We start from the raw sequence: 244,498 nt of genomic DNA, 5'->3' as shown, positions 1-244,498 counted from the left end.
GTAAAGAAAATGAAGAACGATTAATGAGAAATGCATAAATCGATTAAAATCTCTTCAAAAGTCTTTTAGGATCATCAGGATTATAAAATATCTGCTGAGAATCCTCACCAGTAAGAGCTCGTCTTTCTCGGGCTCCGTTTGGACGTCAACAGGTTTTTACAAATGAAAGTGAAGCTGCAGCCAGAGCACAATTATAAGAGTTAATTCTTTACTTTTAATTACACAAACAGTCAAGCTATTTTTAGTGGATTCTAATGCAAATGTTACTTTTTTCTGTAATTTTCTAAGTATCTGAAATTTGTCTTTAAAATAACAGTAAAACATTTATTTACTGTTTTTCAGTCCTTAATATATATGCTTTTTTCAAATAATAGCAAATATCTGTTAAATATTGATCATTTTAGTAGATTTTTTTTGTAATTTATCACATTTTGTACACTGTAAAACCACAAATTGTTCTTTGTAAATCATCAGGTTTTTCATGTGGACTTTTTTTTTTTTTTAACAATTAATACTTAAAAGTTACTTTAAGAAAACCAGAAAAATTCAGAAAATAACATGCAATAAAAACGTAGTATATATATTTTTCCATTTCATTTCATCCATTCTCTATACACCGCTTTATCCTCACTAGGGTCATGGGGGGTGCTGGAGCCTATCCCAGCTGACTCGGGTGAAGGCAGGGGACACCCTGGACAGGTCGCCAGTCTGTCACAGGGCTACATATACAGACACACAATCACACTCACATTCACACCTACAGGCAATTTAGTGTGATCAATTAACCTCAGCATATTATTGGACTGTGGGAGGAAGCCGGAGTACCCGGAGAAAACCCACACATGCACAGAGAGAACATGCAAACTCCATGCAGAAAGATCCCAGGCCCAGGCCGGGATTTAAACCGGGATCTTCTTGCTGCAAGGCGAAAGTGCTAACCACTACGCCACTCTGCAGCCCCCCATTTTATTTCAAATAATGGTAAATATCTGTAAAATAACTATTTTTTGCTGATTTAAATAGAGTAAAATAAAAACTTAAGTCAACATGTAAATTGATTGAAAATGTATAAATATCTAGATATTATTTTTTGCCTATTTTTCTCTATATTTGGGTTTTAAGGGTTAAATTGTGTGTAGGTTCACAGTCAAATGTTGGAAAAGAACTAATTGTTTATTTTTAAAATAATGCAGTTCTGATGTTTTCACTGTTAGTTTGTTTTAGATAAAGGGAAACATTTTCAAGAACCTGAAGGAGATGTTTGCTACTGAACACCTGGATGACTGTTATTATCTGATTACTGATAACTCAGGTTATACACTCAACAAAAATATAAACGCAACACTTTTGTTTTTGCTCCCATTTTTTATAAGATGAACTCAAAGATGTAAAACTTTTTCCACATACACAATATCACCATTTCTCTCAAATATTCTTCACAAATCTGTCTAAATCTGTGACAGTGAGCACTTCTCCTTTGCTGAGATAATCCATCCCACCTCACAGCTGTGCCATATCAAGATGCTGATTAGACACCATGATTAGTGCACAGGTGTGCTTAGACTGCCCACAATAAAAGGACACTCTGAAAGGTGCAGTTTTATCACACAGCACAATGCCACAGATGTGGCAAGATTTGAGGGAGCGTGCAGTTGGCATGCTGACAGCAGGAATGTCAACCAGAGCTGTTGCTGGTGTATTGAATGTTCATTTCTCTACCATAAGCCGTCTCCAAAGGCGTTTCAGAGAATTTGGCAGTACATCCAACCAGCCTCACAACCACAGACCACGTGTAACCACAGCAGCCCAGGACCTCCACATCCAGCATGTTCACCTCCAAGATGGTCAGAGACCAGCCACTCGGACAGCTGCTGCTTATTGTGGCAGTCTAAGGCACACCTGTGCACTAATCATGGTGTCTAATCAGCATCTTGATATGGAACACCTGTGAGGTGGGATGGATTATCTCAGCAAAGAAGAAGTGCTCACTGTCACAGGTTTAGACAGATTTGTGGACAATATTTGAGAGAAATGGTGATATTGTGTATGTGGAAAAAGTTTTAGATCTTTGAATTAATCTCATAAAAAATGGGAGCAAAAACAAAAGTGTTGCGTTTGTATTTTTGTTGAGTGTAATTATTGATAACTCGGGTTTTCCAGGTGACCGGAAGCTGCTCCTCACCTGTAGCTCAGATTGTTACGTCACTGCGGGTCACCGGGTTTTTGCTGGTCTTTTTTCGCGCGCACCTGCCCTCCTGCTCGTGCGTCCTGACCCCGAGGACGCGGGCCCAAAAGGACGTGGGGGTGAGCGCGCGTCTCGCGTCCTGGTGTCTGTCCGTCCTCCCGGCCGCGGCTCCGGACAGATGAAGGCGGCCGCGGGGCTCTTTCCTCCCCGGTGGGAGGATCGGACGCGGCAGAGGGCAGGTCCAGCAGGGCGCGGTCTCCTTCTTCTCCCGCGGCACCTCATCTGGACTCTAGTCGGACCTTCCCACCGCTGCCAGCCGCCACAGGGCCGCATTGAGAGCAGAGCCGAGAGGCACAAACCGCTGCGGGGAGCCCTCTGACCGCCGGGACCCGGAGCCCGGCCAGCCCACGCACCGCGCGCCTCCGTGTCTGTCTGTCTGTCGGCCGTTTCTCACAGCTCCGACACGGTGGGGCAGCTTTGAACCTGCCTGCCAAGATAAACTCACCTCGCCTATTTATGCCCCTGCCGCCGCGTGCACTCTGGACAGGAGCGTGTCTGCGCGCAGAGGACAGGTTCACGGCTCTGCGGCTCGTCTCCAGCGGCGCACTTGGCCACTTTTACGCGCGACGGAATGGCGACTTTCGGGGACCCTGGGATGAGTCCCGCTGCGTTATCTCCGCTCTAAGATTAAAGAAAAAAGGGAAGGAGACACTCCTGAAGACGCGTGGCGCGGCTCCGGGGGCGGAATGCTGCTGCCGACGCTGGTGACGTGCCTCGCCGGGTGCGCCTTCCTCCTCTCCCCGGGCAGCGAGGGCTGCGGGCCGGGCAGAGGCTACGGCAAGAGGCGCTCGCCGCGGAAGCTGGCGCCGCTCGCCTACAAGCAGTTCAGCCCCAACGTGGCGGAGAAAACCCTGGGGGCCAGCGGGAGGTACGAGGGGAAGATCACCCGGAACTCGGAGCGCTTCAAGGAGCTCACCCCCAACTACAACCCCGATATCATCTTCAAGGACGAGGAGAACACAGGTGCAGACCGCATGATGACACAGGTAACCGGCTGCTAAAAAAAAACCCGGTTCTGGTGGAGGATTTCTGCCTCTTCTTCTCGGTGCACTTTGCCCGGTCTTTAAACGCGTGGACGCTGTTATCTGTTCCGCATTTCTCAAGACTCTCCTGCACAGAAACAATCACTATTTTACACATTTATGACGATTTTAAGCAACAAAAAAAAGAAGAATCATCTGATGAATTCGAGAAAGTGGCTCAAGTGCCGTTTTCTCGAATTCATCAGATGATTCTTCTTTTTTTGTGCTTAAAATCGATATAAAGGTCGATTTTCTGATTGCACAAGTCACCCTCTCAGTCGATGCTTCTTTTTGGCACAGCAGGAGCTGATCTGTGGAGCTCCACTGTGCACAACTCCGTGCGTAAAAGACGGGCAACCCCGCCTTGAATGAGAGACGCACAAAACGGCACAAAAGGATGCTTAGATAAGACAGAAGTGACACAAAAAATGGCTCAGAGGTTGCTAAAATCCCACAAAAAGACACATACATGACACAAAATTAACCAAAATGATGCTTAAATAAGAGAAATGACAGAAGAAGACCCCAAAATGACACGGAGAGGTGTTGAAATGGCATGAAAATGACGCAAAATGCACAAACTGCACAAAAGGATGCTTAAAAAAGAGAAAAACGCACAAAATTCAGTGGAAGATTATTCTTTACACCCCCCCCCCCCCCCTTTTTCTTCGCTCTTAAAGTGGATTTTCTGATTGCACAAGTCACCCTCCAAGTCGATGCTTCTTGTTGACACAGTCGGAGCTGATCTGTGGAGCTCCACTGTGGCCAACTCCGTGCGTAAAAAAGGGGCAACCCCGTCTAAAAATGTTCGGAAAAGCGGTCGCTCTTAATTAAAACACTGCCCGCTCTGTTTTAACGTCGTGTTTCTTGGTGGAAAAACAGCCAAAAGTTGGTTAAGAGCCCCGGGGTCAGAGCGTGTCCTGATGTTTACCGTTTTTAGCCCCACAGTCGCCTTTTTGGACTGTCAGAAAATTTTTACGACACCGTCACTGATGTGGCCCCGGCTGGAATTTATTTGACTCCCAATTTCCCCAGGAATAAAAGTATTTATATCTGGCTCTGGTGACCGCGGGCTTCCTCCCGTTTATGTCCACAGACAGGACCCACGTGGGGGGAATGAAAGCGCGTGTCTGGAGCTGTCACCTCGCTGCGCGCACTGCAAGAAATATCCACAAAGATCGGTTTATTCCAAACGAAGCAGATTTAACAGCTTAAATTAATCGATTTTGTGCTTTTTTCTCTCCTTTCTGGTCACCAGAAATGTCTCCAACTCGCAGCAGAAGTAAAATCAGCTGTAATAATGAGTCAAAAGTTCGGATACATCGTGACATTTTTTGCAGCGCGCACCCGGAGCGGCTGACCTGCGCACAATTTATGGGCTCCAACCCGCAGGAGACAGCCTCCTGTTTGTCTTTTACTATTCCGTGTTACTTTTTTGTTTGTTTTCGCAGCGCACATGTGCAGAAATAGCTTCACTTCGCTTGTGTCGGAGCCTTAATTATGCGGATTTTTTATGTTCTTTTACTGTTTTATTCGCTTTTTCCTGGGCGCTGAACGGACGCGACTGTTCAGGGGCAATAAGTGGCACTTTGCACGTTCAATTAGCTCCATTAATGCCTTCATATATTCACATGGAAGCTCCTGCAACGCACATATTATCTTTTTTAACACCGTTTTGGTAATTATGACTGTTTTTGTTGTAGGAGACGTGCGTAAAAGTAGCTCCAAAGAAGCCAGATTGCGTCCTTGTCAGCAAATCAAAGCTTTGAATTTCATAAAATGCTCCAAACAGCGTTCCTCCGTTTAAATCAAGTGAAGTCGCCTCTGTTTTCCTGAGATTTTGGTCCCTTCTTCGGGAGAAAATGTGACTTTTCGCGGCTCACATAGGCGCGTGTTGTCCAATGTTTGTGCAGTCAGCGGTTTGGTGCTAAAACCTCCTACAGAAAACCCCCGTCGGTGTGTATACCTTGAAAGGAAAACCAACAAAAATCTATCGTCTGATTTATGGAGTCCAGCTCGTTGCTGCGACCGCACAGAGAAAACACAAGAAAATCCACCGCTGGACACCGTGAAAAGGCATCTGTGGCCGCCGAGCCGCGAGCTATTCTTATCACAGCCGCCATGGAAAGAGACATTTATAGGGTTTAATCCCAGTTTGCAGCCTCAATAGACCCGAGATTCATGAATGGCTGCATCACTAAAAGCTTTGAGGGGCTGCAGGGAACCACGCGGAGTGGATTTAATAAGACTGTCTCATTCTGATTCCTCTCATTGCATGTGACACTCAGTGGAATAAAACCAACAAAATCTTCAGGTTTTATTGAAATCTGAGCGTTTGGACTCACGAGTTTGATATTTTGACCTTTAACTGACTAGAAAAGTGTCATTTTGGAAGCTTTAATTGAATAAAAATGGCTGAGAAGAGATTAAAAATACAAGTGAGATCTTGTTTTAACTTAAAAATACCAAAATATAAACGTTAAATGGCATTTTTTTAAAGAAAAATCTTGCTAAAATTAGAGCTGCAAATGTTCCTTTATTGACTCTAACTGGTCAAAATCAAACCAAATGTATGATTATTTACTTAAAACTTCCTCCAGTTTGAATCCAGATCTGGTCATTTTTGTGCCCTCATTCATATGTTTTATTGTCATTCATCATCTTTGTACAAAAACAAAAAAAGCCCCCCCCCCCCCCCCCCCCCCTTTTTTTAAGTAACATCAGGTTTGACTAACAGAATTAGCGCCCCTCATCTGGGCAATCTGTGTTAATGTTTAATGCTTCGTCCCCTAATCCGAACCCAAATGGCATGAAAATGACACAAAAACGCACAAAATTACACAAAATAATGTTTAAATAAGAGAGAAATGACAAAAAGACCAAAAAAGATGCTAAAATACCACAACAAGATGCATACATGACATGAAGAAGTGTTAATGACAAAAATGACACAAAGGCTGCTGCAATATCACAAAAAGACACAAAAATGACATGAAAATGACACAAAACTACACGAGGATGCTTAAATAGGAGAAATATGACACAAGAAGACGCACAAAAAAATCCAAAAAGGATGTGAAAATGCCACAAAAATACACAATAATGACACGGAGAGGTGTTAATATGACACGAAAATGCACAAAACTACACAAGAGGATGCTTAAATAACACAAAAATGACATAAAAAGACACAAATAACATGAAAATGTCACAAAAATACACAATAATGACACGGAGAGGTGTTAATATGACACGAAAATGCACAAAACTACACAAGAGGATGCTTAAATAACACAAAAATGACATAAAAAGACACAAATAACATGAAAATGTCACATAAATGCTCAAATTTGCACAATAAGATTCTTACATAAGAGAAAAATTACACAATAAGACACAAAAGCATGCTAAAATACCACAAAAAGGCACATAAATGACATGGAGAGCTGTTAAAATGATGCATAATTGCACAAAACTACACAAAAAGATGCTTAAACGACACAAAAATGACAGAGAGGTGTTAAAATGACATGAAAATGACACAAAACGACAAAATTGACACAAAAAGATGCTAAAATAACAAAAATAGGTTTAAATTAAGCCATTTACTGGTTGTATGAGAAGTTATTGCAAAAAATCCTACGTGTATTTACAATAAAATGTTAGTTTTTGATATTTTCCATAAATAGAATATGATGAGTGTCCAGAATGCAGTAAAACAGAGTGTTCTAAAGAACCAAAGTGACTCTATTGGTTGTAGAAACCTGCCCAGGTGTGTCTGGAGCTCACCTGAGGGACGATGCCGAGGATTGGATGGAGGATTTATTTGGACGGATCGGTTCAATAGACCCTCTCACCTCTTGTGTTTGCTCTCCCCGACCAGACTCCAGGTATAGAGGGACGCTGAGGACCCGACATAGACTCACCACACAGAGCAAACAGTGGCGTGGCAGCAGTGCATTGTGGGAAGGCTGGAGCCACAGACAAGGGGGAGATGGGGTCTGGTGGATGCAGCTAGAAGGGGGCTTTATGAAGAGTCTTTAAAGAACATTTTACTTCATTTAGCCAAGAAGTAGCATCAAAATTAACTTTATAAGGTCATAAATGTAAAAGTACTGGAGTCTGTTTGAGAATAATGCATCATTTTAACTCAGTTTATCAGCGTGTTTTGGTCCTCACTGTTCGTTCATTTTTCACTGCAATCTAAAGTCCTGCAGCTCCACAGAAACAGACTGAAGGAGAGAGAATTAAAAAACGTCTTTTATGCAGAATGATGCCATTAGAATAGCAGAAAGAGACAAAGATGGCACAAAAAGATGCTAAAATAAGAGGAAAATGACACAAATTAACACAAAAGTGGCATGTCGAGATGTTAAAATGGCATGAAAATGACACAAAAGTGCACAAAACTACACAAAGGGATCCTTAAATAAGATGTAAATTACACAAAAAGACACAAAAATGACAGAGAGAGGTGTTAAAATTACACAAAAAGACACAAAAACACACAAAAGGATTCTTAAATAACACCAAAAAACACAAAATGACACTGAGAGGTGTTAAAATGACATGAAAGTGACACAAAAGTGGACATAACGACACAAAAGAATGCTTAAATAACACAAAAATGGCACAAAAGGATGCTAAAATAGCACAAGAAGACACAAAAATGACACAAAGGGATGCTGCAATATCACAAAAAGACACAAAAATGAGATGAAAATGACACAAAAATGCACAAAACTACACAAAGGGATGCTTAAATAAGAGCAAAAAATAAACAAAAATTACACAAAAAGACACGCAAATGACATGGAGAGGTGTTAAAATGACATGAACCTTGCTGTCAAGTATTGGGGCTGCAGATAGGCTTCATCTTAATGTGTATTTTGTATTATTGTTCAGTAACTAAAGCTGCCAGATGAATGTAGTATGAACAACAGTCCTGGAGCTGCAGAAAATGGAAATACTGAAGTAGAAATGTCTGACTGACGTTTAGTTTTAATTACAAAGTAATATTTATCCATGTCTGTTTCCAGCGCTGCAAAGACAAGCTGAACTCTCTGGCCATCTCGGTGATGAACCTCTGGCCCGGGGTCCGGCTGCGGGTCACTGAGGGCTGGGACGAGGACGGCCATCACTCGGAGGAGTCGCTGCACTACGAGGGCCGGGCGGTGGACATCACCACGTCAGACCGTGACCGGAACAAGTACGCCATGTTGGCTCGACTGGCGGTGGAGGCCGGCTTTGATTGGGTCTACTACGAGTCCAAAGCCCACATCCACTGCAGCGTCAAGTCAGGTGAGTTCACAGGTTAGAAGATTCTTAAAAGAGGAAGAGCATGAAGGCGACCTGTATGGCCCTAAACACATCTGAGTGTTCTAGGACAAGAAGTTCCAGGATAATAGATTTACTCCCAAAGAAATCCTGGATAGGAGGGTAGAACCACAACCTGATGGAGGGATTATATATCTCATCCAGCCTGGGAACACAGATAGGTAGGTAGGTTGGTAGGGCTCCTCTACCCTACAACCAAACCATACAGCTGAAGACCGTACTACTTCAAGTTTGAGGGTAGAACCAGAACCTGATGGAGGGATTATGTATCTCATCTGGCCTGGGAACATAGATAGATAGGTAGATAGATGGGTAGGTTGGTAGGGCTCCTCTACCCTACAACCAAACCATATAGCTGAAGATCGTACTACTTCAAGCTTGTGGGCAGAACCAAATGGAGGGATGATGTATCTCATCTGGCCTAGGAACATAGATGGATAGTCAGATAGATATATGGATAGGTAGGTAGATTCAGAAAACTTTATTTGTCCTCAGGGTGTAATTAAGGTAGATGGGTAGCTGGAGGTCTTCTACCCTACAACCAAACCATACAAGTGAAGATTGTACTTCTTCTAATTTGACCTTGAAGTCCTCCCACCTACTCAGCTCTGGTTAATTACTCATCAAACTCAATTACAAACAGAAACAGCCCCCTGAAATTAGCTTTTTAGCATTTCAAGTTACTACTTTAACACTTAACGTGGCATGGCATCAAACTTGAATGTCGTAGTTGTGCAAAAATGTCACACAACTCGCCTTGAAGTTGGCTAATATTTCAGCTTTACGACACAAAGACTCCAAACCTTCACCTCTAACTCACAGAAACACCTAATCTTGTGTAAATAACCAAAAGTCTCCGTAGAAGTTTCACAAACGTCCGCTGCCTTTTCTTTCTAACGGTTTACTTTCACCCTCTTTCCCCTGATCACTAACCCTCTTCCTGGAAGTCTCTCGTTTTTTCCTTCTTCATCAGCCACTCACTTCGTGTTTCCTCAGCTCTGGCGTCCCTCCTGAAATTTGGCTTCTTTCAGTTGTTTGTGGCTTCCTTGCTTTTCTCACACAGAAGCAGCCTCATCTGTACTTTATACCACCTCATATCTGAGCAGAATTCATGAATCAGACTGTGTGCTAAGTATTTCTGTCGTCTATACTAACTTAAAGTTAGCTGCTCAGCTACCAGACCACATATCCACCTATTAATTTGCCATGGGTCGATTTAAAATTTGCCGCTTCCGTTGTCTGTTGCTGGTAGAAGGACATCATTTGGTCACATTTCTGAAATGTCTGCACCATGAGAAGAACAAGAAAATCTTCATTTGTAAACTTGCTAGCAACTCTGTCTTTGATTTTCTGGATGTTTAGTCACGAAACAAACAGGTAGTCCATCGTTGTGCTTGTGTGTAAATAGTTTACTTGTGTGTAAATATATCGAAACAAGGTCAGCTGGGTCGGCTGAGACAAGCACAGTCATCCACAGGACACTTTTTGGTAGCTTTGCTAATTATGCTAATGTTGCTTTAATGTAAGAAGGAGGTTGATTCAGGTGACCTTGTTCCTGGACATTGTATAGATAGTCTCTAGCTCTTTAACAGGCAGGTTTAGGACATTTACCCAACAAAATCCTTCTGCAGGAGACTAAACAAACTTTTAAGGAGCTCTACTCTTGTTTCCACCAGAGGAATCAGGGTCTAAAAGAAGTTCCAGGGTGATAGTTACATCCCAAGATTGTTGGGTTGGATTGTACTGTGTACTTTCCACGACAGTTATTTGGGGCAGGGGCGAAGTTGCATCAGCGTTTGCAGGAACAACTTCCTAAGAACTGTGGCTATGGCATAGAATCCACCAACTTGGACCACAACGTCAATTCCGGGTGCTCCAAAACTACAACAGTAGACGTAACCGACGGTTGATGTTAGAGAGGAGAAGACTGCTGATTGGACATGGAGAAGCAAAAAAGATTGTTATCTACGTTCCAGGGCTGCTCAGAAATACCTACCCTGGAGTAGGTACTTACTTCTCTCTTGAAAACAGCATTGAAAAAAGTTCTTGAGGTGGTTTCTTCTGGACGGAACATGGTAAAAGGTTCTAGTCGCTCTAAACTGACCTGCAAGTTCCTATGGCAAAAAATGGTTTGTAAGGACTCCTGGTTAGTTCTTTAAAGATATTATTTGTACCCCTGGAGTACAAGAAGCCTTTTTTTGTGAAGCTGTACCTGCATTTCAGGCAGTGGAACTGGAGTCTAAAAGAAGTTCCACAATAGATTTACTCCCAAAGAAATCCCCGATCAAAGAGTAGAACCAGAATCCCACCTGCTGGAGGGATAATACATCTCATCTGGCCTGGGAACACAGATAGAGTGAGTTCTGTGTCAGCTAGCACAGAGCATTGTGGAGGTTTAGCTAGAAAAGGAGCACCATGACAAAGTCTTCTGTGACACTAAATGACCTTTCAGAAGAGCGAAGGAAGTTACTTGAAGCTGGGACAGCAATTGTACTGTGAATTACTAAATTACTGAATGATAGCCTCACATTTATTAAGATAATGATTCGTATTTACGACAACAGTAAATGTAAACAAACTTAGGTTTGGGCAGATACCATTCAGTTCAGTAGAGAGAGATGGATGGATGGATAAATAGATAAATAGAAAGAAATTAGATAGATGGACAGACATTGGATAGCATTAGATAGATGCATGGACATTAGATGGATGGATGGATAGACTGGTAGATGGATAGATGGAGGTCCTCTGCCGCTATCTGCAGCCTGTTTTAAGGCAGCCTGGATCTCCAATCATGTTCCAGCCACAAGAACTGCCTAAAGAGCATCTTTCAAGTCAATTTTTCAGTGGGGAAAAAAGAAGTTCCTGTGAAGGTCTTGACAATCAGCGACGCCAAACTCACCATACATACTCACCCCAACAGACCTCCATGGTTTTATTTCCTACACGTTCATAGGACTGGTGTCACGTTTTGGTCAAAGCTGTTGGATTCTCAGCCGTAATGGAAACAGAAAGCTGAAAGTGTTGCTGTAAATGTTTGCACCACCTTGTTCCTGTCTCGACTTCCTGCCACTTTCTGAAAGTACAAGAATGTCGTGGATTGTTTGACTACTCTGGTAGCATTTTTACAAAACCTGCAACACCAGATTAGCTTATTTGCCTTTTGTTCATTGTGTGATGACACGGCAACGTGGAGCTACAGATCCAGAATCTGTTGGTAGATGGTCCAACAACCAAATCCAAAAGAAATCAACCTTAAAATGTAGTTTTTTTATCGTCTCAACCACAAACTGACAGTTAAACAGCAGGAACTGGCTCCTTTGCCTAATCTTTGTAGGGTTTTCTGTGACAGTTCTTCTAAGGTTCCTTGAGAAGTTTCAAGGGCTCTTGGTGGAAACACAACTTCTAAGACTTAAAGCACCTCCAGACCTGATCCAGAAGTAGATATGGAACTCATTATTCAGTACAGACAGAGTTGTTATTATGTTGTTGCTAGAAAACTTCTGACACATCACAGTCCAGCCTGTTGATGAAAAAATGTGCAGTTAACTTGAGAAGTAGCACCAGTGTGTCGCCCAGAGGTGGACAGATGTGTGCTGAAAGTCTCGGCCTCTTGTTAAAATGCATCAGAATAAACTCCCGCTGACACATTTTACTCTGAGTGGTAACTGAGATTTTCCTTTTCTTTTTCTCCCTTTTCCTGCTTCACCTCTCCTTTCCCTTCCTCCTCCTCCTCTTCCTCTCTTCTTCCCTCCCAGATCGGGTTGCGAGGGCCCAGTCCTTGACTTGATCAGAAGGGCAACCAATCAAGCTGGTATTTTTTCCATGTTTTTGATTTCTCCTTTTTTTATTTTTTCTCCTTTTTTTCTCTTCAAAATTCCTCAAAAACAAGGCAAAGAACAGAAATGGTTTCTTGGGAAGATAAATCTGACCGGCTGAGGAAAAGTTGTAACTGATGAGCACTTAAAGGTGCTTTAAAGGCGGCGAGAGGAAACGACCACTAGGGGGCAGCAAGGACTGGACTGAAAACAGGGAAACATGGGGATTAATGGAGAATATTAACTCTTTTCACCTCAGACTTCAGCTGAGATCGATCCAGGAAGACGTTTAGGAAGGTAATATTTAGGAGAAATTGAACTTTTTTTTTAAACTTCTGCTGTTGAAAAACTGAAATTTTATTGATGAATTTAACCGATTATGTGGTTCCTGTGGGCCACTGGTTCATAAAAACTGGATGCTGCTACTATTAATCAAAAACTACAACCACTTATCCCTTATGTTCAGCTGTTTCTAGACGTTTATCCATAACTTTCTGCTCTCTCCTTGTTTTATCCATTACATTTCACTATTTTAGAATTTTGATACTTATGTTCAGTTTTTTCTTCTTTTTTTTTTTTTTTTTAGCAATTTATCCATTATTTTGAGCTTTTTCATCAATTTATCTGCTACTTTTACCTTTTTTTTAGCAGTTCATCTGTTAATTTACTTTTAGCTTTCACTCATTTTTTGATTTAAAAAAAATGCTGGCTTTGTCTTTCAACTGTTTAACAATTATGGTAAATTATCTGTAATTTTTGGTATTTTTTCCCTTTTTGTTATTAACTTCATATCTGTTTTCAGTCATTATTGGCCATTTTTTCCCCCACATTTTTAATTGAAGCAAAAAGGAAACGCAAACAATGGGTAGGTTTTTGTGTAAAAAGGAAATAAATTAAATTATCACGACTCTAAACTGATTTATGAAATGTCCGAAATGTTACAAATTACACTGCAAGTCCAATTTTTAATTTATTTTTATTATTACTAGTAGTAGTAATATTAATCAAAATAATAATTATTAGGATTTTATGATTATTATTTTAGATTATACAAGTATTTCACAATAATCATTATTGTATTATTAAATATGATAACAATAATAATCATAATTAATAATTTAATTAACATAATAATTGCCATTTTACTGCAATTATTATTATTGATATTTTATATTATTCCATAATAGCAAATTTATTTCAATTTAGATTTTATTCTTATTTTCTAAATATAATAATAATGTTGTTATTACAGCTAATATTTTGCTATTATTATTATTATTATTATTATTATTATTATTATTATTTTATATCATTATTATTTCTTAATAATAATTATTTTATTGTTTTAATTGAATATATCAATAATTATTATTTATTATTATTAGCATTATTATTTCATAACAATAATTGTTTTATCTTATTAAATAGAATTATAATTATTATTTTATTATGGCTGTTACTTTATATTATTGTTGCTATTATTTATTTTAAAAATCCTATTAATAAATATAATAATAATACCTTTAATCTACATTGTTACATTTAAATCTGTAATAATGAAAAACTGAAAATATTCTTATGAAAAGTCAGAAGTTTCAACTGTGTAAAATGTGTCAGCATTTTTTTTTGGAAAAAATATTCTATAAATAATGTAAAGATTTTCACAGGAGGCAACAAGTCAACATTTTAAATTTCCCTGAAAAATTAACTGCAAAATGATGAAAAACACATTTTACCTCATGTACACAGAGACATTTCAGAATTTTAACTTTTTTCCCCTGACACAATGAAAATCCATTCTTCTTTTCAAATCCTGATCTTTCTGCTCATAAATGTGGACCAAAGGACAAAACCGGACTATCAGTCATGTGATCTTTGATGATTAACCCGCTGGCTGGGTTTCTGCTCGCCTCCTTCCTCCTCCAGGTGACTTATCTTATCGCCTGGCCTCGGCTCTCCTGCCTTCCCCAAATATTTATCCCAGATAGACTTGAGACGGCTGTCCAGGGTCACTTTCAAGTGTCTGGACTCATTGTCACGAACACAATCCTACCTGAACTCACAACTACAAACACACGGACGCAAACAGGAGCTTTATCAGCTTATTGTTCCTTTATGTTCAGAGCGGGAAAGAAAAAAGTCAATATTTAGCTACAGGGAGTCGCAGAGATTTACTGTGTGCAGGAGCTTTGGTATGGAAGCTCAGAGCTGCCAAGAAAACAGAAACAGAAAAATGGTGAATAAATGTAGGTACACACGTGGACAAAATTGTTGGTACCCCTCAGTTAAAGAAGGAAAAACCCACAATTCTCACTGAAATCACTTGAAACTCACAAAAGCAACAATAAATAAAAATTTATTGAAAATTAAATAATCAAAAACAGCCATTACTTTTGAATTGTTGATTAACATAATTATTTAAAAAAACAAACTAATGAAACAGGCCTGGACAAAAATGATGGTACCTCTATAAAAGATTGGAAACTATTTGACCAGAGTGACATGATTAACTCAGGTGTGTCATTTAATTGACATCACAGGTGTTTCCAAACTCATAATCAGTCAGTCTGCCTATTTAAAGGGAGACAAGTAGTCACCCTGCTGTTTGGTGAAAAGGTGTGTACCACACTGAACATGGACAACAGAAAGCGAAGGAGAGAATTGTCCCAGGACATCCGAAAAAAAATTATAGACAAACATCTTAAAGGTAAAGGCTATAAGACCATCTCTAAACAGCTTGAAGTTCCTGTGACAACAGTGGCTCATATTATTCAGAAGTTCAAGACCCACGGGACAGTAGCCAACCTCCCTGGACGTGGCCGCAAGAGGAAAATTGATGACAAATTGAAGAGACGGATCGTTGGAATTGTATCCAAAGAGCCCAGAGCAACCTCCAAAGAAATTAAAGGTGAACTCCAAGGCCAAGGTACATCAGTGTCAGATCGCACCATCCGTCGTTGTTTGAGCCAAAGTGGACTTCATGGGAGACGACCAAGGAGGACACCACTGCTGAAAAAAACTCATAAAAAAGCCAGACTGGAATTTGCAAAAATGCATGTTGACAAGCCACAAAGCTTCTGGGAGAATGTCCTTTGGACAGATGAGACCAAACTGGAGCTTTTTGGTAAGGCACATCAACTCTATGTTCATAGACTCAAAAACCAAGCATACGAAGAAAAGAACACTGTCCCTACGGTGAAACATGGAGGAGGCTCAGTAATGTTTTGGGGCTGCTTTGCTGCATCTGGCACAGGGTGTCTTGAAAGTGTGCAAGGTACGATGAAATCTGAAGACTATCAAGGCATTCTGGAGAGAAATGTGCTGCCTAGTGTCAGAAAGCTTGGTCTCAGTCGCAGGTCATGGGTCTTCCAACAGGACAACGATCCAAAACACACAGCCAAAAACACCCAAGAATGGCTGAGAGAAAAGCGTTGGACTATTCTAAAGTGGCCTTCTATGAGCCCAGATCTGAATCCCATTGAACATATGTGGAAGGAGCTGAAACATGCCATTTGGAGAAGACACCCATCAAACCTGAGACAACTGGAGCTGTTTGCTCATGAGGAGTGGGCCAAAATACCTGTTGACAGCTGCAGAACGCTCATTGACAAATGCAGAAATCGTTTAATTGCAGTGATTGCCTCAAAAGGTTGTGCAACAAAATATTAAGTTATGGGTACCATCATTTTTGTCCAGCCCTGTTTCATTAGTTTGTTTTTTTAAATAGTTATGTTAATCAACAATTCAAAAGTGATGGCTGATTTTGATTATTTAATTTTCAATAAATTTTTATTTATTGTTACTTTTGTGAGTTTCAAGTGATTTCAGTGAGAATTGTGGGTTTTTCCTGCTTTAATTGAGGGGTACCAACAATTTTGTCCACGTGTGTAAATACCAAACACAGAGTCCATCTTCACATTTATGGCTTCTTCTTTTCTAAATGATTACACACCAAATCCAAAGCTGTGACTTTTTAAAAAATATATTGTTCTTTATATGGCTACACTATAAAAAAGAAAATTAAATCTGGTAGCAAGTGTGCTTAAGACTACTGTAATTGTTAAAACTGTAAAAAAAAAATTCAAATGATATAATCAACAAAATAATTGCCCATATTTTAGCCCTTGATTTAAAAAAAAACCAATTCTTTCAAAAAACAGCAATAATCTGGAAAATCTTTCCACTTATAGCTGATTTAAATGCTGTTAAACTGTAATTTTACAGCCATATAGTTTCCATTTTCAAATCTCAAGTTAAAAAATAAACAACATTTTGACAGTAAAGTGAAAAATGTGACTCAATATATGAATTGTTATAATGAAAATCACAGTTTTGACTCTTTCATGAGATTATTTCTTATGTTCAGCTTATTTTCATTAAATTATCCATCAGTTTATCAGATACAAGCAGGAAAAAAGAGATTAAAAAAGACTGAAATTCTAAACTATGACATTGTCTGTAGAATATTTGTGTGATCACGTTTTTGTGCTTCACATTCTAATGGTTTGAACCATCTCTGTCCTTCAGACCACTCAGTGGCGGCAAAGTCTGGAGGCTGTTTCCCCGGTGACTCCATGGTAACGGTGGCCGGCGGCGCTCAGAAGCCCATCAGCGACCTGCGACCCGGGGATCGAGTCTTGGCGTCTTCAGGCGGCGATGGCAGCGGCGAGCTGGTGTTCAGCGAAGTCCTGACCTTCCTGGACCGGGACCCGGAGACCCGGAGACTCTTCTACAGCTTGCAGACAGAATCCGGGGCTGAGCTCCACCTCACCGCCGCCCACCTGGTGTTCGTGTCTGAGGGGAACTGCTCAGAGGGGGCGGAGCCGACCCGCGGCGCCCTCAGGACTGCGTACGCCAGCGACACCCGGCCGGGACAGTGTGTGCTGGTGTCAGAGGGCGAGGCGGGTCGGACGAACCGGGAGGGCCGTCTGTCCCGGATCAGCCGGGTCGGCGTCACGGAGAGGACGGGGGCGTTCGCACCGCTGACCCAGCAGGGGACGCTGGTGGTGCACGGCGTGGTGGCGTCCTGCTACGCCGTGGTGGACCAGCACGCCCTGGCCCACTGGGCCTTCGCCCCGCTGAGGCTCATGCACAGCTGGACCGGATCCGTCGGGCGCCACCGCGACGGGATCCACTGGTACTCTCAGCTTTTACACTGGCTGGGCGAGAAGCTGCTGGACTCAGGACGTCTCCATCCGCTGGGCGTCGCTCAGGGCGACAGGTGAGGATGGAAGCAGGAAAAAACTAACAGAAAGCCACAAATCCAAACCTGAACAGAACCGAGAGCAACCTCCAGGAGATGCTGAGGCTCCTGATGGGAGGTTTTCAGCAGGAAAAAGGGAACTGTGACGTGACACAGACCAGTTTTTCCAAAATAATAGAAAGAACAATGTGGAAACAGAAAACAAGCAGATGTTTTTATCACTTTTGAAGTACTATGAAGCACCAAACCCTTAAAACTCTACTCTTAAAACACCTAAAGTTTAAAATACAGGGGGTCCTTGACTTACATCGGAGTTCCGTTCCTACGGATCGACGCAAGTCGAGTTTAAAGTTGGAACTCCGGCAAAAATGTAAACAAAACCGTTACATCATTACGATATCGATCAGTTCTTCGGAAACGTCATGTTCCAAGCGCTTAATTATGTCTAATTTCACTTCCATGGAGACGGCTTTCCCTTTCTTCCAAGCATCAGAAGAGTCTGATTTATGTTTGGGAACCATAATGAAGGGCAAAAAGTTAGTGAATGTAGCACAATCCAAGGTGGAGTACAACCGGAGAAAGTAAACAAAGCCGTCTTATAGCGACGTATTCGTCCACTGTTCTACCCAAATAGTTTCACATAACCAGTTCCAACAAAGCGCCGTAGGTCGAGGACGCCGTAAACCGAGGACCATCTGTAAGATTTACAAGAGTTGGTCTGAGATATTTCTATAATAATCCTTGTATTTTATAGGTTTAAAGCATATTTATTAGAAATTAATTGATAAATTAATGAAAAGCAGTTAATCAGTGTCCTTCATTTAATGGATTAGGAGTAATTTATGTCACACTTTAAGGACTTTCAGGTTGTAAATTAAGAAATTACATTATTTGGTTCTTTAAATGTCTTTTATTCCCTTCAAAGCATCTAAAATTTGCAAATAAATTATAGATTACAATCAATAAATATTGTTGTTACTTCATTAGAAATGGTTCGATTAATGGAAAATTTTATAAAAATGTGTTTAAATACATTTTCTGCATAATTTAAGGTTAATTTATGAAGTCAAACTGCCGTCAAATTGACCAAAAGCCATGAAAGCATCACTTCTCATGTCTACTGTAAATGTGTCTTTAATAGTTTGGTCACTAAAGTAATTTAATAAAACACTATTTTCCGAAATTTAATCTTTTAATACTGAGTAAGAATGCCCTTAAATTTTATTAATTTGTACCTGAGCTCGAATCAAAGTTCCAACTTTAATGTCACCTTAAATTAATGTTTTATTGCAACGTAAATGTAAATTAAGGTAAAACTGTTGGTTATTTTTCATGTTTTTATCCTATAACAACCCCTTAAACTGTGCTGACATTCCATTGAATTCACACTTTAACAATCATCAAAGCATTCAGTGACTTTAAGGTAGATTAGTGAGATTTTAAGGTGGAATTTTAAGGGATTTGGGTTCATAGTGACGTCCACAGGGATGCTGTGCTCTTTGTAAAAGAAGAAATGTTGTTTTTCTTCCAACAAATGTATGTAACGTACTGCTTTAATACAGAGATTTTAGAAGAAATGATAGAGTATTTAAGTATTGTTTGTTTACAGAAAATCCAATATGAAGTTATTATTATTATTGTTATTATGGGTGAAGAGATTTATTTTTGAAATTAAATTATATGGAAATGAGCTGTGTGTTGCTGCTTTAATGTCACGCATGAAAGTATTTTAACACGAACGATGCAAAGGAATATCCTGGACACACAGAAGACGCAAAGTGACAAAACGACGACAAAAGCAGACAGAAAGAGGCTTAAAAATCACCAAAGAGATGCAAAGTCACCACAAAATACCACAAATAGATGTAAAATGAGCACAAAGAGACGTATATTTGCCAACAAAAGACCACAAAGAGATACAAAACAACCTCAAAGAGATACAACACAAGCACAAGGATACAACAAAGGCCACAAATCCACTCACAGAGAAGCAAATTCATCACAAAGAGAGGAAAAATGGCCACAAAAATCCATAAAATGACTGCACAAAGGTGCAAAACAGCCATAGAGACACAAAACATGCTGTTATTTTTTCATCTTAAAAATCAAGCAGTCTCTTCTTGGACGTTTTAATTCCTCATAAATAATTTAAAATCTTTTGAGGTAGATCTTAATGGATGGCTTTTAAACAGAATTTACCCCTTAAACACTGTCTAAAGCCATTAAAAGCACCTTAGCATGTTACAATCTGTTAAATGGTTCATTAAAATAGAATTGGTGGTCCTACAATACGAATTTAAGGGATTTTACAGATAAAAAATGGGTTTTTAGTTAATTACACTGCTGAATATGTTTTATTTTGGGCTATCTGTTCAGTATAAAGTAAAGGAATGATTAATAATTGGTAAAAACCTCAATTAGCATTTAGGAGATTAAAAGAAAACCCCAAAACCATCGCTGAATGTGGCTTCAAATCTCCTTACAACTTACTGAAAATATCTTAATTTGCAACAATCCAAGAAGTTTTCACCTTTATTAATGACGTTGGTGCCTTTTAAGGTGGAATTGAGGTTTTCTGCCATATAAATGAAGCAGAAAACCGTTTTGAAAAGCCTCAGTGAACTGCAATTCATCAATTAAATCCAATTAATTGGTGATTAATCTGGTTTAGTGATACCGGGACGCTTAATTTATAGTTTAAGGTGGTATTACTGGGGTTTCTGTGTAGTTTTGGAGGCTTTTAAGTCTCCTGTTTTATTCTGATGGTGACCACTTCACCTGCCATCAGCGCACCTTGGCTGACACCTGCAGGCGTGTCCTGCTGGATTCAGTTTATTCCTACAGCTGATGAATGCTGGCCTCTCTAGAGGGGCCATCGGGACTGATTTAGACCCTCACATCCCCCAGGAAGCGGCATAAATAAGGCCGTGCGTAAAGACAGCAGCATGCATGCAACAGTTGTCGGCTAATAATAACAACAACCTGCTGCGCCTTTAAGAGCGACGCTGAGGAGGAAACCTAATATCTCTGCATATCCAGCTCAAGTCTCCATCAATTAACAGTAAGAACCGAGACCAGGACGGTGTCTGCACCTCTGCTCTGTTTACCAAACTGCCTCTGCGTTTTCTTGGTTTTTATCTGCTCTTTCTCGCCGCACACAAACCGGATTAAATTACGCTTTGCACCTTTAAGAAGCTGTCAACGGGATTAGAGTTACGCGCGCTGAGGCAGGTCGGAGGGCTTTTACGCACCGTCGGTATCCAGAGGAGGCACTTTTCTCCCTCTTCGCTGGTCCTCACACCGCCATGGCCGAGATAGGGAAAGGGGTGACCGCCGGGAAGCTGGCCAGCAACGTCCAGAAGAGGCTCACCAGGGCGCAGGAGAAGGTAAGAGCGGCCGGCCTCTCCATGGCGGCGGGACACGGTGTCCTGCTGTGAAACCGGATCCTTTGACGTTGTACCTCCAAATACCGGCGCTTCTCCCCTTAACGCGCCGCTCAAACCGAGGCAGGTAACGGGAGAGGTAACGCACTGTACATACATATTTCACCGGGGCTTAAAATGACCATCAGCCTGCGTAAAAGTTCCAAACCAGACAAGAGTTTAAGGCCCTTAAAACACCTTAAACTGGAGCTTAAGTGTCTCTAAACCACAGTTTTAACTTAAAGTTGAGCTCCATTTTAATTATTTAACTGATGAATTTCAGCGTATGAAAGTATTTCCAAACGGATTTCTGCTTCATTTTGGGGACAGCATGGCACCAGCACTTAATTTCTACCTCAAAGTTCCTCTAAATCTTGGATTAAGATTAAAAGTCAATGAATCAGTACATATTAAAGAGATTTGAATGCCTAAAATGCCGGATTTTGTCAAAAATCCCTCAATTGATTGATCATTCAGTTGGTTTATTGATCCCTCAAAGGGTCAGTTCATAGTGGAAACACAATGCAGCATTCAGTGACAGAACTTAAGATACTGAAATAAAACATCACGTGTTGTACTTTAAAAAGCCTTAAATCTGCATTCTAAGAATGACACTAACATTTAAATGCAATATTTAGTGGATTGTAACATATTACTTGGGTTTAAGCGCCATTTAGTGGGTTTTCAAGAGTAAAGTCTTTATAAACATGGACGCCATTGATTGACATTCACCTTTTGGGGCTTGAAGTTTTTAACTTGAGGTGAAAAGTCAATAGATTGTTGCATATTTAGGCATTTCTAGTGGGTTTTTAGTTGCTTTTTTTGATTTTGAGGTGCTCGAAATGACTTAAATGACTGGTTTTGTCAAATATCCGCCAATTGATTGATCATTCAGTTACTTTATTGATTTTTCAAGGGTCAGTTCACAGTCGAAACAGTCAATTACATAGTTTAAGGTACCTGAATCTCAATAAAACATCATTTGTTGCACTTCAAAATGCCTTACATTTCAATGACATCATCCTTTTAATGCAATTTTTATTGAATTGTAACATATTAAGGCACTTGAAATTGGGTTTTCGTGCTGTTCAATGGGGATTTTAGGGGTAAAATCTTACTTAACATGGACACCATTGATCAAAGTTGACCTTATAAGGCTATGAATTCTTTACTTGAGGTGAAAAGTCAATAGTTTGTTGCATATTTAGGTATTTCTAGTGGATTTTCAGTTGCTTTTCTTGGTTTTGAGGCACGCAAAAAGACTTAAATGACTGGTTTTATCCAATATTAGTCAAATAATTAATCATTCAGTTGCTCTATTGATCCATCAAGGGTCAACTCATAGTCGACACACAGTAGAACATTTATTAATGTAAATTGAGAGACTTAAAATGGCATAAAATATCATGTGTTTTACCTTAAACTACCTTAAATATGCATTTTAAGAATGACACTAATATTTTCATGCAATATTTAATGGATTGTAACGTATTACGGTACTTTAAATTGGGTTTTGGTGTCGTTTAATTGGGTTTTTAGGGGCAAAATCTGAAACATAGATGCCATTGATTAAAATGATTTAAATGACTGGTTTTGTCAAATAATTAATCATTCAGTTACTTTATTGATCTCTCAAGGGTTAATTCACAGTCGACACACAGTAGAACATTTATTAATGTAATTTAAGACACTTAAACTGATGAAATGAATCATGTGGTTTACCTTTTAAAGAGCCTTAAAGGGGAACTTCGGTTTTTTTCAACCTGGGGTCTTTTTTTTTTTTTGTCTTTTCATACATGTGAGTGATGGAGAAATTAATTTTCGACATAGCTCCAGTATTTGGCCAGGCAGGCAGCTTAGCAGCTCAGCTAGCGAAAAGTATGGGGCAACTTGCCCCCCCAGTCCACACCAGTTTTGGCACGAGCTATGGCGCGATTTCGGAACGAGATTTGCTTTCTAGCGTCCTGAGATTTGGATACAGACCTCGATTTAGACGGTCGCCACGAGCGCCGGGAATCATGGGAGGTTGATGCCATCATACAAAATGGCTGCCCCCATGAAGAAAACATGCTAGGCGGTTCAGCTCGATTGAGCGCTTGATTTAGACGGTCGCCAGGTCGCCATTTGCGACTAAGAATCGATTTTGGCGACCAAAAAATGACAAAAAACATGCTGGTTAGGGGCCCAAATATTTTGATTTGGGCTACTGACCTCCAAATCCAAGTTTTAGCCGAAAATCACCGAGCTGAACCGCCTATCATGTTTTCTTCATGGGGGCACCCATTTTGTATGATGGCATCAACCTCCCATGATTCCCGGCGCTCGCTGCGACCTGGCGACCGTCTAAATCGAGCGCTGCAACAAATAGTGATCGCCAAGTAATGTGGAGGTTTTCGTTCACTTCTCATCTCTAGTATGTTGTGGGACACTCATTGAGACTATCCAAGCCGGTCAGTGTGGGGAAAAAAGCACATTAGGGCGGACTTTGACGCGGGTTGGCAAGTTGCCCCATACTTTTCGCTAGCTGAGCTGCTAGCTGAGCTGCTAAGCTGCCTGCCTGGCTAAATACTGGAGCTATGTCAAAAATTCATTTCTCCATCACTCACATGTATGAAATGACATGAAAACAGACCCCAGGTTGAAAAAAACCGAAGTTCCCCTTTAAGTGATTTTTTCAAAGAATGACAAGGGCGTTTTAATGCAATATTTAACAGATTGTAACCTGTTAAGGCACTTTGACTTGGGTTTAGGTGCCATTTAATGAGGCCTTTAGGGGTAAAATCTTTACAAACATGGATACCATTGATGAACGTCTATCTTGTAAGGCAAAAAGTCAACAGATTGTTGCATATTTGTGTATTTCTAGCGGGTTTTCTGTTGCTTATATTGGTTTTGATGCACTCAAAACGTCTAAAATGACTGGTTTTGTCAGATATTAATCACATAATTGATCATTCTGTGACTATTGATCCCTCAAGGGGCAATTCATGGTCAACATACAGTAGGATATTAAAAATCATGTGTTTTACCTTAAAGCACCTTAAATTATCCTTTTAACAATGACAAGGACATTTTAATGCAATATTTTACAGATTGTTAAGGGCACTTGAAAACTGGGTTTAGGTGCCGTTTAATGGGGTTTCAGAGTAAATAGAATCAAAAAACATGGACATTATTCAGATAAATCTAGTTTTAGTGGCTTTTAAAGGGAAAATTTAAGGCAGCTTTACCTGATTTTAGTCACCTAAATGCCTTAAAATGAGGAAAATGGAGGAATTTAATTAAATTAATTACCTAATTAGCTATTTTATTTCTCTCTCAAGGTGGTCATTCACAGTCAGAACAACACAACCTTCAATTATATCATTAAATATGCTTAAAATTAAGGGGAAGGTTGTGGATTTCTAAATTATTTTTACCTTAGAATACCTTAAATTTGACTTTTAAGGATGATTTTGATATTTTTTAAAGGGATAATTTGCCAATTTTAAACCACCAAATGATTTTAAGGCACCGTTTGAGTGGTTTTTAAAGATGTAAACTCTTAAACTGCTTTGAAATCATCCATTAAAATCCACTTTAAAAGGCTCTAAAGTCTTTAATCAAGGGGAGAACTGAAGAGATTGTTGTGCATAGAGCTATTTTCTGCATAATTTAAAGCAAATTTACAGGTTTGGACAATCATGTTTTCAATTATGAAGTGAGTTTGTGAAATATTTGAAGTTAATGTGGAAATTCAGGGAAAAACCAAGAGCTTCTGTCACTGTTCTGACCTGAAACTCAACCTTAGAATACGCTAAATATTCCTTTTAAAGTAATTTTGATATGCTAATTAACAGGTTGTGATGTGTGAAGGTACTTTTAATGGTTTTTCTGGAACACTTTAAGGTGATTTAAGACTAAAAGAACATGAAAAATAATCCATTCACTTTGGCTTTTACCTCAATTATTGAAAGAAAATCAAAATTCAGGGGTTTCATTCATGCTATTTGGAATTCTTTAGAGGATTTTTAGACCTTAATACATCATGAAGACATTACTCTAAATTAATCGAAACATTATTCTATTAATTAATCCCAAATATAGCATCAACACTCCTAAAAAGTAACAAATGCCCTTTGATTTTTTTAAATTAATTTATTAAAGGGAGTTTTCTCTCCTGAAAAGACACTTTAAACTGCTAATTAGGACTTTTGTAAACTCTAAATTATTGTTAATTTAACGTCATCAGCCAGAAGAGTGATGAAGAGTGTCAGATGTTGAATTTTATTGGATTCTTGAATGAAAAAGCTCTTTCCAAAGTGTTTTCTTACGTTGTGAGGTGTACTTGTGTGGCCTCAGTCTGAGCAGACTTACTGATAGTGAAATCCTCGCACCAGTCTGGGGATTTTCTGTACTTTCACAAGAATTGGAGAAGTGAGAAAGGAAAGAAAAGGAGGGAAAAAATAGCCCTGAAAGTGTCCAAATGAAACCTGATCGAGAGTGAGCGTTCAGCTCCGAGTTATTATTGTCCTAATCACTGTTGCTGCTTAAGCCTGCCGAGGTTTTACCCTCTAATCGCCTCCGAGCCACACCAGGAGTGCTGTCAGTCAGTCACATTTGAAACGCTTCCTGAGCCCAGTGGTTTTGTCTTTAAGCGTCTCACTCGGTCTTTCTGCTGCTCATGTTTCAGTTTAAACCCCTTAAAAGACACAACTGGAAAATATCTGCCAGATTCCTCCTTTTAATGTCATATTTGTGAATGATTTTAGCTTTTAAAGTTTAAATTTCCTGCAACACACGAGGAAAACTGCATTGCTGCAGTGGCTAAACAGGGTTGAAGGAGTCGTGCAGCATTGGTTAGCTTAGCTTAGCATAAACAGTGGAAACAGAGGACTTTTTTTGCCATTTTTGTGTAATTAGTTCCAACTTGTTCAGGACTTTGATGGAAATATTTTATAATTTGCAGCAAATTTTGCAAAAATTGCGAGGAAAGTCTTGAGGAATTTAGCTTTCACCTGTAAAATAATGCATTGCTAAAGCGCGTTTTTGTGGAAATGCCTCATCATCTCTACATACTAAAACAGCTAAACGAAGCACATCTAATGCACGACAATTTAACCGGGTTGAATTAAGAATTTTTTTCTTTTGTTTTTAGGAAATGAGACTATCGGTGTCGATTTTTCAGTTTTCCTGATTAAAACTCAGATATAACAACACTTTTTTTCCATTTTTATGGAAATGTCCTGTAATTTACAGCAGATTTCCCCGATAAAAATCACTTAAATGTGTCTTCTCTCTTGTAGTTTGGTGTGAAACACAAAACTAAGGAACTTTAAACAAAAATCTTAGTAAAAGCAAAGAAATAAAGTGGATTTCTAATTTATTGCAGTTCAGTCATGTTGAATTAAAATGTGAGTTTTTTTTTTGCTTTTCAGGAAATGAAGCTTTATCAGTGCTGAATTTAAGTTTTACTCCTTAAAACTCAATATAATAACACTTTCTTTCCATTTTAATGGAAATATTATGTAATTTAAAGCAGATTTAAAGGAAACAGTTTGACATCAGCTGTTTTTGTGGGCACTTTATCCTTTTGTTAGATAGTAGACAGGAACTGTGGGAAAGAAAAGGCCTGAAGATATTTGCTCTTATTTAAATTCTGCATTTGGTTTTGCTTCTTTCCATTAATTTTCCTCCATATTTTCAGTTTGCACTTCAATAAAACGAAATAAAAATGCTGCAAACAGTGCTTGAAATGTGACAGAAATGTTTACGCACTTGACTAAGGTGGAAAAGTCATTAATTAAAGCAAAGTGCAACAAAAGCAAGCTTCGTAACTGCAGCCTTCCTCGCATTAATACACCAAACTCACAGAAATGTCTAGACTTGTAGTCTCTTGGCTGACGCATCGATTGGTTGATCGGTTTGCTCTCATCCAACCAGTTTCCTTTGGTTGGACAGTCTCAGGTGTTCCTCTGATAAGAAGGAGAGCTGCTAAATCAACAGCCTCAAAGGATTAATCCCTTATTTTTGGCTCACGTCAAGTCAAATCAGGTCCATCTGACAGAATCGGTGACATGACTAAAGTTCTTCCTCCACCTCCCTCTGTCCAACATCGCAGTCAAACATTCTTTACCTTCCAGACCCCTGTCTTCCTCTAGCACTTTCCCTTATGTTGTGCTCAGCCTGCCGGCCCTTCTGATAGCATCAGGTTTCCATAACAACCACTCTTCGTTCTGTCCAGCAAAGGCTAGTCTACGTTGCCAGAAGATGGTTGACAAGCGTGGATAGGGACTTGTTGGTGAGGTGTGATTTCCAGGAGATGTTTTGCACCATCTGAAACATTCTGGTGTAAATCCCTTCGATTCTTTTTGAGATTGACTTCATTAGTGACCAGGATTCAGATCCAGAAAGCAAGATGGACTCCACTGATGCCTGAATGCTCTCATTTTGGTAGCTGTTTTAATTGGAGGGTTCGCCCTAACCCTTGTTTCTATATCATGCTGTGTTGGTGTAGCCTCCAAGATTTATGAACTTATCAGCTTTTTTCCATTTCTGACCCATCCAGTGCATGCAATGTCTCCTCAGATGCTGGGCTGAGGTGGATGAGCTTCATCTTTACAGCATTCAGGAAGAGCCCAGTCTGTCTTGTTTCTTGCTCTACCTGATGCAGAAGGTCTTCTGCTTCACTGAGAGTGTTTTCTAGAAGGGCAATGCGAATGCAGGTTCTGGGACAACTTCCACTTTGGCGACGCTTTAGGGTCAGACCATCAGAGGGCAAGATTGCAGTCCCCAATGCATAGTCTGAGGAGATGATGGAAAGGAAAGATGCTCAAGGGTCTCCTTGGAGTACTCCAGTGTCTATGGAGAAGAGATCAGTGTTGACCTCAGGAGTCTTGACGACATCAGAAGTGTTGGCATACATTACTTTGACATAGATAAGCAGGAGATAAAGCTTTGCTTCTCGGGCTAGCTTTTTTTTAATGTTTACGTCTCCAGGCACACGGATGTCGTGTCAAGAAAGTCGTCAAATCATCGAAAAACAGCATCTAGCTTCTCAGAGTTAGATTCTTCATAGTTCTGTCCATAGCCAACCCTAAAAATGTCATATTTCCATTATATGTTCTACTTTAATCCTCATTAATTATGCTTTTATTGGATTTCTGTTGTTGGTGTCCTCTCTTAGCGCCACCTTCTGCTCATGTGGCTAAATAAATAACATTCACAGAAAAGTAGTGGACGGAAGCAGGCATTAGGTTAAATTTGCAGTTAAAAGTTGGAACTAAATTTTGGCGAAAGCATAGCTATTAGCATGCTACATGCTAATGCTAAAAAGGTTCACCTTGCTCACCACCTCAGTGCAGCATGTTTGCATTCACTAGTTAGCAGCAAACACCAAATGCAGCTGAGGCCTCAAAGTGTTTTATAACTTTTCTTATCGGAAAATCAGTCTAATTATCTAAGAGAGGCGAGAAATGGCAACAAACGACTATATGAACTACAAAAATGGCAGCAACGAGATGCAAAAAAAGACACAAAAAGCCATAAAATGATGTCTTGTTTCTAACTGTGTTGCTGCTGAGCATTTAGTGATGAAAAACAGCCTGTAAACGGTAAATTTGCTGGTCATGAAACCAAAACAATGAGCTAAAACAGGCTAATAATCTCCGTAGAGGGTTGCTAGTAGTTGCGATCATGGTTTCCCACAATAAAATTAGCATAGCTGACTGACTGTTGGTGTTTAAAATGTTCCATTTATTGATTTTAATGAAGTGCGTGGAGACTAGAGGCTTCTCTGTGCACAGCCCCCTTCATTTCCACTAAAAGTCCTATATTTCCTCTCTTTTAGCTCTGTTTTTGTTCTCCACCAGCTCCTGATGGAAGTACGTGGCTCTTTAGTTGCTAAACTCACCAAAATGTCTGCCAACCGATCTCCAACTTTACCTGCCTGCCCTGTTGCTGCTGAGCATTTAGTGTTGACGAAAATGGCAGCAAAGAGGTATAAAAAAGGTACAAAAGGCCGTAAAATGACTACGAACCGCTTGCAAAGAGACTCAAAATGAACAGAAGATGGGCTGACGTATAATTAGCTGTAGTATTTTAGAGTTTAATGTCTATTTCAAATGTTAAATTTACAGGATGCTGTCCTTGTGCTGCTTTCAGAGGCCTTTGAATGGACTTTAAATAGCAGCTGCTGAATGAAATACTCTCCACGTTCCTTAAATCTTAATGTGAGGGTTTATTTAGGGCAGCGGCGTCCTCTTGAATCTGGAGGAAAGCCAGATTTACAAGGAATAGAAGAATCAGAAAGATGTCATCCAAAGTACCACATTTATACAGAAAACTCTGTGTATTTTCAAAAAAAGAGGTCAATATCTCAACATATAATCAGAATTGGCTCGTAGATGCTTGACTTTACTGGGGGTAGTCACAAATCATGATGGGTGCGTCCAGGCAGAAGAGTTTGTGGTCTTTATTGGGGATGATTTGGATATTTTAGGCCTCAATATATGATGATAAAATCCGCATAAAATTGCTCAGAGTTTGGTATCAGCTGTTTATGGCCCCAAATTTAATAAATTCACAAAAATGACATTAGATTCAGGAGGAAATGACAAGAACATTCCCTAGAAAGGCCAAATAATCAGTGAAACTGGGTTTTGAACTTGGAATGGAAATATTTTGCAATTTCCAGCACATTTTTAGAAAATTGTGAGGAAAGTCTTGAGGAATTTAGCTTTCACGAGTAAAGTAGAAGGCCTCATTATCTCTACATGTCTGAGATAAAAATCACTGAAATTAAGTAAATTAAAAATCAACTAAATAAAGCAGATCTCTTTTATTTGGCAATTCGGTTATGTTAAATTAGGAGATTTTTCCTTTTCTTGTCAGGAAATGAAGCTTTATCAGTGTTGACCTTTTAACATTCCCCATTAAAACTCAAATATAACAACACTTTATTTCCATTCTTATGGAAATATTTTATAACTTACAGCAAATTTCCCAGATAAAAATCACTGAAATGTGTCTTCTCTCTCTCCTAGCTTAGTTTGAAACACAAAATTTAGTAACTTTAAACTAAAATTTAAAATAAAAACCAACTAAATAAAGTGGATTTCTAATTTATTGCTAAAACTAGGTGTTTTTCTCCCTTTTCTTTTTAGGAAATATAAATATATCAGTGTTGAATTTCAGTTTTCCCTCTTAAAACTCGAATATGATGACACTTTTTCCATGTTTTTGTGTGTGATTAGCTCCAGATTGTGGGGCACTTTCTTAGAAATATTTTGCCATTTGCAGCAAACTTTAAAGAAATTGTAAGGAAAATGTCGAGGAATTTAGCTGGATCTCTGTATGTCATAATAAGATGTTCCTTCCTTTGCATGGATATCTGACAATTAAGTGGAGAAATGAATAAAGTGGACAGTGTTTAGCGGCCGGTCCGACCAGCTTTCAGGCGAGTCCTTGAGCCGGGAGCAAAGAGGAAGGTCAGCGTATCATCTTCCCCGTGGAGGAGGGGGGAGTCGGCTTCAGCTGTCCGTCTGCTGGCACGCTGCCCTCCACCAAACACCTCCTCCAGCTCGCCTCCTTTACGCTCCGACACTCCAAAAAAAAAAAAAAAACTTTCAACAGGAGGTCGAACCGACGTCGGTGCATGAAACCCTCTAAGCCCGAGAGCTGCACTGAGCATGCTCACGTCGGTTTACGGCGCTCGTAAAAGGTTGGCATCGCGCCTGACACCACTCATAATTGATAGGTGTTATTACTGGAAGGTAAAATCATCTCAGAGGTGCGCACATTTATTTAGTTTTGGCTGCTAGAGGCAGCAAAATGAGCCAAAAAAACACATAAGATAGAACTATTGATCCCGAAGGATGTCCCAGATGTCATTATATGGGAAATGCAGTGTCTAAAAAGTAAAAAAAAGCAATAAGATAATATAAGTATGGTGCGGAACGAAAATTAAATACTGCACAAACATTGCATCTGAGAAATGAAAATATGAAACTGTTATTGCACAAATTTTCACAACGATCTTGATAATATCGTTTAGATAGATGTACAGCTTGATCTAGAGTCATGTTCATGTCCACTAAAAGTCCAATATCTCCTCTCTTTGAGCTCTGTTTTTGTTCTCCACCACCTCCTGAGGGAAATATGTGGCTCTGTAGTTGCTAAACTCTCCACTGTGTTCACCATCTGATCTGTTATTTTATTGCTACTGAGCATTTAGTGATGAAAACAGACTAAACTGTAAATTTGTAGGCCGTAAAACTAAAGCAATGAGCTACAGCAGGCTAGTAATCTCCTTAGAACTGTAGAGTTTCTTACAGTTATTTTGATATTGTGAACTTGATTTGAGCCATTTTGAGATATAGCAATTATGTTTTGTTTTACATAAAAGAAAAGCCTCCTCAAAAACCGTCTAAAATGACTAAAAACCTTCTGTTTCTTGGTCTGCAATGTTTAGGTGGGCGGTGCATGTCAAAGATCCTTATGAATGTCAGGACTCAAGGTTTCCCATCTGTCTGTCTTTGTCTTCTCTTTATCGTATCTTTGTCCTATCTCTAATCTCATCTTGATCTTATCCTTAACTTGTTTTAACTTTATCTTACTCCTATCTTCATCTTATTTTATCTTATATTTATCTTATCTCTATCTTATCTTTATTGTATCTTATTTTTATCTTGTCTCTAGCTTATCTTTATCTTATGTCTAACTCTATCTTATCTTTATTGTATCTTGTTTATATCTTATTTTGTCTAATCTCTATCTTATCTTTATCTTATTTTTATCGTATCTTATGTCTATCTCTAGGTTATCTTTATTGTATCTTATCTTGTTTTATCTTATCTCCGTATCTTACTTTTATCATATCTTATCTCTATCTTTATTCTATCTTATGTTTATGTTATTTTGTCTCATCTCTATCTTATCTTTATCTTCTTTTTAACATCTCTTATGTCAAACTTTATCTTATCTTTATTGTATCTTATTTATATCTTATTTTATCTCAAATCTATCTTATCTTTATCTTCTTTTTAACGTCTCTTATGTCAAACTTTATCTTATCTTTATTGTATCTTATTTATATCTTATTTTATCTTAAATCTATCTTTATCTTATTTTTATCGTATCTTATGTCTATCTCGATGTTATCTTTATTGTATCTTATCTTGTTTTATCTTATCTCCGTGTCTTACTTTTATCATATCTTATCTCTATCTTTATTGTGTCTTATGTTTATGTTATTTTGTCTTATCTCTAACCTATCTTTATCTTAGTTTTATTGTGTCTTATCTTTATCTTATGTTTATCTTAACTTTCTCATGACTTATCTCTATCATATCTTTATCGGATCTTATGTTTTTCGTATCTTATCTCTGTCTTGTCTTTATCCTATCGTATCGTGTCTTTACTTTATCTTCATTTCATCTTGTGTAAAGCGACACAGACTAGATTCTACTACACTCTGGTTCTGACTCTGCTCACGGTTCTTATTGTTCCCTCATTTCCAAGTAATAATTTGACTCGGACCAGCTGCCCCAGTAATCCGGAGCCTCTCCTGGGTGCCGCTGCGGTAGTCATAGTGATGTAATGTCACCCAGTCAGCTGTGCCGCATAGCATGCTGGGAAAATTCCCCCGAGAGGAATCCGGATGAGTGTGGAGCTGCCCTTTAGAAAGCAGCCGGAGACCCGCTGTGGTGCTGGGAGCTAAAGAGGAGGAAAACCCGACAGCAAGCTGCACCTGAAGGCGTCGCCTCCTCCAGCCTCACCTGACCTCCGTAGTCGTCCCATTTCACCGTCAGTCTGACAGAGAAAGACCTGCTGATTTATCACTAATACACACTAAATACTAGAGATAAGCTCAGTTAAATGAACGTTTAGTTTCATCTACCGTTGAATTGTTGCAGGTTTTCCAGCTGGAACTGCAGCCAAATTCAAAGTTCTTCATGGAAATCTTTGTTGGAATTTATTAAAATTCACAGATCTGTGACATAAAACGTCTGCTGTAATAGAATGAGGAGTTTTTATGTAGTTACTTCCAAATTGTGCCGGACTGTGTTAGAAATACGTTGTAATTTACCGTAAATTTTAAGGAAATTGTGAGTTAAGCCTCAAGGAAATGTGCTTTTACCTGTAAAATAATGCATTGCTAAAGCATATTTCTGCAGAAAGACCTCATTCTCTTTACATGTCTGAGATAAAAATCAGTGAAATGTGTCTCCTCTCTCTTGTAGCTTGGTTTGAAACACAAAACTTCGGAACTTCAAACTAAAATTTAAAGTAAAAACAACTAAATGAAGCTGATTTCTAATTTATTGCAGTTTACAGTCATGCTGAATTAAAATGAGGAGTTTTTTTTCCTTTTCTTTTCAGGAAATGAAGCTTTTCAGTGTTGTTTTTTCAGTTTTCCCCCTTAAATTCAAATACAACAGCACTTTTTTCCCCCCATTTTTATGGGAATATCTTGTAATTTACAGCAAGTTTCCCAGATAAAAATCATTGAAACATGTCTTCTCTCTCTTGTAATTTAGTCTGAAACACAAAATGAAGGAATTTTAAACCTAAAATCCAAATAAACAACAACTAAATAAAGCAAATCTCTAATTTATTGCAGTTCACAGTCATGCTGAGTTAAAATTAGGAGTTTTTTTCTGTGTTAAATTTTCAATTTTTTCCTTAAAACTTAAAGATATCAACACTTTTTTTTCCTTTTTTTATGTACTTTGTAGGCCAAACAGCAAATTTTAAGGAAACTGCGAGGAAAATCTGGAGGAAGGAATACAGGTTTTCCAGCTGGAACTGCAGCCAAATTCAAAGTTCTTCATGGAAATCTTCGCTGGAAATTATTAGAAAACCGTGGATCTGTGACATAAAGTGTCTACTGCAATTTGAAAATGTCAGAAAATGGCAAAAAAATGTCCAAGATGAGAACAAAGAAGTTTAAAAATGACAAGAGATCTTCAGAAAACTGAAAATATTGTACATTTTGGAACCAAACTCTGCAGCAAAAGTGGAAACTAAAGCCACTTTCAACATGTTATTTTCTAATGATAGTAATACTTAATAATCATCTTAATTTGTCCAGTTTTTTTGACAGTAAACATATAAACTGGCCTATTTTTCTGTGATATTACTGGATGTTATTCATAATTTAACAAAACAAAACCTGTAACATGACAATTTAGAAATTTATTTACATTTTTTATCAGATAACATCAAAAATCTGTGAAATAAGTGGATTTTTTTGCTGATTTATATTCAGTAAAAGTGTAATTTTACAGTCAAACATTTAAAAATGCAACCTTATATACAGTTTTAACCATGCAAAATTCGTGCTTTTTTGCTGTGATTTTACTGGTAAATATCAAAACCAAATTTGCAAAATATTTTTTTAAAGGATTTAACATTTTTAATCCTTAATACAGATTTTTTTGTCAACAGGAAATGCCTCTAACATGAAAATAATTTTGTCTGATTTAAATACAGTAAAAAAAAAGTGTAATTTTTTGGTCACACGTTGTAAAAGAATTAATTTCTATGAGTAAAATTGCATTTTTTTAAAACTTTTTTTGCATTTTTGTCTTGTTTTTACAGTCAACGTGTAAATTATTTTTTTTTATTGGATATTATCTGTAATTTAACAAAACAAACCTGCAAAATAGCAAACAATAATTTACCTTTTTGTGTTAGATAAATGCAAATATCTAATTTTGTAAGATTTAAATACAGTAAAAAAAAATGTATTATTTTATGGTCGCGCAGGTTTTTGATGTGGACATTTTTTATGGTTCTAGATTTGCTTTAATTGTATAAAAATGTAGAAATTTATTAGTAGAAGCTGAAGCAATCAGGTGCTGTGACTTTATGATAGAAACCTGATTAAAAATCTGTTTGAACTTCTGATTATAAATGTAAAAAATAAGCCGTCGTCCAAGTTCAGTCCTTTGAGTCCAAACTTGTCAGACCTGGACGCTGAACACCTGTCCTTCCTCCCAGTTCTCCCAGCATGCCTCTGTGCTGTGGGTGGGTGGGGCTGCGTCTATATTTATGCCCCCCGGACCTCCACCCCGTCGCTCCTAATACCCCACAGTGTGTGAGCTCGGGGGGTATTTTAGAGGGCTGAAACCGAACGCCTCACACGTCGGTGCCTCTATCTCTGTGAGGACATTTCCGATTAAAACGTTCAAACGTGGTCACCTGAACGCACCTGAGAGGCTTCCAGTCAGAAGGGCAGCTGTGTGTGGCTGGGACGCTTCGGTGTTTCCCCGTCAGGGTTATAAACGGAGGCGGTGGGAAGTCCCCCGCTGGTGTTGATGCCGGTTTGTGTGTCCGTCGCAGGATTACGGCGGCAGGTGGTGGATCTGATCAGATTAGCTGCTGACCTCCTTCACTGACGGCAACAAAGGAAACTCACTGAGGCGTCCTTTTTCTGCCTGTCAGGATTCTGCAGGTTAAATCACAAATATAAAGTGTTAGCTCAAATATACAAACTGCTGCAAGGCTTTAACTGTGTCTGTTTATTTTTATTTTCCACTCAGAGCGCATTAAACACACAAAAACACAAAACAGATTTTTTTTAACCTAATTTTCCCAAAATAATTTTGCTTATTTTTTATTAATATTTTAATAATGATCTTTTTTTTTTCTCCATGTTTTTATGTATTTATTGCTTCTTTTTTTCTCAAGAAATTATATTTTCGGTTTTACTTTTCATGAATAAAAATTAAATAAAGTAAAATTCAAATGTTTGAATTACCTGTTTAAAATCTGAATATATATAAATTACAAACAAAATAGATCATACATGATCACAAAATGAATGAAAAAGTTATAAATTTGTATAATTTAGTGAATGGAAAAAGTCACTAAACCAAAGGTGTCAGAAAAAGCCTAATAAAATAAACATGAAAAAAATCAAAAGATATAAAACCAAAATATATTTATCTTGAGAAAAAAGAAGTAATAAATATTTTTTAAACTATGGAAAAATTACAGTTTATAAAGGTAGGAAATAAATTTAAAAAATAAATATTATCTGTAAAATACGATTTAAAACAGCAAAAAAAAGTTTTGAATGTCAGGTAGAAAATGAAAACAAAACAAAAATATGTAAAGAATAAAAAAACAAAATCAACAAAAATATACTTTAAAGCATAAAAGTACAAGAAAATTAGCAAAAACATGAAAATAGGATGGAAAGAATTTTTAAGAAGGTCTTGTAATTTTTCTGTGGCCATTTTATGTCTATCTCTGGTTGTTTTGAGTCAGTTTGAGTTGAGTTAATGTGTATTTGCAGTGGTTTTGTGTCTCTTTAAAGTTGTTTTGAGCCCCTTTGTCTTGGTTTTTTGTCTCTGCAGTGGTGTTGCCTCTCTTTTTGGTTGTTTTGAGCCCCTTTGTGTTGGTTTTAAGTCTCTGCAGTATTTTTGCGTCTTTTTTTTGGTTGTTTTGAGCTCCTTTGTATTTGTCTCATGTCTCTTTCTGGTTGTTTTGAGCCCAATTGTGTGGGTTTTATGTTTCTATAGTAGTGGTTTTGCGTCTGTTTTTGGTTGTTTTGAGCCCCTTTGAGTTGGTTCTATGTCTCTTGTAGTGGTTCTGCATCTCTTTGCAGTGGTTTTAAGTGGCTGTGGTGTTTTTGTGGACCTTCATAGGGGTCTTGTATTTTTCTGTGGCCATTTTCCGTCATTCTATGGTTATTTTGAGCCACTTTGAGTTGGTTTTGCATCTCTTTGTAGTGCTTTAGTGTCTTTTTCTGGTTGTTTTGAGCTCCTTTGTGTTGATTTTATGTTTCTTTGTAGTGGTTTTGGTCTCTTTCTTGTTGTTTTCAGCCCCTTTGTGTTGGTTTTATGTCTCTTTGTAGTGGTTTCGGTCACTTTCTTGTTGTTTTGAGCGGCTTTGTGCTGGTTTTTTGTCTCTTTGTAGTGGTTTTGGTCTCTTTCTTGTTGTTTTGAGCCCCTTTGTGTTGGTTTTATGTCTCTTTGTAGTGGTTTTGGTCTCTTTCTTGTTGTTTTCAGCCCCTTTGTGTTGGTTTTTTGTCTGTTTGTAGTGGTTTTGGTCTCTTTCTTGTTGTTTTGAGCCCCTTTGTGTTGGTTTTATGTCTCTTTGTAGTGGTTTTGGTCACTTTCTTGTTGTTTTGAGCCCCTTTGTGTTGGTTTTATGTCTCTTTGTAGCGGTTTTGGTCACTTTCTTGTTGTTTTGAGCCCCTTTGTGTTGGTTTTTTGTCTCTTTGTAGCGGTTTCGGTCACTTTCTTGTTGTTTTGAGCCCCTTTGTGTTGGTTTTATGTCTCTTTGTAGCGGTTTCGGTCACTTTCTTGTTGTTTTGAGCTCCTTTGTGTTGATTTTATGTTTCTTTGTAGTGGTTTTGGTCTCTTTCTTGTTGTTTTGAGCCCCTTTGTGTTGGTTTTATGTCTCTTTGTAGTGGTTTTGGTCACTTTCTTGTTGTTTTCAGCCCCTTTGTGTTGGTTTTATGTCTCTTTGTAGTGGTTTTGGTCACTTTCTTGTTGTTTTGAGCCCCTTTGTGTTGGTTTTATGTCTCTTTGTAGTGGTTTTGGTCACTTTCTTGTTGTTTTGAGCCCCTTTGTGTTGGTTTTATGTCTCTTTGTAGTGGTTTTGGTCACTTTCTTGTTGTTTTGAGCCCCTTTGTGTTGGTTTTATGTCTCTTTGTAGCGGTTTCGGTCACTTTCTTGTTATTTTGAGCCCCTTTGTGTTGGTTTTATGTCTCTTTGTAGCGGTTTCGGTCACTTTCTTGTTGTTTTGAGCCCCTTTGAGTTGGTTTTATGTCTCTTTGTAGCGGTTTCGGTCACTTTCTTGTTGTTTTGAGCGACTTTGTGTTGGTTTTTTGTCTCTTTGTAGTGGTTTTGGTCTCTTTCTTGTTGTTTTGAGCCCCTTTGTGTTGGTTTTATGTCTCTTTGTAGTGGTTTTGGTCACTTTCTTGTTGTTTTGAGCCCCTTTGTGTTGGTTTTATGTCTCTTTGTAGCGGTTTTGGTCACTTTCTTGTTGTTTTGAGCCCCTTTGAGTTGGTTTTATGTCTCTTTGTAGCGGTTTTGGTCACTTTCTTGTTGTTTTGAGCCCCTTTGTGTTGGTTTTTTGTCTCTTTGTAGCGGTTTCGGTCACTTTCTTGTTGTTTTGAGCCCCTTTGTGTTGGTTTTATGTCTCTTTGTAGCGGTTTCGGTCACTTTCTTGTTGTTTTGAGCCCCTTTGTGTTGGTTTTATGTCTCTTTGTAGCGGTTTCGGTCACTTTCTTGTTGTTTTCAGCCCCTTTGTGTTGGTTTTATGTCTCTTTGTAGCGGTTTCGGTCACTTTCTGGTTGTTTTGAGCTCCTTTGTGTTGATTTTATGTTTCTTTGTAGTGGTTTTGGTCTCTTTCTTGTTGTTTTCAGCCCCTTTGTGTTGGTTTTATGTCTCTTTGTAGTGGTTTTGGTCACTTTCTTGTTGTTTTGAGCCCCTTTGTGTTGGTTTTATGTCGCTTTGTAGCGGTTTCGGTCACTTTCTTGTTGTTTTGAGCCCCTTTGTGTTGGTTTTATGTCTCTTTGTAGCGGTTTCGGTCACTTTCTTGTTGTTTTGAGCCCCTTTGTGTTGGTTTTATGTCTCTTTGTAGCGGTTTCGGTCACTTTCTTGTTGTTTTGAGCCCCTTTGAGTTGGTTTTATGTCTCTTTGTAGCGGTTTCGGTCACTTTCTTGTTGTTTTGAGCCCCTTTGTGTTGGTTTTATGTCTCTTTGTAGCGGTTTCGGTCACTTTCTTGTTGTTTTGAGCCCCTTTGTGTTGGTTTTATGTCTCTTTGTAGCGGTTTCGGTCACTTTCTTGTTGTTTTGAGCCCCTTTGTGTTGGTTTTATGTCTCTTTGTAGCGGTTTCGGTCACTTTCTTGTTGTTTTGAGCCCCTTTGTGTTGGTTTTATGTCTCTTTGTAGCGGTTTCGGTCACTTTCTTGTTGTTTTGAGCCCCTTTGAGTTGGTTTTATGTCTCTTTGTAGCGGTTTCGGTCACTTTCTTGTTGTTTTGAGCCTCTTTGTGTTGGTTTTATGTCTCTTTGTAGTAGTTTTGGTCACTTTCTTGTTGTTTTGAGCCCATTTGTGTTGGTTTTATGTCTCTTTGTAGTGGTTTTGGTCACTTTCTTGTTGTTTTGAGCCCCTTTGTGTTGGTTTTATGTCTCTTTGTAGTGGTTTTGCATCTCTGTCTCTGGTTGTTTTATGCCTCTCAGTCGGGGGCGGAGTGTAAAATATTTCTAAAAGTAGAGCCACATTTCTCTTGCCATTCAAGATCACCTACATGTGTCTTCAGGTCACAGAGGCTTCGACCTCTGACCTCCACACGCTGACTTTTTATCCTAATAAAGGAAAGTCATGAGCTGAAGTTTTTACACCTTTCTTCAGAAGGGGTCACAAGTTCAAAACTGCCCACATTGCAGATACAGATTGAACTTGTTTTATTCCATACTTGTGTTTTGATTCTCATTTTAACCACTTTGTGTTGCTTCCTGGTCATTTTGCATGTTTTTTTCGGTTGCTGTGTCTCCAGTTTCAGTGGATTTGCACCTAGTTACGTCTCATTTTAGACTTTTTGCCATTGTTTGATGTCTATTTGTCTTCCTTATGCGTCTGTTTGTCTTTTTGAGGTCATTTTGTGTAATTTTACAGTAATCTTGTCTGTATTTGCAGTGGTTTTGCATCTATTTGTGTCATTTATTTAATCATTTTGCATCTTCTTGTGGTTGTCTCTAATTTTAATGGATTTGCATCTAGTTATGTTAATATTACATCTTGTTTTAGTCTTTTCTCCATTGTTTTGCATCTATTTGTCATCCTCCTGTGTCTGTTTTTAGTTGATGCTGTCTTACTGTGGTCATTTTGTGTCCCTTTACAGTATTCTTGTCACTTCTTGCAGTAGTTTTGTGTCTTTTTGTGTCATTTATGTCATCATTTTAGATGTCTTTGTGGTTGTTTTGTCTCTGTGTTCATTTTGCATCTCTTTGTAGTTGTGTTTAGCCTTTTTCATTCTGTCGTTTCTTTGTACTTTTGCATCTGTTGCACTCATTTTGCTTTTTTTTTCACTTGCCGACGTGGTTTATTTGTGCGTCTTTGCAGCTGTTCCGTATCAGTTTGTGCTTATTTTGCTTTTTAGTTGAGCCATTTAATTTGTCAGTTTGCATCACTTTTTCTGTATTTGTTCCTTTATTTGGGTTTATTTTGCATCTCTTTCCATCCATTTTGGGTGTCAGTGTACCTTTTTAAAGTTTATTTCTAATTTCTCATTTGAACACTGACTGCTAATCAGAGGCGCCTCAGGAATCACTATGACAGAATGCCTTTACCACTCATTCTCAGCTAAACCTGACTCTAACGTTAGCCCTAAAACCACGTCTGAACCTTCACACGGGTCTTTCAAACAGTCAGACGCTGCAAAACTGAAACTGGTCCTCGCAAAACCGGTTTAGTCCACATGCAGCTGGTGCAAACCGCAGACACATGGCTGTGACGGGCCTGAAAATAGACAGATGCATGCCTCCACTTATAGATCTGAGCAAAAGCAGCACGAATGAAACGAATGACGGATCTATCGATCTCTTTTCTCTGCAGGTTTTGCAGAAACTCGGCAAAGCAGACGAGACCAGAGATGCTGCCTTTGAGGAGATGGTGGCCAACTTCAACAAGCAGATGGTCAGAGGCAAATCTTTGTAAATCAAGTGAAGAAATCAGCAAAAATATTAGTAATATTCTGTATCTATAGACTGCTGTTTGATTTCCATGCTTTAATAAGTCCTGGCTGCGGCGTTGTTGCTCACCGTCCTCCATCACTGTGTCTGCTGTTTCAGACAGAGGGCACCAAGCTGCAGAAAGACCTGAAAGCCTACCTGACTGCAGTGAAAAGTAAGTGTCGTAGCTGTGGTTTTAGTTCACATTATGTCTAATTCCAGTGTTTTTATTTTTTGTGGTATATTTTGAATTTTCCAATTAAAATATATCAGACTGACTTAGCACAGGTCCAAGAACCAAACAGAAAGAGACAAAATGACCACAAACAGACAAAAAATACTACTCTAAAGACACACAAACAGCCACAAACGAATGGAAACCCACTACAAATAGACTCGAAATGACCACAGAGATGCACAAGTTGACAATAAAGGGACAGACTACCCCAAAGTGTTGCAAAAAAACCAAATAAAAACATGCGAATGATCACAAGGAGAAACAAAACGATCACAAAGAGACGCGATGCATCCTGATTGAGACACAAAACAAACACAAAGAGATGCAAAATCATCACAGAGCGGCTCTAAATGATGGCAGAAAGCGTTGCAACTCGCAAGTGACCACAAAGAGACATAAAACAACAGCAAAGAAACAAAAGATGACCAGATAGAGACACAAAACAGCCAAGAAGACACGCACAATGACCAAGAGAGATGGAAAATGTCCAGAAAGAGACACCAAATGACCAAAAAGAGATGGAAAGGGACAACAAAGAGACACACAATTGCCAGAAAGAGACACAAAACAACTAGAAAGGCCCACAAAATGACCGATAAGACATCGACAACAACCGGAAACAGACGCAAAATGACCACAAAGAGATACAAAACAACGAAAAAGAGACACAAGACAATGTGGAAGAGACACAAAATGACCAGAGAGAGACATAAAATGACAACAAAGAGACACGAGATGACCCGAAAGTGACACAAAACCACCAGAAAAACACACAAAATGACAGAAAAGGCATGGAAAACGACCACAAAGAGACACAAAACGATGAGGAAGAGACACAAGATAACCTGAAAGAGACACAAAATGACCACAAAGAGACATAAAACTACAACAAAGAGACACAAGATGGCCCGAAAGAGACACAAAACCACCAGAAAGACACACAAATTGACCATAGACAAACCAAACAATATGAAGGAGATGGAAACCGAACACATAGAGATGCAAAAGAGCCAGAAAGAAATGGAAAATGACCAAAAAGTGATGGAAGCAACCAGAAAAAGACACAAAATGACCACCAAGAGATACACAGTTGCCAGAAAGAGACACAAAGCAAACAGAAAGACAGAAAAAATAAGTGAAACGAGACAAAGTGATGTGAAGTAGATGGAAAACAAACACAAAGAAATGCAAAACAGCCCCAAAGAGACACAAAATTACCAAAAACAGGCACTAAACAATGAGGAAGAAACTCAAGATAACGTGAAAGAGACACAAAATGACCAGAGAGAGACATAAAATGACAACAAAGAGACACGAGATGACCCGAAAGTGACACAAAACCACCAGAAAAACACACAAAATGACCGAAAAGAGATGAAAAACGACCACAAAGAGACACAAAACGATGTGAAGGAGATGGAAAACGAAAACAAAGAGACGCAAAAGTTCCAGAAAGAAAGGTAAAATGACAAAAAAGAGATAGAAACAACCAGAAAAACACACAAAATGACCGAAAAGAGATGGAAAATGACCACAAAGAGACACAAAACGATGAGGAAGAGACAAAGATAACCTGAAAGAGACACAAATTGATCAGAGAGACACAAAATGACCACAAGCAGACAAAAAATGACAATGAAGAGACATATGATGGCCCGAAAGAGAAACAAAACCACAAGAAAGATACACAAAATGACCACAAAAAGACACCAAACGATGTGAAGGAGATGGAAAACAAACACAAAGAGACACAAAAGTTCCAGAAAGAAAGGTAAAATGACAAAAAACAAATAGAAACAACCAGAAAAAGACACAAAATGACCAAAAAGAAATGTGAAATGACCACAAAGAGACATAAAACAACCAGAAAGAGACAAGAAATGACCACAAAGAGGCACAGAAGACTGTCAGGATTAAACTTTGCAAAGAGACACGAGATAACCTGAAAGAGATGCAAAACAACCAGAAGAAGAAGTGAAATGACCAACAAGGAGGCAAAAACAACAGAAAGGAACCACAAAGAGACGCAAAACAACCACCAAGAAATGGGGAAAATGTGCAAAAGAGAATAAAAACGTCCCCAAAAGGACGAAGATTCAAAGAACATCTCAACAAAGAGAAACACAACCAGTGACTTGCTGGAAACAAACATTTGAATTCGGTTCTTTTTGAGTCGTACGTAAACGTGCGCTCATGTGTTTGTATTCCAGCGATGCACGACGCGTCGCGGCGGCTGCAGGACTGTCTGGCTGAAATGTACGAACCCGACTGGTTTGGCAAAGAGGAGATGGACGCGATGACGGAGGTGAGACAGCTTCATCGTTTACCGTCTTCTCTCTAACAGCGATGTGTGGTTCTAACCTTTGGATTAAGAGTCTAAATCTGTGTGGCTTCAGTGTGTTTTTCCTTCTTTTTCTACGCCGCTAACCCACTGTGTTTCTCTGAACTGCATGCTTCTGAAGGAGATGATAGAGAAGGAGATGGACTATAACTTGGAGGTAAAAGGCAGGAAAAGCTTCCAGTGTGTCCCACAGATGAGCTCAGGACGAAACATTTAGCAGCAAATTAGAACACAGAGTTCACTTTGACAATCATATTAGCTTTTGATTATTAAAGACAAAAGGGAATGCAAGAAATGTGCTGTAAATCTTTAATCTCCATGGTTATTGTGGGGCACACTGGTGCAGCTCTGACCGAGTAGAAATGTCTAGTTTTAGAGCAGATTCTGTAGTAGAATTTACTGTAGAACTGTGGTGGAAAGGCTGCAATGTCATCACTCTGCCAGAATGCAAACAGTCATGAAAAAATTTTAAAAAAAAGACACAAAATGACCATAAAGAGACATACAATTAGCAGAAAAGGAGGCAAAATGATCACAAAGACAACAATGATGACCACAAAGAGTCATCAAACGACCAGAAAGAGAAGCAAAAAGACCACAAAGAGACCAACAAAAAGACAGAAAATTACCACAAACAGACATACATTTACCATAAAGAAAGCACATTGACCACAAATAGACACAAAATGACCACAGGACACAGACTGACTATAGAGATACACAAAATGATCACAAAAGACATTCAATGACGACAGAGTAAAAAAAAAATACCAGAAATAGAAGCAAAGTGACCACAAAGACACAAATAATGAACACCGAGACGCACAAAGCAACACAAATGGACATTTAATGACCAGAAAGAGACGCAAAACAACCAGGAAGACACAAATAAAGACAACAGAGTCAAAAACAGCCAGAACTAGAAGTAAAGTGACCAAAAAGAGTCGCAAAATGACCACAAAGACGGAAATAATGACCACAAAGATACACAAAGCAACCACAAATAGACATTTATTGACCAGACAGAGAAGCAAAACAACCACAAAGAGACAAAAAATGACAACAGAGCAACACAAGACATGCAAAATTACCACAAAGTGTTGGTATAGTTTAACTACGACGTTATGTTGCGTGTCCGGCCCGTTTCATCCACACAAGCAGCCTGTGGAAACGCAACAGGCTTAATCTGAACGTTGTTCTGTTTCAGGACACCGACACCTTGTGGTTGGACTACCACCAGAACATCACCGACAAATCTCTGGTCTGCATGGACACGTACCTGGCTCAGCTTCCTGACATCAAGGTGTGTCCGTTTTTCAAAATAAAAGCATGTTTATCATCCACAGCACCTAAATGAACAAGGATCTACCTACTTATTTCTCGTTCTTCTACTGTTTGCTCTGTTAAAATTGCTCTATCTTGATTCGCTGATGGATTATTTATTTGTATTTTCTGTGATGTACACTACAACAGAGTTAGCTCAGGTTTCAGGCGATGATGAGCCTTTTATACATGGAACAATCTCTAATTGTTATATACTAACAGACGTGAAAAAAATGAAAATGATTCTCTGTTGCACTCTGTTCTGAGGGTTTCTGTCAGAAAAAATAAACTTAATTACAAATAGGCTCAATGACAACTATAATAAATCACTGATATTCTGCTTAAATGGTGCAAATTAATAAAAACTAGCATGGTTAATTAAAGTGTAATAATATGATGTATTTGCAGGTGTATTGACAGCCTGGTCTTGGTGTTTAAGTGATAATTACTGTGGATTATTATCATATTTGTTATTAATTGTGTATAAATCGGCACATTTGCGATGTTTGTAGCGTTTGAACCTGTAAAAAACTGACCGCTGAGCTCTGCTGCAGGCTCGTATAGCGAAGCGGGACAGGAAGATGGTGGACTTCGACAGCGCCCGGCATCACTTCGCCTCCTTACAGAAGGGAAAGAAGAAGGACGAGGCCAAGATCGCCAAGGTAACCAACCAGGAAGTGTGTGTGTGTATGTTTGTGTGTGTGTGTGTGAGCATGCTTATATTGGAGTTTAAAGAAACTGGATTAGTCTTTGACTTAAGGTGGTATTAAACAGCTCGTACCACCTTTTTTATCTTAACTCTCCTGTACATGTGTTGACTTTGGTAACTGCAGCACATTATTTTAATATTTTATAGCAAGAGAGAGAAAAAAATGTAGATTAAGAGAAAAGATGAAAATAAAAATACCTGCAAATAAAATACATCTAAACTATTTATCACACTTGTTAAACTTAAACTCATTATTTTTCTTATGAATTATTAGAAATTCACATCTAAAATCAGGTTTTAAGATGTTTTATGGCGACCTATAATGTTGTGTTATTTCTAATGCATTTATTTCATGCATGATTAATTTCTACTTTTCTATTTTTTTAATAAAAAATGGACAATTACGTTTTTGTTTAGTCATTAACAGTACAAAAATATACAAAAAGACAAAAAAAGCTGCACAACCAGAAGAGGAAAAAAGTATTTAGATAAAATTCTGGAATTCTTCTATTTGACATTAAATTAATATTAGCTTAGTTTTTAAAGGAAGTCGGAAAAGTTTTTTTAATCTCAAAGATGCAATTGGAAGCATAAAACTTTCAAAATCTGGAGGAAAATTCTTGACAATGAAAGATTCTTTTTAAGTAAAAGAAAACTTGTGAGGGGTTTGAACATGTTGTTCAGTCTAGAAGGACATTCATACCACCTTAAGTCAAACAACCAATTTGCGGCTAATTAACCTTCATTAAGCGCATTACAACTGACCGTTCTGTCTGATTAACTGAATGCTAATTAACATGTTTGCATTTGTTTTGAACTGTTCTCGTTTGCTTTCTGCTCCCTCTTTTCTTCTTCTTCTGTCCTCCTCCGTCTGTCCTGCATGGTGTGTGTGGTTAGCCAGCAGCCCTGTTGGAGATGGCGGCTCCCAGCTGGGCTCAGGGTTTGATATCAGCCCACCAGGTGGCTCAGACTAACCTCTCCTACAACCAGGTGAAACTCTGGTTCATCTCCCCCTCCTCACCTCCCAAAACTGCCCAGCAGAAATCCTCCCCATGATCAGCATTGTGAGGTTGTGTTCGTTTACAGCGAGGATCCGAGAAAACACAGAGGAGTAGAAAAAGCTGATGATCATGGCAGGTTTTAGTGCGCAAAAATTTGATTTGGAAAGACAAGAAAGTGCCACCAAGAGATGCAAAATGAGCACAAAAGCATGCAAAGCCATCACAGAGAGAAGGGAAATGACTTCAGAGATTCAAAACCACCACAAAGAGATTCAAAATATCACCAGAGATGTGAAATGACCACAAAATAATATGAAATGGCCACAAAGGCAGATACAAAAAGACGACAATGTTGGGCAAAAAGACAACATGACAGGCAAAAAGACCACAAAATGTCAGAAAAGACCACAATAGTAGGCAAAAACTCCCCAATGTCGTGTTAAAAGACCAGAAAAAGATCTTAATGATGGGCAAAAAGACCACAAAGAGACTAAAAAAACCACAATAGTACATGGAAAAAACCACACAAAAAGACCACGATGGACAAAAGGACCACAAAAAAACCCGACAATGACAGGCAAAAAATGATGACACAAAGAGCTACATAAAGTAAAATGAAATAAAAGTAAATGAAATGCACAAAGAGAACTAAAATGACCACAAAACACAAACTGCCAACAAAGTGACCATAAAGAGGCAAAAAATCATCACAAAGAGAGACAAAAAGACCACAAAATGTGATGTGGTCTTCATTTATAGGACGTATTTCGAGCCACAGAGTTCATGGGTACACTGTGACGCAAATCCAGAAATAAACTTTCTCAATTAGACTTGATTTACACTTGACACCTGGAGAGTGTTTCTATCGATGTCATTTTATGTAGTCTGTGTGACCTACATCTGGCTCAAATGGCCACAATGACACATACAGTTATCACAAAGGAATGCAAAAAGACCACAAAGAACCTCAAAAAGACCACAATGACAGGCAATAAGACCACAAATAGACTCTAAAAGGCCTTGATAGCCATCCACCACACAATGACCCAATAAAAACACAATCGTAGGCAAAAAGATCACAATGATAGACAAAAAGTCACAAAAAGAATACAATGGTAGGCAAAAAGACCACAATGGCACTCCAGAAGAACACAAAAAGTCGCTAAAAGACGACAATAGTTGGCCAGAAGACTGTTATGACTGACAAGAAGACCACAAAAAGTCACAAAAAGACCACAATGATAGGCAAAAAGACCACGTAAAGATCACAATGACAGGCAAAAAAGCCAACAAAGAGACATTTTGACAGACAAAAAGACTACACTAGTAGGCAACAAGACCACCAAAAGACACAATAGTAGTCAAATAGACAACTATAATGGGCAAGAAGGCCAAAATGATGGGAAAAAAGTCACAAAAAGACCACGATACGAAAAAAAAAGCCAACAATAATGGGCAAGAAGGCCAAAATGACGGGCAAAAAGATCGCAATGATGGGCAAAATGACCACATAAAGACCACAATATTGGGCAAAACGACCAAAAAAGGACTACAGTGTTTGGCAAAAAGATCACAATGACCGGCTAAAAGATCACAGAAAGACCACAAAAAGACAAAAATGACAGGCAAAATGACCACAAAGAGACAGTGATAGACCACAATAACAGACAAAAAGACCACAAAATGTCACACAAGACCACAATAGTAGGCAAAAAGACCACAAAAAATGAATATAGGGCAAAAAGACCACAAAAAGATCACAATAGTAGGCAACAAGACCACAATGACTCGCAAGAAAACCGCAAAAAGACCACAATGATGGGCTACACGACCACAGAGAGACAGTAAAAGAACACAATAGTAGACAAATAGACTGCAAAATGTCACAAAAGACAAGAACAGGAAGCAAAAAGACCACAGTGTCAGGCAAAAACATCCAAACTCTGCATCTGGATCTCCAAAAATGGAAACAATTGGTGTACTTTTAAGGTGTTGAGTTTTAAGTCATTTTGTTGACTATTCATTGATTTGTTGCACCTCAGTTGACTCCACTGCTGATCATGAGCCTGCTTTTAATTTAATCCTCGATCAGAACTCCTGTTTACGTTCTTCTTGTGTCGTATTATTGAATCCTCACAGCGTTGACGTTCCTTTAGCTCCTGTATGAAACCCTGTACGTTGGCCTGCATGCCCGTGTGCTCATGGATACCGTCCTCGTTGAACGTTCTGCACTAAAGACACACATTTGTCACTTCTTACTGTGTGTTCAGGCCGAGGAGGAGCTGGGTCGAGCTCAGAGGATCTTTGAGGAGCTGAACGTGGAGCTGCAAGACGAGCTTCCGGCGCTGTGGGACAGGTGAGGAACTGGCTTCAGAACGATTCATCACGACTCAGATCAGATGTTTAAAAGCCTGATCTTTGCGTTTGCAGACGTGTTGGCGTCTATGTTAACACATTCCAGGGCCTGGCAGGTCATCAGGAGAAGTTCCACAAAGAAATGAGCAAGGTGAGTCCGTCTGATCAGCTGATCAGCTCACCTATAAATGGATCGATCGGTGTTTAATCTACTCTCCTCTGTGCAGCTTAGCCAAAACCTGAATGACATCATGACCAAACTGGAGGAGCAGCGGCAGCTCAAGTAAGTTCAACCGTATATTTTAAATGTTTGAAGAGAATGTAGGAGAAAGTAGAGAAAGTAATGTGCTTCATGACACCTCCTGCTGCAGAAAAACTCCAACTGCAGCAGCAAAGACGGGAGACGGTGCAAAGAGGTAAAACCTGCAGCACTTTAAAGAGCCTGTTTCTCATATTTTGGGTTTTTTCTTTTCCCTTTTCCTTCGGTGTGTGATATTGCTGTATTTTTGTGCATGTTAAAGAAGCAAACTAACAAAGCAGAAGTTAAGAGGAAATTAGAAACATCTTGTTGAAGGTCCGAGCTTTTCTTCCGACTCCAATCTTCACGTTAGCATAATGTTAGCCTAGCATTGAGCATTTCAGGGGGACAGCCTTCCAGGTCTCATATTGTTCCACTTTTCAGTCTCACAAGTGCGTACAGTTTTAGTTTTTTAGCTCAAAATCCTGCAAAGAGTTAATTTCAACGCGACAGTATAACTCCTGGATATAGGGCTGATCTAAAGGGCCCCGTTTAGCGCTGAAAACTGTTGCTTCATTAGCTGTTACGTGGCATCCTGGTAAATATGTAGCATGGAGGCTCACCAGTTGTAACCTTGCCAGCAAGTTGATTTCTCGCGATATTTGTGAGTTCGCAAATCTCTCAAGAAAGCATCTTGCTCCACTCCCGCATTCACTGTTCGTACAGAGGCAAGTTGGCACGGGCCAATCACGCAGCAGTATTCGTGTGTGGGGCGGGACATCCGGGTGTGAAGACGACACCAAGCGCCAGTAGATCAAAACAAATATGGCAACGGAGGACAACGATCGTGTAGATGCTGCTATTAAGTCAGTTTTAGCTGAATCTCCTATCGCTTCTTTGAAGGAAGAACAATGAGAGGCGCTTTGCGCATTTCTGGATGGTAAAGATGTTTGTGCTTTTTTACCTACAGGTTTTGGTAAGAGTTTAATCTACCAATTGGCTCCTCTCGTTGTGAAGATCCCGCGATTGGCTAAAAACAAACCTGTCAGAGGCGGGACATACTGTTGCATTGTCCAATCCGTGCCTCTTTCCTCCGAACGGATTTACATGGAGCGGTCCCAGATTGATATTGTGGAGTACTATCAAGTACTACACAATTATTAATCTGGCTATTGCCAGGTTGCACCAGTTGTGGAAGAACTTGAATAACTTGACTTTGATGTTTGATCTGAAATATTTAGGGGTGACAAATATGCAAAAATAGAAAATTTCTCTAGGAAAGGGCACTTTATTTACCGTTTTCTTTACCTTTGGTTGACACTGAAGACCTTTGCTGTGTCCAGCATTAACGGTCTACAGCGTCTTGGTCTGAAGACACCATAAAATGACACTTTTCTCTGGTATTTACACTGGCTTATTGGAACAGAAATATTTTTGAAAAACATTGGTTTTGCGGGTTATCGTTACAGAAAGTATCCATAATAGTGTGTAAGAGGCCTAAAGAAGTGCAGTGATGTCCTTTATGAGAAAAAAATATGTGTTTTTGTACATTGAAGCATGTAAACATGTTCTAGCAGATCATAAAAATACAGTTCAGAACCTGTAAATGTGCAGAATATGGGCTCCTTAAACCGTCGTGCTTGCTTCATGTTTTGTTTTTTTGGGCTGAAATTGCTGCATGTGTGTTTGGCTCGACTTTTAGGAATCATCGTAAAGACACACTTGCTTTTTTTTGTCTGTGCAAAGTTGTTTTGGATATTTTATGTTTCTAGTCAATTTTAACATTTTGTGATTTTAGACATATTTGTAGTCCTTTTGGACATGTTTCTAGTTATTCTGAACATGTTTCTGGTCATTTCGAACATCTTTCTCGTCATTTTAAACATGTTTCTGGTCATTTTAGACATATTTCTAGTAATTTTGGACATGTTTCTGGTCATTCTGAACATGTTTCTAGTCATTTTGGACATGTTTCTAGTCATTCTGAACATGTTTCTAGTCTTTTTGAACATGTTTCTAGTCCTTTAGTCATTTTGGACATGTTTCTAGTCATTCTGAACATGTTTCTAGTCTTTTTGGACATGTTTCTAGTCATTCTGAACATGTTTCTAGTCATATTGGACATGTTTTTAGTCCTTTAGTCATTTTGAACATATTTCTAGTCATTTTGAGCATGTTTCTGGTAATTTTGGACATGTTTCTTGTCATTTTTAATATGTTTTTGTAATTTTTGACGTTTCTAGTCATCCACAAAATAGTGTAGCTGCAGATTAATTTCTAGATTAAATTTTAAATTTATACCAAAAACAAATGTAAGAAGTCGAGTGCCTTGCTTGAGACAAAATCACAGGTCTAGATTTGAATCTGCAGCCTTTAAAACGTGCTATTTGTGTTGTTTAATGTGTATTTTTATGTGTCTGCTTTTGCTCTGTGATGCTTTAATATGACGTTTGTCGCCCTCATGTGGACGGAGCTCAGAACTGCATGTGTGATGAATTTGAGGGTTTCATCTTTTTCCAGTTTCTTTCTGTCCTTCACAGTCTGTGCGACATAACTTCATGTCCTCACGTTCCCCCTCTGCTTTCTTGTTTCTTCTCAGCGAGGAAGCCAACCACAGTGAATCAGCGAGCTCAGCACCAAAGGTACCATGAACAACAACACAGAAAAAAACACTGAAGGGGTTTTTGTGTGATCTTAACCGATCACAACAGCTTCATCATGTCATAAATACAGGTCACACATAGAGAAATTTATGGACTTGAAATGTATAAAGTTCAGAGAAATTCATCAAGACTTCCTTATAAAGGGTTTCTCGATTGCAGGAAACAATCGATAGCACCTGTAAAAAGTATTTGTGGAACGCAAAAACAATATTTTAATGTACAAATGATGATGATGGTTGTCTGTGCATGCCTTTTACTGTTAAATTTAACATTGATGTGCATATATTCAGGATGAAAATGTTTCTTCTTGTTGCTTTTCATAGTAAACAGTCCAACAAAATTCTTTAAATGTCCACATGATGAGGTTTTGTCAGCTGTTTCATTACTAACCAGCCTCTACACTTCCAATATCTCTAGCTAATAATTTAGCATTTGTGTGATAGTGTCGATGGTTTCGGTTAATGAGGAACTTGTAAAGGTTGCCGTCCACACACCAGGGGGCGCTGCTGAGCGGAGGTAAAATCTAATGGTGAAAGCAAAGTAAATGGAGGTTAAAATATTGAAACTATTTTGTTTTAGCTTGTTTGCAGCTAAACATGACAGAATGAATTCATGTTTTATATATATATATATATATATATATATATATATATATATGTAGTAAATATGTGTGTTCTTAAATTATTCAGGCATCCAGCTTTGAATTAATGAACTTTATTTATATACAAGTTTTCCAAATGGAAACATATAGTGAAAGTAATACTAAAGATTAGCCTAGCCGCGCTAGACAACCCACGGCAATGAATTTAATTCTCTGCCAGGGTGGGTCTAGTTACCGTCCATAAGACTCGAGGCTGGATTCTCCTAAAACTGGCCGGACCAATCACCATGAAGTGTAGAGTCAGAAGGCAGGCGTAACTAAGTGACGACAGAGGCACGACGATTCTGACAGAAACAACCGGCACACAATAAACAGTTATCTTTCGACTCGGCTTTGGCCACAGCCCTTAAAGATTTGAAGCTAAAATTCAACTTGAAAGATAAACAAAGGACGGCACTGAAGTGTTTCATTGAGAAGAAAGACGTATTTGGACTTATGCCGACGGGATATGGCAAATCCTTAATATACCAGTTGGCTCCGCTGGTTGGGAAGCTAATGGGACTTAGCCACAATCCGCCGGCGCTCTAGGAACTAAGTCAGTCTATGCGTTGCACTGATTGGTTGTATACCTACCCAATTGCTGCAGAGGGATTTGAAAGACAACCTTTTAGCCCGCCTCCCTCCCAGTCGAGCGGTCCTAGACCCTTGTGCCTTCTGAACATGGGTCTAGCGCGGCTAGGCTAACTAAAGATATAAACAAGACGCAAATATTCATATCAAGGAAACATCCATTAAATGAAAGCAAAATGGTTATAGTGAAGATGACTGCCATGTTTGGAGGGAAATTTGTTTTAAAAATGATTAAATACACCAAAAATTGTATTGTGTAAAGGTTATTTTAAGGTTTTTCTCTCTTATTTGATTGTAAAATGTTGCCAGGGTGACTTACGGCTACCAGTGTAAATTAAATTAGGATTTATGTGTTAATTAATGTGCAACTTTTCCGAAGAGATAAAGAAATAAAATGAGGAGAAAATGGAGTTGCCAAACTTTCAAAGCAGTGATTCACAAAGAAAGGGTTGCAGGATAAATTCTCAAAATGTAATAAGATTGTACAACGATTACAGATACAATATTTGAGCCATAATTGTGCTAAAATTTTAAAAGCTATGAGTCTTCTGCTACAGTTTATACATAGAGATTACTTCAACTGGTGTGTTTAACTACTGTAAAGTATGTTGTGTTTTGTTGTTGAGTTGTGAGTCTTTTTTATTGTTATTTTTGGGGTCATAGGAGTCAATCTCAAAACTCGCTCCTGGTTTATACTAACATTTATCTGTCTGCTTCGCCGCCTTTGCATGCTTGCTCGTCGTGTGTTGTGTGGATTTGATTCAACCGTCCTGGCGGTGCAGAGGCCCGGTCCTCCTCCCAGTCGGCCTCCACCCAGACTGACGCCTTCACCGGACCAGAGGCAGCAGCGTGCCGGCCAGCTGGAGGACGAAACCTCGGTGCCTGACACTAACACAGATTCGACTGACACAGCGCTACAGGTCAGTCCGACTAATCCAATCTAATTATGACAAGAGTTACCTGCAGCAGTAGTAGTACCGCCTTAGTGTAGGTCGGTTTGAATGATAGCACCAAAACAGAACCTGACTAGTGTGTTGAATTAAACAAGTAAAGAACAAACCTGTATGCAGTTACAGAACCAGAAGTAAAATCTGAAGAGATTTTGAGTGTCTTCCATAATGTTAGCTTGTAGCTGCTAAGGTTATTGATTGGTCTAATGGAGTTTCTGCGGGAGTACCTTGGGCTGGTAGCCTGGCTTCTTGAATGGATAGTGTACCATCTGAGGTCACTGAAGCCAGTGCTTGAGTACCAGGGGTTGATGGGGCCAGTATTTGGGCACCTGGTGTTGCTGGAGGACCTTGGGTTGGTGGGGGACCTTGGGCTTCTGTGGGACCTTTGGCACTTTTGGTTGCTTGGGAATCTTGGGCTGCTGTGGTACCTTTGGCACCTGGGGGACCTCGTTTTGCTGGAGGACATTTGGCACCTGGGGGACCTTGGGTTGCTAGGGGTCCTTGGGTTGCTGGGGGACCTTTGGCACCTGGAGGACCTTGAGTGGCTGGAAGACCTTTGACACCTGGGGGACTTTGTGTTGCTGAGGGACCTTTGGGTTGCTGGGGAACCTTTGGCACTCGGGGGACCTTGGGTTGTTGGGGGACCTTCGGTGGTGGAGAACACTGAGGAACTCCAACCCTCCACAAATTTATTAAATATTTTCCTCTAAAATAATAGTTTTTATTCTGGTGTTGTTACCCCTGACTGTTAGGGTAGTCTATAAGTTTGTAATTGCTGCTACACAGATGTAGGTTTACTTAAATAATAGTAATAATAAAACGGAACATCACCATTCTAAAAAAATTCTAAAACCGTAAGTGAAAAATGAAAAAAATGTTTAGTGTGTTGGAGCATGTAGAGGTTAAAAACAAAAGACAAAGAGGACTGAGGAAAGAGCCCTGAGGAACTCCACATCCAACCCTGCTCAGATTTATTATTGTTTTCTGCTGCTGTCATCTCTAACAATCAAGTTTAATGTGTTTTTATGTTGTTTTCTTGCCAAAATATTATATCACAGGTTTCAAACCCTGTACTGTAACTCAGGTTTTCTCATTTGCTGCTGGAATATTTGGCTTTATGATGTTAGATTGACACGTTGACCTACAGAGCAGACATTTTTAAATATACCACCCCTCCTAACCTGAATATACGTATTTATTTATGTGTGTGAGGCAGTGTGAGCCCTGGTCAGGGGTGAACCTGCTGGACTGGGATGTGGAGGTTTTACAGCCGGTTACGTTACCAGCTCCTAAGGTGGGTTTGTGCTGTTCAGACCAGAAGCTGGTGGACTTCTTTCAGCGCTGAAGACTGTGTTTACATGTGGTTCAACCAACATTTTTCTCACTGTGGGTTTATATTTCACTGCAGTATAAAGTCCTGTACTTCTATGGAAACAGAGCAACCAGTACTAGAAATACAGAAAAATCAGAAATGACTTCTGTGCAGTGTGACACAGTTAGAATGCCATAGAAGATTAGAAAAAATGGAAGATTCTGATCATTTTTGGTATTTTTATTTCATAAACCCTCTATCCCTTGTCCACAGGTGTCACCAATACTTACTGCACATGCCATAGATACTTAACTATTTAGATTTTTAAAACTGCATTTAATTTATGGCTCGAGTAGGTTTTATTTTGCTTCAGTCTCTAATTAGTTCCTATACTCTCCTCTCTGCTTTGTTTTCATGTAATTTTTGTGTTATTGTTGTGTGTTGCAGTTTTTTTGTGACTAAATCTGGAACAAAGTGTATATTTCTGGCCAAATTTAAACTGAGACATCTAGAATGAAAGGAATTTTAAGGAAATATCACAATTTCAACATGAGGTTTGGTTAATTTTCTCCACATTTGATGAATTCAAGAACTGTCGGAAAGTTAAAAATAGAATAGAATCAGAATAGAATAGAATCACTTTATTCATCCCCGAAGGGAAATTCAGTAATTCAGTAAAAATGTGACTTTTTTGGTCTGTTTTTATGGTTCTTGTGCTAATAAATGGTCCAGGTGCAGGTTTTGAGTTAAATTCATAAACTCACAAGCAAATCTAATTTATCATTTCCTTTGTTTTAAATTTTGGGCTTTAAATCACCACAAGTGCTGCTTATGTTCTAAGTTACAATTGTACAGTCTTTAAATGTGACTGTTTTAAGCTATTTTATCTTCAGTATCTGATCAAAAGTGCATGCCAGTTTTACACCTTGACAGCGCATACTGTAAGTTGGTGCAAAACAAAATTCACATTTTTGGATGCATGTAAACACAGTTGGTGTGTTATCAGGAAACAACCCTCTGATTTCTTCGCTGCATGTCTTTGTGTGTGTGTGTTTGCTCAGTCGACCTCGCCTTGCATGTTTGGAACTAATAAGCTGATTAAACGCCTTTCATATGAGTCACAACCAGGCAGCCTGTCTTCGCTGTTTGAAATCTACAAACCCCAACACCAATGAAGGTGGGGTGTTGTGTAAAACATAAAAAAAAGAATTCAATGATTTGCAAATCTTTTTCAACCTATATCCAGCTGAATATACAGTATGCTCAGCTGAATATCTATTTGTCATGACGCTGGAACTGGTTAGTGAGCGGAGAGGACGAACACATCGTCACACGGCGCTATGAGACGACCTTGGTCATTGGCATTCATGACTTTTCTGAAGAACTGAACGATATTGTGATGCACGAAACGGCTTTGTCGACATTTTTGCCGGAGTTCCAACTTGCAGCGAAAATTGACTTGCGTCGCGCCGTAGGAATGGAACTCCATCGTCAATCGAGGATCCCTTGAACATGACAAAGACAAGATGTTCAAACTGACAAACATTATTATTTTATTTTATTATTAGAAATCAAGTTTTGACTGCATATTTAGAATCCACTAACAATCTAATTTAATAGCTGTATGAAAGGAAAAATGACTCTTTCCCCTTTCTAAGGTCATAATGGCCTTTAGACAGGCAGACGCTGCAGGAGATCAGATACTGTCTATTCTGATGTAGCTAAGCAGACTGGTTGTGTCCATACTTGGTCTATAATCTAAGTCTGACCTTCTCCCAACTACAATATAAATCCAAAAATCAGAGAGAATCCTCAGAACTGATGCTTGCATTAACTCCGTCGGTGTCCTTTTACACCCAATCACAATGCTCACCTGTTTCCAGCTAACTTGTTCACTTGTGGAATCTTCCAGACAGGTGTTTTTTTAAGCATTCCTCAACTTTCTTAGCCTTTTCTTGCTGCTGCCCAGCTTTTATGAAACGTGATTCGAAATTAGTGAGTATTTTCAAAAAAGGAATAAAGTTTATCAGTTTGAGCTTTAAATATCTTGTCTTTGTCATGCATTCAGCTGAATATAGGTTGGAAAAGATTTGCAAATCATTGTATTCTGTCTTTATTTACGTTTTACACAATGTCCCAACCTCATTGGAAATGGGGTTTACATTTTATGCATTTAGCTCCTTTTAAGGTTTAGCGCTTTCCTCTTCCTGAAACGAATAAATCGACCAAAAAGAAGCAAAGAAAATGAATCCCTCCTTTTATAAATGCACAAATGTTCATGTTTGATGTTGAGTACACATTCTAACAATGGATTTTAAAGTCTCATTCGTCTTCTTTCCTCACTGCTCCATGTAAGGCGCCGTCATGGGACTCATGGGTAAGCAGGTGTTCATCTCTTTGAATAGAAAACCACAACTTCTCTTCTGTCGGTTTACGGACTCTAAACTCTTCGTTTCGTCCACCCAAACCTTCCTCTTTCGCTTCTTAATTTCCTTTACAACCCTCGGTCGTGACCTTTACTTCCTCCTTTACGCTGCCCATCCACCCGCCCTTCCTCCAAACCTCCCATGATGCTCCACCACCCTCGTAGCGAGAACAGGACGCTGCTGAGCCAGAACCAGAGCGTGATGATGATAACCGGTACCCAGAGGAAGCGCAGGGCGGCTGGGATTACAACGAAAGCAGCGCCCAGAGCTACACTCAGCCCAGCTGGGACGACGCTGAGGGTCAGGAGAGCTGGAGCCAAGATGGCGGCTACGCGGCTCAGCCGTACACCGAACCCAACTGGGACGACGATGACGGTGCTAACGTGGATCAGGGAGGGTGGGGGGATGACGACGAGGTAGAGTTGGACGGACATCCTGAATGGTCCAGAATTCCTGAAAATCTGGTGAAAGTGGCAGAAAGATGTTCCCCTCTTTCCTTCTTTGTTCCACACTTTGAGTCCGTCAGACTTTCTTCACCAAACAAACAAAATTAAGTTTTCTTTAATGACATACGAGGACTTTTCTGTCATTTTTCTTCCAGAGCGCGGTGACCAACGGCTCCGACGGTGAACTTCCTCCAGGGTTCCTCTACAAGGTGAGTCCACTTCACGTTTATCCTCGATCAGAGCTCCTGTTTTCAGGAGCTTCGTGCACTTTCTTGTGAGGTTCTTTGTTTATTTGCAGAGCAGATATAAATGTAAACCTGTGTTCTGATGGTTCTCTGACTTCAGGTGAAAGCGATACATGACTACGCCGCCACTGACGGCGATGAGCTGGAGCTGAAGATTGGAGACATGGTGCTGGTTGTGGCCTTTGACAACCCCGATGAGCAGGTCAGTTTATCTTAGATTTACAGTTGAGGGAAATTTAATTAACCCTCCTTTTTTAATCTTGCGGCTGTTTTAATTGGACTTCTTTTGTTCTGGCAATATTAAATGATTGATTAAACATTTGGGCATTGATTTATTATTTCCATGCATAATATATCACTATTAGGAATTCTTCTGGCCTCTATAATTGTGCAGACAAAATCAGATATTGTGACACTCCCAGTCCCTTTAGATGCATCGTTTGAGTTGTGCGTATATATTTGATATAATGGAATTAAATCAGAAAACTACGAAACAACCAATTGATGTGTTCCCTCCGTCGGATCTGTGTGGGAAAATTTCATCTCGTCTTCAGTTTTGTTTTCATTGCAACCTCTTCTTCATCTCAAAAACCAGCTCCTAATGTTGAAGTAGCAACAACGAATGGAAAAAGGATGTTCACTTGCCTTCTCTTCTGCAGATTTTCCTAGAAAACCTGGGAATATATGCATCAAATTTGGATGGAAACGTAACTATTGATCTACATGATTTGTCCAAAAAGCTACTAAGCAACCAACCGAGCTGCATCAACAGTGGACTGCCAATATGGCCACTTTTTCTCTGAACGTAATCTCAGAGAAAAAGTTTTCATTACACAAAATAGCAAAATAGATGGTGCTGGTGTGATTCCTCAGAAAGTCTGTGAGTCTGCTGGCATGCTTAGAAGTTAGCTACTGTCAGTTAGCAAGCTAACAAGCTTAGTGGTGGTTTGTTAACAAATGTATTTATACCATTAACTCCTGTCAAACCTCCTGTATGTCTTTATACCACAGAGGAGCGTTATATAAAGGTAGATACAGGGAGTCCTCGACTTACATCAGAGTTCCATTCTTATGGCCAGATGTTAGTCGATTTTTGCCATAAGTAAGAACTCCAGTTTCGCCCTGTTCTGAGTGTTTTATTGTATCTAATTTCACTTCTATGGAGGCAGCTTTAATTTTCTTTGAAGCACTGCCATCAGAAGAGTGTGACTTACGCTTGGGAGCCATAATGAAGGGCAAGAAATTAGTGAATGCAGCATAATCTAAGAAACGCTGTAGGTCGAGGACGTCATATGCCGAGGACCCTCTGGTTTACGTTAATAATTCACACTGAAACATTAGTTCATTGACAGCATGCAGCTTTGTCGGTAATCAATTGTCTGCAAAAAATACATTTAAAAAATGCCCAAAAATTCACAAGAAAAAGACAACATTTAGTGCTACGGTTTGTCATGTATCACTGAGATCTGAATATTTGCAGGATTTAGGGACAAGAATAAACAGATCAGTTATTTTTTTACTGTTTCCTGATGTCTGGTCTAATTGGTTCTGTTCAAGAATTTCTCTGTTTGTAATCATGGCTGATTTCTTTTCAGATGTTGCATTTCATAGGTTTTTATTTGCATTTAAACTCTTTTTTTTTCTCGTTGCTTACTCGCATATCTTGGTAGATGTAAAGATATTTTAAATGAAACTTATTTTTTATTTTGTTTGTCTGCAGGATGACGGTTGGCTCATGGGCGTCACCGAGTCCAGCTGGATGCAGAACAAAGATATTTCAGCCAAAGGTGTTTTCCCTGAGAACTTTACCCAGAAGGTTTGAGGACAGCGCCACCTACAGTTTCTGCCCCCTGCTCCGATCACTCCTCACACATCTTAGACATGAAGACAGACATATCGTCACTAAATGTCTACCTGTAACAACACGAGATAATGTTGAAAACGGTGCCACTTAGTAATTACACAAAAACAAAGTTAAAAGATGATAAAGAATTTGGTTTAATTTCTAATGTTTTAGTCGAACTGTAAACCCAAAATTAAACTCGTTCATTTGGTTTTGTTCATATTTTTATCAAACAAAACACAAAGCATGTGTTAGTTCTATTTTAACCGGATAATTACGTCACGAATGTACTGTATGAATGTCAAGATGTTTTATGTTGTGTGTTGTCGCCGGTTGTGTTTTGAGAACTTTTCACGGTTCCCTGCATGAAGCGTTTCGTTGTATTGTCATTTGCTTTGTACCACAACAAACACTGTGACAGCAGGTGGAGTCGCTCTATGAAACATGGCTGAGAGGTCCTAGAATAGAGCCCTGGAGGACACCACCCATCTAAACGGTAGATTATCAAAGTCTGTGACAGCTTGTTGGGCTTGTAGAGTTTTCAACGGGAACAGTAGTCTGTCATTTATATTATCGGCCATTTTGAGGACATGACTTGACGTGTGGCTTCAGTTTTCTAATGCACATATGGTTTTATTTTGATTTATTTTTTGTCTTTTCATTGATGGATGAAAAGCTGAACCTGTCTGTCAAACTCAGCTGCTGATTTATTTCCTCCACCTTCTTATTTACCACAATTCTTTAATGTTGTTTCCAGTAGAGATCAGGTTTTGACAGCATACTTGTCACAGAATTGCGGCTGTTGTTACCAAAACGTACCACAGAAACCAAAGTTAAACCCATGCAAAGATATTTTTACACTGTGGAATAAATGAAAGAGGAATCAGTCTGTGTGGTATCTAAAGAACCATCTGTTGGATCAAATCAGCCTCATTAAAGATGAATAAAACGAGTGTTCTCTTAGTGTGGGATGTTTATTATGAACTAAAATGACATTTTTTTAAAGGAATTAAAATCTTCAGCATTCACATCGTTGGTCCCAGATCAAATAAAGCCCGTTTTCAGACATGAGTAACACAACATTTGGTGGATATTGTACATGAACACGACCATTCAAAAGTTTGGGGTCACTTAGAAATGTCTTAATTTTTTAAGAGAAGCATTTTTTTTTTTTTATAAAGATAACATTATATGAATAAGAAATCCAGTCTCGACATAGTTAATGTGGTAAATGACTATTGTAGCTGGAAACAGCTGATTTTTAATGGAATATCTCCATAGGGGTACAGAGGAACATTTCCAGCAACCATCACTCCTGTGTTCTAATGCTACATTGTGTTAGCTAGTGGTGTTGAAAGGCTCATTGATGATTAGAAAACCCTTGTGCAGTTATGTTAGCACATGGATAAAAGTGTGAGTTTTCATGGAAAACATGGATTTGCCTGGGTGACCCCAAACTTTTAATGATAATGTATGCGAGATTGGACTCAAGCAATGTATAATGCTCGAACAAATCCTGACTGTGCAGATACGTGTTTTTTAATCTAGATATCAGATCTTTGCTGCATATTTAGAATCCACTGTAAATCTAATGCGATAGCCGTGTGAAGGAAAAATGACTCTTTACCCTTTCTGAGGTCATAATCGCCTTTCGACAAGCAGATGCTGCAGGAGATTAGATATTCTCGATTCTGACGTAACTAAGCAGACTAGTTGTCTCCATACTGGTCTGTAATCTAAATCTGACCTTCTCCCAACTACAGTATAAACCCAAAGATCAGAGAAAATCCTCAGAACTGATGCTTGCATGTACTGCTACTCTGTCGGTGTCACTTCACCTGATATCGGTAAACCTTAGTCTCAAACTAAGTCATCCGATCTCCAGTGTGTCTCTCTGTATCTGCCTCCACATCACCTGAAAATCATTTCATTTTAATGGATAATTCAGTTCATTATAGATGTGAAATAGAAAGAATTGCTTCCATAGGTAAAACCTTAATCTAAGCACTTTGCATGTTAAAAGCGCTGCAGAAATGTTCCTAGATCTGATCTAGTAAGATTTCCGTCTCAGTTTTTATGGAGAAGTTAGCCAGTTGTCAATTCAGACATGGAAGTCGACATGCTCAGATGCCATCACATTAACACAAAAGAGTCTGATTATTTTCGCGTATTTTCTATTTAGTACTTTTGCGCCGTAAAATCAAATGTGAATGTGAGTTTTTAGCGATATTCTTCATTAAATGTGTCTTCAGAATTCAGTGTTTCGGTTGTTTATCCATTAAAAGTTTGCTGAAAACCCATTCTGTCTGTTAAACAAGCAGATTAGTGAGACACCCACCACAACATCTCCTATTTTCTGTTTCTCTGGGACTTGCCACCCACATGTTGCACTGTGGCCACCGATGTTTTGAGCTTCATAGCAGCAGCGTGACCTTGTGTGTTTCTGTAACAACAGGACGTCCAGCCATGTGGAAAACACAACAGAGCAGCCAGCCGGGCCTCAGCTACAGGGAGGAGGTGGGATGCATCCTGTTCAACAACAATGGGTCAAACAGCAGCGAGGATTATTACAGGAATTTTATTCAGTGAGAGCGTTCACGTTAACAATGAGGCAGCGACATGGAGGGTAGATGGAAAATAAGCACAAAGAGCAATCACTTTGTAAAAGAGAATAAAATAGTGTGAAATACTACCACAAGACCAAACAGGCAAAATTGTAAGATAAAACCGAACTTAAATTAATGGAAAATACTAAAACTTAGGAGATTTGAGAGAAATAAAACAGGAACAAGTTTTCCCATGTTATCTCAGCTTATCTCATGAGTACAAATCAGGATTTTAACTTTTTTGCAATCAGGTTTCATTGTTTTTGACCTTATAGTGCATCAGCTGACTTCAGTTTGTTACTGAACTTGATAAAACTGAATTGCTCCCAAGCGGAGCACATAGATTTTTAGTTTCCTTTAACATTAACAAACAGACCTGCTATTGTTAGTTTCTCAGTGAGCTTTTCTCGAACCTCAGCGTCCATAAAGGAAGTTATTCCGACAAATTTGTGTTTGCGGTTTTGTGCATTTGTGCTTCACTTCTGCTAGTTTGTAAATATTCAAATAAAACACTGTGAGGTGACTTTGTGAAAAGATCCTGGATGCAAATATTTCATTCCAGCTGAGTCACTCTTGGTGGATCTCCATGGAGATCTGTGTCCCCCTCAGAGCCTCGACTTCATTAATCCCAGTGTGCTTCACAAACACTGAAACAATGCGCTGTTTGCTTTGTCACCTGTGCCCTGAATGAGTTTTACGTGCCTGACATCTGTGCTCAGGGTTATACATTATCTCGGTGGAGGACGAAGGGTTATAAATGTGTGGCAGAGCATGTCTGCTATTAGCTTTTCCCCTCGGCTGAACCCAGCTAGCTTCCATTTCTGATCAACAAAGCTGTTACTATAGCGCCTGGAGGAGTATAAGTAGCAGAGAAACCCTCATAGACTGCAGGTTTCCTCTGCAGATCTTAAACTTCAACAACAGGAATTTATCATTATGGTAAGTTTCTTTGTTCTCACAGAAACACTGGCCACTTTCAAAGATGTTGTTTTAGCCCAAAAGGCAGCTCAAGACCTTACTAATTTATCTGCTATGTTTCTGAAGAGGGAGTGCCTCTCTATTCATGTCGGCCAAGCTGGCGTCCAGATGGGCAATGCATGCTGGGAACTCTACTGCCTGGAGCACGGCATCCAGCCTGACGGTCAGATGCCCAGTGACAAGACCATTGGAGGAGGAGACGACTCCTTCAACACCTTCTTCAGTGAGACTGGAGCTGGAAAACATGTTCCCAGAGCTGTGTTTGTGGACTTGGAGCCAACAGTCATCGGTGAGATCAATAAGGAGACTTTTGGGTGGTGCTTTCTTAGCTCTGGATATATTTAGGACACAGAAGTTTTGCAAAGTCTCTTTTAACATTGGGTAGCAGTGGAAAAGTGTGATTGTACAAAAAGTTTGTACAAAAAGTTTGATTTGTGTGTCAATGTTTTCTGATTTCAGATGAGGTCCGTACAGGAACCTACCGTCAGCTCTTCCATCCTGAACAACTGATCACTGGGAAAGAAGATGCAGCCAACAACTACGCCCGCGGTCATTACACCATCGGTAAGGAGATCATCGATCTGGTTCTGGACAGGATTCGAAAACTGGTGAGTTTGATGTCAATAATCATCCGTTTAACTCAAAGTGTTACCAGTTACTAAGAAGAGTTTATCTGTCTCCCTGCAGGCTGACCAGTGCACAGGCCTCCAGGGTTTCCTCATCTTCCACTCCTTTGGAGGAGGAACCGGCTCCGGCTTCACCTCTCTGCTCATGGAGCGTCTCTCTGTCGACTACGGCAAGAAATCCAAGCTGGAGTTTGCAGTTTATCCGGCTCCTCAGGTGTCCACAGCCGTGGTGGAGCCCTACAACTCCATCCTGACCACCCACACCACCCTGGAGCACTCTGACTGCGCCTTCATGGTGGACAATGAGGCCATCTACGACATCTGCCGCAGGAACCTGGACATCGAGCGTCCCACCTACACCAACCTGAACAGGCTGATTGGACAGATCGTCTCCTCCATCACCGCCTCCCTGCGCTTCGACGGAGCCTTGAACGTGGACCTGACGGAGTTCCAGACCAACCTGGTGCCCTACCCTCGTATCCACTTCCCCCTGGCCACCTACGCCCCGATTATCTCAGCAGAGAAGGCCTACCACGAGCAGCTCTCAGTAGCAGAGATCACCAATGCCTGCTTTGAACCGGCCAACCAGATGGTGAAATGTGACCCTCGTCATGGCAAGTACATGGCCTGTTGTCTGCTGTACCGTGGAGATGTGGTGCCCAAAGAAGTGAACGCTGCTATCGCCACCATCAAGACCAAGCGCACCATCCAGTTTGTGGACTGGTGTCCAACTGGCTTCAAAGTGGGCATCAACTACCAGCCTCCCACTGTGGTTCCTGGAGGAGACCTGGCCAAGGTCCAGAGGGCCGTGTGCATGCTGAGCAACACCACCGCCATCGCCGAGGCCTGGGCCCGACTGGACCACAAGTTCGACCTGATGTACGCCAAGAGGGCCTTCGTCCACTGGTACGTTGGAGAGGGGATGGAGGAGGGAGAGTTCTCAGAGGCCAGGGAGGACATGGCCGCCCTGGAGAAGGACTATGAGGAGGTGGGAACCGACAGCATCGGTGACGAAGGAGAGGAAGAGGGAGAGGAGTATTAAGTTTGAATCAAAACAAACAAATCAAGTCTTACTTTATTCCTTTTTGGCATCAAAGCTGCATCGAAGGTTCCAGACACTCTCAGATAATCTGAATGAGCACTTTGTTTGAAGTTTGCTTTTGTGTTCATGGTTTGTGACATTTGAAGGGTTAAAAGAAGAGGGGTTGGCATTTTTAGTGCTTCAAGGTATTATTGTATTTCAGTTGTCATAACTACAACAATATCATGTATTGATCTGACACAAAACAAGAATACTCTGTGGAAAATAAAGCAAAGTAGAATTTGTCTGTTTTCTTGGTGCTGAAATAAATCTGTCTTGCAACAATGAGAGGCCCTGCAGGTTCACAGAAACCACCTCGTCCCCTTTGTGTTCTGATGATTAGTTTCTTCAACTACCTCTGAGTGTGCTTCGCCAATGACAGTGTTTGCAGTTGAAGTGGAGTGAAGTTGAAGCAAACAAAGCCAGACAGGAGAGTAACTAAGGAAACAAAATGGGAACAAGTTCTGGCAATCCTTACTTGGCAGCTTGTTATTACGTCTCTCCGGTTACCTTCAGATGCAGCAGTGAAACATTAAACAGCCATTTGAACTCAAACATTCACAGTAGCTTAATATCTTTTACCACAAATTAGGAATTCCTGATTAGTTTTTTTCTAGTGGCTTCAGCATCACTATCGTCACTTTTACACTAAATCATTCTTCTGAAATTCTTTTAATGTTGCTAGCTCTCTAAATACAACAGTCTTAATCTGTTTGTGGAAATTCTTTGGGATAAAATCATAATCCTTTGTTAATCTAGCTGGTAGCATTACATGTGTCCAGTTAAGTCAATGCGTCCACCGTGCTGCCTTTCTTTTTTTTTGTGTACCTACATCGACGCTGAGCAACCTGCTGGAAGAGAAACACAGATCTCAGATGTCAGCGGCCTTTGAGAGCAGTCGGCAGCCTTTGCAATGCAAATGAATGTCAACCAAAGAGGTAATGCAACGGTGATCTGTAACAAAAGCCTATTCAGTCCACTCTGGGGAGATAATCTGTTTCATCTCCTGTGAGATTAGAAAACGCTGGCTCCAAATGCATCGTTTCAACACAAGCATGTGAGGGAAGTAATTCTTTCATGCACATGAATTATTTTCAACTGAGGGGTTGTGAGTTTGATCAATCAGCAATGAAATGTTTCCTCAGCTAGATGAAGTGTCCTTCCACATATCTGACCTCATGTTTGCTGCTCAGTAAAAACAACTAACCAGCCTTAAATCTAACGTGTCAAACTGAGGAGATGTCAGGCGCTTTGGGCTCATGTTTCACAGCCACTCAGGTCACCGTTGACGGTTACTCAGCTGTGTAACAACAGCCACTGTTCTATATATCTTGGTAGATTTTCTGTTTTGTGCTCTTCCTCCTCATGTTTCATCGAAGGAGCTGCTGTTTGCTCCTCCAGCTCCTCCAGTTACCACAACATGCCAGGCTGTTGCCTAGCGATGCAGCGCTATAAAGCAGCTTCCTGCACTCGTACCTGACACAACATCCCCAGTTACTCATCTCAGGTGAACCAGGGACTGCTGCGAGCAACAAAAACATGGTGAGGATCTCTTTATATTCCTCTAATGATCAACTTTACAGGATTTTTAAGGAACAACACCTCAGACAGATGACAAAAACTAAGTTTGATGCTGATATTTTGTGTGTTTGATCAGATATTTGGGGTTTATTGACAGTTCTCTTTCTGTTTAGCTGTAAAAATATGAGATTGTCAAGCTGCTAAGTGACTCATCATGGCATTTTAACATTTCTCCTGCTTGCTTAAAAAGAGGAACAATCACAGCTGCCTTTTTAAAGTGTTCCTGCAGCTGTTTTCCGTTCCGATGAAGTGTAGATTAACTTGATCTTGGTTCTGTTACATGGTGTGAATGGGTTCAAGTAACAGCTCCTGTCTCGGGGAAATAGACCTGAACATTCGCGGTGTTAATTACTTTTGAACTAATGGATGTGCTGTCCTATTTTTCTTCCAGTCATCTGAAATCTGTATACCTCACAGTGTGAAAGAGATTGGGTTGTGCTGTGATATTTTGTTCTTGACATCTGAACAACTTGTTCTTGCAGCGTGAGTGTATCTCCATCCATGTCGGCCAAGCTGGAGCCCAGATAGGCAATGCATGCTGGGAGCTCTACTGCCTGGAGCACGGCATCCAGCCTGACGGTCAGATGCCCAGCGACAAGACCATCGGAGGAGGAGACGACTCCTTCAACACCTTCTTCAGTGAGACTGGAGCTGGAAAACATGTTCCCAGAGCTGTGTTTGTGGACTTGGAGCCAACAGTCATCGGTGAGATCAATAAGGAGACTGTTGGGTGGTGCTTTCTTAGCTCTGGATATATTTAGGACACAGAAGTTTTGCAAAGTGTCTTTTAACATTAGGTAGCAATGGAAAAGTGTGATTGTACAAAAAGTTTGATTTGTGTGTCAATGTTTTCTGATTCCAGATGAGGTCCGTACAGGAACCTACCGTCAGCTCTTCCATCCTGAACAACTGATCACTGGGAAAGAAGATGCAGCCAACAACTATGCCCGCGGTCATTACACCATCGGTAAGGAGATCATCGATCTGGTTCTGGACAGGATTCGAAAACTGGTGAGTTTGATGTCAATAATCATCCGTTTAACTCAAAGTGTTACCAGTTATTAAGAAGAGTTTATCTGTCTCCCTGCAGGCTGACCAGTGCACAGGCCTCCAGGGTTTCCTCATCTTCCACTCCTTTGGAGGAGGAACCGGCTCCGGCTTCACCTCTCTGCTCATGGAGCGTCTCTCTGTCGACTACGGCAAGAAATCCAAGCTGGAGTTCGCTATCTATCCGGCTCCTCAGGTGTCCACAGCCGTGGTGGAGCCCTACAACTCCATCCTGACCACCCACACCACCCTGGAGCACTCTGACTGTGCCTTCATGGTGGACAACGAGGCCATCTACGACATCTGCCGCAGGAACCTGGACATCGAGCGTCCCACCTACACCAACCTGAACAGGCTGATCGGACAGATCGTCTCCTCCATCACCGCCTCCCTGCGCTTCGACGGAGCCTTGAACGTGGATCTGACGGAGTTCCAGACCAACCTGGTGCCCTACCCTCGTATCCACTTCCCCCTGGCCACCTACGCCCCGGTTATCTCAGCAGAGAAGGCCTACCACGAGCAGCTCTCAGTAGCAGAGATCACCAATGCCTGCTTTGAACCGGCCAACCAGATGGTGAAATGTGACCCTCGTCATGGCAAGTACATGGCCTGTTGTCTGTTATTCCGTGGAGACGTGGTGCCCAAAGATGTCAACTCCGCCATCGCCACCATCAAGACCAAGCGCACCATCCAGTTTGTGGACTGGTGTCCAACTGGCTTCAAAGTGGGCATCAACTACCAGCCTCCCACTGTGGTTCCTGGAGGAGACCTGGCCAAGGTCCAGAGGGCCGTGTGCATGCTGAGCAACACCACCGCCATCGCAGAGGCCTGGGCCCGACTGGACCACAAGTTCGACCTGATGTACGCCAAGAGGGCCTTCGTCCACTGGTACGTTGGAGAGGGGATGGAGGAGGGAGAGTTCTCAGAGGCCAGGGAGGACATGGCCGCCCTGGAGAAGGACTACGAGGAGGTGGGAACCGACAGCATCGGTGACGAAGGAGAGGAAGAGGGAGAGGAGTATTAAGTTTTAATTAAAACAAACAAACCGATGCTTTCTAGGCTCTTTTGGGCACCAGTGCACTTCAAACAACCTTTCCTGCATCGACGGCTTAACTATCTGAAAAGCACTTTGTTTGAAGCACACTGTGGCCCTTTTATGTTAAAGTTTGTGATGTCTTGAACTTTGGTTGTTTTTGGTAATTAAAAAAACACAACATTTAGTCCAGTTAAAATGTATGTTCATGCTTCACCTGTACAGCTGCGAAAGTCTTTGCTCCTTTCTATGTAACATAACAAAAGAACTGTGTTGTACTGTTGGACAGCCACTGTACGGACTGATTGCATCATAAGAAAACTGTTTAGTTAAGTGGTATCGAAAAGTCGTGTGTTGAGTTTTTCTTGTTCAAATAAAATCATCCAGCTTTACACTGTACTGTACAGTCTGCTGTTTTCATTGTCAATATATCACTGTTCTTATGGCTTTTAGTGTGTCCTTCCGAAATGATTAACGTCTAAAACACATGATATTCAGACTTTGTTCCGTTTCTCCAGAGAAACTCAGCTCTGTACTTCACATTTCATTCTTTATTAAGACATTTAAAAAAATCCTAGGTTCTGTCAGGAAAAGTAGCCATTAGATGGTGATTACACAGTGGAAATATCTTTTCAAAGTAAGCTTCACAATTTAGCAAATTTATACCTCCTTAGTCACGTATATTGTTTTCCATGTTAATGTGTCAAAAGATCAAGAGGACAAAAGTCAGTGAAGGTAAAACATGCGTCATTGCCTGAAGTGTGTTGGACTAAGTTCTTGCCAATATGTAATATGGATTTGAACTCAAAAACTAAACGGAGCCATGTAGCCTTTATTTTCCGTCAGTTTGTGGTCATTTCCGGTCTCTCTTTTATTGCATGGAATCTCTATGCATTTCTCATTTTACACCTCTGTCTGGTCATTTAGAATCTCTTTGTGATTGTGTTGTGCCATTTTGTCATCATTTTCTTCCTCAGTGTGGACAGTATTGTCTTTGTGTTTGCTTTGAGTCTTTTGTGTTTGTTTGTGTGGTCATTTTGCTATTTTGGGGGATTGTTTTGCATCTCTCTGTGATCATTATACTTCCCTTTGTAGTTGTTTTGTGCCCATTGTGATTATTTTTGCATCTCTTTGTGGTTTTTTTAAGTTTCTGTGGTATTTAAGTGTCTTTTGTGATTATTTAACGCCTATTTGTGGCTATTTTACTTCTGTTTGTGGTCATTTTGAGTCTCTGTGGTTATTTTTGCATGTCCTTGTGATCATTTTGTTTGTCTTTCTGGTTGTTCCATGTGTCATTTTGCCCCTTTTTATGGTTGTTTTATGTACCCTTGAGGTTATGTTGCAGTATTTAAGTCTCTTTGTGTTTTATTGAGTCTTTAAGTGCCTTTTGTGGTTATGTTGTGTCATTTTGTGTGTCGTGGTTGTTTTGCTTTACTGTTTAATTTTGCATCTGCTTGTGGCAATTTTCTTCTGTGGACAGTTGGTGTGTCTTTTTAGTCGTTTTCCTCTGTTCTTAATCATTCTCTGTCTTTTTGTTGTTGTTTTGCTGTGTTTAAGTGACATTTTACAGGTAGGACAAAAATTGCAGACACAGCTGGTGAGTAGAATTTGATTGTTGAATTTACACCAGGGAGGAACTTGAACGCATCTTCAGACATCACTCTGATCTTGAATTTTATGTGTTACATCAACAGAATTAAAAAAAACAATCAAAACATCTTAAATGTGAAACCTCTAGTTATGTAAAAAGCAAAAAAATCGACCATTAAATATTTACATTTGCTTGTTTAAACGCTGGTGTTGTAACTTCCGAGGCGCTCTTGAAGCAGTTCCAGTCAACGGCTGTTCCCGCCAACCGGAAATTCAAACTTCGGCTGAGGCCCCGCCCCCGGGGAGGTATAAGTACTAGCGGCGGCTTCTCCGCCCCTCACTACCGCCTTCAACACCCGATCCTTCACGTCGGCTAGAGGGAAAACTACTGAACTAACAATGGTGAGTTTAAATGGAATAAACTGCCAAAAATGTTATTCTGAAGCTTTAAAAATACTATTTAATATGTTGTGCGACTTAGTTTTTGTCTTTGTTGAAAGGAAATAGTTGCATTTGTTTTGAAAAATGCCAGTAACTGTCGAATATTAACAAAGTTGACGAAATTATGTTTAAGATTAAAGCTAGCGAAAAAGTCTGTTTGTTTTAGCTAAAATGACCGCTCTTTGTCGCGGCCCCGCATGATTAACTGGGTGTGACGTGGTTGAGGCTGAACTAGTGGCGCAGTTTTAGGGAGAAAATGGACCGGAAAGTACCGTTAAACCGCCAAACTGTTACTTTAACCTGTTAACTTACGGCGGACTTTAATAAAACACTTCGTATGAGTTTGAGTGAGCATGTGCCACGTTGTCCAGGAAGTAGCTCCACCGAAGGCCAAACTTTTTATAATATGTGAGCAAACTAGCGGCGCCATCAGATAACGCCCTGCCCATGAACACAGCAGTGTGGGGGCAGGGTGGAGGCTGTCCCAGGGTTTCAGACAGCCTTTGCCTGCCGGTGGGGGATTTTCACTGATCTGCCGCTGGGAGGAGAACGCTGCCATGTGACTGGACGGCAGCTTTCAGAGGCTGCCTTTGGCTGAGTTTCACTGGGAGGGAAACTGTCATGTGACCGAGCGTGTTCCCGCCAAGATGCGTTAATGTACATCCGGTGACAAGGTTTAAGAGTTTAAAATTCCAGGAAGCTGCAAAACTGCGCACTGTTGGAAAGAATCCTTGAAAGTCAGGGTTATGTAACTGCTATTTGCGTTTCAAACGGTGTCTGCTGCCATTTTCAGTTATGTAAACCCCACGTTTTTAACAGTAAATGAAGCGATAAAAGTAAAGTCATTCTAAATAGGATGCAGCTTTACTGACATGTTTTGAGGGCCAGGAGTAGTTAATATTTAGAACTTTAAAAATACTGGTTGTGTAATTGTAGCATGACACATTGAATTTTAGATGTTTCAACTTTTGTCCATTTAGTGTAGATAGACCATTACTTATGTGGAACTGATCAGATAGTGAAGCTATTTAAATTATGGCATAACTAGTCTGTATTTAAAGGGTGGCACTTCAGGTGAATAGGGTAATATTTGCATACATGGAGTGTTCCAGGCTGATGACTAACTATATGTATTTGTTGTACATTTTCTAAGAATTGATCTTGTAATATGCAGATAAGATATTGTATAGTTGAAAATGAATAAATGTCCATATTTATTTGGAACTCAATTTGCAAGATGAAGCTGAACTGAACATTATGAAACCTTCCAAGTTATTTACTAATTTTTTTTTCAGCATTTTAAATTGTTTTTCTATGATTCTACAGTTGTAATTTTTCAAACTAATCAGCTTTGGCCCTTTTTAAGACACAGAAGTGACTGTACAGATTCTTTGCCTCACCAGATTTGTTTTGTTTAAAACCTAAAATCTAACTTTCTGACCTGTCTGTCCTCTGCAGCGTGAGTGTATTTCTATGCATGTCGGCCAGGCCGGCGCCCAGATGGGCAATGCATGCTGGGAGCTCTACTGCCTGGAGCACGGCATCCAGCCTGACGGTCAGATGCCCAGCGACAAGACCATCGGAGGAGGAGACGACTCCTTCAACACCTTCTTCAGCGAGACTGGAGCTGGAAAACATGTTCCCAGAGCTGTGTTTGTGGACTTGGAGCCAACAGTCATCGGTGAGTTTTACCAAACGGATCTCCTAAATTATGTGGTAGAAAAATCAAACGGTACATCCTCAAAGCCTAAAAATTTTAGAATTGACTTCTTTATTTTTGTGTCATGCACAAGTGTGCCAGCCCTGACTGGCTTATAAGACATCATTATACCAGCAATGCAGCAAAAAACACATTCTGCTGCTCGGTTCTCAAACAAAATATGCTGACTTTTATGCCAGGCTTGGCAAAGATTCTGCCTCTTCTAAAACCTAGCTCTAGGGTTTTTCATAAGATCTTAAGTTCTTTGTGTAGCTGATGATTGAGTTGCAGCAACTGTAAATGTGTTGTGACTTAAGTCATTGAACTTCTGTATTTTGAAGTTTAATGCAGCTCATTTTAGCATTAGTTCTCAGGAAATTGTCACCATAGTTGAATTACGTGAAGTTTAATTCTAATCCTGACTTCTTGTTGCTCTGCAGATGAAATCCGTACAGGAACATACCGTCAGCTCTTCCACCCCGAGCAGCTGATCACAGGCAAAGAGGATGCCGCCAACAATTACGCTCGTGGTCACTACACCATCGGAAAAGAGATCATTGACATGGTTCTGGACAGAACACGCAAGCTGGTAAGCCCAGACTCCTTAAACATGTTAAAATTTTGCACTTTTAAACTGATGTTAACGCCAGATCTAACATTTTGAACTGTGGTGTTTCAGGCTGACCAGTGCACAGGCCTCCAGGGTTTCCTCATCTTCCACTCCTTTGGAGGAGGAACCGGCTCCGGCTTCACCTCTCTGCTCATGGAGCGTCTCTCTGTCGACTACGGCAAGAAATCCAAGCTGGAGTTTGCAGTTTATCCGGCTCCTCAGGTGTCCACAGCCGTGGTGGAGCCCTACAACTCCATCCTGACCACCCACACCACCCTGGAGCACTCTGACTGTGCCTTCATGGTGGACAATGAGGCCATCTACGACATCTGCCGCAGGAACCTGGACATCGAGCGTCCCACCTACACCAACCTGAACAGGCTGATCGGACAGATCGTCTCCTCCATCACCGCCTCCCTGCGCTTCGACGGAGCCTTGAACGTGGACCTGACTGAGTTCCAGACCAACCTGGTGCCCTACCCTCGTATCCACTTCCCCCTGGCCACGTACGCCCCGGTTATCTCAGCAGAGAAGGCCTACCACGAGCAGCTCTCTGTGGCTGACATCACCAATGCCTGCTTTGAACCGGCCAACCAGATGGTGAAATGTGATCCTCGTCATGGCAAGTACATGGCCTGTTGTCTGCTGTACCGTGGAGATGTGGTGCCCAAAGATGTCAACTCCGCCATCGCCACCATCAAGACCAAGCGCACCATCCAGTTTGTGGACTGGTGTCCAACTGGCTTCAAGGTGGGCATCAACTACCAGCCTCCCACTGTGGTTCCTGGAGGAGACCTGGCCAAGGTCCAGAGGGCCGTGTGCATGCTGAGCAACACCACCGCCATCGCAGAGGCCTGGGCCCGACTGGACCACAAGTTCGACCTGATGTACGCCAAGAGGGCCTTCGTCCACTGGTACGTTGGAGAGGGGATGGAGGAGGGAGAGTTCTCAGAGGCCAGGGAGGACATGGCCGCCCTGGAGAAGGACTATGAAGAGGTGGGAACCGACAGCATGGGTGAAGAGGATGAGGAGGGAGAAGAGTATTAAGTCCTGGAACATCTGTTTGTAGCTCCATGAAGCCATACTGGACTCATTCCTTCAACTCTGCACATTCGTTCATGTTCATTTTTATTTGTGCAAACTAATAAAGAAGGTCAAGCATATTCTCTTGTCTGTGTTGACTTTAGCAGTGAATGTTAAAGTAGTCTAGGCTGATGCTCCAGTGACTGATGTGTATTTGCAGGTACTTTAAAGCAGTGGTTCTCAACACTGTTCCTCAGGACCCCATGTCCTGCATGTTTTAGATGCTTCCCTGCTCCAACACACCTGATTCAAATGATCAGCTTATCAAGCCTCTGCAGAAGCCTGATAACGAGCTGATCATTTGAATCAGGTGTGTTGGAAGAGGGAAGCATCTAAAACATGCAGGACATGGGGTCCTGAGGAACAGGGTAGACTGATCTGTTTAGGAATCACCTTAAAGTTAAATCAGGAGTTCCAGAGCACAAATCACAGGTCACAAGATGTTGTTGCAGCACTTGAACACAAATTTATTTAAGGTGTCACAGATACAAAATAGCTTTTATTTTTTTCATAGAATATTTTTTAGTTGCATTTTCTGTCTTGCAAGAGGTCAATAACAATATATCCAGAGACATAAAATGATCTGAGTGGCACAAACAGAAGGATTTTTTTTTTTTTCTTGTCAGATGAGGATGCAGCAGGATGTGGAAATATAATGTAATCATCACACTTCATGTATTTAAAATAGATTTTTAAAATTTAGCTTCCTTGGTTGGAAACCATCTGACAGCAGCACAGGTTCAACAAACTTTAACCACACGGACTAGGAAAAATTAAATCTGGCTTAAACTGGAGCTACTGGAAGTTGAGGTTGGATTTTCACAGGTAGATCAATCTGGTGTTTAGTTTGTGGTTCAGAGTTTAATGTCTGCACCACAAACGGTTAAAAAAATCCCACTCCTGTGTAAATCCTTCCTGACCTTCACTTTGTTTTGTGTGACATCACTGTTGGGTTTTCAAGGCAAAGAAGTCATTTTTCATCATGGCAGAGAGGAACAGGGTGAGCTGAGGGGCGGGGAGGAGTGACAGGCTGGACTGGTTTCACTGGGGCAGAGCTTTGAGGATGGCGTTCACCTCTTCAGCCACTGCAGTCAGCGCAAACTCAAACTGGTCCTGGAAACGACAAGAAACCTCATCAGTTGGGCTTTCCAGGTAAGATACTGGTCAGAGTAGAGTTTAGGAAATCACTGTGAAGCTGTTGAGAAATTCTCAGTTTTAACAGCAAATATGTAGATATTGCTCGTCTGTGAGTCTGGACAAATGAAAAACATTTCATACCTGCACCCAAAAACTGATTACTTGGACTTTATTTGTTGGTAAACTTGTGGCACTGTTTAGTGAGAGGTCATGTTTATTTCAGTTGAGCCAACATTGTTAAAATATTTGAGTCCAGAAAGCAAAGTCACAGAAAATCAGCCTAAATAAGTAACTTCAATAAAGATTATAGTGTGGCATCTGGAATAGAGGGGGAAAAAGTCTCAATCTATATTTTAATCATTTTAAATAACATCAATAATGACTTTTTCATGGTCAGAAACGACACAAAAATAATTGATTTAGCTTTAATTTGTCATTAAGTTTGACCTTTTTTGGTTAGGAAATGGTCAACCTATTGCTCATGTTAGCTAAGAATCACTGTACTGGATATAACAGTTTACTTCTGCTTTTTAAATCAAAAAAGGATTTTATTTTGAAGTTTATAGTAAATGTGGAGAAGCTTGTATCAAACCTGACAGCTTAGTTACTTAACCCTCCTATCGTCTATCCTAAAATTAAGTGTGTAACGTCTGTAAATAAATGATTAACATAATTTTATTTTCTTCATATTTTATGTCTTTTCCTCATTTAATGAGAACATAAAACATGAAATTAATGTTTTCAATGTCCAGTCCACATGTTGTATGCGTCAGTGTTTTAGCTGTAGAAAACAAAAAAATATCAAGAACTTTCACAATTTAGTTTTGGATGACACAGGAGTCACTAACATGAAGTTTTATAATCTTCAAAAAACTTTAGGACCCTAAATGTTTTGAAATTGTGTTTGTTTTTCCTGGGGTCAGTTTGATTCCTGAACATAATACATGTTACTATTGTGGATAACAGAGTTTTTCATTCTAAATATTACAGATAACCAAAATATGTACTTATATTTGTATAAAAAAGGTGTATATTTGTATTATGAAGCCATTAAAACACCAAACAGAGATCTCTCTCTCCAATCTTTGATCAGTTAGTGAGATTTTGTTGTGATCTAAATGTCTCCACAGTCGAATAACAAGTTTTCTGGATGTCTAAGGGCAGGGGCTGGGGATTGTTTTATTGAAAGGGCTCCTTAGGTGCTCAACAAAAAGACATAAAGACACATCAACTTGGGGAACAATTTTAATTGTAAGAATTTTCTGGACGTTCAATTTCTGGAGTCAAATTGACCCCAATTATGAAAGATGTTAGTAAATGTGAAGGTAATAGGAGACTTAAAAGAGAGTCTAGAAGCTCTGAGTTTAACAGTTCTGTCCTAATGAGACTTCTGTTTTGTGTTTCCACAGGTGAGGATGAACATCAAGGAAGACCTTCAGTTTTAAAGTCCAGCATCTGAATGAAAGAGTTGAGGACTTACAGAAGTGAAGCGTCTTCAGTGAAAAAGGTCAAGAGACAAAGAGCAAGTGTCTGAGGCGATATCTCAGAGAGTTAGTGGTTGGTAACCAGGAGGCTTCAGGTTCAAGACCAACAGCCACAAAAACACGAAGAGAAAACTCTATAGTCGCTTGAAAAACCATCTCTTATGTAGTCAGTAATCCTACCCTCTTCTATCAGTAGCTTTACTGTGTCTCTCTGACACTATAATACTCAGTCAAAACTTCAGCCGACCACTGTGTGGAGCTCGATGTCCCTCCAGTGACGTCTCTTAGAAACACCGGGGGAAACAACACCTTCACCACACTACCGAGGCCCCTTCACTACTGGAGCTTTTCCTCTTTGCTCTGTTGACGTTCCCTCTGGCTGAACAGTCTGTCATAAGCAGTAGTCAACTGCTCCTCCATTTCCTGAGCTGTTGCTTCAGACATTTACTCTTTGAATCTTCACTTTCAGTCTCTTATGTAATAGTGCGTAAGCCTACCCTCATGCTATGTCTCTCATAGTGTAGCTTCTGATTGTTTTTTCTGTAAGTCTCTTAATATAGTAAGTTAGTATGGTAAGTGTCAGTGCCCAAAGTAAAGAGACAAAGAGCAAGTGTCTGAGGCTGTAGCTCAGGGCGTTAGAGGAGCAGTTGGTAACCTAGAGACTGGAGGTTTGAATCTTGATATAGTAAGTTAGTCAGCGTTGTAAGTCTCTTAGAAAAGTTAGTGTCTTAACTAGTCTCTTAATACAGTCAACTTGATGGCAACACCTTTGACCAATTGCACTTTTTGCACTTTTTGCACTTACTAAAGGTTTTTCCTTATGTCTGAATTCTTGCTTGTGTTGTACGTCGCTTTGGACAAAAGCGTCTGCTAAATGAAATTGTAGAATTGTAGCAGTATGTAAGTCAGTGTCTTAATATAGTAAGTTAGTCAGTAGTGTAAGTTTCTTAATATTATAAGTCTCTTAATTAGAGCTGGACCCGAATATCCAAATATTCTGTCCTTACGGTGGTATCCGAATATTTGTTTTGAGAGCCGAATATTCGGATTCACCTCCATCGGACGTTACGATCCGACACGAATATTCGACTTATTCAGATGTTCATCATTAATCGGAGCTGAATATCTGGAGCCCAGAAATGGCTGCTCAGGCCAGCTCTACTCTTAATATAGTACGTTAGTATTGTAAGTGTTTTAATATAATTGGTATTGTAAATGACTTTAAAACATACTGGCTCTCACTGAGACACTGACTGACATACTAACTATATTAGGAGACTTATTCAGACACTACCTTACTGTTCCAGGAGACTGACATTACAAAGACACAATACTAACTAACTACATTAAGAGACTTACAACACTGACTAATTTAATATATTACGATTCAAACCTACAACCTCCAGGCTATCAACCACTCCTCTAACTCCCTGAGCTATCACCTCTGATTCTTCACTTTGGGACTTTAAAACGTGCTGACTCTTGTCGGACCAACCTGAGCTACTTGGTCAGACAGCTGTTCATGATTAATGTGAATGACGTTAGTTGGACTAATGCTACATCACAGACTTACAATAGGAAGTGACTCGATTAAGATGCTAAAATAGGACACTACTACATAAGAAAGTGAAGATTCAAAGACTAAGTCTCTAAGGTGATAGCTCAGGGAGTTAGAAGCGTGGTTGGTGACCAGGAGGCTGCAGGTTTAAATCTGATGGCAGACTGAAATGTCAGATTGAGAAAAGTTCCAACTGTACTATGACATGTTTTCAATAACAAATATTATTACTATATTAGTTAGTATTTACCTTGGTGCGGACCATCCCAGGTCTCTGGTCTCTGACGTGCTCCAGCGTTGCAGCGATGTCGATCTCCTTCACACCTGCAGGGAAACACTCTGATTAAACCTCTGAGGGATGACGTGGTTTTCTCTGGTGTTTAAATAGTCGTCAGATTCACCTTTAGCCATGCGGTTCAGAACCATGTCAATCAGGATGTATGTCCCTGTCCGACCAGTACCATCGCTGCAGAAACACAACAATAAATGAACTTAGATCAGATTTACAAGTGAGGAACAGACGGCGATTAAACTCTTCATGCATTACCTGCAGTGCACAATGATGGGGCAGGATCGTCCTCGGTAGCACTTATTCACCTTCCTGAGGAGGAAAACACAACAAACAATGATGATAATTTGGGTATAGTTATTTAATTTGATTATGTCTCCCTCTGTCACATATGCAAAGGTTAGTTCTTAATCATGAATTCATTGCTTTCCTGTGTCTGTTTCTGTGTTTCACTACAAACAGGGGGTAAAGAAGGGGGTTTTCGGCTCGATGGACCTCCTGCTGCTGCAGCCACATCAGTCCGTGATCATTTTTGTGACTATGCAACTGGAGCCAGACTACTAGCTGCAAACCACAAGAATGACGCAGACAGATGTGTTCAAAAATTATACCTCCAGTCAGTATGGAAGGTAATTATGTTGTTTTTAATTTGAATCAGCTATCTATATTTGGTTATATTTCGTGGAAAGTAAAACATGCAGGTGCATCTCGTATTATTAGAATATGGTGGGAAAAGATACCATTTTATAAACAATCCCATGATGTGACACTTTTTCCACCATTTCAAATTCCAGGAGATGCACCTGTGTGTGGATGTGGAGCTGCAGTACCTCCGGAAGTCCAGCAGGGGGCGCGTGGAGGTGGGGATGCCCTGAGCCGGCCAGCTGAGGAAGTGGAACTGAGTGAGGGTCCTGGTCTCCTGCGTCTGGACGTTCTTCAGGTAGAAACTGCGCACCAGGAAGTCGTTGCACCAGATGTGCTCCGACACCAGGTTCACCTGCGTTCACGGCACGGACTCAACGTCAGCGCTGCACACGTGTCCAAAGCAACGCACGTGATGTCCAGAGATGTGCAAGGTCTCACCTCGTAGATGTGATAGAGGGACGAGCCTTCGTCAGGCCAGTAGCGGTCGCACTGTTTCTCTCCGTCCTCGACCAGAGCCGTCATCATCACGATCACAGTGCAGCCGTTCTCCCAAACCATCTACACAACCACAAGCAGAACCACGATTCATGTGAGAAGTAGATTTATAGACATATTTTAACTCTAGTCAGAGTGTTGTATTTTTACCTGCCAGAAGTCAGAGATGGTGTGTGACAGGGGGCCCTGGGTGGCGATGTAGGCCGGCATCCGGGGGTCGTGTTCAATCTGCAGGGAGGTAAACAATAATAATAATCATAACAACTTTGTTTATATGGCACCCTGAAGAACAGCGTTTACAAAGTGCTTTGGCAGTTGAAACACACATGGTGGCAAGTCAGAGCAGTCAATTAAAATAAATACGAAAATAAATAAAAAGAATAAGATGGGGGGTTAAAATTAAGAGTCAAAAAAATAGAGAATTAACGAATTAGAGAGACGACATCACACCAAAGAACCAGGCAGCTAAAGGTAAAATAAAACCAGAGAGAACATCTAAAATAAACGGAACGTACTGCAGAATAAAACACTAAAACTAAATAAAGCTAAAAGTAAACTTCACATAAAACCAAGTCTATAAAAGTGGGTTTTAAGAAGCGATTTAAAAGAAGTTACTGACATACTATAGGTGTAGTAAGTATATAAAGACGTACTATAGGTGTACTATAAAGACTTACTACGGTCTAACTAGTATATAAAGATTTACTATGGTGTAACTAAGTATATAAAGACTTACTACGGTCTAACTAAGTATATAAAGATTTACTATGGTGTAACTAAGTATATAAAGATTTACTATGGTGTAACTAAGTATATAAAGACTTACTACGGTCTAATAAGTATATAAAGACTTACTATGGTGCTGGCGTTGATGTAGTCCGACCGTGACGGGTTGATCTCGGCTTTCAGCTTCACCCTGGAGTGGTCGTCTGAGGGACAACGTTGACATTTCACCGTTTATTATTATTATTCTACACTGACTAAACTTGTAACTTAAATGTTCTCGTCAGACTCACAGGGCACTGAGTCGGGGCAGCGGTTCTTCTTGACGTTGGCGTCGCTCTGGGCCACGGAGACGGCGCTGGGCTCGGCCTGGTAGGAACACAGAGCCTCCCACTCCTTCATCAGACGGTCCTTGTTCCTCAGGTGGTCCTCCATGTAGGCCTTCAGAAACACGGAGATTTATTACTCATTGCTCTGTCCTTCATGCACTAAAGAACCATATTTATCCCTATAGAATAACTATGTATGAGTTTCTGAGACCTCTATCTCATCAACGTGATACAGAGTTAAATAAATAGGACAAAACTAGTTTTAGTTTCTAAAATCAACATTGTTGTGAGCAAAAAGCTGCCAAAGCTGCCCAACTTATCAAATATGATTCAAAAAACATATCATTAACCAAATGAAATGGATGGATTTTATTAAAAGGGTCCAAAAAAAATTAGAATTTTCTGGCGATTTTTTATGTCTTCATTTACCAATACACACTCTGAAGTAGCTCAAAACTAGCGTGCACCATAGAGCAGCTTTCTTTAGACTAGATTTTGCAGAATTCATGGGATTTTTTTGTATATTTTGTACATTTATAAAACAATGTGCAACATCTATTTTTGTTCTAGAAAAGGTGCTACACTAATATTTGTCTTCTTATGGAAAAATCTGTTCAATATATTTAACTTTAGAAGATCTGAGCTTTTAGATTTCTTCTAGTTATTTGGGATAAGCAATAAAAATAATAATCAGATAATATCTGATGATGATTATTATTACTAACAATACGCTCTTTTTCAAAAAATATTATGCACACATATGTACCAGTAAATAAATATTACTTATGTGTGTTTTACTTTTATTTTTAGTTTTGTTGCTGCTTACCTCATTCAGTATATGCAAAGACAAAAACTATAGCAAATACTGCTAAAAAGTGTTTAAAAATAGGGCACAGGTTTTGTAAAAACAAATCTAAATTTCCTCCTTTTTGATCTTGTCACTGATGCAGCAGCTCTTATTATTTCATCTCATCGTATTATTCTTGCTAAACTGGCTTTCAGATCTTAAAAACACTTTTATTTTGGAGATCTGTTCATTACCTCAAACCTCAATTACTACAACTACATTTGTATTACATTGCATTGTCTCGCGTTTTTTCTTTTAATTAGGTATGTTTTGACAGGTTTTTGTGGCCGATAGAGACTAAATGATGCTGACCAGTATCATGTGTCCAGTGGAGATGTCCATGTTGGCCTGAGCCGGCTCCTCGCACCAGGACGGGGTGCTGCTGTGTGAACTGGGACTGGGCTGAGCTCCGTCGCTGAACTGGGATGACACACTGCTCACCCTGGAGTCGGCGCCTCCTCCTCCTCCCACCGCTCCTCCTCCGACTCCAGCACCTCCGCCTCCGTTCCCACTTCCTCCTCCTCCTCCTCCGCTAGCTCCTCCCACGGCGCCCAGAGCTGCAGCTTCCAGCCGTCCGAAGGCTCCTTTGGAGGCCATGTGCTGACGACACAGGTCCTGGTGAGTGCATGTAGCATGTCGTTACACTGCTCTGGCTTCATTGTCATTTTTAACTAATGTAACAGTGCTTTTATTGTGAAAGTCTCTGCTGTTCTTAAACATATTTGGAGCTTTAAAAACATTTTGTCATTCCAGTAAGTGTCTAATTGTCTGATTCTCTATCTGGTCCTGTTTTAAACTCGGATAGTTTTTCGAAGAATTAAGTTTTTTTTGTGTTTTCCCCTAGTTCATGAACATGACAGCTTCCAAAGCAGATCTTTCCCAGTGTAATGCTTCAGACCGTTGTATGTAGCTGAGCGTTTCCCCTTCAGCTGTTATTTCACTATGTTTATGTTTATGGTCTAAATACCGTATTTTCCACACTATAAGGCGCACTTAAAAGCCTTTAATTTACTCAAAAATCGACGGTGCGCCTTTTAACCCGGTGCGTCTTATGTGTGCACTGGGTTCCAAAATCATACTGTCGGATCATTTCCCACCAACATAGGGATGTAATACGTACACAACACACACTGGCAGTGATAAACCTATTAGGGAACATTACATAAAGGACTATTGTCCGAGCTTTTGCGAAAGCCAGCATCATTGGTGAACAGCCACCCGGCAACGAGACTGACTCCGACAATGACGAGAATGAACCAGGCATGTTTGATGTGGAAATTGCCCTGCTGTTCAATTCAGATACAGAAGATGAGGACTTTGATGGATTTGTGACAAAAGATTGATCAAAAAATAATGTGAGTGTATTTTTAAATACGTAGTAGGGCTGGCCCGAATAGTGGTTTCTGGCCTCCGAATATTCGGGCCCTATTAAAGACGAATATCCGAATATTCGTTCCACCCCGTAACGTCCAATGGGGTGTGGGGTGGGGGGTGTGAGGGTGGGGGTGGGGGTGGGGGGTGTGAGGGTGGGGGTGGGGGTGGGGGCTGTAGCGGAGACTGCCCGAATATTCGGATCCGTTCGTCTGGTTACCCAGATCCAAATTTTGCCTTCGTTTTGTCTTCAGTTAAACTGAAAAATTCCAAAACAGTGGAGGTCTTCAGCATCTTGTCTTGTGTTTATGCAACGAAGTGAAGCGTGCTGTCAGAGTCGGCAGCAACCTGGCCATTCAGGTGGTGGTCACAAACACGAATGGAAGAGCCGGGGGGTTGAGAGTGAATATTCGGATACCAAAATTAATATCCGGATACTGCCGTAGCGAACGAATATTCGGACATTGGGGATATTCAGGCCAGCCCTAATATGTAGGAGAATAAACTTCAACCAAACTCACTGTTTTGCTTCCGTTTCCTTGTTTTAGCATGCGCCCAATAATACGGTGCGCCTTATATATGGCTTAAGTGCAGAAATAAACCCCATAATCGAGACTGCGACTTACAATCTGATGCGCTTTATGGTGCGGAAAATATGGTAGATCTGATGATTTGAATCTCTTGGTCTTTGTACTCTGTTGCTCTGACTCCCAGAGACGTCCAAACTCAGTCTAAAATTTATCAAAAACTTGATCATGTCGTCAAAAAGGTTAAAAACATCTTACTATACTATGATGTGTTTTTAACCAAAGGCTATACTATGACGTTTCTTAATCTACATACTCTGTTTTTGACTCATTTTTGACGACATACTAAACTATGATGTTACTGATTCATTTTTGACGACCTATGACATTATTGACACATTTCTGACGATGTACTATGACGTTTTTTGAGACATTTTGGACGACATACTAAATTATGACGTTTTTGACACATTTTTGATGACATACTAAACTATGACGTTTTTGATACACTTTGGATGACATACTAAACTATGACGTTTTTGACTCATTTTTGACGACATACTATGCTATGAGGTTTTCGACTCATTTTTGATGACATACTAAACTGACGTTTTTGGCTCATTTTTGTCAACATACTAAATTATGACGTTGTTGACTCATTTTTGACAACATATGACGTTTTTGACACATTTTTGACGACATACTAAACTATGACGTTTTAACTTATTTTTGACGACATACTAAACTATGATGTTTTTGGTTCATTTTTGACGACATACTAAACTATGACATTTTTGACAACATACTATACTATGATGTTTTTGACAACTTTTGATGACATACTATACTATGATGTTTTTGACATATTTTTGGCAACATGCTATACTATGACATTTTTGACACATTTTTGACGACATGCTATACTATGACATTTTGACTAATTTTGATGACATACTATACTATGACGTTTTGACAACTTTTGATGACATACTATACTATGACGTTTTTGACACATTTTTGGCGTCATCCTATGCTATGACGTTTTTGATACATTTTGGACCACATACTAAACTATGACATTTTTGACACATTTTTGTCGACATGCTATACTATGAAGTTTTTGACTCATTTTGGACAAAAAACTAAACTGTGACGTTTTTGACTCATTTTGGACGACATACTAAACTATGACGCATTTGACACATTTTTGACGACATACTATACTATGATGTTTTTGACTCATTTTGGACAACATACTAAATTGTGACGCTTGTGACACATTTTTGACAACATATGACATTTTTGACTAATTTTTGATGACATGCTATACTATGACGTTTTTGACAACTTTTGCTGACATACTATACTATGACGTTTATGACACATTTTTGGAAACATACTAAACTATGATGTTTTTGACTCATTTGGATGACATACAAAACTGACATTTTTGACTCATTTTTGTCGACATTCTAAATTATGATGTTTTTGACACTTTTTGACGACATACTTAACTATGACATTTTTGACTTATTTTTAATGGCATGCAATACTATGATGTATTTCACTCATTTTGGACGACATACTATACTATGATGTTTTTGACACATTTTTGAGGACATACTAAACTATGACGTTTTGACTCATTTTTGACGACATACTATACTATGACGTTTTGACGCTCATAAACGTCATAGTTTACTATGTTGTCAAAATGTTGCAGAAACATCATAGTTTAGTATTTCGTCAAAAACAGTGTGTATGTTTAAAAGAAATGTTCAAAAATGTCATAGAAATGCTAATTACTTTTCTCTATTCATCAGCTATAGCAATACCATTTCCTTCATGACTTTTAGTTTACGATGTAACTAATGCTATTTATTAGTTCTATCTATTTACTAGTTCTAGCTGCAGTAAGAAGGTTGTTTTGAGGTAAACGTGTTTATCTCCTCCTCACCTGGTACTCCTGGTGGCTGAAGCTACCTCCCTCTGGTCCCAGGCCCAGCTTCTTGGCTGCCAGCCGGTGAGCATGGTGACGGAGGCAGGCGATAGTCATGGCCGCCACCAGGATGCCCCCGATGCAGGCCATGGCCACCAGGGTGGCAAACACCCAGCGGGAGCCGGGCTGGACTCTGGTCGCCAGGGGCAATGCCTTTGCATCATTCTTCTGTGAGAAGAAATACTTTTATTTTCCTATTTTCTTAGGATATCTGTCACGTTTCAGTTTGAGATATCAAATATTTTTCAAGACTGTTAGTTTTTAATCCCCCGTTAACTCACATATTAAATTTTGAGTACCTCAGGAACTGTTAAAAATAATCTGGAACATTTACAAAATAAATGGTTCTCTCACTTGGATTGAACGGACTGTATTTTCTCAAAGGAAGTAAAGATATCTGACATAAAACACAAATATTTAAAGTGTTTCCTACAACAAAATGTATTTTTGGTGGATTTATTGTGAAATGAATGCAGACATTGTGTCGTTACCATTGTTAATATCTCACCTCCCCAACGCCGCTCTGCAGAACCTTCAGGCCCGTTTCAGACTCCAGGAAGTTTTTCTCTGCAACTGAACCACATTCAACCAATCAGCTTCAAGACTTAAAGAGACAATTCATTATCTTGTTTATTACGCCTTCTTTCCGTCCTTCCTTCCTTCCCTTCTTCTATCCTCCCTTCCTTATTTTCCTTCCCTCTCTTTTTCCTTCCTTCCTTGCTCCCTTCCCTCCCTTCTTCCTTCGTTCATTCGTTCCTTCCTGCCTGCCTTCCTTCATTCCTTCCTTCCTTCAGTTATTCCTTCCTTCCTTCCTTCCATCCCTCCTCCCTTCAGTCATTCCTTCCTTCCTTCCTTCAGTTATTCCTTCCTTCCTTCCTTCAGTTATTTCTTCCTTCCTTCCTGCCTTCCTTCCTTCAGTTATTCCTTCCTTCCTGCCTTCTTTCCTTCCGCCCTTCCTTCCGTCCTTCCTTCCTTCCTCACCAGCTTTTTCTGCCACGTCTGCAGCCGTCAGGTTCTTGGAGTTTGGTCTGATTCTGAAGGTGATGGAGGGTCCGACCACACTGCAGAGGAAACAACACAACCAGACATAAATAAATGTTCTACACTAATATATGTAATAATACTAATTCATTCAGAATGCAGAAGATAGTTAAACATTTAAGTTTATGTCATCAGGACCGTTGGGTCTCAAACTGCAGAAACCTGCTTCTCTTGCCATTGTTTTTCTGCAAAATCTTATTTTATCACTACAAGTAAAGATATCTGCCATGGAAACACTAATAGTTTGCATTTTAGGTTGAATTGTTGACAGAACAGAGAACATATGTCTTAGTTAAATTAACCGGAAGGACCAGAGGTACCAGAAGAACCAGAGGGACGAGTGGAACTAGAGGAACCACAGGGACCAGAGGAACTAGAACAAACAGAGGGACCAGAGAAACTACAAGAACCAGAGGAACCAGAACAAACAGAGGGACCAGAAGAACCAAAGGGACCAGGGGCGGATCCAGATTAATGTTAGTCGGGGGGCACAGGGGGGGTACAACAGATATTTTGGGGGGCCACCGAAAAGTTGTAAGAAAAAATGAACGCCGCAACGACCTCTTGCTTTTACAAATTATTTTTCATGGGTTTTTTTTTTTGGCTCTTTAACCCAATAGGAAAGCTGGTTATGACCTTTTCATTTTGGACTGTTAACATTCACATTATGATGGACTTGTTTCCTTGTTTATGTGAATTAAAACATCATCAGCTGCAGCATCTGCCTGTTATGTAAAACTGGTAAGCTCAATGACAGAATCCTGAGGGCAACTGAGTGACAAATATTGTGCAAGAACAGCACTATGTACAACCCTGTCAATTTCCACTTCTTAGAATGTTTACTGATATTAACTGACAACAGGCCGGGGGAGGGGGGTTGGCGGCATCTACTTGCTGGAGCACCTCGTTTTGCATTCTTCATATGGGATGGAAATAAAGTAACATTGGTTTAGCACGTCCATCAAAGGCCTGTAGGTGTGAAGCAGGAAGCCCTCCACAATGAGGAAGGTTTTCAACTTTCTTTGTTAACTTTCTGCTTCAACTTTAAACTAAATTTACTTCACTAAGCCAGCCCTCTGGACTTCCGGTAAGCTGTGTTCCTATTGGCTGTCCTGGTGGCTGCTTGGTGTTATCAGGAACACCTGAGCACCTCAGTGTCTTCCTGCTTTATGTCTGCAGTCAAACATTTCCTCTGCTTCTCTTCACTCTCCGTTGCTTTAGTTTGTTCTTTAGGTGTTGGCTTGCAGCTTCCAGCAGTAAAATCCTCTTCAATGTGTTTCTTGGTGAGTTTTAGAGCTTTGTACTGGATAGTTGATTTGGTAAATGTGGTTCTTTAGCCACAGTTAGCACATGGTGCCAATGTGTGCAGTGATTAGTGGATTTGGTGCAGCTGAGTTGTATCTTTATCTTGGCTGTAGTGAGTCTTTAGAGGTTTTTGGTCAGATACGTTCTGTATTCTTGTTTGTGAACAAATGTTGGTTGTCCAGAAGGTAAGAGTTTCTGTCCTGATTCTCTGTTTAAAGAGCTTCTCTGGTAGGCTGCAGGAGACTTTAGCATTTGGGTTGTGCAAGTGTGGTTTTTGTACGGTTTCATTTGGACGACTATCTTGAGGCCCCTCCATGTGGTTTAGTGAGGTTTTCTGAAACAGTTCTACAAAGAAACCTGCAGCAGAAGAGACTTTGAGAGTTTTTAGGAAGTTCTGGAGACCAGACTTTAGAGCAGCAGAAACATTTGTCAGCACTTTGAGCAGGAGAAGATGAGCTTCAGAGTAGAAATGAGAAGGAAACCTTGTTGACCCGTGTGGTGAGGTCCTGTACCAAGAGTTTGAGCAGGTTGTGAAGAGTCTGTAGTTCTTTGGTCTGAAAGCACCAGAAGAGTCGACTCATTAAAGGAGAAAACAGGAGATATTGTTGGTTCTTCTGTCGCTCTGCAGTTTCCTTAGACTGAATATCAAGTTTCTATTTTAAATGACTTACTCTGTGAGCCCAAGAAGACTTCCATAAACTCCCTCCATCCCCTGAACACAACACATTTTATTACTGTGTTAAATCTTTTTGGGCTTTAATCGTAGTTTTAGTGTAGGTTTTTTTTTTCTCATTGCTTGTGTAGTTTTGTCATCTGTGTGAAAGGTGCTCAACAAATAAAGGTGAATTGATAAACTGAATGAATAACTCATGAGTGTGACAACAGAAGTATTTTTATTGTGATTTAAGATTTTGTTTTATTTGTAAGGTTGGGGTTAAAATCTTGACAAAAAAATACTAAAATAAACTACATTAAAAAGCAATTATGTCAAAGGAAAAAAGCATTTAATACAATAAAACTTTTAAAAACAAAATTAAATGCACTTTATTAAACAGAACATAAAAACATGTAATTATGTAAACATTTTTAAAACTAAAATATTAAACAGATATTTTAGATCATTAAACATTTTAAAAAATTCAAAAGATTTTGTTAGATTATTAAACCTTTAAAAGAAAACATTTAATTAGAAAATTAAATCTTAAAGACAAAACTTTAAATAGGAATTGAACAGAATATACAACGAAGCATTTAGAAAGAAAATTAAACATTAAAATGTGGTAAAACATTTAAAAAGAAAAACCTTAAAGATTTAATCTAAAAATTAAACATTGAAAACATTAAAAAAAAAAATTAAACATTACAAAGACAAAATGTTTCAAAATCAAATCAGACATTAGAAATGAATAAAAGGTGAGAAATGAGAAAAATTAAACATTTAAGAAGAATCAAACTAAAGACAAAACATTTGAAAAGACACCAGTTAGACAGAAGAGACGATGAAAGGATCAAAAAGAGCAAAAACAGATAAAGGTCTTAAAGCGTTTTCTAGTCTGAAATGAAAACATCAAGTTGTTTCTTCAAACATTTCCTCTTTCTGTGTTCTTGGTTTGACTGCAGACAGATTTACTCAGAGCTCATTTCAGAAAACTGCTTTCCAGATAAAGTCTACTAGTAGTTGAAGGCATCGATCAAACTAATGTTACCTTCTGATTGCCACAAAGTTTACTGTTCAGTGAAGAGAATCAAGTTTGTTGAGGATTTCTAAAAAACCCACGAGGTGAAGTCTGAGAAGAACTCACATGGATGCTAAATGTGAAATCAAGACTCATGGTCACAAGTTTTAAGGCTTCTTTAACCAGAAGTCAAACTAACAGAGAGTACTGAGAAACTTTTAAAATTTCAGTCCTAGACTGTCTGAAGGTTCAAACTAACAGAGAACTACTCAGGAACTTTAAAATTCAGTCCGTCGACTGTTGAAGGTTCAAACTAACAGAGAAACTACTGGGGAACTTAGAAATTTTCAGCCTCAGACTGTCTGAAGGTTCAAACTAACAGAGAACTACTCAGGAACTTAGAAGATATCAGTCCCTTGGACTGTCTGAAAGGTTCAAACTAACAGATGGAACTATCCGTGGGACTAAGAAAATTTCAGCCCTCAGCTGTGTGAAAGCTCAGGTCCTGAGGACTGGAGGTGTGGAGGCTTTGGAAAGTCTTGGAACTGAGGGTTCATACTCTCAGCCAAGGGGAAGTCCAACCTCCTGAGAAAAACGGTCGAGACGAGAGTTAAAAAAAAACTCGAAAACAAAATAGTGATAAACGAATAAAATTTAGTATCTGAGCGAGTAGCTCAGGGGATAAGAGGAAGACTACCACTGGAAGGTCGGCAGTTCAAGACCGCAGCGCAGTTTTTCTTCTTTGTCTTTGTCAGAATTTTGAAAAATTTAAGAAGTGTCTGGTCTTGAACCAGCGACCTGCAACTCCATAGGCAAATCCTTAACTCACTGAGCTACAGATCATATAAAAAAATAATTCGTCTCCCTTTGACATCGTAGTTGTGATCGTCACCACATGGCGGAGCCAAGCGGAGTCTGGGTGGAGTCAGGGCGGAGAGTAGGGGGGAGGTGGGTGGAGTAGAGGGCGGGAGGCCCACCCACTCTCCGCCTACTCTCCCCTGACCTCCACCCAGACTCCCCACACACCTTCCCCCGCCGACGAGTTTTTTCGAGTCCTCACGAGTTCTTCGAGTCTCCACAGGTTTTCCCAGTTTCTTCTGGAGTTTCCACCAGGTCGGAGGCAGACAACTTGTCATGAAGAGGTGTTGAAGTCAGCCAGGATGGACTGACTTTTTACAGCGACTAGAAGGAAGACACATCAGAGCAGGTCTCAACCACCATCCATAAAATCCATGGAGTCGCTCCAGAGAAATGAAGGGTTGTCAATTTTATCAACTCCATCCAATAGTTCAACTTATATCTTTACTTGGATTTTTAGCACCACAAACCTTTAGTATCACACTTTATTATCATTTATTGGATTTTTAATGGAATCCACCAGCAGATTTGTTTTTTCTTGCAAACTTAATTCTTGTCGTCGTGGACTGCAGTATTTAAAACTTTCCTTCTATTTGAACCTCACGTTTATTAGTTTTAGTGGAGGAACTTATTTTAATTGTCAATTAGTTCTTCTTAAAACAAATAATAAATTGGATTAGTCAAGAGGTTTAAATTTCTCTTACTTTGTCATATTTTAAATATGCAAAAAAATATAAAAATGAGTCTTGAGACAATTGACCTGTAATGGCGTATATAATAAAATTGAATTAAAATGTATGTATCTTGTAATGTTGGAGTAATTCAGCCATATATGTTGGAAAACACATTTTCTTTGTCCATTAATCTGTTGTTTCCTCCATAATCATTCCTTGTTTTGTTTTATAAATGTCAACACCAAATATATTCAGTTTACTGTCATAAAAAACCATAAAGATTTTCACTTTTTTATCTTAGGTTTAGTCAGAAAGATAGTTGATAAGTGGTGAATTGTCACAGCTTGTGAGCCGTAAAGTTTTAATCTTTGGGCCCGAGTGTCAAAAAACATTTAGAAACCAACATCAACAAAACACTCAACAAAGGGAAAATCCAACTTTTGCATGACAATGTTAATTAAGACATGTTATTTCCAACGTAAATGTGTGATATTCATCATCTGGAGCTTTCTCTTCACATTCGTTCCACCTGGACTGGTTTGGTCGGGAGCATGTGCAAACAAACATTTGAAAAACTGCACTTAAACATCATAAATGACACTGAGTTTAATCTCTACATAAATGAGACTGAGTCTGGATGTCTGCTCTGTCATTAACTCCTAAGTTTAGGGAAAGTTCAACAAAGAGGACAGTTCAGATAAGACTTGAGAATGAGCTTATTTTGAACAAAACTCTCGACTTTCTGAGCTTCAGCACTATCTAGCAAGATATTTTTTAACAACAAGCAACTAAGAGAATCCAGAAGTTGGAGAGAGTTAGCTTTCAGCTGAGCCAAGAACATGTGGGACGCTAACCTAGCGAATTTTCGAGACTTTCTCTCTGTGAATTACTGAGAAATAATTTACTATTTAAGACAGAGCTACACATCTAATCAGTCTCATGAAAACAGACTCTAATTCAGGTCATCCATCCATATTAAGGTGCAAGTTACCCAAAATGTTTGCTGCATGAGCTCCAACAAAACCTGTCCAGGTAGAAGGCCACTTTGACAAACAGGAAGTGGAGATTCAAGCAGATTTTATAGAAGGGGGAACGGACTGTTACTAAGTGTGGTCGAGTATAGAAGGGGTGTTTTGTGGTTTTTAAGGCTGATAATGATTATTACTGAAGACATTTGGAAGTCGATATTCATTGCAGTAAATGAAAGTATTTAAAATCTTGGAGTTAAACTTAGAGAACAAAACTTAACAGAAACTTTGTTTGATACGTTTTTTGTTTTGTTTACAGATGTTAAGTTAAAGGATTTTTATTCGTGAATATAACCAATCAAAATCACTCCAGAAGACAGAGCAACCACAGGTAGATTAAGGTTCAGAGCCAAAGTAGACCATTTTTAATGTATTTATAACCGTAAACATAAAAATAATACTGATAATCAGTAAATCAGTCAGCCCCAATTACTACAATTCTACAATGTATGTCTCTTTCTTTGACTTGTTATTTGTACAATATTACGATGTATATATGCGTTTTTTCATACAAGGCTATACTATGATGTTTTCTAAGAGACATACTATGCTACTCGTGTTCCTGGCCTCTGGGCCGTGCCACTCCTCCTCTGTTGTTTTCTCTGTTCGTACTCAGCTCATGCCTTCGTCACGCCGGTCCTCCGTTGACTCGTCCGCTGCCTTCGTCGCTGGAGCTGAAGCTGGAATCTGGAACAGACCAAAAGTCAGTCCATCATGTGGAGGCTGCCTCCCAAAAGTCCTTCATCTGGCAGGTGGCGAACTTCTTCTGAGGAAGCTGAGCTGGCCGGCAGAACTTTGGAGATGTGTTCCAGTGGTTGGTGATGTGTGGGGAGATAGAGGTGGACCTTTGAATTGTTCAGAAAGGAAAACAGGAAACCCATTGGTAGTTTTTTAGTTTAGGGGCTCCTGCGGTGTGTGTTTTGGTTAAGAGGTGAACAGGAGAGTTTTTTTTCGTATTGATTATCTTTACTTTGTCTGGTTGGAATCCCATCAATGGACATAAGTTCACTTTTAGTTCTGTTTATTTATTTTATTTTCACTAACACCCATTTGCTTTTACCCTCACATGTGTGTTGTTGTAACTTCTCTTTCAAATAAATACTCGTCTAACCCTCTAAGACAGTTTGGACTGTTTTTGTGTTGCTCCTCACCACTTCAGACAGCTGGGAAAAACAACAGTTTTGTGGACCGAAGAGGCATCTTGGAACGTTTTTAGAGCGACATGCTATACGATGATGTTTTTAGAGCGACATGCTATACTATGACGTTTTTAGAGCGACATGCTATACTATGACGTTTTTAGAGACATGCTATACTATGACGTTTTTAGAGCGACATGCTATACTATGACGTTTTTAGAGCGACATGCTATACTATGACGTTTTTAGAGCGACATGCTATACTATGACGTTTTTAGAGCGACATGCTATACTATGACGTTTTAGAGCGACATGCTATACTATGACGTTTTTAGAGCGACATGCTATACTATGACGTTTTAGAGCGACATGCTATACTATGACGTTTTTAGAGCGACATGCATACTATGACGTTTATAGAGGAACATGCTATACTATTGACGTTTTTAGAGCGACATGCTATACTATGACGTTTTTAGAGCGACATGCTATAATATGACGTTTTTAGAGCGACATGCCTATATATGACGTTTTAGAGCGACATGCCATACTATGACGTTTTTAGAGCGACATGCCAACTATGACGTTTTTAGAGCGACATGCTAATACGATGATGTTTTAGAGGAACACGCTATACTATGACGTTTTTAGAGCGACATGCTATACGATGTTTTTAGAGGAACATGCTATACTATGACATTTTTAGAGCGACATGCTATTCTATGACGTTTTTAGAGCGACATGCTATACTATGACGTTTTTAGAGCGACATGCTATTCTATGACATTTTTAGAGCGACATGCTATACTATGACGTTTTAAGAGCGACATGCTATACTATGACGTTTTTAGAGCGACATGCTATACTATGACATTTTTAGAGCGACATGCTAAACTATGACATTTTTAGAGCGACATGCCATACTATGACTTTTTTAGAGCGACATGCTATACTATGACGTTTTTAGAGCGACATGCTATACTATGACATTTTTAGAGCGACATGCCATACTATGACATTTTTAGAGCGACATGCCATACTATGACGTTTTTTAGAGCGACATGCCATACTATGACGTTTTTAGAGCGACATGTTATACTATGACGTTTTTAGAGCGACATGTTATACTATGACGTTTTTTAGAGCGACATGCTATACTATGACGTTTTTTAGAGCGACATGCTAAACTATGACGTTTTTAGAGCGACATGCTATTCTATGACGTTTTAGAGCGACATGCTATACTATGACGTTTTAGAGCGACATGTTATAATATGACGTTTTAAAGCGACATGCTATTCTATGACATTTTTAGAGCGACAATGCTATTCTATGACGTTTTTAGAGCGACATGCTATTCTATGACGTTTTTAGAGCGACATGCTATACTATGACATTTTAGAGCGACATGCCATAGTATGATGTTTATAGAGCGACATGCCATACTATGACGTTTTTAGAGCGACATGCTATAATATGACGTTTATAGAGGAACACGCTATAACTATGACGTTTTAGAGCGACATGCCATAGTATGATGTTTTAGCAGCGACATGGCCATAGTATGATGTTATTTAGAGCGACATGCATTGATGTTTTAGAGGAACACGCTATACTATGACGTTTTTTAGAGCGACATGCTATACTATGACGTTTATAGAGGAACACGCTATACCTATGACGTTTTTTAGAGCGACACTGCTATACGATGTTTTTTGAGGAACATGCAATACTATGACATTTTTTAGAGCGACATGCTATTCTATGACGTTTTTAGAGCGACATGCTATACTATGACGTTTTTAGAGCGACATGCTATCTATGACATTTTTAGAGCGACATGCTATACTATGACGTTTTAAGAGCGACATGCTATACTATGACGTTTTTAGAGCGACATGCTATACTATGACATTTTAGAGCGACATGCTAAACTATGACGTTTATAGAGGAACATGCTATCCTATGACGTTTTTAGAGCGACATGCTATAATATGACGTTTTTTTAGAGCGACATGCTATAATATGACGTTTTTTAGAGCGACATGCTATACTATGACGTTTTTAGAGCGACACGCTATACTATGACGTTTATAGAGGAACATGCTATACTATGACGTTTATAGAGGAACATGCTAAACTATGACATTGTTAGAGCGACATGCTAAACTATGACGTTTATAGAGGAACATGCTATACTATGACGTTTTTAGAGCGACATGCTATACTATGATGTTTTTTAGAGCGACATGTTATACTATGACGTTTTTAGAGCGACATGCTAAAGTATGACGTTTTTAGAGCGACATGCTATTCTATGACGTTTTTAGAGCGACATGCTATACTATGACGTTTTTAGAGCGACATGTTATAATATGACGTTTTTAAAGCGACATGCTATACTATGACATTTTTAGAGCGACATGCTAAACTATGACGTTTATAGAGGAACATGCTATACTATGACGTTTTTAGAGCGACATGCTATACAATGACGTTTTTAGAGCGACATGCTATACTATGACATTTTTAGAGCGACATGCTAAACTATGACGTTTATAGAGGAACATGCTATACTATGACGTTTTTAGAGCGACATGCTATACTATGACGTTTTTAGAGCGACATGCTATAATATGACGTTTTTTAGAGCGACATGCTATAATATGACGTTTTTAGAGCGACATGCCATAGTATGATGTTTTTAGAGCGACATGCCATACTATGACGTTTTTAGAGCGACATGCTATACGATGATGTTTTAGAGGAACACGCTATACTATGACGTTTTTTAGAGCGACATGCTATACGATGTTTTTAGAGGAACATGCTATACTATGACATTTTTAGAGCGACATGCTATTCTATGACGTTTTTAGAGCGACATGCTATACTATGACGTTTTTAGAGCGACATGCTATTCTATGACATTTTTAGAGCGACATGCTATACTATGACGTTTTAAGAGCGACATGCTATACTATGACGTTTTTAGAGCGACATGCTATACTATGACATTTTTAGAGCGACATGCTAAACTATGACGTTTATAGAGGAACATGCTATACTATGACGTTTTTAGAGCGACATGCTATAATATGACGTTTTTTAGAGCGACATGCTATAATATGACGTTTTTTAGAGCGACATGCTATACTATGACGTTTTTAGAGCGACACGCTATACTATGACGTTTATAGAGGAACATGCTATACTATGACGTTTATAGAGGAACATGCTAAACTATGACATTGTTAGAGCGACATGCTAAACTATGACGTTTATAGAGGAACATGCTATACTATGACGTTTTTAGAGCGACATGCTATACTATGATGTTTTTTAGAGCGACATGTTATACTATGACGTTTTTAGAGCGACATGCTAAAGTATGACGTTTTTAGAGCGACATGCTATTCTATGACGTTTTTTGAGCGACATGCTATACTATGACGTTTTTAGAGCGACATGTTATAATATGACGTTTTTAAAGCGACATGCTATACGATCACATTTTTAGAGCGACATGCTAAACTATGACGTTTATAGAGGAACATGCTATACTATGACGTTTTTAGAGTGACATGCTATACAATGACGTTTTTAGAGCGACATGCTATACTATGACATTTTTAGAGCGACATGCTAAACTATGACGTTTATAGAGGAACATGCTATACTATGACGTTTTTAGAGCGACATGCTATACTATGACGTTTTTAGAGCGACATGCTATAATATGACGTTTTTTAGAGCGACATGCTATAATATGACGTTTTTAGAGCGACATGCCATAGTATGATGTTTTTAGAGCGACATGCCATACTATGACGTTTTTAGAGCGACATGCTATACGATGATGTTTTTAGAGGAACACGCTATACTATGACGTTTTTTAGAGCGACATGCTATACTATGACGTTTATAGAGGAACACGCTATACTATGACGTTTTTTAGAGCGACATGCTATACGATGTTTTTAGAGGAACATGCTATACTATGACATTTTTAGAGCGACATGCTATTCTATGACGTTTTTAGAGCGACATGCTATACTATGACGTTTTTAGAGCGACATGCTATTCTATGACATTTTTAGAGCGACATGCTATACTATGACGTTTTAAGAGCGACATGCTATACTATGACGTTTTTAGAGCGACATGCTATACTATGACATTTTTAGAGCGACATGCTAAACTATGACGTTTATAGAGGAACATGCTATACTATGACGTTTTTTAGAGCGACATGCTATAATATGACGTTTTTTAGAGCGACATGCTATACTATGACGTTTTTAGAGCGACACGCTATACTATGACGTTTATAGAGGAACATGCTATACTATGACATTTATAGAGGAACATGCTAAACTATGACATTGTTAGAGCGACATGCTAAACTATGACGTTTATAGAGGAACATGCTATACTATGACGTTTTTAGAGCGACATGCTATACTATGATGTTTTTTAGAGCGACATGTTATACTATGACGTTTTTAGAGCGACATGCTATACTATGACGTTTTTAGAGCGACATGCTATACTATGACGTTTTTTAGAGCGACATGCTATACTATGACGTTTTTAGAGCGACATGCTAAACTATGACGTTTTTAGAGCGACATGCTATTCTATGACGTTTTTAGAGCGACATGCTATACTATGACGTTTTTAGAGCGACATGTTATAATATGACGTTTTTAGAGCGACATGCTAAACTATGACATTTTTAGAGCGACATGCTAAACTATGACGTTTATAGAGGAACATGCTATACTATGACGTTTTTAGAGCGACATGCTATACTATGACATTTTTTAGAGCGACATGCCATACTATGACATTTTTTAGAGCGACATGCCATACTATGACGTTTTTTAGAGCGACATGCCATACTATGACGTTTTTAGAGCGACATGTTATACTATGACGTTTTTAGAGCGACATGCCATACTATGACATTTTTTAGAGCGACATGCCATACTATGACATTTTTTAGAGCGACATGCCATACTATGACGTTTTTTAGAGCGACATGCCATACTATGACGTTTTTAGAGCGACATGTTATACTATGACGTTTTTAGAGCGACATGTTATACTATGACGTTTTTAGAGCGACATGCTATACTATGACGTTTTTAGAGCGACATGTTATACTATGACGTTTTTTAGAGCGACATGCTATACTATGACGTTTTTAGAGCGACATGCTATACTATGACGTTTTTAGAGCGACATGCTATACTATGACGTTTTTAGAGCGACATGCTATACTATGACGTTTTTAGAGCGACATGCTATACTATGACGTTTTTAGAGCGACATGCTATACTATGACATTTTTTAGAGCGACATGCTACACTATGACATTTTTTAGAGCGACATGCCATACTATGACGTTTTTTAGAGCGACATGCTCTACTATGACGTTTTTAGAGAGACATGTTATACTATGACGTTTTTTAGAGCGACATGCTATACTATGACGTTTTTAGAGCGACATGCTATACTATGACGTTTTTAGAGCGACATGCTATACTATGACGTTTTTAGAGCGACATGCTATACTATGACGTTTTTAGAGCGACATGCTATACTATGACGTTTTTAGAGCGACATGCTATACTATGACATTTTTTAGAGCGACATGCTATACTATGACATTTTTTAGAGCGACATGCCATACTATGACGTTTTTTAGAGCGACATGCTCTACTATGACGTTTTTAGAGAGACATGTTATACTATGACATAGTTGTGGGTGTCATGTCAGTATAGAGTGGAATAGGCCAGAATAAGATACTAGAGAAAAGGAGAGTGGGTTTAGTGTGAGATTAGACTCTGGAGAGAGTCACAGCACATGCTTTTATATTTCAAACGTCTTCTGTTATCCTTCGACATTACTGAAACTGTGGATGGTCCTACACATAGTGCTGGGCATACATTGGACTTAATTATTTCCCATGGACTTGTGGTGTCACTTGTTGAAATATCTGAGGCTCCCATCTCAGATCATTTCCCAGTTATTTTTGAAGTTCTTGCTCCTCCACCTGTAGGAAAGTCTCCCGTCCCAGCACCTCATCGTCAGATTATTACTCCTTCAACAGCTGCAGAGTTTGAGACTGCTTTTATGGACTCCGAGTCTTATCCTTTTGATGGAATTAATCCTACTGGATGCACAGACAGCTTCCTGTCATCCTTCTACTCCGGTTGTTCTGAGATCCTGGACACCATCGCCGCTATTAGGTCCAGGTCCACCAAACCCAGGACTGATCCCTGGTTGAATGATTCAACCCCGGCCCTCAGACAGCGCTGCAGACAGGCGTAGCGACGCTGGAAGAAGGACAGGCTACATGTATCGCTTGAGATACTGAGGGACAGTCTCGCTCAGTATCAGAGCACTGTGAAGGAGGCTAAATCACGATATCTGTCGGACATTATCTCGACCAATGGACACTGCACCTGTGTGTTGTTCAGCACAATTAATTCTGTTGTGAGTCCCCACACCAATCCTCTGTCTGAAGCCACTGTTTCCACATGTGAAGACTTTCTATCCTTTTTTGTTGACAAAGTGATGTCTGTGAGAGCATTGAGCAGTGGTAGCATCATCCCAGACCAGTCTGCTACAACCCCACACTCTCCAGTGTTTGACCACTTTGAGCCCATCTCCCTCTCATCCCTTAGTGATGTAGTTAAACACATGAAAACAACAAATTGCCTTTTGGTGTTTTCTACTGTTGGGCCTGTCCTCTTGGTTTTAAGGAACACTTGTCTTAGCTCAGGATGTGTTCCGGCTTCTTTTAAACATGCTGTTGTGAGACCACTTCTTAAAAAAAATACATCTTGATGCTAATGTTTTATCTAATTTTAGACCTGTTTCTAACTTGCCTTTTATCTCTAAAGTCCCTGAGAATTTTTTTTTTTACACAGTTACAGGCATTTTTAGAAAACAAATTTATTCAGGAAAAATTTCAGTCTGGGTTCAGATCATGGGATAGCACAGAGTCAGTGCAGCTTAAAGTTCACAATAATATAGCTGTGTCTGTTGATCCCAAACGTCCTGTTGTCCTGATGCTGCTTGACTTAACGGCAGCATTTGATACAGTGGACCATTCTATTCTCTTGTCCCGCTTAAATAATTTTGTTGGCATCTGTGGTACTGCTCTCAAGTGGTTTGAGTCTTACCTGACCAACAGCACTTTTTCTGTAATGATTGGCGACTTGTCCTCCTCTGTTGTCTGAAATCGGAGTATCAGTAATGTAAATTTCCAACAAAAATTTTGGGGGGGCACATTGCCCCCCTGTGCCCCCATGGAAGATCCGCCACTGAGAGGGACCAGAACAAGTAGAGTGCCCACAGGAATGAGAGGAATCAAAGGAACCAGAGCGATCAGAGGAAAGAGAGGGACCAAGAACCAGAACAAACAGAGGGACCAGAGGGACCACAGGACCAGAGGGACCGAACCAGACAACAGAGGGACCAGAGGGACCGGAGAGGACCGAAGAGACCAGAGGACCGAGGGACCGGAGAGACCAGAGGGACCAGAGCAGAGAGACCAGAGAGACCAGAGAGACCAGAGGGACCAGAGGGACCAGAGGGACCGGGGGACCAGAGAGACCAGAGGGACCGGGGGGACCAGAGAGACCAGAGGGACCGGGGGGACCAGAGAGACCAGAGGGACCGAGGGACCAGAGGGACCAGAGGGACCAGAGGGACCAGAGGGACCAGAAGAACCAAAACAAACAGAGAAACCAGAGGAACCACAGGTCCACAGGGACCAGAGGGACCAGAGGGACCAGAGGGACGAGAGAGACCACAGGGATGAGAGAGACCACAGGGATGAGAGGGACCAGAGGGACCAGAGAGACGAGAGGGACCACAGGGATGAGAGAGACCACAGGGATGAGAGGGACCAGAGGGACCAGAGAGACGAGAGGGACTAGTAGAACCAGTGGAGAGCAGGACAAAGGTTCACCTGATGTTGATGAAGGAGCCGCTGGAGAGACCGATCCTCTCTGACAGCAGCTGCAGCAGGTGAACCCCTTGATTCAGACTCAGGGGGCTGCAGCAACAAAACACAATCACACACACAGACACACACTTAGACCCACAAAGACTCACAAACACACACATTTAGATACACACAAATAAACACTGAGCCTCACACTGAGACTAAAACAGACACACAAACACACACTTACACTCACACAAACACTGAAACACTCAGATAAAAACAGCATGACATCACATGACTCCATTCCCTCCCCCTGATTGGCTGACCATTCAGGAAGTGAACTTTCTCTACCTCTGATTGGCCACGATGTAGCCGAACTCCTTCTGCTGTTCGACCAGCGGCTTCTGTCCCAGTTTGTCCAGTTTGGCCGCCTCGCTGGGAGTCGCCTCCTTCACGGACCCTTCTGGTTTGGCGGTGGAGGGCGGAGCCTGCTGGGCAGCCATCTTGAAGGCCATCGAACCCTCAGTGACCTGAAGAACACAAATGAAAACATTTACAGGAGTTTAAATCTGTTACTGAAGTTGTGTTTCTGATTAGATGATTTCTTTTTTCTTAGTTATATGTCACTTAAATATTTTTGAATATTTGAATAAGTAAATCTAACATATTTATAAAATCTTTAGTTATGTTAAACATTTAATTCAGAAATCACAAATTCGATACGTTTTGGACATAGTTTCTTGGATTATTTTGACTGTTTTGTGACTTTTTTCAAACATTAATATAATTAATAATGATTTTATGTACGAATACGTATACATTTAATGCTTTATTTTTTATATGTTCCTTTTTTGATCTAACAAAAACCCTTCTGAGAGCTATAATCAAGTGTTTGTTTGACGTTTTGGTTATACTAAAATAAAAACAAAAAAATGACTAGAGAAACAACAACTGCAAAAAGATGCAAAATGTATGATCACAAAGAGACTCAGAATGACCAACAGACAGAAAATCATGACTAAGAGACAAAAAAATGATGGCAAAAGAAAGAAAGAGGCCACAAAGAGACACAATATGGTAACAAAAACACCAAACAACCACAAAAGGACACAAAATGACAACAGAGACACAAAATGACCAAAACAGACAGAAAATGATGACAGAGACACAAAAAATGACCAAAAAGAAACACAAGACAGTCACAAAAAATGCAAAATGACTACATCAGCACACAAAATGACCACAAAAAAAAATAAAAATTAGACCTAAAATGCTGACAAAGACCCCAAAATGACAGAAAACAGATGCAAAATTTCCAAAATGCACAAAAGATGACCACAACTAAACAAATGAGGTCCACAAAGAGTCAATAAAGGCTCACAAAATCACAAAATGATTATAAAGAGATCCAAAATGACCAAAAACAAACTGAAAATGACCTCAAGGAGGCAGAAAAAAAGACGTCGAAAGATAAAAAAATGAGACCACAAACAGACATAAAATGATCATAAAAGGACACACAAAACAGACAAAAGACCCCATATTACTACACAGAGACAAATACACTAATTAAGGTCTTTAAAGTAGATTTATTCAAACATAAAGCCTCTGTATTACAAATCTAAAGATGAATTTATGACTATTTTCTCTGTTGTTCTCCAATAATTGGTTAATTAGGATGTTTTGCAGTTAAAAATCAATTAAACTTGAATGACCTCATGTACACAGTTGCATCTAAATGACAGATTATAGACATAAAAGGACAATAAAATGACCCAAAAGAGGCACAAAATAACCATAAGAGGCAAATTTACCACAAAAAGAGGCAAAGTTACCACACAGACAAAAATGTGACCAAAAACCAAAACCTTTACCACAAAAAAAAAATCCAGAGACACACAACAACCAAAAAAAACATACAAACTGACCATAAACACACAAAAATGATCACAAAAACACAAATAATGAACATGAGGACACACAAAACAACCACAAAGACTCAAAATCACTGCCAAGACACAAACTAAAAGGTCATAAAACTGGCCTCTGTATGCAAGATTAGTTTGATGTATGGGTTTTTATTCTCCAATAATTGGTTAATGAGGATGTTTTGCAGATAAATCAATTAAACCATAATTACCTCCTGTATAAAGCTGCACTTTGTCCAGCCGTAATGACCATATTTAGCTTTTTTATTCAATATATGTTTGTTTGTTTGGACTCTGCGCTACAAAAAATACCTTTCTACAGACAATTATAAATGTGAAATGTGATTTTTGAGGTGAAAAAACAGACGTAACAGGCTCACCTTCTTCCCTGTTGCAGCGTTATTTCCATATTTATCTGAAAAATATACCAAAACGTTAACGATGCCACACCAAACATACATTAAACGGAGGTTCTGGTTGACGATGTTCTCTGCTGAGGCCGACCTTTGGTTTGCTTGTATCCGTAGGAGTTTTCCATCTGCAGCTGCTTCAGAGCGGCCGGCAGGTTGTCCTTCTGCTCCGGAGACAAATCCTTCATGTCGAGGCCGTAGTGGTTGAGCAGCAGAGCCAATCTCTGCAGAGATCGCTCTGAAAATACAGAACAGCTCATCACACTTTACACTGGAACTCAGAGGCAGCTTTGTGGGGCTGCTGACGTTTCAGAAATATGAAGTAGTTCAATGTTTTTTCTGGTCACAGTGAAGCAAAATGTGGTCAAATGATTCAAAAAACGAAAAAGAATTCAGCAAAATGAATACGGAGACACAAAATGACTTGAAAGAAGAATGTAGGACAACAAATAGAGAGGATGACATCAAATGACCAACAGATGGCCACAAAGAGACAGAAAATGGTCACCAAAATACAAAATGAAGACATAGACTCAGAATAATCAGAGAGACAAAGACAAAACTTCACAAAAGGAAGACAAAATGGTCACACAAAAAAAAATACTACAAAAGCAATAAATAAGGCCACAGAAGGATCACAAAAAGAAAATGGTCACAAAGGGAAAGAAAATCATAACAAGGAACAGAAAAAGAACTATAGAGATGGAAATTGATGACGGCCACAATTTAACCAGAAACAGCCAACATTTTAACATATATACAAAGCTTCACAAAATCATCACATAATGGATGACAAAAAGCCACAAAATGAATAGAAAAAGTGCCAAAATGATGACAAAAAGCCACAAAATGAATAGAAAAAGTGCTAAAATGATGACAAAAAGATGCAAAATGAATAGAAAAAGTGCTAAAATGATGACAAAAAGATGCAAAATGACTAGAAAAAGTCCCAAAGTTTCTCCAAAAGCCATTGAATTAGGTTGATGCTGCAGGTACGGACCCGTACCCGTAGCATCTGTACTAGAGGTACGGACCCGTTAAGGTCACTGAAGAGCTGGCGATGGTTAACTACTATTTGCTGCACATTACAGGCAGTTTATATGAATGACTTTGACGGCGAACATTGTATAATTTAACCAAAAATACACCGTCTCCTCTCACACTTTAGACATTGCAGTTTTTACGCTTTTAGACGCCGTGTCTAAATTGTTTGAAGTCCAGTTCCTATTAATTAGTTTACCGCGTTCAGTGGTGGAAGCGGCTGACGAACTCCATTGCAAATGTTCCCATTTAATTTCGGACGCTAATTTACAAGGTAAAGTTAAGGATGTCGAATATGAAACAAACACTCGTGAATGGTGAGGAGCAGCTCTTTAATTCGGCATGAATTAAAAAAAACCACAAACTCGATTTACTGTGATATTGTGAGATTTGTTTGTGGTTATGTAACTTAGCCATTCAACAGAGTCCGCTAACATTAAAGTGACTGACGTGCAGTGTCTGTGTTGACAGACGTAGAAAATACGTCAGGGTTTTGTTTAGGTTGTTAATATGTAATAGTCTGTCGCTACTTTTGAAGGTAAAAAAATACTTGTAGTTTGCTGGCTGTTAGTTCTGCCATTTGCTTTGTTTGCTGTTTGTGCTTTATTAGAACAGGATCACGTGAATAAAAAGTTTTGCTATTTTTAATAGTAGTGCTGATTTCAACCCCCAAATCGCTGTCCGTGAAAAAGTCAGATAATGATATTTATAAGACATTATACATGATAGAAAAGAGAACAGCAGATGACTGACATGACAGGCTCGGCACGCAGATTCACCTCGAATCACGGAAGCGCCTTCATCACTCGGATTACCAAGACGGCTCATTAATATTTATGTACGTCGGATTACCAGCCAATCACAAAGCGCGTTCATCAGCCGGCTCATTAATATTCACGTCCGTCTCATTAATATTTATAGCAAGGGAAAGTGCCGTATCCGTAGGCCACAGGCTACGGGTACGGGTCCGTATCTGTAGACACTACCATTGAATTAGTACAAAAAATACAAAATGACTAGAATAAGACCTCAAATGACTACAAAAATCCACAAAATTACTCCAAACGTCATAAAAATACTATAAAAGATGCAAAATGACTACAGAAAATTCCACAATGATGACAAAAAGCCACAAAATGCTGATAAAATGACTACGAAAGTCATGAACTTACTATAAAAAGATGCAATATCAATACAAAAGGACTAAAATGACTAGAATACATCCATAAATGACTACAAAGAGATGCAATACGTATAACAAAATGCCTACAAAATGACCAAGATTACCAAAAGAAGATGCAGAAAACCCAAACTGACTGCAAAAAAATCCATAAAAGATGACAAAAGTCATGAACTTACTATAAAAAGATGCAAAATGTTTACAAATGTCTCAAAATGACTACAAAAGTCACAAAATGATGACAAAATGACTATACCCATGAAATTACCATAAAAAGATGCAAAATATCTATCAGAAAGCCCAAAATGACCACAAAAAGATGCAATATGTACACAAAAGGCCTACAAAAGGACTAGAAAATCCATGAAATTACTATAAAAAATGTGCAAAATGCAAAATGTCCAGAAAACGCCCCAAAATGACTACAAAAAGATGCCACATGTAAATAGAAGGCTTAAAAATTGACTATGAAAACCAAAAAATTTGTACAAAATCCATGAAATTACCATAAAAAGATGCAAAATGTTTACAAAAAGTCTCAAATTGACTACAAAAAGCCACAATATCGTGGAATTACTGTAAAAAAAAATGTAAAATGACGACAAAAAGTCCCAAGATAACAACAAAAGTTGACAAAATGATGACAAAATCCATGAAATTACTATGAAAACTGCAAAATGTCCAGAAAAAGCCCTAAAATTACTACAAAAGGATGCTATATGTATACAAAAGATCATAAAAATACAACAAAACATTGTGACAACAGCAGAGATAGAAGCTGAATGAGTCCTGCTTGTTCAACATGTTTGTTGTGTTTCTCACCGTCCAGTCCTGACAGAGCGTCGTACTCCTTCTCCACCTTCTTCTCCGCCTCCTCCGGCTGCTCGCTCATCTGGGACACAAAGTCCTCGCCGTAGTCCAGCGGGAAGTCCAGGTCCGGGAAGAAGGAGGAGGAGGACGACGACGACGAAGAGGGGAGGCCTGCAGGAGGACCTCGGCGGGGTGAGGAAGAGGAGGAGGAGGAAGGAGAGGTGAGGTAAAGGGACAGAAGTTCCTCCAGGAGCTGCCGGTCCCGGTCCAAAGGGCTTCCTCTGGTTCTGGACCTTGACGAGGAAAAAGACGGGAAGCCGGCGTTGTCGTCCAGAGAGTTGAGGGAACGTTCCTCCTCATCCTGGTAGCCGTACTGCTGCTGCAACAACACAACAGGAAGTGGAAGTAACAACATGTTGGGGTTGGTAAAGACGCAAGACAAAGGACCACAAAGAGACTACAAGTAGACAAAAGTGACAAGAAAGAGGCTTAAACTGGTCACACAAACAACAACAAAAAAACCCACAAAAGGACGAGAAAGAGCAAAATGGCCACAAAGCGACACAAAATAACTACAGAAAGAAAAAAATGACTACTAAGACATAAAAAATGACCACAAAGAGATGCAAAATGATCGCAAAGAGACACAATATCACAAAAAGACAGACAAGGACCACAAAGACACAAAATGACCATAAAAAGATGTAAAATGACTACAAAGAGACACACAATGAATATGAATTGGAAAGAAATGACCACAAAGAGATACACAAGGACTACAAAAAGATATAAAATAATCACTAATAGTTGCAAAATGACTCCAAAGAGACATAAAATAACTACAAAGAGACAAAAAATGACTACTAAGAGATGCAAAACGACCACAAAGAGACACAAAATGAATATGAAGCGGCAAAACATGACCACAAACTGACCACAAAGAGATACACAAGGACCACAAAGAGACACAAAATGAATATGAAGCGGCAAAACATGACCACAAACTGACCACAAAGAGATACACAAGGACCACAAAGAGACACAAAATGAATATGAAGCGGCAAAACATGACCACAAACTGACCACAAAGAGATACACAAGGACCACAAAGAGACATAAAATGATTACAAAGAGATGCAAAATGACAACAAAGAGACATGAAAAGACCACAAAGAGACACAATATGACAACAAAGAAACATAAAATGACAACAAAGAGACATAATATGACAGGGAGAGACAAAATGAGCACAAAGTGATAAAAATGTTCACAAAAGAAAAAGTTAGACCACTAAGAAACCATAAATTACCAAACCACACCAAAGACGACCAAAAAGTGACCCAAAATGACCTAAACACATGGAAGACTACCACAAATAAACATAAAAATGACCACAAAGAAATAAAACAATCTTGAAAAGACACAAGCCATCCAGAGACAAACCTCCCTGTACCTTGTGGAAGCTGTAGGGGTCCAGTAGAGGCGTCTGCATGTGGACCGAGGACCGGGACGGATCCAGAACCATGTAGTCCAGGTACTGCTGCATCACGTCGGGGTCGGCCGGACCTTTGACTCTCTGAGGACCCATCAGCCTGGAGGACCTGCAGGTAAAACACCTCAGTCATCTCTGGAGCACATTGGCGTTTGTTTCCACACAGACGACTTGTTTCTTACTGTTTGGACGATCTCTCAGGAAGTTTGGACCGTGAGCCGCCAACGGTCGGGACGTGACTCAACTCTCGGCTGATGATCGCCTGAGTCACGTCATCCTTCCAGGTCAGACCTGAGCAGCCGCACACAGAAACACCAACCTGTCACGCCTTTATTTTGAAGGTACGCTGAGCAGGATGCGTTCATGGACTCACCCTGAACCATCAGGTCTTTGAGGACCTCCTGTAGTTTGTGCAGGACGGGTACCGAGACCTGGTACTGGACGGGCTCCTGCTGAGGGTCCTGGCACTGTCCGAACAAACCATCTGCACCCAGAAACACGGATCAGGTTCATTTACTTCTGTAAGTTCATTTACTCCAAACTCTAAGCACTGGCTGAAACTAGAACAAAAACTAATTGCTCCAGCTTGTTTTTCTGTCTTTAAACCAAATCACAATCATCTTAGGCAGAGCTGAGAAGATGCTGCAACGCCGCCTCTGCAAAATACTGTTGACACCCGTCTTAGGACCACAAAGTGGCAAAATGACTGCAAAAAGAGACAAAATTACTACAAAAGACCAAAAACGTTACCACAAGATCGTACATGTGACCATAAAGAGGCACAGAAGTTCCAAAACACACATAAAATGACCACGAAGAGAAAAGAAGACCAAGAAGAGTCACAACATGACTTCAAAGATATTTACAAGGACTATACACATACAAAATGAGTACAAAAAAGCATGACTACAAAAAGACACAAAATGACTGCAAAGAGACATAAAAATGGTCACATAAAGACACAAAATGATCACAAAGACAAAACAAAAGCATTAGAAGGAGACACAAAATGACCACAAAGAGACAAATTAAGCAACAAGGAGACACAAAAGGATTACAAGGAGACACAAAATGACCACATAGAAACAGAAAATTACAACAAAGTGACACAAAAAGACACAAAATGACCACATAGAAACAGAAAATTACCACAAAGTGACACACAATGATCACAAAAGACCTAAAATGATCACAAAGAGACATAAAATGACTTCAAAGACACAAAATTACTACAAGAAGACACAAAAGAGACACAAAAAGAAACACAAGAGACACAAAATGACCACAAAGAGACAAACTGAGCAACAAGTGACAGAAATTGACTAAAAAAGGCAAAATGACTGCAAAGAGACATAAAATGATCACATAAAGACACAAAATGACCACAAAGACAAAATAATATGATTACAAGGAGACACAAAATGACTACAAAGAGACAAATTAAGCAACAAGGAGACACAAAATGACCACAAAAAGACAAAATGATCACAAAAAGACAAATTAAGCAACAAGAGACACAAAATGACCACAAAAAGACACAAAATGACCACAAAGAGACACAAAATGACTGCAAAAAGACACAAAATTACTACAAGGAGACACAAAAGCAACACAAGAGACACAAAATGACCACAGAGAGACAAACTGAGCAAAAAGTGAGATAAGTTGACTAAAAAATGCCCTAAATGACTGCAAAAGAAAAGACAGAGACCCAAAATTACCACCAAATGACATAAAATGACTACAAAGAGACTCAAATTTACTCCAAAGAGAAAAAATTATGCTCGAAAAGACACAAAATGGTCACAAAACTTTCACCAAACATGGCTGCACAAAAACAAAACAGTTCCAAAACAAAAAACGGATTACAAACAGCTCCAAAAAGGACCAAAAACAAATGATGACAAAGAGACGCAAAGCATCGCAAAAATACAAAATGACCACAAAGAGACACAAAATGAACAAAAACAGAAAAAACAAGACAGAAAATGGTCACATGTCTGTAATCTGCCCTAAAATGTGACATTTCCAGCATGTAGGTTGTTGCTGTTGTTTTTATAATGAAGTGGATTTTAAAAACACAAACAAGCAGCAAACAGGTTTTGGTTGATCAGGTCGCTGACTCACTGTTAAGAGCCTGATACTCACAGATCTGTCTGCATTATCACAGAGCCGAAGCACATTTGCACTAAAAAGCAGGTGTAAAATAAGCTCTAGGTTCAATTTTGCCTCTTAAATACTGACTGTGTGCTGTTTCTGTGATGTTTTTCTGGTTTGCTGCAGCTGTCTGCTCACGTATGATTCATCACTGATTCACTTTAACTGCTTAACATTTAACCCCATTTTCACTGAAAAGCTTGAAAGCATCCTGTCTGCTGGACTCGTACAGTGAAAAATGATTCAACAAGTAGAGCCGGCAAAAAACGGAAGTCGAGGCCTGTAGAGGTCAAATCAACACAAACAAACAAAGAAAAAAATCACTAGAAGGAGACAAACAATGGCAATAAAGGCACAGAAAAGGTCAAAAGAGAGACAAAAGAACATTTTGGAGGAGAAAATTTAGCACAAAAATCCACAAACATTACCAAAAAGTAAAAAAAGAGGCCACAAAGAGAGAAAATGCTCACCAAAAACTTTAAAATTTCCACAAAAGGACACAAAATCAATAAAAGGAGACAAAAAAATGACAGTAAAGAGACAGCAAAATGAAAATAAAGGAACCAAGAAGTGCTACAGAGACAAAAAGTGACCATAAAAAGTGCAAAATTACCAGAAATAATAAAAACAAGACCACAAAAACATACAAAACAGCCACCAAAGCCATAAAGTTACCACTAGGAGGCATAAAATCATTACAGAATGAAAGTAAAGGGACAATAAAGCACTACAGAGATGAAAAGTGACAAAAAAAGATTCAAAAGAAGAGAATAAAATAAAAATGAATAAAAATGAGGCCACAAAGACACAAAATGATCCCAAAGAGACAAATAATGGCCACAAAAAGACACAAAGTTACTACAAATCGACACAACTTGACCAGAAATAGACACAACTTGACCACAAACAGTTGCAAAATGACCAGACACGAAATGATCGCAAAGAGACACAATATTACCACAAAGAGACACAAAATGACCACAAAAACACATAATGATCACAAAAAGACACAAAATGGCCAGAGACACGGAATGATCACAAAGAGACACAACATGACCACAAAGAGACACAATATCACTGCAAAGAGACACGAAATGATCAGAAAAAGACACAAAATAACCACAAAGAGACGCAAAATAACCACAAAAACACAAAATGGTCACAAAGAGACACAAAATGACCAGAAAGAGACACAAAATGACCAGAAAGAGACATAAAATGACCAGAAAGAGACACAAAATAACCACAAAAACACAAAATGACCACAAAGAGACACAATATCACTGCAAAGAGACACAAAATGACCACAAAGAGACACAAAATAACCACAAAAAGACACAAAATAACCACAAAAACACAAAATGACCACAAAGAGACACAACATGACCACAAAGAGACACAAAAGGACCAGAAAGAGACACAAAATGACCAGAAAGAGACATAAAATGACCAGAAAAACACAAAATGGTCACAAAGAGACACAAAATGACCAGAAAGAGACACAAAATGACCAGAAAGAGACATAAAATGACCAGAAAGAGACACAAAATAACCACAAAAACACAAAATGACCACAAAGAGACACAATATCACTGCAAAGAGACACAAAATGACCACAAAGAGACACAAAATAACCACAAAAAGACACAAAATAACCACAAAAACACAAAATGACCACAAAGAGACACAACATGACCACAAAGAGACACAAAAGGACCAGAAACAGACCATACAATGAGCACAGGGAGGAAAAATTACATTACAAAAGACACTATATGACTACAGAGACACAAAATGACCCTGAAGAGACACAAAATGACTACAAAAGATCCCAAATGGTGTGCTTTGTGTTACGTCAGTGCATGTTACTAGCTGTGTCTCTTCTCTCTGCTGTAGTTTGTGTTTTGCCCTCTTTTCCTTCTCTGTGCTGGATCAGTTTTCACATCATGTCCTGATGACGTGCGTCGTCCTACACACAGGGAGGAAATGTTCCTGCTCAGACTGGAAATCAGTTTGGATAAAGGCAGAACTTTCTGTCTGGATCTAGCTTTTGGTGAAAGAAGTGCAGGTCTGTGGTGACGTCTGCCCCATCTGCCCCACCTGCCCCGTCTGCCCCCAGGCAGGACAAACTATGTGGGAGTGTTTGTTTGACCAGATAATCCGGTAATGTGAGATGTGACACTGTGATGAGCTTTAAAGCAGCAGGACGGCGGCTGTGAGGTCTGTGTGGAGCGTCTGCCAGGATGGAGCGGCCACTGGGAGCACTGGGAGCACTGGTTCTGCTGGTAGTTTGCAGCGGAGCAAATTCAGCAAATGATTTCTGTGTGAATAAGAGCTGTCCTAACTACACACTGGTGGACGAGAACAAGGTAGGCGCACACACACACACACACACACACACCTGTTTGTTCTGCTACAGTATGCTGTACGTAGAGTTCGCTGTTTGTTCAGGACTTTGAGGTGCGTCGGTACGCTGCTTCTGAATGGATCACCATCAGCGTGGAAAATAAGGACTTTGTGGCTGCAAATTCAAGGCTGAAGAATGCAGGTACGCCAGTGTCTCACAACACAAGTTTCACTCATACTGTAGTTTTGTTGTTGCTAGCTGTTAATAGCAGAGTTAGTTTAGCAGTAGCGTTCATGGGCCGCCCAGGTAGCTCAGCAGGCGACCCATAAACAGAAGCTATAGTCCCCAAGGTTCCATTCCAGCTCACAGCTCTTTGCTGCACATCTTCCACCCGTTCTTCTGACCACAAAAAGACACAAAATTACAGCAAAGAGACACAAAATGACCACAAATAGACAAAATTACGTCTGAGACGCAAAATAAACATATTACAAAGAGACACAAAATGACAATGAAGAAACAAAATTACGGCTAAGAGATACAAAAAGAAACGTCTTCCCCGATTCTTCTCTCTACTTTCCTGTCTCTGTCACTACTAATCTGTCAAATAAAGCCAACAAAAGGCCAAAAACATAACCTAAAAAAATAAACTGTGCAATTCATGTCATTGTTAAAAAAAAACCCTGAATCCTCCGTAACAGTGAGCTTAGTGGCAGCTCATTGCATGAACAATTCCCTGTAATTACACACTGAAATGTTCTGTTATGGGCGAGGCCTCGGTTTATGACCTACGGAGTTTTATCGTTACATCACAACTGGTTACGAGGAACTAGTTGGCGAGCGGAGCGGATGAATACGTCGTCAGGCAGCGCTGTAAGACGGCTTTGTTTACATTCACTGATTCACTTTAACTGCTTGACATGAAACCACATTTTCACTGAAAAGCTCGGAAGCATTTTGTCTGCTGGAGTCGTACAGTGAAAAACAGCCTGCAGCACTCAATGATTCAACAAGTAGAGCTGGCGGAAAACGGAAGAGGAAGCCAATAGAGGGCTAAAGAACACAAACAAACAAAGAAAAAAGACACTAAATCATTAGAAGGAGACAAGCAATGACAATAAAGGCACAGAAAAGGCCAAAAAAAGAGACACAAGAACACTTTGGAGGAGAAAAATTAGCACAAAAATATGCAAAAATTACCAAAAAGTAAAAAATTAGTCAAAAAGAAACAAAATCACTACAAAAAGACACAAATGACAATAAAGAGAAAACAAAATGAAAATAAAGGAACCAAAAAGTGACCATTAATAAAGTGCAAAATTACCAAAAAGGATAAAAATGAGACCACAAAGACACACAAAATGGCAACAAAACTATAAAGTTATCACCAGGAGATGTAAAATCATTACAGAATGAAAGTAAAGGGACAACAAAGCACGACAGAGATGAAAAGTGACAGGAAAAAGATTCAAAATGACCAAAAAGAAAAACAAAAATAGGCTACAATAACAAAATGACCACAAAGAGACAAGAAATTAGATTTAAAAAAGACAGTATATGACTACATAGACACAAAATGACCACAAGGAGACACAAAATGACCCCCAAGAGACACAAAATGACCACAAAGAGAGACAAAATGACCCCCAAGAGACACAAAATGACCCCCAAGAGACACAAAATGACCCCCAAGAGACACAAAATGGTCACAAAGAGACACAAAATGACCCCCAAGAGACACAAAATGACCACAAGGAGACACAAAATGACCCCCAAGAGACACAAAATGACCCCCAAGAGACACAAAATGACCCCCAAGAGACACAAAATGACCCCCAAGAGACACAAAATGGTCACAAAGAGACACAAAATGACCCCCAAGAGACACAAAATGACCACAAAGAGAGACAAATGACCCCAAAGAGACACAAAATGACCACAAAGAGACACAAAATGACCACAAGGAGAGACAAAATGACCACAAAGAGACACAAAATGACTACAAAGAGAGACAAAATGACCACAAAGAGAGACAAAATAGATTTAAAAAGACACTATAATTCTATATAGACACAAAATGGTCACAAAGAGACGCAAAATGACCACAAAGAGACACAAAATGGTCACAAGGAGACAAAAGATGACCACAAGGAGAGACAAAATGACCACAAAGAGACACAAAATGACTACAAAGAGAGACAAAATGACCACAAAGAGACACAAAATGACCACAAAGAGACACAAAATGACCACAAAGAGAGACAAAATGACCCCCAAGAGAGACAAAATGACCACAAAGAGAGACAAAATGACCCCCAAGAGAGACAAAATGACCACAAAGAGAGACAAAATGACCACAAAGAGAGACAAAATGACCACAAAGAGAGACAAAATGACCACAAAGAGAGACAAAATGGCCACAAAGAGAGACAAAATGACCACAAAGAGAGACAAAATGACCACAAAGAGACACAAAATGACCCCCAAGAGACACAAAATGACCACAAAGAGAGACAAAATGACCCCCAAGAGACACAAAATGACCACAAAGAGAGACAAAATGACCACAAAGAGAGACAAAATGACCACAAAGAGAGACAAAATGACCACAAAGAGAGACAAAATGACCCCAAAGAGACACAAAATGACCCCAAAGAGAGACAAAATGACCCCCAAGAGACACAAAATGACCACAAAGAGAGACAAAATGACCACAAAGAGAGACAAAATGACCACAAAGAGAGACAAAATGACCCCAAAGAGAGACAAAATGACCCCAAAGAGACACAAAATGACCACAAAGAGACACAAAATGACCCCAAAGAGAGACAAAATGACCACAAAGAGAGACAAAATGACCACAAAGAGAGACAAAATGACCACAAAGAGAGACAAAATGACCCCAAAGAGACACAAAATGACCCCAAAGAGACACAAAATGACCCCAAAGAGAGATGTTCTCTTATGGGTGAGTCCTCGTTTTATCCCTACAGCGTTTCTTCGTTGCGTCATGCGTGGAACTAGTTGGCGAGCGGAGCGGATGAATACGTCGTCACACGGCGCTATAAGACGGCTTTGTTTACATTCTGCTGCTGTATGCCACCTTGGATTGTGTTACATTCACTGACTTTCAGTCCTTCATTATGATTCCTAAGAGTAAGACTCTTCTGATGGCAGCTGTACCAACATGAAAACTGATCAATATTGTGGATATTTATAACGGCTGTTCAGACTTAAGGAACGGAAACTGAAATAAGTCAAGGACTCCCTGCATTAAACAGTAAAAAGGAAAAAATATTGGTGAGCAATTAACAGTGTATGTATGACATTTTCTGTTATTTAATGGTGAATCTAAAAACTGCACGTTCAATAAATCCATAAAATAACAGAAAACGTGGTGACAGCTGATTAACATTAAAATGGATGGTTTTCCTTCTATATTTCTTTCAAGAACACCACCTGTACTTGTGTTAAACATGTACTGCCTCCTCAGAAACGCGCCTTTGGTCCTCATGCTTCACTTCCATTGTATATCCCCTCTGTCTGCTCCAGGTTATGAGTTCCATTCTGACGCCTGGCCTGTCCTGATCAACCAGACAGAAGCTGAAAACGGACTTCACTGGTTCCTGTCCTGGTTTGTTCCTCCGGACACCACAAAGCCTGAAAGCCCTGATCCATCAGTCACGCTGCATACCAAACCTGAAGCCACCGTCTACGTCAAGTGAGTAGAAAATATGTCTCTTCTTTATACCACGACTTTTATTTTATGCAGTTCCAGCGGTGGAAGAAAAGTTTTGGGACACCCCATACATTTGTGAAATACTGCCTTAAGAATCCCACTTAGATTGACTGTTGACTCTTAGATCAAGTGTAGTTTCTTTTAGTACACAAAATGACCACAAAGAGGACAAAATGAGTTGAAACCCCCCCACAAATAACCAGAAAGAGACACAAAATGACCACAAACTGACACAAACAGAAACAAAATGACCACAAACAGACACAAAATGAACACAAACTGACACAAACAGAAACAAAATGACCACAAAGAGACACATAATGACCAAGAAGAGACACATAATGACCACAAACAGACACAAAATGACCACAAACAGACACAAAATGACCACAAACGGACACAAACAGAAACAAAATGACCACAAACAGACACAAAATGACCACAAAGAGACACATAATGACCACAAACAGACACAAAATGACCACAAAGGGACACAAAATGACCACAAAGAGACACATAATGACCACAAAGAGACACATAATGACCACAAAGAGACACAAAATAACCACAAACGGACACAAAATAACCACAAACGGACACAAAATGACCACAAAGAGACACATAATGACCACAAAGAGACACATAATGACCACAAAGAGACACATAATGACCACAAAGAGACACATAATGACCACAAAGAGACACATAATGACCACAAAGAGACACATAATGACCACAAACGGACACATAATGACCACAAAGAGACACATAATGACCACAAAGAGACACATAATGACCACAAAGAGACACATAATGACCACAAAGAGACACATAATGACCACAAAGGGACACAAAATGACCACAAACGGACACAAACAGAAACAAAATGACCACAAACAGACACAAAATGACCACAAAGAGACACATAATGACCACAAACGGACACAAAATGACCACAAACGGACACAAACAGAAACAAAATGACCACAAAGAGACACATAATGACCACAAAGAGACACATAATGACAACAAACGGACACAAACAGACACAAAATGACCACAAACAGACACAAAATGACAACAAAGAGACACATAATGACAACAAAGAGACACATAATGACCACAAACAGACACAAAATGACCACAAAGGGACACAAAATGACCACAAAGAGACACATAATGACCACAAAGAGACACATAATGACCACAAAGAGACACAAAATAACCACAAACGGACACAAAATAACCACAAACGGACACAAAATGACCACAAAGAGACACAAAATGACCACAAAGAGACACATAATGACCACAAAGAGACACATAATGACCACAAAGAGACACAAAATGACCACAAACGGACACAAACAGAAACAAAATGACCACAAAGAGACACATAATGACCACAAAGAGACACATAATGACCACAAACGGACACAAACAGACACAAAATGACCACAAACAGACACAAAATGACAACAAAGAGACACATAATGACAACAAAGAGACACATAATGACCACAAACAGACACAAAATGACCACAAAGGGACACAAAATGACCACAAAGAGACACATAATGACCACAAAGAGACACATAATGACCACAAAGAGACACAAAATAACCACAAACGGACACAAAATAACCACAAACGGACACAAAATGACCACAAAGAGACACAAAATGACCACAAAGAGACACATAATGACCACAAAGAGACACATAATGACCACAAAGAGACACAAAATGACCACAAACGGACACAAACAGAAACAAAATGACCACAAAGAGACACATAATGACCACAAACGGACACAAAATGACCACAAACGGACACAAACAGAAACAAAATGACCACAAAGAGACACATAATGACCACAAACAGACACAAAATGACCACAAACGGACACAAAATGACCACAAACGGACACAAAATGACCACAAAGAGACACATAATGACCACAAAGAGACACATAATGACCACAAAGAGACACATAATGACCACAAAGAGACACATAATGACCACAAAGGGACACAAAATGACCACAAACAGACACAAAATGAACACAAACAGACACAAAATGACCACAAAGAGGCACATAATGACCACAAAGAGGCACATAATGACCACAAAGAGGCATATAATGACCACAAAGGGACACAAAATGACCACAAACGGACACAAACAGAAACAAAATGACCACAAACAGACACAAAATGACCACAAAGAGACACATAATGACCACAAACAGACACAAAATGACCACAAACAGACACAAAATGACCACAAACAGACACAAAATGACCACAAACAGACACAAAATGACCACAAAGAGACACATAATGACCACAAAGACACACATAATGACCACAAAGAGACACATAATGACCACAAAGTGACACATAATGACCACAAAGAGACACAAAATAACCACAAACGGACACAAAATAACCACAAACGGACACAAAATGACCACAAAGAGACACAAAATGACCACAAAGAGACACATAATGACCACAAAGAGACACATAATGACCACAAAGAGACACATAATGACCACAAAGAGACACAAAATGACCACAAACGGACACAAACAGAAACAAAATGACCACAAACAGACACAAAATGACCACAAAGAGACACAAACAGAAACAAAATGACCACAAAGAGACACATAATGACCACAAACAGACACAAAATGACCACAAACGGACACAAAATGACCACAAACGGACACATAATGACCACAAAGAGACACATAATGACCACAAAGAGACACATAATGACCACAAAGAGACACATAATGACCACAAACGGACACAAAATGACCACAAAGAGACACAAAATAACCACAAACGGACACAAAATGACCACAAAGGGACACAAAATGACCACAAAGAGACACATAATGACCACAAAGAGACACATAATGACCACAAAGAGACACAAAATAACCACAAACGGACACAAAATGACCACAAAGAGACACAAAATGACCACAAGAGACACATAATGACCACAAAGAGACACATAATGACCACAAAGAGACACAAAATGACCACAAACGGACACAAACAGAAACAAAATGACCACAAACAGACACAAAATGACCACAAAGAGACACATAATGACCACAAACGGACACAAAATGACCACAAACGGACACAAACAGAAACAAAATGACCACAAACAGACACAAAATGACCACAAAGAGACACATAATGACCACAAACGGACACAAAATGACCACAAACGGACACAAACAGAAACAAAATGACCACAAAGAGACACATAATGACCACAAACAGACACAAAATGACCACAAACGGACACAAAATGACCACAAACGGACACAAAATGACCACAAACGGACACAAAATGACCACAAAGAGACACATAATGACCACAAAGAGACACATAATGACCACAAAGAGACACATAATGACCACAAAGAGACACATAATGACCACAAAGAGACACAAAATAACCACAAACGGACACAAAATGACCACAAAGAGACACAAAATGACCACAAAGAGACACATAATGACCACAAAGAGACACATAATGACCACAAAGAGACACATAATGACCACAAAGGGACACATAATGACCACAAAGAGACACATAATGACCACAAAGGGACACAAAATGACCACAAACGGACACAAACAGAAACAAAATGACCACAAACAGACACAAAATGAACACAAACAGACACAAAATGACCACAAAGAGGCACATAATGACCACAAAGAGGCACATAATGACCACAAAGGGACACAAAATGACCACAAACGGACACAAACAGAAACAAAATGACCACAAACAGACACAAAATGACCACAAAGAGACACATAATGACCACAAACAGACACAAAATGACCACAAACAGACACAAAATGACCACAAAGAGACACATAATGACCACAAAGAGACACATAATGACCACAAAGAGACACATAATGACCACAAAGAGACACATAATGACCACAAAGAGACACATAATGACCACAAAGTGACACAAAATAACCACAAACGGACACAAAATGACCACAAAGAGACACAAAATAACCACAAACGGACACAAAATGACCACAAAGAGACATAAAATGACCACAAAGAGACACTAAATGACAACAAAGAGACACTAAATGACAAACAGATACAAAATGACCACAAACGGACACAAAATGACCACAAAGAGACACATAATGACCACAAAGAGACACATAATGACCACAAAGAGACACATAATGACCACAAAGTGACACAAAATAACCACAAACGGACACAAAATGACCACAAAGAGACACAAAATAACCACAAACGGACACAAAATGACCACAAAGAGACACAAAATGACCACAAAGAGACACTAAATGACAACAAAGAGACACTAAATGACAAACAGATACAAAATGACCACAAACGGACACAAAATGACCACAAAGAGACATAAAATTACCAAAAGAAGACACAAAATGACTACAAAGATTTTAAAAAATGATAAAAGAGACACAAAATGATTACAAAGAGACACAAAATGTTCACAAAAAGACACAAAATGACTACAAAGAGGAAAAAACGAGATAAAAAGATACTAAACGGCCACAAGGAAAATCAAGAAGATTACAAAGACACAAAATTACTATAAAATACACAAAATGACCACAAAGAGACACAGGGGTCATTTTGGTAGAGTTTAGGTTTTTTAGTTTTTCTTGTAAACTGAAAAAATATAATGTGTATTTGTTTGTGCCTGTCTGAAGCACTCACACTTTCTGAAACACTGAAAAGATTTTTTCACAAATACTTCATAATAATATTTGAGATTGTCTAAAATTTCAAGGGTGTCTGAAAACTTCCTTTTTTTAAAAAAAATAAGGACATTTCTGAGTGACTCCAGACTGTTGAAGGGTAGCGTTTATGTATACATTTGTGTTTTAATGACACACACAGAACTAAACCACGCAGTGAATGATGAACGCTCTTTGGTTTTGTTGTGTTTTTCGTCTTCAGGGTTTTCAAAGGTACACCAAGTCCTGAGAGTGGTCTGAAAAATGCAAAACTTCTTCAGAATGACTTGGAAAAAGCCAACAAAACCTTTGATTCCAGCACTTTTGTTGGGGCTGGCTATGAGCCCTACCTCTCTTGGGATCACCACAACGAAATCTGGATCTACGCTACATAACAGCAGTGGACTGTCTGTTGTGTAACCATTGTTGTTTGCTTGTTAAAATGTCAGGAAAATCTAGCTAATTGTCAAACACACTGTGCTCTTATTACAGCTAAGTGTCACTGACCTGATGCAGCTGCAGACAGACACGCTGGAATGCTGCTGCTGTATGACAGAAACCGGTTTCTGGAATGTTGTGGCATTTACCAGCAGTCGCGTCTCACAAACTAAAAATAATTGGTATGAGTGTGTTACTGCTGCACTACTGATGTAACCGTATCACTGTGGTGTTAATGTAGATGATAAAAGTTGTCTGATCATGGTTTCTGCTCCACTTTTTCTCTGCTGTAAATCAAAAGCATGCCAATAAAAGTCAGTCCCTAAACCTGTGAGCTCGATGGCAGCTTTGCCTTTCAGTGTGTATGTGAAGACGTTACTCTGTGAGTCTTGTCAACTAAGAAATAAAGCAGTTATTGAGAGGTGATGCCACAGGAAACAACAAGACTACAAACACAAAATGACCAGAAAGAGACACAATATGATTACAAAAGGATACAAATTGACCACAAATAAACACAAAAAGATTACATAGACACAAAATGACTACAAAGAGAAAAAAAGAATATTAAAAAAGACGCAAAATGGTCAAAACAAACACAAAATGACCAAAAAGACACAAAAGAACAACCAAGAGAAACAAAACAACTGCAAAGAGACATAAAATGACCAGAAAGACAGAAAATGATCATAAAGAGACACAAAATGACTACTAAGAGACACAAAATGACTACAAGGAGACACAAAATGATCACAAAGAGAAATGAAATTATCACAAAGAGACCCAAAATGACCACAAAAAGACACACAATGGCTACTAAGAGACACACAATGACTACAAAGAGACACAATATGACCCGAAAGAGACAAAATTACCACAAAAAAAGCACGAAATGACCACAAAGACACAAAATGACTACAAGGAGACACAAAATGATCACAAAGAGAAACAAAATTATCACAGAGACCCAAAATGACCACAAAAAGACACACAATGACTACAAAGAGACACAAAATGATTACAAAAAGACACAAAGGGACCAGAAAGAGACACAAAATCATCACAAAAAGGTGCAAAATGACCACAAAAACAAATAAAATGAGAACAAAAAGACAAAAAAATGATAAACAAAAAACTTCCATTTTGTGCTTTTAGCACTCTAGTTCAAAGATTAGCATCTGAATATCAGATGCTTTCTGTAAAACAACTGATTTCGGTGACAAATCAGACGGTTGAGAACATTTTGAGGTGTGTTTTTAGCCAGATTGGCTAATCTGCTAGCATGAAGGGGGCGGAGCTTAGACTGTTTGTTTACATGCTCTGATTGGCTGTTGTCAGACTGTAGCTGGTGTTTTCTGAGTCTACCGAGTGTCTGATAAAAGTAATACACATCTGCAGTGTGTAGCAGGGATACACAACTACAACTACACACACACGTACACAATGTATCTGTGCACAAGACACACACACACATACATATATGTACAGAAACAGAAACACAATCAGCTTCACACGTGGACAAAAAACACACACACTCTTGTACTGTGTGTGCGTGTGTGCGCGTGCGTGCGTGCGTGCGTGCGTGCGTGCGTGCGTGCGTGCGTGCGTGCGTGCGTGCGTGCGTGTGTGTGTGTGTGTGTGTGTGTGTGTGTGTGTGTGTGTGTGTGGTGAGTCATCACCCTTCCATCTCTTTCAAACACACATGAGGGAGACACACGGTCGTCAGGCAAGTGATGTCACTGTTGTCATAGAGACGGCCAGGGTGGGCTGTGATTGGCTGAGGGCGTCTGACGGAGGGAGACCTTGTTTACTCTTTTTCTCTCTCCTCGTTTCTCTGTTCACTCCACAAAAGATGCTTTTTAATCTCACCAGCCGGTGATAAAAAACATGAAATAAATTAAAAGTAAATAACTCCTCAGAAACTGGTTTTTAAACCTTTTTTTTCCATCTCTGTCTTCACAACCTCCTCTTCCTGCCACTTTATCACCACCTCCATCTTTCCATCTTCCCGTGAAAAATCTCATTTTTCACATTTCATTGCTCGCACACGTCACTTCCAAAGATAAGTGTGAAAACAAAGCGACATTCAATATGGTCTAAAGAATTCAGAGTTTCAACAAGAATTGCAGCATGTTAGAGGAACAAAACGGGTGCGTTGTTAATGCAGTTTGGAATGTATTTATATTAGTGCTATATCACAGAATACAGATGTTTTAGGAGACACAATTTGATGATTTGATGACCCTCAATGCTCTCTGCTTGCTTTATACTCTGCATAACTAGCTCCTGAAGCTGCTACAGCAATGAACACAACAAACTAGCTGCAGTACTTGGAGGCTCCACCTGGTGGCGCCACCAAATACTGCAGCTAATTCACAATGACATGCACCTCCTTTGTCTTCTGCATGACTACTCAACACTGTTTTTATTTTGTAAATTAATAAAAGAGACAAATCAATAAATGATTAATGATTAGCATCCTGAAAGACTAGTGGCTGCTAACAGACAGGCTAGCTAGCTAGGCTGTACTTTTAGCTCACTAGTTAAAAGACGAGCATCTGAATATCAGGTTTCGATCTATCAGACACAAAATGATGCAAAACGACCACAAAGAGACACACAACGACTACAAGGAGACACAAAATGAGCACAAACACATGCAAAATGACAACAAAGAGCCACAAAATGACCCAGAATGAGTACAAAAACACACAAAATGACAACAAAGAGATGCAAAATGGTGCAAAAACACACAAAATTACTAGAACGAGACACAAAATGAGCACAAACAGATGCAAAATGACTACAAAGAGACAAGAAATGACCCAGAAGGACTATAAAGAGACATAAAATGACAACAAAAAGATACAAAATGACCACAAAGATGCGCAAAATGACCACAAAGAGACACAAAAATGACTGCAAAGAGACACAAATAACCCAGAATGACTATAGACACGAAATGACAACAAAAGGACATAAAATGACCACAAACACACACACAATGACCACAAAGAGAAACAAAGCGGCGCAAAATGACTACAAAGAGAGACAAAATGACCACAAAAAGACACAAAATGAACTCAAAAACATGCATAATGACCACAAAGAGACACAAAGTGGTCCAAAATGAGCACAAAAAGACACAAAAAGGTGCAAAATGAACACAGAAAGATACAAAATGGTGCAAAATGACTACAAAGAGACAAAAAATGACTACAAAGAGACAAAAAATGACTACAAAGAGACACAAAATGGTGCAAAATTACTACAAAAAGACAAAAAGTGACCACGAAGACACAAAATGACTACAAAGAGACACAACATGTTGCAAAATGTCTACAAAGAGACATAAAATTACTATAAAGAGACACAAACTGACCCAAAATGTCTACAAAGAGACACAAAATGTCCACAGAGACACAAATAATGACCACAAAGAGATAAAAGATGAGCAGAAAGAGATACAAAATGACAAGTCATTTTGCATTTTTGTCGTCATTTTGAATCTTTTCGTAGATTTTGGAGTCCCTTTACAGCTTTTTGTAGCTATTATGTGGCTTGTAGTCAAACTGATACCTTTGTAGTAATTTTGCATCTTTTTTCAGTTATTTTGTGTTTTTCTGGGGTCATTTTGAATCTTTTTGTAGTAATTTTGTGTCATTTTTTGCATGAATCTTTAGGCTTTTGCCATTTTGTGGCTATCTTGATTAATTCACTGGCTTAAATGTAATTTATTGGCAGAAGAGCTCATGATGGAGGACTCCTAAATGTTACCGTAGAACAAAACATCCTGGAGACGAGTCAAATCGTTCAGACGCGCCGGTGCTCGGTCTTATCACGGCATCGTGTTTGGTTTCCAGCTCCTGACCGGGTGACGGACAGAAGCCACGTCAGAGCTTCCTGGGGCTGTGACAGCAGCCTGCTGCCATTGGTCCGTTTGCTATTAGCATCACGCTGCATTCAGGGATAATACGAGCCGTCCACGTCAGGCTCACGCAGGAGGGAGTCACAAATGCTGGAGAAAAAGGGATTTTCTACCCAGTGGCAGCAGGAACTCCAGACTCTCCTCAGCACTGTGGTCCAGTTTCCCCTGTACTTCCTGTGCCAGATGAGATATTTAATCCCTCCACAACATCCAGATCACAGCAGCTTTCAGTTTGTTTCATCTTCAGCAGAAAATATTCTACCAAATCCTTGAAGATCGAGGGACGAGCAACAGTTTTATCATTTATTCATGTGATCTATTTGTGTTTTCTCCTGCACGTAGACTCATCCTTAGGATTTATAGCATTCATATAAATATGAAATTCACTGCATGAATAATAATGAAAACCACAGTATGCTTGTGTTCAATATCAAATGTCTCTTTAGTGAAAATTAATAAAGTAATAAAATAATATAAACCGTATAGAAAAGCAAACGACAAGTTAAACAGATCTGTCCTGACATAAAGAAGCACAAAGTAACAAAAAGCAGACGTAAAATCAGCAACATTGATTCAAAGCAGCAGCAAGAACATGAAAAACAGCAAAAAGATGGCGTCAGTTTCAATTTTTCTGCCCTGGAAGGAGGCTTTTAGTGAGAAAGATTTAGCATTAAACAAAAAAGAAACTGGAGTTGCATACAAGCCCAAAGAAAAAAGAATAAAAAGACGGAAAATTATGACAAAACGTCCCAAATGACTCCAAAAGCCATAAAATGACTACAAACCAATGAAAATTACCACATAAAGTCCCAAACAGGCACAAACCAACCACAAAAGACATAAAATGATGACAAAAAGACTCAAAATGATTATGAGGGCATTGAAATGGAGACAAAAATGACAAAAAGAAACACACAAAATGACTTAGAAAGCCACAAAATGACTCAAAAAAATGTAAAATGACTAATAAAAGCCACAAAATGACAACAAAAAGATTACAACAGCAATGAAAAGACTACAAAAAGATGTAGAATGACAAAAAAAGCACTAAATGATTACAAAAAGCCACAAAATTTTAAAAAAACAACACACAAATGTCCATAAAAGCCAGGAAATGATGACAAAAAGATGCAAAATGACTTGAAAAATGCGTAAAATTTCAACAAAAGACAGAAATTGACAACAAAAAGGACTACAAAAAGTCCAAAATTACTGTTAAAAAACCATGAAATGACAACAAAAACAAGCAAAATGACTACAAGAATGCACAGAATAACTGCAAAAGCCACGAAATAACAACAAAAAGCAACAAAATGTCTCCAAAAAGTCACAAAATGACAACAAAAAGACACAAAACAACAACAAAAGCCATAAAATGACAACAGAACTATGCAAAATGACTACAAAAACACACAAAATGATGATAAAAGCCATGAATTTACAATAGAAAGATGCAAACTATCTACTAAAAGTCTCAACAGGACTACAAAAAGACACAAAAATACCTATAAAAAGTCCAAAAAAGACCTCAGATTTTCCTGAAAAGATAAAATGTTTGTGTTTATGGACTTTAAAAATGCTCCGTAGAGTTCGTCACTCACCGTCGTTGCACAGCTGACCTCGGGGACAAAGCTTCTTCTCGAACAAACAACCTGCAGAGACACAATAAAGGAAAAACTTCACACAAACTGAAATAACCTGTAGATAAAATGAACAGTTTTAGTCATCAAGTTTAGAATAAATCTCATTTATAATAATAAACACATCAAATAAAGCATTTCCTCCCTTTAAATCCAGATGTCATAATGACTTTAATGTTGTTGTTTTTTTTATTTTAAACAGTTTTTCACATGAAAAGCAGCAATAAATCTGGAATTTAGGAGAAAACGTTGCTACTCCTCAACCTGTTCGGTGTTCTTTTAGGATTTTAGGCCTCATATATGAACACGAACATGTCAGAATTTGCATTGACATTTGATTCCAAATGACTACAAAAGTCACGAAATGGTGACAAAAGCCTAGAAATGAATGCAACAAATGGCAAAAAATGACTGCAAAAAGCTCCAAAACAACTGCCAAAGATGCAAAATCCCAACAAAAAGACGCAAAACGACCACAAAAGCCACAAAATGAATCAAAATGCCACAAAATGAACCAATAAAAAGCCACAAAATGAATCAAAAAAGCAATAAAATGACTAATAAAGCCACAAAATGCCTACAAAAAGCGAAGGACAACAAAGGGATTCAAAATGACTACAATGGGTTGAAAAATCCAGACAAAAAGTCATAAAATGACGATAAAAAGATGCAAGATGACCACAAAAGCCACAAAATTAATCAAAAAAGCCACAAAAAAATCACTACCAAAAAAAATCATAAAATAACTACAAATGATTCAAAGTGACTACAAAAAGCTTTAGAATTACGACAATACCACCATAAAATGACGGCAAAAGCCATAAAATGACGACAAAAAGATTCCAAATGACCAAAGAAAAACAAAAGGACAACAAAAAGATTATAAATGGCTACAAAAGCCACAAAACTAATGCAAAAAAGCCAAAAACGTTCACTAAAGCTCCAAAAAAATAACAAAGTCACACAACGACAACAAAAATATGCAAGACGACTACAAAAGCCACAAAATTAATCAAAAAAGTCACAAAATGACCACAAAAAGCTTTAAAATGACTGCAAAAAGATTCCAAATTATCAACAAAAAAAACAGTAAATGACAGCAAAAGCTACAAAAGCCACAAAATGTATTTTCAAGATGTCACAAAATGCCTACAAAAAGTCCCAAAACGACCACAAAAACCACAAAATTAATCAGAAAAAAAGCCACAAAATGACTAAAAGTCACAAAATTACTACAAAGGCCACAAATTTAACTTCAAAAAGGCAGAAAATAACTACAAAACGACAACAAAAGCATTGAAAACGACTACAAAAAGCATAAAATGACGTGGGGAACCCTTCAGGACGGATTCTGTCGTCATTTTTATGTTGCTAAGAGTCTGCAGATGGACCGGGGAGCTTGTGTTTGTGTTACTGCTGACCTTTTACCAGCTGCTGATCTGTCGCGAGGCAGTAAACAGCAGACGCTCTCTTTATTTCAGTTCATTAAGGTTTATGTAATGCCGAGATAACCGAACGGAATACAGCAGGAAGAACAAATTGACCTCTTTTACCAGGACTCCTGCCCTTTAATTCTAGTTACTGTCAAAGAGGCTGAACATTTTACCAAAACGACCACAGAAAAACACTAAATGACAACAAGAAGTCGCAAAATAACATGAAAAAGCCACAAAATGACTATAAAAGGTCCCAAGCAAAATGCAAAATGGCTATAGAATGATTCAAAATTACTACAAAAGCTACAAAACTCCAACAAAAATATTCAAAATGACAACAAAAGCCATTAAATTATTTTAAAAACACAAAATGACAATAAAAGTGTTAAAATTAATACAAAAAAGCCACAAAATGACCGCAAAAAGCTCCAAAGCAACTACAAAGGATGCAAAGCATCTATCGAAAAACACAAAATGATGACAAGAAGACACAAAATACAACAGAAAGTTACAAAATGACGACAAAAAAAGCAAAACAATGACTACAAAAAGTTTCACAATGAACACAAAATACTACAAAGTGACGACAAAAAGAAGCAAAACAACTAGATTCAGAATGACTATAAAGATTCAAAATGACTACAAAAGCCATAAAATGACTTTTAAAAAGCCCCCAGATGAAGTAAGTAAACACGTAAATAAGTATGTAAGTAAATAGATCAATAAACAAGTAAGTTAGTCGATAAATAAACCAAATTCTATCAACTGAATCTTTCATTCTGGGTGACCCATCAGATTCAAACTAAACCCAGTTAACCATGTGTGTGTTTTAAAAGCTTGTTTATTAATCGTGATGTAAAATCAGCATCTTCAAAGCAACTAAAGCCGTCCGATAAATACAGAGAGTCCAGTATTTCACTCTGACACGTAAAATGTCGGCTATAAAACACCTCATAATGTGACTTAGCTACAGTTTCTGAGGATCTGGTGTTTCCTGTACCAGGAGGACGTCAGACTGTAAATAAAAGCAAAGAACTTGAAATATTTTTCCTCTGCTTCACGCCTGATGTTTCTTCTTTTAGCTGAAATCTATAAAAAGCCAGACGGAGCATCGACTTCCTGACGACGGCTGCTGTCATGGAGGGAATCTCCGATAAACCAGACGAGAAGCTAAACATAGAGTGAAGAGATTCTCCGTCTGACCGTTTGTCTGAGGACACGTTCAACTGGAGGAACTCACTACAGCTTTTCAGAAAGATGTTATAAAAAATTACTAAAAACAGCCACAAAATGATTAGAAAAAACTCAAACTGATAACAGAAAGACGTAAAATGACAACAAAAAGACACAAAACAACCACAGAAAAACTCAAAATTACAACAAATTGCCATGAAATCACTGCAAGAGCCACAAAATGATGGCAAAACATGCAGTGACTACAAAATGTCACAAAAAGCTCCACAAAATGACATGTCTTTGTAGTCATTTTACATTTATTTACATTGGTTTAGTATCTCTTTTCATTGCTTAGCATCTCTTTTCATTGCTTAGCATCTCTTCATGGGTTAGCATCTTTTCATGGGTTAGCATCTCTTTTCATTGCTTAGCATCTCTTCATGGGTTAGCATCTCTTTTCATTGCTTAGCATCTCTTTTCATTGCTTAGCATCTCTTTTCATTGGTTAGTATCTCTTCATGGGTTAGCATCTCTTTTCATGGGTTAGCCTCTCTCTTCATTGGTTAGCATCGCCTTTCATTGGTTAGCATCGCCTTTCATTGGTTAGCATCTCTTTTCATTGGTTAGCATCTCTTCATGGGTTAGCATCTCTTTTCATGGGTTAGCATCTCTTTTCATTGCTTAGCATCGCCTTTTCATTGGTTAGTATCTCTTCATGGGTTAGCATCTCTTTTCATGGGTTAGCATCTCTTTTCATGGGTTAGCCTCTCTTTTCATTGGTTAGCATCGCCTTTCATTGGTTAGCATCGCCTTTCATTGGTTAGCGTCGCCTTTCATTGGTTAGCATCTCTTTTCATTGGTTAGCATCTCTTCATGGGTTAGCATCTCTTTTCATGGGTTAGCATCTCTTTTCATTGCTTAGCATCGCCTTTTCATTGGTTAGTATCTCTTCATGGGTTAGCATCTCTTTTCATTGGTTAGCATCTCTTTTCATTGCTTAGCATTTCTTTTCATTGCTTAGCATCGCCTTTTCATTGCTTAGTATCTCTTCATGGGTTAGCATCTCTTTTCATGGGTTAGCATCTCTTTTCATTGCTTAGCATCTCTTTTCATTGCTTAGCATCTCTTTTCATTGGTTAGTATCTCTTCATGGGTTAGCATCTCTTTTCATGGGTTAGCCTCTCTCTTCATTGGTTAGCATCGCCTTTCATTGGTTAGCATCGCCTTTCATTGGTTAGCATCTCTTTTCATTGGTTAGCATCTCTTCATGGGTTAGCATCTCTTTTCATGGGTTAGCATCTCTTTTCATTGCTTAGCATCGCCTTTTCATTGGTTAGTATCTCTTCATGGGTTAGCATCTCTTTTCATGGGTTAGCATCTCTTTTCATGGGTTAGCCTCTCTTTTCATTGGTTAGCATCGCCTTTCATTGGTTAGCATCGCCTTTCATTGGTTAGCGTCGCCTTTCATTGGTTAGCATCTCTTTTCATTGGTTAGCATCTCTTCATGGGTTAGCATCTCTTTTCATGGGTTAGCATCTCTTTTCATTGCTTAGCATCGCCTTTTCATTGGTTAGTATCTCTTCATGGGTTAGCATCTCTTTTCATTGGTTAGCATCTCTTTTCATTGCTTAGCATTTCTTTTCATTGCTTAGCATCGCCTTTTCATTGCTTAGTATCTCTTCATGGGTTAGCATCTCTTTTCATGGGTTAGCATCTCTTTTCATTGCTTAGCATCTCTTTTCATTGCTTAGCATCTCTTTTCATTGGTTAACATCTCTTTTTATTGGTTAGCATCTCTTTCTGGTATTTTTTACATGTTTTTAAAGTCATTTCACAACTGTTTACATTGGTTAGCATCTCTTTTCATTAATTATCATATCTTTTCATTCGTTTGTATCACTTTTTTATTAGTTAACATTTCTTTTTCATTGGTTAGCATCTCTGTTCATAGTTTAGCATCTCTTTTTCATTGTTTGACATCTTTTTGGTCTTTTCTATGGGTTTTTGTAGCCGTTTTACATTTATTTTCATTGGTTAACATCTCTTTCTGGTCATTTTGTGTGTCTGTCGTCATTTTCCATTTATTTTGGTTGGTTTACCAGCTCTTTTCCATTTTATGTCCCTTCTGGTCCTTTTGCGTGTCTCTGCTTTTGTTTTACACCTTTTTGTGTTAATTTTTCATCCCATTTAGCCTGTTTTAATCTCTTTTAGGGGATTTTAGTGTCTTTTTCAGCTAGTTTCACATCTGTTTTCATTGTTAGGAGGTCACTCTGGTGTTATTTGCTCCTTCAGTAGTTGTTTGCCTGTATTTCTTCCCCTCCAGACTCTCTGGACTCCTGGTTCTGATCCTGGTCTCAGTACTCCTTTCTTGCATGTGGCTCATTGTTGGAGATAATCTAGAAAATGCTGCTTTGTGTTGCAGCTTTTTTTCTGAACCTCTGCGTGTCAGTCCCGTTACATCATATTTCCAAACATTTGATAAAATTCTGTGGAGAAGCTGAACTCCACCCTCAGATGATCATCTCCTTGTATCGTCCATTAACCTGCTGCCAGACTGATTCCAGAGCTATTGTCATAGCGGTGCTGCTGGCAGGGTGAGTCAGCCTGGAGGGAGCAGACTATCGCCTGGACAGCGCTGCAGAGTGGCAGCCAGGTTACAGCCTCGGCTCGGTTGACCTTCCAACTCCGACCTTTATCTCGGCTCGGACTAATCGCTGTGACTGGAGTTCGCCTTGCAGTCACACTGGAAATATCACCCAGCGTTGAAATATCACAGAGCTCCACAGCTACCAAACACATAATCTGGTTTCAGTTCCTGCAGGAGTCGCAAATAAATTCAAGAGACTCATTTCTTTCAGATAATAAAGTATCGGGATGTTAAATCTGAAAGATTTAATATCTGCTGTTCACTGTCCACAGTGCTGAAACAGACTATTTACTGTGGTGCTGGAACAGTCTAATGACTGGCTGTGGAGCTGAAACAGTCCATTTAGTGTAGAGCTGAAACAGTTTACTACTGGCTGTGGAGCTGGAACAGTCTATTTACCATGTATAAAGCTGGAACAGTCTATTTGCTGGTTGTAAAGCTGGGCTTATCTATGTACTGGAACAGTCATTTTGCTGTCTACAGAGCTTATACAATCTGTTTACTGATTGTGGTGCTGAAATAGTCTATTTACTGAATGTGGAGCTGAAACAGTCTATTTACTGAAACAGTCTATTTACTGGCTGTGGTGCTGAAACAGTCTATTTATCATAAAGCTGAACCTGTCTATTTACTGGAACAGTCTATGGTCTATCGTGTCTATAGAGCTGAAAGTCTATTTACTATAAAGATGGACCTGTCTATTTACTGGAACTGTCTATTTACCGTCTACAGAGCTGAAAGTCTATTTACTATAAAGATGGACCTGTTTATTTGCTGGAACCATGTCATTCCATGGAGGAAACCATCAGTGAGCAGACTGAGATCAGCTATGACTCACATCTGATGGGTTTTATTTTGCTTTTAGTGATTTTATTGACAGTAACAGCAGCTGGACGTCGACTCACAACTAAAAAAAAATACTTCAACTCTCCTGGAAGTGGGACAAGAAAACACATTTTCTGATTATTTTACTAGTTTCTGACGGCCGGAGCATCTCATTCTGGGGGTTTTTTTGTCTGTTTTGGTCTTTTCTTCTATTCCTGACCGTTTCCTGTGTCTGTTTTCAGAAGTAGTTTCTCTATTTTCTGCCTGCTTTCAGTTGTTTTTGTCATTATTTTGTCTCTTTTTCATTATTTTCATGTTTTTGTGGATATCGTGTCTGTGTGGTTTTAATGACTATTTTTGCTCATTTTGTGTCTCATCAGTGGGTCTTTTAGTCTTTTTTGTCCTTCTGTGAACGTTTTACATCTATCTTGTTTAGTTAGTTTCTGCATCTTCATGGTAATTTGGAACGTTTATGATTGTTTACAGTGGAATCATTTTCTCTCTTTTATTTTGGGTTTGTTTTTTTAAATTTTTTGGTAGCATTTTACAGCATTTTCTCATCATTTTGCATCTTTTTCTAATTTTTTTTGTCATCAATTTGTATGTTCCGTCACGTTTTTCAGACTTTGTGGTCATTTTCTCATTTTTTTAGTCGTCATTTTCTCTCTATTAGATTTTTTTTGGCCTTTTTGTAGTAAATTTACATCTTTTTGTAGTAATTTATGGGCTTTAGATATTCCATTTTTAGCTTCCTGCAGTAATTTAGCATCTTATTCTCATCATTCTGTATCATCTGTCACATTTTTGCAGCTTATAGTCGTCATTTTCTGTCTCTTCTTTGTGTTTTGCTTATTCTTGCAGTAATTCTGCATGTTTTTCTCCTTGTTTTTCAGTCCTTTTGTATCTTCTGTGATCATTTAAACATCTATACGTGGTTAATAATTCATGTTTGGGCCTCGGGGCTCCTGTTAAACTCCTCCATCCTACAGATTTACTTCCTGCTGTTGCTGTTCTGTGTTTGTTGTTGCTCAGAGAACAACAAAATGATTCATCCAGACGCATCCAGGCGACCCTCGGTGACGCAAGAAAACAGAGATGAGCGATAAAGAAAACGCAAAATAAAATGTAATTTAACAAAAAAAAAAAAGCTTGAATATGAAGTCTGGACGTGTGGTGCACAAAAAGAGACACGAATCACACATTTTGCAGAGATGCAACAGCAAAGAGCCAACTTATTGTGGTAATAAAATAAGAATTTTACACCCAGCTTGGTGTTTTTCTGCTATTTTACGCGTCAACAATCCACTTCAACGCACCAATTTGCGGAGGAAAACTCACAAATCCTGCAGCGGATTTAGAAGAAAACCTGTTTTATCAGTTTATAAATGTTAAGACACGCAGCAGAAATGATTAAAGAGCCAAACTCCAAACTCTCCGGTGCTACAGGAGCACCGCAGCAGGGCTCAGCCGGAGGGCAGGTCGTGATTTACGCACCGCGCCTCTCCAGCAGGTTCATTAAGGAGGGAGTCAATCCGTCTCCATCCGACCGGATCGGGGGCTTACCGTGTCGGGCGGCCGCGCACAGCCGGCAGGAGGCGGTGAGGAGGAGGCACAGAGCCGCCCAGAGCCGCGGAGACGGCATGGTAGCATCCAACATCCACCGGAGCGACGAGGGGAGAGAAGCCGCCGCTGGAGCTCCTCTACTGGGTCTCCATGTCCGCGGAGACGCCGCTGCTGCTACCGGAGGTCTGGAGGAGAGAAGAGGAGGAGGAGGAAGAGGAGGAAGGACATGGCCCACAGGGGGCGCTACAGCCGAGGAAACATCCACCAGATTAAAAAAAAAAAAACTACTAGTAAAATAATAATACATGTTCACTAGAAGTCCTTTAAATTTATAAATTATTAAATCAAAACTATAAGATTTCTGCAGAAAAATATCATCCAATGATTAATGATGTCCATCATAGGGTTGGAGGCCCCCCTGAAGGACACCGGATAATAAATAGGAGAGGAAATTACATTTTTTAACCAGTTTTTATTGTGATTAATACTGAATGATTGAATTTTAAAAAGGTAAAATATTGTAATATTTAAAAGCTGGGGGAAAATACTGTAAAAAATAAAAGCAAGACCTGCAAATAAATTTATTTTTAGCTGATATAAATTCAGTAAAAATGGTGTAATTCTACAGTCAGGTTGTAAAAGAGCAAATTATTAAAAATAACAAATCTAATAATAAAATGCAAATAAATAAATAAATAAATAAGAACAATATATAATAAATAAAATCCCCTAAAAAACAATTATGAATATCTGGCAGCAAAGGAGTCCAAAAATGTGTTTGGGGAAAAAAGGCAAAACAATAATAATAATAATAATAATAATAATAATAATAATAAACCCACTGGAATTAAAGACCGATCATTCAGAATCTTTTAAATTCATAAATAACAAAAGCAAACCTATATAAATATCCTGTTCTGTCCAGTGATGATTAATGATGTCCATCATAGGGTTGGAGGACCTCCAAAAGGTCACCAGATAAACCCCAGGGGTCCTGAGATGATTAATAGGAGAGGAAATTCATTTTCACCTGCTTATTTGGGATGAATATTTAAAAAATTAAACCACTTTGGGCCTCCAAAGCCAGAAGTTCAGAGCTGAAATGTCTCACTGGAGAATCTGATGATAACTTTTAGTGTTTGGTGAAGATTATCATCCGGATTTTGACAAAAAATAAACACATAAAGAAAGAAAGAAATGTATTTCTATTTTAGAGAAGTGAAAGCAGTCTTTAACCACACTGTAAAATATGTTTTTTTGTTGTTTTTAAATAGAGCAAAATTTTGTAAATGGCTGCAAAATAAATGAATCTTTAGCTGATTTAAACTGAGTGACATGGTGTCGTTTCAGTCGCATTATAAGACCAAATTACAAAAAATAAATAAAATCCCTTAAAAAGGTAAACTAGTGCAACATCAAAAACTGTAAAAAATCCTTAGAAGCAGTAAAAGAATGCAAATATCTGTCAAAGATATTTTTATATTGAGTAAAATGGTGTAATTCTACAATCATGTGGTAAAGAGAAAAATACTTAAATGAATAAATCCCTTAAAAATTAATATCTGGCAGCAAGGGAGGCAGACAAAATATGTTTGGGGAAAAAATGCTATAAATACATACACTGCAAAGTATTGGCTCACCTTATGAGCGTCAGTGACATCCCATTCCTCATCCATCCTCTGACCCCACTCCGTCAGTTTACGTGGCCGACCACTTCGTGGCTGAGCTGCTGTCGTTCCCACACACTTCCACTTTCTTATAATACAGCTGACAGTTGACTGTGGAATATTTAGGAGCGAGGAAATGTCACGACTAGATTTGTTGCACAGGTGGCGTCATATCACAGTTCCACGCTGGAATTCACTGAGCTCCTGACAGCGACCCATTCTTTCACTGTTTGTAAAAGCAGTCTGCACGCTTAGGGGCTTGATTTTATACACCTGTGGCCATGGAAGTGATTGGAACACCTGATTGTGATTACTTGGATGAGTGAGCAAATACTTTTGGCAATATGACATATATATATATATATATTTATAGTAAAATTAAAACTTGTAAAAAAAATATATATATAGAAAAGGAAAAATAATTCAGATATATGTCAAAAAGCATTATTTTTTAGCTGATTTAAATAAAACAAAACTGTATAAATGTACAGTCACGCTACAGAAATGTACTCAAATCACTACAGGTTTGTTTACAAATCTACATACAAACATCATTAAGAATAAATAAACATTCCATATTTTGTTTTACCAGAGCCTCTGTCATGTATTAGCGTCTTTTTTCATTGGTTAGCATCTCCTTTTGGTATTTTTGCATGTATTTGCAGGCATTTTACACTTATGTTTGGTTAGCATCTCTTTTCCATGGATGAAAAAAAAAAAGTCCAATAACGTCCGTTTCATCAACAACTCTGACAATCAACAGCGTTATGATCTTCAAGTAAACTGGATTTATTGGAGGGTTTTTCTGCTAAATCTCTATAGAAGAGCTGCTGCTTTCTGATTAACAAGGTGATAAAAGTCCAAGTTTCTCCCGTCGCTGCATCACGACGTGGCTCGGAAGTCCGTCCTGTTCTGCCAAAAACCAGCCGAGGCGCTTGGCAGCGTCGACAAAACCGAGGAGGTGAAATTAAATTACTGCAGCAGGACGAGGCTAGAGCAGCGTTTCACCAAACAGAGGGAAGAAACAGAAAGCGTCGACACAAGAGACGGATTTTAAACATTTTATTCTAAAGGATTTCTGTTGATACGAAAGAAATTTGTGTTTTACATCTTCGTATGTGGATTTTATTAAAATTACAGCATGTTAAGAGTCGTCATTTTCGTCACAAACATAAAAAATGACGCCTTGAATGCCTTTCTGTCCCGCGGTGGTGGTTCTTCTAGTCGACGATCAGCGAGCTCCTCACGCTGGGAAACAGCTCGAAGAAACCCTGAGGAGGAAGCAGACAGGAAGAGGCAGCGAGGTTTAAAAAAAAAGACATTTAAATAAATCTAAATAAAAACAATAAAGACCACGATTCCAAAGCTGAATTCTTCAAAGCTCACAAAACTGAGAAGAAAAGTGAGAAAAATCTCCATCTGCTAAAAACATGTGATATCAATAAAGAAACAGAACCTGAGAGAAATGTTTTATTAAAATTCACACGACAGCTGGAAGCTTCATAACCATCACGTCCTGATTAATGCTGCAGCTTGTTTTAATTACTGTTCATTCTGGTGATTATTTTCTTTAATAGTCAGGAAATAATTAAGTCTAAAAATGCAAAACAACAACACAGAGACGCAAAATGACAAAGAGAAGCAAAACAGCAACACAGAGAAGCAAAAACAGCAACACAGAGAAGCAAAACAACAACAAAGAGAAGCAAAAACAGCAACACAGAGAAGCAAAACAACAACAAAGAGAAGCAAAACAACACAGAGAAGCAAAACAACAACAAAGAAGCAAAACAACTACACAGAGATGCAAAATGACAAAGAGAAGCAAAACAACAACAAAGAGAAGCAAAACAACAACAAAGAGAAGCAAAACAACAACAAAGAGAAGCAAAACAACTACACAGAGACGCAAAATGACAAAGAGAAGCAAAACAACAACAAAGAGAAGCAAAACAACAACAAAGAAGCAAAACAACTACACAGAGATGCAAAATGACAGAGAAGCAAAACAACTACACAGAGATGCAAAATGACAAAGAGAAGCAAAAAACAACAAAGAGAAGCAAAACAACAACACAGAGATGCAAAATGACAAAGAGAAGCAAAACAACAACAAAGAGAAGCAAAACAACAACAAAGAGAAGCAAAACAACTACACAGAGACGCAAAATGACAAAGAGAAGCAAAACAACAACAAAGAGAAGCAAAACAACTACACAGAGACGCAAAGTGACAAAGAGAAGCAAAAACAACAACAAAGAGAAGCAAAAAAACAACAAAGAGAAGCAAAAACAACAACAAAGAGAGGCAAAAAAACAAAGAGAAGCAAAACAACAACAAAGAGAAGCAAAACAACAACAAAGAGAAGCAAAACAACAACAAAGAGAGGCAAAAAAACAACAAAGAGAGGCAAAAAAACAACAAAGAGAAGCAAAACAACAACAAAGAGAAGCAAAAACAACAACAAAGAGAAGCAAAACAACAACAAAGAGAAGCAAAACAACAACAAAGAGAAGCAAAACAACAACAAAGAGAAGCAAAACAACAACAAAGAGAAGCAAAACAACTACACAGAGATGCAAAATGACAAAGAGAAGCAAAACAACAACACAGAGAAGCAAAACAACTACACAGAGATGCAAAATGACAAAGAGAAGCAAAACAACAACAAAGAGAAGCAAAACAACTACACAGAGATGCAAAATGACAAAGAGAAGCAAAACAACAACAAAGAGAAGCAAAACAACTACACAGAGACGCAAAGTGACAAAGAGAAGCAAAAACAACAACAAAGAGAGGCAAAAAAACAACAAAGAGAAGCAAAAACAACAACAAAGAGAAGCAAAACAACAACAAAGAGAAGCAAAACAACAACAAAGAGAAGCAAAAACAACAACAAAGAGAGGCAAAAAAACAAAGAGAAGCAAAACAACAACAAAGAGAAGCAAAACAACAACACAGAGATGCAAAATGACAAAGAGAAGCAAAACAACAACAAAGAGAAGCAAAACAACTACACAGAGACGCAAAATGACAAAGAGAAGCAAAACAACAACAAAGAGAAGCAAAACAACTACACAGAGACGCAAAGTGACAAAGAGAAGCAAAAACAACAACAAAGAGAGGCAAAAAAACAACAAAGAGAAGCAAAAACAACAACAAAGAGAGGCAAAAAACAAAGAGAAGCAAAACAACAACAAAGAGAAGCAAAACAACAACAAAGAGAAGCAAAAACAACAACAAAGAGAGGCAAAAAAACAACAAAGAGAGGCAAAAAAACAACAAAGAGAAGCAAAACAACAACAAAGAGAAGCAAAAACAACAACAAAGAGAAGCAAAACAACAACAAAGAGAAGCAAAACAACAACAAAGAGAAGCAAAAACAACAACAAAGAGAAGCAAAACAACTACACAGAGACGCAAAATGACAAAGAGAAGCAAAACAACAACAAAGAGAAGCAAAACAACTACACAGAGATGCAAAATGACAAAGAGAAGCAAAACAACAACAAAGAGAAGCAAAACAACTACACAGAGACGCAAAATGACAAAGAGAAGCAAAACAACAACAAAGAGAAGCAAAAACAACAACAAAGAGAAGCAAAAACAACAACAAAGAGAAGCAAAAACAACAACAAAGAGAGGCAAAAAACAACAAAGAGAAGCAAAACAACAACAAAGAGAAGCAAAAACAACAACAAAGAGAAGCAAAAACAACAACAAAGAGAGGCAAAAAAACAACAAAGAGAAGCAAAACAACAACAAAGAGAAGCAAAAACAACAACAAAGAGAAGCAAACAACAACAAAGAGAAGCAAAACAACAACAAAGAGAAGCAAAAACAACAACAAAGAGAAGCAAAACAACTACACAGAGATGCAAAATGACAAAGAGAAGCAAAAAAACAACAACACAGAGAAGCAAAACAACTACACAGAGATGCAAAATGACAAAGAGAAGCAAAAACAGCAACACAGAGAAGCAAAACAACAACAAAGAGAAGCAAAACAACACAGAGAAGCAAAACAACAACAAAGAAGCAAAACAACTACACAGAGATGCAAAATGACAGAGAAGCAAAACAACTACACAGAGATGCAAAATGACAAAGAGAAGCAAAAAAACAACAAAGAGAAGCAAAACAGCAACACAGAGAAGCAAAAACAGCAACACAGAGAAGCAAAACAACAACAAAGAGAAGCAAAAACAGCAACACAGAGAAGCAAAACAACAACAAAGAGAAGCAAAAACAGCAACACAGAGAAGCAAAACAACAACAAAGAGAAGCAAAACAACACAGAGAAGCAAAACAACAACAAAGAAGCAAAACAACTACACAGAGATGCAAAATGACAGAGAAGCAAAACAACTACACAGAGATGCAAAATGACAAAGAGAAGCAAAAAAACAACAAAGAGAAGCAAAACAACAACACAGAGATGCAAAATGACAAAGAGAAGCAAAACAACAACAAAGAGAAGCAAAACAACAACAAAGAGAAGCAAAACAACTACACAGAGACGCAAAATGACAAAGAGAAGCAAAACAACAACAAAGAGAAGCAAAACAACTACACAGAGACGCAAAGTGACAAAGAGAAGCAAAAACAACAACAAAGAGAGGCAAAAAAACAACAAAGAGAAGCAAAAACAACAACAAAGAGAGGCAAAAAAACAAAGAGAAGCAAAACAACAACAAAGAGAAGCAAAACAACAACAAAGAGAAGCAAAACAACAACAAAGAGAGGCAAAAAACAACAAAGAGAGGCAAAAAAACAACAAAGAGAAGCAAAACAACAACAAAGAGAAGCAAAAACAACAACAAAGAGAAGCAAAACAACAACAAAGAGAAGCAAAACAACAACAAAGAGAAGCAAAAACAACAACAAAGAGAAGCAAAACAACTACACAGAGATGCAAAATGACAAAGAGAAGCAAAACAACAACAAAGAGAAGCAAAACAACTACACAGAGACGCAAAGTGACAAAGAGAAGCAAAAACAACAACAAAGAGAGGCAAAAAAACAACAAAGAGAAGCAAAAACAACAACAAAGAGAGGCAAAAAAACAAAGAGAAGCAAAACAACAACAAAGAGAAGCAAAACAACAACAAAGAGAAGCAAAACAACAACAAAGAGAAGCAAAAACAACAACAAAGAGAGGCAAAAAAACAAAGAGAAGCAAAACAACAACAAAGAGATGCAAAACAACAACACAGAGATGCAAAATGACAAAGAGAAGCAAAACAACAACAAAGAGAAGCAAAACAACAACAAAGAGAAGCAAAACAACAACAAAGAGAGGCAAAAAACAAAGAGAAGCAAAAACAACAACAAAGAGAGGCAAAAAAACAACAAAGAGAGGCAAAAAAACAACAAAGAGAAGCAAAAAAACAACAACACAGAGAAGCAAAACAACAACAAAGAGAAGCAAAACAACTACACAGAGACGCAAAATGACAAAGAGAAGCAAAACAACAACAAAGAGAAGCAAAACAACTACACAGAGATGCAAAATGACAAAGAGAAGCAAAAAAACAACAAAGAGAAGCAAAAACAACAACAAAGAGAAGCAAAAACAACAACAAAGAGAGGCAAAAAAACAACAAAGAGAAGCAAAACAACAACAAAGAGAAGCAAAAACAACAACAAAGAGAAGCAAAAACAACAACAAAGAGAGGCAAAAAAACAACAAAGAGAAGCAAAACAACAACAAAGAGAAGCAAAACAACAACAAAGAGAAGCAAAACAACAACAAAGAGAGGCAAAAAAACAACAAAGAGAAGCAAAACAACAACAAAGAGAAGCAAAAACAACAACAAAGAGAAGCAAAACAACAACAAAGAGAAGCAAAACAACAACAAAGAGAAGCAAAACAACAACAAAGAGAAGCAAAAACAACAACAAAGAGAGGCAAAAAAACAACAAAGAGAAGCAAAACAACAACAAAGAGAAGCAAAAACAACAACAAAGAGAAGCAAAAACAACAACAAAGAGAGGCAAAAAAACAACAAAGAGAAGCAAAAAACAACAAAGAGAAGCAAAAACAACAACAAAGAGAAGCAAAACAACAACAAAGAGAAGCAAAACAACAACAAAGAGAAGCAAAAACAACAACACAGAGAAGCAAAACAACTACACAGAGATGCAAAATGACAAAGAGAAGCAAAACAACAACAAAGAGAAGCAAAACAACTACACAGAGATGCAAAATGACAAAGAGAAGCAAAAAAACAACAAAGAGAAGCAAAAACAACAACAAAGAGAAGCAAAAACAACAACAAAGAGAGGCAAAAAACAACAAAGAGAAGCAAAACAACAACAAAGAGAAGCAAAAACAACAACAAAGAGAAGCAAAACAACTACACAGAGATGCAAAATGACAAAGAGAAGCAAAAAAACAACAACACAGAGAAGCAAAACAACTACACAGAGATGCAAAATGACAAAGAGAAGCAAAACAACAACACAGAGAAGCAAAACAACTACACAGAGACGCAAAATGACAAAGAGAAGCAAAACAACAACAAAGAGAAGCAAAACAACTACACAGAGACGCAAAATGACAAAGAGAAGCAAAACAACAACACAGAGAAGCAAAACAACAACACAGAGACGCAAAATGACAAAGAGAAGCAAAACAACAACACAGAGAAGCAAAACAACTACACAGAGACGCAAAATGACAAAGAGAAGCAAAACAACAACAAAGAGAAGCAAAAACAGCAACACAGAGAAGCAAAACAACAACAAAGAGAAGCAAAACAACAAAGAGAAGCAAAACAACAACAAAGAGAAGCAAAACAACAACAAAGAAGCAAAACAACTACACAGAGATGCAAAATGACAAAGAGAAGCAAAACAACAACAAAGAGAAGCAAAACAACTACACAGAGACGCAAAATGACAAAGAGAAGCAAAACAACAACAAAGAGAAGCAAAACAACAACACAGAGACGCAAAGTGACAAAGAGAAGCAAAAACAACAACAAAGAAGCAAAACAACTACACAGAGATGCAAAATGACAAAGAGAAGCAAAAAAACAACAAAGAAGCAAAACAACTACACAGAGATGCAAAATGACAAAGAGAAGCAAAAAACAACAACACAGAGAAGCAAAACAACAACAAAGAGAAGCAAAACAACTACACAGAGACGCAAAATGACAAAGAGAAGCAAAACAACAACAAAGAGAAGCAAAACAACTACACAGAGACGCAAAGTGACAAAGAGAAGCAAAAACAACAACAAAGAGAGGCAAAAAACAACAAAGAGAAGCAAAAACAACAACAAAGAGAGGCAAAAAAACAACAAAGAGAAGCAAAACAACAACAAAGAGAAGCAAAATAACAACAAAGAGAAGCAAAAACAACAACAAAGAGAAGCAAAAACAACAACAAAGAGAGGCAAAAAAACAACAAAGAGAAGCAAAACAACAACAAAGAGAAGCAAAACAACAACAAAGAGAAGCAAAACAACAACAAAGAGAAGCAAAAACAACAACAAAGAGAAGCAAAAACAACAACAAAGAAGCAAAACAACAACAAAGAGAAGCAAAACAACAACAAAGAGAAGCAAAACAACACAGAGAAGCAAAACAACAACAAAGAGAAGCAAAACAACAACAAAGAGAAGCAAAAACAACAACAAAGAGAAGCAAAACAACAACAAAGAGAGGCAAAAAAACAACAAAGAGAAGCAAAAACAACAACAAAGAGAGGCAAAAAAACAACAAAGAGAAGCAAAACAACAACAAAGAGAAGCAAAACAACAACAAAGAGAAGCAAAAACAACAACAAAGAGAAGCAAAACAACAACAAAGAGAAGCAAAACAACAACAAAGAGAAGCAAAACAACAACAAAGAGAAGCAAAAACAACAACAAAGAGAAGCAAAACAACAACAAAGAGAAGCAAAACAACAACAAAGAGAAGCAAAACAACAACAAAGAGAAGCAAAACAACTACACAGAGATGCAAAATGACAAAGAGAAGCAAAAAAACAACAACACAGAGAAGCAAAACAACTACACAGAGATGCAAAATGACAAAGAGAAGCAAAACAACAACAAAGAGAAGCAAAACAACTACACAGAGACGCAAAATGACAAAGAGAAGCAAAAAAACAACAAAGAGAAGCAAAACAACTACACAGAGATGCAAAATGACAAAGAGAAGCAAAACAACAACACAGAGAAGCAAAACAACAACATAGAGAAGCAAAACAGCAACACAGAGAAGCAAAAACAGCAACACAGAGAAGCAAAACAACAACAAAGAGAAGCAAAAAACAACAAAGAGAAGCAAAAAACAACAAAGAGAAGCAAAACAACTACACAGAGATGCAAAATGACAAAGAGAAGCAAAACAACAACAAAGAGAAGCAAAACAACTACACAGAGATGCAAAATGACAAAGAGAAGCAAAACAGCAACACAGAGAAGCAAAACAACTACACAGAGACGCAAAATGACAAAGAGAAGCAAAACAGCAACACAGAGAAGCAAAACAACAACAAAGAGAAGCATAACAACAACAAAGAGAAGCAAAAAAACAACAAAGAGAAGCAAAAAAACAACAAAGAGAAGCAAAACAACTACACAGACGCAAAATGACAAAGAGAAGCAAAACAGCAACACAGAGAAGCAAAACAACAACAAAGAGAAGCAAAAAAACAACAAAGAGAAGCAAAAAACAACAAAGAGAAGCAAAACAACAACAAAGAGAAGCAAAAAAACAACAAAGAGAAGCAAAAAAACAACAAAGAGAAGCAAAACAACTACACAGAGATGCAAAACAACAACAGAAAGAAGCAAAACGACAACAAAGAAAAGCAAAACAACAACATAAAGAAGCAAAACAACAAAAAAGAAGCAAAAACAACAACAAAGAGAATCAAAAACAGCAACATAGAGAAGCAAAACAACAACAGAAAGAAGCAAAACAACAGAAAGAAGCAAAACAACAAAAAAGAAGCAAAAACAACAACAAAGAGAAGCAAAACAACAGAGAAGCAAAAACACAACAAAGAAGCAAAACAACAACAAAGAGAAGCAAGACAGCAACAAAGAGAAGCAAAACAACAACAGAGAAGCAAAACAGCAACATAGAGAAGCAAAACAACAACATAGAGAAGCAAAACAGCAACATAGAGAAGCAAAACAACAACATAGAGAAGAAAAATTACAAAAACAAGCAAAACAACAAATACACAAAACGAAGACGCAAAACAACTACAAATGTGCACAATGATTATAAAAACCCGCAAAGACACACAAAACTACAGAGACGCAAAAGCCAATTACAAAGATGTAAAACACAGTTAAAGAGCTATGAAACTATTGCAGTGATGCGGAGAAATGGAACATTCTGTCTGTAAATAGTGATAAAGTCCCATCACAGTTTCTTTTCACAGCATTTTTATTTTGCTAAAAATTAAAACAAACAAAAAAAATATAAGTTCCCACATCGAGAAGCTGCAACCAGAGGACGACTTTTGCATTTGCAGATAAACGAACTCCCCTGATATGAGAAACTTGTAATCATCACCTGTGTCCTTCAAATAATCTCTTTAACGGGTTAACGATCAAAGACATGTCAGCTTTGGTAATCTACTGATTTCTTCTTCTTATTTGATAAAACATGATTATTTAGTCCAATGATTAGTCTCAGTTTCTCAAAGTTGGCGGTTACATTTTCAAATCTTCTGACTAAACGTTAAAATATTTTAAGGTTTGTTCCACTTCAGAGGCTGAGAAGAAAGTTTGGATTGAAATAGTTGGAAATATTGTTGATGTTTTTGCAGTAAAACCTAAGTTTTGTTAAGTTTTGTTGAGACTGTCAGAGAGTTGTTGGTTAAACACTGAGTGATAAAGTGAGAGCGACTGCCCTGTGAATTGGTTTTTGTGTTTTTAAAAGCATTAAAAGTGTGTTACCTTGAAGAGTGCGGTGCTCTGCAGGATGCTGGAGGTGCAGCACATCTCCCTGATGGAGTGCATGGACAGCTGAGGAGCTCCGATGTCCACCACCGGGACGCCGAGCCGGGCGGCCAGGATGGGACCGATGGTGGTTCCACAGGGGCTGTCGTTACGAACCATCACGTCCTGTAGAAGACAACAGGAAGTCTTAGTCTGAGATACTCTAAAGACAGAAAAAAAAAAGCACTGAAAAGGGTGAGAAACAATTATAAAGAGACACAAAATGATGACAGAGATGTAAAATTAGAAAGATTCAAAACTACAAAGAGATACAAAGCAACTCCTGGGATGCAAAAGAACTACAAAAAGACGCAAAACAATTTCACAGAGATGTAAAATAATTATAAAAGATGTAAAACAATTTCACAGAGATGTAAAATAATTATAAAAAGATGCAAAAGAATTTCAGAGATGTAAAATAATTACAAAAAGATGCAAAACAATTTCACAGAGATGTAAAATAATTACAAAAAGATGCAAAACAATTTCACAGAGATGTAAAATAATTATAAAAGATGTAAAACAATTTCACAGAGATGTAAAATAATTACAAAAAGATGCAAAACAATTTCACAGAGATGTAAAATAATTACAAAAAGATGCAAAACAATTTCACAGAGATGTAAAATAATTACAAAAAGATGCAAAACAATTTCACAGAGATGTAAAATAATTACAAAAGATGTAAAACTATTTCACAGAGATGTAAAATAATTACAAAAGATGTAAAACAATAACAAATAGATGGACAACTACTTCAAAAAGATCTAAAATAATTACAAGAAGATGTACAACTATTTCAAAAAGATGTAAAACTACAACAAAAATATGTAAAACTACTACAAAAATGTAAAACAACTGCAAAGATGCAAAACAACTTCACAAAGATTAAAAACAATTTCAGAAAGATTTGAAATAACTTCAAAAAGACAAAACAACTTCAAAAATATGCAAAACAAATTAAAAGATGTAAAACTACTACAAAAAGACGCAAAACTACTACAAAGACGTAAAACAATGACAAGATGTACTATATTTCAAAAAGACGTAAAACAACTAAACAATGATGCAAAACAACTCCAAAAAAAGGTTTTCCGAGTTGCTTCATTCACTGTTTCTATCAGCCCATGTTGCCTCTAGTGGCCTTTCAGAGGAACTGCAGCATCTACAAACTAAATTACGATTTTCTCGACAACATTGAAAAAAAACTTCTGCAAGCCTCCAAAATTATAAAATTAGGGAATCGAGGTTCCACAAACCACTACAGAAGTGTTGAGATTAGAAGTAAGCAACCATTTTGTGGATGAAAAAAAATAAAACACGGTAAGCCGCGGGTTTTCCAACATTCAGTTTACAGACAAATTTGACAAGAAGAGCTGCTAATTGTGTCATTGAGACGCAGAATTCTGCTAATATTTGTGGCTTTTGTTTTCTGTACCAAAAACTACCAGGCCAAATTTAATGAAACTTGGCAGAAAGTTGAAGCATGAATAAAGGCAGAGGGTAGCAAATTTTGGTGTCAACGCTTAAAAATCAGTAGCGCCACCAATGGGTCAAAGTTGAAATTACATTTAGACGTGTAACTTTTAACCACACCAGTAAATGAGGCACTTTTGGCTGAGTTCCACATCCAGAGGAGTTTGAATATTCACATGGAAGAACTAGTAACTTTGTGTTTTTTTATTTTTCTGTTGATATTTCTTCAATGTTTGCTGCTGTAATCATGTAAATGTACCCACTGTGGGCTCAATAAAGGCTCATTATCACATGTATGCTATATAAACGTCTGCCAATGTGGTTTTTAAAGTTTTAAAACGACTCAATTTCTTTTCAATTTTCACCAAATCAGGCAGACTCGGAAATTTTCAAACGCTTTCATCCATCAAAATCAAATGAATTTGGTGGCGAAGCTTCAAAACAGGAAGTGAGTTTGGATGCTTTCATCCACTGAAGTCAAACTTCAGGACCCAGTTCTGAGGAGGAGAAGCAAAAGCCAACAACTGTTGAAGGTTCCAGCGAGAAAAAGAAACTGTTGCTCACACATTGTTTAGTCATCTTATTGGTTTTTTTAAGCTCTAAATTAATATCAGAAACCTGAAAGTATGCCAAATAAAAGAACAAGCATGAAAAGATTAAAAAAATGTAGCTAATGCGGTACTTCTCGCAGTAGATAAACAGAAAATGACCGTCATAACGCTCTTCTCAGCTCGTTGAAGATCAAAAACACATTTCTTCTTCTTTTGCAGTTAACCCTTTAAGCGTCAGTCAATTCCAGCCGTTTTCAGTACAAAAAAATCGCTAATATTCTATTTTTAAATAAAAAAAATTACGAAAAATACGGGGAATATTGGACGCGCATCGGGAGGTGCATTTCCTTGAAAACGACCGATTCGGGGATTTTATACCGACTTCAGGACATGTTTTGGACAAAATAGTTTACTGGCTTGTGTCATCTGATGTAAAAGGTTGGATTATGGCCGTTTTTTGTGGAATCTTTTTTTGTGTGTGTAATAATTAACCCGGAAATGTGAGTCGCGCTGTGTGCTTTGAAGCCGTGTATAGAGAACGGATGGATGAATATTAGTTTTTGTCGGACAAATGTGTTTTTCTCACCCGCTGTGGTAATCGCATCTGAAAGTGGTTTATACCGGCGGATTCATGAGAATCTAAGCTTTCCATCGGCGTATAGTGTTTGTATAATCGCGTTTGCACCCGTCGGACATTCTTGAAATTCCTATGCAAATTAGTAGGTGTACCGCCGGCGGTACACTGAAGCTTAAAGGGTTAAGATTTCAAACGACTTTGCACAAACCTTGAATCTGCTAACATGATTTAAGGCATCTACAAGGCAACAACACCGGCAATGTTGGTTTTGTTTTGTTAGCAAAAACGCGAGAGTGAAAATTAAACATCAAAGTTAGATTGTAGTTGGTTGACGTCTTGTTTCTGCATCTGTCTTCAGGAAAAGCCTTGTTCTAGCAGTCGGGCAACGAGGATTTTCTTCAACCTCAAGTTTACGGCGTACCGATGTTTAACTCTCTGCTGAGGCTCTTGTTATGAAACCTTGTCGCCTCCCTCGTTCGCTTTCTTCTTATCACAGACGGCATTTAGAGGCTTTTGTGCAAGACTGAAAGAAATAATCATCCGTCCCTTTCTGTCGTTTTCACAGAAACACAATGAAGAATTACAGTCTCACTGGTGTCTCATGCTATTTCTGTTTAAAAGAGATGCTACATTTAACACAATTAGCATGAAGATGTCTTTTTCCCATTAAAAAATGTCATGTTTCTGCCACCAGACTGAAGTGGATCCCATCGAGTCAAATAAACTATGATTAAATGGAAGAGAGAAACCTTCCTTCCTTGTTTTTTCTGAAAATCGCTGCCCCCTTGTTTTACTTCACACATTGATTCACACGTTGCTAGGAGATCTGTGTTTGCCGGTGAGCGACTCAAAGACACACAAAGAAATGAAAACCTTCCGTCTGTAATCACCTGAAGGGGCACGTCGACCCGACTGGCGATCTCCCTGACGACGGCGGCGGTGACGGCGGTGGTGGCGTAGCGCTGGTTGCTGTTGAACTTGATCACCGGGCCCTGAAATGAAGAAAAGTCGCATTAAAAACAGTCAAAAAACCTCAACTAATATGGGTCGTTTCACCTTAGTTCATCAGATTTTAATTCTGCGCAGACATCTGTTATTATGTAAACTGTGTCGGTTACAAATCCTTAAAGAAGTTGGAGACATGTTGATTTTTGCGTTGTTATCTTCACGCCAATGCATGAATAGCAATAACTTAAGAAATAATGCAGGTAGAGTCTTGAAATTTGGCTGATCCATTTATATGTACGTGTGGTTCTCATTGGTTCAACTCTTCTTTGATGGAATAATACAAACCAGCTATACCGTGGTGTAAATTTGGTTAAAATGTCCATGTTTCTGTTTAATCCGATGTTCCACCAAACATGAAACCTTCATTTTTCACCCTAAGAGGCTCAGTTTGCTTCCTGTCATTGGCACCAATAGGAGCTTTAGAGTTTGGTTCCATTCAGATGCTACTTCATGAGGAAAAACAATGGTTAAAACTATGTTTTTTGCATTTATGACCAATATTTGAACATGAACTGAGCAGGTACGATGGAGAAACCACTTCAATAGAGTTCTGCTGCTGGGATAGTCCTTCAAATAACTTTATGGAAAGTTTTACCAGAAGCAATCATGTTTATTATCTGAATATTTCAGAAGCAATTATCCCAATAATACAAGTATATATATTGTAGAATGGTTTTATGGAGGTTCATTAATTTTGTGGTCTTCAACTGTTCAATCCTGCTTTGACAGAATAATACAAACCAGTTATATGATGATGCAAATTTGGTAAAAATGTCCACGTTTGTCTAATTCGATGTTATATCAACCATCAAATCTTCATTTTTCACTCCAAGAGACTCAGATGGTTTCCGGTCATTGGCACCAATAGGAGTTTTAGAGGCTGGCATCAGTCTGATGCTACTTTATGAGGAAAAACATTGGGTTAAATTATGTTTATACCATTTATGACTAATATCTGAACATGCATTGAGCAGGTATGATGGTGAAACCACTCCTTCATGACAAATATGAACCCTTTTAACCAAATTTGCACCATCAATTAACTGGTTTGTATTACTGTATCAAATCAGGGATGAACCATTAAACACTACATGTAAATATCAATGGAAGTGCCAAATATCAGGTCTCCAGCTACATTATTTCTCAGGTTATGACTCTTCAAACATCAATCCAGAGATTGGCGAGAAGAAAACGACACAAAAACTAACATGACTCCAACTTCTTTAAGAATATTTAACTCAAAAACTAATGAGCTCAGATTTTACAAATCATCTCAATCAATATTCACTGCTATAAAATCATTATTCAGTAAGTAAGTAAATGTCGTCACCTTGTGGAAAGCTGGTCGGTGGTTCTCCTCATGTTTCTCCCTGACAGGAAAAGGTCAACAAAATTGAAATTAAACGTGATAAAGTTACACTCAAATGAGGGGTTGGTGGTTTTAATTAAATTCATCATTCAAAGGAGCTTTTATTCTTACATTTTTTCTTCAAACACAGCAGGAAGTCCTAATATCTCCAGATATTCTTTGCTACGTTCACCCACTGTGTTCGACACGCCTCAGGAAAACAAATTAAGCTAACGAGGCTAACAGGTAGACAGCACTCAGTTCATCCAGATATAACAAGCAAAGCTTTTACTACTCTACTTCTGGCTGGTCTGAATTGTACAAAATGTAATAACAGTAAAGTAATAACTGCAGTTGTTTTCATTCAGCTTATGGTGCTACAGTGACGGATGTCGTCGGTACTGACTGGTAGTTCGGGTGCACGGCGTGAGCCATGTCAGCGCTGATCATGAAGGATCGCGGCGCCGCCTGCTGGAAGGCGGTGAGGTTGGAGGGGGAGGCGGCGAGGCGGCTGAGGATGAGCTCCGTCAGGTTGGACTGAGCTCCCTGAGCGCTTTCTGATCCCACCTGCAGGAGAAACACAACAAAAAGGCTCCGAAAGTCACCAGAGAAATACCTCAACTGCATCTTCAATCTTTACCAATGTTGGGTTTTAGATTATTCAGACGTTCTGTATTGCTGCATTTCAGGTTTAACTCGTGATTAGGGGGAAAATTTCTCAGTCACTAGAAAGAAGGGCAAAATGTACATTCTGAATATGTTCACATTTAAGGAGTTATCCTTTTACAAAACATTACAAACAACCTGAAATTTCTAAAGAAAAATAAATAACATTTCACCAATATTATGCCTCAGTTTCCACATTTCAACTTCCAGATCACAGAGTGTCTACAAAGGAACAACATTTAGTCACCTGGAACTGAACGATATAGGACTCGACTTTAAAAGAGACAAAAACAAAAAAAACAAGACAGAACATTACAAAAATGAGACACAAAACGACAAAAATAAGAAACAAAATGACCAAAAAAATGAGACAAATGACTCAAAAAAACAAAAACAAGAAAATTTTGACAAAAAAGTTCAAGTGACAAAAAAATGGACAAAGACAAGACAAAATATTACACAGATGACAAACAAGACAAAAACGACAAACGCGAGAAATAAAACAACAAAAAATAGACAAACACAAGACAAAAAGGACGCAAAATGAAACAAATGACACAAGTCAGACAGAAAAACAGCAAAAACAAGGCCAAGTATTACAAAAGCGAGACAGTAACCACAAAAACATGAAACAAAAGAGACAACAAAATTAGACAAGAGTTAAAGCAACAAAAACTAAAAATTACACAAATAATTGCACAAAGACAAAAAAGGACAAAAGCAAGAAGCAAAATGACAAAGAAATGACAAACACAGGTGAGATAAAAAGGAAACAAAACAACAAAAATGAAACAAAAACATGAGACAAAAGACAAAAATCTGACAAAAAACAACAAAATATTACAAAAACGAGAACAAAATAGCAAAAGCGAGAAAGAAAAAACTGACAAACAACACAAAACTAAACAAAAAAAAGGACAAAAAATTTAAAAAGCAGCAAAAAAAAGTGGACAAACGACAAGAACGAGAAAAAAATGGCAAAATGCGAGAAACAATTGACAAAAAGACAAATGACGCAAGTCAGACAAAAACAAAAAACATGAGACAAAGTCATACAATAAAGAAAACAACAAAAACAAAAAATAGGACAAAAGCAGGACACAAAATAGCAACAGAAGATAAAAAATTAGACAAGAAAGTAACAAAACTACAAAAAAATGGATGAACGACAAAAGCGAGACAAAAAGACAAGAAACAAAATGACAAAGACATGAGACAAAAGTCATACAAAAGAGTCAAGAAAACAACAAAATGGTAAAATAAATAAAATGGTACATGGTTGTATTTACAAAAACAAAAACAGGACAAAAGCAGGACAGAAAACGGCAAAAAAAATGAGACAAGCACCACAAAAGAGACAAAAAATTGACAAAAAGTAACAAAACGACAAAAAAAAATGGATGAACGACAAAAGTGAGACCAAAAAAAAGAAAATAACAAAGACACGAGACAAATGTCAAACAAAACAAACAAGACAAAATATTACAAAAACGAGACACAAAATGACAAAACAACAGTGAACAATCTTATTTTAAATTAACAGTTTTATAAATTTATAATCTGCAGTAAATGTCTTCTCTGGAATTTTTACACTTTACAAAGTCGGGCCGGATTGGAGCCTCTGGAGGACCCGTTTTGGCCCACGAGCCACATGTTTGACAACCCCGATTTAGATTCTTTTTTGCAGTTTTCAACCCAAATCGAAGCGCTCTCTCATTTTCCACAAATGCTTTGAAGCTTGGGCTACAGTAGCAGCCGTGGTGAGACGTTCAAAGCCACCTTTAGGATAAATCTCAGACCGATTGTCCTCCATTAATCCTCACCTCCTCGTTGTCATACAGTGTGATCATCCGGATGTTGGGATCGTTGGCCAGAGAGTCTCCAGAGCAGGACTCCATCAGCCCCTGAGCCAGAACAGACAGAAAGTCTTCAAAATAATAATAAAAAAGACAACAAAAAAAAAGCTCATTCTGCTTCATGAGAAAAGAAAAACATTCAGAGAGAAGCAGAAATTGCTGCCGAGCAGATTTAATCTAATGTTTTCTGACTTTTTTGTGTAAGTAAAAACACTGAAATTACATTTAATTGTTTCAGTTTTAAGGCTGAGGCAGATGTTCATCCAGACAGTGTAATATTAGGGGAATAAAACAACCATTTTTAGTACTTTTTGAAACAAGCAACACAAGAAAAAGACTTCAGTTGCAGCTAATTGCGATGCTTTTTTGAATAAATGCACCAAGAATGTGTCTGACAGAAGCCCACAGATAGAATGAGTGAAATAGAGGACAAATACCAAAGGTTTCCAGGTATAAAGAACAGAATTATTATTGTTATTTAAATGTACGAGTGTTAAATGTGACCTTCAGGGCGCAGTAGCAGCTGTGCAGATTGTCCAGACGAGGAGAGTAGATGAACTCCTCGTACACTCCTCCCAAAGCCTGCAGAAAGGAGAAGAAGAAAATGACCAAACAATACCAAAAACATTTATCTGACCGTGGATCCCTCATGAATATAAATATGAATACTGATAATGCAGCTAAACAAAGGAGCTTCTTCTTTTGCTTCTCATTTCCATCTTGGGAATTATCACAGTACTGCAGCGTTAATCTGGAACCAGATATTCCAACACTGCACAGAAAGCATAAATTAGCCTCAAGCTAACAATGCTAGCAAGTAGAAAGTACTCATTTAGCTAATCTCCAGATAACCTTCAGATTTTCTTTGCACACTTTATAATTCATCATTTATAGAGTTTTTAATAAGAATAATCACAGCTGGACTTTAAATGGAGCTTTAATTTCTACATTCTTTCCATCGACGGAGCTTAAACACAGCAGGAAGTCCGAAGTTCTCCAGATATTTTGTGCTACGTTCACCCACTGTGCTCAACACGCCTCAGGAATAATCACATTAATACGATGCTGCAGCAGAATCTGGAACCAGACAATACATTCCTGTTTGAAATCCAAAGCCTGCATTGGGCTGCAGACAGAAAGTGTGAATTAGCCTTGAGCTAACAATGCTAGCAGGTAGAAAGCACCATGACAAATTTAGTTTATCTCGAGATAACCTGAATGTTTTTGTTACACATTTTGTAAATCAAAATTAACAGAGTTTTAATTAAAACAATCAGTGGATGGAGCACTACTTCCTACATTTTTTCCATCTACGGAGTTTAAATACAGCAGAAAGTCCTGATTTCTCCAGGTATCCTGTGCTACGTCCACCCACTGTGCTACAGCAGAATGTAACCAGACAACATATTTCTGTGTTTTTCTGTGTTTGAAATTCAAAGCCTGCATTGGTTTGCAGCACAGAAAACTTAAAATAGCCTCAAGCTAACAAAGCTAGCAGGCAGAAAGTACTACGAGACATTTAGTTCATCTCAAAATAACCTGCAGATTTTTTCCCAGACAATTTATAATTCAGCATTAATTAAAATAATCACTGTTGGACTTCAGATGGCGCGTTAATTTCTACGTTTTTTTTCTATTGACAAAGTTTAAATGCAGCAGGAAGTCCTAATTTCTCCAGATATCCTGTGCTTCGTCCGCCCACATTTAAGATCACTCAGATCTAACAGTGGTTTTTTAATCACGTCACAAAAACTTAGATAAAAACAGATGTAATATTTTCATCTTTAAATAGTGATATTTAAACATATAATCTGCTCTCTTATTTCTCTGCTACTTCAGACTATTTTTTACATGATTTAAACACCTCTCTGTGTGTGTTTTTCCAGCACATTTAACCAGATTTTAACAGATCTGTGCTGTTTCTGGGGGTCAAAGTGGATTTTCTACCAGCTCCAGGAGGTGAATGTTTGACTCACCGCCGGCTGAGTGTCGGTCAGACAAAGCTCGAAGTCCAGCAGAGCTTCCGGCTCGACGCCCAGCTCCGAACACAAAACCTTCACCAGAGCCGGGTGGTGCTTCTCAGCCTGAGGGGGAGAAAGACGCAGAAAAACACTTTTATTTTCCCATTTCATCGCTTCACAGCAGTGTGGCTGCTGCTGTTTTCATTTTGGGAGTCTGTGAGGCCAAAAAACCTGCGATAGAAGCAAATTTAACCTCTACTGACACACCTCTAATCCATCAATAAAGCAAAATGATTCTGAAACTTTAGCTCCTTCAATATAATCATCACAGCTCTGATCAGATTTCAGTATTTTTTTAAATGAGCTTCTATTATTTTGCAGAATTATTCGACGTTTTAAATGCTACTTCAATCATTTCGATTTCATTTATTGATTCAATAATTTGAATTTTTATGTGTCCATCCTGAGCTACATCTTTTTACATTTAATTTTAAACATCTAGTATTTGTCCTAACAATAATTTCCAAGTGATAAAACTTACATCACACAATACAAAGAAATAAAATATAAATAAATGGTGAGAAAAATGTTGAAATTATTTTAAAAAGTGCAACACTCACTTCTGCTTTTATTCTACAGAATCTGGAGACTTCTAAGCAACATTTTGAGTCTTTTTTTTCATATTTTAAGTCATTTTGGATTTTTTTGTACCATTTAGAAGGTTTTTTGAGGGTTTTAATCATTTTGGAAAAATTTACAGTCATTGTTGTCAATTTATGTTATTTATTATTATTCATGTTTTTTGCTTTTTAAGTTATTTTGAAAAGGTTTTAATTATTTTTAGAGAATTTTCAATCATTTTGGAAAAGTTTTTGGTCATTTCAAAAAATTGTTCAGTATTTTTGGGGAATTTTTCACTACTTGTTTAAAAAATATACTCGCTTTGGAAACATTTTGAATTATTTTAGAGAATTAGAAATCATTTTGGAAACTTTTTTGTCTGTCAATCCCACATAAACAGGAGATAATTAATCAGTCCTGTTTCTACTTTACAGAATGTGGACAATTTTCAGTGACTTAGGAAACATTTTAAGCCATTTGGGTCAATTTTTAAGTCATTGTGGACAGCTTTTTTGTACCATTTAGAAGATTTGTTTTGAGGTTTTTAATCATTTTTGGAGAATTCTGAATCACTTTGGAAACGTTTAGAGTCATTTTAGAAAATTGTTGAGTCGTTTTTGTCAGATTTTAAGTCACTCTGGTCAAAATTTTGAGGAATTTTAAAGAATTTTAAGTAATTTTTTCAAATTTTAAGTTGATCCCACATAAACAGAGGAGATAACTTAGTGACTACTATTTCTATTTTAGAGAATTTGGAGAATTCTGAGTGACTTCCAAAACATTTTTAAGTGATTTTTGTCCATGTTTTAACCATTTTGAAGAAGTTTTGAGCTATTCTAAAAAGGTTTTTAATCTTTTTTGAGAATTTTGAATCTCTTTGGAAGCATTTTGAGTCATTTTGGAGAATTCTTTTTTTAAAAAAAACAAGTTACTTTGGAAATGTTTGGAGTCAATTTAGAGAATTATTTAGTCATTTTTGATTGTTTTTTTTTTTAAATAAAATTGCGTTGTTAAAGTTCTGAGTCATTTTAGAGAATTTTTAAGAATATTGGTACAGTTTTTTACCGTGCTGGCAGCAGAGGATGCGTCTCCAGAGGACGTGCAGCCGGTCTCCAGCTCCTCCTGGATGGCCGTGGCGATGATCGGCACGCTGAGGCACAAACCAACAAAACGTCTCCTCAGTGTTCGACACAAATAACTTTTCCGGCATCCACAGTTAAATTTAGCAATATTTTGTTGTGTTTTCGAACTTGGCCGAGCTGTAATATTTGAACAAACTCCTTAAACTGCAGAGTTCGTGGACGTACAGGTGGTTCTCCTTGTTGGGGCCGAAGGAGTCGTTGATGTCGCGCTGCAGGTGGATGGCCAGGTGAGGAATCCTCAGCAGAGGTCTGCAGACGTGGACCAGACGGTGGACCAGCCGGCCGTCCGTCTGCAGGAAGAAAAACCACGTTTCTGTCACTTCAAAGGATTTCAGAGATCGTTTACTGGAGACTCGCATTAATCAGAAGCACAACTACTACTTAAATGACATGTTGTGGATTTGAATTAAGCAACAAAAAGCACACAAAAAGAGAACAATGAGGCAGGAAAACTGCTCAAATCACAACAGAATATGAAGAATTTGTCTTGTCAACTTGAATTAATCAGTCAATTCTCCTTTTGGTATCCCTCAACATTTGATTTTCTCTTTATAAAAATACCAGTATTTTGTTAAAAGAGCAAAACTCCAAATTAATTTCTTCCAGCCACAGGAGAAAAATAATTAAATACAACAATTACTTCAACTGCAAAATTGTAATTCCATTTTCAAGCTATCGTTGATTTTACATATTTTTAAAATTAGTTTCTGTGCCACTAAAATAATTTTTTAAAATACATTAATAAATAAATACATAATATTTTTCATTTATGAGTCCCTTTCAGACTTATTTATTTATTTTTTTGTCAAAAGAACAAAAAATTTAAATTATTTTTTTCAGGTCACAGGAGAAAGGAAAAATAATTTGTAAAAACTGCAAGAAAAAATTATATCCAAGTTTTTTTTCATTTTATTTTATATATTTTTCAAATCAGTTTCTGTAGCCCTAAAATATATAAATCAATAAACACATAATATTATTCATTTACAGAGCCCTTTTCAAAATCCACACTATTAAAAAAATGTGTAAATGGAAATTAAATAAAAAAAACAAATATCCAAGCTTTACTTTTTGTTTATTTTCTTTTATTAGTGTATGTGACACTTAAATAAATCATTTTGTTTTTACAGAGCGTACTTTAATCGTTTTATTTTGTGCAATTTTTTTTGCACATTTTATTTCTTTTACTTGTGTCTTCGATTGCTCTTCTTAAATTGAAGTTTTCTCACATTTATAAATATTTGATTCATTTAGATTGTGTAATCTCAGTTTTATCAAATGGAAAATATCATTAGGAGAACCGCGAGACATTTAGAATTAAATTTACAGTTGTAGCAGCTAAACCTGACTTTATTTTCTTTACTGAGCAGATCCTACCTTGACCATCACACGGCCGGCGATGGTCAAGTCTCGGTCGAACCAGGTGTTCCAGATGCCGCCGCCGTAACACTCCACCCCGACCTGCAGGCAGCCCTGCTTCAACCTCTTTGACCTCGGCTTCACCTGGAACCACAAACACGCCATAAAAAACACAACAACGTGTGAGCAATGAGCCTTAAACTGGAAATGTGTCATGTTTCTGGCTGGATTTCAAAATAAAAGTGAAATTATAATGAAAATGAAGGAGGAGATCTGGAAACAAGTATTGATGTAAATGGAATAAAATGAGGCAGAAACTGGATCAATAAAGTCGATAAATTTATCGGAGGCGATGTTATAAATTACGGACCAATTGTTGCTAAATTTAATGCATAAAAATCAGCATTACAAAGCTGAACAATAAACGCAAGCTGTCGCCACAAACCAGGAAGTTAGCTTCTCTCACAGTAGCTAACGCTATGCTAACAGCTAGCGGCTAAGTTAGCACAGACTAACCTGAAAAACAACAAAGATTTAAAACGTAGAACAGTGAAATATTAAGAAAATACAGAAGAACAGCAGATGGAACTGCAAATTTAATCAGTCCTGCCGATATTTTACAGAATCTGGAGAATTCTGTGTGATTTAGGAAACATTTCAAGTCACTTTGGTCAATTTTCTGCTAAAAAAATTTGCTGCTTTGGAAAACCTTTGAGTCATTTCAGAGAATTTAAAAATGTTTAGTCAATTTTTAAGTCATTTTGGAGATTGTTTTTTTTTACCAGTTAGATTATTTTTGAGGTTTTTAATCATTTTTATAGAACTTTGAATTACTTTGTTAAAGTTTTGAGTCATTTTAGAAAATTGTTGAGTCATTTTGGATATTTCTGTAACCATTTTAAAAAAAAAATGGAGTCATTTTTTAAAAAGTTTTGGGTAACTTTTTAGCGAATTCTAAGTCCTGTAGAACAGTGGTTCTCAACCCTGTTCCTCAGGACCCCATGTCCTGCATGTTTTAGATGCTTCCCTGCTCCAACACACCTGATTCAAATGATCAGCTCGTTATCAAGCCTCTGCAGAAGCCTGATAACGAGCTGATCATTTGAATCAGGTGTGTTGGAGCAGGGAAGCATCTAAAACATGCAGGACATGGGGTCCTGAGGAACAGGGTTGAGAACCACTGCTGTAGAGAACTTTTCTGTCAGTCGATCCAACACAAACTGGAGATAATTGAATATTTGCTGTTTCTATTGCACATATTCAGTTCTAGCCTCCCTTATGAATGAAGAATAACAGCTTCTCTGCTCTCACATGCTGTTAAAACGTCACATTTAATGGATATCGGCTCCAAAGAACAGCTATCTTCTCGACTACCAATAATCTAAATCAGTATCGCCCTAAAAAATTAAAAAGGTCCCAGAAGCAGATCTTCTGTTTAGTTTTTCACAGCTCAGGCGTTTCTTTTGGTTTCTCATCGGTTTCAGCGTGGCGTCTGTCTGCCTCCTCATGTTTCAGCTCCGCTATGCTCCGACAGGTGTGCAGGTGTGTGATTGGCCAGCAGGTGAGGTGGGCGGAGTCTCACCCGGAGGCAGGGGCTGTCTGTGTGCGCGCCGATCATGGAGAAGCCGTTTCCCGGCTGGTAGCGTCCGCCCACGGCGAAGGCGATGACGCTGGAGAAGTTCCTGGTGACAAAGTACTGCAGAGAGACACGTCTGGTTCATTTTAGATCGTTTCTATTTATCTATTTTCGCTCTTTCAGTCCACTCACCTTGTTCGACGGCGCCACGCTCCACGGCTCCGTCTCCTTCAGCTCCACAAACCCGGCCTCCAGCAGACGACGCTTACATTCTTCAACCACTGCAGGGAGAAAACCATTCAACTCATCAAGTAGATAAAAGATCAGATTTAAGATTTAAGAACACTGGACATCAACAAGAACAACGATTTATCAGGATCCACAATAAGCTGCTCATGTACCCTCATTTAACCGGACTTTATGACTCATTTAGTGATTTTTTTTGGTACTACCATGTATTAATATCATAATAATCTTCATTTACAGAACACTTTTTAAAGCACACATTAGCATCTTATCCTTTTCATTATTATTTTTTTAATTTTACCCTTCTTTCTTTTTACCATTTAATTTCAATAATTTATTTTGTGAATTTTTTGTAATGTTTTTTCTTTCATTGGTCTTTATTTTATCATTTTAACAGTGATTTAAGCGCTTATCTTGATTTTATGTTTTTTTATTAGCTTTCGTGCACTGACATGTATTAATATCATAATAATCTTCAACTATAGAGCATTTTTGGAAGCACACGTGTTATCCTTTTAATTACATATTTTTTTTAATTGTACACTGACTTTTTTTACTATTTAATTTTAATCTTTTATTTTGTTTCATCTTTCATAATTTTTATCTGTATTTTTTATGTTTATCTTGACTCATTTATTGTTTTTTTTGGCACTAAAATGTACTAATATCATAATAATCTTTATTTATAGAACACCTTTTAAAAGCACGCGCTTATATTTTAAAAAGACTTAAATTTTTCTTATATTTATTTATTGTTTAAATTTAATAACTTATTTTGTGTCAATTAAAAAATAATAATTTTATTTATATTTTTTCTTTCCTTGGTCTTTATTTCATAATTTTAACTGATTAAAGTGTTTATTTTGATTTCATGATTCTTACTCGTTTTTTGGCACTAAAATGTATTAAAATCATAATCTTTATTTCTAGAACATTTTTTAAAGCCTATGTCTTATCTTTTAAAAAATATTTTTTATTCTTTTGTATTGTTAATTTTAATAATTTATGTTGTGTCATTTTAAAAACAATAATTTTTATTTGTATTTTTTCTTTCCTTGGTCTTTATTTCATAATTTTAACTGTGATTAAAGTGTTTATCTTGATTTTATTATTCTGTTATTGTTTTTTTTCTGTCACTAAAATGTATTAAAATAATAATAATCTTTATTTATAGAACACTTTTGAAAGCCCACATTATTTTAAAACTGATCAAACTGTTAAGGAGCATTTTATCCCTATAATTTTAATAATTATTATTATAATACATATAATAAATAATTAACAATATTTTTTCTTTCGTTGGTCTTTATTACATAATTATAACGTGCTTAAAGTGTTTATCTTGATTTTCTGATTCTTGTGAAACTAAAATGTATTAATATCATAACACTATTTATTTATAGAACATTTTTAAAGTCCAAAGTAACATCTTACGCTTTTATTTACTTATTTTACATTTTTTTTTAACTCAGCTCATTTTAGGGTTTAACTTTAATCTTTTATCTTGTTCCATTTCTGATCATTTTCTTTGCATTTTCTGCTTTCATTGGTCTTTATGTCTTATTTTTAAAGTCTTTCTTTTGATTTTATGATTCTTTTATTGGTTTTAGTGGCAATAAAATATATTAATATCATAATAATCTTTATTTATAGAGCATTTGTTAAAGCACACACTAGTGATTAATGATTTTAATAATTTTTTATCACCAATCCTGTTAATTTTTCACCTTTTACACTTGATAACTGTTTCCATTTCACACATATTTCCCCAATAAAACACTCTGTGACCAGACCAGAGTTTATTCTGAGGTCTGAGTGCAAAGGTAGGAGAGATTATCAAGGATCCGTTCATCTTATCTCAGCTTCAAAGCCGTCACTTTTTAACGCTGACACAAGAAGAATCTCAAACCAAACTCCAAACTGCTTCTTCCTCATCAAACACAACCTTCTATCTTATCTGAACTGGACTTGTAATAACAAATAATCAGTTTTAATATGTTTTGGAAAAAAAAAAAAAACGAATTATAAAACTAACGACTTTACCAAGAAAAACGACAATAATTAATAATTAAGTCATCAATAAACATTTTAACCCTTTTTAAAGCAAAAACCTCATATATTTGCTTTTATTTTTACTTCTCAAATCTGTTTTTCTTTGTTTCCAATCACAGTAAACTTCTTACAGTTAAACACAATACAAAGATATTTATATTTGTTCTTTCTGATACGATCTAATGGGAGTAAAACTGAAAAACAGATGTGTAAGCTGACACGACTGGCTGCTTCTGTGTTGCATAAGTGTAGCTTATTTACTTTTAAATATGAAACATATAATCAGCAAGTCCTTTTTTGTACATTTACAGTTTTAACAGAGTATATTTTAAAAGTCTGGCCTGTTTTCAGTGCACGTGGCTCATTAATTAATACAGAATAAAACCATATCTTGTAGAATTCTCTGCTTTTTGAAGTATTCTCACTGTAGCAATTGACATTTTGCTCAACTAGATGTACATATATTCTCTACTAGATGTGTAAAAATCTGCTTATTTCTCAATAGCTATTTTATTATTCTATTTTCATTATTCCCAGAGTGACACCAACTTCCTTGTACGTTTTGTGCCCATTAAGGGCGAATGTGATTGTGAAATGTGCGCTGAGAAGCAAGAGGACTTTAAATTTAAAGATTTCTGAACGGAGTTTGGTGTGATTTTTTTTCTGCAATAACATGATCTATATACTGTCACATAGGAGTTTGTAACGCTTTAAATGCACTGAACATGCATTTAAGTACATTTAAATGGATTCAGAGTGAATCACCACCACTCACCACACAGAAATCTATAATATGATACAGATTTAATGTAATTTAAGGGCTAAATTCACAGTTTTTCAGATTTACCGTGGTATGGAGACACCCCTCTGTTGACAAACTGCAGAAACTCTCTGGCAGCTGACTGCACCGCGTCCTTGGAGCTCTTCATGATCAACGACTGGAGGGAAAAAAGAGCAGAAAGGCGGAAAAAAAATTACACAACTTGGTCGTTAGCGATGAGACAGCGAAGCTAGCAGCGACCAGCTACCGGCTACTACTTCCAACTTCGGACACTTGGAAAGAGATATCAACGCTTGCTTCCACATTAGCAGATAAAAAAAGTGACACACCACGAACGCAGAAACAATCATAAAAACATAATTACTTGACGGCTGCCATCTACCGTAAACAGGAAATGGTGTGTAAATCAGGCACAGTCCGATAATGGAAGCACCGGCTGCTAGCTAGCCTGTGCTAACCAACCTGAACCGGGACACTCGAGCTTTCTGCCTCGCCTCGTCTTCTTCTCTCCTCTTCCTCTGACGGCTAAAGTCAAAGCAGCTCGCAGTCACGGAGCAACATCTCCACACGCCGCCCCGACAAGAATCATTTTATGGCACTCACCTGCATTAACTGGACGTCAAAATGTCGCCGCGGTGACCCAGTCTATGGTCTGAACGTGTTCCTGTATTAAAGAGTTGCGACAACTGGGGATTTGACGCCATTTTGTTTCTATTCACTGTGTGTGTACTTGCTTAGCGCGCACTGTGTTTTATTTGGATTTTTACATTCTAAGCTTTCTAGTCATCCTTCAAAAGTAAAAAAGGATGACTGCTTATCAATAATAATGATTTTTTTTTTTTTTTTACAATTTAGAGGACAGAGAAATGGAAAGAGGGAAGGGACACTTATGTAGACTTATTTGAGCAATGCGAAATAATTTGCTTCGGCGTTATTCTTTCTTTTCACCTTCTCTCTCTCAGAGTAGCCGTGGTCTTGCAAATGAGGTTTGTGTCCAGTTCTACAAGTTGGTCTAGTGCAAGTTAACGCCCGCTTCTTCGGAGGCTTCTGCACCTTGAGACGCTTAGTGTAGCAGAAAATAGTAGGCACTGCACTCGTCTTCAGCTTCTTCTTCCCATCTTGTCGCTCATTCTCAAACTGATGAATGTCAAAATGTTCCTGCATTTAAAATAAAACAAAATGGATATATGTTTTCAATTTATAATAACTCAAATGCATGCTTGCCGTCACAGTCACCTGACTTGCACTTTTCTATCTGTCATTCACCCATACATCATAACTTGAAAGTACGTACATGGGACTAACCTGGCACAAAAACGATGATGAAGTCGGTTTCCATCCCACTCTCTGGACTTTATTTTCCCACAGTTTCCTTCTTTCAGGATCACTGGGAAACCTAAACATGTGGAATCCCTTCTCTGACCGATTTGTGCACCCAAAGGCACAACAGCCTGTCATTTTTCATCTATTTAGGAAGCGTTGGAAGACCTAGAAATACTCTCTGCGGTTTAAACAACGTTAACAGGAAAACTCGGCGTTCATGAATAGGAAACAAAATGGCGCCAATAGATCACGTGACCAGCTACTGATTAGCGGCAGCACCGGAAACTCGGTTTCTGTTTTCAAGTGCGATGAAGCAGCGACACTGGGCGGTCAGGGCGAGAATTACACTCTACAGAAATTAAATTAAATTAAAATTAATTCCTAAAACTTTTCTGTTTTGCAATTTTCATTTCAGGAAATAATAATAATAATGCAATGAGTTTATTTTTACCATTTCATTTTGTAATATAATTTTGTTATATAGATAATCTATAAAACATGCATTTATTAAAAACTATTCGATGAAAAGTATAAATAAAGCATTTATTATTTTAAATGTAAAAAATACTAATATTTTAAATAAAAAATGTTAAAGATGTTAGACATTTTTATTTACATTTTAAATCTATATGTATTTATTTATTTTATTCACATTTTACACAATTTACAAACCAGAAGCTTCAAAGTAATAAAAATTAAAGTAAAGGTGTCATGATTAGAATTCAAAAAGTAAATTTAACAAACAAATTAATGAAAAACTAAACTCCAGAAAATGACTTCCTGTGCTGCTTTTTAAAGCCCACACTTCAAGATGGCTTTTAAGCAGTGTCTTATATATTTCAAATTGTTTTTATAAAATGCATAGATTTGGTTGATTTCACTATTTAATTTTAATCCTTTTTTTTTTGTTTAATTTCTTATCATTTTTATTTGGATATTTTCCTTTCATTGCTCTTATTTCATAATTTTAAATGTGATTAAAGTCTTTTTCTTGATTTTATGATTCTTCTATTAGTGTTTGTGGTGCTGAAATGTATTAATATCATAATAATCTTATTTAATAGAGCATTTTTAAAGCACGTTTTAGCATATTATCATTTTAATTATTATTTTGTTAAATTATATTTGTTTCATTTTACTATTTTAATGTTACTCCTCTATTTTGGGGCATTTTTAATCATTTTTATTTGTATTTTTTTCTTTCATTGTTTTTTCTTTTTACTAACTTTATCCGTGATATATAAAAAACAAAGCTGCAGGAAATTATTTCCTGTGCTGCTGCATTGTTTTTAATCATTAAAAGGGATAATGCTGTTTTTATTAGTTTATGTGACACTAAAACTAAATAAAATCCAAATAATAGTAACAAAAATAACAACAATAACCTTCATATGTAGAGCACTTAAATAATTTTAAAATTTATTCCTTCTTTTATGTCGTATCTTTATGATTTTTATGATTTTCTTCTATTTTTGTGTTTTTTACAGTCACTTTATTAATTTTAGAACGAGTAAAGGTGTGAAGCTTCGACTGTTTGTTGGATTATTAACAACATTGTGTTTCTTGTGATGCCAGCGATGGGAAACGTTTCATTACACAGAATAAGTGAACCCGTCCTGCCTCATTTTGTCCTCCTGCAGGTTAATTTTCTACCTAAAACCTTCTGTGTTTACCCTAAACGTCCCCCCGGAGCAGGAACCGGCCTTATAAAGCCCTGAGAGGAGGAGGTGTTTACTCCGGCTGTCGACTCTGCTGCTCCTGAGGAACTCCAGAGGGATGAAAAGCAGCAGAATTCAGTTTCTCTTATGGGATGTGAGACTTACAGGCTGCTGTGTTGAACATGCTGAACAAGACTGCACAGGAATTTATTCCTAAATTACATTAAATATGAAATATTAAGTTAGAAAATGAGGCCAAAAATGTCTGAGGTTGTTTTAAAGATTATTTTCAGGAGCTGATCACCTGCATTGATCCATAAACTGATTATGAATTAAAGATTACAACTGCTGTCTGTGGGGAATTTTTTGCATGATTGTAACAACTATAAGCATTATTATAATATTTTCTGAGTACTCGTCTGTATTTGTGTGATATATTTGGACATTGGACTCTATTTAATATGATTTACTGATGTTTTTTGTAAGTGAAATTTAAAAACATCATCTTTTGCAATCTCTAAAATACAACTTTAATGAATGAAATTAAATCATTTGGAAGTTTTAATGAGATTTCAGTCACAGTGTTTGTGCTAGAAAACTGCATCATGGTAGATGTAGTGGTATTTTAAAGTTACCAACCTGTAAAAATAGGACATAATAATAGTAAAAAAAAATCATTTTAATCATGATTATTACACTGCATACTATTTATTTTATTATATGAGTATTTTACTTACTGGTACAGTGTACACTTTAGATTATTATTATTATAACAATTATTATTGTTGTTATTTTTATTGTTGTTGTTTTTACCTGGTGAAATGCTTTATTGACTCCAGACTGGAAGTTGCTGATGTTACAGTTGCTACCATTATTAGTCACAAATATAAACAGTACAAAATATATAGATAAACATAAGTAGAAAAATATGTCCTGAAAATATACCGGTAAATATAAATAAAAAAAATATGATCAAAAGATATAAATATAAGTAGAAAAATATGATCTAAAAATATAAACATAAGCAGAGAAATGTCTTAAAAATATAAAAATAAGTAGAAAAATATTTCCTTAAAATATAAGCATAGGTAGAAAAAAGTCTTTAACATAAACACCTACAACCAAACACCACATGGCATTTTTACAGAAAGATTCTTCTAAATATTATATATACAATTGGGTAAAACTGAAATTGAAAGTTATTTGTGAAGATATTGTCGTAAACCTGTTGACTACTTTATTTTAAATAACTCTGAAAAGCTTTGGAGTCTGGTCAGTCTTTTCTTCAGGAGGAAATGACATCATGTGGAGCAGGTCCTGTGATCTGGAATCAACACACTTCCTGGAGAGGTGTTTTTGTAATGGGGAACTTAGTGGAAAGTGATTTCTTTGACACAGACACAATTTGTTATTTTCCATCTAAAATTTGATATATTGCCAAAAAGAAATATCTGTCATGATTATCTCAACTAAATTTAAAAAAAAAACACAATCCAAACTATTTCTGAATAAGCTCATTTTATTTTTATTTTATTTTTTCCCTTTGTCTGTCTGTCTGTCTTGTAAAGTGTCTTTGAGTGACCTAAAAAGCGCTATATAAATTTGATGTATTATTATTATTATTATTACTATTATTATTATTAATTTTTATTATTTAGCTCATTAGAAGGTGGTTGTTATTAAATTGAGACAGGTATTTAGTTGACATTTTAGAGATATCCAGTCATTTTTTATTAATAAGTGATTATTTCCAAAATGAATAATTGTGGAATTTGTAAAGACATGACCATAATGAACATAAAAACCTCTTTTATTAACTTTTAATAAAAATGTATGCCAGATACCAACTCAATTTGTTGACTGTTTCTAGTTAAAATCCTTCCAGACAGTGCTGATCTCGCAGATGCTGAAGTAGTATAGAACATGTATTTTTCTTTGTCTGCATTGAAAACAAGTTGCAGATGACAAAGTTGTTCATAAATTCTATCAAACATAAGTTGTAAATGCTGAACAGCCTCAGCAGGAGTGAGTGCTGCTCTGTATATGACGTGCCATCAGCGTAGAAATGAATATTTGAGTTTGGAATATTCTGTCCGAGGTTATTTCTGTAAAAAGTGAATAAAAATGGGCCCAGCACAGAACCTTGAGGGACGTCCTTTTTCACTTGGAATACCTGAGAGGTAGAGCTCTCTATCTGAACAGCCTGGATTCTGCATGTAAGAAAATTTAGAAATCACCCAACTGCTTGTTGAGAAATACCAACAGCTAAAAGACGTTTGATTGAAGTTACTTGATCAACAACGCCTTTGAACAGTGAATAAAGAGGTACAAAGAGCATTGCTTCTTGTTGAGAGCTTCAGTTAGATCATTTATGACCTTCATGGAGCAGTAACAGCACTATTTTTGTGAAAACCAGACTGAAACGATGACAGAATTCTAAAGCTGTGTGAAAGATAAATTTGAGATATTCAGTAATAATGTTTCTTGTTCTGTCCACATTAAATAAACGTATAAATAAAAAAATGACTCAGACAGGGTTTTTTTTTACTCAAGAGTTGGCAGCATGTGTGCTGGCAGAGGGAAACCTCCCTTTAAACTCCCTTCCCTGTCAGACATGCTAATGACATCATCATTAATGGCACACATTGTCAGTGAATGTGGGCGTCTTTCAGCTCTGGGAGGGTCTGCAGTCCGTCAGGATGGGATAGTTTTCCTTTTTAAGGCAGGTTAGTCGGAGCGCTTCCCTTCCTCTGCCCTCATTAACAACCTGGGACGCCTCGCCATGTGAGGACGATGCAGAACTTTGAAAGCCACTGTTCTCGCATCCTCACGTTGTTATTGCATGAGATCACAGCACCAAAAGGAGGACATTTTTTCATCAAGCATGATTCAACAAGTCCTTTATACAAAATGACCAAATACGTAGTTTATCATCGCTTTCCAAAACGATTCGTGATTGTCTTCACTTATCTGCAATCCATCACAAAGGATCCACAAGACCATTTGCTACAAATAAAGATTGTTTTAAGGATAAAATGTGTAGTTAGAAAGAAAAAAACTCCAAACAACCACAAAAACATTCAAAATAACCACAAAGAGACTCATAATAATCTTAAATTCTCTTTAACCAACCACAGAGAGATGAAAAACAATAACGAAGTGACTCTAAATGATCAAAAAAGACTCCAAATATCCTTACGCAGACTAAAAAACAACCAAAAAGAGATTAAAACAAAAAAGCTACCCTAAATGACCACAATCAGATGCAAAGTGACAACTAAGAGACTCAAAACAACCAAAAAAGGAGCAAAACAATTACAAAGAAGTTGAGAACCATGACAAAGAGATGCAACACATTACCAAATAGTGTCAAAACAAACCACGAAGAGTCTCAAAACAAGTACAAAGAGATGCAAAATTATGACAAAGAGACTCAAACTGAATACAGAATGAAGCAAAACAAATATGTATAGACTCAAAACAACCACAAAAGGATGTGAAATCATGACAGAGACTCAAAACCACCACACAAACACACAAAATTATTAGATAGGGACTCAAAACAGCTACAAATATGTATAGACTCAAAACAACCACAAATAGATGCAAAACCACTACAAAGAGTCTCAATACAACTACAAAGAGTCTTAAAACAACTACAGAGACCCTCAAACAGCCACAAAGAGATACAAAACAAGTACAATGACATGGAAAACAACTACAGAGTCTCAAAAGAACCTCAAAGAGATGCAAAACAACCACAAATAGTCTCAAAACAACTACAAAGAGACTCAAAACAACTACAAAGAGACTCAAAGCAACTACAAAGAGACTCAAAACAACTACAAAGAGACTCAAAGCAACTGCAAAGCATCTCAAAACAGCTACAAATTGATGCAAAGCATCAACAAAGAGACTCAAATTGAACACAAAATGAGACAAGACAATAAGCTAGGAACTCAAAACAACTACAAAGCGATGCAAAACAGCAACAAATAGGCTCAAAATAACCTCAAAAAGACACATAAACATTAACCGAGACTCCAGATTACCACAAAAAACAACAGAAATTTAAAACGACAAAAATAAACAAAAATATACTAAATAGATGTCAAATAACCCGAAAGAGAAGCAAAAGACCTCTAAAGAGACTCATGGTTTAGGTTACGGTTGAAAGAAACAACAAACTGTTCTCCTGTGATTAGACTCAATGTTTTGTTGACCCATCCATCCACCCCAGACTAAGCTATATTGTGTTGGTTCTTTTCTGAAACTACCAAGGATGTCTAGAAGTTGCTTCACAATAAAATGTAGCTGTAATAAACAACTCTTTAAAAAAAAGCCAAAAAAATGTCTGCGACAACATCTGGCAAGTAGAAACTTCGTGTTGCACATTTGTGGTGATAGTTTTGCAATGTTGAGAGGTGAAATGCACAACTTTAGCATTAGCACAGCTGCTAGCATTGCTTTTAAAACAAAATGATATCGTGCCTTTACCTCAAAGACTAAACTGTTGTTATCTGCATGACCACCAGAGGTCCTTGTCGGGTAAATATAAACGTCCGTTCTTCTTCACAATCCTTGTTTTACGTTCATTGTACCGTAGTTTGGTTAGATAGAAATTTCAACCTTTTAGAAGAATAGATGTGTTGTTTTAAGTTCCATTTCTGATCTTTAGTTTTTACTTTTACGATTATTGGGGTGCAGACAATATGAAAAAAAAGAGCGATTTAAAAAGAAAATATGATAAAGTGATGAGAAAGACGAGGAAGAGGAAAGAAGAAATAGAAGAAGAAGAAGAAAGGAAAAAGAAGAAGATGATGGGAGGGGAGGAGGAGGAGGAGAAGAAGTAGAAGAAGAGAAAATGGAGGAAGAGGAGAACAAGAAAGAGAAGAAGAAAAACTGAAGAAGAAAAAGATCATGGAGAAGAAGAGGAGAATGGAGGAGAAAATACAGAAGAAAAACAAAGGAGACAAAGAAGAAAAACAGGAAGAGGAAGAAGAATATGGAGGAGAAGAGGAAGGAGAAGAAGAAGGAGAAAACAAGGAGAAGGAGAAGAAGATGAAAAAGAGAAGGAAGATAAAGAGTATAGAGAAGAAGGAAAACAGAAGAAGAGAAAGAAGATGAGGAGAAGAATGAGAAAGAGAATAAGGATGAAAAGAAGAAAAACAGAAGAAGAAGAAGAGGAAGAAGATGAAGAAGAAGAAGAAAAAGAAGAAGAAGAAGAAGTAGAAGATGTAGAAAAAGGAGAAGAAGAAAAAGTGAAGGACAAAGAGAAAGGTAGAGAGAGATAAAGCAGAGGGGGACAGGATACAGAAGTGAGCTGAGCGACGGACAGGGAGGGTGAGGGCAGTTCCCAGGGAGGAGGGGTAACACTGAGGGTAACTACAAATATCTGGGGGCAGCAGCTTCTTCTTCAGTGCTCGTCTCTGCTGCAGCCCTCACCAGATTCCTCCAACATGGCCTCCTACAGCTCCTCCGCTCAGACCGCCTCCTCCTACCGCCGGACCTTTGGGCACGGCACCTACGCCTCGCCCTCCCTCAACCGCTCCCTGCTGGGCCACGGCGGCGGCAGTGGTGGTCATGTGACCTCCAGGGTCTACGAGGTGACCAGGAGCAGCTCCACGCCGGCCTACAGGGTCTCCTCCAGCTACTACGGCCGGCCCATGGCCACCTCCAGGGCCTCCGTCGGGCGCTCCTACGCCGGCATGGGCGAGACGCTGGACTTCAGCCTGGCAGACGCCCTCAACCAGGAGTTCCTGACCACGAGGACCAACGAGAAGGCCGAGCTGCAGCACCTGAACGACCGCTTCGCCAGCTACATCGAGAAGGTCCGCTTCCTGGAGCAGCAGAACCAGGCGCTGGTGGTGGAGGTGGAGCGTCTGAGGGGCCGCGAGCCGACACGCATCGCCGACCTGTACGAGGAGGAGATGAGCGAGCTGAGGAGGCAGGTGGAGATCCTGACCAATCAGAGGTCGCGGCTAGAGGTGGAGCGAGACAACCTGGTGGACGACCTGGACAAGATCAAACTCAGGTGGGCGGAGCTACGAGGGGGTTAGCGTGTCTTTAAGAGGGCATCAGGAATGCTGTAGGTGTGACGGATTTTTGCTCTAAAATGTTCCAGTTACGTTTCCAGTTGTAGATTTCTTTTAAGTTCACTGAATGCTCTTATGAAAAGGAGGATTAAAATGTTTAGACATTTTAAGAATGTTTTCAAAATGGTTTACTTTATTAAAAAGGATAATGACTAAAAACAGTAAGATTAGATACAAAAACAGAAAAAAATATTCCTATCCAAGCTGATATTTAAGCAACAATATCAGAATTTGGAGCTCCTTAGATCTGATTAAAACTCTAGAATAGCGTGAATCAAAAAGAGGACTGTGGAGAAAAACATCCTCAGAACGCTGCAGATGTTCTACCTTTAACATGTCAAATCACATGAATCACATCCACTTTTTAAAAACATTTTTGAAATGTTGCATTGAGAACATCCCCAAAACATCCCTGAAACCTTCTCAGAACATTCCAGACAAACTGTTCTTCCTTCAATAACGTTTTCTAACAACACATTCTGTTTTCTGATTACAGTTTTTTTTTTAACATTTTCCGAATGTTATGTCGAGAATGCCCCCAAAACCTTCTCAGAACATTCCAGACAAAACGATCTACTTTTGTTTACATTTTCTAAAACTTTCTGTCTTCTGAGGCCTCGATTCCACTTTTTAAAAACATTTTCCTGACATTGTGTTGAGAACGTTCTCAAAACATCCTCAGAACATTCCACACAAAATGTGTTGCTTTTGTTGATGCCTTCTAACAACACTTTCTGTCTTCTGATCCCACTTTTTAAAACACATTTTCCAAACATTTGCATTGAGAACGTTGCCAAAACATCCCTGAAACCTTCTCAGAATATTCCTGACAAAACGTTCTATCTTTGTTTATGTCTTCTAACGACACATTCTGTCTTCTGAGGTGTCGATTCCACTTTTTAAAAAACATTTTCGGAACGTCCCCAACACATCCCTCAAAGCGTTCTCAGAACATTCCAGAAAAACAGTTCAATCTTTGTTTATGTTTTCCAAAACTTTCTGTCTTCTGAGGCCTTGATTCTACTTTTTAAAAAACATTTTCCGAATGCTGCAGCGAGAACATTCCATATAAAACGTTCTCCCTCCGTTAACGTCTTCTAACAACACTTTACGTCTTCTGAAGCATCAATAACACATTTTTTGGATGTTGGTTTGAGATCGTTCTTCATCCTCAGAATGTTACGTTTTGTCTCTGTTAACTTCCAGCAACACCAGTAAACAGGGAATGTTCCCACAACATTTGCTAATATTATCTGTAAGTTCTACTTATATGCTGAAGAAAACATTAAAATTTAAATATTATTTTAATTTCAAATAATGTTCCTGTAATGTAAAATGTGAATTAAGTTCTCACTGGAACATTCAGAGAACATTTGGTGGTGAAATTATGTTTCATGATAACAAAAAAGTTGTAAAACCGAAGTTCAAGAAGTGTTAAAGAGGCCTCAGATTTTTATTTTATTCATAAATGAACATTTTACAGTTAGGAAAAAAGGAAGGACATTTGGCAGATGTTTAAAAAAAAGCATATTTTTGGAATATCTTTGGACTTATTTCCACTTTTAAGCAGAAGTTGCCCTTGGAAATGTTACTGGAACTTCTCAGAACATTTTTTCAGAGCATTTTTATCCACAAACCTGATTTAAAATGATAAATATCCTCAAGAACATGTTTTCTTAGAAACATTATTAGAACCTAATGTTAGCCAACGTTGTGGAAACGTCACCAAAAAATGAATGCAAGACAAAATAATGTACTTTCAGTTAAAGTAAAGGAGGTGTTTGCGTGTATTTATTCATTTCTCAGTTTTTTTAAGAAACAAATGAGTAGGCTGCATATAATTCTATTAGATGGAAAATAGTGATCAAAGGATATAAAATATATGATTTTAAAAAAAAAGACAGGGTTTGTGTTTTGCTAAAAGGGACTCTGCAGTATCTGTATTTGTGATTAAGCCCCAGAAAAAGGAGAATCTGTTTGTGAAAGTTAGTTTAAGAGAAAGTGAAGCATGTTAATATCTCAGCGACCACATGAAGCGGAGGATGAATGAGGCTGATGGATTTAACTGGCCGTGTGGGAGACGAGGGAGTTGTTATCTGGTGTTTGTTGTAGTTACAGGAAGTATTTTTAAACCCTGACAGATAATCTGCTTTTTAGGGGATCAGCCAAATGTTTCTGCATGTGTTTGGCTCCACAGACTGACGGAGTGAGCCTTTCACCATGAAAATTACAATGTTTATCATAATTCTTTATGCAAAAAGACAGAAAATAAGATGACTCAGTGTTGATGCAGTGGGAGGAAGATGTTGTCGAAGCCTACTTAGGACTCTGACTGCTGGTGGGTGAACGCTTCTTATAGAGCGTGTTTTTGGTAGGAGGCAAATAAAACTGTTAAATAAATAATGCCTGGGATCATAGAAAGTATTAGAGGCATGAAACAGAGTTTTAAAATCATGAAAACACAGAATTATTGACAATAATGATATTGATACAGCTAATTATGGTGCAAAAACAAAAAAAACAAGCAATAAAATTAGTATTTCAGTGTGTATGATGGATATTAGTTGCAACATATAAGATCTACATCAGAATATAAACTCTAAGAATTTCCAAAAAGTAAAAACTATACATATAGTAGCATAATATATGCTTCAGAATACATGAAATCATAATGCTACAAAGGTAATAACTAAAAACAATGAAATGAGGAGCAAAAAGAACAAATGATTCTTCGCTAAACTGATATTTAAGTCAGAAAATTATAATTTTATGCTCTTTAAGGTTGATTATTAATTAGTATGACTGACTTAGCACAAAACTTAAATATAATGTAACAGTTTCAGTTTAAAGATTGCGAAGAAAAATGCTCTTAGCAAGCAAAATATGCTCTTATTTTACTTTTGTTTCTGGTTTTAAGTTTATTAAATGCATCTTGTAATTGAATCAATTAAAATTTATGGTCTAAATGTAGTTCAATTCAAATTAATGACATATATTTCACTAGAAGAAATGTCAGCTATTCCTATTCCACTAAGCTAGGCCAGTTAGCTTGAGGCAGCACTTGCTACCTGCGAACTCAATATCTAATGTTTCTTTTTCCAACTCCTGTGGTTAAATTTAGATTAATTATTTTGGTGATTCAACATACTGAGGTATTTATTTTTTTTGAAAATGCAAAAAAATGGGGGGGAAATGGGCACATTTGCTAGCTTTAACTAGCCAGAGTGCAGCTGCTGCTGTTTGGTTTTCACAAGATTTTATTTCCATAAAAATCCCACATTTCGATAGCAGCATACTATTTAGCTGTTATAAGATTAAATAGAATGAAAAAAATAGGTTCAGTTTTGGATTTTAGCTTTGTAAGACAGTGCTGAAAGTGTTTCTGAAGCTAGTTAGCTTGCTATTTAAAGTCAAAGCTCAAAAGGCCAAAGACATTTTTTAGCTTAAAAAACACTCTGAAATGGGCATCTTAACATTATTGTTTACTTTCAATACTGTAAATGTTGCTGATAATTACATTATTTTAATCCTACTTAGGCTAATTAGCTTGTAGCAGCACTTATTAACTGCTAGCTTAATATCTAGTATTACTTTCTTCATTAGATGCAACTGAATTATTTTGGTGATTTAACATACTTAGATATTGTTTTTGTTTAAAATACAAACAAAAAAATAAAAAATAGATTTTTAAAAAAGGGAAAATAGCGCCAGCTAGCACTATCTCACCAGCTACCTCACTAGCTAGACGGCGGCTCTTTGGTTTTTACAAGCTTTTACTTCCATAACAATCCCACATTTCGAAAGCAACATACTGTTTAGCTGATATAAGACTGGATATCCCCAAAAAAATCAGGTTTAGTCTTGCATTTTATCTTTTTAGGACAGTGCTGAAAGTGTTCCAAATCTAGTTAGCCTGCTAAAGTTCTAATCTGGATGTTAGCAGTGCAGTAGGCCTAAAGATATTTCAGCATATCAATATAATACTCTGAAATGGGCCTCTTAACATTAATAATTACTTTTAATACTATAAATACTGATAGTTACATTCTTTTAATTCCATTTAGCTTGTAGCATCATTTGCTAATTGCTAGCTTAATATCTAGTGTAAGATAAGATTACATACGAAAGAAAATCAAGTTTATCTTTGCATTTTAGCTTTGTATGACATTTTCTGAAGCTAGTTAGCCTGATATTTAAAGCTCTAAAGGCCTAAAGATATGTCAGTATTTTAACTCAATATAGCACTCTGAAATTACCCTTGTCACATATTATTTACTTCTAAATCTGCAAGTTTTGCTGATAATTACATTCTTTTAGTTCCACTTGGTGTATAACTGTAAAGATCATCAAATTAATGCAGCATAAAATCAGATTTTCCTGTGTAATTGCTGAGGACAAGGTTGATTTACAACTCTTCCTGTCTATTAAAAGTCAAGATATGAAGGAATAACAGACCCTAATGCAAAGACTTAAAATAGACTGATAATTATTGAGACATTCTGCATCTATAAATACACAAACATATGCTGCAGTTTAAATTTAGAACTGACAGTGATGCTCAGTTTGAAACCGGACACGTGATGAAGCTCTGACTTCTGCATCAGCTGTGTTTTTCTCCAACAGTAATGAGTCCTGAAGTTATTTGCTCTGATCTACGGTAATAAAATGATGACGACTCTGACCAAAGTTAGTCGTCGTCCCACAGCGATGTTGACGCCGCCGTCTTCTATAAAAGGAGAGGAAAGATCTGGAGGATCTGCAGCGATCTGTTCTTCCTCCGTCTGTGGTTTACATCTGAAGCGCCAGTTTTGTTGAAGACGACGCTTCAAATGTAAACATCAAATAATCATCACAGTGAAATAAAAATGCAGCTTTAACTTACTGGCCTTCAGCACATTTTGATTTAGAGATGATTTCTGCCTCAACACAGAAATAAACACGTGTTCGCTGTCAAAGAGGATGAAGAGGTTTATTATTTATCATAAAAGGATTTATTTTCTGAACGAATTCAAAAGAAAATGTGTAAATTACCTGTAAATGGGGATATCTAGGGTTTTGTGTGTGTTGTTTTGTGTGTTGTTGGGTTTTGCTTGTGTGTATTGTTGTTGTGTGTAATGTTGTTGTTGTTGTGTGTTTATGTGCTTGTTGCTATTTTCTGGTTGATATTTCTTGAAAGATCTGGTTGAAGTTCTAGATGAAGTTGAAGTTCAAATTAAAGTTCCAGTTAAAGTTTTAGTTTAATTTAAAGTTAAAGTTCTAGTTAAAGTTTTAGTTCAAGATAAAGTTGCTGCTGAATCAATTGTGTTGTTTTCTCTGTTTCCAGACTGCAGCAGGAGATTCTAGAAAAGGAGGAAGCAGAGAACAACCTGTCTACTTTCAGAGCGGTAAGAGATGAAATCACATTCAAGGAATCCGGTTAACGACAATGAGTTGTTGGGTGTTGTTGTGTGCCGTTGAGTATTGTTGAGTTTCATCTATTTTCAGTCAGCTTTTAAGCATCTTAAAGTTGAATTTTTGACATTTTCTGGCTCCACAGTTTGTTTGGCTCCTTTGTTTGCTTGTTTGAAGGTTGAATAGTTTCTGATCTCAGCTTACTCTCTCAGTGTTTTCAGTTATTTGTCATCAGCTGATGTTTCCAGAACATTTAGCTGTAAATCTGAATCTTCTGCAGGACGTGGACGCTGCCACTTTGGCCCGTCTGGACCTGGAGAGACGCATCGAGACGCTGCAGGAGGAGATCGCCTTCCTGAAGAAGATCCACGAGGAGGTTTGTATTTACGCTGCATCCTTTAAAACTTAAAATCCAGCCGCTGTCATCCACCTCACACAGAAATATCGTCACTTTGGTGCAGAAATTAGAAAACTGTAGCGCTCTGATGGCAAATATTTGTTTTATTTCCTCAACCTCACCATGTTTTTGGCAGTTTTTCTGCATCTTCATTGCCGTATTCCAGTTCCATTCCAGTTTTTAGGCTGATTTTGAGGCTTTTAGTGCAGACAGACACAAAGCTAATCCCTTTAATCTGTCTGTGTTCTACAGACAAATGCACATAAATCCAAGCAGCACTCTGTCATTGCACTGCACCAACCTTCCTCCACCTCTTTTTTTTTGTCCTCCTGTAGGAGATCCGTGAGCTGCAGACCCAGATGCAGGAGACCCAGGTCCAGATCCAGATGGACATGTCCAAGCCGGACCTGACGGCGGCGCTTCGAGACATCCGAGCTCAGTATGAAGGCATCGCCGCCAAGAACATCGCCGAGGCTGAGGAGTGGTACAAGTCCAAGGTCAGAGACATGTTGTCGGTGCTAACTACAGTTTGCTGCAGCTGCTTCACTGGTTGAGGCTGAAGTTTTAACTATTAAACATTTTAAAAGGCCAATGTCATGTAGTTTTCAGACTTAATGTTTCCCATCCAAACATGAAACCACTGGAGAAACAATCAAAGACTGAATAACTGGTTCCCAATCCTAAGTACCTGTGGGCAGGTAAATGAGACTAACAGCAACAGTGGTTTAAATCATCTATTATCATTTCTTCTGCCCATCAAACACAACCACAAAGAGGCAACAAGAAATCAAAAAGAGGCAACTAAAAATCACAAAGAGGAAACCAACAACCTTGAAGAGGCAGAAAAACAACCATGAAGAGGCAAAACCAATGACAACTAGGCAACAAACAACCTCAAAAAGGTAAAAAAAAACAACCTCAAAAAGGTAAACAACAACTGCAAAGTGGCAAAAACAGTCCCAAAGAGGCAATAAACAACCATGAAGAAGCAAAAATAACCACAGAGAAACAAAAAACAACCACAAAAAAGGCAATAAACAACCTCAAAGAGGCAATAAACAACCACAAAACGGTAAATAATGACAAAAAGATGGCATAGAAGATGAAAGGAACAAAACAATCCAAAGGAGATGGAACTGATTAAGAAGACACACAAATCAGTCGTAAAAAGATGGTCTTGTTGGAGGAAGGATCCAGGTTGTGGACCAACACGGTGGGAAGAACAAGGTCTGAAGCTCCAGGTCGATCACTCCTCATGTCTGCCAGGTGGATCTGGATCATGGTCTTCACACAGCTGGAATCAGTCCAGACTGCAGGTTGACAAAAACAACCATGAAGAAGCAAAAAAGTATCTCAACGAGGAAACAAACAACCACAGAGACAAAAACCAACCATAGAGGCAATAAACAACCACAAAGAAGCAAAAACAACTAAGAAAAGGCAAAAAAAAAAACACAAAGTGGCAAAAACACCCACAAAAAGGCAAAAAAACAGCCAAGAAAAGGCAAAAAAAACATTTCACAGAGGCACAAAATAACCACAGAGAGGCAAAAACAACTAAGAAAAGTAAAAAAAAACAACAACACAAAGCTGCATAAACACCCACAAAAAGGCAAAAAACCAAGAAAAGGGAAAAAACACAAAGAGGCAAAAAAAATAACCACAAAAAGGCAAAACAACTAAGAAAAGGCAAAAAAAAAAACCCACAAAGAGGTAATAAACAACCACAGAGGCAATAAACAAACACGGAGAGGTAAAACAAAACAACCACAAAAAGGCAAAAAAAGCATCCTTGAACAGCCTAATATTTCTTTTTCTTCACTTTCTGTAAAGAAACACCAAATCTGAAGCGTTTTTTCTTCTTGTTTTGATTTAATATTAAATGTGCAGCGTTCCCAATGCATTTGCGTGAATGGAAATAAAAACTGATAAAGATTTTGAGCCTTACTTACCTTTTTAAACACACTGCTGTCTGTCCTGCAGGTGTCCGACCTGAACCAGGCGGTCAGTAAGAACAACGAGGCTCTGAAACAGGCCCGGCAGGAGACCATGGAGTTCCGACACCAGATCCAGGCCTACACCTGCGAGATCGACTCGCTCAAAGGCACCGTACGTCTCAACCTCCACTTCCTGTTCAAATGCCACTGAGCTCAGATTAGATCTAAACGCTTCCTCTCCCTGACAAACCCCAGAACGAGTCCCTGATGAGGCAGATGCGGGACATGGAGGACCGCCATGGACGCGAGGCCGGCGGCTTCCAGGACACCATCGCCCGGCTGGAGGCCGAGATCTCCAACATGAAGGACGAGATGGCGCGTCACCTCCGCGAGTACCAGGACCTGCTCAACATCAAGATGGCGCTGGACGTGGAGATCGCCACCTACAGGAAGCTGCTGGAAGGGGAGGAGAGCAGGTGATGCTTCGAATATTCATTTTAAACATCTGTGAGAGTTTAAACATCTGAAAAAAGATGTTCTTTTATTAGCTGCTACATGGCTACTTCCTCTAATCTCAGCTGTTGAACCATGAATGACCCCCATCGTCTGTTAGAATCAATCAGTTATTGGGAAACTCGCCTTAACTGGAGACACTTTCTCAAACCTGAAAATGACGCTGACAGGCTTGAATCCGAGTGAAAACCAGAAGCTTACGAGAAATAATGCGTCAGCAAACAAGTGATAACACATGTCTAACTGACAGAGACTTGAGTCATGTCTTCAGTATTTCTAAATCTGAACCGCAGCCTTTACTTTCTCTAGTTAAATTTGAAACCTTGGCTTTCTGGGCATCTTAACTGGGAAACAACCATGAACATTTGTTTCCTTTATCAAATAGCTGCAAGAGACACAAGATGATGACGCATATTGGCCTAAAACACACAAAAAACCACGAAACAGATGGAAAGAGGCATAAAACAACTATAAAAGATGAAGATTACCCCCAAAGGAGACATAAAACAACCAGAATAGATGAATATGACCACAAAAGAGATGTAAAACAGCCATAAAATACATCAATGAAGAGGTAAAAAGTGACCGGTAGAAGACGAAACAACCCAAAAGATATGCAAAATGACTCGACACACAAAACAATGAGAAAAAGGCAAAAAAAACAACCATAAAGAGGTGAAATATGACCCCAAGACATGAAAAATGACATGAAACAGAAACAAAATGAACACAGATGCAAAAAATCCAAAGTACATGGAACATGACTCACGAGACACAGAAAACAATCAATAAATAGGCTAAAACAACCATAAAGAGGCAAAAAAATCCATAAATAGGCTAAAACAACCATAAAGAGGCTAAAAACAACCATAGAGAGACAAACAACAAGCATTACGAGACAATAAAAGAGCCATAAAGAGGCAAAAAACAAACAAAAAGAGGCTAAAAACAACCATAAATAGGTAAAACACGAACTCAAAACATGACAAACTACAGAAAACAGACAACAAATTGATGCAAAACAACCAAAAATAGATGCAAAACAACCTAAAAGACACACAAAACACAGAAATAATGGAAATAACTGTAAACTGAAACAAGTGGAGGGGGTTTAATGGTGCAAATGTCTGCAAAGATGTTGAAATTATGTAAATAAACCTAAAATATAGAAGAATAAAAAGTAGATGTGGTCTGTTGGTCGCTGATCTCTAATAATTCAATAAAAAACAATAAAAAAGTGAATTATCTTTACATTTTGTGGCTCATTTGCCTCATTTTTGGGTGTAGAAAGTGAATTTTATGTAATGAAATGAAGAAAAAAAAGGAGGATTTTCTCATAAAATGTGAATTAAAATTATCTAAAATAACTGTGGGATTAATTCCATCCAGATTTAAGTAAAATAATTCCAGATTTACATCATGTTTCAACATTTTTCTCATCATTATATATATATTTTTTATTGCAGGATTGCCTTACCTGTGCAGAGCTACTCCACCTTAAGCTTCAGAGGTACGAACTCACCTGCTGTTACCTGAACACACCACTAGAGGACGCACATTCTACAGCCACAGGAGGAGTTTTTCCACCCTTCTATTGTTTAAATAAGTCGTTTCAGATCAGATTAACACGGAAGAAGTGAATTCTTGCACTTTATCAGCACTGAATCTCATTTATTTCAACTCATTCTTATTTTAAAAGTTAATAAAAGTGAATGTTGAGTTTTTTTAATCCAGTTGAAACCTAAAAATCTGTCATTTTATTATAATCTAAGCTCCAAATTTCAATTTTCATCAATTATTCTGTACTTTTAGTGAACATTTTCACACTTTTAGCCATTTTTCAATCATTTTTTCCCTGCATGCATTCACTCCAGCTGTTTATTTCGGGTATTTTTGGCCAGAATATGCTTTTTATTTCCTCGTTACCTTTAAAAATAGCAATGCTGTTGATGATACAAATGTTTTGTTGGATCAGAGACGAGTCCTGAACACCAGCAGCGCTCTTCCGAGATGCATTCCAAGAAAACCGTCCTCATCAAGACCATCGAGACCCGCGACGGAGAGGTAAAAACCACATCTGACGTTGAATATTTGATCCGTTTTCGAACTTTATTGGCTCCTGAACTTGTGCAGCTGCAGAATATAAGAGGAATTACTCACATTTTTAGCGTTTAGGGACTTTCTTTGCGCTCTTATTTAAAGATCTCACAAACTTTGGTGACTTTGAAGACAATTTATCTGGTGTCACGCATCTTTTGACTTGATTTAATTTGATTTCCTCACTGGCAGACTACTTTTGACCTGTTTTCTCAGAGTTAGTTTATATGTAACATTTAAACCACTTTGTTTTTCACGTATCAATCACTAAAATACAACAATAAATAGGTAAAACATGAGCCCAAGACACAAAATACTGCATAAAACAGAAACTAAATGATCACAAAACAAATGAAAAACAATCAAAGGAGATGTAGATTTATGCAAAAGACACACAAAACAATCACAACAAGATGCCAAAAAACCATGAAGTGCAAAAATCATCCATGAAGAGGCAAAAAGTAACCGCTTGAAAACACAAAGGGAACCCCAAGGAGATGCAAAATGATCAAGAGACACATGAAGCAACCTCAACGAGACAAAAACAACCACAATGAGACAAAAAACAAACATAAAGAAACAAACAACAATCAGAAAGACATCAAATATAACCCAAAGAACTACATAAAATAGACACAAAATGACCAGAAATACATGTAAAACAACCCAAAGAAGATGCAAAACGACTCAAAAGACACAGTGACAGAGACAAAAAACCCATAAAGAGGTGAAAAACAACCATAAAGAGTCAAAACAGCAAGCATACACAAGCAAAAAGCAACAAAAAATATGCAAAAACAACCATAAAGAGTCAAAAAACAACCATAAACAAGGAAAAAGCAACAAAAATATACAAAAACAACCATAAAGAGTCAAAAAACAACCATAAACAAGCAAAAAGCAACAAAAAATATACAAAAACAACCATAAACAAGCAAAAAGCAACAAAACAATGCAAAAACAACCATAAAGAGGCAAAAAGACACCAACAATATGAAAAAACAATCAAAAAAGGCCAAAAAAACAGCCATAAAGATTCAAAAAACAACTATCAATATGCAAAAAACAACCATAGAGGCAAAAAGCAACCATATAGATGCAAAAAGCAACAAAAAATATGCAAAAACAACCATAAAGAGACAAAAAGACACCAACAATATGAAAAAACTATCAAAAAAAGGCAAAAAACAGCCATAAAGATTCAAAAAAACAACTATCAATATGCAAAAACAACCAAAATATACAAAAAAACAACCATAGAGGCAAAAAACAACCATATAGATGCAAAAAGCAACCACAAATGCCAAAACAACAATCAGAAAGAGGCAAAAAGCAAACAAATATGCAAAAAAAAATCAAAATGGGCAAAAAGCAATAAAAAATATGTAAAAAAACAATCATAAAGGCGCAAAAAACAACCATAATTAGACAAAAATGACTCCCAAGACACAAAAAACTACACAAAACAGAAACAAAATAATCACAGATAGATGCAAAACAACTCAAAAATTGTGTTTTTATGTACGAGACACACAGTCACAACCAGCATGTTTTAACTTGATTTTCTCCCAGTTTGTGGCTTTATAGGAATAGATTTTGCAGCAGCTGTTGAAGTTTTATTGGTATGCCTGCTGGCAGACTGTTTTCTAAGTGTTGTTTTTTCACGTATCGATGAGTTTAACCTGCGTCATCTCTGAACCCTAATGGTCCACACTGATCAGTAATCAGAGGTCATTCTGCTCCAGATAACCGGGTTCACCTCGTTATCTTCTGTCCTCATTAAAATCACGTTTTTTTTCCTGCAGTCACAGTTTGAGTTTGTGGTGATTTCAGGAGCTGATTAAACTCTGAGCTCAGCCGTCAGGGTTAAACATGATCTCCTGGATGTTTTCCCATCAGAGAACATTCCCGATCATTCCCAGGAAAAGCATGCAGCGACAAGTTGAGCCGAACACACGTCACGGGCGAGTCGCAACAAGTAGACAAAAAATAACAGCTTTATCTTAAATCTCAACGCTCAGTCTGACAGAATCCACCTCTTTCTGCACGTTCTCTCAAAATCTGATTATTCCAGCTGCATACCAAGTCAGGTTTCAAGAATATTTCTGATCGTTTTCTAGCTGAGACGAGAAAGGAAACTGAATTTACTGGCAGATGTTCCTGTTTCTTTAAATTCACAGAGAAATAAAGAGCAAATCCTCAAACATAATGATGACGATAATAGCATAAGCATCTTTTAACTAGATTTTTCACAATTGATCAGTTTATATAATTAGATTTCCCTACTGGCAGATTGTTTTCTAAGTGTTAAACCATTTTGCTGTTCACTCATCGATCAGTTTAATCTGCGTCATTTCTGATCTTAAACTAAAGGTGAAAAATGACACCAAGAGATGAAAAACTACCTGAAACGAGAAGAAAATGACCACAAACAGATGTAAAACAACCCAAAGGAGATGCAAAAAGACTCAAGACACACACAGAAAACAACGAGAAAAAGATGAAAAACAACCTTAAAGAGGCAAAAATAACAATAAAGAACCAAAAACAGCAACAAGGAGGTAGAAAAGTACCATGAAGAGGCAAAAACAATTATAAAGGGGCAAAACACAACCATAAATGGACAAAAAAAACTACCATAAAGAGGCAAAAAACAATCATAGAGGCAAAAATCAACAATAAAGAGGCAAAACTACCATAAAGAGGCACAAACATCCATAAAGAGGCAAAAAACAACCCTAAAGAAGCAAAAAACAATCATAAAGGGGCAAAAACAACCATAAAGAGGCAAAAAACAACCTTAAAGAAGCAAAAAACAATCATAAAGGGGCAAAAACAACCATAAAGAGGCAAAAACATCCATAAAGAGGCAAAAAACAACCTTAAAGAGGCAAAAAGCAACCACAGAGGCAAAAACCAACCATAAAGGGGCAAAAACAACCATAAAGAGGCAAAAAACAACCATAAAGAGGCAAAGAACAACCATAAAGGGGCAAAAAACAACCATAAAGAGGTGAAAAATTTCCCAAAGACATGAAAAACGACATAAAGCAGAAAGAAAATGATCAGAAACTGTCGCAAAACAACCCAAAGAAGGTGGAAAATTATATAAGCCACAAAACTATCACAAGACGTACAAAAATCACAGAGGCAAAAAACAACCATGAAGAGGAAGAAAGTGACCACTAGAAGACACAAAAGACACTCAAAGGACACCAAAATGGCTCCAGACACGTAAAACAATCAAAAAGAAGGAAAAAACAACCATAGAGGCAAAAAGTATCCATAAAGAGATTACATATGGTCCCAAAGACATGAACTGACACAAAATGATCACAAACAGGCACAAAACAACCCAAAGAAGATGTAAAATGATGCAAAAGACACAAAACTATCAAAAAGAGATTAAAAACAACCATAAAGGGGTGAAAAATAGATTTCTATGTGAATTACTACATAAAACGACGCCTTTAACCTCCTTGTTGCATTCAATCAAGACAAGATTTGATGAATTTTCTGTTGGTAAACTGAACAGTTCGATTTTACCTGATCTGAATTTATTAACTTTTAATGAATTCTGCCTGCTTCTTGTCTTCAGGTCGTCAGCGAGTCGACGCAGCATCAGCAGGACATCATGTAGCCGACCAGAAGAAGAACCTCAATAAGAAAAAAAGAGCGCAAATAATAAAACCAAGCAGAAAGACTTTACAAACTTCCTGTTCTTGTTTGAATGTATGTGAACTGACAGCAGGTTGGTGGTGAATTTAACGTCATCTGTTTATTTATCTCAGCTTTACTGCCGTTTTTCAGCTGAATACATGCATGTACCTGCAAAGTATCCTAGTAGTTCTGCAAAGACATCTGAAGAAACGATGAAAATTGTGAATTTAGAGGAAATTGGCTGCAAGAAACACAAATCCATTATGCCTAAAATGTTCATTTCTGCTGCGAAATATGAGTACCAACACCAGAAGACAGGTTTTTAAGGAAGGATAGAAATGTTTAAGGTCATATTTTCAGAAAAAGCTTCTAACTTTCAAGACTCTAAAATTTTGACCGATTCTTTTTGTCATTCTCATGTTGCTTTTAAAATGAGCCATCACACAAACTAGCCATCTATGCTAACTAGCTGGCTAGCTTTTCAACAAAAATGTCCAATTCCATTTTAAATGAAAGTTCCAACAACCAGCTATGCTAACTAGCTGGCTAGCTTTTCAACAAAAATGTCCAATTCCACTTTAAATGAAAGTTCCAACAACCAGCTATGCTAACTAGCTGGCTAGCTTTTCAACAAAGATGTCCAATTCCATTTTAAATGAAAGTTCCAACACCAGCTAGGCTAATCAGCTGGCTAGCTTTTTAACAAAAATGTCACTTTCGGTTTAAAATATAAGTTCCAACAACAATTTATGTGGTCACATATGTCACATAAGTCTATCTACTCTTTTTGTTTTCTTTGTTTTTTTTTTAAACAGCATTCAACTTTTAGAAGGAGCTTAGCTTGACTTGGAAAACAAAAGCTAACCAGCTAGGCTAACTATGTGGCTCACTTTTTTTTTTTTTTTAACAAAAATGTCCTGTTAATTCTGAAAAGACATTGGAACAAACAATGAATAGACTGATATTATAAACAGTTGCACATTAAATCTCTAAATTACAGTTAAAATGTGAAGCTTTTGCCATGTATCACCAACAACTCACAGCACAGCAAGCTGAATATTTTGTGCCTCCAAAAGGAAAAAGCCCTTCAAACATCCTCCGAAATAAGATATTGTGCTGCTGCTTACAGTTCGGCTCCGCAATTTACATTAAAGGTCATAGAGGATTTACTTTAGCATCTCATTTTCTGATCGATTTTCTCTGCACACATCAACTCGGATCCACAATGAAAATGCGGCGGCATGGAAGCGTCTGCTTTTCTTGCACACACTGCAGCTTTTGTGGTGTTTCTCAAAGTCGGAGTCGCTGTTTTTTTCCTCCAGGAGTGTTGTGAGGATGACAGGAAGAAAATGATCACAAATAGATGCAAAACAAACCAAAAATGACTCAGCAGATACAAAAAAACAAATATAAAGAGGCGAAAACAACCAAAAATAGGTGACATATGACCCCAAAATATGAAAACACACATAAAACACAAACAAAATGATCACAAACAGATGCAAAAAAAACCAAAATAGATGCAAAATGTCTCAAAAGACACAAAACAATCACAAACAGCAATTAAAAGGTCAGAAAAGAACTATAGAGGCAAAAAAACAACCATAAAGAGGCAAAAAAGTATTAAAAGGCAAAAAAACAACCATAAAGAACTCAAAAACAAACTTAAAGAAGCAAAAAACAACAAAGAGGCAAAAAACAACCATTAAGGGGGAAAAAAAACACCATAAAGGGGCAAAAAACTATCAAAGAGGCAAAAAGCAACAATAAAGAAGCAAAAAGCAACCATAAAGGAGCAAAAAACAAGAATAAAGAGTTAAAAACAACCATAAAGAGGTGAAAAACAACAATAAAGAAGCAAAAAAACAACCATAAAGGAGCAAAAACGATAATAAAGAGACAATAAATGACCATAAAGAAGCAAAAACAAGAACCATATAGGGGCGAAAAACAATCATAAAGAGGTGAAAAATGACCCCAAGACATGAAAAACTCCAAAAAAGCAGAAAGAAAATGAGCACAGACGCAAAACAACCCAAAAAAGATGCAAAATTATGTAAAAGACGCAAAACACCCATTAAGAGGTGAAGAATGATCCCATTTTTCAAAGTGGTTTGTTGTGCAGCTCTACAATCTGACAGGAATTACTCACATTTCTAGCTTTTAGGGACTTTCTTTGTGCTCTCATTTAAAGATCTCGCAAACTCAGGCGGCTTTAAAGACAAACAATCTGGTTTCAAGCATCGTTTAGCTTTATTTTCTTACAATTCGGGGCTTCATATGAACAGATTTTGCACCAGCAGCTGCATGGATTCTTCTGGTTTTGTCGTCTGTCTGAAGGTCGGAGGATGACGTGACGTAGAGATAAAGAGGAGATTAGAAGGTGTCTGGAGATGAAACAAAGATGTGTGGAAATGCGAGGAAGGTTGGCAGGAAAGATAATCCGCTGTGACTTTCACATATTATGGCTATTAAAGTGGATTTCATGCTGATTGATGTCTTCATGTCCTTGCCTTAAAAAAAAACAACACACACACAGAGACGGTATTCAGGCCTGTAGGAACACATGCTTTAATAATTATAGTCGGAATTCAGTTTTTAATTAAAAAACAAAACAAAACAAAGAATAACAAAAAAAAAAGCATGGAGCTTCCGGCCTACAGCGGTGATGTCGCACACTCCTGTTACAGAACCAAATAAATAAATCAGCAAATAAATACATCCCACCGGAAAAGAAATTAGAGTACTACGAAAAGAAAATGAATGGTAAAAAATAAAGTTAGTAAGTGCTGTGTTTTATGTACAAATTTCACATTGATGCACACAGAGGGACTCGACCAGGAGGTGGTTTCATGCATTGACAAATAAACCCCCCCCCCCATCGCCCTCCCACCACGTCGGTTCCCTTTAAAAAGGTAAAGACGGTAACAAAGTATTCACATTTTCACTGAATAAAGCAAAAATCAATGCACATGATGGAGGGAGTTGGTCTAAGTACAGGTTGTTATGGCCACTAGTCCACTATGTTCATTCACATTCAGGTCTTATTTACACTGGCACCTCATTACAGTAAAAAAAAAAAGGTGCTTTTTCAGGTTTTTAGCCTCAGTGCTTTAAAAAAATGGTCTAGAAAGAGATCCCCTCAGATGAAACTGAGCTTAAGGCCGACATACAATGACAAACGACCCAAAATGTCCCAAAATACTGAGGAAATTATCAGCAAGAAACGCAAATCTACTGTGCCTAAAATCGGCCTTAAATGTTATTTTCTGCTACAGAATATGAGTTCCAACAACAGAGAACAGGTTTTTAAGAGAAGATAGAAATGTTTATTGTCATAATTTCAGAAAAAGCTTCCAACTTTCAAGAAGTCTTTAGCGACTATTTTGGTTTTTCTCATGTTGCTTTTCAAGTGAGCCATCGTGCAAATTGGCCAGCTAGGCTAACTACCCAGCTAGCGTTATAACAAAAATGTCCATCTCTGTGTAAAATGTAAGTTCCAACAACCAGCAAGGCTAACTAGCTGGCTAGCTTTTTCAATAAATGTGCATTTCTGTTTAAAACATAATTTTCGACAACCAGGTAGCTAGCTTTTGAACAAAAATGTCCATTTCTATTTAAAATGTAACTTCCAGCAACCAGCTAGGCTAATTAGCTGGCTAGATTTTTAACAAAAAATGTCCATTTCTATTTAAAATAAGTTCCAACAACCGCCTAGGCTAAACAGCTGGCTAGCTTTTTCTTTTTTTCTTTTTTTTTAACCAAAAATGTTCATTTCGGTTTAAAATATAAATTCCAACGACAGTGTATGCGGTTTTCCAAATGAGATAGAAATGTTTTTGGTCATATTTGTGGGAAAAGTCTTTCTACTCTTATTTATTTTTTACTGTTTTTTGGAAAAAGCCATGGTGCAACTAAGCTTGATGTAGAAAATAAAACCTAGCCAGCTAGGCTAACTAGCTTTTACCTGGAAAGCAACAGCTACCTAATAGACTCCACATGACAGAGCTAGCAATTAGCATTATTAGCAATAACATTGTCAAGCACCAAAAACCCTGTTTGGAAGTTACTATTTCACCCATTGTAAGTTATAACAAACTTCACAGATTTATTTATGTGGATTTCATAGCAAAATTTAACTTCAGTTTGACCATAAATCTTGAATTTTTAACACCCTGGCAGATGCTAGACAAATCTTTTAGCTTTGATTAGCAGTGCAAATCATCTCCTGGAGATTGTTTTCCACTGCAGTGATGAAATTCTCAGTTAGTCGTGCTGAAGGTTCTCTGTCTACGTATGTCGGGTTGAGATTTCACGAGGTACCAGTGTAAACAAGTCTTTCTCCTTGTCAGCTAAAAAGCTAATCCTCTTCGAATATCCAGGCATCTGTGAAGACAACAAGCCGACTCCAGAAACTTTATACCCTGCTTGTTGTAGCTCCGCGGCTACATCCCTCCACTCCCCTGAAGAATCCTCACGATTAATGCAAAAACAAGCCACTGATGGGAGATCTGCCAGCAACCCCCCTCCTGTCGCTGAGCGGCGCAGTCCGAGGAGGGGCAAGGCACCCGTTGAAACAGATTCCCGGGCTTCGGAGAGCAGTTTGACGCTTGAAGTAGTGTATCGTCCAGCACCAAGGGTGACAAAGGGTTTCCCCCTCTTTAAAAACAACATTAAGTCTGTAGTCTAGATGGCACAGAACGCAAATAACGGATCCCGGTTTACATTGGAGGGCCCTTACCTCCATTCACGAAGGACTTCTAAGGAGGCCGAGGAACTAGTTGCTTCTGCAGCATCGGTTGAGGAACGGTGGTCGAAACAGCAACGAGGGTAGAGTTGTGTTTTGAAGCCTGTGACGGAACCTGAGGCGGGTTTGCAGTCCAATCCCTGATCTGTTTTGGCGTACAGGTCGGGTCCAGCCGGCTGCTTCCTGTTTGCACACGGAACCCTCAAGATTGTAGCTGCAGAGTGTGTTTGTGTCAAGTGCATGCATGCATTTAGTGCATTTGAATCTATGGACAGTGAAAAAGAGGTTGAGCAAACCTCTACACCAAACCGACGGCTCCCGGAGGTTTACGATCCAACATTTAATAAGTAAAGGGCTATTTTTTTATCCTCTAAGATGAGTGGCTAAACCCAGAATCTTTGAATTTGAAGCCAGTGGTGGTTTGTTCTAGCACAGGTGTGGGGTAGTGGTTGTAGAATGACGCATCTCCCTGGTTCAGTGGAGTGTTTGGGGGGTTGTGGAGGCGTCAGACCCGTAGTGAAGGTCCTGCTGCTCCGGTGAGGGGCGTCGTGGAGCCGCAGTCGTAGCCCATCTCCACCACGGCATGGGAGCCTCCAACCAGCCGACCCGGGAAGGGCTGAGCCTGCACCTGCCGGTCCCGAAAACTCTGGATGTAGCTCTGGAAAAGTAAGAAATTAAACATGAATTCAAGTACAGTAAAACTTCAAAAGATTGGTGTCCACTTGAGTTGACAAGTCAATTTAACATTATTTATAATACAAAAACACAGACAGAAGAAGAGGAAAACTGCAACCAACAGAAAATGCAACAAAAATCTGTCAAACTCTTGCAAATTCAGTCTTCTATCTGCCCTACATTAAAAAAATGAAGGGTTGAGCTATTAGTTTTACCATTTTCAGCATTAGATTTGTCAAAAACCAAAAATCCTGTTCAGTAATTCCAATTTCTACCTAGCTAGCACTAAATCAGAAAGCAGCAGCTAATTTTCCTAGCATGTTAGCATTAGCATTCACTCCAAAAAAATTAGGGAGTTGGCGATTAGCATGAACATTGTCGAGCACCAAAAATCGTGTTCGGTAATTCAAATTTCAAGCTAGCTTTCAATTAGAAAACTGCAACTAATTAGCCTAGCATGATAACATCAACTCCAAATACTTCTTGTTTATAATTACTGTCATCAAACACCTGAAAACTCAGTCCTACTTAAAAAAATTAGGAAGTTAGCTATTAGCATTAACATTGTAAAGCACCAAAAATTCTGTTTGGTAATCTAATTTCTAGCTTGCTAGCATCCAATTGGAAAGCAGCAGCTAAGTAGCCTAGCTTACTAGCATCAACTTCAAATACTCCTTGTTTCTAATTACTGTTGTTGAACAGCTGAAACCTCAGTGCCACTTTAAAAACATTAGTAAGTTAGCTACTAGCATTAACATGATCAAGCTTTAATTTGACCTCAAATTTGGATTTTTGTTTGAAAATCTGTCAAGTTTTGCACCTTGGCTGTTTTGATTAGCAATGTAAATCATCTCCTGCAGTGACAAAATTTTTGGCAAATCGTGTTTTCCAGCACTTCAAAGTTCTCAAAAATCGTCCTAGATATGTCTTGGGTGAGATTTCATGTACTAAAAGCAAATCCTCTTACATATATGCAGGCATCTGTGAAGACACTATCTAAAAATTCTGTTTAGCTAATCTGTGAACCAACAGAAAATGAACAAAATGATCAGTCAAACAACGTCGTTGAGGTTCCTCACCGGCGAGAGGACGTCAGTGTCGTAGCGGCGGATGGGGTTGGGTTTGCGGCGGTAGGCGGGCTCGGCGTGCAGCTGCTTGGCCTGGTGGTGATGGTGGGAGGTGGAGCCCTGCTGCTTCTTCTTCTTCTTGTTGCGGTAGCGGTCGTCCCGCTGGCGGATCCGCATCACCTGCATCCTCCTCTGCTGCCGACTGATAATCACTGTGAAGTACAAAGAGAGGTCAGCGAAAGGAACATCTGACAGGAAGATTGTTTACTGTGAGTTTCAAGGTATAAATAACCTCTAATGACGACCAAGAATGGGTCATCTTCATACAAACTCAAGAGGACCCATGAAGGTGCCCTGAGGAACTCCCCTAAGACAGATTTATGAAACCAGACAAACATTTTTTGAGATGATTCTTCAGGAGACATTTAGGTGGAAGATTGAGCATTAATTTAGTGAACTGCAGGTCAAAAGAAGTATGGATACTGAGCTTTTAACTCTAGAATATATTTATATAACTAAAAATCTTTTTGTGACACGAGAATCATGTATGTCTACAAATAATTGGGAAAACAATAACTTTCAGGAAATTGTCCATTTTTTAAAATCAGTTTGGTGTGTTGACTACTCACAGTGAGAGTCTACATCTCACCACTAATTTCCACAGTATATAAAAGTCCCATCAGTTTTCACTAGCACAGCAGATATGCCAGTAGTTATCGATTTTTGTTGTTGTAGCTAGCATCACACAGAAGTTAAAAACCCAATGTGACTCAGTGACAGACTTCATCTGGAAGATATTAACTTCTTCAGTACTTCAGAGTCAACTACATTTCTGAAGTGGATTTGAAAACAGTCCACTGACTACTCTGCACACAAAAGCATCCAGCCAGTTGTCCTCACCCTTGGTGTGGGAGTATCCCTCGGCGGTCACCTTCCACTGGACCATGACGCCCAGCAGGGTGAGGGCAGGCCACACCCCGAGCACCACCCAGGTCAGCCAGCACACAGGCTTTCCAGATTCAGCTTTTATCCGCTCGTACATGTACAACACGAGGGCAAAGAGCTCTACGAAGTAGTCCAGCGCCACCGTGATGACCGCCGCGCCGAACACCGCTGTGGACAGCGTGGTAAAGAGACGCTGCCACTGCAGGGTGAGCACGGCGAACAGCATGCCCAGGCCAAGCAGCACGCCCAGGGGCACCCAGACGGAGCGCGGCGGGCTGTCGGACAGCTCCTCCATGCCCACCAGGGTGGCCACGGCCACCAGCAGGCCCAGCAGCAGGCCCACCATGAAGAGGCCCACACTGCGAACCAGCATGGTGACCAGGCCGCAGAGCGTCCCGATGCCCAGGCCGATGCCCACCGAGGCCTCCACGCTCAGCTGGGTGTCCAGCACGCGCTCCTTGTAGCAGAGCATGAAGATGACGACAGAGCCGAACATGAGGCCCGTCAGGAACATCACTGCTTTGAAGCAGCGATAGCCTGAAAGAAGAGGAACAAACATGAACATTACCAGACCTAGACCAATAAATCAGTCACATGAGATAAGAGTAGATAAGTCGAGATGAGATAAGATTAAATAAGTTGAGATGAGATAAGATGAGAGAAGATGAGACTAGATAAGATGAGATAAGATGACAAGGTAAAATATGATGAAATGAGATATGTACAATACGATGAAATCAGAGATGATGGCATAAGAGAAGATGAAATAACATGACAAGACAACATAAGATAAAGTATGATAAGATGAGATAAGATGAAATAAGACAAGATGGCATGAGACAAGATAACATGAGATGAAATACAATAGAATGAGATGAGATAAGATGACAGAGGAGAACATAAGATAAAATATTGTACGATAAGTTGAGATGAGATTACCTAAGATGATGCAAGATGACATAAGATGAAATATTGTACAATGAGATGAAATGCGATTTGAGATAACATGAGATGAGATAAGATGATAAAAGACATAAGATAAGATAAGGTAAGATGTGTTGAGATAAGATGACACAAGACAAGATGACAAAAGATGACATAAGACAAAATATGATAGGATGAGACGGGATGAGATAAGATGACACGAGAGGACATAAGATACAATACTGTACGATAACATGAGATAAGACACTATGACATAAGATAAAATGTAAGATGAGATAAGATGAAATGATTAGATGAAATAAGACAATATAAAGTACGGTAATATAAGATGAGATAAGATGACATAAGATAAAATACTGTATGACAGGATGAGATAAGACACGATGACATAAGATGATGTAAGATGAGATAAGATGAAATGATGTCATACGATAAATTACTCTGAAATGAGATGAGACGCGATAAGACAACATAAAATAAAATACAGTAATATAAGATAAGATGAAATAATAAAAAAGCTTTAACAATCCCAAAGGAAAATCTTATGTCAGATACTGCTCAGAAAAAAGAAAACAACAAAACATAAGAAATGCATCGCCTGTAAAGTTGAAAGCAATAACAAAAAGCATGTTATATTGCTGAGACAAAAAAGTAAACTAAAATAAGGACAGGATAAAACAGTAAAAGAGCTAATATCACACTTGACAAGAAAAAAGGGAAATTAAATATTATATTGCACCTGAAAAATGTAATCAAATTAAAATTCTGTGCATGAAGTGAATGTAATTAAAAGCTACACATGATATAGAAAGTGGTATTGCGCAAACTATTTAGAAGTAACATTACAGTGCCTTTGCCAGTGAATTTCAGGTTTCCAACCTACCGAAGAAGCAGTAGATGATGCCAAAGAGGCAGCACATGGAGCAGACGACGGAGGGGACCACCTTGTATCGGCCGCCCGAGTCCAGGCAGCCGTCCAGCCGCTCGGAGCTCAGCTCCTGGTCCGGATGGGCTATCGTCTCCAGGGTGGTCGTCATGGCGACCGGGGGAGGAGGAGGAGTCAAGGTGAGGAGCGATGGAGGAGGACAGGTGATCAGGTGGGAGGAGAGGGACAAGGAAGGCTATGGAGCACCGCCCAGGTGCATGGCTTTACCTGTGGAGTGAAAAGGGTTCAATAACAGAATTAATTCATTTAAATATGCTTTCCTGGCACAAATGGTGAATAAAGCATCAATAAAATGGAAAACAAAGAGCTTTGAAGCAGCGACAGTCTGAAAGTGGAGGTAGAAACATGAACATTCACAGGCCTCAACGAGTAAATCGGTCACATGAGATGAGAGGACACAAGAAAAGAAGCGATAAGTTGAGCTGAGATACGATGAGATAAGATTTTTGCTGTTTTTACAGGTTTTGGCTCAGTTACATGATGGAATTTGGGTGATTTTTAAAATATTTTGCCTTACTTAATCTTATTTAATCTGGATTATTGCATGCATGGTTAATAAGTGATTCCTGCGCTGAACAGGACGCCTCTTTTCAAAGGAATTAAAACAAACCGATAAATCTGCATGAAAAAGCAGATTGATTTTAATATTATGGGTTAAAACCTCCTGCAGCAGATCAGAAAGCAGCTCTCAGATCTGCAGCAGATTCTGTTTTGTGCGACACAGTTTGGTTTCCCCCCGACAGCGGAAACGGGGGATAAGAATAGATCCGATCACGGCGGGTGTTCAGCCTCTCGTCAGCCTTCGATCACGAGGCGTTCGAGGCCAACGGGAAGCTCTGGCCTCCAGACCGACCGGCACAAACACGATTTTCCATCAGTCATGTGAGGTCAGGAGATAAACTCAGACAATGTTTGTCCTCGTCTGGACCAGAAGTCTTCATGGAACAGCAGCAGTTCTGTCTTCAGCCGGTTATCTGGATTATATTTAGTCTGTTTCAGTCCTTTTGCTGCTGCTGGTCTGTGGCGTTCATTCTTTAAGTCTTCGGGACATTTTGTAACATTTTTGACAATATTTATTTCGATGGCGCTTTGATGTTTTTGTGACATTTTTGTGGTATTTTAATGACACATGATTCTACGGTGTTTTTTGTTCTTTTTAATGTTTTTGAGGAAATACATTTCTATGACTTTTTTGCTACTTTTAATGTTTTTGACAACATTTGTTTCTTTGGCGTTTTGTCATTTTTCACATTTTTGATGTCTTACGATTCTATGGCGTCTTTGACGGTTTTATGGCATTTTTGTCTTGTGTTTGACAACATACGATTCTGCAGTATTTTTGGCATTTTGACATGTTTGTGTGGTGTCTTTGCAATTTTTGTGACATTTCTGACGTTTCTATGATGTTTCTATGAAGTTTTTGCGACCTTTTAGACAACATATATTTCTGTAACGTTTCTATTGCGTTTGTGTGGCGTTTTTAAATAAAAATAAAATAAATACCTCTAATTAAAATCTCAGAGTGCTACAAAAACATTGAAACAAACATGACATTTTTAAAATATTTTTGATGTCTTACGATTCTGTCGTCTGATGTTGTCTGATGTACGTTTGTTTTTGACATTTTTGTGTAATTTCCACTAGTTTTTGTCCCACTGTGACATTTTTTCCGCCATACATTTCTACGGTGTTTTTGTCTTTTTGCATTTTTTGTAACATTTCTGTGATGTTTCTGACGTTTTTGTGACAGTTTTGACATCATCTATTTCTACAGTGATTTTGTAATTTTTGACGTTTTGGTGACATTTTTTACGACATGATGGCATTTTTGACTTTTTTTGTGGCATTTTTTTAATGGCATACATTACTATGATGTTTTTGTGACATTTTTGACGTATTATGCTTTTTTTTGGTCATTTTTAATGTTTTTTGTGGTATTTTTGATGTTTTTGTTACATTTTTTCCATGTGTCTCTATGGCGCTCTGTAATTTTCTTTTTAAATTTTTACACCAATGATACGATTCCATGGTGTCTGATGTTTTCGTGATAATTTTTGGCAATATACGATTCTGTGGCGTTTTCTTGTTATTTTTAACATTTGTTGCGACATAAGTTTCTATGGGATTTTGTGGCTTTCTTTAATTTTTGACCATATACAATTCTAGGGCATTTTTTTCCATTTCTGTGTAATTTTTTACGACCTACGATTCAATGGTGTTTTATGTTTTAAATATTTTTGTGACATTTTTGATGTATGATTTCATGGTATTTTGTCATTTTTTATGTTTTTGTGGCATATTTGACATCATATGATTCAATGAGGTTGTTGTTATTTTTGACGTTGTTGTGACCTTATTAGACAACATACGTTTCTATGACGTTTTTGCTACATTGTGTCCCACTTTGGTTAATAAAGTACTGATCTCTTTGTGGTTGCTAAGCTAACAGCTAACATCCCTCATGTTTGTTTCCCTTCCTGCAGCCTCATCTGTATTCCGGTGAAGGCTTTTGGTTTAAATCACTCTAGAAATAATCCGCCTTGACTTTCACTCCTGGTTCGAGGTGCGGCTCAGCGTCTGTCGGTGAACACCTGTCAGCTCACTTCCTGCTACGGCTCACCTTGTCTTCCATTATTCAGACGTCTCCCTGTCTTCTTCTTTTGTTCCCTCAAAGAACAAAGGGCTCTGTCTGGTTCACATACCAGAGAATTAACCCACAAACGTGCATCTGAACGGGTTTAAAGGGAAAACTGTTCCTTTGTTGCGTTAAAAAGTGCAAACGAGGATAAAAGTGAGCAGAAAACAGCAGCATGAGTGAGTTCACCTCCTTCCCACGCCTCCCTCTCCTCCCTCTCCTCCCCTCCGGCTGTTTTCCTTCATGTCGGGGTGAGTTCAGGCCGACTGCTGGAGGTTTCTGGGTCATAGCTTCTTATGCAACTCCTGTCTCGGGAACTTTACTCTAATATTCATGCCCTGCTTCTGCTTCCTCCTCTTTCCTCAGCTTCCTTCATTACTCCCTCCCTCCCTCTGCTGTTTCTCCTCCTGGTTTTATTTTTTCCAGCGAACAGAAAACGTTCCCACGACACCGACCAGCGTTACCGACAAGTTCTAACAATGTTCTGAAGAAAACGTTTTTGATTCCTGTCACGGACAACACTAAGACTTTATGTGACATTTTTAAGCATCGTTTGAGCGACGCTTTTGAGCCATTTTCAACAATTCTGTTGCTTTTTTGACGACATTTCCGTAACATTTCAGAGTTTTCAGTGATTTTTTGTGACATGATATGACTCTTTACCGTTTTTGTCATTTTTGTGGCATTTTTGACGCATTTCTTACATTGTAAATTTTTTTGTGGCATTTATGATGGTTTTGTAATATTTAAGATGTTTTGGGACATTTTAAAGAAAATTACATTTAAGATGTTTTAGTGACTTTTTTTTTACATTTGTGACATTTTTTATGTCTACTTTTATGTGACATTTATGACAGTTTTGTAACATTTTAAAGGTTTTTGTGACACTTGTGAAAAAGATTTGGGACATTGTTGATGCTTTAGTGAAATTTTTACATTTTTTGTGACATTTGAGGGTTTTGTGACATTTCTACCCGGTCTCACGGGGATTTGTGAAACTGTCACGTAAGTTTTAGTTTCGGTTTCGTGCGCACCAACACGATTTCGTCATGTTTTTCGTGCCGCTCACCACGAAATGTTTTTCGCTGTGGTAATCACATCTGAAAGTGGTTTATACCGGCGGATTCATGACGATCTAAGCTGTCCATCGGCGTATACTGCTTGTGTGATCGCGTTCGCGGCCGCCGGACATTCTTGAAATTCCTATGCAAATTGGTAAGTGTACCACCGGCTTATGGTTAGGTTATGGTTAGGTTATGGTTAGGGTTATGGTTAGGGTTATGGTTAGGGTTATGGTTAGGGTTAGGGACGATGTCATGCAAAATATAGCGTTGGATTCGCCACGGTTTTACATTAAAAATATAATATACACATTCTTTTGAAATACGTTCTGAGTGGCACGAAAAGTCCGCCGTTTAAAATACATTGGTGCGCGGCACGAAAAACATGACGAAATCGTGTTGGTGCACACGAAACCGAAACTAAAACTTACGTGACAGTTTCACGAATCCTCGTGCGATCGGGCTGGACATTTTTAAAATATTGTGACTTTTTAACATTTATTTAAAAAAAACTGAATGAAATTTTTTGCAACATTTATAAAATTTGAGACATTTTCTGATGTTTCTGTGACTTTTTTATGCTTTTGCAACATTTAGAAAAAAGGAGACATTTTTGATGTTTTGATGAATTTTTTAATATTTTTGTGACATTTTAGATTTTTTGTAACATTTTAAAAATTGTGATATTTGAGGTTTTTGTGACATTTATAAGAAGAGACATTTCGTCGTTTTTGTGACATTTTAAATGTTTTTGTGACATTTAAAAACATTCAGACATTTTTCATGTATGTGTGACAAATGTGATATTTTGTGACATGTTTGACGTTTTCTGACATTTTTGATGTTTTTGTGCCTTTTTTACATTTCTTGTGACATTTTTTATGTTTACATTTTTTTGTGACATTTATGACGGTTTTGTAACATTTTAAAGGTTTTTGTGACACTTGTAAAAAAAAAAATTGGGACATTGTTGATGCTTTTGTGAATTTTTTACATTTTTGTGACATTTTTAAAACACTGACATTTCTGTAACATTTAAAAACTGACATGAAATTTTTGCAGCATTTTAAAATATTTGAGACATTTTCTGATGTTTCTGTGAATTTTTTATGTTTTTTTTTTTTTTACTTTTTTATGCTTTTGCAACATTTATAAAAATTAGACTTTTTGATGTTTTGATGAATTATTTTTATATTTTTGTGACATTTTTGATTTTTTGTAACATTTTAGAATTTTATATTCATGAGACATTTAGTTGTTTTTGTGACATTTTTAAAAAAATTGACTTTTTTGACATTTTTGATGTTTTTGTGATATTTTACAGGTTGTTGTAACCTTTTCTATGTTTTACTGACACATTTGCAACATTTTTGAAAAATCACACTTTCAGACCAGTGTATTAAATTCCTGCTGTTTTCACCTCCATAGACACAGCAGAAGAACATGAACTTGTCGAGTTTCTCACTTTCCTGCAGGGAAGACGGTTCAAAAAAAAAAAAAAGCAGCTGGACGGACACAGCCAGAATTGACCCGACACCAATTAAAATCTGAACCAGAGTCCAGTCAGTGTCAACACAGAGAGTAAAACTCCCTGGGCTGACGTTTTACTCCAGCAGAAATATTCAGGGATGTTTCTGATAAATGAACAAACTCAACATGTGACTGTGTGTTTGAGACAAAGACGGATAAATCAAAGCGTGTTTATCCCCGTTTTCCATCCCAACATGTCGTATTAATAATCATGTCCAGCTGCAGGGATTAGCAGGTCCAGACCAGCTGACCCTCAGGGTTGCCGTGGCGACGCTTTAAGCCATTTTGTGCTGCAGATGACGAAAATAAAGAAAAGAAAAGCACAGTCTGCAGACGGATCATCCTCTGGAATAAAAACAAACACCAGGAGCAAATGAACCACAGACGACTTTCTTCTTCTGCAGGAATCAACAACAACGGCTCCGTTCTTCCTCCTCCTCCCGTCCTGCTTCCTGTCTGTTGCCGTGGCGATGGAGGGATGCTGACAGACAGCCGGCAGGTCGATCCCGGTCCGAAGCCCGACCAATGGAGGAGCGGCTTAGAGCGCCATAGCAACAGAGCGGGAGCCAATCAGGAGCTCCGTCCCGGTGATGCTCCTCTATGAGGACAGAAGTCTGTTTGATCGCTTCAGTCTGAGGACAAAACCCACGACCTCACAGGTTTAAGGGCAAAACCCACGACTTCACAGGTTTAAGGACAAAACCCACAACCTCACGGGTTTAAGGACAAAACCCACGACCTCACAGGTTTAAGGACAAAACCCACGACCTCACAGATTTAAGGACAAAACCCACGACTTCACAGGTTTAAGGACAAAACCCACGACCTCACAGATTTAAGGACAAAACCCACGACTTCACAGGTTTAAGGACAAAACCCACGACCTCACAGGTTTAAGGACAAAACCCACGACCTCACAGATTTAAGGACAAAACCCACGACTTCACAGGTTTAAGGACAAAACCCACGACCTCACGGGTTTAAGGACAAAACCCACGACCTCACGGGTTTAAGGGCAAAACCCACGACTTCACAGGTTTAAGGACAAAACCCACGACCTCACGGGTTTAAGGACAAAACCCACGACCTCACAGGTTTAAGGACAAAACCCACGACCTCACAGATTTAAGGACAAAACCCACGACTTCACAGGTTTAAGGGCAAAACCCACGACTTCACAGGTTTAAGGACAAAACCCACGACCTCACGGGTTTAAGGACAAAACCCACGACCTCACGGGTTTAAGGACAAAACCCACGACCTCACAGATTTAAGGACAAAACCCACGACTTCACAGGTTTAAGGACAAAACCCACGACTTCACAGGTTTAAGGACAAAACCCACGACCTCACAGATTTAAGGACAAAACCCACGACTTCACAGGTTTAAGGACAAAACCCACGACCTCACAGGTTTAAGGACAAAACCCACGACCTCACAGGTTTAAGGACAAAACCCACGACCTCACAGATTTAAGGACAAAACCCACGACTTCACAGGTTTAAGGACAAAACCCACGACCTCACAGATTTAAGGACAAAACCCACGACTTCACAGGTTTAAGGACAAAACCCACGACCTCACAGGTTTAAGGACAAAACCCACGACCTCACAGATTTAAGGACAAAACCCACGACCTCACAGGTTTAAGGACAAAACCCACGACCTCACGGGTTTAAGGGCAAAACCCACGACCTCACGGGTTTAAGGGCAAAACCCACGACTTCACGGGTTTAAGGACAAAACCCACGACCTCACGGGTTTAAGGGCAAAACCCACGACCTCACGGGTTTAAGGGCAAAACCCACGACCTCACGGGTTTAAGGGCAAAACCCACGACCTCACGGGTTTAAGGGCAAAACCCACGACCTCACGGGTTTAAGGGCAAAACCCACGACCTCACGGGTTTAAGGGCAAAACCCACGACCTCACGGGTTTAAGGGCAAAACCCACGACCTCACGGGTTTAAGGGCAAAACCCACGACCTCACGGGTTTAAGGGCAAAACCCACGACCTCACGGGTTTAAGGGCAAAACCCACGACCTCACGGGTTTAAGGGCAAAACCCACGACCTCACGGGTTTAAGGACAAAACCCACGACCTCACAGATTTAAGGACAAAACCCACGACTTCACGGGTTTAAGGACAAAACCCACGACCTCACGGGTTTAAGGACAAAACCCACGACCTCACGGGTTTAAGGGCAAAACCCACGACCTCACGGGTTTAAGGGCAAAACCCACGACCTCACGGGTTTAAGGGCAAAACCCACGACCTCACGGGTTTAAGGGCAAAACCCACGACCTCACGGGTTTAAGGGCAAAACCCACGACCTCACGGGTTTAAGGGCAAAACCCACGACCTCACGGGTTTAAGGGCAAAACCCACGACCTCACGGGTTTAAGGGCAAAACCCACGACCTCACGGGTTTAAGGGCAAAACCCACGACCTCACGGGTTTAAGGGCAAAACCCACGACCTCACGGGTTTAAGGGCAAAACCCACGACCTCACAGATTTAAGGGCAAAACCCACGACCTCACGGGTTTAAGGGCAAAACCCACGACCTCACGGGTTTAAGGGCAAAACCCACGACCTCACGGGTTTAAGGGCAAAACCCACGACCTCACGGGTTTAAGGGGAAAACCCACGACCTCACGGGTTTAAGGGCAAAACCCACGACCTCACAGGTTTAAGGACAAAACCCACGACCTCACAGGTTTAAGGACAAAACCCACGAGTTCACAGATTTAAGGACAAAACCCACGACCTCATGGGTTTAAGGGCAAAATCCACGACCTCACGGGTTTAAGGGCAAAACCCACGACCTCACAGATTTAAGGGCAAAACCCACGACCTCACAGGTTTAAGGACAAAACCCACGACCTCACAGGTTTAAGGACAAAACCCACGAGTTCACAGATTTAAGGGCAAAACCCACGAGTTCACAGATTTAAGGGCAAAACCCACGAGTTCACAGATTTAAGGGCAAAACCCACGACCTCACAGGTTTAAGGGCAAAACCCACGACCTCACAGGTTTAAGGACAAAACCCACGACCTCACGGGTTTAAGGACAAAACCCACGACCTCACGGGTTTAAGGACAAAACCCACGACCTCACAGGTTTAAGGGCAAAACCCACGACCTCACAGATTTAAGGGCAAAACCCACGACCTCACAGATTTAAGGGCAAAACCCACGACTTCACGAGTTTAAGGACAAAACCCACGACCTCACAGATTTAAGGGCAAAACCCACGACCTCACAGATTTAAGGGCAAAACCCACGACCTCACAGATTTAAGGGCAAAACCCACGACTTCACGAGTTTAAGGACAAAACCCACGACCTCACAGATTTAAGGGCAAAACCCACGACCTCACAGGTTTAAGGACAAAACCCACGACCTCACAGATTTAAGGGCAAAACCCACGACTTCACAGGTTTAAGGACAAAACCCACGACCTCACAAGTTTAAGGACAAAATCCACGATCTCACAGGTTTAAGGACAAAACCCACGACCTCACAGGTTTAAGGACAAAATCCACGACCTCACAGGTTTAAGGACAAAACCCACGACCTCACAGGTTTAAGGGCAAAACCCACGACCTCACAGGTTTACGGTGAGGATGAATTTCACGCTGAATAAACAGAAAAAACCTGCAGCTGAGGTGAAAATCTGCTGTCCACACATCTAAAAGTAACAGAAGCACAGTGTAATTCCTGTCACACCTTCAGAATTAAAGAATAAAGACAATAATCTTCATGACATTTCCAGTCTGATGTCTTATAATTTGCTTTTTAATCACCAGGAAACAAACCCAGGGCTCAATTTACCAAATTAAAAGACTGGAGAAGCAGAAATCTTAACTTTGAAAGCAGCAAAAACTAATTAAATCAGAAATTTTACAGATTAAAATGCAGAATTTTTGTCTCTAAAATCCAAATTTTCTCACATTTCTTGACCAATATGACAAAAAGAGAGAGTAAATAAACAAATAAGCAGGAAGTTTACTGGGTTCACGCTGCTCCAGACACCGAGTCTGGAAACGAAGCGTCGTCATGAATAAAGAAAAGCCACTCTATTAATACGCAGCTCAGACTTCTGGCTCTTCAGCTGCGTCTCTCTGCAGCAAAACAGGACTTCACCGCTGCTTTTCAGCGTTTAAACCACAGATTTCTGTCATTTTCAGAGCAACATGTGGAGAAAATCTGCAGGAAGTTCAATCAGAGAGTATCAAAAGCATTTAAACTGACTTTAACTCAAGTTTCCACCTTTAAACTTTAAAAAACAAACATTTAATACGGTAGAAAAAAAAGCATCAAATCCCAGAAATACGGCTGCAGAATGTAGAGACGGCTGCTTTTCACATCTCTCCTGCTTCATGTTGGACATTTTTACACCAAACATTTCTGACATTTCCTGAATGTTTGTCATGTCTCTGCTGCTGGAACTCGGCAAACTCAAGGCTTCTCTTCTCTTATCTTGTCTTAAATTCTGACTTTAAAGCCAAATATAAACGAACAGCGTGCTTCTCTTGAACACACTAAGGCAAGGAACTCGGTTAACTAGATGTTTTCCAGGCCGACACCAAAGAAAAACCAACATTTGGAACTGAAATGCATAAAATTAAATGATATGTTGTCAAAATAAGAGTAAGAATCAGCCTCAGTCGTTGGAATACAAACTAGAGTTGATTGAACCAACATGGCGGTTGATTTTAGATGCTTTTATTCTGAAAACAGTTCATTAAAAAGTGCTTCTGAAACCGTGTGAGGCCAGAAATCAGAGCTGATTCTGTTTTATTGTAAGTTTTCTGGAACTGTTTGTGCTCCGAAAAAAACTCAACTTCATAGAAAGGAGGAGCTGGAAACACGACCAGCCGCTCATAAAGACGATCAACAGGAAAAACTGATCATGAGGACGTTCGGTTCAGATGTTTAATGCTAATATTAGCACGTTAGCAGCACAATAGTATATTTCTTCTGCTTCATTTTAAATAAACTTTCTGCCTCCAAAGACAGAATATTTGTTGAGTTTAAAATGCACAACATAATGCATACATTCTTACTTTTTATTTGTATTTAAACTTGATTTTTTTTTTGCTATGATTTCATTATTTTTTCATTTTTAGTTTTTTTAATCAATTTTTTAAAATTTAATTTATCTTTTTATTTTGTTGATTTTTTTGTAATGACTTTACTTTGCAAATTTTATCATTATTATCATTATTATTTAATGGCTTTATTTTTATTTTAAACATTTTTCTATTTCATTTAATTACTTCACAAGAATTTTTTGCAATGATTTTTTAAAATATTATTTTATTATTACATAATGATTGTTTTTAATTTGTATTTAATTATTTTGTTTTATAAAATTTTTGTAATTTTTGTACTATTTGTTTTAATTTTACTTTTTTGTGTAATTACTTTGAAAATTTTTAATTTAACTTTTTATTGATTTTTTGTAATGACTATTTTTAATTACTTTTTAATTTTTTATTTAATATTAAATAATTTTACTTGACTTTTTGACTTAATTTCTTCTTTTGAAATTTAATTTTAAATTTAATTTTTGCAATTATTTTATTTTTAAATTAATTTTTAAAATTTTGTCTCATTTTTGTAATTACTATATTTTTATTTGTTATTTAATAATTAATTTCATTTAATTTCTTGTCATGACTATTTTACTTTTTTTTTTTACTTAACTAAATTTATAAACTAAATCATTTTAATTGCATTTTTCTAACGTTTTGTACCGACTCTGTGCTCTTGGTTCTATTTCATGCTGCTCATCCATAGAGCTGCTGAACTGTCTTTCACCAGATCGATTTGATTTAATTCTCAGAATTTAAACTCTTAAACGAGTCGAGTGCAGCGTGTTTATTTTGACTTAAGCTTAGATTTTTCTCAAACATTTTGCAGATTTTTATTCTTCTTATTATTTAAACAGACTCGAAAGACTTGAACAGATGCAAGAAGAAAAGCGTCTCGATGCGTCACGGAAGCAGATTCCACCGACACGACGACGACGACAACAACAACAACAACAACAACAACATGTGAGCTCCAGTCGTGACTGAAGCCTCGGTGAGAAACCAGACGATCTGCTGCTGCTGACAAAAACACAGAAAACATCAGAGTCTAATTTAATATGAGGACGGACGCATGAAACTAAAAATAAAACAAGGAGGACAGAAAATACAGACGTCAAAGCGACTCGAAAACGACAGAATCAAGACAAACATGAAAGAAAAGAGAGGAATTAATGGAGAAAACTGAAAAATCAAAAGAAAAATAAATCAGAAAGGAAATAGTAAGAAATAAATGTTATTTGAGCACATTTATGACAACATTTCACTAATTTTCTGGTCTTGTGAGGTCATTTTCCTCAATAAAAACAATCTATGAACTAAAACAAAAGACTTGTTTAAGGTAGAAAACTGAAAAATCTGAGAAAAAATGACCTGAGAAAATAATTAGTGTAAAAACTAAATGTTATTCGAGCAAATTCACAACGACTTTTAACTAATTATCTGGTCTTGCGAGGTCGCTTTCTTAAAAAAAAAAACAACAACTCAGGACTCAAAAAGACTTAACGTAGAAAACTGAAAAATCAAAGTAAAAGCGACCTCAGAGAGGAATTTAGGATAAAAACTTCACATTATTTGAGAAAATTCACTTCAAATTCTATCAGTTTTCAACATTTAACTAATTATCTGACCTTTTGAGGCCGCTTTCTAATCTCCTATCGCGCTCTAAAACTACAAGAAAACACTTCAAATATGTAGAAAATACCTAGAAACTCAGCAATAATGTTGAAAATAAACACACAGACGTCCCTAAAGCTGATGGAATGTGATTTTTACAGCACTAAATACACAATAATGCAGAATAAATGACTGTTTTTCATGCATTAATGTGGCAGAATTCATATTTTGTTTGTATTTTAGCTCCCAGTGAGCAGCTGAAGAACAATTAAAACAACTAATGATGTCGTTAATCAACACCAGGAGTCAAATTATTGAACATAAATGTTTAGTTTAGCTGTTAGAACAGAAACAAAAGCAGATAAAAAGCAGCAGCAGCCTGCGTCCTGCTGAAACGTTACGCAACACAAAGCATGAGTCACTTTAAATGAGTCAGAACAGGAAGAAGAGGCTCTGAACAGGTGCATCATGGGAAAAAACACACACCTGGAGCTGCTCACATTCATGGAAACAGAACAAAACACAAACATGACCAAGCTTCTTTATGAATGAATGAAGGCAAATAAGCTCTACGATTATCATTATAATAATAATTATTATTATTATTGCTAATTACTACAATTAATTTAAAATATAGTTAGGCATTTGTAATGCAAAAAAATTACACATAAAATTATAATTATTATTAAATAAAAAAGAAAAAAAGAAAAAAAGAGAAAAAAAGAAATAAAAGGAAAAAAATATTATTAAAATTTATATTTATAAAAGTTGAATATTTTAGTACTTCGTAAATTTGACAAAAATAAAAACAAATGTTGGTTAAATTAGCGACAAGAAAACTGAAATGATTTTGTTGGAAAAACATTTTTTTAGCAAATTAATCAGTAATTAAATAACATTATCATCTGTGTCCTGTCAACTTTTCATTATGATATTTTTGAAATTTTAATTTAAAACAAAGCTTGGTTTTCATCACACAAAATGTAAAAAAAATAGATACATAAAATTAGATTTATTATTAATGTTCACAGTATGAGCGTGAAAGTTTGAATATTTAGTAAATCTGTCAAAATAAAGCACTTTTTATGAGCGTACATGATGTTACAATGATGTTTTTTGGTTTTCATCATGCAAAAAAAGCCAAAATTAACATTAAAACCTGAAATAAATTAATCTAAACGATATAAAATGATAAAAACAGTAAAATTCCATTAAAAGCGGGTGGATTATTGCTCAGGCCTAAAGTATCGCGGGCAAAGTGAACGTCACTGACCTGAGGAATCTCACCGAGGTTTCAACATCGTCCAGAGTCTCTTCGTGTCTGAAGGTTTCACACAAACTGAAGCCGACAGATTCCCTCTCAGTGAACAGAGATCCTGTCACCAGTTTACATGTCAGCGTCCGGCTGGAGGTTGTTGCTGCCGATCGGTCTGCCGATAACCTGCCAGCTGATCAATACCAGCTGGAGCTGCTGCGGAAACGTGACGCTTCATGGTTTCACACGTGTGAGTCAGGCAGGAGGACAAACTGGGAACGTGGGACGCTAACAAACCGAAGGCCGGCGTTCAATTACAGGTTTTAAACGGAGGGAAATGAAGCATAAACTGGATTTTTAAAAACAGAAATACAAGTATGGGACCAAACAGGGTTCATGTGGTCTAAGTGTCGCCTAAATATGGACACAAATGTTCCAAAATGCACAAAAATAATCTGTTGCCCAACATTTATCGTGAACTAGCAGCTAGTTAGCTTAGCTTAGCATAAAGACCAGCAATATGATAGGACGGAATTAAGGCCAGGATTCAGTTTGATGGTTATAAATGCAGGAAAATGAAGCATAAACTGGATTTTCAGTAGCAGCAATCCATGATACAGGATTTATGTGGGCTAAGTCTAGTAAAGTATGTTTTTGTGCACCTAAATATGGACAACAAAACACTCTAAAATGTACAAAAACAAGGATATATAACCCGTTTCTCAACATTTGTCAAGAGCCAGGAGCTAGTTAGCTTAGCTTAGCATAAAGACCAGCAATATGACAGAACAGGATTAAGGCTAGGATTCAGTTTCATCGTTATGAACACAGGAAAATGAAGCACAAACTGTTTTTAACAACAGAAATCCACATTACAGGGTTTATGGGGGCTAAGTTTAGTTACATAGCTTTTTTGTGCACCTATAAATGTTCTAAAATGTACAAAACAACCTGGTTTCCAACAGATAGTTTGATTAGCTTAGCATAAAGACTGGAAATGGGACCGGATGGGATTCAGGTTGAAATTCGATTTCATGGTCAGAAATGCAGAAAACTGGATTTTTCAATTACAGAAATCCAAATTATAGGACACTACAGGTTTATGTGAGCTAAGTTGCATGGACATAAATGTTGGAAAATGCACAAAAACAATAATGTACAACCTGCTTTCCAACACTTATGAGCCAGCAGCTAGTTAGCTTAGCTTAGCATAAAGATGTGCAATCCGACAGGACAGAAGTAAGCCTAGGATTCACTTTCATTTTTATAAATGCAGGAAAATGAATCAAAAATTAGATTCTTAACAAAAATCTATATATAGTACCATACAGGGTTTATGTGGCCTAAGTTTAGTAATGTAGCTTTTTCGTGGACCTAAATATCAACAACAAAACACTCTAAAATACAAAAAAACAGCCTGTTTTCCCACATGCATCTCGTTCACACCGAGCAGAGACAAGAGAATTTCATGATGGGAATAATTTGCCTTTTTTTTTTTTTTGAAAAACACTAAATAGCTTCTCTCTCAGGTCTGAACAGTTAGCTGGAGCCGGCCGCTAGTTAGCTTAGCATGAAGACCGGAAATGGATAAAATCTACCAATCAGAACTTCCTACATATTATACTGTGAATTAGTAATATAAAATAAAAACAGAAACTGGAATTTAATATCTTCTGTTTGAACGGCTAATAATGCTAAGCTAACCAACACAACCCTTGTTGCTCCAAAAGCTGAACTGAAGCTGGATTTTGCAGTTGTGCTGTTATTTCACATTATTACTTCAACACGCTCCAAAATGTGAAAATTAAGCACCATAAACTATTAGAATACTGACTTAAAACACCAGAAATAAAAAACAAATAATGCTGCTAATTATCAGCTCTGATATCAGACTTTTTTCCTCTTTACATCAGTTTTTATGATGGATATGAGTGCATAGTTGTGTTTTTTCTTCAATTTTAAAAGCAGATATTTTACATTTTCGGTCAAATCTTTAAAAATGCTGCTTTAAAAGTGATTTATTCCATGTGGGGGACTGAAACTGACATGAGTTTTCTGTTTTTGTTTTTTGGCGTTACGTGACTCGCTGAGACTATTTCAGTCCGTCACCCACAAACACCAGCACGACTCTGAGGATCAGGCACGACGACCGGCGGCGCCACGAGGCCGAGGCGTCCTCACACCTCCTCAGACGGCAGCGGGTTACGCAACGCTGAGACTCTACCGGCTTATAAAACCGTGTGTGGAAGCTGCCGTTTCCTCTGATTGGGAGAAATGTGGGGAATCTGCTGATGGGGAGACGGGAGGACGACGACACCGAGCTCTTTGTCTGATGGATGGATTTAGCCCAAAACGTGTAAAAGACGCAAATTCTTCAACGTTTACTGATTCTACTCAGGCAGAAACACTGACAGGAGGCAGGCCGGAGGACAAAGACTAACTAAGCATGCTGGATGTCCCTGAATGGAAGGTCAGGATGCTGATTCATGGTTATTAAAGCAGGTAAAATTAAGCAAAAAACGGATTTTTAATGATAGAAATCCAAACATATCACACTGTAGCATCCATATGGACGAAGGCGCTCCTTTATATGAACAAAAATGTTCCAAAATTCACAAAAACAACAATTTACAACTCGTTTCCCAACATTTATCATTTGCTGGCAGCTAGTTAGCTTAGCTTAGCATAAAGACCGGAATAAAACAGCACAGGATTAAGGCTAGGATTAGTTTTTATCGTCATAAATGCAGGAATTAAAGCACAAATTGGACTTTTAATAGTAAAATTATAGTACACTACAGGGTTTATGTGGACACAAAGGTTTTAAAATGCACAAAAACAATGATTTATGACCCATTTCCCAACATTTATCATGGGCCAGCAGCTAGTTAGCTTAGCTTAGCATAAAGACCTGAAATATGATAGGACAGGAATAAGGCCAGGATTCAGTTTAATGGTTTTAAATGCAGGAAAATTCATCACAAACAGCATTTTTTCATGATACAAATTCATGCTACAGGGTTTATGTGGGCTAAATTTAGTAACGTAGCTTTTTTGTGCACCTAAATATGGACACAAACGTTCCAAAATGCTTAAAAACTACCTGTTTCGGGGCATTTATGACGACGGGATTGAGGTCGGAATTTGTTTGCATTGTTATAAATGCAGGAAAATGAAGGAAAAACTGGATTTTTAATGATAGTAATCCATGCAACAGGGTTCATGTGGGCTAAGTTGCACCTAAATATGAAGGCAAATGTTCCAAAACGCACAAAAGCATCCCGTTTCCCAACATTTATCCTGGGCTGGCAGCTAGTTAGCTTAGCTTAGCATAAAGACCAGAAATACGACAGGACGGGACTAAAGCCAGGATTAGGTTTCATCGTTAAAATGCAGCAAAATGAAGCAAAAAATGGATTTTTACCAATGGAAATCCATGGTACAGGGTTCATGCAGGCTAAGCGGCACCTTCAAATGGACACAAACATTCCAAAATGCACAAAAACAACAGCTTACAACCCGTTTCCCAACATCTATCATGAAGCAGCAGCTAGGTGGCTTAGCTTAGCACAAAGACTGGAGATACAACATGGCAGGATTAAGGTCAAGACTCAGTTTCATGGTTGCACTTGAACACGAACAAAAACGTCCCACACAGCACAAAAACAACCTGTTTCCCAACATTTATCATGGGACAGCAGCTAGTTAGCTTAGCTTAACATAAAGAGCTGCAATACGACAGGACGGGACCAAAGCCAGGATTCAGTTTCATTGTTAAAAATGCAGGAAAAAGAAGCACAAACTGGATTTTTAATAATACAAATCCATGCTACAGGGTTTATGTGGGCCAAGTTTAGTATTGTAGCTTTTTTGTGCACCTTAATATGGACAGAAATGTTCCAAAATGCACAAAAACAACGATTTACAACCCGTTTCCCAACATTTATTGTGGGCCGGCAGCTAGTTAGCTTAGCATAAGAAAAGAATTGCTCTGTTCTCTCTGTTCACCAGAAGCTCCTGAAGACTTTCGACGGACATAAACTTCAAGAGACGTGGACATCTGAAAGTGGCGTCTGGTTCAAGAGCTTTACTGAGGATTTCTATTGAGTAGAAAATGAGGAAAATGTTGGAATTTTAGCTAAAAACTGATTTCAGGTTTGCTCAGACGACGAGCTTGGAGGTAAAACCGACACTTCCTGTCAGTAAACCTTCATGTTGTTGGACATCTTGAGGAGGAAACCAGCGGCACCATCAGACCTGCAGCAGCTTGTCTGGAGGCTTCAAACCCTGAATACCTTCAGCTTTCTGCCTTACGTAACCTCCAGACTATCAGCGATCTGCGTTCCCAAGGAGGAGAAACTAAACTCTGGAGATCTAGCAGACCAACAAGACAGCTGCTGGTAAATAAAAACAGCTCAGTGTTTATTTTCTAGGTGTGATGGGAGAAAATCTGTCGAGTTTTACACCAAAAATCTGAAATTTCAACCATTTAAAAGTCCTCAAATATGAACTGTGCTGTGAAAAAGCAGCAGATCCACGAAAAAAAAGAGAAAACCAGGATTTTAATCACATTTTGAGCAGAAAAATGACTGTTGTTTCACAGATTTATTATGTTGTGATCAGAGAAAAAGTTTCCATCTACACCCTAAAAAAGGGATTAAAAATGAAAATGTTTTTAAACGTTTAAATGTCTACTATTTTTACTGTATTCAAATCAGCAGCTATATCATTATTTCACAGATATCTGCTGTTATTGGACAGAAAAAATATGCAATAAGGATTCAAAAAGGTAAATAATTTTCTAAACTGTTATTTTACAAGTTATGTTTTGATAAATTACAGATAATATCCAGTAATTTAACAGAAAAATTATGCTAACACGTCGACTGCAGAAAAAAACAGGACAATAACTAAATAATCATGTCCACATCAATAATCTGTGACCATAAAATTACACTTTTTATTTTTTTTAAAAATTTAAATGAGAGAAAAATATCATTATTTTACAGATACTTGCTGTTATTTGACAGAAAAAAAATATGTATTAGGATTTTTAAAAATGGTAAATCCTTTTATAAGTTGTTATTTGAAAAATTTGGTTTTTATTAAATTACAGATATTTACCAGTAAAATCACAGAAAAAAATATGAATTTACCTTAAAAAATAATAACCCAAAAAAAACAATGTTTTACAGATATTTGCTGCTATTTTCCACTTTTTTTTTAATAATAATGCCTAAAAAGAAAAACTAAGAAAATGGCTAAAACTGTAAATATTGTTATTAAAATTAGCATTTTACAATATGGACCATAGAATTACAGTTTTACTGCACTTACATCCAATAAAAAGATGCAAATATTATATATTAATATGTTAATTTACACATTATACAGTTTTTAATTTATTACAGCATTCTGCCTTTATTTTACATATTTTTCCATCATTCTTGCTGCCACACTTTTGTTGCTTTTAATAGAAATGTTCTTTTTTCTGCAATTTCACCAATAATATAAATGTTTTTTTACATTTTTTACAGTGTGACCATAAAATTCTGATTTTACTGTATTAAAAACGAATAAAAATCTCATAATTTTATCAATATTTGCAGATATTTTCACTATAAAATGATGTTTTACTGTATTTAAATCCAATAAAAATATGTAAATATTATACATCAATGTATTATGTTAGACATTATATAGTTTTTTTGTTTATTTCAGAATTCCACTATTATTTTAGATATTTTTTCCATCACTCTTTGCTGCTACACTTAAATTTTTTTATCAAACGTCTTTATTTCACAAGTAGTATTTAAATTTCTTGTATTTTTAAAGTGTGTGACCATAAAATCATGCTTTTACCATGTTTAAATCTAATAAAAGTCTAATTTGAAAAGGTTTCCAGCTACTTTTCTGTCACTGACAAACAAAATAAAGCTGCAAAGAGTTATTTAAGCGAAATATAAAGTGAGAAACTACAGCTAAATGTCTAAACGCTGCTGCTGCTTGTTGCTGTCGTGAATCATTTGCTGTAAAATGAGTCTAAACGTGACTTTGTGTCGCAGATATTTGCTGTGATTCAGTCGGCTCGTGTTGGTGGAGAGCAGCTGGTGGCCGAACAAACAGGAGGCAGACGGAAGACGGGCGAGGACGAGGGGTGAGGACGAGGGTGAGGAGGATCTGAAGTGACGTGTTGTGGCATTTTCGTTCCCCCGGCGGAGCTCGAGCCGAGACGCCTGACTGCACCGATCAGACGGCAGCGAGTCCACAGAGAAGCTTCAGCTTCAGAACCCACAGAACGGAGACGGACACAGCGACGTTATCAAGCTGCTCCAATCAAAACGCAACCCGGCCCGCAGCCGCAATGCATTCTGGGAGGCTTTCCTGCCGTAAATAAGCTGCTGCTCATAAAGAGATTTCAAATGACCACAAAGAGATAAAATGGCACAAAAAAAAAATGGTCAAGAGACGCAAAACAACTCTGAAAAAGAGACACAAAACAACCAAAATGAGACAGAAAATAGATGTAAAATGGCCAGAAAGAGGCAAAATGGAATAAAAGAATTAAAAATCAGACACAAAAAAATATGCACAACAACCAAAATGAGACTCAAAAGAGACACAAAACAACCAAAATGAGACAGAAAGTAGATGTAAAATGACCAAAAAGAGGAAAAATGGAATAAAGAATTCAAAATGAGACACAAAAATACGCAAAACAACCAAAATGAACCACAAAAAAGTTGCAAAATGACCACAATAGGCCAAAAATGGAAACCAAGAGGTCAAAATGAGACACAAAAAAGTTGCAAAATGACCGCAATAGGCCAAAAATGGAATAAAAGAGTACAAAATGAAACACAAAAGAGAAGCAATACAACCAAAATGAAACACAAAAAAGTTGTAAAATGACCACAATAGGCCAAAAATGGAAACCAAAAGGTCAAGATGAGACAAAAAAATGTCAAAAATGCAAAACTAAATAGGCAAAAACCACCAAACTGAAGCACAAAAAAGATCAAAACTGACCACAAAGAGATACAATTACAAAAGAAAAAAATCTAAATGTTGCAAATGTGATGAAAAATAAACACAAAACAACCAAAATGAGACTCAAAAGAGACACAAAACAACCAAAATGAGACAGAAAATAGATGTAAAATGACCAAAAAGAGGAAAAATGGAATAAAGAATTCAAAATGAGACACAAAAATATGCAAAACAACCAAAATGAAACACAAAAAAGTTGCAAAATGACCACAATAGGCCAAAAATGAAAACCAAGAGGTCAAAACGAGACACAAAATGTCCAAAATGCAACACTAAATAGACAAAAACCACCAAATTGAAGCACAAAAAAGATCAAAACTGACCACAAAGAGATACAATTACAAAAGAAAAAAATCTAAATGTTGCAAATGTGACTAAAAAGAAACACAAAACAACCAAAATGAGACAGAAAATTGATATGAAACAACCAGAAAGAGACAAAATGGAATGACAGAGTTAAAAATGAGAGACACAATAGAAGTAAAATGACCATAAACAGATGAAAGGCCAAAGAAATGTTTAAAATGTAACACAAAACTATCAAATTAAAGCACAAACTAGATGGAAAATGATCACAAAGAGACAAAATGGTAAATGTGACTCAAAAGAGATGCAGAACACCAAAATGAGACACAAAATAGATGTAAAATGTACATAATAGAATAAAAATGGGCACAAAGAGGTCAAAATTAGACAAAATGTCCCAAATATGTCACCAAAGAGACGAAAAAATTAGATACAAATCAGATGTAAAATTACCATTAAGGGACAAAATGGAAAAAAGAGCTAAAAATGAGACATTAAATGCCTCAAATGTGACACAAAAGAGACACGAAACATCCAAATTAAAGATGTAAAATGACCACAAGCACATAAAATGGCCAAAAAATGTTAAAAAATTACACACAAAATGTCTGAAATATGACACTAAGTAGGCAAAAACAACCAATATGAAGCACCAAAAAGGTGGAAAATTACTACAAAGAGATACACACGTGGACAAAATTGTTGGTACCCCTCAGTTAAAGAAGGAAAAACCCACAATTCTCACTGAAATCACTTGAAACTCACAAAAGTAACAATAAATAAAAATTTATTGAAAATTAAATAATCAAAAACAGCCATTACTTTTGAATTGTTGATTAACATAATTATTGAAAAAAACAAACTAATGAAACAGGCCTGGACAAAAATGATGGTACCTCTATAAAAGATTGAAAACTATTTGACCAGAGTGACATGATTAACTCAGGTGTGTCATTTAATTGACATCACAGGTGTTTCCAAACTCATAATCAGTCAGTCTGCCTATTTAAAGGGAGACAAGTAGTCACCCTGCTGTTTGGTGAAAAGGTGTGTACCACACTGAACATGGACAACAGAAAGCGAAGGAGAAAATTGTCCCAGGACATCCGAAAAAAAATTATAGACAAACATCTTAAAGGTAAAGGCTATAAGACCATCTCTAAACAGCTTGAAGTTCCTGTGACAACAGTGGCTCATATTATTCAGAAGTTCAAGACCCACGGGACAGTAGCCAACCTCCCTGGACGTGGCCGCAAGAGGAAAATTGATGACAAATTGAAGAGACGGATCGTTGGAATTGTATCCAAAGAGCCCAGAGCAACCTCCAAAGAAATTAAAGGTGAACTCCAAGGCCAAGGTACATCAGTGTCAGATCGCACCATTCGTCGTTGTTTGAGCCAAAGTGGACTTCATGGGAGACGACCAAGGAGGACACCACTGCTGAAAAAAACTCATAAAAAAGCGAGACTGGAATTTGCAAAAATGCATGTTGACAAGCCACAAAGCTTCTGGGAGAATGTCCTTTGGACAGATGAGACCAAACTGGAGCTTTTTGGTAAGGCACATCAACTCTATGTTCATAGACTCAAAAACCAAGCATACGAAGAAAAGAACACTGTCCCTACGGTGAAACATGGAGGAGGCTCAGTAATGTTTTGGGGCTGCTTTGCTGCATCTGGCACAGGGTGTCTTGAAAGTGTGCAAGGTACGATGAAATCTGAAGACTATCAAGGCATTCTGGAGAGAAATGTGCTGCCTAGTGTCAGAAAGCTTGGTCTCAGTCGCAGGTCATGGGTCTTCCAACAGGACAACGATCCAAAACACACAGCCAAAAACACCCAAGAATGGCTGAGAGAAAAGCGTTGGACTATTCTAAAGTGGCCTTCTATGAGCCCAGATCTGAATCCCATTGAACATATGTGGAAGGAGCTGAAACATGCCATTTGGAGAAGACACCCATCAAACCTGAGACAACTGGAGCTGTTTGCTCATGAGGAGTGGGCCAAAATACCTGTTGACAGCTGCAGAACGCTCATTGACAAATACAGAAATCGTTTAATTGCAGTGATTGCCTCAAAAGGTTGTGCAACAAAATATTAAGTTATGGGTACCATCATTTTTGTCCAGCCCTATTTCATTAGTTTGTTTTTTTAAATAATTATGTTAATCAACAATTCAAAAGTGATGGCTGATTTTGATTATTTAATTTTCAATAAATTTTTATTTATTGTTACTTTTGTGAGTTTCAAGTGATTTCAGTGAGAATTGTGGGTTTTTCCTTCTTTAACTGAGGGGTACCAACAATTTTGTCCACGTGTGTAAAACGACAAAAAACTGTTAAAAACGAGACAACAATTGTCCCAAATGTCACTCAAAAGAGACACAAAGCAACCAAAATGAGATACAAAGAGACGCAAAAGGACCACAAAGGCACAAAATAACAAAAACAGATTAAAATGAAACACAAAAGTTCCCAAATGTCACACTAAAGAGACAGAAAGTCACTAAACTGAGATGCAAAATAGATGCAAAAAAGTCTAATTTAGACACAAAAGTAATTTAAAAATGACCACAGCAGGACAAATATGGAGGCAAAATGAGATAAAATGTCCCAAATGTGACATTAAATAGACAAAAACCAACAAAAAACCCGAACTGAAGCAACAAAAAGATGCAAAATGACCACAAAGAGACAAAATGGCAAAAAGAGCTAAAAATGAGACATGAAATTCCACAAATGTGACACAAAAGAGACACAAAACATCCAAATTAAAGATGTAAAATGACCACAAAGACATAAAATGGCCAAAAAAATGTTAAAAATGACACAAAATGTTGCAAATGTGACTCAAATGCGACAAAACAAGCAAAATGAGACATGGAATAGATGGAAAATGACAACAAAAGGACAAAAATGGAGACTAAGAGGCCAAAATGAGACACAAAATGTCCCAAATATAACACTAAAGAGACAAAAAAAACGAAATTGGACACAACTGAGATGTAAAATGACCATTAAGCGATAAAATGGCAAAAAACTGTGACACTGTGCGCCAATATGACACTAAGGAGACACAAAACAACCAAATTCAGCTACAAAACAGATGTAAAACGAACACAATAGGAGGACAAAGAGGTCAAATGAGACAAAATGCCCTAAATGTGACACTAAGGAGATGAAAATCACTAAATTTAGACACAAAACAGCCTAAATTAGCCACAAACTAGACGGAAGACGACCACAAAAAGACAAACTGGAATGAAAGAGTTCAAAATGAGACACAAAATGTCTCAAATGTGACACGAAAGAGATGCAAAACAACCAAATTCAGACACAAAATAGATGTAAAATGTCCATAATAAGAGGCAAAGAGGTCAAAATGAGACAAAATGTCCCAAATGTGACGCTAAAGAGACGAAAATCATCAAATTTAGACACAAAACAGCCTAAATTAGACACAAACTAGACGTAAAACTACCAGTGGAATGGAAGAATTCAAAATGGAATGAAAGAGTTCAAAATGAGACACAAAATGTCTCAGATGTTCAAATGCGACTCAAAAGAGACACAAGATAGTCAAATTAAAGCACAAAAAAATGACCACAACTGGATAAAAATGGAGGCAAACAGGTCAAAATGAGACACAAAACAACCAAAATTAGACACAAAACAGACATAAAAGGACCACAAATGAAGCCATATGAATAAATGAAGTTATTATTATTATTATCATTATTGATCTGAGCTCAGAGCAAAGAGCAGCTCTTGGAATAAAACAGATTATTAGATTAAATCCAGACCGGTTCTGAGACGTTCACGGACCCTGGGAGTGTTCAGCCTCCTGATGCACATTTAACAGGTCAACTCCATCCGACAGAACAACCGAGCCTGGAACCGACCGGACCAGAACCGGAGCATCCACCACACAGAGCCCGGCAGAGGCCGAACCCAGCGGACCCTGACCCGGTGCCGCTACCTGCAGCTCCGGCCTGCGGCTCCGCCAGACTCCCGGTAGGTCTCGGTTCGGCAGCAGGTGTCGGAGACAAAAGAGACGCACGGTGCGCGTGGACGGACACTCACCATCATCCCCGGCAGGTTGACGCGCCTCGTCCTCGTTCACATGACGGCCGGAGGAGCCTCCGGAGCCCGAAGCGGCGACCATCTCCCCCCCGCTGTCCTCCCCGACCTGAGCGCGTCTCCGGCGGCGTGGAGCTCCGCGGATCTCCGGTCCAGACCCCACAGAAACCGGGCTCCAGGTTGTAGTCCTGAGCCGGGTTACATGCCGGACGGACGGCGGCGGTTGGTGCGTGAAGGCGTGCGGGCTGCGGTCCTGAGGAGGATGGAGGAGCCGCGGAGAGGAATGACGAGTCCGGAGCTGAGAGGCCCGCAGAGCTTCATCCTGCTGGAGGAGAGTCTGGAAAAGCCGCAGCGACTCCTAGAGGACGACAGGGTGAACATCAGGAGGAGAAGGAAGAAAAAGTGTGAAATATGACAGAGAAGAGACACAAAACTACCAAAATGAGACACAAAAGCGACACGAAACTACCAAATGAGACACAAACTACCAAAATGAGACACAAAAGAGACACAAAACTACCAAAATGAGACAAAAGAGACACGAAACTACCAAAATGAGACACAAAACTACCAAAATGAGACACAAAAGAGACACAAAACTACCAAAATGAGACACGAAACTACCAAAATGAGACACGAAAGAGACACAAAACTACCAAAATGAGACACGAAAGAGACACAAAACTACCAAAATGAGACAAAAGAGACACGAAACTACCAAAATGAGACACAAAACTACCAAAATGAGACACAAAAGAGACACAAAACTACCAAAATGAGACACGAAACTACCAAAATGAGACACAAAAGAGACACAAAACTACCAAAATGAGACACGAAACTACCAAAATGAGACACAAAAGAGACACAAAACTACCAAAATGAGACAAAAGAGACACGAAACTACCAAAATGAGACACAAAACTACCAAAATGAGACACAAAAGAGACACAAAACTACCAAAATGAGACACGAAACTACCAAAATGAGACACAAAAGAGACACAAAACTACCAAAATGAGACACGAAACTACCAAAATGAGACACAAAAGAGACACAAAACTACCAAAATGAGACAAAAGAGACACGAAACTACCAAAATGAGACACAAAACTACCAAAATGAGACACAAAAGAGACACAAAACTACCAAAATGAGACACGAAACTACCAAAATGAGACACGAAAGAGACACAAAACTACCAAAATGAGACACAAAACTACCAAAATGAGACACAAAAGAGACACAAAACTACCAAAATGAGACACAAAAGAGACACAAAACTACCAAAATGAGACACAAAAGAGACACAAAACTACCAAAATGAGATACAAAAATATTTAAAATGAACACAAAGAGACAAAATGAGACACAGAAGAGACACAAAATTACCAGAATGAGACAGAAAAGAGATTTAAAATGACATCAAGGAGACAAAAGAGAAATAAAAATGTTACATATTTTTCCCAAAAAGAGACACGAAACTACCAAAATGAGACACAAAAGAGACACAAAACTACCAAAATGAGACACAAAAGAGACACAAAACTACCAAAATGAGACACAAAAGAGACACAAAACTACCAAAATGAGATACAAAAACATTTAAAATGAACACAAAGAGACAAAATGAGACACAGAAGAGACACAAAATTACCAGAATGAGACAGAAAAGAGATTTAAAATGACATCAAGGAGACAAAAGAGAAATAAAAATGTTACATATTTTTCCCAAAAAGAGACACGAAACTACCAGAATGAGACACAAAAGAGACTTAAAATGAACAGAAAAAGTCTAAAATGTGACCCAAAAGAGACACAAAACCACCAAAATGAGACACAAAATGGATTTAAAATGAAAAGAAAGAGACAAAATGGGAAAAAGTGAGACGTGACAAAAAATATTTCAAAAAATGACACAAAAGAAGTGAAATGACCCCAAAGACACAAAATGAGACACATAAGAGATTTAAAATGACATCAAAGAGACAAAATAGAAATGAAAATGTTAAATATGACACAAAATGTCCCAAAAAGAGACTCAAAACTACTAAAATGAGACACAAAAAACATTTAAATGAACACAAAAGAAGAGGCAAAACGGGAAAAAACTGTTCAAAATGAGACACAAAATGTCTAAAATGTAAGACAAGAGAATAAAATGACTACAGAGTGACAAAACAGGAAAAAAAACTTTGAAATGAGACACAAAAGCTAATTAAAATTACCTCAGACAAATTGGCATAAAAGATCAATGAGACATACAATGGTTAAAAATGAGACAAAAGAAATTTAAAATGAACAGAAAGACACAAAATTGAAAAAAAAAAAAAAGCTAATTCACTCCAAACAACCTTAGATGAATGCAAAATGATCAAAATAAGAAATAAAATGTTCCAAATGTGACACAGAAGAAAACAAACAAAAAACCAAATGAGACACAACCTGGATGTGAAATGACCAAAATAACACAAAATATGGGGAAACGAGTTTTAAAAAAGAGACACAAAATGGTCAAAAAAATTCCACAAAAGAGACACATTACAACCAAAGACAAAAAAGACACGTAAAATGATCACAAAGAGAGAAAACAAAAACTGTGAAATGTGACTCACAAAATGTCCCAGATGAGACACAAAATAGTCAAACCGAGACATGAAAGAGACCTAAAATGACCACAAAGAGAGAAAACAGCAAGAAACTGTTCAAAAATGTGACACAAAGGACACTGAAAATGACCACAAAGAGACAAAATAACATCTTTTATTTAAAATGAGACACAAAACAGTACAGAAAACACCACAATGTTTAAAATGAGACAGTAAGCATGTAAAACGACCACAAGGAGCCAAAAAGGAGAGAAAAAGAGTTCAAAATGAGATACAAAATGTCCCAAATTAGACATAAGAGATGTAAAATGACCACAAAAAGAAAACATTTATTTAAAATTAGACACAAAATTACCAAAATGTGACACAAAATGTGCAAAATGCCATGCAAAATAGACACAAAACAACCAAAATTATGCACAAATAAGATGTAAAATGGGCAAATGGAAACAACCACTTTAACTGAGACACAAAACTACCTAAAGAGTTGTTAAAAACAGAACAAGAAGTTAAAAACGAGACTCAAAATGTCCCAAATGTGGCACTAAAACTAGCAAAATGAGACAAAAAAGAATTAAAATAACCACAAAGACAGAAAACGATGAAAATGTGACACAAAACATCGACAAACGAAGCCAAATGTGCACAAAGAGGGGAAAGAAACACACTATAACACTATATATATTGATTTTTCCACATACAGACGTATCGATCGATTTCCATTCAGGTCAGCCGTCGTCCTGCAGCCACTGTCCTACTCTGATTAATTTACAGAGACGTATGGTTTGGAGTGTTTTAGAAACCGGGAACTAAAATGAAATCAAAATATAATATCTAATATAAAAATATGTTAAAAAAATGAGACACTAAAGAAGCAAAAACACCAAAAAGAAGCACAAATAAGATGTAAAATGACCACAGAGGATAAACTACCAAAAAAAAAGTTAAAACGAGACAAAACATCAGAAATGTGACTCAAGAGACACAAAACGACCAAAATGAGACACAAAAGAGATGTAAAATGGCCACAAACAGACAAAATTACACACAAAATCTCCTAAATGTGACACAAAAAGAAACTAAACTACCAAAATGAAGCACAAATAAAATTTAAAATGACCACAAAAGGACAAAAAAAAAAAAAAAACACGTGACACAAAGAGACTCAAAACAAGAAATTAATGCAAAAAATAAAATGACTAGAAAGAGATAAAAATGGAATAAAAGTGTTAAAAACACAAGAAATGTCCAAAATGTGACACTCATTACGCAAAAACCACTGCATTGAAGCAGAACAGGGTGGAAAATGACCACAAAGAGATAAATGACAAAAAAAATGTTGAAAATGAGACGTAAAATGTCGTAAATGTGACTCAAAAGAGACACAAAACCAAAAGGAGTCAAAGAGGCTCAAAATGACCACAAAGAGACAAAAAAACCCACATTTTCTATTCAAAATGAGACACAAAACATCCAAATTAAAGCAAAAAAAGATGGAAAAGGACCACAACAGGACACAATGGAATGACAGAGTTAAAAATGAGACAAAAGGTCAAAAATGTGACACTTAAAAGGCAAAAACCACTAAACTGAAGCACAGAAAAGGTGGAAAATGACCACAATGAAATAAAATGACAAAAGATGTTTAAAATAAGACCTAAAATGTCACAATTATGACTCAAGAGACACAAAATAACCAAAATAAGGCAGAAAAGACGCAAAACAGTCAAAACGAAGCGCAAAAAATGATTAGAGAGACAAAAATGGCATAAAATGGTTAAAAATTACACACAAAATGTCCTAAATGTGACACTAAACAGACAAAAACAACCAAAATGAGGCAGAAAATCAATGTAAAATAACCACAATAGAACAAAAATGAGACCAAGAGGGCAGAAGGAAACAAAATGGGGCACAAAACAGACAAAAACAAACAAATTGAAGCATAAAAAAGTGGAAAATGACCCCAAAGAGATACAAAGACAAAAAAAAGGTTAAAAACAAGACATAAAATGTCCCAAATGTCACCCAGAAGAGAGACAAACCAACCAAAATGAGACGCAAAATGACTAGAGACAAAAATGTAAAAAAACAAACAACAAAACAGTGAAACGTGACACCAAATATCCTAAATGTGACACAAAACCACCAAAATTAGACAAAATAAAGCTAATCGATGCAAATGATAAAAATGAGGACCTAAAGGTTCCAAATATGACACAAAAGACACAAAACAAAAATGAGACAGAAAAGTGAATTAAAATGAACGGCAAAAAACTGTTCAAAATGAGACACAAAAGAGACAAACCACCAAAACGTAACAGATTTAATATCACCACAAAATAACGTTTAATTCAAATGAGACACAAAACAAGACAGAAAAGAGCAACAAAATGTTCAAAATGAGACACAAAACAACTGAAATTAGATATAAAATGACCAAAAAGAGAGTTAATGGCAAAAAAATGTCCCAAATGTGACACAAAAAAAGAACCAAAAGTATCAAAATGAGACACAAAAGAGACTTAAAATGACCAAAAAGGGACACAAGAGATTTAATATCGCCACAAAGACAAACACTCAAAACAACCAAAATGAGACGTAAAATGACCAATAAGAGACAAAACAGAAACAAAGTGATGGAAATGAGACACAAATCCATTAAAATCAGACACGAAAAAGACTAAAGTAGACATCAAAAAACGTTAAAGTAAGTCAAAATATAAACTCTAATACAAAAAAAATGTTTAAACAATTAATAAAATCACTTCGTTTAATTTGTTTAGTGAAGCTCAATAATAAAATTACTCTGAAATATCTATGTTTGTGCAAAAGCTTTTTCAACAGCTAAAAAGACAATAAGAGTTCAGTTAGACCCACTTAGAATTTATTGTGCTTTCTGGGAACGTCTTCTTAGATTTAAAACCCAGTTATAGAAGCGTTTCTGGGGTTTCTTCTAGGTTTCTTGTTTCCAGTAGAGTGTAGTTCCTCCTCAGTGCCAGAAGGGGGCAGAATGCAGCCTTTAAACTTCAGTCCTGCTCTGATAAAAACCCATTCTGTTCAGTATAATGAAACAGTCTGAGATTTAAAGTTGGTGTTTTCTGTCCTCATGCAGCTCCAATCGTCTGCAGAGCCTCAGAGACGAGTCCTGGAAGACAAACACAGACGTGGAGTTACTTCTAGAGACTAAAACAACCGAAAAACGCTGAAATACGTCGCAGGAAATGTCTCAGTGAGATCAAAAAGAGATGTAATAAGACCAGAGAGAGGAACAACGACAAAAAAATGACCAAAATGAGACCGTAAATGTCCCAAATATGATGAAAAGGAGACACAAAGCTACTAAAATTAGACATCAAGGAGATTTAAAACGACCACAAAGACAAAATGGCAAAAACCGTTCAAAATGAGACACAACTACGAAAATGAGAAATAAAGGAGATGGAAAATGACCACAAAGAGACAAAATGGAATAAAACTTCAAAATGAGACACAAAATATCACAAAGGTTTAAAAAAAAAAAAAAAACTAAAATACGACACAGAATGTGTGAAACGTTGAACAAACAAGATTTGAAATTAACAGAAAGACACAAAATGGGGAAAAGGTGAAACATGACAATATTTAAAATGAGACACAATAGGCACAAAAAACCAAAATGAGACAAGAGATTCTTAAATGATCACAAAGACAGAAAATAAAATGTTTAAAATGAGACACAAATAAGATGTAAAATGACCATAAAGTGACAAAAATGAGGAAAAAAGTTGAAAATGACAAACTGTCACAAAAGAGGCACAAAACAACTAAAATGAGACACAAAGTGGACAAAAATGTCCAGAAAAAGAGAAAACAGAAACAAAGAGCTCCAAATGACAACAACAGCTGAATTCATCAGCAGTAAATCTTTACACTATTTCTCATTCTGAGTTTTATTCTTAGAACTTTGTTCAGAGGGTTTGGAAATAATAATAATAATATTTAATTTAAGATGACAACGGGAGAATGTTAATGCGTTTTTACCTGACAACAACTGTTTCCTCAAAGAGCCCGTAACCATGGAGACGTCACCTACAATCCCTCAGTTTTAAAGAGATTCTACTTCCTCAAAGAGCCCGTAACCATGGAGACATCACCTACCATCCCTCAGTTTTAAAGAGATTCTACTTCCTCAAAGAGCCCGTAACCATGGAGACATCACCTACCATCCCTCAGTTTTAAAGAGATTCTACTTCCTTAAAGAGCCCGAAACCATGGAGACGTCACCTACCATCCCTCAGTTTTAAAGAGATTCTACTTCCTCAAAGAGCCTGTAACCATGGAGACGTCACCTACAATCCCTCAGTTTTAAAGAGATTCTACTTCCTCAAAGAGCCCGTAGCCATGGAGACGTCACCTACCATCCCTCAGTTTTAAAGAGATTCTACTTCCTCAAAGAGCCCGTAACCATGGAGACATCACCTACAATCCCTCAGTTTTAAAGAGATTCTACTTCCTCAAAGAGCCTGTAACCATGGAGACGTCACCTACAATCCCTCAGTTTTAAAGAGATTCAACTTCCTCAAAGAGCCCGTAACCATGGAGACGTCACCTACAATCCCTCAGTTTTAAAGAGATTCTACTTCCTCAAAGAGCCCGTAACCATGGAGACGTCACCTACCATCCCTCAGTTTTAAAGAGATTCTACTTCCTCAAAGAGCCTGTAACCATGGAGACGTCACCTACCATCCCTCAGTTTTAAAGAGATTCTACTTCCTCAAAGAGCCTGTAACCATGGAGACGTCACCTACAATCCCTCAGTTTTAAAGAGATTCTACTTCCTCAAAGAGCCCGTAACCATGGAGATGTCACCTACCATCCCTCAGATTCTGGGATGGAAGCGCAGGTTGATGGGACTCGCTGGGATCAGCAGTGTTCGGGTTTTGGCCTCCACAGTCGGAGAACCGTCCTCAGGCTGGACCTGGTAGTTCTGGATCAGCTGCAGGAAGAAGACTTTCAAAATAAGAGTTTGAAACAGGACTTTTCAGTCGCGTCATTAGAAAGACGCCTAAAAAAAAACAAAAAAAAACTGGTGGAAAAGTGAAAAAAAAAAAAAAAAAAATACACAGAACAAATGCACCTCAGTGCCGACTTATGTTTTAAATAAACTGTTATGATATTATTATGGAGAATATGAGCTTGGATGTTTGAATTTGTTAAAGAGAAGGTGAGGAGTATATTTAATAAAATAATAAATAACATTCTAATGACATTTGTGGTTTTGAAAATTTATATAATTTTTAACTATTATATCAAATAAACAGAATAAATAATAGATATAGATACATATTTTTTTAAATGTTTTAAAATTTTTGTAAATTTAATTAAAAACAAATTTCTGACATTTTAGATAGAGGCTTATACTTGTCATTGTGTAAAACCTACAAAATTTGTGCTTTTTACAATATATTTAGATATTTTTTATATTTATGTTAAATAAATCTAATAAATAATGCTATATTATTTTTAATTTTATTTATATGCAGCTTTTAACATTTGACATTTTATGGTCTTAATTTAAAAAAAAAAAAGATTTTTTAGGACATTTTAGATAGAAGCTTTTATTTTTCATAGTGCAAATCCAAAGAAATGTGCAAGTTATTCAAAACTGAATATATATATATATATATATATATATATATTTTTTTTTATACTAACTAAACATAGTAAATACACTCAACAAAAATCTAAATGCAACACTTTTGTTTTTGCTCCCATTTTTTTGTGAGTTGAACTCAAAGATCTAAAACTTTTTCCACATACACAATATCACCATTTCTCTCAAATATTGTTCACAAATCTGTCTAAACCTGTGACAGTGAGCACTTCTCCTTTGCTGAGATAATCCATCCCACCTCACAGGTGGGTCATATCAAGATGCTGATTAGACACCATGGTTGGTGCACAGGTGTGCCTTACACCAGTGGTTCTCAACCCTGTTCCTCAGGACCCCATGTCCTGCATGTTTTAGATGCTTCCCTGCTCCAACACACCTGACTCAAATGATCAGCTCGTTATCAGGCTTCTGCAGAGGCTTGCTGACGAGCTGATCATTTGAATCAGGTGTGTTGGAGCAGGGAAGCATCTAAAACATGCAGGACATGGGGTCCTGAGGAACAGGGTTGAGAACCACTGCCTTAGACTGCCAACAATAAAAGGACACTCTGAAAGGGGCAGTTTTGTTTGTTTTTTTGGGGGGGGGCTCACTCCTCTTCAATGGCTTTGCGAAGTCACTGGATATTTGACTGCACCTTTCAGAGTGTCAACATTCCAACTTTGTAAATCAAAGTGACATTGGTATCTGCCGAATTGTTTTTATTGGACCCCAGGAAGAATAGCGACAGCTCTGCTGCGCTAATGGGGATCCCCTTCAATAAATAAATAAATAAATAAATAAATAATTGTGTATGTGGAAAACGTTTTAGATCTTTGAGTTCATCTCATAAAAAATGGGAGCAAAAACAAAAGTGTTGCGTTTATATTTTTGTTGAGTGTAGTATTCCAATAAAACTTTGTGATTATTTTAAATGTCATTATTATTTTTTATTATTACATTTAATAGAATAAGTATATTATTTTATGTATATATTATTTATTTAATTTTGACATTTTTTACTACCTTAATAAAAAAAGATCTTTTACGAGATTTGTAGATAGAGACATTTGTTTGTCATTGTATTAATCCAATGAATTTGTGAGTTTTTAAAATTTGTACTTACATTATTTTTTAATATTATAATAAAATATTATAAATAATATTCCAAAAAATTATAATTTTAAAAAGGTAATTATTATGATATGAAATAGAAATAATGAATAAAATTATTTATTTTTACATTTATATATAATTGTTTTATTTAATTTTATGGCCTTAATGAAAAAACAATATTTTAGGAAATTTTAGATAGAGGCATTTATTTGTCATTGTGTTCATCAAATCAAAATTGTATTCATATTCTTTTAATTCTTATATTAAATAAATATTTTTATTCATATTTATATGTAATTTTACGGCTTTATTCAAAAACAATTAAAGACCACCTTTTATTTATAAATTTAGTTGTATTTTCTATAAATCTTCTCATAATGTGCACGTGGAGAAGAAACATTGATTCTATTTCCATTGTAGGTTTAATAACGTAGGTAAAACGTTGCATTCTGCAGGTTAATTATTACATTTTCAGTCATTTAAAAGCTAAATAAAAGAGAAAGCAGATGTTTCCACACCAGTTAGCTGTTCTTCAACAAATAAAGTGTAGCTGTGTTCAGCTGCATGAATAAAAAGCCGAGTAAAAGACATGATATGAGTGTTTTTCTGTCTTTTTCTGGGATTTCCCGTCCTCCTCACCCTGGACAGAGCGAAGTACATCTCCATCTCGGCTAGCCTCTTCCCCACACAGGCCCGGACGCCAACGCCAAATGGGATGAAGCTGTACGGGTGGTGCTGGTAGAAGCCGGGCCACGTTCTGCCACAGCGGCGGGCCGGCGGATCGGAGCGAAGCCAACGCTCCGGGATGAAGAGCTCGGCGTCCACGAACTCCGACTCGTCATGACAGGCGGCATAGTGGCACAGATGGAACTGGGTCTGAAAACCAAAGCGAGAAAAACACCAGAAAATGTGTTATTTACTGTAAATCATTAGTCCAAAAACTAATAATTACACACATTATATGAACACATTTTATTTTGAAAAGCTGGCTGGTTCACAAATTAGCATCTTTGAGCTTTTACTTTGAAAGTGCACCAATCAGCTGCGAGTCACCGGTCGGTTGCAGTGAGCAGAGCAGCCAGACTAAGAATTAGACCCTCAAACAAACCATCATAGCTCAAAAACTATACATCGGATTGAAAAAAATTCTTTCAGCGTCTGAAGCAGAATCTTGTTGTGAACATTCTGATATATTTTTATGTCAGTTTTGTGTTTCTATAGAGACTTAGTGGCAGGTTAAAGTGACCTCCATTTCTGATTTTGGAGGTCAGGTATAATGGAAGTCGATGACAGTTTTGGTCAACACGCTTTGATTTCTGAGCTGATTTATGAAAAAACTATAAATCCTACAGCGGTGAGATTCACACTGGGTGGAGGAGTACCTGCATTTGTATGTGTAAACTGTTCATGTAGAGGAGGAATTGTGAGAAGGAGACGAGGAAAACTGCACATTCTTATGAACATATGATTTTTCTAGTCACATGAAACTTCTGGACAAAAATTCACAAAACTCAAACTTTTTACTTATCAAAACAATTTAGAGGAATAAGATTCAAATCCATGTGATCAGTTTAAACTTAGAATGAAGTTTCTACTGTGAGATGTGCCAGAGCTGCATGGGTCCAAAGTTGGCTGGATTTTGGCCAATTTACCATTCATTTCCATAGGGATTTTCAAAGCTGATTTTTGGGAATTTCGAAACAAGCGGACAATCAGTCGCTACCAAAAGATAAAACAAATTACTACCGATCGAGATGGAAATTTTGATATGTAATAGACACAGCGTTTCTAAAAGATTTGTGTTGGAACAATCTGAGCAAAAACAGTGAGCTTCAGTCGCTTAATAAAGTTTATCTAAGGAAGACGCTGATGTTTCACTTTTCTAGGTCTGTTTTCCCACCTTCTTCGGGAACCAGTAGTTGTCCACAATCACCTCATTCTCTGAAACGAAGCGTCCATTTCCAGGAACAACAGGATAAAGTCTGGAGGAGGAAGCACACAGGGAACAAACTAGTCAGAACAGACATGAGGTACTTTGCTGATAAACCCAGACCAAAGCTGGTGGGAGATGTGGAGAATTCAGACCATATAAGGACATAAAAGATATTAAACGACCTTTTACTCAAACTCCCTCTGACTCACTGGTGAAACAAGGAGCAAATGTCCAACACAAGCAGTGCAGGAGAAGCTGGATGAACTATTCAGACTTTTCTGTTGTACGAACTCTGAAAGACGCTTTAAACTGCAATAAGAATGTCGCTCAGAGCAGTGTTTTCTTATCTAGCGGAGGACTATGATGACAACAGTTCGGCAGACGATGATGCCTGAGGCGGCTGGAGACGAGGAATTTATCATCTGTGCCAGTTATAAATCAGTTTAACAATCTTTCCAGTCCCTACTGATGACGAATCTCATAGGATCCTTGAGCTACTGCCAGAAACACAGAAGAAACTCCCACAAAGAAACCCTGGAGATGCCCTGTTAGTCCATCCACACTGTCGACAGATTTGGGTTTGGTCGGTTTTGCTCAAACAGAAGTTGCAGCTGTTTGAGTGTTTGCAGAAACTACAAGGTTGATGTCGGAAAACAGACAGATTTTCCTCCTACACAGGCTGGAAACTACGCAGAAAGAGCTTTTAGTGACCAATTTTCTGGTTAATTTTAACAAAATCGTTAAGATGCATGAGTGCAAGCATCAGGATGTGATACTGCAAGTGAAATCCAAGCCAGAAAGTGCACTAAAAGAAGATTATGTGTATTTTAACAGCCAAGAATCTTCATTTTTGCATAACATGTCCTTGAAGAATGCATAGGCAAAGATGAGCTATTTTTTTAAAAACAAAAACAGAAGAACACTATCAATATTAAAAGTGAACAGCAGAAGCCCCAGAATTGAGCCTTGTGGGACACCGTTAGCAAGCGTTTACTGGACTTCTCTGATAGGTTCTTGAAGATGTTTTCACCTCTCATCTTGAAGACATTTCATCCCAGATGAGAGGGAAAAACATCTTCAAGAACCGACCAGAGAAGTTCAGTCTTTTGGAGGAGTGGTGAAATGTCTTCAAGAACAGACAAGAGCTTCAGTAGAAATCAATTGGACTTTTCTGGTAGGTTCTTGAAGATGCTTTCATCTCTCATCCAAGATGGACGGAACTTCCCTGGTAGGTTCCAAGATCCATCCATCCATTCTCTATACACCGCTTTATCCTCACTAGGGTCGCGGGAGGTGCTGGAGTCATCTCAGCTGACTCGGGCGAAGGCAGGGGACACCCTGGACAGGTCGCCAGTCTGTCACTGGGCTACATATACAGACAATCACACTCACATTCACACCTACGGACAATTTAGAGTAATCAATTAACCTCAGCATATTTTTGGACTGTGGGAGGAAGCCGGAGTACCCGGAGAAAACCCACGCATGCACAGGGAGAACATGCAAACTCCATGCAGAAAGATCCCAGGCCCACCCCGGAATTTGAACCGGGATCTTCTTGCTGCAAGGCAAAAGTGCTAACCAGTATGCCGCTGTGCAGCCCAGGTTCCAAGATGAGAGGCGAAAACATTTCTACAAAAATCTTATCTTTACCTCATCTTTAACTTATAGCTCACCGCAGTGTCTCCTTGATGACGGCCTTCAGGTATGGCATCCTGCTCAGGTCATCGGTAGTTGGCTGTCTTTTATCGGGACAAACCGAGTTTAGTTCTCGGTGCAGGAGGTCCTGAACCCTGCTGTCCCTCGATAAATGGTACAAAGCCCATGACAAGGTGTTGGACGTCTGTTGGATGTGAGAAGAAGAAGAAAAGCTGTCACGTTTCTGAACCCCTTCTTAAAACTTAATTTTAACAATTAACTTTTTTAATGGCTATTTTATGCTTATTTTGACCAAAGAAAGATGCAACAGGATGTGATTTGGAAAGTGAACGCAGAAAAAAAATCATTTTTCGACAGCTAAGAGTCTTCAGTTTTGTAGTTTTTCTATTTACAATCACATTTTATGGCCTATAAACGGCGCCCACAGTGTAGAAGCTGTAAAGACTGTCAGTATAATCCAAAATGGAGAGAGAAGTTGCTTCAGTTGACCTCCTTGAAAAATGTACGGAAAAATATGGCTTATTCCTGTTTTTAAAAAGCAAAAAAAATGAAATACATTCCATAATATTAAGTATGAACAGCAGAGGCCCCAGAATTGAGCCTTGCGGGACACCATTAGCAATCAAATGCCTCAGAAAGTTCAATAAAACAAGCTGCACAACGTTTCCTTCTAACTAATCTGCAATAATACCATTTAAAATGTAATAAAAATGAATCAGGTTGATTATTCACCAGAGATTTTAGGATCTTTATAAGATTTATGCTTCACAACGGGATCTGGACCTTCCTGCTTTTGTATCTCAAGTTAGCAAATTCTATCATGTTTCTAAACCACTCCTGAAAATCTAATGCCCATTTTATGTCTATTTTTACTAAAGAAAGATGCAACAGGCTGGAGTCTATCCCAGCTGACTCGGGCGAAGGCAGGGGACATCCTGGACAGGTCACCAGTCTGTCCTAGGGCTACATATACAGACACACAATCACACTCATATTCACACCTACGGGCAATTTAGAAATACCAATTAGCCTCAGCATATTTTTGGACTGTGGGAGGAAGCCGGAGTGAAGTAGTAAGGGAGGGAGAACATGCAAACTCCATGCACAAAGATCCCAGGCCCAGGCCGGGATTTGAACCGGGGATCTTCTTGCTGCAAGGTGAAAGTGCTAACCACTACTTCACTGTGCAGCTAGAGAAAACCTAAATATTTCTTAATATTTTGGCCTCAAAACTAAAGTAACAGACACATTTTAACTGCTATTAGCACAGAAAAAATAGGCCAGAATCTTAATTGTTGTGGTTTTTCTTCTTTAAAACTGCATTTAATGGCCTATAATTGACAAGGAAGAAGCAAGACGAATTGGCAGATAGTGGATCCGTCTACTGGAGTGTGTTTTCCCGCACGGCAGCAAAGGAATGCAGTGTTATCATGTCATCATCGAGAGATCATCGCCTGGAGTCATTGTTTCAACAGATTTTAGTCAGTTCTACAAATGAAAACTTCCAGATCTGTCCTTGAGAAGCAAAATCAAGTTTAAAATCAATCATCCGGGAGCTTGTTTAGCATCTATTTGGTCACAGTGGGTGAACCTTTGGTGTGTTTCCTCGTCATGTGAACGGTATGTGCTTGTCGGTTTATCATCTCTGCTGACGTTGTAATCACAGGCCTGTCCATTTCACAAACCGACTACTAACAAGCCTGAACCTCACCTGGGAATGCAGCCAAACGGGCTCTGTGACAGCTTGAATCTGCTGCTGGAGGTTTTGATCGCCTCCAGCCAGCCAAAGCAGAGTCTGATAATAGCAAAAATGTTTCCTACAGACAACAAACAAGAAATTCCTGCTGCTTGCTTTCCTGACAGCTGAAAAGTGGGTCAACTGGCAGATCTCAAAAACACATAGGAAAGTGTTTCATACATCAAGCTAAAATGTTAATAGAACAAATATTCACTTTTTATGCTATAAAAATTTCATGCAAATCAGAGAAGAGCAGAAATTGTTCTTACAATCAGACTTCCAGAACATGCTTGCTTTGCTAACTCGCTAAATATCAACAATCTGTCTCCAGAATCTGAGTCTGATCCAAGTACAACAAAGTTTCAAAATGGTTCTCAGAATATAACTTTTGAGTTTTTAAATATGGGTGTATTTTTCATTTTCTCGCCCATTTCAAGGTGTGAAAAATGCACAAAATGCTAACATTGCTAACTGTGGACTGCAGTTTCAAAGCTGCTTTCTGGGAGGATTCTTAACCCTCCTGTTGTCTTCATTTACGAGCACTAAAAAAAAAAAAAAAAATTGTTTTTGTCTTAAAAAAAAAAATCCCAAAATTCTGCAAAAAAATTCCCTAAATTTCTGAAAATTTGAAAAATTTTCAGGAAGAAACTCCAATAATTCCATAAAAATTTCCCTTAAAAGTTTTATCTTAAAAAAATACCCCAAATTTGGCAAGAAAATTCTTGTAAATATTGTCAAAAATGAGTAAAAAGTTTCCTAAAAATACCTAATGTGATTCCATATATATCGGTAGAACTTCTAATATTTTCTTTAAGAACATTCACAGAAAAATCAACCAAAATCCAGAGAAATTCGCTGGATTTTAGTAGATTTTTTGGGGAATGTTCTTAAACTTTTTTCCACCAAAAAATGTTCAAAAAATTTCGAAGGTGTAGACATCAGAGGTTTCACTGTGAAAATATTTTTTTTTCCACATTTTCAAACTTTAAATTTGCAAAACCTTCAGGAAGAAAATTCCAATAATTCCTTAAGCATTTCCCTTCAAAGTCTTATTTTTAAAAAAAATCCCCCAAATTTGGCAAGAAAAGTTTTGTAAATGTTTTTTAAAAAATGAGTACAAATATTCAAAAAAAATATCCTAAAAATATCTAAAGTGATTACATGTATATCAGCAAAACTTCCATTTTCTTTATAACATTCACAGAAAAATCTAACAAAATTCAACAAAACTTTGGTTGATTTTTTAGTGAATATTCTTAAGAAAGTTTTTTTTTCAACCAAAAAAATTCCTAAAAATGTTGAAAATGTGGATGTTTCACTGTGAAAATATTTTTTTTCCCCATATTTTCAAACTTTAAAACGGGGCCCGCAGGACAACATGAAGGTGAATTAAAATGACGGATTAGAAAGCGCTCGAGGCGTCTGATGAAGGTTCCCACCGTGTCGACGCCTCCCAGCATCAGCTCGGTGACGCTGATGTAGACCTCGGCTCTGCTCAGCTTGTCAGACGCCAGCAGGTAAGTCAGGTACATCCCCTCTGCAGCGCCACCATCGACCACCTGAGCTTCTATCTCAGCCACCCTCCTGTCGATGAGCGTCCGAGCTGCAAAGACGAGAAAACAGTTAACTGACGTAGACATAAAGCTGCAGGGAGGCTTTAGCGGCCTCTGGAGCTACATACCGACATCGTAGAGGTCGTCCCAGGCCTGGACGAAGCGCCTCCAGAAGGGGAAGACGTCGCGGCTCCAGTGGGGAAGCAGCAGCACCATGTCGGACAGACTCAACATGTCGTTGAGGGCGGCGATGAAGCGCAGAGTGTCGTGAGGAATCTCCTCCTGGAGGCAGCCCAGCCGGGTTTCAAACAGGACAGCCGAGATACCTGGAGGGGAAAAACAGTCAGAAGACACATGAAGGTTTCTATCAAACCTCTAGCTGCAGGTCACAATAAAAATGAATAAATATCTTCTCAGTTGTATCTAGAGAACCATTGAACTCTGACCTACTAATGTTTGGCTTTTTGGAACAACTATACTCAGATTAACTGCATTTATTTCAATCTAAATATAAAGATCATCTCATTTCTTGTCCATTTTTTAAACATCTGGACGAACATTTTATCCAAACAAAACCATTAAATGACAGTAAATCAGCTGGTTGTGGTTTAAACTGCTCAGAAATGGCTTAATAATGGCTCTGAACAGCTGAAGAACCCAGTAACTATAAGGTAACTAGTCTAAAATTAGCTCATTTAAATTGAGTTTATGATCAGTGGAGGCTTTATGGATTAAATCAGGGTCATATTTTTATTTTTAGTTGCAGCTCAGTGTCTGTTTCTTTAGTTTTTAGAGCAAAATAATGAGAAATATTAAAATTTTCTCTTAAATTTCAGGTCATATTGGCAGGGATCCACAGATTATCCATCTAAAAGTACACATGATCTCATTTCCTGTCCATTTGTTAAACATCTGGATGAAAATATTGTCTAAATAAAACCATTAAATGACACTAAATCAGCTTGTTGTGGAATAAATGAATCTAACAGCAGCAGATATCGCATCTCGTTGCTTTCTTTGTTTTCTTTGAGCCACTTTGTGCCAGTTTCAGCTGCAAACTTCACACGTCTGTTGAAGTAACGGCGGTTAAATGCAGAACTTCAGCATCACAGACTCTTTAATATAGGAGCTGGTTTAGGTTGGATTTGGTTTTTGATCAACTCTTTTCATCTGAAAGCCTTTTTTCCATCTCAAACCATCAAATCTCTGAAAGTCCCTACTTTCAAAAAAACACGTTATTTACACGTTGCAGTGGGTCAGGAAATAAAAAATATGCCCATATTTTTGAAAAACGCTTATATGTAGTTATATTCTGAGAACCATTCTGAAACTGTTTTACTTGGAGCAAACTATCAACCAATATTTTGGTAAAATGCAGATTTAAAAGTGCAGTCTGTGATTCTGGAGACAGATTGTTGATATTTAGAGAGTTAGCAAAGTTAGCATGTTCTGGAAATCAGATTTTTAGAGTGATTTCTGCTCTGCGTGTTGGATTTTCATGTAATTTTTGGTGCACAAGACATGAATATTTATAAAAAAGACAAGAAAAAGTTTACCTTTATGCATGAAAACCCTTGCTGACATGACATTTTTTAAAAATTGCCTGTTTGACCCATTTTTAAACACATTTTTCACACGTTGAAATGGGTCAGAAATTGTAAAATATGCTCATACAGGGTGACCCAAAAGTTTGGAAACAAATGAAAAGTCTATAATCCAAATAATATATGTTATTTCAATAAATCAGTACCACAGATATGTTCAGAAGAGTAACAGATTAGTGTAAAACAAACATATTTCGACATGTTCATGTTTGTTTCTTATACAAAGACGTGAACGTTTCCACCAACTGGTTACACTGGTATCTTCTGGAATGTATCTTCATTCATGCTTATGAAGTGTACTGGCTAATGCTAGTTAGCAGTTATCTCTGGTTTACTCATGTCCAATCCCAGTTGTATTGAACAATCCAGTCCAAGTCCAGGTTATGAAAAAACAAGAATGTATTTATTTACATTGTGTCGCTGATTAATTCACAAAAAAGGCTTTCAAAAACAAACAAGACGGGACACGGTAAGAAAACCGTGTGTCTCCACTGCTAACCTGGCATTTCTTCCCATAATCTCACGTTCCGGTGAGCCAAGCTGCAGGCTCTTAAAGCTACAGTACCACCAGAAATTAAACAAAGTGAACAGTCTGTTCCAGTCCAAAAGATAAACAAATAACCATATTCCATTAGCATCACTCTGAAATAACCATTAAACCAATATGCAAACTTAAGATTCAAAAGTTACAGCAAAAATTATATCTACTGTAAATAAACAAATAAAATGAGAAAATCAGCAAACTTATGATTGCCTCATACATGAAGGTTCCTCAAACTGGCCAGTAAATGTTGCCTCATAGTACTTTTGGATGTTTTAAAAAAAAATTAAAACCGTCAGATACTTTACCATCAAGAGTTTTGAAATCTGACACTGATGGCCTGCATTTTGAAGTTCTGCTCCAGCATACCTGGACCTTATGCTTCTATTAATTTTCTTCCGAGTTATTGCACTCGGCAAATACTATGCTTTTAAGTTATTTTATTATGCTGTAACAAAAATGGGTAAAATAAGAGTGAATTCATGCACCCCCCAACTCAAATAGACACTGCAGTTAAACTTTGTTTCCAAACTTTCGGGTCACCCTGTATTATGGGGAAACTTCTACATTTACTTATATTCTGAGAACCATTTTGAAACTCTGCTTTAACTGGATCGGATTATCTACCAATATTTTTGTTAAAAAGCTGCAGTCTGTGATTCTGGATCTCTCTACCTTCGAAGCCGAACTTGTAGAACTCTGAAGCCAGGTCTGGAACAGTGGCCTGGTCCAGGCTGCGACGTCGCAGCAGCTCGATGCGCTGCAGCAGATCTGAGACCACCTGGTGGACGACTGGAGCGAAACTCATCACCTCCTGAGGCTTCAGCATCTTCGGGTTCAGGACGCTGCGGATCCGGTACCACTCTGGTCCTGTGCTGGAAAGTTTATAAACAGCCTTCAGGGATTCTTTACACATTTGAATTTCCTCATTTCACTGCAGAGTTTTACTACAGTTTATTCAGATGCTTCGCTTTAGTTAGTATTTTACACTTTGAGCATTTTTTAAAAACTTTATTTGTCTTATTTATTTGCATTTGTGGTCACTTCACTGATTCTGCTTGGTATTGTAACTACAGGATTTCCTCTCAAAGTGTTTTTTATTCTATTATGTTCTTCTGTAAAGTAAACAGGAGGACCCATAATGGAGCCCTGAGGAAATCCTTCAATAAAAAAGTATTATTTATTCATTCCCATAATGAAATAAAATTTTAAAAATCCAATTTTTTTTATGGCATTCTCTTCTTCAGTAAAGTAAACAAGGGGACCCACAATGGAGCCCTGAGGAACTCCTTCAATTAAAAAAAAAATCCTTATTAACTCCAATAATAAAATAAAACAGAACAAAATTCAAAAATCTTTTTATTTTATTCTGTTCTTCAGTAAAGTTACCAAGGGGCCCCATAACAGAGCCCCGAGGAAAAACTTCAATAAATAATAAAAACACTTATTAATTCCCAGAATAAAATAATCTTTTTTTCTATTCTGTTCGTCAGTAAACAAGGGGGGGCCCCACAATGAAGCCCTGAGAAACTCCTTCAATAAAAAAAACAAACAAAAACTTATTAATTCCTATAAAACAAAATTAAATTCTATTTAATTTAATTAGTAAACTTTTATATTTTATTCTGTTCTTCGGTAAAGGAAAGAAGACCCATAACAGAGCCCTGAGGAACTCCTTCAATAGATTCTCATTTAGTTGTTATAGTAATATAAAATTACCAATAATAATGTTTGTTTTTGGCAATATGAGCTAACTGGGGTATCCGAATCCAGCTGTTTTTCTGAGAATTCTCCATCTGCTGAATAAAAATATCAAAGCAAACACATTTTATTGTCATTTGCTGAAATACGGTCTCTAAAAATGCGCCGTCCTATCCTGTAGCATGAAGAAGAGCCATGTTGTTAAAGTCCTGGTACTTCCACTCACTCCACATGCAGTCCATAGGCCTGGCCCCTCAGGTCTCGGTACTCCTTCCAGTGGGGCAGCTCGGCCCGGACCGGGTACCGGCCCTCCTGGTGGATCACCTGAGCGATAAGGTCCGGACTCGCCACGTTGACCAGGTCGAACGGGCCAAACTTGGAGCGCCAGATGGGTCCGTAGAGATTCTTCTGGACCCCCTGGAAGATGGGAGGTTAAAGACCGAGAGCGTTTATATTTAAACTTTACAATCTTCTGCTCAACCATCTCTGTTTTAATTCAACCTTTTTATCATAAATTATGAATATTTAAAATGTTATCCGTGGAATATTAACTCGATATATATAATAAATAATCCTTAAATTTTCCTTTGAGGCAGTTTGGACGACAACACCTCAGAAACTGAAGGTGTGGTTAAATGGAGGTGACTAATCTAAAATGATCTTATTTAAACAAGTTTATAATCTTTGGAGGCTTTATGGATTAAATCAGGGTCATATCTTAATTTTTAGTTGCAGCTCTGCATCTGTTTTTTTTAGTTTTTAGGTGAAAATAATAAGAAAGATTTTGATTTTCGGTCACATTTCAGGTCATATTAACAGTGATCCATAGATTTACTGTATTTACTTCCATCTAAATATAAAGATCACCTCATTTCTTGTCTATTTTGTCAACATCTGGAAGACTATTTCATCCAAATAAAACCATGAAATGACACTAAACATGTTTTTCATCTCAAAGCATCAAATCTCTGCTTGACCGTCTCTGATTTGCATTAAAATTTTGAGTAAAGGATATCTGTGAACAAATCTGAAGTTTTAGCTTCGTATGCTAAACATTTTCAGAGATCTGTGTATTTTTAAAAACTGTCCATTGGCCTACTTTCAGATTGTTTCACACATTAAAAGAGAAATATGCACAGAAATATTTAATTTTTCACTTATTTTAGAGAATCATTTAAACTCTAACCTACTAATGTCTGCTTTTATGGAACAATTATCTGATTAAAGAGTTCTGAAAGTTCAACTAAAACCACATTTTGTCACCAAATATTTCACATTAAAACTCTTTTACATGTTTAGTTCTGTTAGTTTAGTTTTTAACACATTTAAATAAGCTCATTTTAGATTAGAGTCACTTTATAGTTACTAAAAATATGAATTCTTCAGCTGTTTAAAGCCATTATCAGACAAACCTGCATTTCTGACCAGTTCAGATCACAACCAGCTGATTTACTGTCGTTTAATATTTTTATTTGGATAAAACTTCTATCCAGATGTTTAAAAAAATGGACAAGAAATGAGATGACCTTTATATTAGACAGAAGTAAACGCAATAAATCTGTGGATTCCTGTTAAAATGACCTGAAATGTGAGAGAAACTCTAAATACTTAATATTTTGGCCTCAAAACTACAGTAACAGACACATTTTCACTGCTATTAAATTCTTTGTACCTCAATAAAGCGATGCATTACTGTTTAATCGTTTCACTGGATCAGATTTTCATCCAGATGTTTAAGAGATGGACAAGAAATGAGCTCATGTGTACTTTTAAAAGGATAATCTGAAGATCCCTGTTCATATGACCCTGTTGTAATCCATAAAGCCTCCAAAGATCAAAAACTAATATAAATAAGCTCATTTTAGATTAGAGTCACCTCATATTTACGAAAAGCTCTTCCATGTAATCTCTACAATAAAGACAGTAAGTCCCTGGATGTAGTTCGTGCAGCTTCACAGCCTTTAAAGACTTTCTAACTCCCAGGTTTGAGGAGTTTGTTTACAGCTTCGTGTACCTGCAGGAGGTGAGTCCTCTCCGAGTATCCCTTCACCAGCAGCCAGTACAGGCTGGTGGCCAGACTGGGCCCCGGAAGATCATCGATGCTCTTCAGCTTTGCCTCCGTCGTCGCCGCCGCCTGGACGTTCAGCCTCCTGCAGGCCGAAGCTCCGGGTCCTCCGGAGGGTCGCAGCAGCGGAGCGGCCCGAGGAGCCCGCAGCGTCCGGGGGAGGAGCGCAGGGAGCCGGAGAGGCCAGGCCGCAGCCGCCGGGGAGCCGCTCATGGTGGAAGGTGTGGGTGTGCTTTTAACTCATGAGTAAAAGCACCAGTTCAACTGCGGACGTTACTTTTTGTCTTCGTCTCCCTGAAGGTGACTTCCGGTACTGCAGAAACTATGCAGGCGAACAAGGACTGTCCAAGAACAAAAGCAGAAGTAGGACACTCCTGCAAAACCACACAAATAAGAGACTTAAACCTTCTCTAAAAGTTCCTCTAATGAACACTTAGAAACAAATATTTCAGAGAAAAAAAATTAATGCAGCAAACCTGAGGCCGACGCAGCTGTGGACACCAAAACTTTCTTTGGGCTTCCAACCACAAAATGATACAAAAGAACCAAAAAAAAGACAAAGTAACCACAAAAAGATGCAACAAAAATATAAACGCAACACTTTTGTTTTTGCTCACATTGTGTCCTTTTATTGTGGCAGTCTAAGGCACACCTGTGCACTAATCATGGTGTCTAATCAGCATCTTGATATGGCACACCTGTGAGGTGGGATGGATTATCTCAGCAAAGGAGAAGTTCTCACTATCACACATTTAGACAGATTTGTGAACAATATTTGAGAGAAATGGTGATATTGTGTATGTGGAAAAAGTTTTACATCTTTGAATTCATCTCATAAAAAATGGGAGCAAAAACAAAAGTGTTGCTGTTGTGGAAAAAATTGTATGTTTAGCCTGGATCGATGTATGAGCAAAAAGTCTGATGAGTCCAGAAGTGCCTTTGTCTGTTTATTGATGCATCGAAAAGAGACAGGCAGCTTGCAGCAAAGCGAAACAGCAAGTGCGCCTATAAAGGGGAAACACTCTATTCTTATAGGTTCAGTCGCACATACACACATATAGAGAGCTCATTATCTGCCTGGTTGCAGACGTCGTTTTTCTTAGAATTACAAAAGGTCAGAATGTACAGACAGTCACCCCTTCGCCTCACACCTGAAACATTTCTGTGGTTTCATTCAAACGTCGCAAAAACGAGAAGTGTGAGCATGAAGTGATACCAAGAGCTAGGTTCAGTGAGAGGGTGACATTTACCATTTGGGGTGTCTGAGGAAGAAACACAGGGGCCGTTTACACGAGAACCATCTTAACAGAAAACGCAAAAGTGGCGTCTTGTCATTTCACGTTTAGACGAGTGGTTTTGAAGGAAATCTGCGTATATACGGTGACTCTATAGTGTGTG

At 38.1% G+C, this 244,498-nt stretch overlaps 8 protein-coding genes and 2 long non-coding RNA genes across 24 annotated transcripts; 5 read left to right on the top strand and 5 right to left on the bottom strand.

The window, feature by feature from the left end:
* Positions 1-2,916: 2,916 nt before the first annotated feature.
* LOC110960806 (indian hedgehog B protein-like) lies at positions 2,917-19,315 on the top strand. Its single transcript, XM_051942311.1, has 3 exons — positions 2,917-3,231; positions 8,307-8,568; positions 16,950-19,315. Exons 1-3 carry the CDS (start codon positions 2,932-2,934, stop codon positions 17,645-17,647), a joined length of 1,260 nt encoding a protein of 419 aa, XP_051798271.1. The 5' UTR covers positions 2,917-2,931; the 3' UTR covers positions 17,648-19,315.
* Positions 19,316-20,250: 935 nt separating this feature from the next.
* Positions 20,251-60,991, top strand: bin1b (bridging integrator 1b). Of its 3 annotated transcripts, XM_051942308.1 has the most exons (18): positions 20,608-21,011; positions 40,602-40,682; positions 40,838-40,892; positions 43,166-43,260; positions 43,418-43,453; positions 44,504-44,599; positions 45,174-45,281; positions 46,226-46,318; positions 48,600-48,685; positions 48,760-48,835; positions 48,912-48,967; positions 49,056-49,100; positions 51,522-51,564; positions 53,599-53,736; positions 57,435-57,455; positions 58,106-58,159; positions 58,296-58,397; positions 59,916-60,991. In XM_051942308.1, the coding sequence occupies exons 1-18, from the start codon at positions 20,931-20,933 to the stop codon at positions 60,015-60,017; spliced, it is 1,368 nt and encodes a 455-aa protein (XP_051798268.1). In that variant the 5' UTR covers positions 20,608-20,930; the 3' UTR covers positions 60,018-60,991. The 3 variants fall into 3 exon arrangements, with proteins under 3 accessions (XP_051798266.1, XP_051798267.1, XP_051798268.1); XM_051942306.1 differs by lacking the exons at positions 49,056-49,100; positions 58,106-58,159; positions 58,296-58,397; positions 59,916-60,991 and adding an exon at positions 57,669-58,099 and having other exon boundaries at positions 20,251-21,011; XM_051942307.1 differs by lacking the exons at positions 43,418-43,453; positions 46,226-46,318; positions 58,106-58,159; positions 58,296-58,397; positions 59,916-60,991 and adding an exon at positions 57,669-58,099 and having other exon boundaries at positions 20,255-21,011.
* A 2,481-nt stretch (positions 60,992-63,472) lies between these two features.
* On the top strand, positions 63,473-74,493 carry LOC110969780 (tubulin alpha-1A chain-like). Of its 7 annotated transcripts, none has more exons than XM_051942190.1 (5): positions 63,473-63,583; positions 63,689-63,911; positions 64,082-64,230; positions 64,310-65,044; positions 74,135-74,493. In XM_051942190.1, the coding sequence occupies exons 1-5, from the start codon at positions 63,581-63,583 to the stop codon at positions 74,375-74,377; spliced, it is 1,353 nt and encodes a 450-aa protein (XP_051798150.1). In that variant the 5' UTR covers positions 63,473-63,580; the 3' UTR covers positions 74,378-74,493. The 7 variants fall into 7 exon arrangements, with proteins under 7 accessions (XP_051798150.1, XP_051798148.1, XP_051798147.1 ...); XM_051942188.1 differs by lacking the exon at positions 74,135-74,493 and adding an exon at positions 68,154-69,389 and having other exon boundaries at positions 63,484-63,583; positions 64,310-64,462; XM_051942189.1 differs by lacking the exons at positions 63,473-63,583; positions 63,689-63,911; positions 64,082-64,230; positions 64,310-65,044 and adding exons at positions 66,734-66,871; positions 67,393-67,615; positions 67,773-67,921; positions 68,001-68,927 and having other exon boundaries at positions 74,327-74,493.
* LOC127531888 (uncharacterized) lies at positions 64,973-68,950 on the bottom strand. Its single transcript, XR_007939126.1, has 2 exons — positions 68,814-68,950; positions 64,973-65,122 (listed from the first exon to the last, which is right to left on the bottom strand). It is a non-coding gene; the product is annotated as an uncharacterized LOC127531888 (long non-coding RNA).
* Positions 74,494-74,854: 361 nt separating the features above from the next.
* Positions 74,855-135,287, bottom strand: ptprnb (protein tyrosine phosphatase receptor type Nb). 4 transcript variants are annotated; one of them, XM_051942376.1, is made up of 23 exons: positions 135,062-135,287; positions 127,376-127,426; positions 108,740-108,850; positions 108,549-108,657; positions 108,328-108,475; positions 106,887-107,253; positions 103,938-104,081; positions 103,814-103,848; positions 101,857-102,035; positions 101,527-101,613; positions 86,799-86,878; positions 86,326-86,390; positions 85,776-85,985; positions 82,233-82,535; positions 81,038-81,185; positions 80,877-80,950; positions 80,172-80,249; positions 79,965-80,084; positions 79,712-79,878; positions 79,140-79,193; positions 78,994-79,058; positions 78,843-78,916; positions 74,855-75,526 (listed from the first exon to the last, which is right to left on the bottom strand). In XM_051942376.1, the coding sequence occupies exons 1-23, from the start codon at positions 135,153-135,155 to the stop codon at positions 75,455-75,457; spliced, it is 2,835 nt and encodes a 944-aa protein (XP_051798336.1). In that variant the 5' UTR covers positions 135,156-135,287; the 3' UTR covers positions 74,855-75,454. The 4 variants fall into 4 exon arrangements, with proteins under 4 accessions (XP_051798336.1, XP_051798339.1, XP_051798337.1 ...); XM_051942379.1 differs by having other exon boundaries at positions 82,233-82,520; XM_051942377.1 differs by having other exon boundaries at positions 106,887-107,250.
* Positions 135,288-137,775: 2,488 nt separating this feature from the next.
* Positions 137,776-165,461, bottom strand: dnpep (aspartyl aminopeptidase). Of its 3 annotated transcripts, XM_022220516.2 has the most exons (16): positions 165,227-165,461; positions 164,870-165,079; positions 163,988-164,078; positions 161,035-161,123; positions 160,849-160,962; positions 159,285-159,410; positions 158,073-158,197; positions 157,831-157,915; positions 156,160-156,267; positions 154,688-154,765; positions 154,151-154,231; positions 152,068-152,228; positions 151,644-151,683; positions 150,196-150,297; positions 146,660-146,827; positions 137,776-137,999 (listed from the first exon to the last, which is right to left on the bottom strand). In XM_022220516.2, exons 1-16 carry the CDS (start codon positions 165,377-165,379, stop codon positions 137,949-137,951), a joined length of 1,782 nt encoding a protein of 593 aa, XP_022076208.2. In that variant the 5' UTR covers positions 165,380-165,461; the 3' UTR covers positions 137,776-137,948. The 3 variants fall into 3 exon arrangements, with proteins under 3 accessions (XP_022076208.2, XP_022076206.2, XP_022076207.2); XM_022220514.2 differs by lacking the exons at positions 164,870-165,079; positions 165,227-165,461 and adding an exon at positions 164,525-164,655; XM_022220515.2 differs by lacking the exons at positions 164,870-165,079; positions 165,227-165,461 and adding an exon at positions 164,384-164,518.
* A 6,639-nt stretch (positions 165,462-172,100) lies between these two features.
* desmb (desmin b) lies at positions 172,101-187,035 on the top strand. Its single transcript, XM_022222014.2, has 9 exons — positions 172,101-172,936; positions 178,321-178,381; positions 178,669-178,764; positions 179,121-179,282; positions 180,769-180,894; positions 180,978-181,198; positions 182,702-182,745; positions 183,211-183,299; positions 186,931-187,035. The coding sequence occupies exons 1-9, from the start codon at positions 172,362-172,364 to the stop codon at positions 186,970-186,972; spliced, it is 1,416 nt and encodes a 471-aa protein (XP_022077706.1). The 5' UTR covers positions 172,101-172,361; the 3' UTR covers positions 186,973-187,035.
* Positions 187,036-189,539: 2,504 nt separating this feature from the next.
* Positions 189,540-221,075, bottom strand: tmem198b (transmembrane protein 198b). 2 transcript variants are annotated; one of them, XM_051942175.1, is made up of 5 exons: positions 220,953-221,075; positions 196,255-196,524; positions 194,382-194,963; positions 193,494-193,693; positions 189,540-192,397 (listed from the first exon to the last, which is right to left on the bottom strand). In XM_051942175.1, exons 2-5 carry the CDS (start codon positions 196,406-196,408, stop codon positions 192,245-192,247), a joined length of 1,089 nt encoding a protein of 362 aa, XP_051798135.1. In that variant the 5' UTR covers positions 196,409-196,524; positions 220,953-221,075; the 3' UTR covers positions 189,540-192,244. The 2 variants fall into 2 exon arrangements, with proteins under 2 accessions (XP_051798135.1, XP_022077705.2); XM_022222013.2 differs by lacking the exon at positions 220,953-221,075 and adding an exon at positions 209,534-209,936.
* Positions 202,264-205,523, top strand: LOC127531886 (uncharacterized). The gene is made up of 3 exons (XR_007939125.1): positions 202,264-202,695; positions 202,870-205,015; positions 205,074-205,523. It is a non-coding gene; the product is annotated as an uncharacterized LOC127531886 (long non-coding RNA).
* A 2,621-nt stretch (positions 221,076-223,696) lies between the features above and the next one.
* LOC110970952 (sterol 26-hydroxylase, mitochondrial) lies at positions 223,697-243,497 on the bottom strand. Its single transcript, XM_022221271.2, has 10 exons — positions 243,050-243,497; positions 241,262-241,452; positions 240,010-240,209; positions 237,318-237,515; positions 237,076-237,239; positions 233,916-234,082; positions 232,207-232,288; positions 230,946-231,182; positions 228,414-228,536; positions 223,697-226,706 (listed from the first exon to the last, which is right to left on the bottom strand). Exons 1-9 carry the CDS (start codon positions 243,311-243,313, stop codon positions 228,420-228,422), a joined length of 1,620 nt encoding a protein of 539 aa, XP_022076963.2. The 5' UTR covers positions 243,314-243,497; the 3' UTR covers positions 223,697-226,706; positions 228,414-228,419.
* Positions 243,498-244,498: the final 1,001 nt, after the last annotated feature.

This window comes from Acanthochromis polyacanthus, chromosome 22, assembly GCF_021347895.1.
Source record: "Acanthochromis polyacanthus isolate Apoly-LR-REF ecotype Palm Island chromosome 22, KAUST_Apoly_ChrSc, whole genome shotgun sequence".
NCBI lineage: Eukaryota > Metazoa > Chordata > Actinopteri > Pomacentridae > Acanthochromis > Acanthochromis polyacanthus.
The sequence above is the reverse complement of the archived record's forward strand: the minus strand, read 5'-3'. Positions and strand labels throughout refer to the sequence as shown.

Coding starts and splice junctions, on each gene's coding strand:
- LOC110960806 (XM_051942311.1), top strand. CDS start 2,932: ATGCTGCTGCCGACGCTGGTGACGTGCCTCGCCGGGTGCGCCTTCCTC. Junction 3,232..8,306: donor CAGACCGCATGATGACACAG/GTAACCGGCTGC, acceptor GTCTGTTTCCAG/CGCTGCAAAGACAAGCTGAA. Junction 8,569..16,949: donor CCACTGCAGCGTCAAGTCAG/GTGAGTTCACAG, acceptor TCTGTCCTTCAG/ACCACTCAGTGGCGGCAAAG.
- bin1b (XM_051942306.1), top strand. CDS start 20,931: ATGGCCGAGATAGGGAAAGGGGTGACCGCCGGGAAGCTGGCCAGCAAC. Junction 43,454..44,503: donor AGATGGACTATAACTTGGAG/GTAAAAGGCAGG, acceptor GTTCTGTTTCAG/GACACCGACACCTTGTGGTT. Junction 45,282..46,225: donor ACGAGGCCAAGATCGCCAAG/GTAACCAACCAG, acceptor GTGTGTGGTTAG/CCAGCAGCCCTGTTGGAGAT.
- LOC110969780 (XM_051942188.1), top strand. Junction 63,912..64,081: donor CTTGGAGCCAACAGTCATCG/GTGAGATCAATA, acceptor TTCTGATTTCAG/ATGAGGTCCGTACAGGAACC. Junction 64,463..68,153: donor CAGTTTATCCGGCTCCTCAG/GTGTCCACAGCC, acceptor CCGGCTCCTCAG/GTGTCCACAGCCGTGGTGGA.
- ptprnb (XM_051942376.1), bottom strand. CDS start 135,155: ATGTTGGATGCTACCATGCCGTCTCCGCGGCTCTGGGCGGCTCTGTGC. Junction 86,391..86,798: donor AGACGTGGCAGAAAAAGCTG/GTGAGGAAGGAA, acceptor AATGTGGTTCAG/TTGCAGAGAAAAACTTCCTG. Junction 79,059..79,139: donor CCCATCATTGTGCACTGCAG/GTAATGCATGAA, acceptor GTGTTTCTGCAG/CGATGGTACTGGTCGGACAG.
- dnpep (XM_022220516.2), bottom strand. CDS start 165,379: ATGACAGGCTGTTGTGCCTTTGGGTGCACAAATCGGTCAGAGAAGGGA. Junction 158,198..159,284: donor CCGGCCGTGTGATGGTCAAG/GTAGGATCTGCT, acceptor TTCTTCCTGCAG/ACGGACGGCCGGCTGGTCCA. Junction 151,684..152,067: donor GCCGTGCACCCGAACTACCA/GTCAGTACCGAC, acceptor TTTTCCTGTCAG/GGAGAAACATGAGGAGAACC.
- desmb (XM_022222014.2), top strand. CDS start 172,362: ATGGCCTCCTACAGCTCCTCCGCTCAGACCGCCTCCTCCTACCGCCGG. Junction 179,283..180,768: donor AGGAGTGGTACAAGTCCAAG/GTCAGAGACATG, acceptor TCTGTCCTGCAG/GTGTCCGACCTGAACCAGGC. Junction 181,199..182,701: donor CTGGAAGGGGAGGAGAGCAG/GTGATGCTTCGA, acceptor TTTTTATTGCAG/GATTGCCTTACCTGTGCAGA.
- tmem198b (XM_051942175.1), bottom strand. CDS start 196,408: ATGACGACCACCCTGGAGACGATAGCCCATCCGGACCAGGAGCTGAGC. Junction 194,964..196,254: donor CATCATCTACTGCTTCTTCG/GTAGGTTGGAAA, acceptor CTCTTCTTTCAG/GCTATCGCTGCTTCAAAGCA. Junction 192,398..193,493: donor ACACTGACGTCCTCTCGCCG/GTGAGGAACCTC, acceptor TTACTTTTCCAG/AGCTACATCCAGAGTTTTCG.
- LOC110970952 (XM_022221271.2), bottom strand. CDS start 243,313: ATGAGCGGCTCCCCGGCGGCTGCGGCCTGGCCTCTCCGGCTCCCTGCG. Junction 231,183..232,206: donor ACTACTGGTTCCCGAAGAAG/GTGGGAAAACAG, acceptor TTTGGTTTTCAG/ACCCAGTTCCATCTGTGCCA. Junction 228,537..230,945: donor TGTACTTCGCTCTGTCCAGG/GTGAGGAGGACG, acceptor TTCTTCCTGCAG/CTGATCCAGAACTACCAGGT.